This window comes from Anopheles gambiae, chromosome 2, assembly GCF_943734735.2.
Source record: "Anopheles gambiae chromosome 2, idAnoGambNW_F1_1, whole genome shotgun sequence".
Classification (NCBI taxonomy): Eukaryota; Metazoa; Arthropoda; class Insecta; order Diptera; family Culicidae; genus Anopheles; species Anopheles gambiae.
The window spans coordinates 76,243,134-76,462,641 of record NC_064601.1 but is presented as its reverse complement, the minus strand read 5'-3'; the positions used below and the strand labels follow the sequence as shown (position 1 = coordinate 76,462,641).

Sequence of the window (219,508 nt, the reverse complement as noted above, 5' to 3'; positions counted from 1 at the left end):
TCTAGCTGTGTGTGTGTGCGCGCATTGTTTTTTACTCTTCTGTCGTCTATTTAACGTGCGTACATACGCGGCCTGTTTCTTCCCAAGGGCGGCATCCTTTTTGCTGCTGGCTACCGCTATGCGCTACCAGTTCCCTTCGCTTTCCCTTCTGCCGGATCCTTCTAATCGCTCGTCATGCTATGCTTCCCAAGTAGTCGTAACAGGAATGGGTCATGTTATTTGAAACTCTCTTTCTTTCTCTCTCTCTTTTAATGTTGCTCGACCGCACATCGGTACGGGGCGGGATCCCCTAACGCGTTGGCATCCCGGGGGCACTCGCACGGCCTATGCCCGAACACCCGTGGGTTGATGAGATTTTTATTTTATTACAAAAGGGTTTAATTCTGAAATAATACCATCAATTCACTTGCTAATTTAAAGCGTCATTGCTTTCGGCATCGGGCATCGGGCCCCAAAGATTTGATGGGCGAATTTGCGCTAAAAGTTATAGCGGGCGCAATCGTCGTTTCAAGTGGGGTTTTTGTTTAATTTTTGATACGATCGTTTGTGATGCGTGTGCCACGGCTTCATCCATTTTTATATTTGTTCCAGCAGCATTGTTTAAAGGGTGTCATTTAGAAGACACTTTCCTGGCACACCAATGTGGTTTGATGGGTGCTAACCTTTCCGTCTGCCCCACTCGCTCTGTCTCTGTTTTACACGCAATGCGCACTTTCTTTTATGAGGGCCGCCCGTTTTATCTGACACGAAAGCCGCCGTATTGCTTTAATTAATTGATCGACTAGGGGCAACTCATAAAGCTGCACCACACACACACGCCCTATCGCCTCAGGCGATGGAAGTAGCCGCCATCTTTTTTATCAATTTACCCGCATTTGATGCCTACCCGGTCATTCGATGTTGTAGACTGTTCGATTCTATCTATGCTCAACCCGTATCTGATCAAGCTATAATCCCTATCGCGAAGACAGCACGAGCAGAAACCCATGTTACGACGCTAGTATGAGCGGATGAGACAAACACACACGCTCGCATTTGAAGGCCAATGTAAAGAAGAGTCTGGTTCTTGACGCACAAAGTGTACATTTTCAGTTCATTAGCGTTCTCAGTCGGGCTCGTCGAGATGATGACGAAGAGTGACAAATTGATCTAGGTATATCTAATGGGATTAGCAGCGCGGGAGAAGAAGCCGTGAGTGGAATATGGAGAAAAACATGGCTGGGCTCGGCCTTATTTCCGTTCGCTTCGTTTATTGTCACGAGACGATTAATTTGTTGTATAATTTCCTTCTTTTCAATCGCCGGTCCATTATCACTGGACCAGCCCCGGCAGCCAACGCTGTTTTTCGTTCGTCGGTGGAAGAAAAAACGAGTTTTTCGTAGGATTTTTTGGGTGTGAGAAAAAAACGGAGATGAACATGAGCAAATTGATTTTTTTTTTTAATTTAATAAATAGCTGCTTCTCTACCTGGAGTGTCCGAGTACGGGCGAGAGGATTAGTGTGTCGAGTTTAATTTAATAAGCTTGTAAAATAAATGACAACTCGCCGGACAAGAATATGATGCGATTTAGTTAATATGATATTTATACTGAGTGTAATTTAGTTGTGAGACAGATTCTGGTACTATCCCAGGAGGTGAAGGTGGACAGTGTTTGAGTTTTTGGTGCAATGAAACACAAAAAATAACACAAAAAGTAGGTGTTGTTTTATCGATTCATTTTTCACGAGCGTCATTTAATCCTGATTCATTAGTCTATAGGAATATTGAAAATTCGGTACTTTCCTTACGCTTGGTGGATTAAATTGTATGAAAAATTACTTTTTCCAATATCAGCCCATATTGATTGGTGGTGTTACCACACGGAAGAAATATGTGCACAAAAATTACATTATTAAATTTATAAGCAAAAAATGTTGTTCTGTTATATAGTCGGATTATTCATATTGTACACGTAAGAAGTAAACCAATGACAATTAGCATTTTTTAAATATATTTCTGCTAAAACTATAGTAAACAAAAAGATACAAATTAAACCAGATTAAAATTCTTAAATGCAGTGTACTATCTCAGATCCCGCTCCACTTATTTTTAACTTTGTTGCTTTATTTCCATTAATATTAAAAAAGTTGAATTTCTCGCATTAAACGTTTCCGTTTCCGTTAGATTGAAGCCAACAGCAAGCCTCACATTCAATAATGCGCTATCGGTAAAGCAAAGCGATCTCATTTATCATTCCCACCAACTCGTACCTGCCTGCAGCGATAAGATACCCTCGATGAGCGACCTCCGCCGATGCAAATTGAATCTATGCTCATCTCTTATCAGCCTCCTCTAGAGTGGACATTGAAGGTGTATCCAGTCATTAGCAGAGTTACGTTTAAATAGGGGTAAATCACAACGTTTTCAGATTGTCTAACTGCTTGAAATATGCATCCAAGGGAATGGAGAGTGGCATTTGTTAGTGCGTTCTGCTGATGAGTGAAATTATCTCAAAGCCACCAGCAGAAAAGTGGAGTGTGAAACTATTACGAGAAATTGAGTCATTGGCTCTGTTGGTTGGGTTTTTTAAATATCCAAATCTTATTCAACGCGGTTCATGGTGGCTGCTTACGTATCGGCACTTAGTGCCACTGTGTGTAAAAACCCCCATACCCAACACAAGACAGCCATGCATTAAATGTTAATGAAATCTTTTAAGAAGTTTATGATAGTTTTCTAATTTTTCTTCGCTGAGAAATCGACTTTTCACCTCCTTCGATGCCACTTGTTGGCTGCCCCGGGACCATTGTCGGTGTGATGGTCAGCAGGCTCCATCCACCGCCCAAGTATCGCTGAATGATTTTCTGCTTTCGTGAGCAAAGCGTGCTGTTAACTAAATGGTATAATGTCTGGCCGATTTTTTTCTTCTAATTGCTCTAATCGAAACAAAACTATGCAAAAGAGCAACAACGGGAGCAATTATTGGACTGAATGTTTTAGAAGAAGAGATTTTTGTTGTTGTTGAAAAACACAGAAGAAAGAAAAACAAAAAACTATAGGCAAAAAGGCGAAATTGAGCTACGGGTAAGGTGAATAGATAAGCTACGTGGATGGAGAAAGCATGAGCTTTGATAAATACTCAACCAAACTCGTGGCGCACAACGCCCAACTCATTAGTGTTACCGAAACCCGTAAGTACAACTGATTAATTTGCCTTAATTTTGAAACGGGTTTGTTTGGCTTTCCCTTCAAATTAATCTGCGAATGATCAGAGCACAACGGTTAATGGAATTGTAATTTTTCTTCATAAAATGCAATATTTTCTGGAGGGCAGACAGAGCAAGGAAAAAAAATAAAATCCTTGATGGCTTTCCTTACTTTTTTGAAGCTATCACTAGAGTGGAAAGAAGCCCAGTGCCCTTTGTGGCCATAAATATCGATTTGCTAGTTGACGCATTTTCCGGTTCCATAATTAACGCGGTGCTATAATGTGGCGACGGTTGAGTGGATTCCTCAAACGGAGGGATCAGCAGGAGGCGAAGAAGAAGAAAGTAATAAAAAAAGGTTAGTGGAATGTAACATAACCGAAGATGTCCTAGCGCTCGTGAACCACGTTGAATCAAGTAGTAGTAGCAATGGGTCCTTGCCCTTTCGCTAGAGAATTTGGTTGTAAGGGTGTGTGTGTGTGCGTGAGTGTTTTAATTAATGCTAAGCGCACGTTCGCTCCCTTTCTCAAGAGGCACTGCAAGTGGCTACCAGTGCGTAATGCCGATTCGCGCTCTTTGTGTCTATCACCCCTCCACACCAACAAAGAAAGGACGCGAAATTAATGTATTCGGTTTTGTTTTGCCTTTTTTTCCTTCCCTTTCGACTGCTTTTATCTAATTCCCTTGTACAAATACAGTGTCGCGCTAATCCCTCGGCCGTTAAATCAGGTCATTCTGGGGCGGTCGGTCGGTACCGCAGTCACTTGCTCCGCGATTCTATTTGCGTGTGCGCTAATCGAACGAATAATCAACCGGTGTGGTGGAGCGGAGGGATAGCATCGACAGCAGCGACGAGGAGGAAGAAGATGTCGAAACGGCAACTGTGGTAAGCAATGGAAAGTACTACAACGGTGTGTAATGGAGCGAAAATGACCCGAGGATGAAGGAGGAGGAGGCTGGCCCAGGTTGGTGTTCGGTTGGTTGAGTTGTTCCTGATTTTTTACGAGCGAAACCGCATAATTTGCGGAAGAAAATCATCCACCGACTAAACGAGCTTAATTACGGGGCTGCAATTGGGACGAAAATTAGAATAATGAATTGAGTTAATGAAAAGATTTGTTTGATGGAAATGAAAACATCGTAATATAAAGTTGAATTGCAAAGTGGTGAGATTTTTTGCAACATAGAAAATCTATATTTTTATCTATAAAAAGTTAACATGTTTAAAAACAATATTTTTACACAATGCTTTGCAATTGCATCACAACAATTGCTGCATTGACAATCATGACTGTTGCTCTGGTTTAATTTTCATTTTGAACCTCTTTTAAGCATTAATTTTCCACCATTGCTACTCGCACCCGATATCGTAACAAAACAATACCTTCAGCTGCACCACATTTCGTGGATGCCATCTTGGAAAAGTTCGCTTCACGTACAACCCACCGACAAGTGACAATCGTTCGCTTCTTCCCTTTTTACCGCCCACTGTCCTTGGAGGGTCCAATGTTCAGCTAAAGCAAACCCACCGCGCGCCATGGAAATCAACCACATTTTTTGTATCCTCCAACCAGCTCGTCGGCCACCGGGTGTTGTCGTTGTTTGTGGGATTCGTGTAAAATAACGTAAAAGCTTACGTGTCCAAGAAGCCGATTGCATATAAAAACGGGACGAAAAGAGATAGGAATAACAAGCACAGAAATAGTGAAAAATATAAAAGGAGGGTAATAAATACAAAAAAACTAGACAAAATACAAAAACACAGCAAAGAAGCTAGTTAAACCCGCCATGGCGCAGTACGTGTTTTATTCTTCTTTCTCCTCTCTACACTCTGCTGCTCTACAAAACACACAAGCCCGGGTCTTGCCCTGAACTCCATTAATATGAACATTTGTAGTGTACAAATACAGATGTACTTAACTTCTGTTCCCGGGGCCTACTGTCCCGCGGTCTACCACCACCATCACCAGGACCGGCCAACCGAACGGTCAGTTTTCCTTAAACGAAACCATCCCTTCCGGTGTCAGGAATCCGGATGGAAGAGAGGGGGAAATTGAAACGGCCAAAGCTCGTTATTTACAAACGCGACCCCGCTGGGTTGGGTTCACCGTGTTCGTTTCGCTCGCGCTTCCTGCGGTCGATGTTGCACGATGTAAGAGGCGCTGGCAAAGGACACATGCACCGGCAGTGCAAGGAAAGGTGGCAAGGAAAATCATTTCCCCTTACGATTTTTTTCCCTTACGTACAAGAACAATTCACAACTACATCGAAAAAACGGTTACGGTCAGGGTCGGTTTGCTGGGTGAAAAAAAGCTTTCCCGCTTTCTTTACACCAAACGGTCAGCTTTAGTTTGGTTGTAAGGAGCGGGAGGCTTTCTTTTCGCTGATTTCTCTCTATCTCTCTCTTGCGCGTATTTTCCCCTTCGTTATTTTTTGTGGTGAATTAAAAAAAAAGAATAAACAACGTCAGTCTCGCTGTGGTGAAAAACAATGTGCCATCTTATTCGTGCAACGCTCTGGTGCGCGTGTGTGCGTGCAATCGCGACCGAGCGACTGAGACGGCTGCAGTAGAAAGAGAGCAAACGAGACACGCCTTTTGGGGGGATGTCGTTTTTGTTTTATTTTCTTATTCCCCCGCTGGCTCGATGTACACAATTTTCAACGCGAAAAAGGCGCGCGCGAGCTTTTCGAAGATGATGAATGATGCTGTTTCGCTGCTCCACACACACACACACACACACACACACACACACACACACACACACACACATAAACACACGCTAAGCAAAAGCAAAGATGCGCGAAAGGAACGAGTCTTTATACTGCTTTCTCGTTTCCACGTGCCGTCGAAGGCAGTGAAGAAAAATGATCTTTTTTTTTCTTGTTCGTTGGAATATTACACCCTCGAAAGTTCGTTCTGCGCTTTGTGGTGGATAAAACACTTCTAGCTTCTTTTTTCCGCTGATCTTGGCAGCAGGAGAGCTTCCTATGGTGTGGTGTATATTAGCACGGTGTGGTTGTAAAAGTAGTCCTCTCCCCTTCATTTCTCATCTACGTGGCTTCTTCCCACGGCACGGCCGGGGAGCTCGTAGGAGGAGGTCCGCTTCGTATTGGCTCGTTCACTTTGCTTGATGATTTTCATCGCTGTCCTACGCTTGTTTTACAACGATTTATAATAACACGCCGTGGCTGAGGGGCACGGAAGTTGGAGGCGTTTGAGCTTTTTTGCTGCTGCTGCTGCTGCTGCTGCTGCTGCTACTGTCCGTAACCATCATTTTGGTTTATCAGTTCAATAATGGTAAGGGGAAACAAGCACAAAGCACACGCCAACCCACCAGTCGAACCACATTAGCGCAAGAGCTTCAGCGCCTGCCTTCTTTCTCAAAAAAAGGCAAACCGATTTCCTTAACTGGACTGGCTTGTTCGGACATGGGCTTGAGAAGCTTGAAACAAATAATAAAACAAAAATCTTTTTTTTCTCTCCGTTTCACCCTCACAAGTGGTGGTGTCTCTGTTGCGTGAACGCGGTTGATCCTTTTTTATTCGGCCCAAGCCCGGCGGGTGGAATGGGGCACTATGATCGTTTACGATGTTGTGGTCGAGGTGAAACAACTGCTAAAGCCATTTGTTGTAGCACTCTGATACGATAGAGGATTTTAGGCAAGACTAACATCATGAAAGAGATAAAAAGAGCTGTAGCGAATGACAAGGACGGAAACGACGCGAACGAAAACAAGGGCAAACGTGGAACGAATAAAGTGGAACGAACACCACTTGCGCTGGAAGGATGAGTTTTCTTAATCAAAATTTGTAATCAGCGAAAATGGCTTCCCTTCCAAAAACGTCCTGCATCGCTTCTTTCCTTTTTGCTTTGCCCCCACCGCGTGCCTTGGTCCCGCTCTTCTCGAGCGCTCTTCTTGCTCGCTGTCCAATAACATTGATGCTACTACATCTTCGCCTTTAGTGAGAGCTTTATGTATCCGAAGAACCCCTGTGGAAGCGATAAAAACCGAACAAAACAGGAACATAATATCTTTTTAGTTCGTACAACGCTTCCCTCCGCTGCGTCCGGGCCGCCGTTTCCGCCCAAGCACAGCAGGCACGGAGCACCCAGCGAGTGTGCGAGAGCTGTACATCAACCTTGTCCCCAACGGCGGTGACGACGATGGCGACGATGGCGACGACGACGACGACCGCATCGTACCGCAAAAGCGATTGTTTGCGATCGGGAAAGCCACTAAGCTTCTTGTGGGTTTTTTGTGAGAAGGTGCCGTACGGAGAGGCGGACGGCAGGTGAATCGCTCGCGGAGAGTTTCGCGGTTGTACATATGTAAAGTTTGCTTTAACTGGCGTATCGAAGGCCACGTGATGGAGCGAGAAGAAGCATGGCGCGAAATGGGAGGGAAAGAAACGAGATAGAACTCCTTGGTAACACATAATGCCCTACACAAGTAACTTGTCTGCAAGACACGGGCTGAGAGAGTGAGAGAGAAAGAAGAAAAGTAGGCGCAGAAGGAGGGATGTGTTTCAGGATAAGCGTACACGAGCTCAGGGTGTGTATTAGTGGAGGGATGGATGGAGAAGTGGCATAATAAAAAAGGTTAAATACGCTTGCTATCAAGAAAAGAGAATTGTTTGAAAATAAGACAACACAGGTGGGGTATAACGGGTAGAATCGAGTGATGCGGAGAAAAAAGAACACAAGATACAAAATACAATAACATTAACGGTGATAAAACTAACCTAAAAAGGTACATTACAGAGCAAGTGAACTTTTCAGTAGTGTGAGCAAAAAAAAAAAAAAAAAAACACATGAAAAGAAACATGTACACTCACACCAACGAAATCATTGGATGGGCAAGGCAAAAGGACACGAATTCTATTTGGCCTTTCGGTACATTGTATCACTTTCTTGGCCACTACCCGTTTCACAGTAGTTCGTATTGAGACGGTGGTTTTGTTGGGTGCAAAAGTCAGCACACAGAGAAGCATATACTGTAAACAAACAGAGCAAGATACTTTGTAAGGTTTGCAGCAAATTCACCCATGTGGCATGCAGAGTCGTGGAGGTGAAGTGTACTAGCGAACGCGGTTCTACGCTCGCAATTGACACTTTGCTGTCGTACTAGGAGCAGGATTGGTTGGTAGAAGTTTTATATTCACCTCGGTCTGTCACTGCTCTGCTGGTGATTTGTTTCTTTGTCAATCCTCTCGGGAACAATGTCACATGTCAGTCGCTTCCAGGGGGTCATTGTTCGCGTTACTATTCGCATGTTTATTTGATAAACAGGTGAAATGGAAAGCATGGTGGTGACTGTGGCAAGCAATGCTTTTTGTTCAGTATGTTGTAGTAAATTGGAAATCTCTCTTTAAGTTGAATATTTTTAGAAATTATATAACGTATTAAAAATAGACATCGATTATAATCTTTACAGATGAAAAAATGCACCTTTTATGTGTTTATAAATATCTGCATTCAATTATTATTGGAATAAAGTTCAATTATATTTATCATTTCTGTTAGCTGACTCCACTTATTTCATAGTAGGTCTACAGAGAGACTTGCTTTGCATAGAGTTGCCGTATAAGTATAAGTAAAATAAAGATTGACTAACTGGCTGCATGGACATTTAATGTCAAGAATGCTTGACTAGATCTTTTTATGATTAGTAAAAGAGAAATGTAATTAGTAATGAGTAAATATTTGTGTAATTCGATTTTATTATATGTTTCTTATATCATTGTCCTATATATCTTTAAGTTCATTGGTTAAATTGTGTAATAGAGATCTCCAGTCACTTCAACTTTAACATCAAATACTGATTTTTTTTGTTATTGAACATTTTTATTAGACAAACGCAATACAAATACTAGATAGATTTTATGTATATCATTTTTTCATTTAAATAATTTTAGAAAATATTTTATCATTTTAAAAGTTATAGTGGACTTATTCATCAGTGCTAGTTATAAAAATAGTTCTCAAAATATTAACATTTAAAACGCGATTAACTTTTTTTATTAGTCTTTTAACTATTTAGTGCAGCTATCCCTGTGCTGATAAATATGTGATCAATGCTTTGTATATAAACATAATTAATTTTGGAAGCTTATTTTTTTTTTTAAATTATTTAGAAAGAAGATGGTGAAGACCTGATTTATGAAAATAAAATCACAGTTTGTAATAATAGATGCACGAGATACACAGAAGATGATTCAATCAATAAGAAAAATCAACTGTTTCTGAAATGTTTTATATCATTCATATACCTTTCAACGAATAGACAGTTTTCGTAACATTCTTTTCTTAACATTCCTATCAAATGTCCACACCGTTGTTCATTCACTGGATTAATGATGCTGCTTAGTAATTAACATTCACCTTCACCGCAAACCGAGAACTTCCATTAACTATGCAGTTTCAGCATTTGTGGATGCAATCAAGAAGCTGCTCGATCAAACCGGAAACGAATAGTTTCTCCATGACGAAGAAGAACAACCCTTGTACGGTGCGTCATTTAACCCTCTTAAGGTCTACCGCTAGGACACACTACGAACGGTCCAAAAATTACCGGTGTGATGTAATCCATCAAATTGTACTACACGTTACGGACTAGTCCACAAGTCCATTCCGATGTTCTCTCACTCGCTCTCACTTACACTGCTCTCAGTGTGTAGGACCCTCGGCACAGATGGAATAAATTTATAACACCAAAATTTGTCATGTTGCGTTATGTCCTCGTCGTCGTCGGTGCACTGCTGTTCGTGGTGGGGTAGCCCCTCTTCCCGAAAAGAAGGTTTCGGTACAAGGTCGGCTTGGAAAGCTACACACACTGGAGAAACTTTCCTTGTCCACAAGATGTGGGATGACGCTGGGCACTCCCGCTGCTGCCAACAACTATGGAGCACTGTAAGGGCTAAGGACAACTATCAGTAAATATCTGTCACCGGTGTCACCCGGTTTCAGCAGCAACCGGCGGCGTTGCAGAGCAACCGGAGCTAAGCTTACGCCACGCGTGTACGGTTTTTTGGACACCCATTTGGTGGACACATTTAAATTGGTCCAAAAACACGAAAATGTACTGAGCGGATGGGAACGGTTTGTTTTACGGGGAAGGGATGGCTCAGATTTTCTGTCCAAGAGAACCATGAAGACAAAAACCACGACAAAATCCCATAAATCCCAGTGATGCATAGCGTCCTTCCGAGCGAGCCTTAGCCTTCCACTATGCAAAAGAACTAACGGAGGGTTTAGAGTGTGAATGAATGCCCCGCAAATGGTACCACACATCTGCTATTATCTCGTTCCGGAAGCTCGGGTTTTGGGTTGTGAGGTTGTAAAGTCGACGGTAGAGAGAAAAACTAATTTTTTGAGGCGATAGTATTTAGTGGAACATGTTACAAGAAAACTTAGAAATTTGACATCCAGCTTGGGTGAGCCAGTGTGTGAGGTTCAGTCAGCGAAGGGAGTATCCGCACTCGGTTTCCAAATTTTCCTACCAACATGCATGTGATGAAAATATCTTCCAGACGCTTTTAGCGTACGAGTCTCTCTCTCGGTGGCTAAATCATGTGGGGTTTTAGTGCAATAGCAGATCCCAGGGAATGGGTAAGGACGATGGTTGTGGCCGATGCTTACAAAGATCTATTTTGTGTGGCTTGCTCAGCTGTGGGTATGGAGCCGGTGGATGGTGGTGAATGCGATAGGAGTAGTGTTCCAGCCGTGCAAATTAGTATCAGCCGTAGGAGTAGTTGTTTACCAGCAACCGTAAAATTGGAACATCTTGGTACAAATTGTACGTGCCGGTTTGTGGAGTGTGTTGACAGCGAAGGGCCCATGGAGCATCAGCTAACAAGCCCCGGGATATTGGGAGTTCTAAATATGGTGCTACAAAATCTCTTTGAATCGCATAAAAAACAATTAATCTCTAGATTTATTATTTGCAAGCAATGTTTTCTTCAATTGTTTTTATTACAGTCTGTTCCCGAGTTACGCGGTTTTTGCGTTCCCGACGAATCCGCGTAATTCGAATATCCGCGAATATCGAATTTCACGTTTTTGACTGAAATACTATTGATTACTCGGAGTGTTTGATTTAATTAAGTAGTTTTATACACTTTATCATTTATTTGATATGATTCGTGCAGAAAATTCTAATATTTCTGTCTTTTAAGCGGTTTCAATTTGTTAGCAAAAATGCAATGCATACCGAACTTGAAGCAAATTGTACTGATTTGACATGTGATCTGTCAAATTTAGAAATCCGCGTATCTCCGAATCCGCGTAAGTCGAGAACCGTGTAACTCGGGAACAGACTGTATATGAATAATTTGATTTCTTATAAATTGAAAGTCATCAAGTAACATTCATTTTAATTTTAAACAAATATGCCACATCAATCATTCAATGTTTGAACTCTAATGTTTCAATTGTATGATAATAAAATAATCAAATTTTAATTCCACCATAAGTTTGTCGAGTTGAACTTCTGATAACCTTACAGTCCATCAATGGGAACATTGGCTGAGCCCCATGAAATAGTAGTACAAAAATCGTCACGAGAAGCAACTTCTTCAAGAGGAGGCCTTGTAAGATCACGTATTATATCAGAATACGTTAGTTTAAGATTGATATTCGTATAAAGCCACTTGAATTGAATGCAGTAAATGTGTAGAATTTACTACATTTATAAGGAACGTATTATTGTTTATGAGCGTTTTGAATTACACGTAACGCAAGGTATGTAATGTGACAAAATATAGAAGCAAATGTAGCCAGATAGCTTAAACCAACGTAAAAATAATTTTCGATATCGATATAAAATAAGAATGAAACACTTCATGTCGACACTCATCTACATCTCGGACTGTTTACTTGCTGCCTTGTCTTATAGTGTAAATTACCAATTTTGCTAACCCTCCCCACTTACGTACGGTGCAAGGTGAGCGATAAACGCTTTACCAGTTCATGGAACATGTTATTTTAGGCGCCCCAAAACACCTCTCGCCGGCTCGGGGTATGATGAGGTTTGCGGAATTGAGACATGCTAAAACATACTCCCAAGGACAAGCTTTCCTTAGATTTGATCTCCCCTTTCCGACATTCTCCTTCCCGCTCAAACAGTAGCTGTTGAAAGCGTGTAAAATAGTTTATGTCGAGAGGTTTGCTGCTCGATACTGCTCGGGCTGAGCCCTCTAATGCCCCAATACAAATTGGAACAAAGGAACTAATGTACGTGTACATCCGAGCGAAGTAGTAGTACGGTAAGTTTTGTGCTAGCACTAGCGACATCGTTTAGGAATCTTGAGCACGGAATCGAGGTGAAACAATTGCTCGAGATGCTGTATGGTGTTTTGCCACCCAATTCCGGTCTGCTGGGCTGGTGTTTTACTTGAGTACCGGGGTGGAAGCTTTGCTGTACGTGAGTGTTAAGCATGTGCTTCAGGTTTGTGCCGTGTCTACTTGTAGGGTCCGCTTATCCTTTCCGAAGGATCTGCAAGAAGAGGAGCTTGCGATGGGGGCCGGTGGGTTGATAGCCGACGTTAGATTTCTACACCTTCTAACTCGGAAGAGCGGAAGAAGCCAACGAATTGCTTTATAATGAAGTCTTTAAGATTATGCCTTGTTTCACACAATCATTTTCCAGTTGGAGCGCGCGTGTGTGTGTTTGGTTATCTTTGCCGGCAGCGTGATGATGGCTCGATGGCTTCGTGGGGAGTTGGTGAGCTTTGCAAACATGCATAGATATAGCATTACGACTGCTGACTCGACATCTGAAGATGATTTACCACGCAAATGGACACACAGCCACACACGCATCTCATTGTTAGCCGCATTGAGGTGAAAAGTGTGTTTCACTTTCAATCAGCCACTTCTCAACCGAAACCGAGCGAAGGCGTGGAAAACTGCCGTAGCACAAATTGGTAGCAGCGATAGCGTTCCGGTTGCTATGGTTTTCCCACTGACTTACGCCCCGGCACCATTTGTCGGAGCCGTACACGCATTCACACATCAGCAGCAGCAGAGTTGTGCCTGCTCGTCTCGTGCGCTGCTTTTTCGCCACATTTCCCGCAAGTGTCCCCCCGAGGGGAGTTTTATCTTACAAATGGTTGCAATGCAGCAGGTGGTGGTGGTGGTGGGGCGAAACATTAAAAAAGAAGCTCACCACTCACCGTGAAGACGACTGTCGGGAGCGTTTTTCCTTCCGTTTTTCCGTCCATCATGTCATGTTGTTTGGAATGGATTTCATTTATTAACTAATTAAAATTGATGCCACTTCCCTCGAGCCCCAGTCTGCGTACTTATCACCCTTCCTTCCGATGTGTGTTCTAAAGCGGCAGTGGTTGGACGAAGAGTGCACTGTTCGTCTCGTTCACGGTAGTGTTTATCTTTTCGCTTTTTTATTCCTCTCTGCAAAGCCCTGGCATGCCAACATTGTATTTCTCAACACAAATTCAACATTTTAAACTCTTTCGTATCAAAACCCGGGCACGAATCTTTACAGGACAGGCCATATTTCAAAGCAAACCGTGCGTTGTTGGCAAAACACAGCTAGCTGAAGGTTCGAGCTCAGTATTCATTCAAATGTCTTCCGTTTGGAAGCTATCGCTGTGATTTCATCTTCATTTTCATACCGCTTCCACACAGTACGACAGTATTCTTCGCTCGTGTCATCTTCGCCGATGGCGGTGTTGGGAGTTGGGGTGGAAATGGTTTTATCCTCACGATGTATGTTCCATAACATAACTGTATGTTAATGCAGTCCAATTGTTTAGTGTACAATTTTTATTCAAATTATAAAAGGTTTGTGTCTTTCTCTCTATAAGTCCGCCAATCTCTAACGCGTACACCAAATGTGTGAAGGAGGGCGTTGCCCCTGGTAGCCGGAAAACCGACGATGACAGCTGGAGCACGATTGTGAGGTGGATGAGGGTGGTAAAGTTTTTCTCGCACTCGGAAGTGCGCTATATGACGGCCGTCTGCCGCCTTTGTGGTGCTCCGGCTTTGACGGCTCTATCGACCATGGTGCCAGAAGTTCACTCCCTGTGTGCAAGCAGCATTCCCCCGGTGTCCGGGTGCTGGGTATACGGTATTCTACAGTACACAGATACCTTGAGGTTTTGACTACTGGCAAGCTGGCAAGGGTGGTGTGGTGTGGTCAAATGCCGTCGCTACTGTATTATTTGTTGCTTATTTTGATATTTTATTTTCCCGCCCTGCCTCCAGCGGTTGCGCTCCTCCGGTATGTGTTTCCGACTAGATTTGGTCGTTTCTTTTGCATTTGTATTTTTTGTATCATTTGCCGTGCTGCGGTTGCTTCTTCGGTTATCATAATTTTCACATTTCTAAGAGACTCCCTAAACCATGGTGTGGTGTCTGATGGAAGGTTTTTTTCGTTTTTTCGTTTTTTTTTTGCTGTTGGGTTTGTTCGTTCGAATCCCTACCTTAGGCGTGGGCCTTAAGGGAGAAGAGTTTTAATTAATTTTATTGTGATGAAGTTGTCTCGTGCTGGCTGGCACGAGGGAGTGTAGTAACCGTGCAGAAAAGGTTGCCTTAAATATAATAATTATCATTGTTTCGTGCCAAAAAAGGAACGGGAAAGAGCCGGGTTGGATGGAGCTAGTAGGATCGCATTTTCAAACACCTCCAGGAATCAGCATTACGATACGCATTCTCTCTGTAACGTATTCTATGATGGCACTGGAGCTGAAGAAAGAAAGAATGCGATAGAATTATTGCAATTGCTAGCACCGTTAGAGTGTTTGTATGTTTATGCTCTTCTTTTGATACAGTTCTAATTATGAAGGTAAATGTAAAAATAAGAGCTGATTATGAGCTTAATTCATTTATTTTGCGAATGATGAATTACTAAGAGCTGCTCGTACATTTCTAGCAATTAATGAAATCATTAATTTTTAACTACAATAACAAATTCAAGACTTAAAAAACCACATTGACAGATAGAGAAAGAGATAGATAGAGAGTATTTGGTAACGTAACGTTAAGTTATTCTCATATTAGAGGTTATGAGTAATTTATCATATTACTTTTCTTATAATTGACTGTTTGAATTGCCAGAATCTTATTCGAAGTACTGTTTCATTAATAACAATCATCCCACAAAAGAAATGGAACATTTGGGGATAATGACGCATGGGCCGGTCTGGTAATGCAGTCGTCAACTCGTGTGACTTAACAACATGCCTGTCATGGGTTTAAGTCCCGAATAGACCGTGCCCACATATGTAGGACTTAACTATCCTACTATGGTAACAATAAGTCACTGAAAGCCAAGCCCACTTTTGAATAGTGGGTACCGGCAGGCCTTCACCGGCAACGGTTGTTGTGCCAAAGAAGAAACGACGCATATTAGAAGTTTTTAATAAAATATATCGGAATGTGCATTTGTTCTACAATCTACGTATTAAATACACAGTGCTGTTTAATTTTCATATAATTTTGTTGAAATTTCATTTTGCCTTTTATTATTTACGAACGGGAGGGTGGCTACGTACCTGGATTTTTCACGAATATTAACCTTACTTTTCTGCGTAACAAATGAAATTGCTTTGAAGGTATATGATACCATTAAAACTCGAGCACCATTGCTTACACTGAAAATCCTATTGGAATGTATAATTTGAATTGAAGAATACACACTGGAATCAAATTCATATAAAACGACATTAAAGCTCATCCCATTGTCAAAGGAAGGAAAGCTTTCCGATTGCATGCACTGGGGGAATACTCTAAACACACTCCTGGGGAAAGGAACATTCTCGGCCTACGTGTTCCCTCCCGCATGGATCGACGCTTCATCATCCATTGTTCGAGGTTGGCAGGAAAGTGAAAGGAAAAATCAATATATCCTACCAGTGGCCAGACTTTACGCTCGCGGTGTGCTTTTATCCTCGTTTTTTCCACCCAAATTTTCCTGCACCAAAACGGGGTCTACTACAACGGGTTTTGTTTTGTTCGCTTCCGCTTGTCGTATGCTGTGTTGTTGCTGTTCTTGTTGTTAAAAGTTGCTCACTCACTCACGTCACCCTTCGGCGTTTGCTGCTCGGTGGTAAATGTAAGTAAGTACTGCGTTTGTGTGCGTACATTTCGAATGTGTGTGTGTGTGTATTGTTGTTGTTGTTGTTGTTACGTTTTCAGCAAACAGTTCAATATTTTCGCAACATCCCTCTCAACCTTGCGCACGTTGTACGCCGCTACCGCCGCGCCGGAATGGTGCGTATATGTGGTTGAGGTTTATATTTTTTATTTTTTACCACCCACAGAGGAAAAAACGGGTGGTGAAAAAGGATACACGAGCGCACAGAGTGACTGTGGAAGGGGTGACAGAGGAAATTTTGCCGCGCCACTCGGTTCATCGACTTTTCCATTCGCCCTCCGGGGTTGGTGTGTCTGTGTTGGGTGACTTTCCTTTCGGAGCGTAGCGTTGGGGTGATTTGTTACTGTAGCTGTTATTTCCCGTTCGGTTGGTTTTCTTTTTTTTTTATTCATCACCAAATCCTACCGAATCTCGCCGCCTCTTCCCATACGCGCCTACATTCTAATACATCTCCCTGGCTCTGTCGCACGCTGTGGAGCCGTTTTGTTTGTATCCATTTCCGAGCTTCTAGTGCAATGTAACCATTGTGTAGCACCCTTGAGTGGATGGCAAAACAGTGGAACCGTCCACGGTTGATTTGAAAAGAGGGGCGATAAAAGGAAAGTGAAAGAAAAAAAAAATTGTTCCGAATTTTCCAACAAGCAAAAGAAAGAGACCGACGGCACGCATCGGGCCGGCGGACGTACGCGGAGCGCGGCGAAAGGAGAGACATCGTTTTGCACGGTATCGAACATGAATGCGACATACTCGAACATGGTATCAAACTAAACTACATCACGTTTGATGACGTGATTGAACGAGGAAGCGCAGCCACATCCCCGTCTGTTTGATGCACATCTCGATTTCGCCTCCGGCCAGGCACCGCACCGGTGCGGAGGATGTTTCTATCGCTTGTGGTGCTTGTTTGTAGAGCGCTGTCCAAATGTTCAACGTTGGCGTTTTTTTGCTAGCGTGTATGTTTTCCTAAAGCGATTTTTTTTGTTACTTAGAAGCAATGCGAAAAGCATATCAGCACAAGTTTGTATAAGTTTGTATACTTTGTGCAAAAACGTTCCCCGGGCACTAGAACCGTTGATGTGTACAGATCGAGGAGCGTAAAAATCGATGCCCAGAGTGGCATGTGCTTGATGTTGTACGCCATTTGCCTAATTAATTCACTTCTGTGGAAAGCGTTTCAATCAAACAACGATTGCTGCAAAAGTGGGATGATGATAACGAAGAGCGAATTGTACAATATCTCGACAAATGTTATATTTGTAAAATAAAATGATTTTATTTCATGTATTTTTTGTATCTGTTTCTTGTTTTCATATGATTCATACAACTTTTAATAATATATAATGCCCTACAATTTTTAAGATATATATTTATTTTTAGTTACTTTAAATAAATTCCAAAATATTTGAAGCAGCCAAATCGTTTAGCAGATTATCGCCCAAAAGTTAGTCATACATGCAGCGACAACAGCTATACGATTTTTAAAATGGGCTTATGCACAGCGGTGCAGTCCCACGCTGATTAGTGTTAGTAATTAGCCAACAGCAGCCAACTCTTTTGCGTGTTGAGGATAAATGTTTGTAGCAAAGTATGAAAAACATTGTTAATGAGAGCGTTGCCGCGTCACGACAGGTGTACTTTTGTTGGGCACTAGCTGTATACACGCTGTTGGAATATGTGTTGATACCATTGTTTAACAGGCTGAACGTTGGTTATGCCATTTTTACACTTCTTTATTATTCTTTTTGAAACTTGTCAAGTGTAACACACTTCTACCAAATTTTGTAAAAATTATTACAATTTTACTACTTCTCAATCTCATCCGACGGTAAAAAGATAACAGTTACAAACGTTAATATAATATTATACACCAAATTCTTAATTCTTTTATCACCCTTATAGTGGAATAAACGGTCCAAACATCGCAAAACAAACCCCCTGGACAAACTAAATTCTATCGCTGTGCAGCACAGCCACCGTTCTCCACTGGAGGCAAATGAAAAATGACTAGTTCCAGGCGCTGCCACGGGGTCTCCAATGGCGCTCGTGTGAGCAAGAAGAAACGGAGGAGAAAATTAGTTTTTTTTTCTCAAGCACACACATCGATACGAAAAGTGCATCAGTGTTCTGACCTGTACGTTTGAAAAAAAAAAACTAATTTGAAACATCCGAGTGAGAAAGAATACACATAGCACATAAATTAAGTGCCAGTGGTAAACCTTCACCAACACAAACGATGAATGTTTTAGCCGCTGCGCATGGTTTTTAACGTGCCGCGAAATAAAAACTCGACTCCAATACATCCAAACCCAGGTTGTGTTGTGGTGGTAGGTCGGAAGGATACGCAAAAATTAAACCAAAAAGACACCACACAAAAAAAAGACAAAACAAGTTCGGAAAGTAAAGGGGAAGTAATGGCAGCTATTTTCCCCAACAGTTTGCCGAGGAAAAGCCGAAGCTTCGAAAAGCCCACAGGTTGTTGGAGCAGCGGCACGAGTCGCCCTTTCGTGGGTGTTGAGAAGCCTGGGAAATCGGAGGATGTGGCAAGGCAACGGGAAAGGGCCCTAAAGCTCCGATTCGGCCGTTTTGTTGTTGGCTGCCCGATTTGGGAGCTTTCAAGAGAAAGCTTGTCTGGCAGACAGGATATTTCTGAGACACCGCTCCAGAGCGTAGTCTGCAGCACTGGGAGTTAGACTGTTGGACGTTGAATTCCTGTTGCTTTAAAATCGTGGGCTTAGGACAATCGTCGCAAGAGGGAGTTTATTTGTAGAAACGATTTATCTGAACCTGATTTTAAGATGACTTACACTGATTAACACTGATTGACACTGATTAACACGTATTAAAGATATGCATTTAAAATATTCCATACCAAATGTACATTATAAATGTCATGTTTTATAAATTTGGGTATTTTTTGATAGAGAACGTTTTTATAATTAAATGCTTCTGAACTAATCATCGCCAAGGAAATAGATAGCATTTTCCAAGTCACCCAACGTAGTGCTACGATGTACCCAAAACTCTCGCCGACGGCAGGCTTGCGGGTAATAAATATCTAAATAAAATATCGCCCAATGCAGTTGCTCATAGATCATGCTAACCGACAACAAACCGTGTCCAAGTGTTGCTGCTACCTACGCCGCCTGTAGCTGTCGCTACCGTTGCATCCACCCGACGTTCGATCGGTGCAAAACGCCGCACAGTTAGGCCGATGGCATGCGGCAGAAACCACGCTATCCCGTTATAACCGTGGCTGGCACACGTGGTGGCGCTGGTGGATTAATGCCATATGTGTATATGTGTGTGTGTGTGTGTGTGTTTGTGCAACCCCCGAAAAAAGGCAAAATAATCGAGCCCGGCACTTTCCCGGCAGCGGAATGCCGCGGCAGACGTGGCAGATTGGGCGGGCCGGCTCGCCTTCGAACCGGGTTGAGACTTTGCCCCGGTTCAAGGGGCAACAGATGGTAACATGATCGGGGATTTTTCAATGCACTGCACCCTGCACAGCAAAAACCGCGGTGACTGGGGCGGGTCGGGACAGGTGAGATGCGCTCGTTTCATACGGTCCTATTAAACCGGATAGCGTACATGCGTTCCTGTGTGTACTTGTACGCAGACAGACGCAATGGGCGAGCTCGAGGAGTGCATGATGGAGATTGTAGCAGCAAGAAACGGCGCACGACAGTGCACGAGATGGAAGCGACCAGGAAAAAGAGGCACCCAGATAGAATACGGCGAGCAACATTAGCAAGTCAACCTTGTGCAATAAATTTAAAGTGCGTCCATTAGTCAAAGTTATGAATTTAGTTCACAGAACTGCATATCACGCGAACGCTGATCACAATCGTCCGGATCGGTTCGGTACGGGGCCGTTTTAATGTGTATGTTTGTGTGTGTGAATGTGTACCCAGATATATGTATATGTTATAAAGTAATCCCTATTTACATTTGCAGCCGCTTGTTGCCGTTTGGGTCATGCGTGTGCAACGCCGAGTGCATTTGTTTAATTTTAATGTTGTTGTCTTTCTGGCAGCGTGTTTTTTGTGCTCTCTTGCCCCTTATCTCACAACCTACACTGCGAGAGTACTCTCGCGCAACACGTGAGTACGTTGCTCAGACCATGGTACAGAAGGCAGATTCCATGCACCTTGCACCTGTGCCCTGTGGGCTTGGGATGGTGAATGGACGCGTGGATGCAGAGATGCACATACGTTGCACATTTCCTAGAATATCACTAGCCGGCCGTAGCTCCTTTTTTTTTACTCGGTTCTTTTCTACCTGCGTTGGGAGTGCTTGGGATCAGCACGGTGAGTTTGATTCGTTCCGGTTGTTGCAATACATACATGCAAGGTTACCGATGTTGGTCAATGTTGGTATAAATAAATTGTTTGAGATATGCTTGAGTATCGTATGAACAATGTTAAAAGTGATTGAATATCTACGATATTTCGTATGATAATAGTTGAATTTAATAAATTATTGTATTTTATGAACAGACATATTCAACAACAAGTATGGTGTGATGAATTGTACTTTGTTTAATATACTTTTTTGTTTGGCCTAAAATGTCTCTTGCATTAACAGCAAAATCGATGTTTAATTCAATTTTTTCTTTGATTTATGTTCAAGCGAGTACACTTGCTTCGAGTTTCTTGTTCAATGTACGCTCTTAGACGCACCTTATCGTATTGGAACACGATTTATTCATGTTGAAGACAACAGTCCCGTTTGTTGAGAGCCTTGCCAAAGAGTATGTGTGTTAACAATATTCCATACTGCTGAAACATACATTGTTGCAGACGTGATAAAGGGGGCAAAGAAGAACAAATTCTGCAGCTTGTTACAGGTAACCATTTAGATGATTTCAAAGACATGGAAGGATGAATAAGTGTTAGTTGCATCAAGACCATTAGGTTTTTGTTAACTCGTTTATGTATAGTTTAGAATATTATAAATATTTATATGTACAGTCATTTTCCGATATATGAGCACAATAGCCTTTTTCGAGTTTTCGCGTATAGTGGATCCCTTTGGAAAATAGTTTATACTACCGGTTCGAAGATAAAAAATGATGTAAAATAATTTTTGATTGAATATTGTTATTGAAAAACAGGTATCATTTGTACAAATTCGATGCAACATGCTTGTCTAATATTAGTAAAACTCAAAGTAAGCATTAAATATATCGAAAAATTTAAATATTTTCAAAAAATGCATTAAGCTGTCAAATTAGGATGAATTGCGTACTACGGATTCGCGTATATCGTGTTTCGCATATTGAGAATAATTGCTGTAATTAAAGTAAATTAGTATTTTTAACCATCAAATTGATTTCTTTCTAGACTGACAATCAGTGGCTTAGTAATCTGTGATGGAGTGTAGCAGCATTAAAAAACTTTAAATGTCAGAATAGTTTATGAGCCTATATGATCAATTTCTTTTTAAAGGCTTTCAAAGCCTTTACGATGCTATCCGATCTTCAAATATAGTACTTTTATCAAGATTTCCCTCGTCCAGCTTCTAAAAACTCCATTTTATATCACAGTATTTATGGAAAACATCTTGAAAGCCACTTCGTAAAGTAATGAAATTCATACAACACTTTAAAATAAATCGATCAATAACTAAGAAACTATTTGATTGTTGACTTAATTCTCTGCGATACAATGTAAGAAATAATGTAAAACCTTAAAACCATACACAAGGAAGTTCAGTTCATCCTCGGCTAATCGATCGTACACTCTTTGAGCTTGAGCCCAAGCGGAAACCGAAGGGCAGTAAGATCATATCTTGTGCGTTGGTACCTTGTCATTTCTCGCCACCGGAAGACGAGTACATTACCAACCGAGCTAAAGGATGGTAACGGCTCGGATGTGTAGTACGGATCATTTGTTACTCTACCATAGTCGGCATGTAGCTTCTGCGAGCAATTCGTGTTGACATTTTAGTGTCAGACCGTTGCGGCAGCGACCAGGCCGAAGGAAAAAGGGTGGAAATGAAGCACTGTCCAGGGTTGAGCACGAAAGGTTCTATCGTCAAAACCCGGCCCGGTCGGTTTGTGATCTGGTTGGGCTGACTGGTTAGTTGTTTTCGTTGAGCGCTGCCAGCGTCCTGCCCGAGCTGTGTGATCAGATCCGAATCGTTGATGCGATGCGATGATGTGATGATGCGGCTGAGAGATAAATATAAAACTACCGAAATGTTTTTCCATTAGCAGTTATCCTCCAGCCCGCTGCTCCCGTTTCCGTTGAAGGACGACGCTGTGGTGTCCTCTACCGGTCTCCGGCGGCCGGAACGAACACACAACGGGAATGGGCTGCGAGAATAAATCATTAATTGATTCCATTTATCTTATTACAAAGAAAGCCGAACTGGTGTGTCGATGAGCCGTACTGGGCTGGGCACGGCTGGTTGCAGGCCAGAGCGAGGAAGCTTCTCCGGCCGCTGGACGGAAGGGATGTGTGGGATGCGGTGGTGCGAGAAGAGGGAAATAAAGGAGTAAGCTCTGGGGAGATTAGTGGCGACTCAAGAGATAAATTGTGTTTCGGTTTTTTAATACGAACTTTGACAACTATAAATCCCACATAACAAGAGTGACGAATTGCTGGAACGAATCCATCGAAGCGCGTTGGATGTGTTTTTTTTTTGTGCGCTCCGTTCGCTCCGAACAAATCTTGTTTCTACAGTTTCTTCATTTGCTTCGCTCGGATCGTGGTCTATCAACCTGTGTAAATATGTCCGTTTTGGTTGCTGGTTTTGTTATTATTATTTTTTCCTTTCCCAAATCCTCTCGTTCGATCGTCGGGTAATCTTAAGGTCCATGTCGTTGTTACGATTTTCTGTCGTAGTCGTTGTTGTTTTATTCGTGTTATTTCATTCGTCTCGATCGAATTTTAAACCGGATTGTACGGATCATAAGCCTCTGCGTCAAACAGGCGCGCTAGTGAGGACCCGCACAGAAGCACTGGGCTGGGTTGGGCAGGAGTAAGGATAATCACCTGTTTGACTGGGTCAGGTAGGAAATAGTTCTGTTAATAATGGGAACGAATCGGACGGAGCTACTGGAAACATTTAATACGATCGAATGAAGCGATCGCATCGGAGCCTCGGACGGCTCGCGGACTGATCTTGCACCGGCGTGCATACCTGATCGGCATTCTAACATGCTTAACACACATAACCAAAGCGGCAGAACTAATTAGAGAGCCAATTATTAAGATTCGTGTGTGGAGGTCTTCAGCCGAAATAAATAATTTAAAACGATCACAAAGCTAGAAAGACAATGAATATAGAGGACTCAGCAGGAAGTGTTTATATCGAGCGTTAAATCTTTTCGTTGTGCTTTCAATGGGGGCAAGTTTGACATTCTGTCATCATACGATTTGTGTAGAGTTTATTTATTATTAAAACATGCTTTTATCTCAGCCGCGGCGTAAGTTTGATTTAAAATCCTTTCCTTTTCGAAGAAAGTCCCAATATCTATTTACTTATTTGTTTAATTAATTAATTATTTATTTACTTCATTCATTAGAAACGAGCCAAATAGATCAAAATGCTTAGAAATATTTTTAATATTGTTTAATTTCCAGCAGAATTTGTAACTTGTCTTCAAAGTTACGCATGTTCATTTGTAATCAATATTTTTTTAGCATCGTTTCAAAGCCGAGAGAAGAATCGTTTCAAAGCCGAACAGATTGAAAGGGTTAAATAGTCAAATTCTTTGGACGAGAAAGTTGTACGTTCAATCTACATTGATTATACATAATCATGCAACGATTGTTTTTTATTTACTACCTAACGACATAGAATGTTGATTTAGATAAATAAAGCATAAAAATTGGATCCATATCAATGCCTGTGTTGTGAATCTCTATTTGCTTAGAATCGTAGGATTTATGCCGTAGAAATGTGAATCTTTTTATACTAAAAATTAATTGAATCAACCCTTCATTGTACCTCACTAATAAAAGTCGAAAATCGAAGTTCGAAAAAATAGAAAATTGCGTGAACGATCCAGAGTGAAAAGTTTTGAAATTAAAAATCGTGTTTTCATGCATTGTATTAGTTTTTCATCTTTCAAAATTTTTACTATTATACAATTAATCTACACTCCAATATTCATTACATAAAGACATGAAAAGTCTCATTATTAATCAATGCCCTCTGCGTTAACGAAGATGCATAATACTAAATTAAACTCGATCTGATTTAATGCTGCCAATGGAAAAATGTTAATGTATGCCACCGTACGAGAAATTACATAAAAATGGTCGATGAGCGTTGTTTCTGTTAATTGAATTTTCCACCCATCGACCGCAATTGCATTCACCCCACCCAACGCTGGGCAAGTGGATTAGATTTACACAGCAAGCCTCTTCTCGCCCTCTCGTGTAGCGTAATTTAGCACCGAGTTCGTTAATCAAACCTTTAATAGGAACATAATCTGTATGATAAATCGACCCTCGGAAGGCATACCGACAAAACCCCACTCGAGTCCTTCGAGTAATGTTCCAAAAGTCAGTAAAAAAAAGAAAGAAAGAAAAACCATCTTATCGAATGCAAAGAAGCAGCTCGGGCAGCAGTGGCTGCCGAAAGCTCACAATAAGACATTAAGTGTGTTGTGTACCAACCGTTGGCAGCATTATTCATGGACAAATAAAAGCAGTTCGCAGGAAGAAAGCAGAACGAAGTAACACATTCGATAAATTTATGACGATTGCGATGATAAAATAATAATCATAAATCTGAACGTGGGCGCCAACCGAACCGAGCCGAAATAAAAGGGATTGCCCGTGGCCCTACCCAGCGAATCCGGGCCATCGATTCGTAATGACCGACCTGGAATGGATCGTGCCAGGAAGCATGGCCGATGGCAGGTCGCGTACGGTTGGGCGTGAGTGTTTTGTTTGCTTTTTGTATCGCTTTTACTCGACATAACGTGCCATCGACATAAATCAAATACCGAGGCAGCGGGTGAAACCCATCTCATCCCATCCGAGGACAGCAAGAACGAGAAGGGTAGCAACGAAATCGTCCATATCCGGTTGGGCTGCAAGTGCTGGAGGAAGGAGTTGGTGTGCTGCTGATTAGAATGCAATGTCAATGATGAGGTGTTAAGCGGCACACTTCCGGCATATGCTTCATCGGTTGTGGTGATGGGTTTGTTGAGCACGACCGTCACACATTCGTGCATACTTCCGCCTGTGACACGAGACAGTGCATCGGTGCAGAGAAATAAATAAATGTCGCTAACTTGTTGTTTAAAATTTGATCTTCATAGTTTTCTTCCGGTTGATACTGACGGTTGACATGTCACGATGACACGAGCATTCTAAGAAGGCGCCTTTGAATGGGACAATTAGCTTTGTTTGGTTTGGTTGAGTTGGATGCACCTGTGAAAAAGGTTTATTCTTGGAACTCCCACGACGCGTGGTCAGATCCAAACGGGAAGTTGTAATGATCGTATAGCTACGAAGAATCATGATTAGGTGTATGGTTTAATTGAAAATTTAATTTTGGTCTACAGTATACGTTTAAATTTATACAATTAATATGGTAAGATTCAAAAGAACTCAAAGTATCTTGGTAATACATTTTTTAAATAATTAGATTTTTTTTTCATAAAAGTAATATATCTCTTCAAAACAAAAATTAAAAAAAAATTATTAATCTAGCACAACAACCGTTTTTCGGTCAAGGCCTGTCTGTATCACTAATGGGCTTTGGCTTTCAGTGGTTTATTGATTACCATTACAAGATAGTCTTACGTATGGAGGCACGGTCCATTTGGGGCTTTAACCCATGACATGCATGTTGTTAAGTCGTACGGATTGATAGCTGTACTAGGAGACCAGGAAATTATTATTCTAATTAAATTAAAATAAATTATTCTAGCTACCATCCCGATTAAATGTACAACTGAATTCAATATACTAAAACGGCATGACCAAATAAAAAACAGGTTAATTAAATTAAGAAATATAGCATGTGACAACTTTCAAAAGCGTTGCAAAATACATTGAAATCTAGATCAATTTGTTGGATTTATTTTCTCGTCACTAGCATATATCATGTTTAATTGCATCTGCTAAAAAATAAGGATCATTTTAAACAGTTAACTCACAAATAAATTGCCTTTTTAGTTTATAATTACATGAAAAATATACATATTTGCGATAAAACGCGCTATGCCCCCAATCAACAGAATGTATGCAATCCTCATAGCATCACACATATTCGTCGCACAGTGGGACAAAACGTGGTCAGCATGCTATGGTCTTAAGTTTGTACAGCGGTACGTTGTTGTGCCGTGTAAAAGAACATAAACAAACGGAGTCAGATTTTAGTAATGATTTCGCGCATTACAACATGTTTAGTGCATACGATTTTGAGAAATTGATTAAAATATGTTATGTATTTTTTATAACGAAAAGTTAATAAATCAATTTTTGTAGAATTCTTAGAGGACAGTACATTAAATACAATTGTAAAGAGTACATTAAATACAATTCACATAAAGACAAAAAAAAGTTCATACAATTGAAAAACCAAAATATGAACATTTGGTTGTTATTTTTTAAAAAAATCATACAAAAGAAAATGTTTCAGCAACATCTCACTTAATTGATTGTCTTTTCTTTCTCACAATCATCCAGAAGACGGAACGTTCCCTAAATGATTTATACGATCGAAATAAACGGATACCAGACTAACTGATCATAAAACAAGAGAAACATCATTCCACTCAAAATACTGCACAGCTTCATAGGATTAGAGACAACAAAAAACATACCTTACTGTCCGTATCTGGAAGTTTCACTACTTTCCATTGAAGACGTACACATAAAAACATGGATTCTTGCAGCATGGGAACTAGAATCTGTTCGAGTGTCGTATGCTCCATCCCACACAGGTGTCGCTGTCATCTGGCTCCTGGACAATCCTGAACACGTCTCTTGTCTAGCCGTACTGTATCCTGTCCCTCGGACAAATGGCGTCACTGGACGTAGGTTTATCAACTGAAAAAAAGGATAAGTTCAGTTACCCGTCTGCGGATCACTCTCGATCGTGTGGGTTTCGTGTGCCCGTTGTCCGCCCTTTCGGCCAGCCCTCCCAGTGTTCGCGCAGGACAATTACCGGGAGTGTGAATAAGTTAAATGATTCGTCCCCGTCGGAGGGCAAACGGACACTGGGACGGACGGTGCTTCTACCTTTTCGAATCACTCAACCAGCATATCCCTAGAGCCGAACAGGACACTTAATGAAGCGAAATCGAAAGGACATCCTAATGAAACTAATGGCAGAGAATGGGACCAAGGAAAATGAAGAAGAAAAAAATGCAGAAGAAAAAGCACTAGCCTAGGAAGCGATAAATTTTCCGTCCCTCGGTCTAGACACGCTTATCTGTGTTCTGTGCGCGCCCTGTTGCTTTCCGGGCTGTACACTGTCTCGTCCCATGGCGACCCTTGGCTGCCCGTCAGCCTGGATCGATAATCTCGGTCGGGATTCAGCATTCCGGAACGGTATCGTTATCACCTTGAGAACGGGAGGAAAGCTCTTTTTCATGTTGTGCCACAGAAAACAACCTGTTAGTACACAGGATCTACACCTCTTCGCGTCCTTCCTGTACAGCGTACCACACTGACCATGCAATACTCTATCGCGCTTACTATCTCGGTCTCTTTCTGTTTCTGCTCGAAAAGGTCTTCTCCCTTGAGATGGCATTAACTCTCGGAATCGTACACCATCGTTTACCGAAGCAGCATCGAATGCATTCTACGCTAGCGCCTACTCACTCTTTCGCTCGCCAAAGCAAAAAAGCACTTTGAACACACTGTAATGGACACAAAAGGGACTCATCCCTTTTTGTATGTCATTGTTTTTCATAAACTACACCACCAGATACATGGTTAGATAACGGAGACGAAATGAAAACATATCGATGTCCATGTTGTTACCCTTGTTGGTGTTGTTGTTTATTTGCTCCTCGGACGGAAAGGGACGAGCAAGTTGCGAAACGGATTCCAAAACATCTAGCGTAGAGAATGTTTTGTAGGCAAAAAGTGATTTCGAACAATCCGGAGAAGGCAAAATGTAGCAATCATAAAACATGTACTTTTAGTTTAGTTTAGTTTAGTGTTTATTAATCGATAGAATGAAAGAAAGAGAAAAATGATCCAAAATTCGAACGATTCTTTCGGTTTATGATGATGGTTAAGAGTTTAATTTCACAGTTTAACCTAAAACCATTTTATTTTGGCTTATAATACCCTATAAAGACGTAAAACCATACCATATTTTGTATTAATTCATATTATTCTCATATTGTAATATAAACTATTAAACGAAAACCAAATAAATAAATTATTTAATAAGCAAAAAATGTTATACTTTTGCACTCCATACCTCAATGATACGAGGCACTAGTGTCTGCAAATAGCTAAGCTGCATTGTTCTATTTTTTCGATCCAACCAACTCCACTAGTGCGCCTGATAAAAAATTAATCTTCATTAAATGGGACCGTTCGATGGTTAGATGGACTATCAATTAATTCTACCACTGTCACAGTAGCCACCTGGAAGCACTCGCAAGTTGTCAAGTGCTTCATTAGACTTCGTCAACCCATTAGCTACATCCAGTTCAACCAGTAAGAGAAAAAGAACGACTGTCTACCCAAAAGAAACATTCAACAGTGTCGTATCACACGCCCCTCCCGAACTCCCGGGACTGGGAGTACTTTTATTTTCTTCCGGAAACAACCGATCGAAGTGGAGTCGAAAGATGTTCGCTTGCTTTCTCTCTTAATACGCGCACACCCACACACACACGCACACGCATGCACTCACCCTTCCCGAGACACACTTCCGATTAAAGCTTGGGAAGGGTTTCGCATGAACACACCTGGAAAAAAGTAGCAAACGCGAAACGAGGGCACCGGGAGGTGGCTGATGTTTTCCTTCTTTCATTTAGCATACGCCGACGATAAGGATACGTGTACATGCATTTCCCTTTGCGTTTTCCGTTTCACAACCCTCCCGTTTACCAAATCGGCAAGTGCTTTCCACACGACAGTGGGCCCCCTGGTTTTCTTCACCGAGTCGTAACTGTTACCGTATTTCGAATCCATCGCATCGTACTGATCCGTCCCCTCTTCTGCCATGACTACAGTACTCCCGCCCGCTGCCCCTCTCCCGCCAGCTTGCCCAAGGTGACGATGGAAATGTGTCTAATTGATGTGTAACTTAACGTTTAGTTGATTTCAACAAGATTTGGCCATTAAAACGATATCTCTCACGTATCTCCAATCAAATCTGATATATTATGTACACCGCTTCGCACCGTTGGTCCGTTTGGGTTTACTTTTTGCTTTGGCTTTGCTTTGCGTTACGCTTTTGCTGCCTCACCCAGTACACCACCAGCTTCAGGGGGAGCAGGAGCGAGGAAGTGAAGGGAGGCGCGTCCTTTTGCCAGATGCTCTTAAATTGCGTGAAGCATTTGTGTCCCTTTTTTCGTCGATTTTAGCTGTCGCGGTGACACATTACCTCGGAAACTCACGGAAAGATTTGCTCGGCTCTATAGACAGGTTGCCACAGCTTTTGTTTTATGGTAGCTCAAGCTAAAGCATTGTGTATGTGAGAAACACAAGAGACGCTGATTGTTGGCTTTCTTCCCCGCCGTTTGCGACCGTGGATCAATATAGTAAGACAAACAATGAATCACAAACCATCGATAGGCAGGATCACACTGACAATATGTGACCAGTATCTTTCGAATGGGGAAAAGAAATAACCATACTCGTGCAGGAAATTGCAAAACGTTGAATAAAATCAAACCACAAACCGCTCGATATAGAAAGAGCAAAGTAAAATAAGCAAAAAAAAAAAAACGGAACAAAACAAAAAACTATCCCACAGAACACAACAACGACAGGCAAACACATGCCATCGAGTGAGGTAAATACATTACCAAGATAAGATTGGCTAAAATACGAGTCGGAGTTGGATTGAGGAGTTTGCATAAATCCTACCGAGTGTTTCTTGTTATTCTCTGGGGTCGTCGGTGCAGACGGTGCACGCTGAGAGCGAGCGAAAAAAGCCACCAAAATTAGGTCTGCAAACCCCCAACCTGAAAATCCAAACATCTTGTGGATCGAACGCCAGGATTTTGGGGATTGGTGAATTGGTGTGAGAACTTTTGGTCGACGGTTTCTGTTCCCCGTGTCGTCTAGGGTGAGGAATGGGTTTGCCGTGCGTCTGCTTCAGTATGGCATTCGCGCGGTATTCGCTAATTGAGGCAATAAGTTATAAAATTGATAAGAAACGCTTCGATCGAATTGACAATGCTCGGACCTTCCCAGGCAAAGGAAGTAAAGGTAGAGCGTGTACAACAACAACAACAACAAAAAAGACCATAGGAACCAAAAGCCAACAGCCCGCGACGAGGGAACGAGAATCGAAGACTCGCAACCCATTCGCACGCAGCTTACTGGCTGTAGTTTCCCAGAGCGCGACAGAACGTTGCTGCTTGCGTGCGTTTGCTGCGTAGCGTCATCGCTTTGATTGCGGATCTGGCAGCATTTGGCAGCGGGTCTTGTGGCGCAGTGTGTGCACAGTGAGCGTGCGATGGTACAATTCCACACCGCAACAATCTCACCCACACGTCATAAACAAGCGTATAAAGAGATAAAACCGTTGCTTATTAAAACTCAACGCTCATTCACCTTTTAGTGATTAGATTGTGCATTAAACAGACGCTCCCAAGCCGGACGAAAAGTAAAGCGCACGGGCGCGATGTTTCACCGCTGTTTGTCATCGTTTGCACAAGCGTGGTCGGCGATCGTGACCAAACGCCTGGGTAGTAGAGAGCGGACGAAGATGAAGCATTAGCGCATCGAAACAAATGCCACCTCCAACAAGCCGATCCGTGTGCCGATCGTGTCAAGACGTCCGAGGCTCCTCCACCGCGCTGTGCGCGCAGCGCCGTATAATATAAAATATCAAATTAATTGGATTCATGATAATAATATTTGTTCAATTTACATTCTCCTGATGAACAGACGGCATTTGAACATTTTGGAAGACGACGGTAAAGAAAGGAAGCCATGGTACATGTCCACTCTTTCAGTGTATGTGTGTGTGTCTCTCTCTCTCGCTCTGTGTTTCTTGAAGCTTAAATCAATCCAACCAATTATCGTGCTCGATAATGGTCGACAAACAGACGGAGGGAAGCTTCAGAGGCATTTTGTTCTCGAAAGAACAAAAAACAAAAACATTAAAAGCGTATCATAACTAGCTTCACTCAACTCGATCTCGATCGACTCGATCGTGAATGAACGAAGGCGTGAAGCTGCGCGTTTTGGTTATCATTGGGATGGTATCGTTTGGGACGCTAGACTGATGGAGCGAAAATGCCTGCGCGCGATGTCAACCGTCACTTGCTTGAGGATGGCACCCAAAAGGTGTGTCTTTTCACGGAACATGTGTTTCTTGGAGATAGAGTGGACTATTATTATACCTGTTTAATGGGATGCAAACGATGATAGTGGACAGTTTTGTCACCTTTGGAGATTTCGTTTGAGCTCGATATGGAATAGCAAGCTAGAAATGTCATATTTAGTTGATATTTATGAGTAGCTTAATTTAATCCACGCAAAAAAGCTCATTTTTAATGATAAGAAAAACGTATGTTTCGCCAATGAAAGGGGAGTTTTTTTTACTTTGTGATAAGAGCATACATGTGTTGTCTGCCAACTCGTGTGAAACTGCGTATTGTCTTAAAAATTAACGTGCTAATAACAACATTTTACATATGAATTAGTTGATTTTTTCAAACGAATTCAGCGAATGAGTATTTTATTCGATATGGGCTTTAAATTAGGTATCTTTTATTCAAAGATTGGTTTTTTTTTGTAAAACAAAGAAAAGTTTATTCCCACCTAGGAATCTTATCCTAACATAAAAAAGGTATCTTATTTACTAGCTTAAAACTATATCATGTCTTGCTTAATATATTATGCTTTCAATCGGTTTTTGTCTATATCATTGGTTAAATCCTCGTTATAAATAAACATTAAATAATTGATAAACAATGACATTATTTTAGTTCATCATTAACTAATTATTCACTAAAACTTATTCATTTACAGATTATTTTGCAAACAATCAGCTAGAATTTTAATTAAGCTATTCAATAAAGACATATAAACAAATTAAGTGTTTACACTAGGTGGTGTTTTTTTTGGCAAAGACTTAATTTAAAATATCTTTTTTGAAGATATAAAGTGAGCAGTGTTCGTAATTTATAATGGGCTTGCAGATATTCGCCGTTTAAATATTATTGGTGGTGAGATCTTTTCGATTTTGAGATTTCTTTTATATCCTTTTATTGTCAGTGAAAAAAAATCTGTATTTTGTTCTGTTTGTATTTATTTATTTCTGTACATCTGTATTTATTTTAACCAGAGGTGGATTTTCCTATCACCGGACTAAACACCCGCGGGGGGGCCGGCCTAAAGGGGGCCTTAGTTTAACCTCTTCATGTTACTTTACAGTTATATGCGATTGATTTGTTTTATTGATCCACATGCTAACGGAAAACTAAATCTTTCTTAAAGTTCATACTTACAAGCAAGTATGTGATGTATGTTAATAACGTTTATAGCAATCAAAATTTATAAAAAACTTTGAAAATAAAAATGTTGAAGGCCTAGACTAATTCAACATACTTTCTCACTTTAGAATTTTTCGTTGCCGGGCCGTTTTATTAAAAAAAATTAAAGATCTTTGTCGATGGTATCTATGGCATCTTCTCTTATCTTATGCATCTGACAATCAATTTTACATCTATCATATAGATATACAAGTGCAGAATAATTAAAACAGGATACTTAAATTTCTGGCTATTTTTTGTATCTGTGAAACAGGAAAACACACTCAAACTTGAATGTAAATTTCACCTCTCGTGATTGAACAAAGAAATTATGTACCAATACAAATGCACAAATCAATAAAATGCTTTTTTCATGCTAGGCTTTCCAAATGTACTTGTCAGGTTTACTAGGTTTATTTACTCTCTCTCTCTCCCTCTCTCTCTCTCTCTCTTTCTCTCTCTCTCTCTCTCTCTCTCTCTCTCTCTCTCTAAGCTGAGACCTCTCCAATATGAAAAATACCTGTTTTTGGAACAATTTTAACAGACCCTACATTTTCAGTGGGGTTTCCAGGATTAGGTGTTTGTTATTCGTTAAAAAGATATTCATAAAAAATAAGGGCAATGTAATAGTTGTAGAAAAGGGTTATTTTGGCGATTTTAAAAGAAATCATTGAATAAAGACGCTTGGAATGAAAACGCACGTGGAGGTTTACACATCCCACTCTGCAAATATGTTGGGGGACGATTAGGGGCTCCATGTCGGCTCCCCGCTTAGAGACCCGAGATGGATAAATCCGCCTATGATTTCAATAGTATTTTTAAACAATCCCGTAATCATTGATAAAACTCACTCTCTGACCCATTTTTTTAAAATATGATAACATTTTTTTATATGATATGTTAAATATGGTTGTTGAAGATATCATTCCAATTTTTCGATCCTTTTATTAAAACATGAAATAGTCATCTAGTATTCTTAATGGATTTGATTTAGCTTTTGATCCTACATTTTATCAGATGTAAAATAGTTGAAATAAAAATTAACTCTACTACTAATTGAAAATCCATTTGAGAAAATAAATCTGCATTTTCATGTAAAACCCTATTGACAACTTAAGTAAGGAACTGTTATGTGTTGGTACCTAACACGACTAAACATTTTGCTAACACCCTTGTGTTTGACGCATTTTTACACATTTTGCAGCGCCTATGTTTTCCATCACCTTTACAAAAGCTGTTCGAATAGATTATTTTGCATCTGGGTGTTTAAAAATACGTTTCGACGAAGCACTGCCATGCTGTTGCCTTGACTGCATCCACCGATTTCATCCCTTGTCCGATGTAATGATAGATGATGATGCCACTACTTGATGTATCGTCCAGAATTGAGCTGCAAAACCCGTGGCCACGGGTACGCCGACAGCGTCGCGGTTGTCAAACCCACAAGTGCAGCGAAAATCTCTGCCCCTTTTTTGAGCCTCGTTAATACATCATGCAAAATCGATTGTACAGTTTGCTTGCGTCGCTATCACTGGATTATGCTGTAGAAAGTGTTTTTAATGTTTTTTCCTGGAAAAAGGCCCCACAATGGGGTGAAAATGTAAGGGAACTTATTTTCATCGTAATTAGAATGTAATTTATCATTTTACATACCCCCATCCTTTCGACCCACCGGTATGTCACGGCCAACTGAATATGTAATCAGCAACAGCCGGAGAAGCTGGCACGGTTTCTTCACGAAATCAGCTGACGGTATTCTATTTTAACACTGTCCCATTCGCACTTGCACGTTTGGGATGGGAAAAAGGATTAATGCGACATTGAATCCATGCCCCTTTATTATCTCGCTTGTCGCACGGTATGAGCAGACGCAGCTCGAAGGACACTGTGGCCAATGGAAGGGATCTTCGGCTCCTTGACTGCTGCTGGTTTGATACACGTCAATGCTTAGCGAGGGTAATGTTTTTATAGCAAAGATAAGATGGGTTATTGTTTCGTTATTTATCATGACATTTCAGTAACAGATTTTCCAAGCCGACCGATTCCGTTGCCCTGTAAATATGAGTTTATCGCCTTTTCCTGTGCAATGCACGATGCCGTCGTTCGACCCCTAGATTGTCAACACTCTGCTGGGGTGTTTTGACTCTGCCCGATAATGTTTGGCAACCAGCAGCACTAAACAGCACATCGACCTGCCCGGGCATCAACGCAAAGGGGGTTCGCTTATTTTCACTATGTCGCAACGACAGGAAGAACTGCGGGAAATGCAAATGATGCGGAAGATAAATCGGGGTTTTGATATTATTTTTAAATTATGATGAATTGACTGATTAATGGGAATCTTGAGGCCAGCTCGAAGTAATAAGATGAAAGTTGCGTAACGATGAGTGAAATGGCTAATCAGATGTACACCTTCATTTGTAACTTCATTTTACTTTAAATACAAAATTAATTGATAAACAATTTTTTTAAATGTCTTACTAGCAACATGAAAAAATTAAGTTAAGGATTTTTTAATTGTTGAACAAAGTCAAATGATATAAAATTACCAATTGTAAATAAACATTCAATTAATTTCTTCTATGTTTGTCTGTTGGATTCTCTAACACATCTAAACATGATTCTGAGCCTTATTGAATTCCAATAAGAAGTACAATTAATCCAATTCGACATATCCCATTCTAAAGCATCTTTACAATTGGAAAAATAAATTATTTACACAACCTTATTCAATACTATTTTCGTTCTATTTTCAATATTTTAAATAAAGACACAAGTGTTATTTTTTCATATTCGCTTCTATTTTCTATATTTTCTTCATCCGTTAAATATATGTTCATATATGTATATATATAATTTATACTGCCTTTTCGGGATACGTAGAGGGGGGTCGCGTGAATTCATTGTGTATACTGTTGACGATTCTATTGACTGTTTGTTGGGTTGTGTTGGTGATGATGATGAGGATGATGATGATCATGATGATGCGATATAATGCGTACTTGATATACATATATTGCGATACTGCGTGCAAAAGAACTGATTCCTTGCGCTTTATCTGATGTCTCCCGTACTGAAGTATTCAAACGTGCGTAATACTATCGTGCAAATATGTATGTGTTCGCCAGCTGCGCCTGCTTGCGAACTGTTTCTGTATCGATCGTTTTACTATCTTGATTGAGTTTAATTTTAGATGCTTTCACTGTGCCATGACAAATGTGGACAGTTGACGTGATTAAGGACGACATCATGTGTTTAAGAACGTATGATTCTCGATTTCGATTGCGCAATGCATGATTGGAAACTGTAGTCACGTTTTGCACATGAAACCCCGAAATGAAATAGTAAACCCTCATTCGTACAAAGTGTTTCGTAATGCAACGTGTAGATGTTTATGCCTTGCCTTGTCTAGATAGTTATGCATCTCGTGTTCATTATCCGTCTTTGCATATTTTTTGTTATCCCGCTAGTGTGATACAACTGTATAAAAGTAGATAATTTTACAGTACTAACGCATCATATGTGTTACGCCGTCGCGCTCGTGTTAGTTTTTTTTTTAACAGAAATATTCTTGACACTAAATTAATTTTTCTATACCTTTTTGTGATACCTTATAGCACATCGTACCCCGTTTACTTAATTTTTACAACATTATCGAATCGTCTGTACTGCTGGTTATCGTGGTCTCGCCTATTTCCATGTCCAGACAGTACTCGTTTCCTTCTATTTACACATCGGCTTGAGTTCAGTACAAACTGTTTAGCTATGCTGATCTCAATTACCGGTTTATCTGTTCTGCTATGAACGGTCGACAATTTTGGACTCTTCACAAATCTTCTAACTATTTACAAAGGATTCATTGCTGTGCGTGTGCTACAGGGTGCAGTCGATCGTTGCACTGCATCTTCAACACGTCTATTTTTCATTTCAATTGCTCGGTTAAATTTTACCTACATATATTAACATACCTAAACCGTAACGGATCCGAGCGGATGCAAAAGTACAAATGGGATTATTGTTTCCACCAAAACAACAGCTTTTTTCATGCATTTTGCGCTCATTGCAATCATCTTTGCAGCACACTTTTTTGCAGCGATTACCCTTTACGCAGAGAGAAACAGAAAAATAACAAAGAAAAAAAGCAAAATCTACACTCATTGCTATTATAATGCAACCGTGCATTATGCGGACCAGTTTTGCCTGTTTGCTAGCCTTTTCACTCTTCCCTCGCACTATTCAGGGTTGTAATGCCAAGCGCGGTTTGCTCTCAATGTTCCTTCCCATTTTTATCACAGATTACAAATACGTCTCTCAGAAGAAGATGTTTTGTTTTTGTTTTTGTTTTGTTTGCGTTGAACATTATTCTTCGTGAATTTTGGTACGAACTGATCCGCATTTTCCACCCAAGTACAAATGGTACAAGCTTGTGGAAACTCGAACTCGACCTGGTGCATATTACGATCGAATGAATGTGAGAGATCTGTTTGTAAAAGAGGAGTTGATGTTGCATTCATATTCTAACGCTATTGGAGCTTTTACATCAAAACTGTTACAGTCGAACAATTCGGTAAAGGGTTGCTTTAGGTTTGTGGTTTGTTATTATGCGTGTAAAATTGCACGTATTATTGCAACCGCAGAGGTCATCTTCATCGTCGCTATTTTTAGAAAATTCTAAATAAACTGAACTTACAGCACTGCATATTGTTGAGTGTGTTGCTAAAGAAGTGTTCGATTTTAGATCATACTTTCTTGCGAACACAATTCAGCAGCTCGACATGATTGAAATTCATTGTAGTTCCTTTCCTTTTCGATTGATTTTCTCTAGTTGCACTTAGCCCGTGTCTGTATGATCTTATCTATCGATCAGCGTGTATGGACATTCCCTAGCTCCTTCATATTTTGTTGCAAGCAACTCCTATCCTTTACGTTCTACTTAAACATAATGAAAGTTTCTGTGTCTGCCTTGTTGACTGCATCGCTCGCAGGTGCATTGTACGCAATCGTCTCTTCACCTTCAGGTGTCGTATACGTTCGAAGGAGGCTTTTTTGTTGTCCACTGCATCCATCATGCCAAATTCTTATCCTTGTGAGCATTCCTTTGTTACGTACGAAGTGATGGGCGTCATTCATTAAACGTATGCTGTGTACTGTTCGCATTAGTAGAGTAGTAGCTCCATGGATCATATGTTGTGCAATTTCCTGAAAAATATAGAAAATAGAGCAACAGTTAGTAAACGTTTGTGGAAATTAAAACACGAAAGATTAATACATGATGCAAGTTTAAAAGTTGGAAAGCGACTGATTTCATAATATTTTTTTATGTTGGGAAGAATGATAGTGTGTTAATCGATTGGAATAGGGTGTTAATGACAGGAAAAAGCTTATAAACAGTTTAAGTCCATCAGTGAAGTGGCAGGAAGTTAATCACGAAACCGTTTCGGCAAACATCCTCGCACCACGCACCATTTAACCCCATCGCCACACACGATCGTAAAAAAAAGTAACGCCGCACCGCAGCCAGTTAAAGTTTCACACAGAAAGTTCACACATTTTATGACACCTTCACCGAAACGTGCCTGGTGGCGAACAGCACCGAGGCAACAAGTTATGATCGTCTCGATTCCCGATGCCGCCTGACGGCAGATCATTGCGCAATGTCCGGTAGGAGTGGGAAACAAAACTCCAGAGAACAGAGAATCATCATCCGTTCCGGGCGTTATCAGCGCGCCGGTGTGACGCATAGGTGCAGAGACGAGATGAGATGAGATGAGATTTATGATATTGTTGGAATCGTCTGCATTAATCTTTCCCCGAGCCGCGATGCCGCACCAACAGCGATCGTTTACGGGCGCGTCCACTTGCTTTCGTTCGTTCGTTCATTAATGGTCGATCCCCGGCTATATTGAAGCAGCGAACAAGAACTACCAGCCCACTGCGCCGGGTGAGACTGAGAAGCGTCGGTTGAAAAGAGGAAGGAATGTCCGGAGTAGTTGATTAAGATAGACGATCGTTCAGTACCGATAAGCATCATTAGTTCGAATGTTTATGAATGAATTAATACAAGCCAGGTCCGCGTGAGGAAGAACTCGCCCTGCCGGGACGAATGTCACCGTTTTCGGCATACTTCAGATCGTTTGCGCTTGATCTCATCTGGACGCTTTCCGCCTTCCCGGCTCTCCCGGCACAGGTAAAAGTGATCGCATCGGTACGATACTGTCTCATTATAAACCTTCTTGCCGCTAGAGTGTCGGTACTCCCCAAACCAAATAAAACAAAAAGGAATATCCAAACCATACCGAATGAAACGCGAAGGCGTGAGCGCGGATCTTCATAGCTTCACAACCGAACCAGACTTTCCGGGGCCCCCGGTTAGAAGGTCAAACTGCACTCAAGTCTGTTAGGGGTTTAAGTTATTTCTTGTGATTGTGTTTTTGGTACCACACCAAAAACGGGAGTGAGCGAGATAAACGACAAAGAACGCGATCCATTGCGATCTTCGCCCCATGTCATCCGTCTTCCTTGTCGCAACGGTCATCCAACCACTTTCCTCTTCCCCAGCGTGCCAACGACGTTTAACCAAAGAGCGAGAGAAAAGCGAACCGAAACGGCGAACGGCAGGACAAAGGTTTTCCTTTATTCAAACGCGAGCTAAATAAATAAAACCCACGCGCGTTTTTGGGGATCGCGCAACGCGCTGGCCTTGAGCAAGAGCTCAAACGATCAGACGATCCTTTCCCCGCTCTTCCTCCCGTGGCCGTGTCCCGCCCCTACAGTAGGTTGATGTTTGTTGTCGCTAAACCTGTAGGACTTTATCTGTCCTCGTGCCCTCGCGCCCTCTCCCATCATTCCGCGCCGGTCTCGTCGCACCCATTGCACACATTTCTCTCTTATTATTTGCCTCGGCATCACCTTTGTCTTTAGCGGTTTCGGGGTGCGGCATTTAATATGCGATCAGGAAATTTATTCCCGAACATCTATAAATCAGGAGGAATATATCCCGCACCGTTTGGAACCGGCGAATGGACAGCCGGATACCATCACGCGGGATAGGGATAGATCAAAGCAAGAGCTTCGGGCCGGAAATCGCGTTGGTAAGTGGCTAGAGGATGCGGGACAATCATGGCACACGGCATCGCACAGACAAAACACAGACACACTCACACACCGGAACCTGTTCTCTTGCGAGGTCGCTTGCGGCTCTGAACTAATTTGTGTACGGTCAGCACATGGAGGAGGCCTCACTTCCAGTCCGGTTTTAAGGGATGTTAAAAGGCACTAATTAAACATCTTTCGTTGGGAGCTACGGAGGAAATGAGCTGTAGAAATGGAATAAAGTCCCATTTCCGACGTACACTTACGCTGACATTCTGATCTGAATGAATCATTCATGGAGCTCGGTTGGTCCTATTCATGCGTTTAGTTATGCTGCATAGTACGGTACATCCATCAAGCCGCACATCGCAAGGCTGATGAATAATGCTCAAGAAAGGACAATTCCTTCTCCTCTCCCTTCCTGGGCTGTGCATGTGATAAGACACTGTGGCAGACAAATAAACACACTCGCACTTGTGCACACTTTGTAAAACAAACAGCAAGGTTGAAGTTGATCTCCACTTTGCGATAGGTGTCGCAGCTTCGCTGCAGGCAGCTTGGGAAGGTTGGGCAAATGCTGCCAACCGCCAGCATATCAACGCAAAATGTTATCTTTTCATAGCAAAACAACGCCAAAGCAGGGTTAAGGGAAAAGCCATCAAAGCGACCACCCGAAAGTGTGCCGTCTTGGGTGACTTCAGTCCCCTTGCGCCTACACGAGCACACAGCGGTAATGAATTTATTTCGCGTTTGAGTGCCACTATCAATATCAGCCGATGCTGATGGGACCGCCCGACAATCATCGGGGGAAATCTGTTCGGGCAGTGACTGTTGGCCTACAGTAATCCTTCGAACCATTTCCCTCGGGGCATTACAACGGCACAAGCACAGGCACAAACACGAATGTGGCAAAGTTTTCCGACATTAATTTTGTCACGTGGATGAGCGATGGTGCGCTGTCCAAACATTTCAAACACGCCGAAACACGTGCATCGAATGCTGAGCGGTGTGTGTGTGTGTGTGTGTGTGCGATGATTGTGCGCACACTTTAAGGCACTGTCTTTATGCAGACAGGGGTGGATTAGGTACGTAGGCAGCGGGCAACGGTCATAAGGTTACGGTTGAGGTGGATGCGCAAATGAAAATCCCACTCAACACCAAACGAGAAACCCGTTCCCGCTCTGCCGCTGGGCTATTCCAATGGATTCATGACGCGCGTGCTGGTGTGTGTATGTGTGTGTGTGTGTGTGAAGGCGTGCCGTTGACGGATGTGACGAATTTTCCGCCGTATCACAATCATTAATCATTGCGAGAGCCTAAGAGGAAGAAAGTTTGATGCACTGGCTTTTTGGGCTGGCGGATTGTGCCTCGTTCTAGGTGGAGTTTGAATTGAAGGGGAACGTAAATGCGTATGGCTGCGTGGGTGGGATGAGTGGGGATGTGTTTTTTTTTCGGTTAGCTTTGTTTTGGGGTTTGTTACGTTCGGGGGAACTGTGATGTGCGAAGAGAAGAATGCTTTACCTCCAGCGATGATGGATAATGTTCCTCCAAATGTCGGCGAGTTTGTCGCTCACATTCGCGGCGAAAGGCATGCAGGCACGCACTCGGTCTTTTTCTTCTTTTCTGCTTCGAATTAATCCACAAAAAACAACATCTGACTATCAAAGTCACGTGCGGGGTGGGAGGATTTTCCGCCCGTCGTTCGTGGAGGGAAGGTTTCGATCGATACAAGCTCTCTCTCTCTCTGTCTCTTGGTGGTAAACTTCTGTCTGTTGCTGCTTCTGGATGCTGTTCCGAATTTCGTAGCAATTGTTGACTACTTGTGACTCGTGGTTCACATCGATATCTTATTATTTTGCGGGTGATCCTCCAGGTCCAGAAAATTCAGTGAGCTCAAACCGGTGATACGTAACCGTTTCCGACTTGCGATGAGCTACAAATAAATATGAAAGATATAAGTTATAATTTGTCCATTCGCTCGATCATCACTGCATAGCAAAAGGACTGGACATTGATCCTCCAACCATCCAACGATACGTAAGAACCTGCCTGCTTCTACTCACTTCTTAAAGAACGGCTTAAAGCCATCCGGTTGCTCCTGTTGCTGTTGCTGCATGCGATAGTAGCCGCCCGTTCCTTGCTGCGACATTGAATCCGGAGATGAGGCATACCCGCTACTCGAGCCTCCTGCATTGTTGTTAGCAGTGGATGGATTGTTGTTGTTGTTGTTGTTGTTGTTGCTGCTACCATTTCCGCTAGCCGTGTTGGGCGTTGAGCCGTTGGTGCTACTGTAGCAGGTACCGGTCGTAGGGGTTGTAAGAAGGTTCGCCGCCATGCTGGGCAGCTTCATATTCGGCGGAGTTTGGGGCGGCGTGTCGGTCTGGACCTCGGGAAACCCCATCGACTGTTGTTGCTGCTGGGACGGGGTACTGTTCATAGACTGGGACTGCTGCTGCTGCTGCTGCTGCTGGAGGTTGTTGCCTTGATGCTGCTGCTGCTGTTGCAAAGTTGGCGTTGTAGGGTGGTTCAAGACCGGACCCGTAGTCGAACTGTGGTTGCTGGTATTGCTGCTGTTGCTGCTGTTGCTGCTGCTGCTGAGGGTAGTATTGTAGTGTTGAGCTCCGGCTAGAAACCCCCCATAGCGGGAATAGGGGGTACTCCCGAAACTGCTCATCATACCATTGCCCATACTCCCCCCCATACCTTGGCTGTTGGGTGGGGTGTTGCTGCTGCTGCTGTTGTTGGTGGTGGTATTTCCCATACTCATACTCATGGGCGAACCGGCGTCTCCGATCATCATCATACTGTTCGCCCCATTGCTGTTGCCCTGGTGCTGCACATGATGCTGCTGCTGCTGCTGCTGCAGGAGATGCTGCGTCTGCTGCGAGGATTGCTGCTGCAGGTGCTGCTGCTGCAGATGATGGGCCGCCTGCTGCGATTGGTTTGGGTGATAGTCGACGCTCGTACCGGTCATCCAGGAACCGTGCAGGCCCTGCGCAGGATGCGATTGCTGCTGCTGCTGCTGCGGATGGTGCTGATGCGGATGCTGGAGCTGCTGCTGCTGCTGCTGGTGCGGATGATGCTGATGGTGGTGGTGCTGAAGATGGAGCGGAAGGTGGTGTGGCGGTGGCGTTTTGCAAGCGGCTGTGTCGGCCAGACTCCAGATTTTTGGCTTTGAGGCTGGAATCGGCACACCACAGTCGCTGCCCGTTTGGTTTTTTGAATGGTCCATATCGCCCTTCAGCAAACCGCCGTGATGTGGATGATGCTGCAGCTGCTGATGCTGCAGCGGATGCTGCTGCTGCTGCTGCTGATGATGAAGATGGGTTTGATGGTGGTGTCCCCCGAGCATCGAATGGTGGTAGTACGGATGATGCTGCCCCAGATGTCCCGGATGCCCCATTAAGTTTTCCGGCTTCCGCTCGTCGTCCGTCAGGTCATCGTCGTCCTCGTCCTTGTCGTGCTCGGACTTGACGTGATGCTGGTGGTGATGATGGTGGTGCATGTCTAGAACGAAGAATATTGCCCATCATGAAAAGGGACAAAGGAGAAAGCTTCACGCTGTTAGCTAGGTTGTAACAAAAATTGGTTGTTTAGTGTAAAATGTTGCGTGTGTGTGGTGGTGCAATATTGTAACAAAGGTCTATCAATAAATTAAACTAATTTTTTGCTTGAAAAATAATCGTACATCCAATCCATTGTCTTAGTACTTGTTGAACACGACTTGCAGAAACCATAAATAATGCTAACAAGTCACACTAGTGAAGATAAATATATACACTTCCAAAAACCAATTTCAATGCCACAACAACCACCTGGGGTCGTTTTCCGTTGTGGTCGTTTTCGGGGTGTCTGAAGCATTCCGTTTTTCCCATCCATTGCCGGCAATGCATTTCCACTCTACTTCATAAAACATACTCCAGCAACAAAAGCTGTTGAACGGCTTTGACACCGAATGAAATGAATGCGAATTGTATGCCAACTATTTTTAAATGTGAAAAGGAATATCAATCAATGTTCTTCCGAAGGCGGTGCAGCAGGGTGTGAGATTGAGAGCCCGCGAAACCTCAAACTTTCGTAGCGAAGGAACGGGACGAGCAACGGAGCGAGATAAAACGGCTCGAAACGGCAAGATCGATCGATAGGGCACGAACCGATTTGTCAATCACTCAATCAAACTCCGACATTGGGCCCTCCGGAGCGGTGGCTGTGGAGCCTCACGCCTCCCTCCTCACACTGCTGCGCTGCTAAGGTGGAATTTAATGGATTTCTTTGTCTCTCCTATCCCTTGGCAGGCATGGTGTTTCGCTTCTGAACGGGAATCCACCTGCTACACTACCGGGCGGGAGCTTCGTAGAAACATGGAGACACATCCGACACTCGACAAATCAATTCCAAAAGGCCCATCGGCACAGGAAGCATGCGGTCGACTATTCTGCTTGTGTTTTTTTGCGTGCTCCTCTCTCTCTCTCTCTCTCTTCACTCATTCTCTCTCTTTCAACCTTCAATTCAATACAGCCGATTGGCCGGATCGGCCTTCTTGGCTGAATGGAGCGCGAATTATGCGAAATGCATCCGTCTCCATTAGCGCAACTTGATTCGACAAACGGAATGAAGATGAAACAGGGGCATTTTCATGGCTGGCCGCGTGCCAGACGCCAGACGCAAGTGGGTAGGTGGAATCGAGTGCGGCACTTTCTTTTGATGGCAGTGCGTTAGCCACAATTGGATTGTATGTCTGGGAAGGACTTATGTGTGGCGCGTGATGGTGTGCTGCAAGCGGTTGCAAGTTTTGCATGCAACCATCGATGCATCATCGAATGTGATTTGGTTTTGCTTGCGTGGGGATGGGGACGGCCATTGCGGTACCGACAGCTGACAGTCCGTTGAGGTTTAGTACCCAAAGCGGTAAAATGATGGAGCGGTCCAGTTTGTCTTTCAGTCTATATTGAATGACAATTGGAACTATGAGCAATTTGCGTCAGGTTTTCATTTTTCATTTAATATTTTTCAGTTCTTCAATTTTATCAAGTTTGAATGCGTTCATTGAGCAACGCATTTTGAAGAAAATATTCAATTACAATAACAATATTTAAATTATTCTTTTTGACCAAATTTTCCCACGACATTGGCTCTCTATCCGCGTTGCAAAAAGGTACGCAGGAATTGCAAGCCGAAATTGTCTATTTGATCGATTCGTTTTATGACGACACACCATAGCGTCACTACAGTCTCGTTGCAAAACAGACAAACAACCTTCCGGTACAGATGGGGCCAGTGGATGGCATGGTGGTGGCGTTAGCGTCACTTTTTGAATTTGACGCAATGGCCACCTGCCACAGACAGAATAATGGTCAAGCGAGCCTGGTTGCATGTAAAGTGCACTGCAACAGCTTGCCGCGGACCGTGATTCAAGACGAGCGTCACTAACTCATCTCCCAGACTTTGTCGCTTAAAAACGGACAGGATTTCGCCTAGACGTAGATCGCCTTGTGCGCCTGTCGGTGGAAGATACTGTCCGTAAAGGCATGTTTATGATTGGAGATAAATTTGTATCCATTCATTCCACACGATTACAGTGTGCAGTTGCGCGGGACCAGAGGCAGGAGATTTGCGTGGAACAGAGGAGTTTATCCTTTCGAGGCGGAACACAAACCCATGTTCTGGAGCAGCCCAAGCAGCCCGAGCAATCTAGGAAGTGTTTAAATCATAACCTTCACTACGAGTCGGAAGTACGGCAAGTGTGTCCATCAGTGTGAGAAAGTTGTGAGCCTGAAAGTCTGTACTGTGTGTTCACTAGTGTGTGCGTTGTGACAGCAACCATCGTTTCAGCGCAAGCTGCTGTGTCCAGCGTTTGAAGCGCCCGAAGAAAAGGATTAAATACTATATCCTCTGTAAATACGATGTACGACACGAAAGGGACGCAGGCTTCGCTATAATGTATCTAATGCTTAACCATTCACCAGACGGCGTAAGGCGGGATTGTTGGCAGCTATTTACTTGCCAAGTGCATGGCAGTGCGTACGCAAACGCCATGGCGGGCTTGCGGAGATGGAGACGATCAAACAATAACAACAAGAGCAAGCACGATAGTTTGTTTGGTGACACATAAGAAAAGCCATAAATCACATCTTCAGTATGCTTGTTGTTTGCTTCCGACCAGAGTGTGAGTGGAGTCAGCAGAAGTTGTTGTCATCGGAGCACTCTCTCTTTCACTCTCTTTCTTGCTCTCCATCTCGCAGCAGGAGGTGACCATTATGCCTTCCCATCGAAACGAACAATTCGCTAACCACAATTTCACCACATCCTATCAGCCAACACAATCACAGTGGTCACAAATGCTGGAACAAAGCAAAATCAATTGCCGCTACGCACACGACAAACGAAAACCCGATGGCCGTGGCATCGCACGGGCAAAGAAAATATGCTTCTCATTTTTCCAAATCTAATAAAAATCATTGACCCTGAATAAACTTATTTCAACAATTTGATATGGTGAATTAAATCTAATAACAGTAAACACCCCGACGCTCCTGGGGCGACGCGCCCGAAATCGTCCTCGACACCGAGAGATTTAATGACTTCAACCCGCCGTATGAAAACAGCCCTCGCTCACACACAAACACACAGGCTGCAGGATGCTCACCCTCGATGTTGCGGTGTAAAAACCTAGGGATTGCAAACCAGACGCTATTTTCGGTCCCCTCTCGGCAAAGGATGCGAGCAGGCAGGCGTTCTTGCGAGAGGGCCCGCCACTGCCAGTGTGAAATGGTTCGTTTGGTCCAGCCCAGCCAAACACACGCAAACCGAGGCGTCAAACGGCACCCCTCGGGAAATAAATAACGATGCGAAGGGTTTGCCAAACTCGGATTGCGCTACGGTTGTTTGAGCTCGGCGAGGGAGAGCAAATGAATTGAGTCTTAATAAGTGATATTATGTGATTTTCATTCAATTGAAAACATTGCACCACCACAACGCGCAACCCCTTGGCCCTTTCCGCTCGGTGCGCAGATCGCTGTCGGAGGGGTAGTGGTAAGAGAAGGGGAAAGGGTGAGTTTAGTGTTGAGCCAGCAGAGGGTAGCTAAGGGTGTCGGCCTGAATCAACGAGTGCGTCCGTTAACGAGCGGGAAAATATATTGCACGATGGATCGAGCGTGCTATTTAGCGAGAACTATCGATGAAATCTAAACACAGAACAAGGGACGTCTACCGGCAAAATGTGCACTGATAAACAGGATGGTACGCTTTAAGTGAAGGTAATTTATTAGGCAGGCTCATTCATTTGGTTGGATGGTTTGACGAATGAGCGCAGTTATTTCATATTTAAAAAAATATAATTAACGTTGGATACAATTAATGCAACGATGTTTTTTTACTTCATGAAACCTCCTTCATTTTACAGTACAACAACGGCCTTCCGTTTGAAATATGAAAGCAATCCAAAGCATGATCACATATGGTAATGAGCTAAGCGTCTTACTCGTGTCATATTGTTTAGCCTAATTCGCTTAGCAGCAAACACCGATGTATCAAATAAAAGTAAAACCAAACCCATCAAAGATTCATTCGAAAGAACGGAAGGTTTTAAGAGCTCATCACAATATCAACACACAGAAAAAAAGTAAAACCATTAGCCCTACCGTAAGCCGTCAGATGCCTCGAATCCTTGCCACCTGCTCTGACGGTGATGAAATCGGACACCCATCCATCCAGTCCACCATGAACGCTCTTTCCATCCTCTGCAGCCGTTCCTAAACTCGGCCTAACCGAGCCTATCAAGCGTTTACGCGGCCGAGCAACAGCGAACGAACGCAAATCAAAGTGAGAATTCTGACACCTTGCAACAATCGGAAATCGGAATAAGTCAATTTGCGAACCTTCCGCTCGCGCGACAAGGGGCGGAGACCGGAGACTGTTCGCCGGCCTTTTCCCTCCCCGTACCCTACTTTAACACCGCTTTCCAAGAAGGCACGCAAGGGAAAACTTTGCACCGGGGTGTTGTCTTTTTTTGTTTTTCCTCGTTTCTTAGCACTCTCTCCTTGTCATGTTGACGCAACCGAAGCGGAAAAGCCACGGTGGGCCATATGGGAATTTGAGGCCACGCTCTGTCCCTCGCATTTCCCGCGTTGATGCTGATAGATTTTCGAGGTTTTTAGCCCGGGGAACGACTGCCCTCCAGGCAGCCAGCCCGCTGTTCTTTTGCCGTTTGTTTGCGAGCGCAAAAAAAGAGCAATACAAAGCAGTCACCCTCCTCGATGATGGACCGCACAGCATTGAGCAGTTGCCGACAATGGTCCTGACCCTCCTGCAGCAAGCAGCAGCGAGGGGAAGTGTTTTATCCCGAAAATCTCGCCCTAGCTTCTTGAGGGTCGGGCATAGCTGTCGTGAGGAGAGACGAATGCAAAGGGGATGAAATCTTGATGACTGTGCGTGATAATATATCCATTATCCGATTAAGTTAAGTGAAAATGCCACTTGTTATTTAGATATTCATTGGCCTCCGGGAAGCGGCCGGCATCCGGGGGCTGGGGACAGGCAATAGGGGAATGGAAGTTTTGTGAATTTTTGCCGAACCGGGCCAGTACAAAAGTTCGGTCAGAAACGTTTGGCTTTTTGTTACAGCCGACTTGATAAAGAGGCTTTTATAAGCCCGCAGGGAACTTGGGACTAGAATTTCCAAGTGTTTCGCTCTACCGGGGTCGGGAGGTAATGCTCATCACGGGGGCCCATCGGAGGTCTATCGGAGTGTTCGAGAAACTCTCCCGAGGGTTTGCTTTGCCAGCCTCAGCGGTTGTTATTGGAGTGAGTGGCAAGTTTCAGTTTCAAAAACCATCGCACACGATATGACCTTCCCCCTAGAGCTGTCAGAGTCCTGCCGGGCGGTGCGGTAGGACCGAAAAGTGAACAGATGATACCGATTTCCCGTGGAGACAGGAATGTGGACAGCTCTGGCACTGGGTTCTAGTGTCGTTTCGATGCTCTCGTTTCAATTATCGCACTTTATGCATTGCCTAATGATTCCATTTGCGAGTGTCCCGCACGGTCGTAGCGTTTTCTGACAGCCAGCCGTCCACAGTAAAGTCCCCGTCTTCGTTTGTCAAATTGGATGAAGTGATTTTAATTTCCACGACCGTTGGAAAGAATAAAATGGGATGAGACGGTCACCTCCTTCGATCCAGTTCGTGCTGAGGACGGTTCCGGTCGATCCTCTTCAAACTACCGGGAAGGGCTAGCGCTAGGATCCGCATCCGTGCACGAGGACTGCGAGCTGCACGCCTGCAGCAGCCCAAATGGCGATGGATTACCGCTACACCGGGGTGAGGTTTAGTTTTCATATTCAATTTGTTGAATTTGAGTTACGCGCAAAAACTGTGAGCGATTCATCAAGGATTCCGGGCAGGATGTTTTGAGCGATATTTGACAGGCGAGATTTGACGCGACGCGTTTCCGCTGCTCGGTGCGCCACGATGCTGGTACTACGCGAGGGATTAGTTTCGCTATTAGCAGCTGTTTCCTCACGTTTTCCCTTTCCGTATTTTTTTTGTCTTTCGTAAGCTTCCCTACTTTCGTCACATTGCGTTCGATTGAGCGTACATGATCGGCCAGCGAATCTTTAGCCATTAGATATATTTATATTTGATATTTGCCCCGCCACTACTGATCCGGCGAAGCGCAGATGACGACAGCGACATTCGCTGCTAGCCACAGGCGTCGCCAGCCCATGGTTTCCGGGCGATGAAACCGTGTCACTTTTCGGGGTCGGTGAAAATTCATCACTAATTAAAACCGTACCGATTTCATCAATTAATTAAATGCTCGGTTCGGTGGCATTTTTCATTCCGCCATGGCCGATTTAATTTTTACGCTGGAGCGAACGCGCCTGGGGAAGTGTCGGAGAGTCGATGGAAAACCCACAAATTGCGCACTGTTCTTTCGGATCCGAGCTCGGCAACAGGCCGGCCAAATGGAGTGTGAGAACGGAGGGAAACCGAATCGGACGCTTTGGCAAAACGATTCGAATTCGGAACCAATTTGAAAGTGAAAATGCAAATTGATGGGCAAGGACGGGGAAAGCGGCGATAGCACGGGCGGGCTATATGGGTATTATTCAAATTAAATTAAGGACCAATAGGGGATAGCAGCATCCTTGCCAGCGTCAGCACAGATACACCCCGCTCCATAAAAGGGTTGTTGAATAGAAAATTAAACTTTATTATAATTTAATATGATTAGTCCTACATAGAGCGTTCTACCGTTCCTGTGCGGGTAACGGCAGAGTCCCGAGTTTAAATAGAGTTTCGAGAAGGAAGATGTGATCCTTCTTGCCTAGCTAGGCCGGGATAGGCCGTTTGTTGGATCTTGATGGACCTATTTTAAAATTTAATCAATAAATAAAAGGATGAGCAACCCGTCCTTGGGCTGTACATTTTCATCTTGACCTCTACTTTACGAAACAGTGATGGGAAGTTTGTTGTTGATCCCTTTTCTTATTGTGATAGAAGAGGTCTGACGATTTGGCCACTTTGATGAGGAATTTTGGTCAAATATTCAATAACTGATGAGTTCAACTAAATTAGTACCTTCAAGGTGCATCGTATTTTAACATGTCGATGGACTGTGTTTGAAAAATAAATGTTCTTTTTGCAGAGTTCATCACTAATTTTATTTGCTACAAAACTTTGTTTGTCTAAAGAACTTTTAAAATTTCCATTGAAGTTCATCCATTCAAAAAAAATCATAAACATTCAAACAAAAAGCAAAGCCATTCATCATTGCCGTGTTTGACAGCTTGTTTCGATAGCATTCTTCATGCATGAAAAAGTAATCTTTCCAGGCTCCTTTTAGCTAATTTTTACGGTAAGCAATGAAATAAATCGATCAAAGTGCTTTGCGAGAGCACTGAATTTTACCGCCACCCAGATGGTACTACTCTCGGGCAGTGGGCTAAAAATGGGCATGAGACATTCTTTAAACGGCTCCATAATTCACCACGGCAGCTTCATTTGGCCACTTTAGCAACCGTCCCGTCAGTGGGTGTATTGGCATTGTACTGCACCAATCCCTCGAATCCCCGAAAGACCTCCAGATGCTTTTCCCTTTAAAGTCAGCGTTGCACGACGAGCGCAAGTAAAGCAAAAAAGCACCTCATCCCGCACTGCTCATTGTTGCCGCCGTTGGGCAGCCTCCATCCGGGCGCCTAGAATAGTGGCTGTACTGTCTGCTTTGGGCTAAATACAATGGCAACCTCGTCCCCTTTGCCGCAGTCTACGTCAGCTCTTAATAAACACATTAAAGTTTCATATTATAAATGACTTTCCAGCGCGAAACGTATGCCGACGTCGTAAATTATCGTCCCTCAGTCTCCCGGTCTCGCCTGCCCACACTGGAAGGGAGAAATGTCCTCAGACGCATTCAGAAAGAGAAAGTATTCTTTTTATGCCGAGGGAGAGAGCGACCGAGAAGGGAATCGAGGGCTGGCAGCCCTTGGTTTGATCCTGTTAGCAAACAAGCCCCAGCCCTACGATCCTTATCCGATCCGGCTAGATACGCTCGACTTTCCCGCCGTGATTATAATCATCACTTAGCCGTAGCATTATCGATGATGTTATGTTTCGGTGCTGCTGCTTTTGTTTCCCTCCGTACGCGCGCGCCTGCGTGTGTGTGTGTGTGTGTGTGTGTGAATTAGCTTACATACATGATACTGAGACAGGTTGGTAGGAGGCGTATGGGGTGCATTAGCGCGAAACAAAACCGAACAGGAAGGCGCACACGCCACCCTCCCCGTGCAAGTCATTCAAGGAAGAGTGATGATTATAATAAGAAAGGTAAACAGCATCATCAACATCTTCGCGTGCATTAGGCGCAGGAAAGGCGGAAAAAATAAGGAAAAGCGCGGTGTCCCTCGGCGAGCTGCGATGGGAAATTGGTGGTGGGCATGGTTCCGGGGAGGATGTGTTTGTTTTTCCCGTGAGAACGCTAGGAAAAATGCAACGTTCTGCCGTTTTGCCGTTCGGCTGCCCGTTGTGTCGAAGAAATTGCCCACTCACACCCACGGCCGCAAGCAGCACGATACAGGCACGACCTATCCGGCCGTCCCGTGCTCTGTGCGCACAGTGAAGCGAAGCCAAGAGGAAAAGCATCACGTTTCTGGAGGAATCTTCCGTCCGCTTACCTTTATGATCACGACCACCCTTGTCCGGATCGAGGTCGTCCTTGTCCTTCTCGTCGTCCGACACCATCGCGTCGTCGTCGTCGTCCGTCTTGTTCTTTGGCTCCCACGTCATCTTGTTCTCCTTTTTGAGCCGCCGCCGGGCGTTCGCGAACCAGGTGGACACCTGCGTCAGCGTCATCTTGGTGATGATCGCCAGCATGATCTTTTCGCCCTTGGTCGGGTAGGGGTTCTTCTTGTGCTCGTTCAGCCACGCCTTCAGCGTAGCGGTCGATTCGCGCGTTGCATTCTTCCGGCGGGCGGCCAGATCGTACCCGGCACCGTATCTGGAAAGGAAGCAGGAAAAGCAAAGATTGGTTTATAACTATCGGTAAATAGTATTTCCACCGTTGCAAACAATCTAGTACAATGTATACAAATCAAATTATGTATCAACAATCACTAAGGTTGGCATCGGCTGCAACTAAACCTTGGGATCAAAACAAGAACCTTAAGACACACACACACATCTCTGCACAACACCAGGCACACTACCAACAGGCATTCGGTAAAATAAGCGGAAGAAGTATAACCACCATTAAAATGACAAATTGTCTTTGCTCGACGCTCGCGCCTGTGTTCGGCTGTCTGGATCGGTGGGGGCGCACACAGTTCTTCTTCCAGGCGACCTTCAGGCCCGAGCGACCGATCAAGCCGGCCCAACAACCGGTGCGGTTGCTTCATCGCGTACCATGGCCGTTTTATTCTATCTCCATACGCCTGTGCTTCGTTCGGGTTCTTTCGCGGGGCCTCTCTCGGGCGAATATATTCATAATCATAAATCATGCATGCAACCAGCGGGTGGAAGCTGACCCATCCAGCACGGTCCGGGATACACCTCAGCCGAACGCTCACCCAGCCCCCAAAAACGGGGACCAATGTGACAGCCCCATAAGGGACGGCGCGAAACATGTCACACGTTGCGCTGGGCGTCTGGCCCAGCCGCGTCTTGAGGAATGCCTGTGCCTGTGGGAGAGTCTGCCCCGAATAGTGGTCGATCATACCACGGTCGGTGGTCGTGGCATTAAAGAGGAGGAGAGAACTTCCCTTCCGCCCAGTGGCCTGTGACGCAAGCTCAGTTCACGTTCGGCTGTTCGGTGGTTCATAAATCCCGCGGTAAAATAATTATTTATTTGTCTGTTTGTTTGCTAGTTTGTCCACAGGTTGGCTACTTTGTGTGTGTATGTGCGCTAGGCGAACGCGCGTCGTGAATGTCGAGCTCGTTTTTCCTGTTTCGATGGGAAGAGCCCTTCTCGGCGTGCCTTCCGTATCGTTCGGGCGAATAAAATGTTTTCGTTCATCCGGATCCGGATCGTTGTCTTTTGCCGACCGGCATTAAGTTAATCGAATATGCATTTCTATTCTCTTCAGCCCTGAACCAACCCACCTTGCCACCGTCTTAATTCAGTCGCTAGTTTTGGTTTGTTTGTTCTTTCCAGACCAAGCTATATGAGTTATGACCCTCGAAAGGGGTAATTTATTCAGGCTGAAATATTAGTTCCAGGTCAATTCGTGACTAATAAATTCATCATCATTTAACAAATGATAACAATAATTCTGCCACCGCACCTCCGTCCATTCCAATGTTCGGACTCTTCCCGCTCCATCAAAAGGCACAATAGGTGAGCGAAAAGCGATCGAGCACATCCAGATCAACGCGCATTGCGCTAGATAAGCATGGTTTTGTAATCCCTTGATCTGCATGTATCGTGAACAAAGCACAGAAGACATATTTCCCTATTTAGTTAATCCCCACCGTAGCGTGATAAGAGTGATCTGTTCTTGGTACCGCGCACTATTTAAGCCTGACAATGAACAACTATCCCGCTGCTACGCCGAAATAGACAATCTCTTGTGAAGATTTAAATCGATCTTAGCGCACGCTGTTCTGCATCAAGACCAGTAGCTGCGCTTGGAAGCCCTCCCTGGTCCTTATAACAAAAGTGAGAACTTCGATCGCATTCTTCACAACCCCAGCCCAGATGTGAGCCAGGAGGACCACCTCGGGTGGCCACGATCACTACCAGGTGAGGTAGCAGCCAGTAGCACTGTTACTGGTTCGGGGGTTCCGTCTCCCCACCTGCCGTCTCGTGCACCAGGATCGCTGGATCGTATTATTTATTTGATAAACCAAATGAGCATCAATTCCGTGGCTAAATACAGATGTTATCGGATCGTACGGCTGGCTCGCGAGTGGACGGCGCTCGCTGGCGGCCCGTGTCCGCGCGCGCTCGTGTGTTTGTGTGTATGTCTTTGAACATATTCCAGAAAATCTCCCCTAGCAGCGCTCGCTGATCCTGCCCGGCAGTGGGGCGGGAGATCACTCACTGCCGATAATCGCAACCATCATCGGGGGGCTGCTGGGTTCGGGCGCACAACAGCAGGGAGGCAACGTTCGTGAAAAGCAGCGGCTACCGTGGAGACCGCTCAAGCCGCATTATTGTTGTCGATTTTGATCTTGTTTCTTTTTTCTCTCCTATCGTATCTCATTTCTTTTGCTTCTCTCGTGCCTCGGACTCTCGGGCCTGCTTCTGGTCATTCAATGTTGCCATTGCTGTGGCGATGGACAGAAACCGTAGCGGCCGCGCGTTTCAAACGCAACATCAGACCATAAGGGAGACACTCTGCCAACGTCCAACCAAAACCGACAAGATCAGTCTTATTCTTGATGTAAAGGAATCGTGCATCGGAGGATAAACAAAAAATCAAGATTAATAACGGTAATGAGTCCCAATTAATTAAAGTTGAATAATAATCGGCCACCAGGCAGGATATGAAGACAGGATCCAGCAAGCAAGCACGCGAACGGTAAAAGATGTGACAAAAAAAAAACACGCTTGAACACAAAGACATGAACTTTCAAAAAGCTTTTAAAACTGATCGTTTGTTAAATAAATGGCGCTGCTAACAATAACAACAACAGCAACAACGACAACAACAGGGTAAAAAGGAAGCTAACCAAACGAACACAGCTGTGGCACAATCGAGGGGGATAAAAAAGGAACAATTACCGCAGAACTAGCCCGTACTGAAGTACGACGCTTCACGGTTTGTGGTTACGGCTTTCACTTCCAGGATGACATCGCAACAACACTGAGTGCTTTAAAAATCGCATCACCATTCGGTGCATCAGTCCCTGTCAATCATGCGGTTTCCAGTCACGCATTATCTGCAGCCTCCCAATAAGGCCCAGCCCTCCCACCAGTTTGCTGCGCGAGAGGAACAGGAGGATTTGGAAATATGAAAATTAGTCCTCACACCATCCGTCGCGCTCTATCGGTGCGCGGTGTGCACTTAGCGTGGTGTAGTGTACTAATTTTTGTTCCCGGACGGACATTCGCGGTTGATTGCACTCGTGATGTGGCGCTGCTCGCGCTTATTCACTCCACGGGGAGGTTGTCACAGCGCGAGCGAGCCATGGCGGTTTGCGTGGCATTCATTATCACCCACGTTCGGGGCGCGAACGGTTTTGGAATGTGGGGCAGTGGTGAGGAAGGGAAAGAGAAGGGAGGCGGTGTCAGATGAACTATTGCTCGAGCAGTTAATTTTATTTATATTCCCCCGGACCGACCGTGTACCGATGCTGTACCGAACCGCTCTCCTGCTAGCCTGTTTGATTTTAGGGATGCGCAGCAGGCGAAGGAATGCCGCAGGAGGCACAGACACGATCACGAACTGGCAAATTGAAAAATAAGCGCAAAAATGGCTCCATCCCCAGCTACATGTGCATAGTCGAGCACACAAACACTGCCGTGTCGTGTGAAGGGCTCTCCCCAACTGCATCACTTGTGTCAGTGAGACAAATGTGGGCTGACATTGGGTGGAGCGTTGTACACGGGGGGGAAGGTTATTATTTTTGTTTAATTCTTTTTCATTTAGTGCAGTCACTAAAATGCTGCTAAAACTGTGTCCACTGCACGCTGGAGGCTACACTCGCTGCGTATAAATCATCCATGATTAAGCCACCCAGTCGAAAAGGTTCACAGGAGGGTTCACCACACACCACTATCGTCTGTTGTGCAATAAAGCTAACGATTGAGCTTCATTTTTTGCTGTCTTTTTAAATGGATCGATTTAAACGCATCATCCAACAGCTTTGAAAGAGATTTTTGCTTAGCACTGTAACATTTGTGTCAATTTGTTTTAACATCTTGAGTCACACTAGTATGCAGTGTCATAAACAACCCAGTGATACATAAACCAATTCATCATATCAGCTGACAAAACTAGCCAAAATGGCTGCATTTGATAATGCATGGAGAAATCTGTGAGCAAATTGAATGCGCAAGTTGTTCAAGCTAGTTCGCAAGCTATGTTCATTTCAACCACATGTTTTATGATGATTCGTACATGTGACATGTGTGCGATTCGTATCGTTTTCCCGCTGTCCTACTCGTTTGCTAAATCGCTTCAAGACATGCAGTTCCTGTTTGCCTTGTTTGCAATTTTCGTTTGTCTATCCGTATGCAACAAGCTATGGCCGCCACACCGGTAGATTGTCCGTATCAGCTGTACACGTTTTGCATGTGCATTGCCGCCGGTGTGCCCACGGTGGTGACAAAGTTTTCCGCCTTGCGCACGAAGCACACACACTCGCAGGTGACAGACACGCTCATTATCGTCGCCATGTTATTATGAGTGGTTGTTAATTAGTAATTTTGATAATTGCTACAACACGCATAAAGATAGCCACATTGTCGGTCGCGCTGACGGTGGTTCGAATTCGTGCTCAAAGATTAGATTAGAGAATGGATATTTTATTGCAGGAAGCATGTTTTCGAAGGGAATGACAAGATGAGAAATCACTGCTGCGCGTGAATCAAACCGATACATTATTTATCGGCCTGTTGCTTTGCATTATTTATTGCCAATATTGTACAAAATAAAATAAGAATCACTCATAATTTATGTTAAGATCTGTGTTGTAGTTTGTAGCTCAAGCTTTGCATACCCTTTGACGTATTTTTCGCAGTGAACTAGGCATGCAAAATACCAATCTTTTTTTCCATAACCTATACATGCAACGAGCTCAAGGCAAAACCCTTGATGCCTAATGACATTACCTTGTCATGATGGTTCGGTTTCGATCAACCGGCCACAATCAGCGACCAAAACGCCGGACACAGAAATGCACTTTTTCTCGTGCGTGCGCCACTTTTATGCCATATACAAACGCGCGCGCATATGTCCATGCAAGTGCAGTGACGATCGGCTGCTAGCAAGGCAGGTAGTAGCAAATTATCATATTTGATTAGGTATTAATTACATGCATTTTCGTCTGCATTTAATTACAATGCACCGACACCAGTACTACTACCACCGCTACTACACATACAAACCCGGTGGGCAGGTAATGCACTGTTGCTGTTCCCCGTTAGCCCTGGGGAGCCTTACATGGTGTGTGACTTTTATTTTCCCTCCACCACACATCACAATGCAGTGCTGCCAGTGGGTTCTCTCTCTCTCAAACATACACATACGTGTGAGCCGCCAAGCACAAAGCCGTCTGCCTCCATCAATCGTGAGTTTGTATGTGAGAGATTACTAGAGAGGCACACAATAGGGAATCTATGGCCGATGATATTACGTGCATTTGATTGCCCATTATTAGGTACAAATATTGTTTTTGTTGCTCCATCTTCGGGCAGTCGTTTATTGGCTTAGTTTTATTTTATCTGATGCTGTCTATGTGCGCGCGTGTGTTTCTGTGTTTGTGCATTTCAAAACATACGTTACGGGGTTGTTGTTTGCATGTCGCTCGAATTGAGCGCAATTTGCATCGGATGCAAATGGAATAAGGTTGTAAAGTACACTTGTTCCCGGCTAATTCGTTGCTAACGGTTTGCTAATGGATGCGTTTTACGAGCGATATTAGAACACCACATTAGACGACGATGCCATGCGTCGATTTGATATGATCAATTATGTTTGTTAATAAACGTTCCAACGATGGACAAAAAGATAGCACAATAACCTAGGTCGATTTGTAAAAAAATACTATAAAACTCGGCAAATAATCAGCTTTTGTACTTATTTATGACCTATTTAAGTTGTGAAAAAATCTTATTTAAAAAAAGACTATCTAAACCAAAAACCAAAATAAGAAAAAAATTATAGTCTAAATTTTCTAAGAAAATTTTGATTGATTAACTTTACAACCAATTGAAAACAAGGAGGCCACTTGATTGTTAAAGTCTTTGGCTGCACGATAATCAACGTAAACCGCTTTGCACAACTACCACCAGGGCGGTAACGACGACGACTACCAGAAGTTCACGGAGAATTCAAACTTTAAAACAAAGGCACCGATGGCGAACAACCCTAACCCGTCCGACACCTTCGCTTTGTTTTGCTGGAGAGAAAATTGAAAGCGAACCGAAGCGAAAGTTCCTAAGGCTACGCTACCGGCTACCGGTCGGAAAACTAAATTCATTTTGCACCGTGCGGTAGGAAAAAGTTTTCCGTTTTCGTTGCAAAAGTCACTTTCATTCGACATTGCCTCGACTGTGCCTCGAGCCCCGAGCCATACCGTTTCCCTCGGGAAAATCATCAACTTTTGCTGTGCACGGATCATGCCGTACAAACTATTTGGCGTTAAGAACGTTCCATTTTTGCTAGAATCAAAAAGAAGAAAAAAACCCCTTCAGAACTGTCTTTTCTCTCTTTCTCCGCCCAGACATCTGTAGCGCAAAAAAAGGACGAGGCGCAAAAAAGCGTCTCCGGCAAACACTTTTAACACCGTGTCGTATTCGGAGCTGCGCCACCAATCTCGGGTCATAAAAATGGATGTGAAACAATAGATTTAATAGTCGTACTACACTACTACGTACAAGCGAAACTTTTACTTGACGCCTAGCTCGTGCTCACACCCCTGGCTCGGTGCTGGTGCTCTCTTTCTCGCCCGCGTACGCCACCGAATGGTGGGGCTTTGAAGGGCAAACAAGGGGAAAAGGGTTGCCCACTTTTGACATGTACCATAAATTACAATTAAGCTCAACATATGTATCAACTGCACCACCCGGGCCGCTTCGTTCCTTCCTACGCGAGGCGTGTGCATCGGCCATTGCTCGCCGTCCCATTCGCGCATTGCGCCGGTGCGTTATCCTTGTTTCTCGCAGCTTCCCGTTTGACATTTTGAACTGCTGCGCGAACTGGTGGAGCAATCAATTTGGGGCCGCGATGCAGCGTCTTTCCCCTTCTCGCTGTGAGATTCCAGCACAAGAAAGGAACTCTCTCGCTGGCTCTCTCTATCTCCCGCGAGGGCGCGCGCGCTCGCCCTTCCTGGCATGTCAACGGTCGGCGCGTTCGCGTGAGAATTTCCACGCGGCAAGATTGCGTCCGTCCAGACGTGAATCGAATATGATGATATACCCACAACCTGCCGCCCCGTTTTGTCCCACCCCCCCATACGGCCAGCTGATTTGCATGGTGCGAGCGAGATTTTCAACGAGGTCGCGTTTTTCGCAAGTCGCCCGGCCGGGCGCGGAAAGCGAAATCTAAACGATCTCGTGTACAACAACCCAAATAGCAAACTCGCTAACGAACGACGGCAACGACGGAGCAAATAAAGGCAAACGTCACCGCTCTAATGTCACCTCGGCGGCTGTTCGCGTTCTAAAATGGCTGTCCCGTCGATGACGATGGTTTTAATTTTAGATGCTCGTTGCGATACACCACCGTGCCCCTGCCTCGTGTTGTTTCCCGTGCCACTCGCTCCTGTTGGCTAGCCGAGCATTGAAACGAACGCGATACACGGTGGTGAGTTGCATGGTGGTTTTTATTTTGGGTGTTATTTTTCTCCCCACTCTCAACATTTGAGTGTGTGTTTTTTTGTTCCTGTGTGCAATGAGAACTGATGCAAAGCCACACCAGTGATGAAGATGCCACATGACCAAGTTTATCGGTGTGCCTGTGTGTGTGTGCATTCTGTGCGCCAATGCTAGCAGTAGAGTGGGGCAAATCCGCAGCGAAGCGACACAATAAAACCAAGAAAAAAGCAGAATCAAACATGGTTTCTAAAAATTGCATTTGCATCGCATGTTGCATTCTTCTGCCCTGCTCTAGCTCGGCACCGCTCACTTTGCTCCCTCCTCCCCAAAGGGATGCGGTGGTGTGTTGTCAAATTTGTTTTTCTTGTACTCCTCGCTCCCTTTTTTTTGCACCCACCGAACCCCCTTCCCGCACGGTTCCCAGTTCGGTCCCAGCAACCGCATTGTTTCGTGCAGTTCGTTAAATGTCGCGTCTAAACAAATTGAATTTTTCACCCAAAGCCCCCTTCTCCCTGCCTGCTAGCCAGCCAGCCAGCTCGGGAATCTGTTTGCGCCTGGTTCGTATCTACGGTTGCCTTTCAGTGGTGGCCTCTAATCTCGGGTTGTGTGTAGTAGCATAACGCCAGTTCAAAAGTGCTCCCCGAGAGCAAGACCACTACACAGCGGATGATGCCAAATATCCGGTGTTTAGCAAGCTGATAACATGATCCTACTCTGCCACCCTTGGATCCGTGGGTGCGGGATGATGAGCTTGGGCGAACGTTTTTTGGGCGCTGGTGGTTGGTGCTTGTGGGGTATGGCGGGGGGGGGGGGAAGGCGAAAGGGTGATGAAACGTATTTCTCTCGGGCAAAAGTGTTGCCAATAGCGTTCGATATACTGTTTTGACAGTCAAGTTGGCGGTCATATGGCTTGAAATGGCAACTATTGTACAACACAAACACAAGCCAATGTTTGAGCGAATTATTCAAGATTATGCAGTTTTACCCAATGTTTGACATTAATCCCAAGCGTTGTTTGGGAAGCTTAATGCCACTTTTATCGTTTGACCTGTTGATTTCGTTAATCAGATTTTGAATTCTACATTATTGTCCGAAATATAATTTTAAACTGTTAGTTGAGGAACTTCACGCGTTATATTAACTGAAACAACTAGCTATCATGTACTACCAGCCACACACTGCCATCAGAAGAGCATTGTTACACCGGTATCTACTGACATACGACACACCGATATAACCAAAAACCCAATCCGGCTGCCGGGGCCTCCCCATTAACCCCCCCCCCCCCCCCCCCCCCCCAAAGACCCAAACCGAAAAAGCAAACGCTCGGAATGTGGATCGAGTAAATCGCCGTTACTAAACGTGAGCCTCACAGCCTCGCTGCACAACCTCCCAGCAGCTACCGGGTGGGATGCCGCCACCCCAGGATGCCGGAGTTTAACCCGTAGTGGAGCTAGCACGCAGCGAAATGGCAGTCAGGGAAAGGTATCGGTTGCAATATACACTCAAAACAAGACAAACTCACATACAAACACGCACACATACATGCAAAAAAGAAGACAGACATACGATAACAAAAAAACGTAGCAACAGCACGACAAGCAGCAGTTCCGGCGCACAAACCATGTTATGAAATAGTCATGCGCATTTATGTTGCGAACGAGCGAGCGGGGACCTCCAACGCTTCGGGACGCTCGTGTAGCCATTGCAGCGGCAGAAAGCAGTAAGAATGTTGGTGACATGGTGCATGTGTTAGTGGCTAGATGGGTAGATTGGGTACGGAACCGGAACCAGCAAAGCGTATCGGCACAAGATGTGACGTAGGACATGGAAAACTTAAATTTTCCTCCTCCCTTTCCATTTTTCCACCGGAGGGAAGCAATGTAAAAAACGACAAACAGCAATACACTGCCTTGGTACTCGGGTGGGGTGGGGTTTTTTGAAACGGTTTGGATAAGGGAACGAAAACATCAACAAAATCAATCCCAGTTGCCAGCTTTGTTTTACATTCAGTGACATTTTGCGAGACGTTGCTCGAGGAGGGGAGTAAGTTTGTAGCGCCTACTCGTGCTTCGTGCCCTTGCAAAATGAAAGACTACGATGATAGGGCAGTAGAGAAGATTGCTATCTCTATTAGCATTTTGTACATACACATACACTCATGCTTTTGCACTGGGACTGAGTATGCTCGGTACGAGGAGATGGTAGTAACGTTCGGGAGTTACTCAACAGCTGGAACGAGAGGCTTGCCGTTTTGTGAAATTGTATCGAGATTTGCCCGAGCCGGGTGTGTTAGTGTGCAAAGTGTTTCCCCTGGTAGCGTGCGTCTATCAACCTCTGCAGTTGTGTTAGTGTTGTACAAAAGCCCCAAAAGAAAAGGGTTTGTCACATGCGTATTCACATACGTGCGTCACCACACACACACACACACACACACACACACACACACACACACACACACACACACACACACACACACACACACATCCACGCACACTTTCCGCAGAGAATAACGATACAATCACCCCTTCCCTGCTATCGTGTGGCACTCCGTACTCGGAAACACATTTTCATAGCGAACAAATTTATCGGCCTATCCGTCGGGCGGTCGAGGGTTTTCCCCCGTTTCATCGTCGTCTCGTAACTTTAAAGCCATCCTTAGCCATCCCAACAGGAACAAGAACGGCCGTCGGAAGAATCTCCATCCACCGATCGTTGTCGTTTGCCGTTGTTCTCGGTCTTGTCCTCTGGTCGGTCCGGTGCGCCGGTCGTGTGCAGTATCACTTTAAATTTATTCAATTTATACATGTGAAACAAAATGGCGGCGCCTAATCGATTTAATTTTATGATAATGGCGAATAACATTATACCGGCTTCGTTCGCCCAAGGGAACCCGTCCACCAAAAGGGAATGATGGATGCAATGGACGGCGCACACTGCACCGCCAGATTCACTCTGGGGCCGGTTCGGGGATCGGACGGATGGACGGGCGGCCCGACAACGACGACAACGACGACACACGGAACGAGTTTCACACCGTTCCCTTTGGCGCTTCGCCTGCCTTCCAGACGCCTCGTCCTGCGCTGCACGCCACTACTGTCGAGGACATCGCCGCAAGCCATCGCAAGGAACGAGTGTAACGAGCGAGCGATCGAAGCCTGCGGAAACCCTCCACTACTCAACCGCTGACACGATGGACACCACCGAAGGGGCATCAGGTTGTTTTGTCCGGGAAGGGGTTTGCTTACTCCATCGAAAGGGGTAGGATCCGCTGTTCGAAACCTTTCGTTCGAAACATTCTTCGCAGGGGAAAATGTTGTTTCCCAAACCTCCCCCAGGGGGGGACCGAGATGCCCAGGCTCTCGTTAGCATGGCGCTCGATTCAATCTCGTCGGCCCCATCTCGTCGCCATCTCGGTGCCGTTATCAGTCGCCAGCCCGTTTTTGGTTGGTAACGCCAGTTTTGGTGGTGTTGGTGTGGCGTGAGAGTTCCCCAGAATCCGGCAATCCGGCATCGGTCGCAAGACCACTTCTTGCAAGAACGCTACAGGACAACGAGCACTGGAAAATGGGTTTGATCTCGATTCGATGTTTGTTGTCACCAGTATTCGTTGCGTTGTTCATTGACTGGCAAGCTAGTTCGGGGATTGACTGGGGGACACGTTGCCCGTGCTGGGGCAGTGAAAATGGGACGCAACTTGCGTGCTGCAAATTATTTGCATAATAAAATTTGCGTAGAAATTGGGAGTCGGTAAATTTGTAGTAACTTTTTTTTTATTACTTTGCATGTTCATGCACACGATACGGGTAATATTGGGGAAAGAAAATCAACAAAAAAGTATTATTTTGGCAGAGCCTTTCCATCATATTTTAACCATTGTTATGAAGTTATAAATGTCTCACAAACACATCAAACCGCCCATTTGCAATTGACTTTACGATTATTGCGTTGCCCAAGCAAACATCCAAATCAATCCAAAAACCCGTCGGCATAATGCATTGTGAACGACCGGCGCCATAAAATGGACACCTTTCACCGCCGCTCGATACCAGGCTCGATACATTGATCGTTACGGGGTCATGTTGGATCGTAAAATCAAAATTAAAATGCCTGCCAGGAAACGCAGGATTATCGTCACAAAGAAACCATAACCAGCCAGATCGTTATAATTCCGCTACAATCGCTTTACCCCCCGCACGCTAACCACACAGGTTTAAGTGCTCAAATATCTGCACACGTTCCAGCGTTTTCATTACCATATTTGCAATTTCAATTTCGTCCATCAATTTCACCGCTACCGAAACGACCCCATCAACACAACATTACTAACGCGAATCGAATGAAAATAAATGACCATCAATCGCAAAGAAAGAAGAAGAAAAAACGGAAGGGCAAAACAAAAAAATCGACCCATGAAAGTGTGATTGAAAATTGTATCAACAGCATGAGCAATAACAAAAAAAGGACGGATTCCATACAACATTGAAATGGCAGCAACAAAAAATACAAACCTCAAATATCCGTCTTTCCCGCACAGAGAGAACTCCGCAAACAACTTCTGGCGACAACGGTGCGGATAAAGTGCAACCGACGCTTTAACGCGTCAGCGGCGCCCGGTGCTCCGTCGCGCCCGATCCGGACAACAGCAACGCACGCGGAGCGATAATAAAATATCATTCAATAAAAAATTGAAAAACGATTTAAGAGCCCATAAAAAATTCAAAAACTTTTACTTTCCCCGAGGCGCGTGTCCTGCAAGTGAAACGAAGTGCGGTTGTTGCTTCGGCCCTTCGGTGTTACTGTGAGAACTTCACTTTTTTGCTGTTGTACCAGTGCCTTTCAAAGGTCTATCGAATACGTCGCTTTATCCATCGGTCCCATTGGAGGGGGGGGGGGTATCTTTTTTTTATTCGCTCTCTATCCTCCAGCTACCGGATTTTCTCTAACACATTTTCCCCGACCATCGGCAGGATGAGTGCGGTCGCGAGGATCCTTTCCGGGAGCCGTGTTTGTACGCGGTTTATTTCCGATCTTTCCACACGTTGGAGTGTGCTTTTTTTCTTATTCCTTCATTCGATAGGTAAAATATCCCTAGATACTTCTTTATCCTCTTCTACCTCTTCCCATTCGTTGACAAAGAGCGTCCTTTTTTTGCGGGGTATGAAAGTTTATCCACTCAGAAGCGAAACATGAAGCATTCATACCAGGCGTGAGGTAAGAATGAATATTCCCTACATCAATATATTCAGCTAACGTGATCGTAGGCTGTCAACAAGACTGCTCCAAATCTTGAAAGCAAATGGTTATAAAAGTATAGTAGAAAATCCCTACCTTTTTTCACATATTAAGATGTAACCAACAAACAATAAGGGTGAGAGGTATGTATACCAACGCGTAAGAAGGTCGCATTGAATGCGGATACTGAACCTGTTGAAATTTAAGGTGTTCGGTTTGGGGTAAAACGGAGACCTACTCCACGATAGGTTCTCCCAAATTCCAGCCTGCCCGTGAGTCTCCCACGGAAATAGCTGGGAAATTCGATACGACGGCTTATGGTATAACTTTAACATACGTTTTTCAACGCACACGCGCGGGCAGGGAAGTATACCAAGGCCTCCCACTTTACCCACCATTTCAATGCACCTTATTCTTATTCCGCTCGGAAAATCTGTCCATGTGCCACTTGACAATGATGTTTCTTCGCTTTTCAATAGTCCCTGCCTTCCTTCGCCACACCCGAAATCGATCCCCGATGATGGTCGTTAAAAGTGAAATCGAATGAAAACTGTTCACTGGCAGCCGATTCTTCCTAAGCGCCCTCTTTACCCACGGTACGGCACAAGGGGAATTGCTCGTGTGAAAATTCTACCACTTTCACACAAACACGTGCTCCGGGCTTCACTGTGCCAGTCCCACGAACGAATGGTAAAGTGCCGCTGGCCAGCAATAAAAGAAATGCGAAAAAAGCTGTTTTCCGCGCATTCATCGGATGGAAAGTGTGAAAGCAGCTTCGCTTCATGGAAGAACGAGCGCACCCGAGCATAAATGAAAGAACACAACCAACACACATACAACAACAAAAAATAGACCGTGGAGCTTCTTGTGCCGGAGGAAAACCAGATTGAGGTTTCCCAGCACACACAGGCATCCTTTGGGCCGGGACGGCGGCGAAGGATCACCGGTCCCGCAACTAAGGGGTGGCTGACAAATTTCCCAGTTTCGGTACAATCCTTCAAATTGGCGTTTTCATTCGGTTTTCCTACCCTGGTCGCCGAACGCTCGAAACACGATTTTTCATCGGTATTAAATCGAAAAAGGGACCCCTCCACCGATTGGATTGTGCGCCCAAAGTACCCGATCGATGGGCGGATGGAATGGATTCAGCGAGGAATGACGCTCCAAGAACGATAAATTTGCCAGTTGTAGGTGTGTTTGTGTGTGAGGGCGCGTGGGTCTGCCGAGGTTGTGCAAACGCTATCAGATTGATTCTTGGAACCGTTCCATTCCAACGCTGTGCCACAAGGATCTTGTGCTTCCGCTTTTGCCAAGGCGCGCAAAGGACGCCCGGCACCGATTCCGTTCGTGCTTGGCAAGGAGTCAATTTAGGGAGTCTGTTTTGATTGAGCACGTGAGTTATACCCATAAATATGATTTGCACTTGTTTAGCACGATGTTCATCTCCATTTGGTGGCCGATTCGATTCGCCGTCTACCATCTGGAGCCATATGCAGTCATTGAGCCTGGCGCTCGCTGGCGCTTCTCAAGTTGGATCGATTTAAAAAAAAGCAAATCCTAAACATGGCCGAGCACAGACGAGGCGGACGTTGTCTAGGCCGTGAAGGAACGGGGAAGGGCGGTAAGAAAATAGACTTCGAAGTGTGATAAATCAGAACACAAGGCTCGGCTGGAGCTTGCCCTTGACGGTGCTGAAACGTAGCTACGTGAAGGTTTTTGTGCCTCTCTGGAGGGTTTCACATCGGATTCATTCTGTTTGCTTGCCCGTTTTTTTTTGTGCGTTGAAATTCGGGAGAAGATAGGGAGGATTTATGCGATAAGTCTAATGCCAACAGCAAAAGCAAGAGTGGAAAGATCTATAGCCACTTAATTGCGGCACAATTATTCGGCCATTGATTGTTTGCTTGTGATGATTTCGGGGGTAGGACCTATAATTGGGTGCTCTTTACGGTTGGGCGCAATTGCCGTCGGAAGGGGTGGATAAACTTTTTGAGGCGGATGATTTATTGCATGCCGCTTCAGGAATGGCCAAGGGAGGTCCTCGTAAGCGCCTCGTATCCGCAATGAGTGTGCAACACCACAGATCTAGCCCGCAACAACAGTTCATTCACAAAAATGTGTCCTCATAGATCATTACACATAAAAGATGACAGACACAGCTTTAGCACTTTCGACAACGCTCCATCGCTTGCCACACGCCCGTTCAAACATCCCTAAAACCTAGTTCAACACTTCGGGTTACTCGGTTTACACGGAAAGTCAACAGGCGACTAATCACCATTGCTACCGTGCCAATCGTCCATGGGTCCATGGAGCTGGTCGCAATCGATACTAGATAAGTCAAACATCCTCAGCTTATGCATGTCAAACAAACATCACTCCCGTTCCGGAGGTTCCCTCCCGGCCACAATGGACATGATATTTTGGGATGACAAATTTTATCCAATCATCCCCGCACTCCTTCCCCTTCCTCTTTCACGTTCGGTTACAGCTTTACAGCTCACCGGGTTGGGTCACCACAGCATATTTATTGGCCACAACCCAACCTCCCTATCGCGTCACCATCATCATTGGCAACGCCTGCGACGCTGGCGGGTGGCGTATAAACGGTAGCTAACTTTTTCGGGAGCGCGCGAGTGACTGATACCAGCCCATCACGGAACGGCAATCGCATGTTAAGCAAGGAATTTGGTATGTCGATTGAACTGGCTTCTTCTCTTCCGGCGGGCACGCAAACAGGAGGGAAGCTCACGCAAATCGTGACCCACACGGGACGAACAAGCGAATATAATGAAGAAGAACGAGAAGCAAGGCACCGAAAACAGTGTGCCGAACAAATTTGATCCATTTCTGCGGTGCATCAACTTCAGTAAAATCCACCTTAGATAGAAGGCCAAAAGTGATCCTTTTTTTTTTGTTTTGTTTGGTGAGTGCAAAATTTATGATGGCTGCTTTTTATGGTCAATATAACAATTTAATGCACACGGGAATGATGAAGAATCGGTTTGTATCGGTTTAATTGATGGCAGTGGTGGTGGTGCGTACCGGCGGGGCCAGTCTGCTCCTTAGAAGCCAAAACCGGATCACGTATTTGGTGGGAGCATTTTTATCCATTAAAGCATTACGTCAAGCTTTCGGGGTCGTACCGGCATTGTTGGCGGAGTGGAGGTGGAGGGCGACGCAGTTAAGCTTGACGAGCCAACATGCACTTTCAGCTGCTTAAGTCGCTGTTTAATGGTCAGGCTGCACAGTTTTGTCATGTAGCACTTGATACGGCAATAAAAATTGCTACAGCACATCGTTTTGTTACCATCAGTACTTGCCCGACCAATTCATCGCTCATCGAACCTCAAAACGCTGCAAATCAATGTGTGACGCTGTTAAATGTATAATCTCTCCAAGAGGGTACTATTTCCTGTTATGGTGATGCTCTCGACGCTTCCAAAACCTGCCAACCGTGTGCCCATTAATCAGCTCACGAGCGTAACTCTCCAAAGCATCATAATAATCAGCTACAACCGGCAATCTGCACGGTGTAAACAAGCTGCGACCGCCACACAATCGCCCAGCAAAACAGAAACGACTGCCCTTTTTCCCAGTTTACCCGCTTCCTTCCCGTCGGTGGCTTGGTCGTTCAACGCGAAATTATGTTGTACACACACGCACGCACGTACAGGTGCTATACGTTTCGGGACGCCGGCACGGATTGATCAAATCTTGCACTGCAGCGGTGCACTGAGCATTCCATGTTGCACTGTGAGTACGATGGGGATTGTGCCTGACTGCTTGCACTTCCATGCCAATCCCTGAGTGTTTTCCCAATTGCAACATAATAGCTTCATATCTTATTCAAAATGATTCTCACCGGAATCGCCCTCGCAGCGTGCTCTCCAGCCCAACTGGCAATGGCACTTCCCGGCGAACCACGTACAGACATTCCCGACATCCGAGATCACCGGAACGCCCCTCTCCTGGCATAGCGAGAGGGCGTTGGATAGCAAAGATGCTGTCCTACTGATACTAGCGAGCTGGGCGATGGTGTGTAATTAAAAATTAAATGTGCATATGCAAGTTGCGTGCTATCTCTCCCTCTGCTCTCTCGCATCACATCAACACTTCAATCGCGTCCAGCAACGGACTGGCAGCGCAAAGTTTTGTGCAAATGTGTGCCCAAGCTGGGTGCGTCATCCATGTTCGGCAGGACAATAGACCGCCCAGGAAACGTAAGGGCACGGTGCGTTGCATAATTTTGCCGTGATTATGGATGTCGGAAGGTGGCAGCAATGCTCCGCTCGGCAGCAATCCATCCGCAGCACATGGTAGACAGTGTAAAGTTCTTGCCAAAGTATAGTGCTGAAGCGACGAGAAATTATCACTTTCTAGCTAACGGACCCCAGTCGTTGGTCGCCAAGAGCGGGCATCCGATGTGTTAATATGCGTGCAAGTGTGAGTGTGTGTGTAATGCATTTATATGGTAATAATCAAAACATGGGATATTTATGTTCACGCATTGCAATTTATAATAATCCCTGATTATACGGCAACGATTCTTGCTGCCGATGGAGCTGGCTCGAAAGTAGAGCGGAGAACAGATTTAATGGTAGATCTTTTACACCGAAGCGTTGCAGTTGCTGTTTACCAACTGACTTTACCTTTAGCGGTTTGTTGCTCATATTCATTTTATTTGCGTTAATGTTTCGGCACTAATGAAGATTCAAGGCGAACCAGAAGCTGCAGAAGAAAACTTGATTTTAAACGATACAAATAAGTAATGTGAAAATAGAATTTATTACAGCACGCCGGTTGATGCACTTTGATACTGATAGATGCATGCACCGTACACGATAGCATGAGCTGGGCACATTAAGCCGGGTCTACATGTCCGTAAGAAAAAAAAGAAGAAAAACCCCACAAGAGCCCGTTACACATGTACTCCAACACGAATGCAATGAATATGGTTAACCTTGATCGGGGAAGAAAGCTTCCCCTTCTATTTCCAACTCATTTTCAGTTTATTGGAAATTTAATGAATGTTAACGTTTATTTTAACCGATGTCCTGTGCAAAGAGGCTTTTAATGTATGTGTTTTTTTTTGTTTATACAGAAGTACTGAAGAGGCCAAATATTATCTTGCTGTGTGCGTGTGAGCTTGACTTACATGAACACATGTTTCAAGTCCATTATCGAAGACATATCGCTTGTACGGGCTCTCTGCAAACAAGGGGTGCAAAACTGTCACGAAATTTAGACAGGTGCGAAAAGGCTGCATACCGTCCGCGCCGTACGCTCACCTTCACCTTTTTTTTGGCCTATGCAGCTGCGGCCTGTGCAGCGAAACCGCACAATGGAATTTCCACATAACTGAAACAACGCGATAAAACGGACACCGTTGTCTTATACCTTCCTTTAAGGTCAGCGCTTCGAAGCTCTTGTCGCATCATCTGCAGCTCACTTGGGCCCATTTTTCTTATCAGCTGGTGTGCCACTTGGCGGGGCTGACGGGGCGGATGCTTTCAGTGTTTTCTCTGTTTACTTGTGGCGTAATATGCATTATTGCCATTACATTGGGACCTTTGAAATGCGCGTGCAGCACATAAATTCCATTCCAGCGCCCCGTTGCCTGGTTTCTCGATTATAATTAGTTATACCCGAAAGTGAGCCCCCACGCGTTCAGGCCCGTTCCCGGTCGTGGAGCGTTTATGCTAATTTGTACGCTGTAACGCAAGGAAGTGCGAAGTTGCGTTAAGGTGATCGAATGAGCGATTGTCGTGTACAAACGTCCAATCTTTGTTATCGTTTATATGCACCGATAGCCCCTGCGAACTCTCTTCTACCCTGCACTGCAACTTTCATTAACCGGAATGCGTCTGTATATTATTATTTTTTTCGACTCATTTCCTCATTTTTTTGCCCACCAGATGTTTTGCATATACAATGCCCACGAGCTGGTCGGTATAACGCTGAGGAGATCGCAAAACTTTCCCATTTTGCGTGTCTGTGTTAGTGGTAGTACCGTAATAGGGTCCTTCTCACAACTCCCAACCCCATTGCAAATTATAGTAAACTCCAGAAAGAAAGCTTGTACATAAATTCTAACCCATCGATAAAGACCGTTTTATGGGTGCAACATAGTTTTAAGTCAGTGATCCAGCAAAGCCGTTTGATTATTGGCCACCCAAAAGGCGTCAATACGCAAAGGAATTACCTTTCGTCACGCCATGTTCCGGCGGTAGTTGCGATACCAGCGCTTGCAGCCAACGGTGTTTTTTTTTTTTTTGTTCCCAAACGGTGCCTGGTAATGGTGACCACAAATCTAAGCCACGAAACAACCACCCGAAGCATGCATGGAAACTCAATCTTTCGTTTCCACTACCAACGCCACCGCTTCCCGCGTTCACGCGATATCCTGCTCGGAAGTGAAACATGAGTTATGGCGCGCTGCTGGAATGTGTTCTTTTTCCACCTCAAACACACCAGGATACCGGGCCAGTGGGTAACGTATGCCGTTCCATACGGTAGCAGTCGGCAAGGGGAATCGACAAGACCAATGGACGAAAGAGAGAGAAAAAAATGTACATCCTTCCCTGACCCATTCAGTGAGGCCCCTTCGGTTGCACGAGTTCTTAGGGTGGAAAATTGCGGGAAAACTCCACCAAAACAAGTAGCGCTAATAATAATGAACCTCCCAAGCGAAAGTGCAGGAAGGAAGTAACTACTTTCCTTTTCCCGCTCGTTAGCAGGGGTAACTTGCGGGGATGATTCTAGTGGTGGCCAAATTGAATCACAATCCACCAAACCAATCCTCTTCGAAAACCACTTTTTTGTTCTTCTTCTTCCTCTGCCGACCTCCGGAAAGGAAACAGCGGACACAGAGGGAGACTCAACACTCGAGCACGCGTGAGCGTGCTGTCCTTCGACCGAATTTCCGCCGATAAATTATTTTCTCATTCACTCCCTCGTCGCGATTTCCCCCAATTTTTTTCTAGACGATGTGAACGTGGGAGTAAAAAGGCAATACTTTATCAGCACAAGCATTGGAGAGCATTTGTAGAAATGTGATTGTGCGTGTGTGTCAATTCGACTTACCCATAGGCAGCTAAGGTTGGATCGTACGGATAGTATCCGGTCGTTGGCTGCAGTCCGGCGGAAGTCCACGCCGTCATATCACTTGTTGGCCCACTGTCCTTCAGGGCGTACGGGTTGCTCTGCAAAGGTGAAAGAAAAGACAAGCAAACAGGATGATAAAACATATGCTCAAATTGTTGTTCAAGCGCTCGCAGCAACAGAACCTATGTTAAGACGAACGGAACTCTCGGCAACTCTCTGTTTTGGTTCGGAGGGGGAGGTTTGGTTCGGTAATGAAAGCATCACAGACACACAAAATTGTAAATTGAAAATACTGCCACATACGGCAAACGAACCATAGCTTCTTAAGTAGATGAGGCCAATGCGATGTGTTTCGTTCGTTCGTCCCACCGAGGGCAGATTGCGATCAAGCGGGCATTATTAGCACATAACCCGAGCGCTGCCGAGGGCGTGTTGATAGGTGATGGGCTTCCTGCCGCGTTCCACACATTCCACGCCGCTAGCCGCGTCCGCTCGAATTAGCCCGGACAAAACAAAACAATTAACACTTTTATGATTTTATTATTGTTTTGCAATGCAACGATTCCCCTCCCTTATGGGGCTGGCACTCCGGCAGAACGGCGGGCGTCTCCCTTGCTACCCTCTCTGCGCTGCGAGTGCGAATGCAAGTGAGCGTGTCTCGTTTATGCTGCAAGTACGTTTATGGTGGTGATTTCATTTCCCTGCTGCTCCACCCGAAGGCCTTCATCTACCCCCTCGTTCTCACCCACTCGTTCGCAGTTCCAATTCCGGATTGAGTGGCGCAGATAATAAGCAGCGACACGAACCATAGAGAGCGGGAGAGTGTGCAGCGTCGTCAAAGAACAACGACACAAGGCATGCTTGTTTGTAGTTGCTCCCTTTTTGCACTCCGGTTTTTATGATTAACAAATATACTCATCTCATGGTGTTTATTTTTCCTCACCCACGGATCCGTTTCACCGTTAGCACCACTGGGCGGGGGATTGTGGGGAGGGGAGGGGGGGGAGTTTTCCGATTGTTTATGGTGTGTATAATTTTTTTTTTTTACCTGTATGCTTTCAGAAGCGATTATCTTTCGTCTTTCTGTTTTGTTACTGCACGTTGCACCACAGCAAGCGAATGAAGGAAAACAAAACACCCCCCGAAAAACTTGCTGCATTGTAGAATGAATTACAAAGATCGGGAATATTAACTTTACTCCCGCTTCTCTCTCTCACTTAACGCTAATTATCGAAACATAGCGATGGATCAGTGAAAACAATCCACAACAACTCATGGAAATTTTTTAGCGAAGGAATCCTTCCCGACGATGCACCACTCTGGAGCGTAAAACAATAAACGCAAACGTAACAGAACGAAGGTGGTAGGAGGAAAAATAAATAAACTGTTAAAACACACATAAACACGCTTACCCTGCAGACGAGGTGTGTGCGTATGTGTGCAGACCCTCATCATGTGTTAACTTTTTGACCGACTTCTGCTGGTTGAGGCTCTTTCCAACCCTTTCGGTGGGTTAAACAACCTGTTCCGCATGTTTTAATAGGCTCATAACAGATCCGTAAACTGGAGTTCTGAATTATTACATTTTATTTAAAACCAAATATGTTTTGTGCATAAAATTATAAACACTGTGGCGTTTATATCAGCGAGTCACTCGGCTGTATCGTGATCTTGTTGAATTGGATCGCTTGGAACGTAGTGCGTGGTTGTGTGATGTCTTTATGTGAAACACTTGTTTGCTGTGTGCATTTGTTTGAAATAAACTATTTTACACTTATAAAACGAGTGTTTCAATGCCACTCAACATATAAATAGCCCATTGCTATTGTAACACAGAATGTGTTCTTCGACAACAGCTATAATCGTCCGAAGATGTAGCCACCCTTACTTTCTCCCACAGCAGTCAGCAGACAACTTGAACCTAACATCAAGCAGTACACAATAGTTTACGATAATGAGCAGAACTATCGTATCGCATCGCGGAAACGATCAGTTACAACCAGGAGTTGAGACGCATCAAATGCACACAGGCGCATTGTTGTCGTTGCCGTTACTGTTGCTGCTGCTGCTGCTGCTGCTGCTGCTGCTGCTGCTGCAGCTATTGCCGTTGTACATGGACGTACGACATTTTTTATGTTTCAATTAAAAGCCACCGAAATGCCATCAAGGTGATACGAAGGTATCCTTTTACAAGCTATAAAACCAACAATAAAAGGGTATTAAAAGAGAATGGCGTCACCACCCGGGAACCTCATCGCTCATCGGGGGCTCCTTTGTGCTCCGGCTATTTGTATCAAAGGGGCATGGTTGGCTGTCTTCCCCGGCACTGGTTCCCCCCGTTTTTATGCTCCGCTTTGCTCCAACCGTTCGCAATAGAAATAACGCCACTTGTTTCGTTGCATTGGCATTCCTTGCCCTGTTGTGGAAATGGCTTGGGCGTCTATTCTTGCTCGCACCCGAACCCAACTTTTCCACCCTGGCTCAATCGGCATAATATGCCACTCTTCATTTCACGCACGATCCCTCCCAGCCCAGCCCGACCCGGTACTTGCGCTGATGCGCTCACGCACTTCGTCTGGCTTTGCGTCCGGGCAGGGAACACCGGCCGGTATGTTTATGGCCGATGGAGAAACTCGTTTGTTTACTTATGGGTGCACCTTCCCTGCCCGCAGATCGCTCGCGTCGAACGCACGGTTCATCAACGCGATATTGAGTTGTGCTGACGCTGGCCAATATATTTCTTGCGCACATTCGTACGCCCGGCCGTGCGAACAGACGGGCATTTTATTTCCTTTTTTTGTATTATTTATCACACATTATTATGATTATTAGCAATACATTTATTTCTCTCACTCTCTTTCTCTGTCTCTGTCTGTCTCTTTCTCGTGGATAGAGAATGGCTTCCGCCGCAGCTCCTTTTGGTGCCGATGCTTTGGCCAGACGAGCAGAAGAGCGAGCAAAAATACCGGTAGCTAAGAAGGCAATTCATTTATCAGTTCCAGCCTAACAAATGGACCATCTTCACGTGTTGCCATCTTCATGCGTCTTACGCACGGAGCTTGCTGGGAGGAAGCCGCGCGTAGCGCAGATAAACCGGGACTGATTTTGGAGCGGGAGCTCAAGAACTTCTCGGGAAGCTGTTTTAAGCCGCACGATTGAGAAGGACATATTTAACGTGTTTATGATAAGCGGCATAGAGTGATCCCCTTTACGAGGAGATAGAGTAGCAGCCTAGGGAGCCTGCCAAGCGTCGCCCAGAAACACCTTGCATCTTGAATTCGTGTACTTCCCCGTGCGGCACTCGGTCCAGCCGTTTGGGTTCATAATTAATAAATTTATATCGCATCGGTGAACCAGCGGGAACGTTAATGCTGCCCGGGCGCTCGTTTGCACTAAGCAAACAAGAATCGTGTCGTCGGCTCAGGCGTCGTGGCCCGAACAGGCAAACAACCAGTCGACCAGACACGGTCAAAAGTGGCATTCCGTCGATAAAAATTAAGTTATTAATTCCTGCGGAGTGTATTTCGCTGCGTACTGGTACTTTTCACCTTTCGCTTCCATGCCCCTCGGAACGCACCCCGTGTTCCCACGCTACTTTGCACCAGTTTTTAGGGCTGGCCGAGAAGGGCCCGCTCTGCGGGCTACCATTGAAGGGAGGCAGAACGCGTTTCGACGTTGATGGAAAAATTACTCTTTAACGCACATCGCACATCATATGCGCGACTGATGTGTTCCTTTTTTATGGGAATTGATGTGCGTGTGCATGCTCGTTTGTGCGTTCTTTCCTTCGCAGCTCGCCCGGGCCCGATCATGTTCAAAGCCACACTACTAAGTACGGCCGTTCGGTTATTCGGACCGTTTAACCCGTGGAGCAGGTGCTAATGAAAGGAAATCGCCATGTACGGTGTATGACGCCGCGCTACTCCAAGCGCCCGCACGAGCGTCTGCTCGCCCGATCTAGCTCCCGAGGCGCCTCTCGCTCATCGGACCGATACGTCGAACCCCTTTCTTTTCGCGCCTCACGGGGCACATCCTCGGCATAGAACAACTCTATATGCGATGGATCCGTTTTAGGATCCGAAGCATCTATACGCAGCCCGGATCATAAATAATGTACAAGAGCGTCTTTACGAGCTTTGAGGGTACTTTTTTTTCTTTTACATTTGCCGTTTTCCCCTCGTATGTGAGCTTGTTTATTTATTAAGGTCTAAATTTGGAATGCACTAGCCTTAATCTAATAAGCCAACATTTTGGGCCAGCTCATGGACAGACATTAACCGTCTCTCGGGCTAGACAAGTGTTAGCTAATGAAGATCAAACTTAAGCGATGATAATGCAGTCATCAAGAACATGCTATAAATGTGGCGATTAACATGACCGAACCTTTCTTATCACAACCGAAAACTGCTAGTGCAAACTTGTTATAAAATCTGCTGTGGCAAAAGATATTTCCTTCATGCAATTGGTGATGAACATTATAAAAGCAATCCTCCACAAAAAGATGACAAAGTAAAAAAGAAAGCACGATGAAGGGCTGAACGTGCTCAATGAGAATGCAAAAACTAAACCCAGACACTCATGGAATGAGTTTGAGGGCACAAACAAAAAAAGTTTCTGCATAAATCAGGCGATAAAAACGAAATTTTACAACCCCTTCCAGAGCTTAAATCCTTTTAATTTAACCACCATAATCCTGCTCTACATTCATTGAATTGCATATTTTAACAAATTATACTCAACCCATCCCATCTGACCGAACCCGATTCTGACCGCTGCTGAAAGGTTCTGGCCGAGCAAGAGTTACCGGAATAGGAATGGATTAACACGGTCACGGGACGCATTGCCGGATTTTGAGCTCTGACACATAACGGCCTGCGGGTTTTTGAATGGTGTTTAAAATGGTTAAAAATGTCTGTTATGGTGATAAAATATTCCTTGTATTTGTTCGAGAAACCCCTGCCTAATCAGTTTTTAATGTGATTCAATCATTGTTTCTTCAATTGTTCTTCACTTCGTCAGATTGTTCAAAAATAAAATAGAGCTGTTTTAGCGAATTTATTAGCTTGCACATCACAAATCGCTTCAATACGCTCCGCTTCAACATCCGCTAACCGTCCGTAACACTCAGGTGGATTGTTCAAAAGGCAGATAAAGATTATTAGCACACCAGTGCGACAAACGGTGCGTCCGGAAGCAAACGATCGGTCGAACCGTCCCAAGATGGTGGCAAGTGGTCCGCAAAATAAAGCAAAATAAAACTCCCTATCCAACAACAGCAACAAAAACCGGCCAAAGATACGGCAAACGGCTACCGAACACGCTTCGGATCGAAGGGGCCCGCAGGAGGTCGATGGGGACACTAAATAACGGTAGCCGCCAGCGCGGAATGGCATAGCGTGAAAAAATGGTTCAACTTCAACTGCCGGCGGAAGTGTTGGTGCTGGTGGTGGGAATGAAAGGTAGAAACAAAATCACCTACCCTGAATTATGATGATAGTAACGGAATTTATGTTGTGTTAATGACAATATCAGAGTGACATTAAATATGCGGCAATGTATTAGGCACGGCTGTGACTCGAACACCAGCGGGAAGGTTTATTAGCTGTGTTAGAAACTCAACCACCCGTTTTCTCTCTTCTTTTTAGTGTCTTTTTTATTTCTAATATGTTTTTTTCTTTTTAACTAGTACACAGCATTTTCTACCACTCATACAGCGTCCCGGGGAGTCCATTTGTGCGCAACTAAAAAGAACGTGAAAGAAATATGTGATGTGCAAAAAAAAAACATACACTACCTCACTACGCAACAGTGCCCGACTGAGAAGCAATGAAACAGCTGAAGAGGATAGCCAAAAACACTCCACATCGACAACGAGTGTTGAAATGATTAGTTTTACAACTTGATCAAAGACAGTGAACGGCGCTAGGTGGAGCTGTGTGGGGCTACTACATGCAGGGTGCAATGCAAGTTAATTGAACTTCACAACTGCGCCGCATATTGGCCTCACAGCAAATAATGCTGCCAATTTGAGTGCAGTGTGCAAAACTGGAAGCGATACAAACGCAGCAGAAAAAATAGTCCTCAAACCAACAGTTCGCCGTTCAAAAGGGAAAATTTGTCACTCATTTGCAGCTGCCACCGGGGGCAAGACTCGGGTGCGGCTCCCGAGTCTTTGACTGTTTGATTGATGACCGCTGCATCTGCATCTGAAGCCAGTCGGCAAGGCAGTCGGCAACTTCTTTTCACTTTTGTTCGGACAGTTGTGCTGCCAAACTCCTGAGCGCATGCAAAAATTGTCACTCCGTGCACTGGTACCGGCGGCCGTCTTGCAACCGATCGTGCCACTCTGCAGTTCATCTTATCGCTGCTTATCATAATTACATGTACGTGCAGGGAAGTGGAGCAAACGCACAAGCACAATATGCTGGGCGCTGGATGCAGCCGTCACTCTTCGTTGCCGCTGTAATGAAACAAACGATTACAACGGCCAACAAGCGACGAAACGAGTAGCGCGCAAACTGGCTGGCGGTACATTATTTTGGGTAAAGCGTTTTGTTGACGGTTTCTGGATTTTCTTTGCGGGGTTCCGGACTTGTAATGAGTAGTTTAATGATAATTAGATTCACCCTTCGGTTTCGAAATTGTTTACAGTGGTTCCTTGCCGGCTTGATGTTAGATTTATGTTGTGTATGTTTTTACTTGCGAACAAACACTGATGAAAAATGCGATAGCTGGTGGGTAAAGTGAGGCGACTTGCTTCATACAAAGAGCAATGCAAATTCTACAAAAACAACTTCGTTTTGGGAATGTTTAAATTCTATTAAAGTAACGGTTTCAGTTTCATATATCTTTTTTTTGTATAGCGGTAATTATTTTCTCCTTCGTATAGTGATCATTTAAAAAAGATCGCTTCTTCCTGGTGCCACCAACGTTTGTGTCTTGTTAGCGATATTAAATTGTTTCACACGTCATTGGAGTAACCTATCGTGCACTAGCTTGATCGTACAATTTCCGATGACCTGCGTTACGGATCGTCACCATGCGCTGCTAACAAACGAAACAATGCCATTCCAATTTGTAGAGCTTGTCAAAATAAATAAAGCTAACACAGATCGTCCTACCACGACCGCAGCAACGTTCACGATCGTTCACGTGCTTTTATTTTCCGCTTCATTTCATGTTTATATTATTATTATTGTTCACGATCTCAAGATCGTTGCTGTGCAGTTTTAGTACGGTGGGGCGAAGATTGGTACGACGGTCAGCCGCACGACGGTACGCTCAATGAATGTTTAGTTGTCTCGGGTCCCCGCTGGTGAATTGGGAAAAGGTGGCAGTAAATTCAGACACACAAGTCAAAGTGGCAATTTATGGCCAACGGGCTTCACGCATCTCCCGGTCAGATAAATATAATATGAAAGCTGTAACAAAGCCAAGCTCTCCCCCACCGCCGCACAGCGCGACAATCGCCGCCACCGCGCGGGTTGGTGCCACCGAGATGGCTCTGAGCAGCAATTCGGTAAGGTACATCGTCGTGAAAAGGACAGCGTAAAAACTGAGCGGGCGAGTATGTGTCGTTCGGTGGGTGGAATCAGTCGCTTGCCAGCAAACGGCAGCTCGAGCAGCGAATGCGAGCGACAGAAGCAAGAGCGCGAGACGTTGCGAATTGACCCTTTCCTTTATCGCCACTGGAAAATCGTCCGACACAAGAGCTCCCAAACCGTCAACGAGGTAATTTTTCTTCAAACGATTTTGTACGATTCCACTCCCATTTGCGCTGTGTTGCGGTTCTTGCGTCCTGTGCGGCTTCGAACAGGAAATTGCTGCAAACGACGCGAGAATGAAACGTGCTGGGATGTGGTACCATTCACTTCTGGTGCACGTACCGAGTGTAAATCTCATCGAAACGAGTTGACCACTCCATTCATAAATATACTTCGACGCAGATTTAGATACCACGAAATCGACAGCACACCGTACCTGGCAGCATCAACACCGTCTCAGCGGAACGTGAACGACGCTGTCGATAGCAAGCGATCGTGGTGTAAAGGTCTACAAAGAGTTTTCTTCTGGAAATCGGCAGTGAAACAGAACCAGAGTCCTGCAAGGCTCACAATTTGATGGGCTTTTTGGTAAAAATATTTATTATTTCTGTATTGAAACTGCTGAAACTGATTTTTTTTGTAAAGATTGAAAAACTAGCGCAATTCCACTGGCAATGACCCTTCTATTCCTACCATGGATTTGGATTGTTTATTCAATAAAATATTTAAATTTAATTTCCACCTCCTTCTCACACCGCACACGGGCGGAATGTGATAATTCCACGCCAGCAAGAAGAATACTGCTCGTGAAAAATGGCTGCACACCATGCTGCTCACACAATAATACGACACAAGCGACAACAAAAACGCGAATACCTGAACCAATGTGGCCGACTCCTGCTGCTTTCTATGGAGCTGTCAGGCAGGGAACGAAACGAATCCCAAACGAAACATCCCAAAACCCCGAAACTTGTCCTCGATCGCACTGCGTTGCAACGCTGCAACGACCAGCAACAAGAACGATCCATTCGATCTCGGCACACACACACACACGGTGGTGAAGATTACAAATACGATTTCTATACATTTTATATTGCTGGATTCACACAATCGGTGTGAACTATCTGAATTGGGGTGTTTCGCGATTCGCTGCCAGCGTACGCGACCGATTGGGGCAGAAGGGTCGCGACAGCATCCGCAAGCTGCCTGTCGGCGGCTACAGCACATTTTAGCATCCGATCGTGAGCGCGTGAACCACGGACCTAACAATGGGACCCACAACTGTCTAGGGTTAGGGACAGCCGGAGCCGGGCCAAGCATTCGCGAGACGATTTCCGGGAATTGTCGGCATGTCCCGCCAGCTCACCTTTTCCAACAGGATCGCTCGCAGTGCAGCGCGTTTGCGGGCGTCCAATTCGTTCCCAAAGGAATCGTCTCGGCTGGCCCAACCCGGGAACGGAAACTTAAGCGGTGCAGCGGTGAAGATTAATTTACATTCCCCAATTGTGGTACCCAGGACACAAATAACAACAACAAAAATGTCCCCTAAAGAAACGGTTGACACCCGCAGGAACGGTGGAGGTTACGGAATTTGCAAGATAAAAGAACACTGGAATAGCTATACTTGGGCTCAGCAGAACATACGATCTGTTGCTGGGTGCAGTGTATTTATTTATTGTTATGCCTTCCGCAATGGAAGCTCATTATTACTCCTAATGACACATCGATGTAATGAGTTGGCATGGAATTTAAATCGTCTGATACAATACGCGGTAATTAGTTGTTTGCAATCGAGGTGGCTAATCTATTGATGCTATGTGACATTTACCTTCGATGGAAGAACTGTAGCTGTCAACTAAAGCTGTTGAACTGAAACTGTTGAAATATCCTGTGCGTATAATGGCAAACAATAGGATGTTTCTACCATTTAAAAATTGGGCTCATTAAACATAAATCATTCTTGACTGACTTATTCATGCAATGGCTCTCACATTACGTAAAACAAATCTTAAATATACTCCTAATTACACGTTACAACATCAAAGCTGTTTTGCATACGCCCTCCGAAACGGCCATTGCCGATAAGTAAATTAGGCTATTGCAAAGATTAGCGACATTGCTTTAAGGAAGCAGACGGAAGACCTTTTGAACATGATTCGCTCCGTTGCCTTCAATTGAGATGCAAATTAAGATTAATTTTATGTGCTTCTATCTCAGCTCCCCCTTCTCCCCCTGCGGCTATTAGAAATCCGTTGGTTTGCAATGAGATTTTCGTTTACCGGATCAGACCCACGACCGATTCGGCTGTCTTTTGTGTATTTAGTGGATGATGTATTTATTTTTATCTTTCCCAACGAGCGTTTGATGGGCTCTCGTTGTTTTGCGTTTTCCCGCAAACGACATGAAAATTAATTGCCTTCTAGACCTCACGAAACATACCACCGCCAACCGGAGAGAGGAAAAACGAAAACGAACACTGAGGTACCGCGCGACAGCGATAAAACATTTTACTTTTAAGCTTCAGTTCACGTCCGGGCGCTTGTAGGTGGGCCGGGTCCGATGGTGACGACAGGGTCGATAAAAATGGATCGTGAAGATAGGGAAAGGTCTTTGCCTTTCCTTTGCACGTGCTGCACACTCACCCAGCACGAAGGGCGCAAGAGGGGAACTTGCTTTTAATTGGGCCTACCAGTTCTTTTCGTTCAATCTTTTGCCTCTTATTTTTTTGTTTTTCGGTAGGACCTCTGCCACATCATTGCCACCTGTGTGGGTGGTTGGCCCGTTTGGTCGGCTCTGTGCTGGCCGTAACCGAAGACCACCAACCGGATGGACGAAGCGGACGGCCTCGCTGTATACACGTGCCATGCAAAGGCCCAAAAACTCCTTCAAAAACAAAGCGGAAATAAAATCCCGGTGGCAACCGCCGAACAGAAAAGGAAGAGGTGGAAAAAATACCACCGACAGCAGTAACCCAAAAATTCCCCTGGGTGGCCAACTCTTTCAGCGCGAACCTCGAAGTTGGAATATTAAAATTTCGAACCATCATTATTACACCTCGTTATGGGACCCGCTCTTCCTTCCCGGCACGCCGGTGTCGGTGAGCACAACACCATCAATAAAACTCCTTAATGATTCCCTTTTTTCCAAACCGGTGTACGAACCAGACCGTTCGAGTTTGAAAAAACAACAACAACGGCTTGCATCCCTTTCGATTAAACACCAAACACCCGAGGGTGCAGGCGAGGCTGTTAGAGTGGTGTTAGACGATCGATTTCGGTAAGATGTGCCGTCGACAAAACCACACAGACAGAGGACTGAGCACACAACACACAGCACTGTACACTAGCTATCTATAAATACTCGATCACACCCGGGTCGGCAGTGGCGATCGCAAAACCCCAAAAAGGTGATGACAGGTTGAGCTGGCTCAGAAAGCATAGAGCAAAGGAAGCGCGAAACGGTTCAGAATGGGATGAATGTAAATGAGTCGTTCGCATATCGAACGAAAGCCGATCGCGGTCTGCAAAAGAGCAGACGACCATACCGGAAAGCACGCGGTACGATGCACAAACACAGGAGGCACAGAAAAAGAATGAATCGGTGCAAAAAGAAAGCAAGAGACACGAGCAGAGAGCCTTCGCCACCCCGTCGAAGATTGGGCACGGGACGATCGGACACAGCAGGCACACGCGGATCGTAAGTAAATTTGAAATTAGATAAAATGAAACTGTCAATTAATTTTATTCTCAGCAAATAAATTTCATTCCAATGCTTCCTTCCCTTCCACCAATGGGGGGCCCTTTTTTGTGTGAGTGTATTGCATTTTTTGGTCTCGTCTCGCATTCGCGTGCCCTCGCAAAGCCTGGAAGACCTTCACAGTTGACCCCTTTTTGGTGTATCATCCCTTAGCGAAAGTCTTTTTCGGTGGTCCAGGTCGAATAATTAAGCAAAATTGTTTTCGGTGCTTGTTGCGCTGGGCCACACTCTTAATCTTGTGTGCTTGTGTCGCTTTTCTTCTTTATTTGTTTTTTTTTTGCTACTTTTCTTGCCAATGTTCAATGTCTTCTTTTTATTTTGCAAGTTACCTCTCTCTCACTCGCTGTTTCCTTCTTTCCCTCGCTCTTTCTTCGTTGTTCCATAGGTGTGTGCTTGCTGCTTCTTCATATCTTCAACTGCTCTTATTTTAATTCCTTAATTTTCCTCTCATTAAAGCCATTTGCCTCGCGTATGAATGTGTGGCGCACCATCGTCTTGCTTCAAGCAACGTGGTACGTGCGCAAATGGATATGGTAAATCGTAAAACCATGCAACGGCCCTGCACCTTCTCTCTCTCTCTCTCTCTCTCTCTCTCTCTCTCTCTCTCTCTCTCTCCATCTCTCTCTTTCTCGCTCTTTCTCTCTTTGTGCGTCGTTGGTGGGTGTTAAAAATGGGTTTGCGCTTCAACCGCACCGATAGCTGCGGTCGAATTGGTAGATTAGATCGCGAATCAATGGATTCCGCAACTTGCGAGGCTTGCGCAAAGTGGAATGTATTTTCACGCAGAGGGCTAGAGGAGAGCGCTCGTAAGAGTGTGCGCAATAAAAATTAAAATTAAATCACGCTCCATCGTACACCCTGCGCTAGTGGTCGTTCGTGATGCTAAGTGTTGGATGATTATTTACTGGAAAACTGCTTTGATTTTTCGTTGTTGCTTGAAATGCTTAACATTACCAGACTTTAACATCGGAATAAATATCCCTTTTGGTAAACACCATTACCCTCCGTCCCATGCATGATGGATCGTTAGTAGTGAAAGACGGCACGTAAATAAAATACCCTTGTCGAGAGTGATGTTTGTGTCAAATCGTATTTCATTCGCTATTTTATAAGCTTAGAATCGAACCAAGCACCTGGAATCGAATTGGAAGCGCATCAAAGGAAGCCTCCACCAGCGCCCGATCCCGGAACCAAGCGTTTCAAACTCTTTCGCATCGATTGATTTCCGCTGTTCGCTGTCAAGATATGTCAAGCACTCTTCAGGAGGCATCCTGGCACGGTGGAGTGCACTACCACTCCAACCACCGTTTCCTATCGCGAGCGGTTCAACTGACGTACACGTTACCGTATGACGATCGCTGACGGGCGTCTGTAACGATAGCGTAGATAACGCTGCGTTTCAAGTTAAGCCGAAACGAACCCCCGAAAAAATAAAAAAATAAACGAACACACTGCTGTCACGAACAATATTGAATGGTTGCAATCGAGATCCAATCGAGCAGACGGCAAAAGGGGCAGAACTTTTTGTCGATAACCGATTGGAACCTAAAACATTCAAGATATACAGGTGCGGGGGGGGGGGGGGGGGGGGAGCACCACGAGCATTCGGTAAATCAAAGTAAATGCAAACCGGGTCATAATTGATTGCTTTTTTCTGTAGCGCTTCCGGTGCCGTTGATCACGTTGGCAACGGACACTGGAAGACCTAGACCATTAGTTAACCACCTTACCTTTCCTCTACGTTTGGCTTATTAGTAATACACAAGCAACATCATGCTGGAAATAGTACTTCTACGCACTTGTGCTAAGCTTGCTTGCTAGCTTATATCATTCATTACTGACACAATTTCCTCATGGAGCCATGTAGAACGGGGCACAACTATTTGTTGCAGTGAAGGACCTCCAATCGGCGGTGACACATTAGAACGCAAAAAGGTGTTTATCGTCACGGCGACATACGCAGAAGGGGGGATAGGAAATGGGTTCCACTTCAATCCAGGAAATAAAGGCACGCCATCATGCCAACAACCGATAACAATCTTTGTTCAACGTTTCAGCACAAAACGATATTCGTGTTTCGGCATAATTATGAACGTCGATAATCAGTGCGTTCGTCTTGATGGCATTTCACTCGATGGGCAAAGGTGGAAGCCTGGCCACACACTCACGCGAAAGGAACTGTTTCCTGTCGTGTGTTTTTTAGCTCCAAATGAGGTTGACGCGGAGAAAGACCTCCAAAATAACTAACAGCACTCTTATCGAAGACTTTGCGTCAACACCGCTAAGTAGGTTCCTTTGTGGGTGATTTGATTCATCCCTCAACGTTTTGGAAAAGGGTGACATAATTAGTTAATAGCTTATCTGCTGACAAACGCGTCCCTTTTGTGTGGTATGCTACGCCACACTTTCACACACCCGTAGTGCTGTTGATTGTTAGTGTAAAAATCAATTCCAGGCCCAATTTCAAGCCATAGCCAACGATAAACCATCGAAACGCTTTTCTCCGGTGTCAGTTACCGACACCGTATGTCACGATTGGAATAATGATATCGAATGCACGCAGCAGGAGGACCCTTCCCCCAGGGGTGTTCCTTAAGCACCCTCGGCAAAGTGTACGCACTTCTCGTACGTACTTGATGGTCACAATTATTTGCTTCATTTGTTGGGCCTTTCGTTCGAGCAAATGCTTTAGAAACGGCTGCACCTTCTAACATGAAACGGAGTGGTGGTGCAAGACAGCAACACACACATCTAAATTCGGCATTAAACTCATTAAACTGCGCCGTGTTGGAATGTCAGGAGACAAATTTGTTTCACCAACTGACACAAGTGCACCAAAAGTGGACAAAAAGGCCAACCTCTCTTCCCCCACAATGTTTTACAACCCTCCCCCCAAATAAGACATCGTAAGCTGTTTGGAAATCGCCTCAAAACTCTGCTAGGCTGTTGCGCTAATGCGATAATGGTTTGTTAAATCAGTTCAGTCTGACAGCATCGATTTGTGCGACTTTGTTGGGTTGCTTTCCCAGACGAGAGACCCACGGTCACCGCCACGGTCAGTTTAAGCGATTCAAGTGATCGTTTTCTGTTCTTCACTTACGCGCGAAGCCTTCACGCGCCCCTCTAATGCATCACGTTCCACGGATTGTTAATCCCGGGGCCCCGGGAATCTTTTCCCCCACTCGAGATCGAGCAACTTGAAACTCATGGTGGCTCGTGGAGGGTCCATGTGCTGCATTCCGAAGCATTCCAGCGATATTATTCGGTATGAAATTGAACACCAATAATCTACTTAGTTTGAAAAAGTTTTCCCGTTCGCCCCACGACCCAAGTCTTTCGCCCGCGTGCGACCGAAAGGAATGTGTGAGAACGTGTCCTATCCGTAGATAATGTGGCAGCAAGTGGCAACACCATGCCAGACGGACGGCCGGAGGATAGAGCGGCTTACAACGTGTCTCCCTAGAGAAGGATTCAAGTGTGTCCAGCGACTGGACGAAGCAAAACCGTCATTAGTGTTTGGTGCGACTATCGTTCTTGCTTTCTAGACTGAACCCAGCATAACTACATACACACACACATATATTCGTGCAGCAGAACTCACGAACACGAACGTCTGACCGCCGGACACCGAGCGAAAGCCACGGCCATTTGGGTAATTTCGTATTTATAGCGAAAGGGGTTTAATTTACATCTTGTTATACATTTATTTTAAGTACACGGGGCCGGCAAACGACGACTGCACAGGCCAACCAAACCCACGTTGGCGGGGCAGGAAGGCGATGGGTGGTCTTGGGGAGCACTACTATTATGCTTGTGCTTTGCGTTTGCAGTTTACTCTGCAGCAAGACGCAAAGGACCGAGAACAAAACGGAGGTTAAAAAATGCATTCACGTCCCGCAGGACTCCCAAACACGGAGCTAGAGGAAAGGGTTTGCATTCCACAGATCCTGCCAAGCGAACGATAACGAAACCCGGGGCCCGGGATAGCAGGTGACGAAATCGGAAGGGCTGATGGCTGGCGAGACTAGCGGCTGCACATCCGTCTGCACCTCGGAACACTACCGGTGCTAAGTGTTTGGTCAGTGTCTCGCCATTTCCCTCCAGTAGCAAAACGAACGATGCCGCATGCGCATTCACAAACATACACATACCACCGCATACAACCGCATGTAAGGTACATCGTGAATTTGTGGAATCCTTTTACGAAGTGCAGTACAACATTTTGCAAATGCACTGCCACACTGCTTCCGCATTACATGGGTAATCCTTTATACTAAGTCGGTGTTTCAAGCTTTTGCTTTGTAATTGTAGAACGTTCCAATTGCGTATAGTTATTTTATTAAACAGAGTGGAAATACACTTGCTGGTTAATGTCTTATAAAAGGTAATATTTAAGTTATTTTATTGTAGGTTCAACACCATTTGCAATCGTTATAGGATGTAAAAATGTTTTTTTTTTTAATCAAACTTAAACAGTTTAACTTAAATTGTATGCAACCGAAATGTTAATCCAATCAAATTAAGTGATTTTACTCATACACAAATTATATGAACAAAAACAAGATCTCTTTAAAGGTTTCTTTAGCGTTAGAGAGCAGTAATTCCTATTGGAGGTTTCAGTGTCCTAGATACGCTTCCTCACCAAGAAGTTCTGCAACAATCTTTTGCAATAGCCTTGCGGATGTTTCACTTTCATTGTAGCGCTGTTGTGTTGTTTTTTTCTCTTTTTTCTACACTCCACCTCCACGTCATAAGAACTCAAAGGATAATCTGCGTCTGCCATAAACATGCAGTATTTTTGTTACATTTTCGCACTCACTTACTTCCACATTTCAGCATTATCTTTCCGCCATTCCTTCGCCCCGGCAGCGAGAATCCAATCGGGCCGGCAGCCCGCATTCTATTTGCCGACGGTTTTGTTGTACGAGAAAGAGCAAAAGAAGCGGGGTGGTCACGCGTTGGAGAATTTTTCAACCCCAAGGAGATACAACGACAACCGACCGTGGTGCGTACGCAACCAGAACGAAAGGACCCATGAAAAACCGGCAAATAATCGAGTGAGTGGTTTCGTGACGGGAATGCGAAATTCTGGCCTCATTAAGTGGCCCCCGAGCTCGCTTGGGCGAACAATGTTGCCAGAACCAGTCGCAGCAGTTGATGTGGCGTTGTTGGGTTAGGCTTTTTACAAAGATTTAGGAAAAGTTTCCGACTAAGAAATCGTTTTAAGAATTTTAAGTTTTGATAAGGCGGAAGCGAACCTTTTCGGGGTGATAGGCTTTTGAAGAGAGTTTTACATTTTGATTGGATTTTCAACATGAATCAAGGGAAAGAACCCCTTTTTTCAATCTTAACCAAGAAGATTAATATTGAAAGAGTTATATTATTATTTATCCGTCAAAATTATTGACTGAAAAGATTCTTCTGAAGCTGGAATATTAATTAAAAATCGCTATTGGCTTCATACTAAAATCATACACAAAAAAAAAACACTTACCAGCGGGGAGTAGAAGGCGGAACTGTCCACACCGATGCTCGGATAGGGGTTCTGCTCCGTCGAAGGGTAAGGCGTCCCGTACACACCGACACTTCCGGTGGGAATGCGCGAGTACCCGGACAGCGCTAACCGGGCGGAGTCGTACTGACACGAGCAAACCGTCTGTCCGGACACGGGATCGGTCATGATCGGGCGGCCATTCTCACAGCAGGATGTCGTGGGTCCACCACCACCGCCGCCGCCGCCGCCTCCGCCACCACCACCGCCACCACCTAGGGAGGCATTGTTTTGCGAGGTTTGCGAGACGGCCCCGGGACTGAGGGCACCGGACGGAGCCCCCGTGGCCGAACCACCGGGACTGAGCGAGGGAGCGTTCGTGGCGGAGATCGGTGACTGGGAGCTTGCGGTTGTCGTCTGTCCTCCGCTAACGAGCAGCTGCAGGCGTGGAACGAGAAAAAAACAAACAAACACATTCATCAAACACTCAAAACCGCACTCGAGCCCAGTGAGCTTCCACCCTGCATGCTTGCGAAACCACGAACTTGGTTTACGGTTTAATTAAATTATTATGACCCTCGTTTTGACGTCCCACGTCTGCTGCGCACCATTGTTGCGTTGAAATCGCTCCAACCAATCGATCGATTGATCGATCGCGATGTAACCCCATGGTCCGACGATCGATCCATCATTTCGCACTCGCTCATCCGTAATAATCTTTCCACGGAGTGTTAATATGCCTTGAAATATTGTCCCTATTCTCAGCCACTTCGACACCCCGAAATTTGTGAGCGTCCAGAATGGCCGAAGACTAATAAGGTGGGAAACGAGAGGCAGTCGCTGTCAAACCGCTAAGGGAGCCGGGCGATGGCAGCCCGATAGGCAACCGCAACTGGCAGAGCAGCGCGACGGGAACAGATCTCGACCGTTCCGGTTTTTCGTTTTTCTTCCCATTCTTCGACGGGGAGCAAAATCACAAAAAAATACAAACAAATTCGGACCACGTCCAAGACACTCTGGCTCCGGGTGAAGATACTCCGCTTGATTGGGGCAAAAACAAATGAACTCAAACTGAAAAAAACCAAACACACACACACATTAGTCTGACAACCACAAAAACGCGCAACAGGCTTAAATAAATAATGAATCTAATGGCCGGTCTTTCTCGTTGCGTTGCGGTTAAGGTTTGATCTGAAACAAAAGAGGCAACCCATCGGAACCGCTTCCTCGGTATAGGGGCGAAAGACAGGAGTGGAAAATCAAACAAACGATCCCAAAAGGTGGCGGAAAAGAAGAAAGCAAACCACTTCTTTCTGGGTCTTCCCACTGCCAACGTTTTGACACTTGTGCACACGTTCCCGGGGACGACGCTTCCCTAGCTGCTGGGTGGTTTTAATAAGTTAATGTGGATTCGGACGCGCACGAAAAGGGCGTGGAATCGGCACTGGGAGCTTCGTACATCCCGTCCCGTGACCCCCGAAACCCACACTGGCAGGCCTAATTCATTATTTATCGTGCTATCGTACACGGCAGGCCGGCGGTTCCGACCAAAGGGAAGTCCCAACCAAACCAACCAGCCAAAAAAATTAAACAAAAAGCGGAAACCGGAATCGGACATAAAAAACAAACATATTAGCCATCCTGTGTGCGGGAATTAGATTAGCTTCGTTTGCTTATCCCCCCGGAACGAGCTAAAACTAAACTTCGAGGTGATAATAAACGATGCAACGGGAATGATAGTGTCGCGCGAAGGTCAAGATAAACGGGAGAGAAAAGGCTGCTTCCAACCGTACAGTGTGTGGGCGAGCAGGAATGTTCGGTGTGGTTTTGGGGCAGAATATGGAAATAATATCGAAGCCGTCGAAGTGGCAACGCCGAACCCATCAAAACACCGCGCCACAAGCAAGAACCTCAGGTCTTCTAAGCACCACCGAGGTCCGGGATGTGTCAACCAGGGGGTATGAAGGCGCAAAGCACAGCGACAGTTACTCTTCCTGCACAGAAACATCGGACCGACGAAGAGACACGGTTGAAGAAAACGAAAAAAAAACTCCGCCTTGTGTCCCAAATGGCGTTCAATCGCGTCTCGAGGGAGTCTGGCATTGGGAGGACAACCAGGGAATCTGAGGATACGGAAAAAGAAGCAAAAAAAAAACAAGAAGAAAAATAACCTGCCCTGTCTTCTTCTGTACTTGGTACGAGCACAATCTCTGGGCTCAACAATAATGACGGAGGCCACACAGTCATCCTCGAGACCCGGGCTTCAATGAAACGGGAAGGGGGGAGGAATAGAAGAAAAAATCGCCCCATTTGAAGCGCCCGTTTAACCCGTTCACCGGCTTTGCCCATCACCGAAAGTGGCCGAAGACGTTTCAATGAAAGCGGCCGGCGAGGGTGCAGCGTGAGGGTGCTGAGGCGAGGGTAGAAACTCACGTCGAAAATAATCAAACGACGCGTCGCACCGTCGCACGTCGCGCTCTACAAACGTATCAAATTACTCGATGATAGAATGGCATAGTCAATTTGATTTTAATATTTGTCATATAATATGTTAATTTACAGTTAAACGCGAGTTAAAGGTTTTCTCCTTCTTTCGTTTGGTTCGTTGCGGTGCGTTAGTTTGTGTGTCTGTGTCCTGTCCTGTCCCCTTTGGGGGTACGGTTTCAATGGGCGCAAGTGTCGGCGAGTGTTTGTCGACTAGATTTTGGGGTGGTTGTTTTATGCGCTTTTCACAACCATTTCCATCTCCATCGCTTCTCTTTTGCCGCGATTCTGCCCGTTGTTCTCGGCACGATGCGTCAAATGTGACGGCTGCCATCAGAGTGCCTGTGAAATGGTTGTGCGAACAGCAAATGCAAAAATTACGCCCACAGCAAATGCGACTGATTCACTTGCTGAACGAGCTTTAGAACAAAGCATCACAAAGCAACAACAACACACAGGTAGAAAAGAAGTCTGCGATAAAAATCAATATCCCCATCCCGACAACGAAAAGGTTTCGGAAATGTCGATCAGAAAATTTAATCTTATTTAAAATGACCAGACAAAATGAAGCGACAGGCATAAATCTTGCCTCCCAAAACACCGAATAAGCAAGTGCGTGCAACGGTCGGTGCGACAAAAATGGCCACCGGAGGCCGGGTCCGGGCTGGGTTGCGGATTTGGGCCGAGTGAAGCAATCAATTTGTCTTCTTCGTACCGTACGTTCCTGGTGCCAAAACATTTGGACAACCTTGACGCAAAGAATGATTTCCGCTCGTTGTTCCTGTGCCGGTGCGGTGCGTGTCTGGAACTCTTTTTCCCACCCCTGTCCAGGTAAGCCCAAGACCCTGCAATACACCATCTTCTTTGCCTTGGTAATAAGCTCTACAGCCGGCGCCTTGGTAAGATGAGATTGGATAATTGTGATACCGAGATGGATTAAATGGCGTAAGCGTTGGGGTGAAACGGCGTTCATCTCGGGACGTACTCCACACATCACTCGTCGTCAACGTTGTCGTCGTCGTTATTGCCGTTTGGAGCTGGTTCTCGATGCACACAGTGTGCTCCAGCCGTCTGTCAGCCAAAAAAGACAGCAACGCCGGAAGTAGTGTGAGACGATTTTGGCAACCCATTTTGCTCGGCCAGGCACACCGGGAGCTCTGTGCAATGTGGCCTGCATGTACGAAGCAAGCGAAAAGGCTGAAAAATACTATACCGAAACACTGCAACCGTCAGGCTGGGCCAACAACACCGGGAAGAAAAGGGTCGGATTAAGGTAGGATAAAGTTTTGCCTATACGATTCTGCTTCCGTAAATCTCCGCCCATCGAAGGATCTGGGGCTGCCTCTGGGAAGGATTTTGTCTAGACAAATTTAGCAATCTTGACGACGGTGGGACGACGGCAAGCGACGGTTGACGGTGCTTCGGGAACGATCGCTTCGGCGGATGGGCGGGAGGATGCATTAGGGGGCGCAAGTGCTCGGAAGCGAACCCATCATCCCTCGGCGTTGAACAGCCTCGGCTCTACGGGTTCAACTCGGGGTAATTAATCCCGCAACCGACACGCTGGGGAAACATTGAAATACACTTAGCCGGGGCCCACATTCCTCCGTGCCTAGGTCTGTTGCGCAACGGAGACCCTCGCAAAGACGGTACAGTAAGTGCCGGTACTGAGACTAAATACGCATGACTTCTTGCTAGCAAAAGCAACGGAATTAAACCTTCTAGAGTTGTATTTGCGTAGCGTTATCGGTTGGAGGTAATACATCTCGTGCCGGGAGCAGCAACTTGCTTCGTGCTTTGAAATGTTTGCAACAAACAACGAGCGTGCGTTTCGAATTAGGTACAATTTTATTAAGATGTTGCCAAAATTACCAGCACCAGAACATTCCAAACAAACCACATAATAACGACGCCCTGTGCACGTATATGGAGTTGCTTGCACCAAAGAAGGGCACAATAATATTTCTCTTTTCACACGTTGCGAAACGAATTGATAAGCGATAGCATTTATCGTGCCTTTTCTTAAGGGGTCCCCATACTTTACAAACACTCTTACTCTCTTCCTCGCCCTCAACCTGGGGTAATCAGCCGAGCTCGAACTGGTCGCGAAAACTCTGCACTCACTTTGCACTCTCGGTTTTAAGGGCACACAGCAACACAATTGGCTCACAATCGAGTTTGCCTCAATTAACGCATGCCATGGTTGTTAGGGTGACTAGGGGGTAACTTGACGCGCGAAAAAAAAGTACGCGTTTGCCCGATTTGCTGCCCGATAACTTTTCCTCCACGCGTGTGCGCGCATGTTTTCACGCGGATCGCCGATACGCGACTTCATTTTCGATCGCTGTAGTACCGATGGCCAGCGAGGTCGGTTAAGTTGTAAGTTGTGTTGCCATTAGTTCTACATAGTTGCCACTCGATAAGAACGCCAAACGACTTCGGAAAGCCCGATTGCTTTGCTGCCAATAGCAATTCGCCTCGCAGCACGGTAACGCATTAAAGTGGCGTTCATATTGCTCCGAATGTTGCACCCCTCCCAGCTCGAAACGGCTCGTTGTCAATTGTACCCAACCACCACGGTACGGCACCGTGGTAGTAAAATTCTTCAACACGAGTGCCCAATACGTTCGCGGGCCAGCGAAAATGCTAATCAATTCACCGGGACGCCCCACGCCCGAACAGAATGTAGCAAATTCACAGGGGCGCAACCGAAACAATTAGCTGAATATAGATAATTAGAATTAAGCGCAAACGAAGATTCCGCCTGGCGAACGAAAGAATCGCTGGGAACTGCTCTCGTGAACTGGTAAGGAGAGGGGACGAGTGGCACTGCTTATGCCAGCCCCGATCCAGGCGGTCGTTTTGTATCTGCCATGACACACTGGTGGAAGTCATTTATTCTACCATTTTCCTTCCAGCTCAAAAGATTGCTTTTCTATTTGTATTTCACACCCGCACCTCCAACAACCCCGCCAAGAAATGTCCTTGTGGACACGGTGTCGGTGCTTTTTTGTGCACAAGTTTTTTTCTTCTTTTCTTGGCACGAGCCTGCGCCTTAAATTGCGCAGTTGATCGCAGTCGCTTTAATGATGTCTTAAACAGAATTAATTTTGTGATTTATCTTCATTCCCGTCCCGCCTTCCAACGCAACGTGCACAGGTTTTTGCGTAGATGTTTCTACCGAAGAAAATCATGTTTTTTGATGGTTGGTTGGAATTAACAATGGGCCCAGCAAAAACCAACAAACACCAAACGACACACCACGGCGCTGCGCGTTTTTATTCCATAATTTTTATTCCTAGCAGGGGAAATGGGAAGCATTTTGCTTTAATTTGTACGACCGCAATCAAGATAGGCTTTAAGGATGTTCAATACTTTAAGCCGCACAGATACGCAGTGTACGGCGGCGAGAACGCACTGTTTGTTTGTTCATATAATTTACGTACCATATGGTTGAAAACTTAATCGCAACTATTCTCATTGTGCTGCTTTCTCCTTTCATTAGCCGTCCTGTGGCTGACCATCATACCGTGGCTATGTTTCACCATCATAACCCTCATTGTTCCGCAAACGTCATAAACACGAGTTTAACGAGTCACAACCCTTATGTGTTTGTGTGTGTGCGCGCACTACCAACCACCGAATACCCTCGGCCAGGTCCGGTAAGTATCCAATTTTAGTTATGATTTATTGCCCACAACCGGAGCAGCCCACAAATCACTGGACGCTCGTGCTCGCACGGTCGGTTTTTACCGGGGAGTTGCCGGACGGGGTCTGACTCACATACGCCATCGGGCCTTTCGGGGAGGCCCAGCTGAAACTGGACGGTAACATTGAAGAACTATTTAGTGCCTTTTAATGGTACCGATCCCCCATCATCATTATCATTTAAAGCAACAACATGGAAAAAGATAGACACAGATAGTCCATTCGGTCGGTCGGTGGACCGTGTGAGCCCGATTTGCCTCGTAAAGTGGTTTATTGTTCTATGGAGTGATGGTAGCAAATGGCACCATTACTATCGTGTGCCGCCTTTTCTTCTGGCCCCGGGTCGGACGCGGTGGAACTAAGCAGATGACAGTTTATTGACAACTCTTTTCAGCGTTCCATTATCTAGTCCAGTGGCGTTACTGTTTGCTTTGTTTTTGCTGTGCGACCCCCTAAGACAGAGCCATGTTGAGTCGTTGTACAAATCATCACATCAAATTATGCCATGAGAGCCACTAGTTAATGAAGCTAATTATTGCGAGTGGTTATGCTCAGGGAGCTGCTCGTTCAGAACGATGTATAAGCTCCATTTACCAGCGCATGAACCAGCGCCTTTAAAAAAGCTTCAGCGTCATCTAATCAATTTCTGTTGGGATGAGTTTAAACATAATTTAACCCCCACATTCGGGTCGAAATCGATCGATTATCACTCCTGATTGTAATGCATTTTGTTTTACCGGAAAATCATCATATTTATAGGTGCACAACATTTGCATAAACACTTTTTTCTTCTCCCCGTGATTGTTTCAACCGAGCGGCCGCTTCAGGACAATGGAATCCTCTCGCCGGGGCCAGCAACAGGAATGGTGAACATGCAAACTAAAAAGGACAACTACAAAAAAACATCATCCAAAACCAATCAAAGCGGATCAAAATGAACGTTTATTAAAGAATGCAAATAACACCAATCGAGTGGCCGCCCGTTCACGGGCTCTGGGACTAAATGAAGGTAGCATAAGCATAATAACAATGATGAAACACACCAGTAATAGCCGTGGATAATATGGAACGGGTCCGTCGCTCACCCAAAACCCGTTTGCGCGGCCACAGCATACAATGCGATGCGCCAACGCATCATGGATGCTGCTAGAAGGGGGAGAGCAGGTAACCTCCTTAATAAGGGCTTCCGATTTTCAATTCGAGTAGCCTAAACGCATTCATCGCCGGGATGAAGTGGGCCCGGGAATGATAGTAATTTTTACGCGACTTCAAGCTCACCTTACCCGTGTGCATACGCATGACGATATAAAGTGTGAAATCATTGCAGCATAATGCATAATGGGGGTTTCTTTGCTCGCCAAAAATAATAGCAATAATAATAATGATAAAATAAAATGTTTACGAATCGATAATGCACTATCATCAGCAGAGATGCTTTTCCATCCCGGGGACCTGGGACGGAGGAGCATTGTTTTATTTTATTTATGCTTCGTGCTGCTGCCACTACCGAACGCCATAATGTATGCACAAACGAACGTTTGGGGGCGCTACCGGCAGCGAATGTGTAATGCGTGCAAAATTTTAACCGGATCGATACGTTTTTCCTTTTAAAACCCCCACTGCTCTAGGCAACATGGCGACGGCGAGTCACTTAGTCCCCTCCCCTCACATCCTCATCCTCAAACTTTAAGCAAAGGACGCTTTTCTCTGCCCTTGCCTTTATCGTGCTCGGTTGTTCCGAGATCGATATTTTTACCTTTTAAATCGTTCGTTGCGCACCCGAACCGAGGGAGCAATGAAATCCCCCAAAACATTCCCCGCCAAACCCAGGATGCCATGGAAAGGACGACCACGATGGAAGGCAGGGACGCCCGTAGGGCCCAAGGGGTCGACCGTTGCCAACCGATGGAAGGTGGATGTGGTTCAGGAAACTCTTATCACTACAACGTATCTGCACCGTATGCGACGAGTGCGTTATATCTTCCGTTTACGCTCCACCAGCTCCCAGCGTGTCCGGGACGTGTCCGGGGCCGTTTTCAGAGCGCAACGCACACTGCAACCTGTTCTGGCCACATCTTGCCACACTTGCCTGCTCGCTCGCATGCATTATTTTCGCTCCTTCTCTCACATCCCGCCGCCGCCGTCGCCGAGTCCTAAGGTATGAAGCGCCTGTGCTAAGGATCTAAAGGATCGATGTAGTGTTTTTGTTGCGTACTCCATCGCTTGCGGGCATCATCCTGAGAATGTGGCTACCGCATGATGCGTATCGCGGGCGCATACATCCCTTGCTGCAGAATTACGCCACCGAGGGCAGTGGAGATCGAAACCGCCTCATCGTCAGCATAGATGGATGGATGGATTGCAGGCGATACCGGACTGTAATATGGGTTTGTTTTTACCCAACCTGCCAACCGATGCGCTCCACGATTTTGGTCCCGTTTGTGTGATCCGTCTCCGATGGGGCGAAAGCGTGACGAAATATTACCGCCGGGCTTGCTTGCAATCCCCTTGACTGGCACCGGAAAATAACGCACTTGTAATACAACAGACAACAGGCGGGAACAGTTGGGAAGAGTGGGAGACGACAGCATAAAAAAAACGTACGTCAACTCATATTTTGCAACGACAATGGGCTGAAATTATTATGAGCTATCGAGCTACCGTGGAGCACCGTCTGGTGCAGAGAGACGAGGACACAGCGATGCCTCGGCGACATCTCGACATCTCGCTGCAGTGCTCGCCGATCTTGGCCGAAGCCGTCCAAGCCTGCCAGCGACGAGCCAGTTCGCTCACCAGTTCGTTATGGCGACATTATAAATGTGAGATAAATTTGTTGAGATAAATCGTTTTATTGACAATTTATTGAAATATTTTGATAACATTCAACGATAATGATATCACTGCTTTTGATGTGATGAAAGTTTTACAAGCACCGGACCCGGGGGTGCCGCTCCGCATACGGATCGCGGTCCTGTTCGGTTTGCCCCTCGGGGACGTTCTGTGGCTCTGTTTTTCCCATGGTCCCCGCCAACATTCCGCGACACGCGTGGAAAAGGGAAGAGCTTGGAACCGCAAAGGTGTAACTAGATTTTGCTTACCTCCACATTTTTATGAGGCGCAGCTATGCTATGAGACACTGGCGCGCATCCAGCGCCGTTACGGTATCCTGTACGTTGCGTTATGACGATGGACAGGTTTGTTTTTTTTTCAGTGTGTGAACGTTTGCCGTTTTAGATGGCTTTTTTGCTCCGAGTGGCGGGCCTCTCCACTGCGTACACCCATCGACCACGGGCTGCGTGAGGACATGGGAATGATTTATTACTGTCCACTCATGGGTCTGTGTGCTCCCACCCTTCCCGTCACCGGACGACACCAGTTTAGCAGGGAAAAGAGCAATACAGAGCATCGACGGGTCTTTATGGGGCTAGAGCTCGATCGCAGCGCAAGAATATCTTTGTCTTTTAATCTGTTCTGCTTTATCTGTCCCGTTGTTTTTGAGTTTTTTTGCCTTCATCTCTTCGGCTGTTTCTATCTTAAGATTCTGCCCACGGACAAGGATAGTTGGCGGAACGACTCGCGGAGAGCTGGTTGGCTACGATCGATCTAACCTGCATTCTGGCAACCGCACAGTCTCCGTCACCGTGGCCCGTTCGCCTAATGAATATCACTATTTGACAGACCTCTACGATAATGAAAGGCTAGTGCGATAAGTTTCATCTTCTTCCCGTTTCCCGAGGCACCAGACTTTGCTCCTTATCGTTCGATTTCGTCCAATCGCCCCGGGGACACTTAAAGTAGATCGAGATCACACGTTCAAAACTCCTCACCTGCGTTGCGTCTTGGCCTCGTTTCTCAAGGTTACGTTGGATCGACCGCTCTGGACGGCCGCTCGTCAGACGTCTCCGTAGCGCAGCGCCATCGGCCATCTACGACGTCTCGTCGCAGACGCCGGGTGCTTAAACATTATGGTCGTCCAATATATTAGCATATTCTTTTCCAAAACGCGCTGCATTGCGCGATCTCCTTCCGAGATCCTCACACATCGCGCGGACGCCTCGAGCGCACTGCCCAAGTTTGGAGCGCGCTATTTTGCTCGACGTTCTTACGCGGTTATGTGCGTCGATCAGTTTCCATAACAACGATCATAAATTTCGGTGAATATCGTTATTAACGGGCGCATCATCGAATGCCGTCGGCAAATATACTCTCCCTCAAACAAAACACGTCCCAAGATCGAAGGCCCGATCGACATTCTGCACCAATAACGCCGCCGTTTATCGCTACGAGCAACTTTTAATCAATCTTTCTTTTTCTTCTCACAATCATTCCGAAGCCTCCGCCAAGTGATCTTCTCGGGCCAAACTCTTCAAAACGGAATCCACGATACGTCCCGGAAAGGGTTCGGAGGGTTTTGGGAAAACGGATCTTTAAGCGACCTTCCAAAAATTCGGCGTACTCGAAGCACTCGGCAGTGTGTTCGCACCTTTTGACTGGCCGGCCAAATTGCGGGCTGGCCCTTAGCCAAAGACCTTGGAACTTCGAGCGCCGGTGTGCCCCAGAGGGACGTGGCGCACACACTACACTCCGGATGGATTGAATTCGGGACGGCGGGCTACAATAAATTACAATAATTGAGATATAAATATTATTATCTGGACAAATGGACAATCCATCATGTGCGTGCGGTTTGAACGTCATGCGTTTTGACGCCGTACACACACACACACTAGCACCACCTGCTCACCGGGTGTGCTGGTACAACCTGTGTGTTGTATGCAGGGGTGCGAGGCACGATTTAGGACCACAACCTTTGCCTTTGAGTGGCCCTTTTCCCTTTAAGTAGTATTTGAGGCTTGTGACGAAGGTTAACGATAGGATAGATAAAGTGTTGGAAGGAAAATGCTTTCCTCGTGAGAGTACATTACGATATAACTTCATCGGTGGTCTTTGGGATCCTGTATTTACTTTGTAGAAAATGACTTTGTTTAACAACCGTTGGCCGGTTATTTATGACCTCACACAAAATATGTTTGCTATACAGCTACACTCAATAATCATCTTTCAATGAAGTAAACATCCCAAGCGTACCATCATCTCCCATTTAAATAAAAGTAAATTTTTCTCTCCCCTATCCTTCAGGAAATTCTCACACCTTTGGCATTTTTTCGCAGAATTTAGCTCAAACTCGTAAAAAATGAAATTTATCTTGCAGCAAACCAAACCGAAACAAACAAAAGCCCACCCACCAGTGTGAAGAGGATTATATGACCTACTGGCAGGTCCGGTTCAGTGCAACAAGGGTGCGTATGCTGGTCCTCGCGTATCAAAAATGCCACATGAAATAGCGTAACATATGGTACCAGCTTTGGTTTTTATCCCTTTGTAGAAATCAATTTCATTCCCAGCACTACTTTCCGGCACCACCAGATGAGGCTCTGGATAAAACTAAGCCTTTAGATCGGAGAAAATCGATTGACCAGTACCATGCAAGGATAAAACGAGCGAACGAGGGGTGGTACTGGTACACAATTTATAAAAATGTAAAACACTGTGTTTCGCACTCGAGACTTGCTTCATAGTCTCCCCTACAAAAAGCTTTAAACATTATTTTTCACACACAACTGGAAAATAACATTGTTACATTTTTTTCTTTACAGTTTTTCTTCCGTATCCCTGCCAACCATGTGTGATGCACATTGAGACATTTGAATAAAATACCAATTATGTTAATAGGAAAAAGGGATTTTGCGCTACAGGGCCACTGCGTCCTTAAGCTCGAAAGAAAAATAGCACTATTCGGTACCGAACCCCTTTTGCGTCCCGTTGATTCTGCGATTGAAGCATATGATTTTAGCAGCAAAATGCTCCGCTTTGAAGCAACGCAATATACTGTACTGTACACTGTGCTGCTAAGTATAACAACTTCCAAATGCGCACCAATCAAACGCCAGCGCGTCGCTTTTCACCTGTTGCAGCTACACCGTCTCGGAAGGCGCCTTCCGTGCCTGTAGCAAAGGTGATAGGTTCTCGCGCACACGGAACACGATGTAAAAGTGCTTATTGAATTGTGAAATAAAAAAAATGGACCTGCACCGTTTCGTTCCTTCCCCGGGCGAAAGGTGATGAAACTTGTTCATCAGCCAACTGACAGACTCCACTGCGCAACAGGAGAAGGGCAGAGCCCTTCAGGCTCGTCTCGAGCTAACGTTCCCGTATCGGGGTAACCACAACACACTCCCAGAAAAAGAAAAATCGTAACGGACCCGAAAAGCACACGAACGTTAAGGTTCTCCGTAGAAGTGCATTTTTATCGCGGCATACGATCCTACGATCGATGGGGCAGGAAAGCGACAGGAAACGTTCCAGAACCATGGACACTGCAGCAGGCGAGTTTGTCGAATCTTTATAAATTATTGACATCATCTTCAACATTTTTATAGCATTATGAATTATTAATTCAATGAGACCAAAATCCTCAGACCCTGGAGTTCAGTTCCTCTCCAAGCCAGACACGGCTTCTTATCAATTTTTCGTACCAGCGCGATCAATTTTAGCTTTGGCAGAATTTTGTGCCTTTTTTAGGTGTTTTCATACGTACGGTTCAATGCTGTGCGATTCCATATGTTTTTTTTTTGGGTATTTTTGCACGCTTTGCAATCCGCTTTGTGTCGGTTGTATGTGTTATGCTTATTAATACTATTCACAGTGTTTAAAAACTGTTTTTAATAAACTCAATAAACTAAAACCCTTTTAAATTTTGCGATCAAAACATTCTCTTCAATCAGTCGATGCGATAAGAAGGAAATAAATTTCCCTCAACCGGCTGTATCAACCGGCTACCAATCTGGAATAGTCCCTTGCGGGTATCGGATGTCTCGAGGGTGTCCCGTGCATGTTTGCCCGCGAGTTCACCAGAAAATCCCCACTCGATAAGATGCAATCCGCACCTCACCAGGAGTACTGAAGTACGCCGATCAATTGTCGAGTTTCTCGGGGTTTCTTCCACCGATAATTTATGTACTCACGTTCCGCTGCAATGTACGGCCGCTGCAAAGTTCCCGAGAAAACACTGCCACTCTGATTTCTGTCTCCCCCGGTTGTACGCGATCCAATTGCACCCCGGTGTACGATTTCGCGTTTTTCCAAGTAAGTGGCTCCGTTTTTGTGCTGTTTTATCATTTCGACTCAAATATTACTCGTTCGCGATACTGTCGCGCCAGCCCAAGCCTCAAAACGATTGCTTTCTTGAATGTGTTTTTATTCTCCTTCTTGTTCTTCCCCTCTTTGCTCCTTCATCGAAATCGTGAATCGCATCGTTTTGCTGCTACCATACGCTGATAATATTGATGATGAGTTTGAGAAAAATATGAATTTCTGATAGCCCAGCGACGCGCGATAGCTGATGTTTGGAGGTACCGGCTCCCAAAAGTACGGCCCCAAACTTGGCGTGCTTTTTGTCCACACCCTCCCTACCATTCCCTTCGGATCAAACATTTCAAACCACTCTGCAGCCAGACTCTGTCCCGAGTTCGAGTGTGCATCTATCGAGAAGCAGTGCGACAAAGTGTAAACAGCAACATAATAAATCATTTCCAAATGCTCAACGGCTTCCCCAAAAATCGAAGGCACAGAGGGACGAAGATCGAAAGGAATGCTCGATGTGTAACGTTACTTTTTTTTTTTGCTGTTGTTATTGTTGTTCCGCAACTCCATATTACCCTTGCGCTGCTCACTTAGCGACGCTCCTGGTTGACATTTTGCTCCCGTTCGGTAAGGTGCAGGCCGGAAAGCTTCAATCTTCTCGTACCTTGCGCAACCGCCACGACGAAAGGAAGCGAAGGTAAAACTGGAGTGAAATATCCACTCTGTTTTTGTGTCTTTTCACACACACACACACACACACACACACACGCTCCACTAGCAAAAAGATCACTGATCGCCGATTGCGCCGTGATTGTTTGCGGGGCGGAAAATTGTACAGAATCGCATCGGACGGCGTGTCGTAGATAGGTGCCCATTTTTGGGGATACTCTCAGACCACATCATAACCGATTAAGGTATAGGTTCTCCAGGGATGGGGTGCCCTCTACCTGGACGGACTGTCGCGAGATGCGGTAAGATTCTCAGCCCGAGTCGAGGAGACCCAGGTCCCAGGCATTCTGCGCACACGGACAGACATTCTTTAGGTTTTTTTTCCCAAACATCCACACAGCCCCGTCGCTCAGTGGATATCGATCAGTACCGGCGCACGAGGGGAATTGCCCGTGGGAATTTCTGCGCAATCCAACCCTCAATTGAGGCGCTCCGGAATTGTTCTCCCATGCCAGCTGGACACCAATGCGGAGAGACAGGACCTGGGGCAGGAAGGTGTGATGTGTTTGCTCGTCGAACGTCGCCCGTATCTGTCACTTCTCGCACGTCCTTAGTGGTGCAGCGTTTTGGTCGCGCTACCGCGATTAAGTGCATATTTGCGTCCGGTAAGCTCCTTTTACGCACAGCGAGGGTGGCTTTCCGACCGCCACCCGTTCGGTGGCCGGGTGCGAGATGCAATTTAACTTAAATTGCACAACAAACACCCACAAAAAGGTGCACATCTTGGGTGAATTGTCCCAACGGTGGTTCACTGCGATGAGGCGTGCCTTCCAATGGAAAGCAAAAAAAGAAACACAGCGACGAAAGGAAAGGCAAACAAAATGTTGACATATTTATTTGTTCAGTCCAGAGCGATGTTCCAAATTTTTCCCGATGACATCATGCTCCGGGGGGCTCGATGCAAAACATCGGTCGGATCGTGGCTTGTTGAATGAGCCACGACTATTGATTGAACGATGTGCAGTCGGTGGCAGCATATGGTGTCTGGTTTTGGTCTGTTCCGTTGGAATGTCTTTGGAATCGAATTGGAGAGGGGTTTTTATTTTTGAGGGGCTAATGCAACAAGAAAGCAAAAGAAAACAAAAAAGTCCCGAACCGAAACGAAAGCAAAAATCAATGCAGACAACCAAAAACGGAACAGTCTCGGGAAGGACAATGCGTCTATGATTCTATGGTTTCGCGTTCAAGTGCATCAAGCCTCAAGCAACCATGTGGCGAAAGGGATTCACGCTCTACGCAAAGATATGTATCATCCTTTCTCATAGCATCCAGCAACGCTTCACAGGAGTTGGTCTCGACTGTTCCGCACTGGGTCGGGCAACGACGAACGAACCCAATCGGAAGTAGGGACAAGAGGGCGAGGAAACAGGCGCATCTTTATGACAAAACTATCCAAATGCACCCTAAGGGTTTTGTTCTTCCTTTCGTTTTTGGGCACGTTTGGGGGGCCTCCTGCCGTGCCGCATTGATTTAAGTCCGATGGTGATGTGTTTGAAGGACGAAATGCTATACGCCATCAATTACCAATATGGAATGTGGGACACAATTTATGTGATCTTGTCTAATTTAGCCTCTTATTCAATGCTGAAACCCAAAACCAATATAACATTACATTCGGAGAATTGGCGAGCACTTTGCCACATAAACATGATTCTTGAAACGTGTTTTAAGTCATCTTCAAATCATGGCCATTTGGGCCACTTTCTCCACCAGCAAACCAAATCTTGTACTACTTACGCGACTAATTAATCAATGTTCAACACACTACTTGCAGGAAACACAACAAAACCTGCAATCTTGTCATTAATGAAATTATTTATTATAATTTGATTAGCCCCGACCGCAACTACGGTGCCAGTCTCCCGTAGGGTTTCGATCGCGCGCGCACACACAAACGCAACCCGCAACCGATCGAGCGTCGATTGTGATCTCACCTGTCGTGGTTCGGAGAGCGCGCATCCCTTGCCACGCTGTGCCTTGGCGTGACCGTGAGCGTTAGTCGGTTTTTGCTGTGTGCAGCACTCGCTACCCTCGCTGAGTACCGCACATCCAATCAGCGGCTCTGGTATAAATATTTATCAATTTGAACATTGATAAATTAATTGTAAATTAATTAAATTGATTTGTACGTGATTTTGGCAAGTTTTTGCACCGTCCTCTGCGCAGTTCCTTGCGCGGGACCGACGTTTCTTCGCGCTGCTATGTCGATGCATTCTGCACCGAGCTGGAGTGCCGGCTGGTGGCCGTTGATCGATCGATCGGTTGCGTGTGTGAGTGTGTGTGTGCAATTGTGATTCTCTTCATGTATTTCCTTGCCGAGAGGAAAGCAACAAAAAAAAAGAAGCCAAAAGTACAACAACTGAGGCTTAAAGCAGTTCACGCATTGCGAATTGATGCGAACGCGGAAGAACACTGCCTGCGAACTGGCTTGCTGGTCAATGGAATTGGTCGAGTTTTGTGACAGTTGTTTGCCCGAATTCCTGTCAGAGTTGTGCTTTCCATTCGGCAACCCCCGTGGCCCCGGTTTCGGGATGGTGTTTGTGGGGAGGAAAATTCAATTAGAACATTTTTCTGAAGTGCGTCCAATGCACACGGTGCGTGCGTGGAGTTCTCTCAATTTTCTCGATCCTTCCAAAACACCCCCTGGCCCGACCGGCGTGCGTCGTACACCGCGAAATCAAGTGCGCCCGGGTTAGCATCTTCATTCAGGACCCGTCGCGCCTGGCCTATCGAAGTAACAAGCGGAAGCAGTCAAAGAAATGACACGAGAAAAAAACACACCTACCGAGAGAGCACTAGCGGGAAAGAGAAAGCGAATGAGACACGCACCGAAATACGGAAGGCCAAGTAAAAAAACAACAACCAGAGCGACGGAACTGTCGCATGGTTCATTTCGTCTTAAATTATAATTAATTAATGAGATTCCTTTTCACTCTACTCGCTCGCACACGCATTGGTCTGCATCGGAATGCTGAGGAACTTGGTGTTAAGGATTGGTGCCACTGGGGGGGGTGGGTGTCGAAGGGCCAGTGCCTCCCTGGATGGTGTGGAGCAAATGGAGTGAAGAAGATGTCACTTGCCGAATCCCTTCGTTACCGTGCGCGAGTGTGCGTCTCCCGCGGGAGATTTTAAAACCCCGGGGGCAGAAGGGAAAGGCAACGATGCTCGAACGATGCTTTTGTTAACTGCATTTCGTACGCTCTCTGCTCCACGTCATATGGCTTGCTAGGGGGTTTTGTCAATCTTTTGTACATCGTGTGCATTTTCCGCGGCCGTCTTTGCTACAGTTTCATAAACGCACGGGCTAGGATGGCTCTCGAGCGTTGCCGTTCGCAACCCGACCGGCAAGCTGTTGACGTTTGGCGTGCAAGGATGACGTTTGGCTGGTACGGCTGAACGCGCCTGTACCGTTTGTTGTGTCGTTTTGTGTGATTTTCCTCTTGTTTTATCTTTGCTTTTTTTTGTGTGTGGTGGGTCTTGCTGCCTGCTTTGCCGGTCAACCCGAAAATTGAGTGCCGACGATGTTGTGTGACGCGAATAATTTCACAGTTCCATAGTGCGGGCCTGCCAGCGGTCTCAAAACGGTAGCAACCGAACGGGATGGAAGTTCTGTTTCCAGTTTGCTGCCGTAGGTGCGTGGCAATCAGGCGATGTTTTTAAGCAGTTCAGCTGTTTTTTTTTTAGATATCCCAGAGCAGGCGTTTGTGAATTACTGTCTTTTGATAAACGGTACGGAGTCGGAAAGGAGATGTAAGGGTAAGTGGAAATTCATTTATCGTGGCGAGAACATCATCTCGCTTCCAATGGGTGACAAAAAAAGGAGGCCAACATCCTCGCACGACCCGACGACCAACTAAGGTGGTCACACAATTCACGAAGAAATTGGCTGCAAAAATGCTCCCGTTAATGAACGCGGTCCGGCGCTGTGGGAATAAATGGTGATCCAAGTTTCGCTTGCGATGAACACACAAAATATCACCCAGAAACCTCATCTTCATCTCTTTATTGTTTGCTTTAGCCCCGAGGGGGGAGGTAATGAAGCAAATAGGGAACGTTTGGGTGGGTGCGTGCTTGGGTTTAATGTAGAAAGTAATGATTACCAATCGGGAGGACGATTCAGTGCGGTAACGAAATGGAGGTGATCATTTGTCAAAAAAGAAAGAGCCTGTAAGGAGCGCTTTCTTAATGGTGAAAATTGGCTCGTAATGGATTGTTTTAGTTCCCTTGGAAAATGTAGGTTAGTAAAAGTGCTCATCTTCTCTGCCAATATTATGATAAAGACTTCTTTGCATCGTATTTAGAAACCAAAAGTGACCACTTGTGTGTTTGTTCAACAATACGCTTGTACCAATAAGTATTTCACGCGCCTGTAATGAGATGTAAATGAGCGGACCTAAAGCAACAAACCCGATCGATGGTCTCTGCTTTGCTTACCGCGTGTACTATTGATTGTCAACAAAGTTCGTGATGGTTAATGTTTCCAGTCAAAAACAACACACTACAACACACGTCCATACTTTCTCTGCATCGCTATGCAGGAAAAAACGTGCCTTCTACAGGGTTTAACTTTTCCAACACTCAAAAATAACACAAATAAATATAAACCCAAACATAACCAAACAAACAATCTCTGCTTGTTTGACTCTTTCAAAACCATACTTAAATCGCTTTCATTCAAAAAGTCAAATCAGCAGGTCAGCGCAGCCTTCACTGCGGTAGGGACAACCCTCGCAAGTTTTTGTAGCCGCATCCACCTTTTGCTGTAGCCCGTTGGTTTGTTCCATTGCTTACCTGACTTGCCGGCGGATATGTGTAGCCAAATTGAGCGTATGCAGCCATTATTCCTGAATACGTATCGTTTGCCGGTGATTCTTTCCTATGCACACACGCACACCCTGCTGGCACTCAATGGCAAAAATATTGGTATTTCTTTTATAACAAGTGTGCACTGTTATTGCTTCGTATTCGTTCGTGGTTTCTTCTCGTGGCGCTCTTCTTTCCAGCAGGAATGGTCTAAATCTATGCAACTCAATTTAACACATAACTCACTTTACCACTTACTACACTTGCCACATGCACTACCGAATAACACAAAAATCCAGCATTTTGGTTAGGATTCCATCTAACGACCTAGGACCTGGACATTCCAAGGTTCCTATCGTACGATTGCCGACGTCCGCAACGTCGTCACCGCTGGTGTCGTCATATCCTTTGGCGCCAATTGCACGGCGGGATACATGATCCTGTCCGGCTGGTACACTTTCACCACCGGCAAACGGCAGGCAACCAGTGCAGGGCTCACGGGAACCAGAAATTCACTGATGAACTGGCTGACGCAAAGCAAGATATCCCAACGGCAGGAGGGTTAGTTATGATATCGTTCTTACACTATACTTGAGACCATTATTGTTTATTGGAAGGAATGCCAATGCAAGCCTAGGGTGTCATTGAATAGTCTTCTACGGATGGGATATGTTTGTGTTCTGTTGTACCATTTATGTAATGGATTTCACGGGTTTCATCGTTTGATTAGCTCGTTAAGCATGTCACGATTATGCACTATTAAACATTCGCGGACGGTTTAGTAAGAATACAATCAAATTGTAACTAATCTTCATGTAACCAGCAGCGAACGCATTAGAATTATGATGAAACTGAATAAAACACAGCACAAATCACAAACTAGCGTGTACTGATAGCTATTCTTACTAGGACGTAGTAGGTCCTGCTGGTGGTAACAAATAACTGTTAACGGGCACCACACGCTACAACAGTACTCTACCAAAACTCTCAATTACGCTTGCTGGCATTGTGTTATGCTGCGTCGTGTAGTGTTGCTGTGATTCGCGACCGGTACAGGACGTTGTTGTATGCTTTTTTCATCCACACACCGGTTGAAACGCGGGAAAAAGCGGGACTCTTTGGTGACTCTTCCGCTCGATGCCTACTGTGATGCTCCAGTAGAGAACGATCCACGCGTACCGATTGCGTTGCTTAGCAGCAGAGCAAACGGATGCGGCACGGTTTGCACAACCATGCCCACTCGTGGAGAAGTTCGCTGGTAGCTAGACTGTTGAGTTGAGATACAACGAGCTATCGCTTCACACCTTCTGGCTCTTTCTCGGTTGGCGTTCCTGATTTTCACTTGCTCTCACATGCTCACTACATCACATTTGTTGTTCCTTTTTGCTTTTGCCCAAAAACCGCTTCGAGCTCGGGACACACTTTTTCCTTCGCTGTACATACACATACATACACACACATATACACACACGGATGAAATCAAAACAAATCTTTGGCCATCTGAACCGGCAACCAAATCGATGTCGCTAACCGTAAGTTGTGGGGTTTTTGCGTAGGTGGGATGGAGGCACTTTTCACTCGTCTCGCACGGTGTGGCTCGGTAACGAAAGACAGAAAGGGTGCACACACACGCGCACTCACACGCACATACACACACACAATTACCCACGAGTCACCCAATTTTCCCGAAAACGCACATAAACAACAAACCCACCAACCGGCCGAAAGCGCCGTCACACGAGTCCGCAGGCAAGCGTTTCGAAAAGTTACGTCTCAAACCGTACACGCGCGCAGCGACGATGCGCACTTGATCACGTTTTGCCAGAAACTAAATTTCTCCCAAAAAGCAGCCCCGTTCAACTGGCAACGCTGGTAAAACCGGAAATCATCTACGAAACGGGGCGTTCTCGCTTTCGTCCAATCGGCGCACTATACATAGGCACGATAATCACGCCCCGTGCGATGGAAAGGGCCTGTAGGCCACGCCCATCGTCGCTCGTCGTTCGTTGCAGTGCGGCCAGCTGGGGGAGCATAATGGCTTTTCTTCGTGCACAAGAGCACCGGCACACGCAACAGAGAACGAAAACGCACTCTCACGCAACCAGGCCGCTGCTCTCGGACTCTCCCACTCTCTCGCTCTGGTTCAGGTGGGAAAAAAGAAAAGCGGTTCGTTCGGCTGTTTCGCGAAGCACATTTCTTATTGTTCGCGTAGTTCATCTCGCGGTTGCGCGCCGATTCGCTGCTGCTGCTCGACTGCTGTGTGCGTACAGCGCGTGAAAGGGGGAAACAAAAAACAAAACGAAGCATTTCATTCATGCGCTCGCCCTGCGCCAGTTGGGGGTGGGGTAGCTCTAAACCGCCTTTTTTGCTTTGGGAGGGAAAAGAAAATGAAACTCCAGCAACAGCATCCCACCTTAGGATGCTCTCCCAGCAGCGCACCTTGGCGGTGGAGTTAGCAAAGGATCCGGGCCTCTCGCAGCCTCTCACAGGATAGTGCACATTCTCGCACAGAATATCCTTTCAAACGGCGTAGAGAATGCTGTGTCCTTGCGCAACGTGCGCTCTGTTTCCAAAGCAAAGCGACAGGATACACAGTTGATAAGATACGTTCAGTTCCCGCCGGATCATACACACGAGCGGAACGTGCCCGACAACCGGGCTAACCGAGCTGGAAGCGCGTGCCTCCCGAATGGCCGAAAGAGCCGAAAACCAAAACATTCCCTTGCGAGCGGCCAAATCACATAAATCACACCGAAACGACCGACTGTCCGATAGAGAAGCGTAAAGCGTGGTTTAGATTTGATTGAGCTGCTAGTAGAGAGGCGGCAGGGCGTGAGTAGTTCGTCGTTGGGCACAGCTTTGCTAGGGGAAATTGAATACCGCTATGACATAACACGGGGCTGTAGACAATCCTTTTTTACCCCCTTATTTGCCCAACCCATCCTGGCCTGTTCCGATTTCCGCTCCGGGCGGCGGACGAAATGGCATTATTCGTCACACAACGGTAGAACAACTTTCTCTTCCGATGTTGGTCCTTCGAGTGGTCTGGATGGAAAAGGGCAAAGGAGTGTCCTTTGGAAGTTGCAAACGTACTCTGTCGTCCTTTATACTGTTGCTAAGCCCGTTGAGAACGGGGCAAGAGTTTTAAATTGAACATGTGTAGATTTATCGTGCTTGTGTGTCCCTTTTCATCTACAGCTGTAAATATATCAATCGTTTGCGTAACAAAACCTCCCAAGAGCATTTTGCTTTTTGTTCGTATTACTTTGCATCATGGAACAGGAAGGCCATCAATAGTGTAAAAAATGTGAAAATTTCATAAAGAAAATTTACACGTATTTTACAATATTTAGAAACGTGTCCTTTTAATACAACATATAATACTGAAAAAATCGTAATATTTATCATTTTTTTTTAGCCGTGTTTTAGATATATCTTTCATCTTGCGAAGTATGCCAATGCAATACCAATATACTTCTATTTCATTTATACAATAAGCACATTTCTGTCAAAACTGTCAGGCCACCAATCAGGCAATATGTCTCAAACGCTATACCTAACTCAATAACTGCAAAACAAATGCAAAACATTCTGCTTGACATGTTACGTGTATGTAAAAAAAGACATCACGCAAAAGAAAACGGAAGAAAAAGTTGTTGCTAACATTTTGCTCTACTTCAAATCGGACAATATTGGAATTGTCATTCGCATGTCACTGCCGTCCATGTTCATTTACATGTTGAACCAAGCACTCGTGGCAGAAACAGGTTGTCGGCAAAGGAAGAGCATAGAGCCGAGGTGATCGGAAGATAAGCACGGGCGTAAGGTAATACTTTGTTCTATTGATGTTTGCTATTGCTGCAATACATTTACAGCGATCGATGGCGGATGAGGAAATTAGTACAAAAAGTAAAACAATTCTGCTTAGAGAGTTGTAAACTTCAGTAATGATTTTGTGCAATCACTATAAAGTAAATGTAAAACTAGTAAAGCAAAATTCTATTTCAAGAAAGTGATGTTATTAAAATAATGTTTGAAACATTTGTCACTTGAAAACGGACCCCTTTAAACGATGGATTGCTTTATATTGAATTTAAGACCTTATGAAAATTGCACAGGTACAAGTTGACGACTGTACCAGGAGACCAGCTAACCCCCGATACATATTAATACGACCGGAGGCAATCGCGTACCTCGAATATTCGCGTGTATCCAAATTCGAAATGTTCAGTAAAATTATACCAAATTTTATTGACATTTTGCTTGAAGCCGTAGGTACCTTTCAAAATAGTTTTTGAAATTCAACCAAAGGGGAATATATTTTGCATTTAACAATTGATGTAACAAATCAGTATAATTTGCTCGGTCAAACTGTCAAATTTAGAATATCGCGTATGACGAAATCGCCTGTATCGATTATGAGGTATATCGGGGAATAAAATTATTAAAATTATAAAGTATTAAAATTAACTGAAGCAATGTATATTCTTGGATATTCAAATGCTATATGTGAAAGTGGTTACTTAATTATTGCTTTTTGAACCATCAAACGTTAGGTCATAAAAGCCAATGAAGTCAATATTAAAAATATTAAGAAAGTTTAGCGATTTCATCAATTGCTGCCTTAACTATGTTTTTGTTGCTGCAGCTTTATATTACGTAGTATGCATAAATCATTAGCCTAAAAACACACACTCAAAATTTAGAAGGAAAGTCAAGGAGGAAAATGAAGGCTAAATGCATTTAGTAGAACATACCCTCTTTAACGTTTTTTTATTGATGGTGGTTAAATCATAATATTGAATTCAATTTAGAGACCATTTTTAATCCCAAAAGGACTGGTTTGTTGTACAACCACCTAAAATCCATAACTAAGTCAAACAGTAAGTCAAATGTTCCATGCTATCGTTTATTTTGCACATAGAAACCTGTAATAAGAGTTTGTCGATCTTAGACCAACCATTTGAAAATAGTTTCAGTTAAAACATGCTGTATAGTTTATCCAATAAATACGAATAAATAAATTTTGGGTGTTCTTTTTATTTTGTTGAAAACCGAACAATGAGACAAGCTGAAATGATAACAAACATTACTAAAGAATAGAAAAAAAATAAAATATATTATAAACAATACAATTATTATTTCCTTTACTTTAAAAGTGTTCAATGATTTTTTAAACAATAATCACATTTCCCACAACCTTTTCTTGCGTAATGAATATTTAACCCAAAGCACCATTAACGCAAAACAGCTCCCAGTATTTATCAAACACTTAACCGCATCACTTTGTTCAACACAATCGTTCAGCTTAAGCACCTCCGTGTCGCATTCACTGCAGAGGGTAATTGTTTCATCAAAACCAAAGCAGACGCGGTCTTGAAACGCGGTCACCGAAAACCCTTCGCGAATCAATCGGTCCCATTTTCTGGTAAGTGGCTACGAACGGCAAACAGCAACCACGTTCGACCGTTCGCAACAAATGGAGTGAGTGCGAAATAAAATAATCCCATCAAATGGCGATTAACATCATCTTTACATCGTCTAACTTAATCCGATGAGTAAACAAATTTTTATCCCACGGCGGCGCGTACCGTTTTGGTGTAGTTTCCCTTTTTCCGATTTGTCCCTGATTTTTTCTTCCGTTTTTTTTCTGTTGCAGTCGATGCTCCACCGAACGATCTGGGATTGGTATGTTCAAGGAAGAAAGGACATTCAGCAGCGCTGAAAAAAAAGGTCAACCAAACTCTTCACAACGACAATGGCGGTGACGATGAGGATGATTGCAATCCCTTGAGGTACAACCCCGGGACAGGAAAGTAAATACGCGGCGCTGACGGTTCGTCCTTCCAGCGTCCTGATACGGCGGGTTGTTCCTCGCCATCACCGGGTGTTATGTCCCACATTTGTGTGCTTACACATTCGCAATTTGATTTTTTTTTTTGCTGCGTCTCCCTTGCTTCCTGTGAGTTTGGGTGTCGCTGTTGCTTATGCCCGAAAAGGCTGCGCTTGTCACGCTGCCGCCCTGCCATCAAACACAGTTGCACCGTGGCGACCCGGCCACAGATTTCACCCTCCGTAAAGCGTACTTGATCCTTGAGCAGCGGATCAGCAGGAGAAATTGTCGACCGATATCCCCGAGATCTCATTTCCAGGTGACACGAAACAACACTTATTTGCTTGCACAATGAATAGAGCGAGAGTGGTTAGCTCTTTAGCCGAGCCCATTCGTACCGCGTTCAAGTGCTTTTGCTTCGTTCGGTCTCCTGGGTTGCCCAGCGGAATTGCTACTACCGCTGCTGCGATGGACTGCCTTCAGGCCAAGGGTGAAAAACCCCGTTGCACACTGGCTGGCCTGCCTGTTCTGTCTTTTCGATGGCACAATTTTCAGCACACCACTGTGCTGTGCCCGGGAGATGGAGATATTTTTATTTTTATGCTTTGTTTCAACACATTTGCAGGGGCGAGTGGAGCAAGAGTCTTATGAGGCGGAGCTGGCAAATGCGAAATAGTTGAACCTTTTTCATCATCCCTTCTCGGTTGGATTTTCTCGCATGTCAAAAGCCTTGCTCAAATAATCCGTGCTAGTGGTGCGGGGACATTAAGGAGGGGAAACCCCATTTGCCTTAGGTTTCGCTGCTACTTGCACGAGTTCACAGTGCGGCAAAGTGGTGAAAGTGACAATTGCTATGAAAATTTGCTTACGCACTTTTTTCAGAGCCCTTTTTGGCCTCACATAACACTGCTCTATGAAACAAAGCAATTTAATGCTTGTAGATTAAAGACATATAGCATTAGTGGATGCAGGGGTTTGGTGATCATTGTATGAGAATACAAATAATTAAACATAGTATTAGTTATTAGCTATTCTAATAACAATGCTCTAAAATTGCCTATAAGTATTGGAAGAAAATATTCGGAAATTCGAAAAAATCAGTTTGTCTGGGAGAAAAAGAAAAACTGACGGTTAAAAAGCAAAAAAGAAAGAAAGAATTTGTAAGCAAAAAGTAAGTAAGTACGTGAATATATTAGTAAGCAAGTTAGTTACTAAGCAAATAAACAAGTAAGTTTGTAAGTGAGTAAATAAGCAAGTAAGACAGTAAATCAGTAATAAAGTAAGTAAGTATGCCAGTAAGTAAGTGAGTAAGTCTGTAAAAAAATATTTAGTGAGAATATAAGTAGATAAGTTAGTATAAGTAAGTAAGTAAGTAAGTAAGTAAGTAAGTAAGTAAGTAAGTAAGTAAGTAAGTAAGTAAGTAAGAAAGTAATAAAGTAAGTTAGTATATATGTATGTAAGTAACTAAGTAAGAAAGTTACGAAGCAAGTAAGTATAAAGGTAAATAAGAAGAAAGTAAGTAAGTAAGTAAGTAAGTAAGTAATACGAAAAAAGTAGGTAAATAAGAAAGTATGCGATTGAATTAAAAACGAAACAAACAAGTAAGTAACAATCAAGTAAGTAAGTAATTACGCATGTATGTACGTAAATAAGATAACAAGTAAGTAAGTAAATAAGTAAATAAATAAGTAAGTATGTGAATGGAATCAAAAGAATGTAAGTAAACTAGTTAATAAGTAAGTAATTAAATAAGCATGTAGGTAAATAAGACAAATTAGTAACTAAGTAGGTTAGTAAGTAAGTAAGCAAGCAAGTAAGTAAGAACATAAATAGCAAAAAAGTGAGCCGTAAGGAATTAAATTTGTTTAAAATTTAAATGCTTAGAAGATTAATAGTAAAATTAGTAAATGTATGTTTTCATTAAAAAGTAATTGTCCACTAGTATTTGTTGTTTTGTTCAATTAAAAACAAAGCACTGGTACCCAATGATGTTGACTAAAACACATTAAACTACATACAATTACAATTTTCCGATTATAACTACAATTTTCCAAGCAATTGTTTTGCATGGAATATCAAAAACATTATGTGAGTACGAAACACTAGCTTCAATGCACCCTGTGAATGAAGTAGCGCGACCAACAGTAGCACATACCACCACACCACCTTCCAAGATGTCCACCGTTCCACAATCGCCACAACAACCGTAACGATACACAAGAGTTGGTCCAAAATCGTAAAATCTCGTTAGATCGCTGTTTCGAGATAAGCGATTGCATTCATCCCAATCAACGTGTGCACCTCGAACCGAAGTGCCAAACGTTAGCGTAAGCAATGGAAATCACCCACAGGACAGGACTGGTCAGGAAGCATGTGACACCACTGGGGGGAAAGTGAAAAGTGCACTGACGGTTGAATCTGGCTACAAGTGTCCATTTTCACAGGTATTACCTTCTGCGATGGATGTCGTTGAACGTTGAACGGCTAGCTGTAGACGAAACCTGCACAGCCTATGACAGATCGAAAGTCTCGCTAGGCAAGAAGCAATGCCCGTGTTCTGTATGATGCATCACAAAACTAGTGTGAGAATCCTGCGAGGGATTGGACCGAGATACACGCAGGCACACACGAAACCGATTTCCACTTCTTAATTCAATCGATTTCCACCTCACACGTCCGGACAGCAGGGACAAAGACGAGATGGGTCTCCGGTCTTCGATTGATTGCCATCGTGTGCCGTCGAATTGCGCCGTTTGTGGGCCGCTCGCACGGGCAAGGGAATTCACGGACATTCGATATGGCAAATTGATCCACTTATGTCTCTCTCTATCTATTACCTTTCAATATCCGTGATGGTCGTTTTCTGTCACGGGTAAAACGATGAGATCGGCTTTGTATGGAGCCGGACCAGCGGAGCAAAGAAGGACGCACGCAAAGGTGTTTCAAGCATAAGTCATAACATGGTACAATGATTGGTCGCTTACTCTGGGGGGGAGGCAACTACGTGGTCCAGGGCAATCGGCAGTAGGAAATTGGAAAGTGGATTCAATTTCCTCCGAATCTGAACGTTAAGCAATTGTGTCTTTTGATTGGTATGTCGGGTGTGAATGCTACTCAAGCTAAATCACAATTTACGCCTTCGAAATCTTCCCCAATAATAGCTGTTTTATCGTTCGAGTGATGTATGTTTCACGGTGAATTAGGTGTATCACTATGGATGAAAGCGAGCACTAATCTTTGAAATGAAAATAAAAAATGGAACAAATTGTCTTGCAAATATTAACTTTAGAGAATCGTTACTTACGATTTAATTTGATTTAAAACAATGCATTTCAGAAAAAAAAATTATCATAGCTGCACAAGCTCTTCAAATGCAAACTCCCTGTGGCAAATTGTTCAGTTTTATAAGCCACAGGAATTTCAATCTGTCCCTTCTATTGTTTGTTTTTGGCCAACCACACTAAAGGCAACAATATTATTAGGCCACAGAAACAGAATTGAGTCTTTTTTTGTGTGATCGCTCTGTTTACCACCAACGTCGCAACGGTGTGATAAATATGCTTTCATTTCTCTGCCGTCAACAATACGGAGCAACCATGAAACAGCACAAGGTGCTGATCATTATTTTGCTTCTAGGAAGGTAGATCCTTGCACCTACCTCGCTGTCAATTTGTCCTCTCATTTGACCGTGTTCTGGTAGGCTTTGAGCATGTTAACAACGATCGCCCAAGAGCTGCAGTTAGTCCGAAACGTTCGTTCGCTTTTGTGTGTGTGTGCTGTTTCCTTTCCCTGAAAGGATCACTCGCTCATGAAAAATGATCTAAGCCAAATGGAATTTGCTGAAACTGCTGCTCGTAAAAGTGTCGCCTCATTTCCACAGCCCGGGGTCGACCGGGATCAAAATCAAAACAAACACACAACCTGAAATGATCGTCCCAGCAGTGGGCCACCGGCCACCGGTGACCCAAAATTCGTCCACAGCAATAAACGAGAGAAGAAGTTTGCGATTTGGGACACATGGTTGGGATTGCGCTGTACACAACAATGGGCCGCTATAATGGGTCACAGTGTGAACGAGATCAAAACAACAACAAGCTGACACACAGAAAAAAAAACAGCACTCACACGTATGAACGAACCAACGAACCAGTCAATCTAACATTGTGACCACAGTCCGTTTGAGTGGAAGTGTGGGGCATTGAGTCAGGCTAGAGCATCAGAGCGAATGGTGATGAAGGCAAATGAAACGAATTGCATCCTCGCAACATAAACCTAAAGGACCTAAAGCATAAAACAAATCTGAAAGACACGTTCGTTCCCTAGCTTTCTCGCTGATGGTGCCGTGCCTGGGTTGATCCTGGTCCGACGAATGAATGGGTGTGATGGGCGCTGTTCTTTTTTGCTGATTCCCTCATTCTGCTGGACATTTCTATCCCAGCAAAGAATAGTAAAACATGTGCGTGCCAGCGTATTGCAAAAAGGTGGAGAAATAGCAAAAAGCAAAAAAAAATCAACAAATTTCAAACCACTGGGACGTGTGAGGTCCGTAGAAAAAAAAATCCAATGGGCCATTGGGAAATAATCAACAAGGAAGCAAAGTGAGCAAAAGCATATGGAAACAGACTGGACAGCAAACCGAAGAAGAAAAAAAACTCCGAAAACTTAATTTATGTTTGCTCTTTTATTGTTCTGTAGCAACGGGTGATTTACAACGGGGGGAACATTCCGATTTTCCCATTCTGTTCAACGATGCGATGTGTCGCCGTTCTCTCTCTCTCTCTCTCTCTCTCTCTCTCTCTCTCTCTCTATCTCTCTATTTGTGCTGCGATCGTTGCTGGAGCTTTGCAAATTTTTGTTCCTTTTTCTCCTTTTAGGGTGTAAAGTAGTGCAATTCTTTGTTCGCTTGCAGTGCACTTTTTTCCTTAATTTCGGTTTACCTTCAGCAGAGACGCATATGAGATTTGTGGTTAACGTTAACCACAGCTTTGGTGGCATGGGATACGTATCCTTGTTTTCTGTTTTTTTCCGGAGTTTCTGTGTCAACCTTGCACTAGGCAAAGGTTTATTGTATTCAGCGTAAATTGAAACTTGACTTAAATTGCATTCCATCCCGACGGTGGCTTACCGAACATCTATCGGTACTGGATCGTTTAATCCAGCATTGAGTACACTCTTTGGATCATTGTTTGGATCTTTTTTTAGGAAAATAAATAACATTTTCAAAATAAAAAAAAGCTTATGGTGTGAGACTATATATTTATATTTACTTGCCATGGACTAGTGCAACTTGTAACGAAATTAAAGTTATCATTTTCTTTAACTTCTTGTTCTCATTGTTGAGTCTTGTAGGTAAGAGCGTGCAAGTTTTCATTTAATTTAATCAACCAAAATGTAATAACTACTACATTAAAACAGTCCAATGATTAGTTTTACTTCAAATGGATTTTATTTTTTCATATTAATATATCGTGGCCATACATAATATAAATAAATTAGAAATTGAAGCTTTTATCTATTTTATCTATATGCTATTGTATCATACGCTAAACATTTGTTTAGAAAAAAATCATGTCTGCAATAACTGAAGCCTTAGTTGTATTATATTCTTTTACACAATTGTTTTTTTTTATGAGCTTATTGTCTGCTTTTTTTTATTAAAACAATACAAAAGAGTGTTCTTTTGTACTAATTATCCAATCAAAGCTTTTAGTTTATGTTTATCTGATACCTGGATTATCTGTTTTGTTTTCTATAAGTTCTATATAATAAACGAATACACTCAATAGACTCTTTGCACGTTTTGTTGGATTCAAGTTTTTAAATTCCGGTCTTAACAATTCAATGTATGTAAAATATGTTATAAAATGCTACTATTTCTGAAAACATCCTATAGTATTTTTCAAGTTTTTCAAGTAACGTTTTAAATTTGTGTTCATAATTGTTTCCAAAATATCCAAAATATTAGAAAAATCGTGGATTGTTAAAATAAATAAAAAAGTCTCCATTGTTGTCTTTCAGTGTACGTTAAACTGCACTATAACACTGCATGAACTAAATCATACTGCATGTAGAAACCAATCCACAATTAAAATAGAAGGAGAAAATTGAACATCAAACTTGGCGACCCAATCGGACCGGACGGAAGCACCAATTCCGGTCAGCTAATTAAACGCTTTTATCCAGCATCCGAACGACAGGCCAACGATTTCGATCGCTCCCCTCCCCGGAGAAAGAGCTGATGGATTAATTAATTAATCATAAATCATAAACATAAAATTAATGATACTATAAAAAGCATAGACGAAACAAGAAAAAAGCCTCTCGCCGGCTTCGCATACGATGTTACTTCGTTTTTCCCTCAGCCCAAAGTGCGAATCCGGTGTGGTTTGCCTCTTTGCCCCATTTGCTAGAGTACCATTTCCGCTAGCTGAACGATTCGACTAAAAGACGCAACGGAACCTTTTACCTTTGACCAACAACGCGCCTGTCGCTGATGCTGAGATGCTTCTGATGCTTCTGCTACCCTTAAACATCCATAAACCAACCGCGAACCGGATACGCGCCGAGAATCGGGGCGAAACAATCAAATTTATTACACAAATTTCCTCTCAAGAAAAGCGCTACCGAAGAAAAACAATGAGTGCTGCCCATCAAACAAAGCCATCCTTAATTTTGTTTATGTCTTTTTTTGTACTCTTTTTAGCTCCACAGCTACGGACGCGCGTAGGTAAAGTTAGATTTTTCTTCTCTTTTTATGACACATAATCGATTATTGGTTTTCGAAAGCTTTTGAATGGCGAGTATAGGTATGTTGTTGATTTATGTTTTGATTTAGACTTATTTAAGCTTGCCGTACGAAAGCGACGAGTTCTTGGCGAATGAACAATCTAAAATGAACCAAATATGGGTCGGGATAAAATGATTTCAATTTCAAGAAAAACATAATTTCTTTCTTTAAATAATTAAAATTCTAATTATTTTTCTATTTCAATCTGCTGCACGATAGTCTACCAAGCAAATCATATCGTTTGTGTTTGATTGATTTAGGAAACGTTTTCTTCTATCAAGATCGTGTTGTAACTGTTTTGACTATCGTATCGATATAGCCAAAACAGAACGATACGAATTTCGATTTCATCTTTATATTTTGCAACGACTTCTTTCACTTTGCATCTCAATCAAACTACCGCTTTTTTCTGTTGCACTCAGGTCTGCCGAAATAATCGAATCTTTTAAATCGATGGATACCGCCGTACAAATACAGTGGTAAGCCAACACAAAAAACTCTCTATTTACACTGCCTTACCACTCTTACCTGATCGAATTGTTGATTTGCGCAAATAGAGCGCCAGCGCCAACACCTTCTCGTAGCGATGCGGGGAAAAAAGGGCGACCGGAAATACCGAACAAGCAATGGTTTTATCGTACCATTGCCATCAGCACTGCCAGCCAATCATTCCGTAATGATGGCGTCAGACAAATCCGACGAAAATCTTTTTGCAAAAAGCTCAATCCATCTTAAGCCTGCAACCGAGACAGGCCGACGGGCTGCTGCAGAAGGAACGCTGCGCCGTTCGGTTTCTTCCTTTAATGGACGGAGTCCTACCCGTCCATGGAAATGGGTCTCGGGAAAATCGGATTAAATTTACCACAACAACAAAGACGTCAAAGTCGGACGGACCTACCCGAAATGTGCATCTGCACAGCGATGCGATCGATGCACCCGGCAAAGGGAAGAAAAGGGAGAAAGAAAGGATGCACCAGAATCGTTCGACGCATTTAACAATTGTGCTGCTGCTGGCTGCTAACGCGGGAGACACCTGAAATCCGAGAACGCAGTTGCAAAGGGAGAACTTTTTCTTGACCAAGGATAGTCGCCGGTGATGTGTCTTTCATTAGCGTTACCCTTTTACGCTAGACACTACCACTTGCGCTCGGAGTGTTTTGAGTCCTTGTTTCCGCTTTCGTTTCGTCCTATCCTTTCCTCTCGACTACCATCGTTGGAATCTTTCCGATTGGATTTGGAGTTTTTTCTTCCCGCCGAGCATTGATTATACTCGAAGCGAAAGCGATTCGAAGATCGTTAGGAATCGCCTTTCGTCTGTCGTCAAGGTGGATTAGAGTGCGACCAAATCTGAACAGATCCTTTCGTCCCTCGCACACACACACACAAACACTTGCGGGTAGAAGAAGTGTGATTTGGGAAAAAAACTTCACGACTGCGAACCGTCCCAAGCGGCAAGTATCCTTATCGTGGGGCGTAAACATTCGGTAAATGAATTAAAGATAACAAAGTAAACAACGGCCCCGTCAAATATCAATTTCCAACACACATGTACCGTGAGCTCGATGTTCGTTCCGGACTGACGGAACGTTCCGCCTCTGTTCACCGATCGCCTCGGTCGTCGATCGATCGGCTGGAAGTGAAAGAGCGAACGATGGGACGGCAATCTTATGCGTCAGGCGCTGTGGTGTGTGCATGAGCGACCAATATTGATTGCTTGCTGTCGTCTGTCGTCGCCATCGGGCCGGCGCGCGCGGCCTGTGAAGCGCGAAGCGAAGAAGATGAAGAGCGCAGTTGGCGGCAGTTGACAAGGCACTAGATTATCAATAAAAGTGCCGCACTTTTTCAATCGACTCTCCTCAATCATCATCCAACTCGTGCTTTCTCGGTCGCTCAATAACGCAATAGCGTGGCATCGGTGTGCCCGTGTGTGCCCGTCACCCGTTCGACTGCGTGTTTGCGTTCGCGGCCGCCTTCGCCGCTGACGGCCGCTGGTGACACAAACGAATGGCGGCGGTGGGAAGAGATCGTGAAAAGTATTTCGAACGCCTTGATGACGATGATGTATTACCTTGACGTTTGACGACCAGAACCTGGGGAACCCCAGGAACCTGGTAGGTGTCTCAACGGCTATCTTGCGACCGCGACAACCCAAAACGTATCCCCCCGCGCCATCAACATAAACACACAGATACACCTTTTTGTGGAAGGCTCGTACAGCGGTGGAGTGCGGCCAGCTTTTGGAAGGAAATTGATTATGATCGAATATCTATCGATGGCCTAATGGGAGAGGCAGCTCGAAGCAACAATTAAGTAATTAACAGCATTCAAAGCCATTGCCAATTATAGCACCAAAGTTTGATCTCAACCAACAGCACGTCACCTTGCGCCCTTCTGAGTGAAGGGCGCTGGTTTTACGCACTAATTTGAAGCGAAGAAAAAAGGAATGGGTTCTACTTTAAAATGCCAGTGCCAAGTAATAAACAATGAACAATTGACAAGAGCTTAATAATTTACTATAAAACCAAAATAAAAAAAAAAATAATTTTAATTTTTTTTTATATATTTGTTACCAAATTGCACACAATTCTTTCAGCATTTGTTAGTTACTTCGTTTTGGATTTGATTGGATGAAATTATTTGCTTAACATTTATGAATTTAGCTACAGGTTATTATTTCATTACTTAAACAAAATTATATAATCTTCACTACCGATTAAGACTTACCATCACTGTCCATTCTTTATTTAGAATGATCAGTCTTATAGAAACGACATCTAATAGTAATCTACTGAAGCGTTAAATATATTGTATCATTATCACAGAGCTTCTCATTTTTCATTAAATTTTCCTAACATTTGTCTTATTTCTCAACATTTGTAACGGATTTATGTATCGTTCTTCCTCCGAGAGCTAATTTGTAGCTATTAATGATACAATGGAGATCATTATTGATACTTACAATCAACACACTCATTTTCTATATTTAAAAAATACATATTATTTGCAAACGATAATTGGTATCGATAAACCATTCACAAATTAATTATAAAAATATAATTTTCAAAACCAAGACATAAAACGTCTCAGTTAAAAAAATAAATGAGATAATAATAAATTAGACCTAAAAATCGAATATATGCAATATTTTTCAGCCAGAAAAATGTATTGCTTCCTTACAGCCTACGAGCTATGGCGTGAAATTTAAGATATTCAAACTAATTCGCTGTTTAATGTGATTTAACAACTTCCATTTTGTTTTCCGTGTTTTTACGGTTAAAATAATGTAGAAAACAATCACAACATAGAATGTGTTAATGAAAATCTTTTCAGGGCAAAATTATTGGCCTCAATATAAAAACAGATTTAATGCATATACATTTGAATAGTTATTGAATAAATCGTGAATAGTGTCGATTCAATCGATAAAAAATCCTAGTCAACATTTATCATAACTCTCTTTGACATACGGGTGTAATAGAGAAATACCATTAACTCCGCTTTGGGCGAGATGTAACGGCTTCTCTTTAAAAAGTAGTTCATTCAGCACACCATTCCCGCCCTAACTGTAAATACGTTATTCCACCTGTACGTGGGTAAGTTTTTTCTTTGCCATCTCAATTGAACGCCTGGCCGTGTTTTCTATGCCCGATTCAACTTAGAACCATGGACACAGTCCATCTGCCTATACTACCGCGAGCAGCATGCAATCGTGTGCCTAAGAAATCACACTGAAATCTCGACCGGCATGACCATCATTATTACCGTTGCACCGGCTACAGATACTGCGTGCAATAAGTGTTTGTGTTATATTTCATCGTCATTTTTTATACGCTCCTACATTAAACAAGCAGCGGAACGGGAAGTGCAATGTACCACCGCTGCTATAAACAATCAAAACAAGTTAACCAAACCAAACTGCACGAGCTAACATACGAAAGCACACGATATTAATCCAAATCCGCATCCGGAGCCCACTCCTCCTTGGCAAAAAACTACACTAACTGGCATCCATCTTTAGGCTCGTTTAGGGAAGTGAGTGCGTTTGGCATAACAAAAAAAAAAAACAAAAACGACTCCACTGACAGTGGAATAAAGCCACACAATGGCCCTCTAGCAGCTAGTGCAGCTTAACACCATTCTTAACTGTTTGCGGACGAAAGCTGTGGAAGTAATAATGGCGCTTTTGTTGCAAAACACACATTAATTGACATTGCAGCCTGGACCGCCGGAATGACTTGGTAACGACTTGGCAACAGTAATATTTGTTACCACCTTTCCTTAAAAAATAGTTGCTACTCTGTTCTCCTTTCCCTCCGGGCGATGTCGTTATGGAGTATCTTTCATTTTTGTATTTGCCCATCTCTTGCCGTAAGCTACATGCCACACGGTGTGTGTGTGCACTGGCTGTTGCTGAGCTGTTGCAGGATGTTTATTATTACTATTACGATTATTATTGGCTAGCGGTGCGAATGAGGCACGTGTGTGTGTGCGGTCCACCTCCATTAGCTCTGATGTGTGGCACATTGCCTACGCACCACTCGCTACGCCTATTGTTTTGGAAGTTGCATTGCAACGCATCGAATGGGAATGGACCGGCTGCCCGAGGAGAGCTCGCCTCGACGCCCTGTGTTCGACGGGCTGGATGAACGATGGCCTAATTTGCATCGGAAAATCACTTACGCAAACGCTACTCTTCATGGACAATCGACTAGCTACGCTCCGATCGCAGTGATCAACAGCTCGTGAACGTGATCGTAATGGGCTGCAAGGGGAACTGCACTGCACTGTTTTGGTCATCATCGCTAGTTGCGGTTTGAACGGTGCTTTAGATTGTTTTGAAAGAAGATTAATGAGTCCATTTATGAGCATCAATGAAGGCTCCAGAGAGCGTTACAATCGCTTGTTTTGATTTATTTACTTATAATGAGAAGCATAGTATAATGGATGAAAAAATGCATCATCAGCTAATAATAAACTATCGATGTAAATGATAAAAAATATAAGGAAAATAATGTTTTTAAATATTCTAGGATAATTTCTAGAAATCTTTTCATTCCCGTTTAGCTTTTCCAAGGCTCTGCAATAAAATGGAATTATAACTTTGATAACAAATAACATTTTTTTGTTGATTACAGACAAAAAGCTTTTTTTCCGTGTGGAGAAAGTATAATTTCAAATTGAATTTTGCTTTATTTCATTTAAAGATCCTGTGTTTGTATTGCAAATGTTCAGAAAAATAATAGATCCTAGATTGCAATGCTGATGAATGTTACAAGACTTCGCCGGATTGTAGTTGGTGTAGTGCAAAGAATATGATACTTCCTAATTAAAATTTATTTGTTCAGAACGTAATGTGTAAACATGTCGACACATACTGTCAAATTAAATATTTAATACGACATGGCTTTTGTTCCTGCATTAAATATGTTGAGAGCTTTGCTACACGAATGCCCCAAATTGCTGGCTTGCATATGAAGATCGACGAAACAATTAGAATTAAATGCCCTTTTTAAACTAGCTCGTTAACCCCGAAATGATTATTATGAAATTAATGGTTTTGCTTGTTTATTATCCACGCTGAGGATAACTAATCATCTGTGTCGCCATTTTACGGACTTGCTAAGACAATCCCCATCGTATCGCTGAAAGCCTCCCTGGTTTTAGACTCCTGCCCAAACGGTTTACAACGTCCAACGTCCTCGAATGCAAACAGTGTACGAAAACCTATTTATTGCAATCAGGAACGACTGCATGACGAACGATGCGCTTCGCGAGACGTTTCGTCCGTTTCGCAGAGTCGTACCCAGCCGCACCATTGATGGCCAGTAATAATTTCGGGATTTTCGGTATCTGCGCTCGTAGCTGTTGGCCGTTCTTGCTGCTTGTGCTTTCTTTCAACACACAGCACCACGCGGCGCCTCACCTGGCGACCCCCGGGAGCAACGCTTGGGGCGCACAGACATTAACAATCGCCACGGAGAGCTCATTTAAATATATTTATCATAAAAAGTGCAATATCAACAGACATAAATGTTTATGGAATTAGTCATTTCTTCGTCGCTGCCGGCACGCTCCGCACAGGTTCGCAACAGATCCGCGCGTTGTGCTGGACCGGTTCTGACCGGCATGGCGTCACGGTGCGTTTCGCGAATGCTCACACCACAATAGGACCATAGTTACTGCAAACCAAAGCAAGGACAACAGCCACTGCAGTCCAAAAGACAGCAACAGCAAAAACACACACACCCACCACCCCAACGAACGATCTCTTCCTCAGCGGAAGGAACTGGCTCGGGACCCGCACGGCCAAGCATGCTCAATAAAACTGCATTGCGTACTCTAAATTGAATCTCTTCGGTTATTTTTCTTTTTAATTTTTCCCAACAACCCCCCGAAGTGCAACAAATGACTGGAAGAGGTTTTATTATTTTAGCCCAAACTAAACATTTTACAGCCCCGTTTGTTCACGATGCGGACGCTCCAACGGCAACGATGGATTGCTTCCAGCGTGGAAACTTGTAAAACTTTCGAGAACACTGATATGCTGCGGGGAACCGCCAGGAGACGTGGACAAACAAGAAGGATTTTCTGCTGGTGCTTGGGGCTTTGGCTTAACAAATCATACTCGACCTCGGCGTCCCCCCACCCGCCACTAACCGCAAACCTCAAGCAACGCAAGCAAGCCAAGAACTTCCCCAACAATTGAATGGCTCTTGGGGCAGAACGTCGATGAGCTCGCTGTTGTTTGTTTAAGCTCGGATACTTTATGACGGAGGACATCTTATGCGCGAAATCTTGCGCATACAATCATCACGGCCGCCGTCGCCGAACGGTCGCACAGTTAGAGTGAGCATTGCAACAGATTACGCTGTAGGTGTTGAAACGTTGAACATGGTCAGTTAAAGAAGCACACAGCTGATTATGCACTTTCCACATTTTACACCCAATTCCGGCACTTGTCCATCTCGGGCTACCTTTGGCACCCCGCGTCGGCGGTAACCTCGACCTCGCGGCTGCACCGCAATGATGATGCATTGATGCATTGATTATGTAAATTTATAGGCCAGCTAGACCATCAACTGCTGGTACGGTCGGCACGAAGCCCAGACACCCACGCACCGTGTCACTGAGACGCGCGCCCGAAGAACGGGCCTTCGCACCGAACGCTCGAGGGGCTGATTGAAGGAAACAAAAGCTGACGGAATGCATGCAGTCCCGAGCGCGTTGTGCAAATGCTGCCAGAGCAAGCGTTGGCCGCCGGACAGTGGCGAATCGGTAGTGGACCTAGCAACAAGTTTGCGACGGTCTGTGACGCTCATTAGTGATTTTCCTGTATTTATTTTTTCCGTATCGCTCATTTGCATCTCAACCATAAACTGGAACTGTTCGGGGATGGAACGGTTCGGGGCGATAATTTGGGTCATTGTAGAACAAGAAAGTACGCTCCGAATCTTTTGTTACGGGTTTGAAGGGATAGCCCTGGGCGATCCTGTCTATTTTTCTGAAGCATGAAGGACATTTGAATCTTTTGTTGTTCAGTTCCGTAAAACGGCTTACAGTAAGGTGTGGAGGTGATAAGAAAATTTTGTTTGTCAAGAAATGGTATGCCTTAGTTTATGTTAAACACACTTCCCTGATCAAACCCGATGCTTATGATTACATCTTACAAGAATCGGATGTTCTCGAGTGCATTGTTTAAATATGTTTCATTAGCTTAATTAGCATAACAATCTCATTTTCATAGCTACAACACGAGTCTAACATTAATGAGAAAAAATAAATATTTGGAACATTCCATGCCATGCACACTAAATGCACTTGAGTTACAGTCAAATACACCAAGCCATGACTTAGTATGTGCGACTTTTGCGATCAACTTTGCCTCACCACGACCATCTAAAAACAAACCAAAAACTGTCAAAACCAAGCAAACATCAACGTGCACAATTGATTGACGCGACAGTGACGCGTTTCAGCGCGTCAGCACGAAAGCACGGAGAGGGTGTGTGCCGGACAGCAAAGCCCAAACGTACCATGGAAACGGTGCCGGAAGAAACGGGCGAGCCATCGTAAGGGGCATGGTCAGAAAATGTCACAAAAATTTACAGCGTCAATTAATCAATACATAAAAATGTGATTTTTATAATAGCCATTTCAACAACTTTACCTCCGGAGGAGACTTGACCACAGCCAGCGTCACCGTCGCGCCAGCCACGATTCTTTCCCGTATCGCGAGAAGAGTGGACGACAACAAAAACAACAACAAAAAACGGCCACAAAACAACACAACGACGACAACCACGATAAGCTCTCGACCACTAGTGTCACTGATGTGCAATAGAAGAAGGTGATGAGCCTTAGAGAATGTCTTTCCATTCCGGACGGCCGATCCCGCCAAAGAGAGGAAAAATAAGCAGTTAACAAGCCTGAGATAGGGATGAGCCTCTGCTAAAACAAAACCAAAAAATGAATAAAAGTAAATATAAAAACAAACCCTGCAGGCACGCATACATATGCCCAGCATTGCAACAGGTCCGGACGGCGAGGAAGGCAAAAATAACCATCAATAAAAAATAATATAATTTTATTTGTATGGTCAACATCAACGCAGCGATAACAATAAAATCTTGCGCCCAGACGCAAGTCGTACGGACGGCACGATGGAGGGACTGTGCCAAGGAAAGGGTCATGGTTTGTGGCTGCAAAACCGCTGCGGGCTGGACCACTGCGGGCTGGAGCGATCGCCGTTGGGCAGCATGCGAAGAGGCGCTGAGAGCACGCTTCTACAGCGATGCGGGCTTAACGAAGGAGGCTCACATAAAAAAAGCCCCATACCCAGGACCACGAGGATGACGAGGAAAACAATAAACAGACCTTAAACTTTTATGTTCCACCATTCCTCCACTACGGAAGAATCCAGCAATGGGCTGGATTTTGGCGTGCTAGCGCCACTCCCGGACGCTCCCCACACATCGAAGGGAACGGCTTCACGATTTTTATGAAAAGTTTCCCTTCTGCTTGTAACTTTGCTTCTTTTTTTTGCGCTTCCAACGTTCGAGTGCGCCAGTGCCGTCCGTCCATTTGGCGCTTCCTTAACGCCGCACTCCTTGGGTCCTTGGAGTTTTGGGTACTGAGCCACCAAAAGTGCCTCGGTCCGCTGCTAAGAAGACAACCAAAGCAATGGCATCATGACGGTCCTCTTGTCCTCGGACGCAACAACGGGAACGGAAAGCAAAAGCCCTCAAAAGGAAAGGAAAAATGTTCCAACCACCTTACAAACGGACTTTAGATGGTGTGCAAGCGAGAGGCCGCATTCCCGAAACTGGATGGCGCCAAACAATTAGTGGATTATAAATGCCTTCAAAATTCTGCTTGCCCCGATTGTCAGCCTGGGACGCTTTTCCGAGGTCGACAAACGGCGCGGCGCGTTCCAGGTAGCACGATCGGACAGGGGCGTTACAGTCAGAGCAGAACGTTACACTCAGAATGGGTCGATCGGGGTCTGGGAGAGACAGGTAAAAACGGTAAACGAAAGCGGAGGGAAAAAAGGAAGCTCATGTTCACCTTCCGGTGAAGATCCCGAAGAACGACCTTTTTTTGTTGGTTAGAAAGATGCGCTGGCGTCTTTGCGCCTTTCCATCCCACAAGGCGTGTATGTGTGTATGTTTGGGCAGGAAGGCGCTTGAACGTGACTGCGGTTTAGACCGTACGGTGTACATTTCAATGATGACAGCAGCGCGAGACGGAGAGATTAATTTGCTTGGCCTCGCCACTGCCTGTCCAGACTTTTGTGTCCACTCCCGTCTGCTACTGATAGGGATCGTAATTAAGAAAGTGTCCTTCGCCACCGTAGCGCCTCACCAGCAGTGACCAGCTCATTCACGGCAAGACTGATATAGGTCAGACTGACCAAGAAGGATTTAGTTAGCCCGTCCCGTCGAATGTTGTGGATTTACGGATATGGCATCCCCTAAAGCTCGAAGATAGGGATAGCTCGATAAAACGACACGACTGATCGAACCGATGATCGATTACAGGGATCGTCTAGAGATAGCGCTGCACTTTCACTTTGGAATGTTACAACAGCTACGTAGTCTGCTGAGATGATCATCTGCTGGAGTGTGATTTAACACTTGATGCTATTATTCTACGTCTTTGTTAAGTGTCCAATACTACACCAACAAAATATGAAACCCCTTCTAATGTTGGTAGTTAAACCAAATCAAATCAGCTTCTGTATTTGCCATCATGTCTATCCCGGTTTTGCTGCTTCCTACTGAAACGATAATAACCAAGAGCTGTAATCATTAAATTAAGATAAGCTTGCTACCCAGTGGCCTACGTATCGTTAACAGCACATTAAAACGACGTAGACGGTCAACGGCCATGCAGGGTAGCAGCACAATGTGACTTTATGACGATTTCCGACATTATGAGCTATTTCAACAAATTTTAGTTTATGGCGCTCGAGCAAAATTAATAGCGGACCGCAAAATTTTACTATTATTTCTTCTCCTAACCCCCTACCACTCAGCTACAGTGTAGGCTGCTCCCGGGGTGCGCCCTCTTGCTGGAGTGATAAAGCCTGCCTGCCTGCTTGTCTGCTACTGTAGTTACTTCGGCCGTGGCTAAGGCAGAAATAAGATCACTCAAATCCTTTTTACTACTCGCTATAATCAACACATACTATAATTGTTTTATGATGTCTTACGCCCAGTTACACCCAACATTACGCCTTTTACCACCCTACCTACCTTACCATTTTAGAGTACAGTCCGTTTACTGACGGCGCTGCATCGCTGTGCCCTGTGCAGTAGAGGCAAAGTGAAATTGGCCCATAAAAAGTATTTTACTTTCCAGGGTCGCTCACCGGTTACTGGAAGCTCCGTAATCAAATCATCAAAGCATGATTTGTTGAACCGAGCTATTAATAGCAATCACCACCAGCCATCCACACAGGCAACAAGTGTCTCGTTATCTTCTGCATCTTAATTATGGTGGAATATTACTCTACAGCTACAACCATTACATGCTTTTGCCTGCAAAAACTTTTACTTTCAACCAAAGTGAGCCGTACCAATCTGAACCTTTCGAGAGAGGTTAACTTTAAGTTAAACCACATTGTTTCGCTATTTGGAGTAAGGATCCATCGCACAGAGCAGGCACTCACCAAGTGCTCCCTGCCTACATGTGATTTATTGCCTTAGTTCCATTAAATCAAATTATTCACGTTACATCTCATGCTTCTGCTTTGTGAGGTTCCCTTCAAAGGCATTGCAGTTACTTATCTTGATCGTAAAAAAGTCCGGATCATAAACGAAAGCACACACAAGCACCAGGCCGTCGCACGAGCTTGGAATAATGTCCCGAAATGGGTCCCCGAAATAGTAGATGTTGGCTGTGCGCTTAAAAGGTGGATGGGTCGCGAATATATGTCCTAGGCATCTTTAGTTTATTTTTTCTTTCTTTAATTCAAGCGGTATGCCTAAAGACGAGAAACTCAAAACGTGACCCAAAACTGGGCCGCTGCACACAGAACAAATCAGAAAGAATCTCGCACCAAGAGAAACAACGGCACTCGGTTCGGGAAGAGCGTTAATTTGCGCCTCCAGCATTCGTTTTCGGTAGCGCCTTTTTTATGTTTCACCTCTCAGGGAAACACATCATGTGTTCACCGTGTCAGGACGGCGGCAGCACTAACATGCACACGGTGCGCGGTAATGCACGAGAATAGTACCCGGGGCAGCAAAAAAACGGACCCATCACACATACACGAAATTTCGTTCTGCTGTGCAAATGGGTGCACTTTACTTTTGCGACCACCAAAACTTCTATGGACTCAGCGGTGGTTTGGAGATATATATTTTTTTTTTATTTATTTCATGGGCAACGCTTTAGCGCCTCTTAAGCCGAATAATGTCACCACTGACGATGTTTCGCAGGGCCAGGGAGGTTCCCGGCTCCTCCCTTATCGTGTTTCTTCTCTGGGCGAGGAGGAACTATTTACCGGGTTGTGTGGTTTCTAGAGTAGAGTGAGTTTTATGCACTTTGTTACTGTTGAAGCGAAACTGTACGTTGCAAACGACATTCGTGTGAAGTTTGTTGGAAAAATTCAAATAGTATACACACGTTTCGCCTGTTGATTAATTACGGACAACATATTTAATTACTAAACATACGGATAAATTGAATTTGACTGCGTAGAAACACAATTTGCATGCAGAGCATATGCAGATGCAGACTGATCTATATAAACATCCTTAATATTTTTAAACTACACCTGAACATAATATGGAAAGCTTCCATAATTAATACGTCTCGCTTTTAATCGCGCTTTTGTGTGTGTCTTGTTTTAAGTTGATTTTTAACACATGATAACAATAAGTCCTAATTGCAGGCATCAATCAACCGCTTTTGGCAAGTGAAGGCATCTGCATTATTTTCTCCCTGCCACCGTTATCTACCTTGTGTGTATATGTGTGCGTCCTCCCTCCACATGTAACGTACTTTATTCGTCATTCGTCATTCGCCATGAAAAAATAAATACTTCCAGCAGCAGCAGAATATTCACACATTAGTTTCGAATTTCGTTTGCAACCGTGTGCGGCGGATCGATCTCCACGGCGGTTGTATGTTTTAAAGGGTAGCATTCACACAGCCAGTAGCATGCGTTCCGGTAAGTGTATTTGATTTAGGTTGAGTGTTTTTCAATTAGGCTCTTTCAGTGCACCTTCCCGAATGCCTTTTGCTCCCTGCCGTTTAGCCTCCAAAAAAGTCTCCTCATTTCGTTGGTTTATTGCATTCGACGACATACACACACAGACACAGAAGAGCGAACAAAAAATATCTGCATCAATGACGGCATATTATTATAAATGCATGAGTCTTTCGCGTCATTTGTTTATTTATTTATACATTATTTATCATCGAACAACGATTTTCACGATTTAAGCAAAAATTGTCTTCTCTATTGCGGTGCATTTCAATTATTTGCTCTTAGTGTTTTTATATGAAGATATGTTTTTTTCACTTATACGCTTTCTAAAATAGAAAAATGCCTTTTTGAAATGAACCATAAATTTTTCTATTTCTATATGATGCGATATGATTAATCGACTATGACGGGGACAAGGAAATAGCAAGCAGGATATAACTCGCACAGAAGATTGTACTAGTTATTAAAAACATATTTTGAATTAACTGTAAGAGGCGAATAAATACAATCACCTCAAATCGTTCATAAAAAAAATCGATATGCTTTATGCTGATACTTGCATTACACAGTTTAGCCATATCAGGATATGGTGCTAGCATATAAGCCGATGAAAAAGTCAGCAGGTTTTATTCTCATAAGGATATAACGATGCACAATTTTTTAGATTATCATAATTGATTTTTCTTTTTTTCAACAAGCCAAACTCCTCCTATCCTACCACCCACAACTCATCCAAAACGTGTGTGAAAAATGGTGGTACAAAAATAATGTTGTACTGTCGAGGAAATTGAATTATAATTATTGCTCCACTGCATGCACAAAAAATTATTTAAAGCCCATATTTTATGTATCGGGAGCATCGGGCTTTGAGTGGAAAACAAAGCAGAGAATGAAAAATAGAGTCCAATCTGAAAACACCGGCAGAACGGAGAGGAGACCCACAAAAAAGAGTGACAACCGAAACAAAGCCAAGCTCGCTGGATCAGAATAATCGTTCCGGTGGTTTTAAAAAAGTGCCCGAACAGAAACCGTAGCAGCGGGGGCTTGTTTGCACAAATGCAGAAAATAATAAAAAAAGCGCATTCAAATGATGGAGAAAAAAATCTGTTTGGGTGTAAATTGCATTTTTACGCTGAATTAATGGCAAATGCTCTGGGGGGAGGAAACTACGCATATAAAACTACTAGCCACGAGAGTACACCACACAAACACATTTGAAGTAGTGGAAATGTTCCCAAATGAGCTTGTAGCTATTCGAAGCATAAAATCACAACATGTACCACGAATAAAAGGATGTTTATATTTTCCATTGACTGCTTACTGTATAGTGCTACTGAATATCTTTTCGATGGTTGGAGGTTTTGACCTTCAATGTGTTCAATAAATTATACGCCACATTTTAACGTCAACGTACTTCAAAGCGCAAAAAAAAAAAAATTAAGCTCACTTGCTACATTTACATTACAAGCCAAAAAAAAAACAAAATGCGAAACTAAAATTAATATCGTTAGTGCCGTTGCAACTCATTACATCATGTGTCACTTTAGAAAAAAGGGCAATTTTTCACTCAGTTGACACAAATCCCATTTCCCTCCAACCCTATGAACAGAACTTTGCACACATGTTTATGTAAGCACACACACACACACACACACACACACACACACACACACACACACACACACACACACACACACACACACACACATACAACCCTTCTGCACGGTTTGCACACTTACCGACCGAAAGCAAATTAATGTGAAATTAAGCATATTGAACGATTGATGTAATCAAACGACATCTTCCGGCTGAGTGGTTGAGCGAAATTTTAAAATAATTGTCACAGCCAAGGTGAAAACGGTGCCCACGGTACACCCACCCTTACCACAGTGGGTCCACTTCCGCCGACGGTTCGGGTTCGCTCAGCCATTCGCACAGCAAGTGACGAGCAATTGACGCGGAAACTACACACGCTACCGCACGTGAAAACGGATCAACGAGATGGACACAGATCCTGGACGTTGGGTTTTTTTTTTGTGCTCTTTACCACTACCCGTCCTTTTCCCTCCCTTCTAGCCGACCGGGCTTGGCAATCGACCACAGACTGCCATCCGCACTCAATTAGCAATCATCTGTCATATTTACCCGACGGAGCGGTGTTCCGGTGGCGGCCATTTTAATTAATTTTAATGCATTTAATTCGGCGTTAATGTGAATCGAGGCTTAAAAAAAGCGAGTACGACTACATTTTCCAATTTCCCTGTTTGCGGTGCAATCAGAACAAATTTTGTACAGAAAAAATAGTGGTCGAGCATAGTGCTCCAGGCTCACATTTTCAAAGCAGGAAGTATTCAATTCACCACAATTTTAATAGCTATTATTTTAAGTAAGTAATAACTACTTTCAATCTGATTTTAAACCGATTGCCAAGGAATAAATTGAGTATTTATTTGATTAAATGGATTGTGAGTAACAAACGTACGCTACTTGATTTATTCGATACATAATTTTTCATCCCAAATTAAATCCTAAGATGAAAAAAACTACACAAATAAAAAAGGATTAATCAACGTTCCCGCCGTTAAATTCGTTACAATGAAGTGTATTTTCTCCTACACCGTCTTCTTCATGCGCCATATTTCATTATCCGATGGGATATTGTTTTTGGGAAGCATTCTATTGATTATGTACATTAAAAAAACCACCCTCAAAACTGAATATTTGATCGTCAGGGAGATGTTGTTAGCAAAATGCTACAAACTTCTCCTCCTACCCGAGTCCCGGACATGGATGGACAAGCTTCGGACAGTTAACCAGCTGTGACGCTGGTTTTTACTATCACCAATTCCGCTTGGACACCCGCTATTGGCGAGTGAGTTTTCCCCCGGTTCCGGAAAACCGAAACGGGAAAATGAGCGAGGGAAAATCGGCCCTCGGCCCGTTTAGTCGGCTGGAGCAAGACGGTCGGCACCGGAATGCCAAAAGTTGGTTGGCTGGTTTTGGCTACGGGACAAGTGTACGTACATGAGCAATAATTTATTCTACTCCTTTATCCTAGCCCCGCTCTAGGATGCAACGGGCCAGGAATTGTGACCAGCGAGGAGGTAAAAATGAGCAAGCGGTTGGGTTAGGTTAAACATCCGGGGCCCAACACAGCCTCTAGACCGATACAGGGAGCTACAAATGACGGAGCTCTCTTGGTACACCGGTGTTACGCTGAGCTCCTACGATTTTATCGGAGAATCGGACATTTACCAGAACGATCGTGGTCAACCGCGTTCCTTGTATGGTTATTTTTTCCCATCCTCCTCAACAGTGGTCAATGAGCGACGATGGACCAGAGGCCCTGAGGTGCTGGGGCGACCGGGGCCATGGATGTACATGGTCCTTTTTGTCGTGCCCGGGAGTGAGTGGAGCTTTTTTTAGCTGGTCCGTTCATTTGGTCACCGATTATTTGCGGCAACAGGGAAGGATAGGGCGGCTTCATGCCTCTTTTTTGTATAAATTTTCGTTTTTATTTTCTTTTTTCTCTCGGAAAACTCTGGCCTCTCTTGTTGTCGAGGTGATTCAGGGTGGCCTTACTGTTACTGTCTCGCGTCCGGTGTTCGCTTCGCACATGAAGGCAACGGGTACTACTAGCACGAAGTCAATAAATTTGTTTGCCGACCACAAAACTAAAGTATTACCAATTTCGGACGGAGCGAACAACATCTGTTCGTAGTTGTTCAGCAGGGTTGTAAAGTATGGGTGTGTGAACTGTGGTGGTTTGATTTTTAGGGGTCCGCCAGGAGTCGGGCGATGGGAAATAGAAACAAAAACTAAGTTTGTTCTAAACCTACGAAATTACTACAAAGTAGCGTATCATACTAATCGTCGATCTTGTAGTTGCTGTGAGCTGTGTTAGCGCTCCATCTACAATAACATACAGAGGAATCCTTTTAAACCCTGCGTTGCCAGTGCTTTCGATAGTTCTAACTGACATTTTAAAAATATGTCTCTTGTTTGATTATTGGGACATTTTTCAATCGCTTATTAACAAAGTATTACCTTTACCAACTTTTTTTTAAATATTTTGATAGTTTTGAGTATCTAGTAAAATTTGAAGAAGGATCTAATAAAACCTCTTCTATATTAGGTTTTATCTCTCAAAACAATAAACATAGTAATCTCATAGCTGTTATCTTTTATAATTATAGTTACTGTACTTCTTTCAGAATGTATATCATATAAAATGGTTCTTAAATTTACTGTACTACGAATATACATATCATGGAATTCACATTTTTCCATGTATTATAATATCATTTTTAAATCTTCACATACCCTTTACCGGCAATGTTCAAAGTTTCATCCTCTCGTTGGTGTTCACAAAGGACGATAACACTCAAACGTTTTCCGGAGGAACAGAAAAATAACTCCTCCCAACTTCTAACCATACCACACCTCTCCTGAACTTCCCTGTTGGCAACGCCATACCCATGCCACGGCAATACCGTTGATTAGGTTATAATTTGCATCCATGTTCCGAAACATTTTCCACGATGCAGCCTTTCACCGTACACAGCCGAAATAGCGAAACTTCATAATGAAGATGCGTAAGCGGGCGAGAAGAATGATTCTACCGGAATGGAGGGCACACTACGCACTACGGAATATTAATGATCCAAATGGGTTAATAAAAATAAAGTTGTTGAAACATGCTGCTGCTTCTGTTGCTGCCGGAATGATTCCCGGTACCGTATGCCGACGATCCTCTAGCGTACCGTACGCGTACTCGGCATCGGGACCGGGGCACCGGTAGTTGTTCGGCACCGTTCTTGCTAATAAACTAGGGTAATCACTCCGGCGCTCGTTTCGTACGGATAATCAACAATTTTGCTGTTGGACGGTTGGAGGTTCGGTGGAAAAAGCCTGGAAAATACGCTTACATGTCTAATGCCCGAAGGGATAGCGGGAAAAACCGAATCAACAATGTAATGCGTCGATGCTTTTGAGGAACATTGGCTTAGTTAAATTGTTTGGCGCTTTGTTGAGAGATCGTTCTGCTAGCAATAGCTCAATTAGTAACCGTCGTGGATGATATAGATTTTTGTTTTGTAGCTACTTTGCTCGGAGTTGGCAACTATCAGTATGAATAAGCATGTACATACATTTTTTTTCTTCTTTAAACGAATCTACGGACACCGACCGATGATACACTGACAAAAAGTAATAACTCGTTTTGATTTCGTTTTCTGTACATTTTCATTGACTGGAGAAGGACACAATTAAGTTTGTTCTATGTTTACATGTTGCACAGTTTTGTCTCATAGGAAGATATCATTCATAATCAAATACTTGACAGACATAACAAAACCAAATAAATATAGAACGCAGTTGTTCTTAATTAACTTAAATACACATACCATGGAATGATGGCCAATAAAAAATAAAAACATAGCTCTAACAAAGGTAATAATCCCTACGATACACACCACAACGACTTGCCGTATGTTAAATCTACATTTTGAAACGTGTTTTAAATGCGTTGCTGTCTGTATGCACATAGTTTTGGCTTGTTTGGTGGATAATTTGGAAACCGTAACACCTGACACCGTCTTATGAATATTGACCAGATTAGCTCGGTGCAGCAACTGTAACGGTCCGCGATGAAAAGGGATTATTTATTTAAGTGGCAATATTGCAAGCTAATTATCATTCACACTCGCATCGAGCTTTCCCTGCCTCCCCGTGTGATGGTGTTACGGCACTTACCTCCTGAGGATTAAAGTACTCCTCTTCTCGGTGAGCTGCTTGCATTTCCTGCATGAGTGGATTCACTTCCAGCTCCCAGTTTTCGTTCACACCCGGAATGTCCATGATGGAATTGCTTTGCTATCACTCGTCAATGATGCAGCTTGCTCTCTTCTCAGCCCTATATAATTAACGATGAATTCGATTCGTTCGCAGTACAAATGTCTACTATGCACAAACACCTTTGAATTTTCCCTAGAGGTAGCACAAGCTACAGCTGAATAATAATATTCTCCACTTGTACGCCGTGTGTTTAAAAAACACCGTTAATGTGATACAATATTTGCCAACTGTTTTATGGACGTTTTTCGTTCTTCTTTCCAGTTAACTGCATCACCATGTTTGCAAAGAATAGATCACCCGCAGAACAATGTGCAGCCTTGCTACCAGCCGCCTTTACAAACGATGATCATGTTCAAGCTATGTCAACTGTCAACATTCGTCAAAAGTGCCACAACCGGTGCTGCTCAACTTTGCATTACGAGGAACTGCATATCGATCACTACTTAACCATCGCGAGCAGATGCGTCGCTGCGCTTCAATAACATTCATTAGGCTGATCATCGCGATCGCGATCGCATCACTAGCACAACCGCACTCAAGAATGCCCAATGTGAACATGCAATTATACCGTTTATGAAATTATACCGTGTCACATAATGCGAGAAAACAAAACAGCAACACAACTACCAAATCTTGGTCAACTTTAGGGACGAACATTTTTCACGATCGCGTATGCGTTTTATTTTATTTTTTTTAAATTCCTTTATGCTTTGAAGATCCACAAAGAAATTCACTTGACACGGTCAAAGCAGTACACAGGTGAAATGGTAATTTCGGGAAAACTATTTATGTTTGACTTGCTGGGTATGCAATTTAGCACTGAAGGCTACCCAACGTGACTCATTGCCGCAGCTCACATATGCTGTGCCGTTGGGTGGCCCGATGCTGTGCCGCCGAGATCCTTCCTGAGCTCGTGGTTCGAGGACAACGACACAGCAAAGGGGTGCGACGGTGACATAGTGGCGGGGGGGGAAGGGGAGATACGGTCACGAGGAATGCGTAGGGGTCGGTTCGCTTTGCCTTGGCACAGGCGCCCAGTGCTCTTGGTTCTGGCTTGAGCTGAGCGGAGTCGCTTTTCAGCTTCGGACGCTGCCCCGAGGCGTACATAAACGTGGGCTATGTACCGAGCGTGCGATTGTTTTCTCGTTCGGTCCTCGTTCGTGTGTGTGTATGGCTGTGTTACAGTCGCATCCTTCGCACGTGCGCTCGGGCAAGCCGTACCCACTGGATGGCTGAATCCTCCCTTGGCTCATCAGCTAACCGTTCGCATCCGGTACTGTGCTATCGGGTTTCGAGCGTGCCGTATCCGGCCAGCCACCGAGCACTGTCACTCGGAATGTGACCGTGTACATAACTCGTTATCCAACGCTCCACGGCTTACTCATGTGTGGTTGACACGATGTTCTTTCCGTCGATACTGTGCCACCGGAACGGTTACGCTGCATTGCTAATCATTAGAAATGTGACAAAATATTGAATCAGGACCAAAAATTAGTTTGTCTAAAGAGTGTCCAACAAAGTAGCAACTGACTAAAAACATCAAAAGAAGAATTTTGAAACATGTTTTAGTGTGTATTACAGTAAACTGTCCCAGATAAATGAGAAACATGAGAATAACGTAACATTAACAAGATAATGTGATGATATCGAACGAGTGTTTTCAAATGTAACGAGATAGCTCTTACGGTTAACATAATCTAAATGATTCATGTTACTTGATTTTTCATATCGATGCTATAGAAGAGAGTTGTAATATATTCAATTGCAGTTTCATGAGAATATTTGACCATCTAAAGTTAGAACAATTTATTTAGAAGTCAATTCATGACGATGAAACTTAAAGATTTTCGATAAAATAAAATAAAATTCTAATGTTTGTATGGTCTTGGTAATACATAAACCGGATTTTACACGTTTTTAAAATTATTTATTTTTATCATTTTTGGTCTATAATAAATTATATAATTTTAAAATATTGTTCTCCTTTGTATTAAATAAATGCTTGAAATTCCACTAGAATGGTTTAAACAGTAAAAATACTATTTTGGTCTATGAAATACAACGATCCACGAGCTAGCTATTATACCCACTTTCTGCGAATTTTTTACAACTGCTCGACTTTGCTTTATACTATACGAAGCTTCAAGTTATTTGCCCCTCTATTCATTGCTCATGCCCTGTTAATCTTGTTTGTTTGTTATCCCGTAGCAAAAGCTAACCAAAAAGTATGTTCAATTTCTGTTTAACACGGCGGCCGCTGTTCAACCATCCCGCAAAAGGCTTGGCTGAAAATTGTGCAACAGCACAGAAAAAGAAGAAGAAAAAACAACGATAAACCAGATGGTTTGTAAAGTTAAACTGAACAATACACTACGGTGGTAAGCCACCACCAAGGAGTGGAAAATGCAACGAGCAAATGCGGAGTTTACACTAGTGCAAGAAAGCGATACATATTCAGTAAGACGTATCAGGTGGATGATGCGGGTGGGGAAAACAACCTGGCAGCTAATAAAATAACCATTAAAATATAAAATTTCACCTTTCCGCCAACAGTTGGTACATCTTAAGGTCACATAGCTTTGAAATCTGTGCAACGCTTTTATATTAAGGAGCGTTGCTCGCGAGTTGCTGAGTTTCGGCCAGGCAAAGGAAGAACATGAAATAGAACTATTGTTCTGCATTAAACACTAAGCCAAATGTTTTACAAAAAGGTTTAACACAGCAAAGTACAGCTGCGTTACACTTATCCGGTTGTGTTATACAAGCTGACATTTTGCGGTCGTTTTACTGTGTGGAATAATTTGGTGATTCTCCTTCGGCTGCACGTTTCTCATTCGGAGATTGCAAAGCAAACCATCCGTGCGAAGAAGCTATCAAGTCCCGCACAACGGTTGATTATTTACCTAATACCATTTTATGTTCTACTTTACGCATACACACAAAACACAGGAATTAAATGCACAACTGAAAACTTAGTTACCCAGAATTTGATCAAAAACACTTCCCTACTAGCATCTAAGTCATTCGCACTAGGAAGAAAATCTTTCATGACAAATAAAACAACTAAAGCAAACCGAGGCCAAGCGTCGCCTGTACCACGGGCGCCCACAACCTCCCTTCCTATGCTGGTACTGACCGCATCAATTTGTATTTTTAATACTACTATCTTAACGTCGATGGTCAATGGTCTTTGGCTTAATAAAGGGGACCGCTTCCGCATCGTAGCAACATGTTCGCGGCACTTATCTTTTCTTACCACAGTTTGCCGACAGACAAACCTAACACAAAAACACACACACTCACATAAACTGCTCCCTTTTATGAAATGGGGTCAACAATCGTAAGCACACCCCTTGTTCTAGGTGAGGCGCAAAGCGTCTCAAGAAGCAACGTTCGGTAATATTTACCATTCATTAAACAGCCTTACCCTTCTTTGCTGGAGCTCGCAAGAAGTGCCAAGGGTTGACGGTCAGGTTGACCGACTAGTGCCCTTAGTTTTCGTAAAACTTTTCTACCACATTTTCACTTCCGAGCCAAGGCGGCGTGCATCACTACTGGCTTTTCTTCGTATCCATTTGAACCCTTTTTCATGACTGTATCTTAGCCGCCAGTTCGGGGCTGGTTGGCGTCAAGTTCCGTCGCCGATCGTTTCTATTACCTTCCCAGGGGCACGCGTTGAAAGCCGCCCTTCTGTTGCTAACACAAAGCGCCATCATGTTGCGGGCTTAAGTTGAGTCCCATTGACCACCATCACCCAACATCGTCATCATCGCCATCGTCTTCATCACTGCAAAGGGACGCAAAACGATTCGGTTGATTCTCATCGAGCGGCCGCCGTCAGAAGAATCGTAACCATCGTGTCGAAAAGGTAAATAATGGTAAACGGTTTTAAAGACTTCCGCTTCCCAAAAAGCACACCCGGATGGGCACCCGGGGTTGTTTTGGCCGGTACGATGTCAAATCTTCGTTCCTACGGCGCTCACTTCTCATGATAAAGTTTTAGAGCTAGAAAACCGCCACGTTCGGGTTATCGGTTTGCTAGTAAGACGTTCCCAACGCTCCTCCTCGCTTCGGTAAGACCTTTGCATGCCAGCATGCCAGCATGTTTTTTATGTGTTTTATTTTTCACTCACTGTCTCCGTCTAAACAAAGCCAAACGGTGGTATAGCTCGGTCGTGTCTTCTGACGCGTGCACGCTTTTGTTCATCTTGTTACAAGACGTCTTCGTTGAGTCCGTCTGCCTGGCAAGGAAATGCAAATAGCTCAGGTTCAACGGAACCTTTCTCGGAAGGACAACGGTAATTAGCCTACTAGAAGGATAATTATTGAGAAAAAAAAATCCTGCAATGTTCGAGCAAAAGCCAGCGGGTCTGTGTTTGGTTTCTCGCGTGTCTAAAAGCAACATGTCACGGAGAAATTGAGCAGGCTCCTGTTTCATACATCACATCACAGACAACGAGATGAACATGAAGGTTCGAACAAAGCTTCGGAGCGCGTCACTTCTCGTGTTGCGGGTGTTTTAATGAGTTTTGTTTTTTTTCTTTTTCTTCCCAGTTTAACCGTTTGTGCAAAACGTTGCTTTTTCCAGTGGAAACTGTCTTGGGAAAAGAGAACATTTTAAACCCAAAACAGCAGATGTGCATGTTTTCTTGTACAGACAACAAACAGCAGCTCAGGATGAAAGAAGAACATTTTCTTATTTCATGCAGTGCTACTTTTTATTGAAATAAAATAGCATTTGAAGTACCTTATAATAAAGATTATAGAGTACACATTAAAAAGAGGATTTAAACATTACAAAAAGTAGTACTACATAGAGATATCAATAACTTTTCAATGTTGGGCATCTTACGTGCACAAATGTACTGTCAAATTCACTCTTGTATCGGTACCACAACTAATTGCTATTGATTGTCTTGGTGGCAAATCTTGACTGGGTAGTGCAGCACCATCTTATCGTCTTCTTTATGCTGCCAAATACAAAACCACCTACCGCTCAAGGCCTTACACGCGCACACGCATACCGTACAACGTAAGGACGAAACAAGGCATCTGCCGAAGATGCTCGGCTCCATAATTAATGAGCGAATAGTTGCCCATTTGTATGTAAATAATCTATAAATATGATAAATTATAGATCCTCTCCTGATTGCATCGATTGACCGCAGTCGAAGAAACCAAACAGGCCGATACGGCCGCTCCACACAACCAAAACATGGTACAATTCGAGCCGTCGTCGGCAGAGCGACATATACATTGTTTCAACCATACATAATATTCTACTCCAAAATGCATTACTCTTTCGCAAGTATTGCACTTCTAGCACTAGCAATCTGGCCATGTTGTGTGATTGTATCCATCTGCCAGCAAAGAACTTCGATCGGGTTGGCAAACTTTAAGAATGACTTAACATGTACCAAGACACACTCTGGCGCAGGGGGGATGGTGTTAGATTTCGGTGGCCGGGAGTATTTTTAGCTTTCGATCAATTTCTTTGCCATTCAATCCCTTCTTCCTGCTACCTGCTACCAGCACTGGCAAAGACGGCGCAGAAATGAACTCCATTCGACGAAGAGGCGTAGAGAAATGTGAAACTGAGGCAACAAAAAGGGGGATGAACGATTTTGATGTCACGTAATAGCACGAAACGGGATTTAACGTCTTGTTGAAGCAATTAACGGGGCCAGCCGAAAAGCAAAGGTCGCCCGCGAAGATTGCCACTGGGTACGCGCGCGTACGTGTGCAAAGAAGGCGATGGGTTGTTTGGTTTGGTGGGTCCCATAATTTTAATTAGTCGTATCGTTTGGAAGATCACTTTAGGTGGTCCACTGGCAGGCGATTCGTGTTGGGGTCGCGTAGTAATTCGCACCAGCCCGCCCGGTGGCAGGACGTTGCGGTTCCCGTCCCGTTGCGGCACCGACAACTGCGCGGTGGAAAGTGGTCCATAAAAGTGGTGAACTAAAATGGAGCGCACGATCGTTGGAATCGGGCATGATTGCTTTCGAAAGCTGGGCTAGCCTTCGTGCTTGCTTTATTCGGTGGCGACGCAATGTTGTGGTTAACAATCTGCTTAACAGGCCAATGTTTCGGCTTTTACAGAAAATTTGCGCTAGGAATAAAAATAAATTAGCTTGTCTAATTATTGCACGAACAATTCAATCCGGCTTTTTAAGCTTAGGCTTTGGGGTAAAATCTGATGATGGAGGATTCGTTCAACGGTGAAGAATCTCGACCATAAGAATACAGTTACAAATTGTTGTGTTTGCTGCAAAATGGAATAAAAGGTAATGCGAAATAATTCCAAATTCATTCATTTTAAATAATCAGAAATTCTACCAAAACACGTTGTACCTCACAATCATGATCTTCACTGGACTTATGAAACTTAATTCAAGAACAATAAATCTAAAAAAACTGTCATCCATCCCAGGGAAAGTTGAAGATGCCTTCAATATTACATTTGACTATGAAAAATATGGATTCATATTTGCAATCATTCTATTTTCTCTCGTGAATCGTCTGGAGCAGAGCTGTTGGGTGTGATTCCCTTTCTATTGCGTAGCTGTATGTACCAACTTGATTGAGATCCAATACATGAGGTTGTGTTATTTTTACTCTTTCACTGAATTTATATCGCTGTCGTCTGGGAAATTAACATAGACGAACAGCCGCCCATTCGCGAGCAATGAGACGGATGAAGAGGGCTGCAAATCTGCAAACAGAATGACAAATTTTTATTAATATCGTCTACATGGCCACTAATGTTTACGAGCAAGGGGATCCGAAGCCACAGCTCGACGCAGACGGTAAATGTGCTGCAATTGCTGCGTAGCATCAAATCGATCATCTTTTGAGCTCTTTATTACGCGTAAACGCGTGAAGAGCAGATGAAAGGCTTGCTAATTATTAATTTCTATCGAAATGCTTTAGACGAAACCGATTTATCTCTGCGTGTGGTTTAGAAGCGTTGATATTTACCAATGTAACATGGTGTAAAACGCTCACGTGCTTCTAGAGCTGGCCGGTATGTAGCAATACGACGGTGTTAATTGAGTTCAATTTATTATGGTTTATTTAAGTCTACAGCTGTTTTTGTTTATTTTCAGTTTCAACCTTAACTTCATTTAACGTGGAGGTTTTTTAGATTTCGATAAGATTATTGCTCATTTTCAGTACCAACCATAGCTCGTGCCAGCTTCAAAATGATTGTGCACCAGGCCGCTGTACAAACGCGGTGCCGCTGTACACTCTCTCGCTCTCATCAGGCAGCGAAACCGTGAGCAGCGGGCGAACTCACATGGTGAATTTCGCCAGCAGGCTGTCAACTCAAACGTCAAAACCATTTGTTTACGTCCGCAGCGTACCGAAGTGCGATTCCCGTGCGAAAGGCTAATAAAAAGGCAAAGTTTATTGTTATTTTACGAAAACTAGCTAAACGTTTAGTGCATTTGGAAACATTTTAAGTGTGCTGTGTACACATAACGCGCATGAGCGTTACCAAACATCCGAAAAGCAGCTCCGAATCGCGGTAACCCCGTTTGCTCGTTTGTTTACATTGTGTTTGTTGTGTTGTGTGAAGTAGTGCGCTGTGTTTTTTCAACTTTGCACGATGGATACCGAGCCGAAAGAACTTTCCATGGAGGAAATAAGAAAATTTATGGTGCTGAATAACTATAAGCTCACCAACCACACGCTGGTGAAGCACTTCCGCAGCTTTCTCACGAACAAAGATACCCAAGGTACGTGCCACAGGTACAAACACTTGTTGATTCATCGGCTTGTGCGTGAACGAAACCTTGATAAACCGATGACTGTGTGTGTGCTAAGGTGTTATCGTGCTTTTGTGTATTCATTTTCAAACTTATTATATTCTTTCCATCGCAACAGATGAAGCTCGACGACGGTTCAAGGAATATGTCAACAAAATTGCATCGGTAAAGCACGAGGGTAACGAGAAGTACCTCGTTCTGCGGCGCAAGTACTACAATGGCATTCCTCCGGAAGATGCTGGCACCGAATCGCAGCCTATGAGTCCGGCGTCGCGGTCCTACGGTTTGCTTGGGTCCGATAGTGAAGCTTCCCCGCTGCGGCAGCCCCCACCGTACCGTCCGCCCCCGGTGGTGTCTCCAGACACGGTGTCGTACCAAGGCAGTCCGCGCGGCAGTATCGCTCTGAATCGGCGCAACAGCTCCGATTACGTACGCAGTGGGTCGGAAATAAGCTTCGGCAGTGAGTTTGCAAGTGTAGACAGTAGGAAAGTGAATCCGTTGCTTGTGCGCAGTAACAGCAACGACACACGCTCACTTCCGGATGGTGGTCGTAAGCCGAGCGTGGACATGATGGTGCCATATGATGACGGAGCTCCTCCAGCCATCCCACCCCGTAAGCGGGTAAGTGAATCGGGAGGCAGTATTGCATCGAACTCGCGCCAAAATTCGGTCGAAGAGAGGTCCACAGGATCAGTGAGTGATACTAGAAGTGAAAATAAGGAAAATGTTGCCTCTGCTGAACCGGAGGAGAAGGGAGTGGTTGCATCGGAAGAGAACAAGCTGAGTGTAAAGGAAAAGATGATGAAGTTTAACCGATTCGCATCGGAAGAAGAGGCCAAGATTCCATCACCGATTGGGAAGAAGAAACCGGACAAGGTAAGTGTTTCCCAGGAAAATGTAAATGTTTCATAAATTACTTCTTTTAATCAAATATTGGGTCCATTTCGATTTGGTAACTTGTTTGGTAACAACTTGCTTAAAATGTATTTGATTTCACGCATAATTTGTTTAAAAATGCACGTTAAATCATCATAAGGTGACCATACATGGTAGATCTAAAACTAACCCTCCTATATTTCACAAACTGTGTTCACACGATGGCCTTACTGCTTCCAGTCCAACGAGAACCTTTCTGCCCGATAGAAGAAAAAAAAAACATGAACGCAAATATATGTACAAGCGTGTTAAAAATGTTAATAATGCCAACTAGCTGGTGGTAAAACATTCAATAATAATATCAATTTTTCAAAAGCCCAAAATCTCGTCCCCCGGTGAGAAAATGGCATTTCGACGGCGTTCCTATTTCAGCAGTGACGCTGCATCTTTATTTGTAGTTCCTTTCTTCCTTGCAGCGCCCACGGCTGGCCGTACTGTTCCCGTGTCGTGCCCAGACGCTGTGCGTGTGACCCTTTTCGTCACCTTGCTTGCCAAGGCGATCTTGTCGACTACTTTGCAAAGCCCTCCGGGGGCTGATGATGGACGGACAAAAAGAAGCGCAACAATGGGACGAAGCACCAGCTAGAAGAAAACAAATAAGCTTACGAAGCTGTCAAAACTATAAATTATTACTAGTGTTGTGGTTGCTTCCAAAACCGCTCCGCCACACGCCGCGCCCTGTGAACCTTGCCCCTTCCTGTCACGACTATCCCCCGGATGCCACGGACCTGTTTTCAATCGGCTGCCCTATCGCTTCGATAGCGATTGTTTGGCCATACGAGCTCACGATTAATTTCTATTTAATTGAATACGATTTATTGATTTTCAATTATGCTGCTCGAAATAGCGGGGCGAGGCGATCCATTTAGCGGACCGTAGCTAAATCGGGTAGCGTCCGAATACCTACCTCGTCGAAAACATCAATCGACCTCCCAATGGGAAGAGGCGTGTGTGTGTCATTCGGCTATTCGTCTCGTCCCTTCCAAATAGCGTGGAAGTAACCCGTACGCTGGCTCTAGTGTGGAAATGATCGGTTTACTCTCTTTCTCTCTATCTTAGTAAGAGATTGAGCATCTCTCTCATTCGCGCTCCTTCCGCAGGTCTTGTAGGTTCGATTGCTAGCCTGTAATTAATAACTATGGAAGAGTTTAATTATTTGATAAAATCATTCTGCTCGATCGCAGCTCGATTCGATCTTCTGTGCAGGAATTCATCACCAATCCTGTTCGAGCCTTCCTTCTGTTATCACCTCTACCGTCGACAGCGCGCAGCACCGTGATTGGAACCGCAAGTTGTTGGCCCCGTCCTCGGGGCCTAATTTATCATTCCCAAGCCCCAGCCAAATGTAAACTATTTCATCGCGCAGGTCATCGGCTGCATGGTGTGTTCGACGAATCTATGCGCCCCGCGGAAGAAAAGTTGCACCGTCACCGCTTGGGGATTAAACGGTTTCACGATAGTCCACACAGGATGTATTATTTTATGTTTCGAGCGACTCACAAATATCAGCTGGAGACAAATTATGTAGATGCTGCGGTGCTACAACACCCCACCGCGTGCAATTGTGTCTTCGATCGTGTTTCGATCGATTGATCGATCGTTAGCGCTGCTGTGGTCTGGCGATCTAGGCGGAGGCAAATCCGTGCGGAAACTGCCCCGTCATCGCGTGCTTTCATTTCGGACTACTCCAAACATGTGTCCGATCATTTAGGCGCGATAAAAGGATGGCATCAAAATGATTGTTTTACGACGCATGCATTAATCTTGACAATAGAAAAATGTTTTACAACCAAACACCGTAGTAATGAAACACGTTTGCTAGCCAAAAACGGGTTGACCACTTTGAAACATGGTTTGCAAAAATTGTTCGACGATTTGCCAGAGAGTTTAGTTTCTACTTGGTTTTTACTTGATCACGTAATAATAGACGCCCATAGTACTGTGTCAGCCAGAAATACTTATGCCAACCCGAGTTAAAGAAAATTCCCATAGTAAATACATATTCTATCTGCCGCATAATTAAAAAAAAATTGCACATGATTTTAACAGCAACATGAATTGTTCAAAACAAACAACTCATCGATTTGTAAGAAATATAGCGACAATTAAATCGCTATTGTTTAGGATTTTAATGAATTATCATCCAATACAAAACAAAATCTTATAATAGAACGTAAACATATAAATTAAACAAATACATGGATACACGCATAGCACGCATAGCAGGCGTAGGGGCGTAAGGGAACATCAATTACTGATAAAACAATAGTTTGAGCATCTATTTAGCTTAATCTTTCGATTAATTTTTCTCTTTTTACGATTTTTTATAAATATAAGAATTTTCAGCGTTTTATTTGAAATAATTTACATTTTGTACAACTTAACATATTAAACTATTGGACGTGACTCTTCCCACAACTTCCCAGAATGATATACTTCCGCATAGACCTCGTTAGGTTTAAAGTAAGCAATACCGTCCTAGGAACATTTTGTGGTGCAACAAATCACGTAAAGAAAGCAAATGGAACCACCGAATGTATCTAACCAAGCACAGAAGTTGTGAATGAAATCATCAGTAGCAAACCCCCGTTCTGAACACATCCGTAGTGAATGCGTACGTTTATTGGTTTTTGTATATTTCCATTCATAAACCCGCCAAAGCTACAATCAAAGAGCCCGAAGGTTGCCCTAACTCCCAAGGCTGGTCGCCATTGATGAGTGGCGCCACATTCTCGCCATTGGCTGTGTGTGTGTGTGTTGGGGGGCATCAATCAAAAAGGCACCGAAGCTCACCGCGCAAAGGTCTTCTAATTAGCAGCAGCCGAACAAATAAAATGCCCTTTTAGTGGCGATAGCCAACCGGGCCGGAATCGGGGCCATTGATCGCTTCAGTTGCCCGGTTGTTGCCACTATTCTCCTTACTCTGTCGAATGAGCCCCAAAGCACAGCAAAACGGGGTGCGCGCAGTGCTGATGCTGTTGAATGAGCTCAATTGCATCGGGAATGGGACTTTAAACTAACTTAATTTCGGCTACTTAGGGACGGTTTATTTTTCCGTTTCATTGAAATAAAATGTACCTCTTCCTGGTTCGTGTGAGTGTGTTTGTGTCCGCTCCCTGGTGGCTCGTTTGCAGGTGAACGGAACGTTCTGTAAGGAAGAAGATAATGACTGTGTTTTCTCCGGAAATCTTGGGATGTTCTCGTTCCATCGTCACTATCGTGTGTGTACACAGAGGAAGTGTTTTCATCATCATCATCATCATCATCATTATCATCATCATCGTGGTCATCAGGTTAGGAGTAGCATTCGGTGCGTGGCACAGTATTTGACGTGTGCGTCCATTTGCCGTTAGGCGTTTGGCAGATTAACTCATTTGCCTTGACTTGGATCGTTTATGCCAAATGAGAGCCTTCTGCGTTTGCACGTTGTCTTTAGAGTAATGTTGCATGGCCACACAGCGCGATACCGATGGATAATTTCGATCTGCGCTTTCTTGTGGTGTCAATGCAGAAATACTACTGCCGATGCGCACACAATCACACACACACTCATGGAGCAGCACGCCAGCAGCACATACGGTTTCTAGACAAAGTGAGCCCCTTTCCCTTCTGCGTGGCAAGGACAGAAAACGCGCGAGGGTGGCACACGGAGTGCAGGTTTCGACCACCGCCGGTAATAATATTTCGTGTGGCCTTTCACCTGAAAGTTCTTCAATCTTTCGACGTAATTGCATGTCCAGTCTCAATTATGTCAATTACAAATGATTTCGAATTTACATGAACTAATTGCGATTGTAAACACGGTGCAAAACAAATGCTTCCTCTCTCGGATGAGCGCTCTGCAGGACCAGGACGCGGACGCGGTAAGCCAGACACATACACGAGAACGAGCGGACGGGGGAGGACCTTTTCCGTAGCGCGTAAATGTGTGCCAGCGCCAGATTCCTTCTTGACAGTGTTGTTGCAGCTGCCATATGGGAGGTATTCGCTCCGTGTACTGCAAGTTTGCTTTAAGGCACGTGAACTTGTCCCGTCCCGGGGGCGCTCATCACCCGACGTCGGCAGGAATGTTTTGGTTTAGGTTGCGTTTTTGTTTTCTTTATTTTTTACTCGCATGTATGCATTCTACGTGCATGCGTGAAGTGTCAATGCAAGTTTGCTACAAACAAGAGAGGCCTGTTTGCTGTGTGTTGACGAGCTGCCGAAGCCTACGGGAAGTTTCATGCAGCTTGTGCCGATGATGCCGTCATATGCAGTTGATCCTCAGCGATGGGTACAGCTCAAGGATCGATTCTGCACCACTCCATAGCCAGCGGGCAAAAATACATATATTGACGCGTTCCTTGAAAAACCAACTGTACTGACGAGATGAATCTAAAGGGAATGCAAAACTTGAACGAAGCGGGAAACATACAGTCAATCCCAGTCCTTTGCGTTGGTCTCGTTCTGTTTTGCTTGGCTGCTTGGTTTTAGCCTTTCGTTTTGAATCGGTGGGAAGCACGGGAGAGAAATCATTCAAGATCTGGGCAGACGTAACTGGTGCGACGGTTGATAAGATTTTGCCTGTTTCTGTGTTTGGTCCTCCTTTCACGTCTCATTTTTAGTGCTTTAGCCCGGGGAGCTCTTTTCGCTCATCGATTTAATGATGTGGTCGTTATTGCGCGTTTAATTTCGTATTCGAAATACTGAATTCATTAGTTGATGATTTTAATGATAGGCATTATAAAAACGTATTAAAATGTTTGCAGCTAAAGTTTTACGGTAATTTTTGGAAGGATCTGGCGCACTGTGCTCAGGCATACTTCCAATGGTTCAATAGGCAATGAAGCGAAAAGAGGGGTTTACGTGCTTTGTAAGAATGCGCATACTTTACTTTCCAACGTGAGTAGAAAATAAGATGGTAACAGTTAGAGTGTTGATAATATTCCATTTTTTTGCACATACGCTGGGGCAAAAGTGCTGAATGCTAAATACAATTCCAAACGAGGATAATCGAAAGTCGTAACAGAAATTGTACGCATGGTGGAATATTCCTTTAAAAGAAGGTGAAAGTGTCATAAAAAAAGGAAATTTCCAAGGATTGTAAAATTGAACACAAATTTCAACTTTTTACGTCCGATAGAGAAAGCGAAAAGTAAAACAAAACTTTTGTTTCGATCATAAACCTATGAGGCATCACAACTTTGCTCCAGTGCAGGTTTATGAGTGTAACTTTGTTTTCGACGTAATTGAGGAAAGGCATGAGTCTTAACATTGGAATTAAAATCAGGAAATTCAAAGACGGCATAAAACGAGGGTAAATTTTCCGCAAACGTTACGACAGTGGGTCTGTTGAAAGTGTGGATAACATGCAAATAGGTAACCTGTCGATTCGTAACAATTTAATGGGAAAGATTTGGTTGAGCTACACGAAATGTGTGCAAGTCCTACGTCCTACGATGGCAAAACGTAGCTGACAACAAACAATCTAAAAAGGAGTCGATCGACTAGATCTCGCGACGGAAAAATGGTACGGAGGAAAAGTGGTGACGTCCTGTAGTAGCGCCTTCAGCTGGGTTGTCACATCAACAGCTGGGAACAGTTGGAGCAAAAGGAACGCGCGAAGCCTATGGTAATTTTTCTTGTTGGGTTGTATTTAAATTTAAATAAAATGAATTCATCATGCAACGCCAGCGCGGGGAAGGTCTGGCACGGGGGTTCTCGGGGTGCGTTCATGAGATGCGGAAAATCGGACGCGATGTTGCTCAGATGGAAGCATTTAAGTCGGTGGATACTTGAACACGAACGACTGAAACTGAGCGCTAGAACAGAACAGTGTGTCCATGTCACGCTGCAGCTCATTATTAAAGGGATTGTCTCCGAGCCAGGGCCTAACCACGGCGTCTATTTAGCAATGAGTGTAAAGAGACAAAACGGAGAATTCCGAGGGAAAATTCAGTTGCTGGTCGATGGCCATGGGTTGCATTGTGAAGGTCTAGCGACTGGTAAGGGGAAAGACGGACAAGACGTAAACCGGCGGAGGAACCATGGTTAATTGCTATTGTATATTGTTGCGTTGTTTCATCGCCAAGAAAATGTTAGCATGTCACACGAAATCGGGAAAATTCGGAACAGCTGTGATTTCCACCGTGGTCGTCGTCGTTGTCGTCTACACTTTGCCTGTCCGAACCCATGAGCGAACCGATCTGCCTGAATCGCTGTCAACTGCTCGTGCCCTCCCTGGGCCCGTTGATGGGTGATGAATTCATCGGTTTATTTTTAGGTATCAACACCGTCATCATCCGCAACGGCGCTGCCAGCTTAGCGTGGATCGGTTCCATTCCGGGCAGTACGCGTTGAAGTATCGTGTCTTATGAATTATAGCCTCATTTTCGACATACTCGGCACACGGTGTCGTTGTTTGGTCGTGGGTGCGCGCTTCATCGCTTCTTGAGTAAACAACAATTGACACGAGTCTGTCAATAGTTTGAGGAAATTATGTCATTTGTTACAGCCCTGCGCCTTGCTTCCCTTCCTCGGATGCGGATGGTGGCGTGCTCCCTCCGTCACAGCAGCACAGCTCGTGTTACGAGGAAGATTTTCCCGTGGATTTTATTCGACCCCGGACCCGGATAATAGCAGCAAGACACTTGGGCCGCGCTTGATTCGTGACATGGTTCCCATCCGGATGGGTGATGCGAGTGAAGGATGCGACACATGACTTTCGGGATCATGCCGGCCCACCCGGTAAGCTGCAATGGCGGTGGCCATTTAAGGTCCCGGGGCCATGGTCTCATTTTCTTCGTTTGATGAAAAATTATCCACTTTGGATTTGTTTTTCCCAACACCACCGACGTCCCTTCCATCGCGCTGCTGTCAGGGAGCGCGATCCATGTTGGAGATCTATTTAAAAACTACAAATATTTGTCTTTCGTGTGCGTTACAATATCCATCAAATCTCAACGCGAAAGGCATTTGCTTTGTGTGTGAGTATGTGACCATTAGAGCGTCATGTTTTGCTATTGTAGCTTTTTCAAAACAAAGCCATTTCAGTGCCATTCAAGGAATCTAGGGCATATGATTGAAGTGTTGTGAGGTTGTGATAAAACTTAAAATTATATTTAAATAATAATTTAAAAAATCCATCGAGCAAGAATTTGCATGAAATTAAATATCATCATTAGTTGTGAAACATTTGTGAGAGTTGCTGTTTTGACTTAACATAATTATACATAAAGTTTGTTCAAAATAGTTTTTCTTAATCGCATAAAATGTCTTTACAAACAGCTCCAGGAATCAAACGAACAAATCAGCTTGTCGCAAAATGTGGAGACGAATTTTTAAAGCCATACACATTGCTCTCCCTATCTGGTATGTAGCTCTATTTGTTTGTCGCTTGGTCCGTTAACTCCCGATAGTGCTGCCTGACTCCGCAGGGAGAACAATAGCATGCCGCACACAAATCGGCTTACTATCTGATGTTTTCGTTATGAACGACGATTATAAAATGTTGCACAAACACACAGGATGCAGGTTTCCTCCAACTACACGACACTTGACAAACGGAATCCTCTCCCTCGTGCCAAAATAAACCGCCTCCAGTGCTGGCTCCTTCCTGTTGCAAAAGAGGTTATTTTAGGACATCCTTGCTACAGTGACAATATTAACGCTGCTTTCCCTGCTGCATGTGCCGGTGTCTCCAGACGACGCTAGATGACGTTGCCAGGCAGGAAAAGTGCGGCAGCCTGGAAGGAAAGAAACGATCCTACACGATCTTGTGAGTGTGTGTTTGGGAGGGTTGAAGGTATGTTTGCAGCAAATAAGTTTAATACCGTCAACTATATATGCAAATTGCACCGAGCACATACAGCACTGCAACAGTCGGCTCGAGTGTAGAAGGACGAGGTGGCATGGAAAGGGAGCAGTTTTTGCCATAGTACAAGCTACTAGCGTGTGGACTAGAGTTGCGTGGAAAAACTAGCTATAAGTAGCGTAATGGGACAAGGCCCATTTGGGAATGGGAAAACCGACGAACGTTTTCTCGTGGTAAGCTGACAAAGGAGAGTTGTACAACTTTAGACTCTAGTGTCTGTGGTTGAATGTGAGCACATCAAGGGGTATGGTTGAAGTGGATTGAGGCAACAAAAGCACACGAACTCCTCCTGTTCACCCTAGTCGCTCCGCTGGCTGACGTGTGCTCGTGTGCCTTGGAGACATTGAAACCGGAAACAAGCCAAAAGTGGCACGGACTCCACACGCTCCGGCGAACGGAAATGGTTGAAATAACTGAACCCTGCCCTGATACATGATGATTCAATTCAAGCGAACCGTCCCTGATTGAGCCCTCAATTCACGCACGCACCGCATTCAGCGTCTGTGAGCGAATCCTTGCGGGTAAACTATTGTGCAAAAGTTCAAGTGTCTATTATCGACTGCTGGTGAAGCGGTACAACCACACGGCAAACATTCTGCAGCGCGTGGCGCACTATCTGGAGGGGTATCGGCTTTCGACAGGGCGAGTCAAAAATGGCTGGGAATTAAGTCAAACTGCTAGGACTGCTACTGTTGTAGTTTTTGTGGTGCAAATATCGGAGGCACCGAGTCATCGCACTCGAGATGCACTACACGGTTTTTGGATGCACTTAATTATGCTGTTTATTATCATCATGATTTTAAATAAAATGCAAAACATTCCGGCAAGCGCATGAGTGTTGCGTTGGCGATGAAGTTTGGCCGACTTGCCGCGAATAACGAACGTAAAGAGCCACTTGAGAGATGGGTCTTCTTCCATCCCTAGCAGTCAACCGAAAAACAAGGATATTTCGGTAATATTTTGTGCCCTCTCCAGCTGGCATCGCGAGTGCCGCACGAGTGGTGGATAATGAGCTTACCATTTACACGACTGGCTGGCGGGAAATATTTACACAGTAGGGATGAGCTCATTTTCCCATACCTGTCGGAGTCGTGGTTTCACAAAAATTGGAATAAATTAATTGATAGAGGAAAACATGTTGGCACACTTATTGCCAGCGGTCATCTAGAAGCTTGGGATAAGCTGGCAACCCGGAAGTGCACACTTGAATATTGCCTCGAGGGAAGTGTGATGATATGGGAAGTGGGTGATTGTTCAAGCGCACCAGGACCTTGCGCCTCCAATTAGAGACTGTGGAAGTGTATTGTGTGGTTTGTGCGGTAATAAAGAGCACACAACGGGATCATTTAACCAGGGAGTACTTTAAGGGTTTGTTTAACAAATAGATAACCGAAAGGGAAATTGTAACCATTTTGTGATGGTCTTCTACATCTATATTCAATCTACGTTGTAATACATTCGGCACATACAATTTATGATGGGTGGGTTTTTAGTGGGTTTTTTTTGTAGTATGCAATTATTTTAAACAAAACGTTGCATACATAAGGAAATGATTGGTAATTGATAGCACACCTAACAAATATCTAGAATCATTAAATAGCCAATGCTCCGCAGTATTGAGCATCTTTTAAAGCTAGTTTTATCTTCCATTCAGGTAACAACATGCCTTATGCAGAAGTCACAGTTTCTGCACATAAACACATAAAAAGAAAGGGTTCAAGTTTATATTTCTCTTTTTAAAAAAGTGCTTTAGAGCGGCAACCATTATTGCGCAGAAATGTTTAGCGGTTAATTAACCACAATCAGTTAAAGATCATTTAACTCATCCTCCGCGGGCTCCGGCTTCATGGATTGTTGAACCGTGCGATTACGCCGGTGTGCGTGTTTGCCTTTGTAATTGTAGTTTGGCTTGTGAAAATCTGGTGTCAAGCAGCCGGGGATCCGGGAAGTTTTGCCAGGAGCCCATCAAACGAGACCATTTGCCTTCGCAGTGCACTCGGCGGTGCGGTTCTCGGTGTGCGTTTTACCGCCCCGCTCGAGCTCGCTCGTTTGAGAGGGTTTTGGATGTTTGTACTGCGGCTGCCGGGGTACGCAGTTGCGACGAAAAGGCCCCCAGGAGGGTTTACGAGGCCGAGCCCGAGCCCGTTCGATTGGTCTGTGCACATCGTTATGCACACACAAACGCGCCCGGGCACACAAACGATGCTAACTGCAGTTAATTTATATTCCGCGAAAATTAATTTTCGTTTCCACGCGGACGCCATAATTTAAATGCAATGTGTGTAATTAGTAGGCCATGTTTTTATTCACGCATGTTGGGTAAAATTTACATTTTTTGCACATGTAGGATAATTTATAGATAGATGAGTGTTGCCAGTACGACCAGGGTGTGGGCCATCTATGTCTCCAGACACATACTCACACATATTTGCAGACGTTAGAACGCAGGGGAGGGGGCAGGGAAGAAGGATCGCCTAGCATTGCGCGCATTCCCCTATTTGGAGAAGTTTTAGAAATGGAGTATTTGATTTGAATCTTATCGTGTGTTTCGAGATGTGTGCCTAGTGGAAGGGCTAGGGAGGCTGAAATGAAGTAGATAACTCTTGGTAATTGTTAACGATTGCCAAAGTTTACCAAACGTTTTACAACTAGTGTTGCGATGATCCGAACTCACAATTTTACTCCGAAAGCCGGTAAATGAATGAGTCCGAAGACAATTAACGAGTTTTCTTCGATTTGCATAGATTATGTAAATTTAAGGTGGCCCGGGAGGCGGCGGAAGGTAGGCACGATGGAAGGATGTGTATTAAATTTGACAGATAGTGTAGCGTACACTGTTGAGGGTGCCGCACTACCCGGCTCAATATCCGATGTATGCAAATTAACCCTCTTTGACTTAATCAACGCACTTCTTCGTACGGATTGAAAGTCCGATACACGCACTCATTCCACGGTGCTGGAAGTGCACAACTGTGGAAGTTCGACGGAACCATGATGCGTCGACGAGCACCACTGCAGAGGGATAGCTTGTTATAAAGCAACAAAAGAAACTAGCCAAATAAACACAGGACAAACACGATAGCGATATGTGTTGCCCTCCCTGATTGGAAGCCGATCTCGCGCAGAAGAGGGATGATCCGGGTTTGCCGGGAACCGGGCATCGGCACAATCTCCATCCTACCTGGTCCGAGCACGCGGATAGGTAGCAGAGCGGTTGATTATCCAGCCGAAATATATTCATCCACCATCTCCCTGGAGTGGCTGGAGTGTAGGACTGTTGTGTAGCAAAGGGAAGCAAACACAGTAAAGGCCTAGTGTTTTTCAGTGCCTAACGGATGATGGCTGTTGTGGAAAATTGCCCGGCAATGGCTACCCTTGCCAACGTGCAGTGGTACATGGTACGGGATGAATGGATAGGGCGGTGGAGGATGTTTCACTTTTCCAAAAACATAGTACATTTTGATGAAATATTTGCCAGAATATAGCTACAAAAGGTGCAAGAAACTGAGGCTGGGCTTTAGATCATCATAGATTACATCTCATCGTAGAATACTGACGGTTGGTTATTTCTGGCTTCTGTTGTGTACATACTGGGTCATTAAAAGGATCGAAGGTATGGATTGTTTTGAAAGAAAATGTTGCCTAATGTTTGCTCTAGTAAGTGGGTAACTGTACTGTCAATTCCACAAAATGTTATAATGATTGGAAACTGTAAATATTTATATAAATAGATTGATAAATTTCCTTTTCCATTGGTATTAAATGATAAATTGCTTCTTTTCTTACTCGTTTTATTGCATTGTAAGCATTAACTTAATAATGAGTTGTGATAAACAGTAAACTGCAAAAATCAGAACCAAGCGAACATTGCTCAAATTCTGCAAATGTTGGCTACTTTTCATCAGTATCGTCGTACCGTCGAATGTGGCATACCTTAAAAAGCACTCAGTGTTTAACCCCTGTGCTGCTGCAAGGAAACGGTGGTGGTGTATGCCAACGGTGATGATGGTGATGATGATGGTAACGGAACTGTAGTCATTCACCCGAACATGCTCTTCATTAGTCCCCGCGGTCATATTGCCACCACACGACGGGGTTCGATGAAGAACGGTCGTCCACCATGGCAGTAGTGCTGGGACGATCTCGGTAAGAATGCGAAGTGGGAGGCGGGTCTGGGGTGCAGGTGGTGCTCAACCATGCTGCGCCTGTCATGAAAAGGAATTACATTGTGGATACCTTTGTCTAATGAACTGGCGTACACTTTCCACACCTTCACCTGCAACATTTCGGTAACATTCGTCTTGGTTGGTACACTACGCAGCGCAGGATCGTCATCTGAAGGTGGAGATACACCTAGGACGGCCCACTAGCGCTAGCTGCCTGCTGCTGCTGCTGCTGCTCCTACAGATGATGAGGATGGAAAGCGCTGCGCATGCCATATACGCCGTACAGCACATCAAACGGATGGACGGTGATGACGAGTCCGTCAGGTGTACCGGGAAAGAACTGAGCAAGACAACATCGACATTCCCTTTTTGTATGCACGAGTACAATATGGTATTGTGAAATGAAGCGTGTTTGCTGGGGTGAACTGTAGTAGGCAGCCGTCGAGTGTCCTTCCATGGCCGAAAACTTTTACTATGACTGTAATGAACGATATTTGGAAGTTTCCAATATATACATCGTTGTACCGGTACAAAGTTAAACACGGCCATACGGTGAACATGGTTCCATCAATAGGAACGTATTTTTCGACGATGGTGGTAACGGTGTGCCACTCTTTCGGTTGGAAAGAGCAATGTCATTTTCCGTCGTGATGATAGTTGCTGTTTACTAGGTGTACCGTTTTGCAACAGCTACATGTTGTTCCTTAGAATTACGTTTCAAACATAAAGTAGGATGTGTTCATTTGGTCAGCAAAGTTTGACTAGTGCATTTTTTTTGTTTTTTTTTTACATGTTAGCTTTTTTATTAAAAAAAAAGTTATGCTGTGCATATAACTGAGAAGTTAGTATAACTATAATTAAATATCTAGTACACAATTGTATGCATTTATGAACAACTCTGTTCAAGTCAATTGTTGAATGTAAAAATGGAATATCAATTGTTGAATGTACACCTCCTGTTTCTGTAAAATGACATAAAACAGAAATATACAAAACACCCATAAACCAGTGAACAAGCAAACAAACAATCAAACTGACCAATATCTTAATGATTTTACATGTGCTACGGTCAACCTACCCGGATGATGAGATGACCGTGTTGACGACTGCGCCGGTGATAATTTGAAGCGATGTGCTGATTTCCTTAGCCCCGAAGCTGCATCGCGGATCGAGCGCGTTGTAGAGAGCGAGCTAATAATATTCAACTTTTTATGGTTATTGCTGCCATTTCGTGTAAACGCACCGGAGAGGGAGCAAAAAAAAAACGGTGATATAAAAACCAAAACCCTAGCCGCGCATGTTTAAACCCTGGAACCTTCTGCAATTGATTTACAATTTGTCGACGTATGCAAATGAAACGATACTTTTGCGAGCCAGTGCGAGATGTGAACACATAACGTTTTGCATTGCTTTGCATTTGGTAGAAATGAGAGTTTCTTTTTTTCTTTTTTGTTACGGGTTTGTTTTGTCGAACTTATCTCAACAGTTTTGTTGAATGGTTGTTGTATATGTTTACTGCAGCAAATCTGTTGCGCGAAGTTTGTTTTGATTTATGTATGATAATTTCCACTTGCCAAGAATATGCACGTGTTTACTCAACTTGTTCATGACGAGTGTGTGTGGTACTGATCTTTTATTTTTATTTTTATTTTTTGATTTACAGAATGCCGAGGAAACACTCAATACCGAAAACTTGGTAAGTGGGGAGGAAACCAATGTGCATGGTGCTCACATAAACACGCTAACCGACGCGTTTTCGATATGTGTGTTGTTTTACCTTAAATAGATGCAGCATCCAAATGCCAAGGAATGGTTAATAGCTGCAGCAAAATCTGACTATCAGCTGCTGGCGAAACTGTCCACCGAGCATCCCAATCTGGTTAAACTGCAGGTAAGTGCAGACACGATCCTAGGCAATAAAACACGCCCGCCCAGCTACCCTGTTTAGGTCGATACCAATCAATTTCAATTGTCCATTTGCCGTGATACAAAAGAAGGGTATATTTGGTGCGTGCGTCTGTACGGGGTTTGTCATTCGCCGCGATACGCTTCGATTCGATGCGACGGACGAGGGAGTGCATTAAAACGGTACCGCGTTTACCGACCTGCATGAATGAATCAACCGTGCACCGTGTTCAATTTAAATTTGTCACAAGCATTTTAATTTATCGAATGGAAATGATATAGTATATCTGCTAGTGAAGCAATTAGCGCGTAGGTGAATGAGGTAATTGTTTCATGGTAAACAGGACTGAGATTGAAGAATACAGCAGCGTGTTTAATTAATCATTATTCCAAAAGTTTTTAGATTTATAATGCAATTTTAATGCCGTAATGTTCAAATAAGTATCTCTTTAATGTGATAAATTGTACCTTTTTTGTAGTACTTGCAGTACTTATAGTACTTCATGTAGTATGTACTACAGCATTAGTAGCAAACTTAGTCACAAAACATGGTAAAAATGATGATATGCTCTAATGTTTAATCTGTTTGCGGTTCGTAAAAATCATTCACGCATTACTGCATACCGCGAAGCCATCTCATTCGCATCCTTTTCTCATGCATGTATGTCACCACTGTTGACATAAATGAACTCTTCTGGTTCAATCGACCGCTCTTGACGCAAAGTGATCAATCCGTTGACAGAACAATGAAAGGTGCATCGCATGGACGGATATTTATGGAGATCGCACATAATAATTCTGACAATTCTTTAACCCATAGAATTATGTATCCGTACAAGATAAAATAGAGATCATTCTGTCAAAAGAATTTGTAATAGAAAATATGGAATAACTTTAATATTTTAAATATTTTGGAAATTATTCTACCCTGAATTATTCTATCGAAATTTTAATCTGATAATCTGTTACAAATACATGCTAATACACAACATCAACCTTTCGCTTTTTCCATGTGTAAGTCATCGTTTACGTGTTCATGAATAGTGCTCCTTAGAGAACCCCATTTTGATGAGCTCGGTTGACGTTAACTCCTTTCTCTCGCCGCACGTCGTCAATGTCACACAAATTGGGCCGTAAATATCTTCTACCGCATTTCGAAAAACCGCCCAAAAGTAAAACAAAAACAAAATCATGTGAATTTCATTCCCGGCCTTTCTTTCCGATTGGTTTGTCACTCAAATACGGTAGGACGGGACAAGCTGCCGAGAGAGATAGTTAACAGCTCGGTCGGAGCTGTTTAGCTAAGGCCGCGACCAAATGATTCCCATGCCGTATCCGAATCGTAAATTAACCGTGCGTGTCTCACGTCCTCGACGGTAGCGCTGCTGTGCCTCATTTCTCGGCTATAATGCCGTTCTTTCGAGCGCGTCTTCAATATGGGCCGCTAAAGAAGTGCCTGATCGTTGTTGAGTGACGTCTGTAACGATAGGTCCGTGAAATAATGCAACCCCACACACGGCCGTGCCAGGCAGCCTGTGGACACTTCCGTAATTTAGGAACTCTTGCCAGCCAACGGCTACTGGCCCTCAAGCAAGACTCCTCACTTGTAGTGTCATGATGGCAATGAAAACCATTTAGAACTGTTGCGGTGTTGCTATAGCATTCCACCGTTGCTGTTGTAGAAAGTGTGAGTGGAAAGTGCATGCGACAAACTGAATAAAACACTCTAATTTAGAACGAGAAAGAGAAAAGCAAATTTATCATTCGTTTACAACGATCTGCCGTAACGATCGCACCGGATTATGGGCGGGTTGGAAGTATACATATCTCCTCCGCGTGAAGAAATGTTTCTTGAGGGGACATATTTTTAAAACAAACATCAGTGATGCATTATTAGCGCCTCCACCCTCACGACCAAAGGATTCGGTGTACCGTCGTCACACGACGGTGCGAGTGAATGAGTTATGGGAAAAAGGGCGCTGCATGATGAGAGGCTGAATTGTAATGATGAATAATTTTAGTGTGGAAGGTGAATCCGAAGATTACCCCTTTTGAAAACAAACTCTACCACTTTGACGTGTGCCCTCCTGGGGAAGATTCGGTGGATAATTAATGCATTCTTAGGCAAATTATTAGTACGAACATAAAAGTGTTCTTGTCGCGTTGGGCTTCTGAGTTTTGAAGGATGACAGCTTGGCTTGAAGCAAAACGTAGGAGCTATTGTGAAATTAGTACGTACATGGCGGATACATTCGGCGTCTATTTGCGCTTCCTGTGCCATCGTAATTCTGGAAACAGGAAGAGGGAGGTAGAACAACTTCGAGACTGAGCTATTTCGACGCGATTGTTTTTAATGTACAGAAACATAACTACTAGGTAAGTATTTAAAGGATCACTTTTCGTTCTGCTCCCGTGGAGACTCATCGAGAGCAAAGGATGCAAACGGTGATGATTGATGCCGTTGGTGTCACTTGCTAGAAATTTGACGGCATCGAACTGTGGCCGATTCTACGGCTCCGCTGACAGCGTGTCGGAAGGCTGGTGATAATATGAAACGTTTTTTACACATTAGGACACAATCATTACAAAATGGTTCTTTCAGCAGTGCTTGTTACCGTTCTGCTCCAGATGGGATAGACCGGCAGCCGTCGAGCCGGCCGGACTCGTTACGTCGTCCTTCAGCTGTCCCGGGTGGCGTCCAGTCTCGCGCACCAGCTTGCCAGATCCGAGCACCGTCTGTGATGCCAACCGGTAGGCCAAATCTCTCGGCAATCCCATGCGTACCGCACCGTCAGCTAATGCCTCAATCATTACAAACACGTACGCTGGTCCGCTGCCCGATAGTGCCGTGATGGGATCCATCATAGCTTCCGACACCTCCTCGCAGGTTCCCACGGCCTGGAAAAGGGCCTGCGTTACCTTGCAATCGTCATCTGTGGCGGCCGATCCGCGAACGTACACGGAAGCACCGGCTCGTACCAGAGCAGGCGTGTTTGGCATCACGCGGATCACGCGCGCCTTCGACTCCAGCGACTAATGTAGAACGCAAAAGTAAGCAAAACAGAGCATGCATGTTATCAGCGATCGGTTCGATTGATTTTTCGGTGGCTTATCATGCAGTCATGCAAAAGGAAAATAATCACACATTTTCTAGCTCCCGCAAAGTAACGCCCATCGCGATCGATATGAATAGTTTACCAGCGCTAGCGGGACGGACGGCTTCCAGCACGCTCGAGACGACTGTGGGTTTGACGGAGATGAAGATGATCTCGGAACCGCTCACCACCGGCAGGTTCTCGACGTATGTCTTGGCTCCAAATGCTTTGAACGCCTCTATGTTGGCGTGGTCAGAGGGATGGAAACTAGCCGTCATGCTTTCGCCTCGTGTCAATCCTGAAAAGCACAATATTTGCAAGTCGTAGGTAATTGCTGTTGGTATGTAACTACGATGATAATGAAAAGATGCAGGTATTTCGAAACAAGGCATCACAACGGTACCAACACGTCACAACATCATAGATACGAATCACATTTCACACCGATAAATCATCCAAATCTTATCACTGATTTATGGATTGAAATCTTTCGTCTGTTGTTGTTTGCAGAAACCTTTTATTTACATATGATAATGAAACAATACGCGTGATGCCCGGGTCTTATCATTAACTGCGTTGTAGATGATGGCACATACACCTCACTTAACAACAAATCTGAAATATAATTCACAAAGTTGATATATAGCTCACCAGCAGAAATAAAACCATTAGCCATAGCTTGAGCCATCTTTCCTCCACCAAGAAACCCTAATTTTAATAATTTACTCATTTCTGTACACTGCGCTGCGGAAATAAATTTGCTGTGCTCTAGCGGAACTCACTCTACAAACTAGCGTTAGTTTTGTAGACATCAACAACACTCCCGGCCAGAGAGTGGCCATGATGATAGTGCTGTTGAAATCAATGTTACGAAACGAGGCCGATTTCCGATTGCCAATGCTTGCTGATAAGCCGTCTGCATCTTTGAACTGATATGATGCTGTCCGGTCAATGCAGGTCCACAGGCCTCCGAGAATCTTATCAACGCCGTACCGGTTAAACCAGCAGGCTTCAGACCCACGGAGCGTCTTGCTACCGGCAGCAGCAACAACAGTGAGTGAAACCATTAGCATCTGCCACACACCACCTCGGTGTTTGGTGTGAAACTTTTGTGCCAAGCGTGTGCGTGTGAATTTAAGGCACCCTGGAGCAATTAAGCGAAATGGCATGGTGGGTGTGCTGGTACCGGAATCCGTCCAAGATCGTAAAGTATCTTCCACCGCAACACGATGCTGCCCCGGCCTGCCGCCTAATAGGTGCGCGGTACTATGCAAAAGGGTAACAGCTGGAGTTGGCGCACTTAAGGGGATTTACACCCACATTTTGTTTAATTTAGTTTATATTATACCGCACGAACTTAATTTAAGTGTAAACGCACGCATATGCTGCTGTGACATGTTTTTAAATGAAACATAAATAAAGCTACCCCTTCGCGATTGTGCAGCGTTAACTGGTTACATCTATGAAGACATTAAATCTCGGCACTCCTGGGATCTTGGTGCGAACTGTGTGGCAGCACGTAAATAATGTTTCGACTCGGTTTGGTTGCAAATGAAACCATATCACGAGAGCATCATGAATGGGCATTGATTAAAGTATTCGGTTTTGCTTAATCAACACGCATGCTAAAGCGCTGAAAAAAGCTAAGATTTTTGTTTGTAACTTTTGTACAAACTCATACCAATTTACATGTGTTCCCAAGTGCACGGACATTCTGAAGGATCACAACACTCTATCGCATTTCTGAAAACGACCTCTCGTAACTCGATCATCTTCATAACGCCCCTTTTTGTGTTAAAATGTGATACGCGTTTGCGGCGCTTGTCATTGTCAGCAGGATCATCATTACCAGGCGTAATCTTTAGCCGTTCGAACTTTGTGCGCAGAACACTAGACGGAGGCATCTGTTTACAAACATGTTGCACAATCCCTGCAGCCAAAACCGTATAATGCTTATGCCGCTAAATGCATTACCGATACGGACCACTTAAGCTTGAAGATCCGTCCTCATCGCTCATTCCTGGAACGCTGTCATTATGCCCAGCATTCGTCCTTTACTGGAAGCTAGAGAACATTATGTACAGCGAAATGGTGTAGGCTGAACGTGTCGGTGCACTTGAACTGTGCGAGTGCCTCATGCGAGGGTTAACTAGCACTTGAGAGGTTCTTATTTATGGGAAAAGATGGAACAAGCGTGTCTCATGTAATTGAAGATATTTTTCTTGGAACCTGACGATACTGTTGTTCCAATTTAGGGATCGATCCGTAGAGGTCATTCAAAGATAGTTGCATGCTAATTAGAATTCTGCGCCAGAATGTGCAGCCAGAAACAATTGTATTGAATTATTAGTAAAGACTTTTTCACTGCTGTATCAATCAATTGGAAGCTATACAATGAATATCAACGAATTAGACTATGCATCATTTATCATTGTGTTAGGTATTATCTTCCTAAGATCTAGGTTTCTAAGGTCTTCTAGATTAACACACGCAGAAATCAAATCGATTATTATTACTTACAAGTTGTACTTATGTTATTTAGGTACTAGCTAACATTTGTAAGTTATTGAAATGTATGCTTGAAATTGAAACCCCTTGAAATATAACACTCTAGTTAGAAAGGAAAAAAGCTATTCAATAACTTCCAACACTCGCTGTCTAGTGTTGCATTAACATCCTTAAGGCGCCCGTATCCTAAAATGCGTCATATGACACAGTTGGAGGCTCAACAGAACGGAAAGAAAAATCCAAGAAAACCTACCGAGCAAGTGGTGTGTTACTTCACATCTTCCACTTCAGTGAAGTGTAAGGTTCAACAGGCAAAACCAAGAAGTGTCTCAGCTCTAAAACCTTTCCACCGCATTTCGGTGTGTCCACCACTTGAGAGGTATGAAAAATGGACCACAGCCTCTCAGCCCGTCCTGTTTGCACTTCTCGTCCCTTGCAAAGCGTTGGAACCCGCAGCGCTCTATGGAAAAGAAATGAAATAACTGTTGGAAGTGTTGCACTGCTTGCCTAAGCAAAGAACAAATCCGTGACAGGGTCGTCGTGTAGCATCCCCACACTCCTATTTATCCGTTGGCACCGATTCCATGTCGTACGCAGAGGCTCGCGTAGGCTCACGGCTTCTTCCGAGGCGCCGAAATTGTATTTGAAATACATACCTTAGCGGTGGCAATGCCTGCCACTGCCACGGCAACTGTACGGAAAGAGTGCATCATCTATAAAGCATAACATTAGCATACGAAAGGAATGTCATGTTAATATGGTTATTTCTCGGTATTTATAATATACGAGTGGCGCTTATTAAAATTTTCCTTCGCAGAAACTGCACCATTCGGGCATTGGAAGACGGGCAGCCTACCTAGTGTGCCGCGTGTCTGTCGCGTTGTGTCATTCGTCCTCGCCCGAGCCCTGATTGTATTCCGCCTTACGGGCGTATTGGGCGGAGGGACTGTGGTATGTGGAAACAGCACATTTTTAATATCCACGTACCTACACGTTAGGTCATATGTTTTGCCGTATCACTTGTACAACAAATAGACGTTGTCGTCGAGTTCACTTGACTTGGAAGAAGTTTGTGCAAAAAAGATATATACATGTGTGTAGGACAGAACAAGTAAAGAGGCTTTGTTGTGCTATGCTGCTATGGCTTCCAACGATGCCCCCCGCGGCAACATGATCCCGTGAAGTAGACGTCAGCTAACACAATGTGCTTACGATCATTAAGCTGGCGCGTTTATTCGTACGAAGTGCTGGCGCTTATGATGAGTACATTAAAATTCATATTCATCTTTTACCAGCTTCTTTCCGAATTGCTTTCTTTCCTCCCAAACCCCACGGCTGTGTAAAAGTCGATGCAGTTCGTCCATGCGATTGGCCCAGTAACGTCAGAGTTGTCTGGCAAACGACTGAGCGTCGTCGTTGGGCTGTAGCTGTAGAAGCGGGAGATTAAAGCAGGGAGAGGGTTGCAGGCACGCAGTAATGTCCGTACATAAATGTTTATTACGAGCTGTGTTTAATATTATCAAAAATTATTAAATGCCTACAGCATGGTTTAATGTTCTCTTTCATTCAGCATAAGCCACGGTGGTACGGGACGGATTTGAAGTCCCTTCTCGGAAGTCCCGTTTGGTAAACATCTCGTAGTGTTCATTAAGGGGACAGATTTTTCCATTTTGTTAAACGGGTGTAAGGGAAGCAGGGCATGTTCCTTACCGAGCAGTTTAATGTTTTCTGCAAAGTGATAAAAGTAAAATTTGGCCACGTATGGTATATTTTTAAATTTATTCCTGTCAGTGAAACGCATTTTCTTTGGTTTATTTTTTTACGTTGCAACATTCAAACATTCATGAGCATAATTAAAATAATTGGTTTGTTCATAAATATCATAAAGATAACAAACATATTGAGATAATTGGTATGAGATGTTGGATGATGTGCCCAATGTTCTAATTGATATTAAGTAACTAAAACAATCAGCAAAAATGCAGTTCATGATTCATCAATTTTGTTATGCCATATAAAATTTGCAATCAAACTTCGTTGTCATACATATGTTGGATTTATTTTATTTATTGAATAAGAAGTCGTTAATTTAATATCCAAGTGCAGATTTCTAAAAACATCATCACAGAATGTATTTGAGTTTACGTAAATTTAGAGTTATTTTCGTTCGTACTTTTTCTTTTTTTTTTGGTCCATTTTCAATGAAAGTTCTTGTACGTGTTGAGCAATTTATATCTGTAAGCACTTTTCTATACAAATAAATTGGTCACCTTCAGCATCCGGTTTTAGCAGAAGAAAAATTAAAAACATGGGCTTTGTAGCCGCGCTACCTCGGCTACAGCAAGCGACCAATCGCTGCTATCGTTCTAGTGAAAGTACCGGCAAAATATCCCGGGGACAGTTCTATAAAAAGAGCACTATGTGACGTTGTGTTCGGGTGGCTTGGCACAATCGAGAAACATTGTACGACAGAAATTGGTATCGGAAGCAGTAGGTAATGAATTAGTTTTTCGGCCACGCCGTAAACATGTTAATAGATATTAGGGTGTCAGACGTGTGACAGCTTCCTACCAATCTTGTGGAAAAGTCATTTTTCTCCACCATCAAATACGACGGAGGCGGCGGTTGTGGCGGCGGACCTAACGGCAGAGTTCTCTTTCTTTAAGTAACCGCCGAGGTTTTGCCTTGCGCCGAACTAGTCGACAGTTTTCAGGGAGGTGCAGACTGCTGCAATGAACAAAAGATTTCGGCTTAAATGGCCTTCTTTGTGGCCTTTCCATGGGCCATGCCCCAACATCGATCGATCGATTGCATGCATCTTACCGTCTCCTACGCTACCACCGTATGGCTTCGAATTCATTTCAGTCAAGCCAACATAAATTGTTCGCCTCATAAGACCTCAGGGTGTTTGCTCCACAGTTGGCAATTGGTTGAAAGTTGCGTAGGAAAAACCTGGAAACCAGGGCCAGAAAGTCATATAAAGGAGAAGAATAAATCAAACCAGTTCAACCGCCGAGGACATGTAGCATTTGGATGACATTTTTTTCAGCCGGCGGCGTCAACTGGCACGGAACGAAATTTGCCGAGCGCTTGACAAGATTGGCCAGAGGTTTGATGGAAAAGTTGGCGTAAGATTATCCTTTCCGCCCGCCGTTCTTTTTTCTTCGAACGTGGAGGTTAAACGACACTAACGACGTCGAGCTATGTGACCTGGCGTCAAAGGTGGTCCCGGTTTGGAGCCAGCCACAATGCAGCGTTACCGCTCAGTGGTCGGTGGCCGGGTAGGCGAACAGAACGCGAAATGCGCAAGCATAGAAAATGACGACATCACATAAAGGAAGCCGTTGATGTTGATTGCTTGGCGCCATCTGCTGCACTTTAAACACGCTTCTTCTACCTCCAAACAATGGAGGTCCGACAGTCCATCAAGCCGTCGTCATGCGCGCAACAATGATTAAGATGACACTGGACATAATTGGGCAAAGGTATGGAGCAATGGAAAGCAACAAAAATACCAAAGAAACCCGAGAACAATCACGATGACTTTGTTACTTTTGGTTGGGGGAAGACATTTCAAATGGAAAACATTATTGAAGGAATTATATTTAAAATGTTTTGTCTTCAAGAGATCTCGAAGATTTGTCTTCAATCTCTTTCGAGAATTTTTGTTTTGTTTGTTCCCTTGAAAATATTCATTTCGATTAAAAATACAAACCAGCAAATCATCCAAAACCATTTCTTCTAAATAACAAAAATACAAACCAAACCAAACTCATAGAACCAAATCCATGTAACAATTTTCGTAATTAAGCTAGGTGTATATAGTAGCTTGGCATAATCAGCTTCATAAAAGACAATGTACATATTACAAAACTCGAGTGGTGTACTCTCAAGGTATTTTGATATTAAATAACGCAATAGCCTCTCCACCCGGGACCAAAAAGTAGTTGTTTTAATCTGAATTTGTGTGCTGATGCAACACTTGTAATTTCTTAATTATAATATAGACGTCTTGCAATTATGCGAGACATCCTTTGCAACAAGTCATACGAAGTATTTATCGAATATTTTGTTAAAATATGCTTTAGAAATCATCGCCAGTAAACAAAATCACTCAATAGTGAATATTTATGTTTTTGTTTAAGCAGTTCGACCGCATTCAACCAAATAAAATTTGACAATAATTGTGAAACGATCTTTTATCGTCAAAAAATGGTAAAAAGATGGTTACAAACTCCCTTTGGAAAGAATTTCTAAAGGGCAGTATGGTACAATGCGGCGTAAAACGCTTTACACATAAAATTTTGCATTGATAATCTCAATCCCCGCTGCATTAGTTTGGGTGGATGGTTGTGCAATTTCGATTGCCTGCCAATTGGCGGTATGCATCGTCCCTTGCACTGCACGCAACTGCTGGAAAAGAATGAATGGAGATGTGGTTTTAGGATCGCGGAAGATCCATAGTGCAAGCGAGAAGGTTGCCTCACCACAAACGGCACGCTGCCTACTGTGCGCGCTGTGCCAAAGTCTGTTCACTGCAGTCCGTCCACACATCGCTCGGTGTTGCATGCTTCTGCAGTTCGACCAGCCATGGTACTGGTCGCATGTTGAACGCCCCATGTTTACGGAAACAGTCATTGATAAATTAATAAATTTCCTGATTCGGTTGCGGTCGGTGTTGGTGGAAAAGTTTATGGTCGGTCGCTGGGCATCGTTCGGTTTCCGAAATGGGAATCCACCACGCCGAGGTTGGCTTTGCTGGTGAGTCTTTGCGTATAAGGCCGAAAGGACTCTACTGTTTTTCCGCGCACCGTGGAGCTGGTATATGGTTGCTTCCCTTCCAACCGCCTGGTCTGAAACGATTACCGAAAATTTCAAATTGAAAAAGATCGCATCGAATTAAAAGGTTGGTCGTACTCGTAATCGAAGTAAATTGCGGATAATAAATTTAAATGCTGCTGTATTGGCCGAACAAACCGGAACTGTTCGAAGGACCGTGCGCGTAAGCGCTTTGCACTGCAATAAGCCGCAGAGTGAGCTTCGCCAAACAATGCAAAATGCAGGTCTTCATTGCTGCAGCCGAGTGATCGATGATTATTGCAATGGCAACCGAGCGCTCGTGCAGGTATGTGTGAATTTCGACTGCAAACCGTACGACCGTCGAACTGCCCGTAGAACGCTCCGAGGTTATACCCTGCACGGTGCTAAGGGCTACTGAAACGTCTGTTAATGATTTAATGTGATGCTTCATTGCTGTTGTGCAATAGGAATGCAACGAATAGCGCGGCATGCAAATGATGTGATTTTAGTGCATTTTTTGTTTTACATTTTTCTTGTAAAATTACTTCGCACATAGCTATTTGCAGTAAACTGATTGGCATGTCAGTGTATTTATTGCACATTTTATCAAAAGTGTAAACTATTATACACTGAACATGAAAAAAGATCAACCTCTGACCGACCTCAAGTATCCTGTCACGCGAACTCACTACCCACTAGTTAATGAGGGATTGAAAGAAAAATAAATAGACAGACAGAAATTAGAACAGATGAGACAAAGCCGGCCGAAGATATACTGCCTCGGGAGAGGCTTCTAGTCTGCTGCGAAGAACACCCGAGCCGAAATGATTTATGCGATGTTTGAAGTAAAATATAGCGCTCGCATCTCTGTTTGGATGTTAGGCAGTTCTTTTTTCACAATTTCTTCTCTCTCTCTCTCTCTCTCTCTCTCTCTCTCTCTCTCTCTCTTTAGTCGCGAACGTTTTCCTTCACGTATGGTAGTGATGCTATCTTTTTCACTGATTCTTTTCTTGGCAGGGCATATACGCCGTCTATGCATCGAACCGTTCTTGTTGGTTTGTTTGCATACACATTTTCCCTACACAGCCCTACTGTTTTAGCCTCTCCCATTGTGGAGCCTATTATTCATAGTTACGTTGTTTTTTTTTCATTCCTGATGTTTTCCTACACTTAACGCACCTCCTTTTCGTTTCTGATGTGAAGCCAACTGTCTGTTAGGGCTGCCGTTTGGTTGGCGTGCTTGAACATTTTTCTCAAATTTTATGGCAGTGATTGTATTCCACTTTTCCATCATGCTCTATCTGAACCTAGGCTTTACGTATGTTAGGTCAGTCAAGTGCACCCGCTCGAGAATAGAACCGGCAATGCCATCTCATGCACAGGATTGATAGGGAAACCCGGGACAAAAATCAAGACCTCCACGGCCAAGAACTTAGAAAAGAACTGAGATGTTTGACACGGCACTAAATGAGGATTGCCGTGGCGTTGGTGGTCCAACAATGTGAATGATATGTTTGTGAGAAGCCAAGAGTTGGTTTATTAGATAAATTGAGCATTATTTATTGCTGGTACAACGTCTTCGGGGCGCTACCATATCTACAGATTGAGTTTCACTCGAACTAATTCGCTTATATATGGTTTAAAGCTGACGCAGAATAGAGAAATGGGTTGTCATTCAGCTATTGCTACTAGTTTTGATGCTACTGCAGATGAAAGAAGAAGGTAGATTAATTGATGAGAACTACGATGAAGTTCAAATGCTAACCTTCATAAATTGTATGTTAAAAAACCGATAGAGCATTTTTATCTAAAACAGTACTAATAAAATTAAACGAAATTAAAAGATCTCATATGCAATTGAAATTTTAAAAATCCGCAACGCATACTAATTTCAGTTTTGTTGTATTGATTTTGAATTTGATCTGGAAATGTATTTGCATACAGATTTAACATTAAACTCCCTATCGCCGTCGTAACAATACTGTCGCCCAACTGAATTGTGTGTCATCACCAAGAATTGAGCGGCTCGCGGTGAAAGCAGGAAATATTTATTATTTATATATTTATCAATTCCCGGTAGCCATGTTTTAAGTGGCAGCTAACTACCGATGAAATTGATTTTCAGACAAGTCAAAGTAAAACTCGGTAAATTATCTTTTTTGTTTTGTTCGCGAAGACTTTCTTCCCGACGGCTGCGGTCCTTTAGTGGCGCGTCTGGAACACCTTTCCGTTGGCACTATCGAACACGGGAGGACGTGTGCGGAACAACTAGCTGCTAAATGGGCACGCACGATTGCATGAGACCTCTCGTGTGCGATGGTCACCGTTTCATCGACGTTCCAATGACGGCGGTTATGATTGGAAACAAGTCCTTCGGGGCATCGTCGAACACAGTTAGGTGGCTGCTACTACTACACATTCTGGCAGCCACCGTGTGTGGTTGCGTGGCTCAACAGCGACTGGGTCGTGTATGAAGCGGTATAAAAATAATTACGTGTGCCTACTTCACCATCCAAATCCGTCTCTCACTCTCTGTCTCTCGCTCTCTTTTGGCAACCGAACCCAGCCCAGCACAGACAGAAGGGGTGGTCCGGCAGCGTCCAAATAAAAGAGTGGTATCGGCAAATAAATAACACATGTACGAGGAGCGAGAGATATATATCCTTCAAATTGAAATACAAACAATTACAAGTCCTAAATCGATTTTCTTTAATTAAGTCTACCAACTTGTCCGGCCAGGCCACGAAGCGCTGTGGTTCGTTCTGTGCAGTTTGAAGTCGAGCATTACTGTGTTGGTGAAAAATGCATGTCCAATATAAAATGCCCTCGGAGAGTCGGCATGCCGCATATGGGCGAGGTTGATTCGCATCGTTTGAGCCAAAAGGTTTGTGCAATTGCACTGTTTACACGTTTTTCTCAGTCTGTATAGCTTCTTGGATTAACCCTTGCAAATAATATACCAGTGAATGGTGACTGTGTTCCATACCACTTTTACACCTTTTTGTGCTTGATTTGTATTTCCCAGAACAAGTTTTGATAATGTATCTTCTAAATATGTAATACCTATACAATTTTGATCTCCACTCATCCAAGGGTTTAATGCTGAAATTCTGGGCTCTTCTCGCCTCTTCATTCTGTCAGTTTGCTGCCGACGGCATGGTGAAGTCTCTTGTTAGCAAACACCTTGCACCGTCCTGCAGCCGCATTAGAGGACAAGTGTGACGGGGGTCTATGTGCGGACGTGGTAGGACAAAGATCGCTGCCGTACAATTGTTCATCCATTATCTTTAGCTTTAAAGCTGCAATGCACCTTCTCTCAGCATATTATTAGCGCGGCCTATGCCGACCAAAGAAATGCGCTAGCAGACAAAAATAACGAGCGTTCGAAATAAGAGCCGAAGGGTGCAGTACGAATAACGGAAAGTGACCCAATCGTCCAATAAGAAGATTATGCTCCACTGCACGAGTTACCGAGCGAAAAGATTTTTTGTGAGGAAAATAAAACTCACTCCGAACGAATAGCTGTTGAAAACGACTCGAAATGTAAATTATCAATTTAGCTGCACAAAATGTTGCACCCTGAAGCATTCGGATGCTGGCCGGAATAAACATTCGTTGTTTGCTCGAGGATGCCTGTTGAACTTCAGTGTTACGCTACCTGTTTCCGTCCGGGATACGGGTATGAAAAGGGATGGTATTTTGCTTTTTTTTATTTTGTACATTATAGGTACAAAAAATTAATGGTGCTTAACGCTACCGAAATTAGCACTAATTGACTAAGTTTTTGCACTGAAAAGGGCAGCCTCTCGCGATCGATTCTGTGAGCAATCAAGTTATGTTATAAAGTGTTGAAAGCTGTCAGAATCTTTGTGCACCACCTCAATGATGATAGCTTTGTTTAGCACTCTACTGAATGGGAGCGAAAAGATACCATGAAAATATATCGTGAGGCCATTATTAGTTTTTCTGAGCGCAAATAGCTGTTGTGCCTTCTAGACTTGCTGTCTTCTAGACAATATTGTGAAAAGAGTTGAATACAATGTTGTGGTTGCTGTTTCCAGCACGCCAACTTCATCGCGACCGAGAAAGCTAATCGTAGGTTAGAAGTTACTGATGGTAGTTATTGTACCTAATGAGTTCAGGGAACTGTTTGGCCCAGAAATCCATTTTTTATTGAACATTTGTTCTGTTTTTAAGTATGAAATCTTTTCAGTGATACGGCCGATGCCGTTCCTTCTAAATAAGAAAAAAAAATCTTGGGCCATAGTTTTGACCGAAAAGAAATGCGGTATTTGGGTTAAAACAAATTAGTGTTAAAAAGCCTTTCATTATTTGATGTTATTTGAATTTGCACTTTTACGCTACGAACTATGCTAACAGTGCGTCTATTTGCATAAATGCAAAGAATCCGGATCCACAACCTCGATAGCCTTTTTTCTTTGTAAACGTCCTAGGAAATTATTGATGATTTTAACTATTTTTATCAAAAATATATCATAACTATTTTAAAAAGAAATTCATACATTTGATAAACTATTCAAATTTATCATTTTCAGTTAGTATTTTTTACTACACAGAATATTTTAACGTTCACCTGTTAGTTAAAACTAAGCTGAAAATTACCTTCTACAAAATTATTAGCGTAGCAATGTAGCACGTAAACTAAAACTTATGCAGACGCCTGATTTTAAACACTATTAGGTCTATGTCATATGTGAAGTGTCTCGATTCAAAGTCATAATAGAATCGCTAGTTTTTTGATGATGTTTTAATATTTTCTGATTGGTAGCCAATAAAATATAATAAATTAATAAAATCAACCATCATCTTATCAAAAACAAATTGTGCGGATTTTGCCTTTTCTTCTATGAATTAAATTAATAAAAAATACGGCTGAAACTGCAATAACGTTAAATTGAATACATAAATAATGCATGAAAAATCAAGTTCATTTTACAAATTGCTCTAAAAATCAATCTGGGCGGCGCCAAACGTACCAACGCATGCGTTCCCAGTCTAGCGGTATGTTGCTCGGTATTTAATTTGGAATCAAACAAAATGACGCAAAACAACGGTACACCATATTTTTAGCATGCTCTCTAATTTAAGTGAAATAATAATGCGCTGCCCAAGCGCGCGGGACAAGAAAATTCCTACTAATTGCTATCAGTGCATCAGGTTTCTTGTCGTTCTAATTGAAAACATTCTCACCGCGAGAGCCCAAACGCGCTCTCGGTACTGCTTGCGCACTTTTGCTGCTTGTTATAATGCTGCCCTGTGTAAACACCCAGGCTTACAATTTACATTCGGTCTAACACGACGTTAAACATGATGAACTCTCCATACTACACCTTCCACGGTTGGCTATGTGCGGGGTGCTAACAGACACAACCAGCAGCCAAATTCTGGGTACAATCGTCCCTCCCCAGGACCCAGGGCGGATGCAGCGGAAAGATGAAGGATCGATAAATTATACAGCGCGTGACAAACTAGCCGGGTAGCCAAAAACAAGCGTAAACATATTTACAACGCCTAGAACCCTCAAAATTTGTATGATGGGAGGAAAAGCCAAAGTTTTGCTCCAATTACGGGGTTGTTTTTTCGGGATTGCAAAGAAGTATATTTAGCCAGTCTAGGTTCGATCAGTACGACTACCGCACTGAAACAGGATGCAGTTTTGCATCGCCGAGCCAGCCAGAGCCGCTGTATGGCGCATTAGCCGCGCTTAATAAGATGCATGTTTATGTTTTATACCTTTTTCCAATTTTTCACCGACATTTTCCTTGGACCATATTGGCTACAAGCAAAAGGTCTGCACGAGCTGCTGCATGTTTTCACTTTGGCGTGACATCCATTAAACAAGGTGTATGGCCACATGCGTGTAAGTGCCAATTCGTTACGAAAATGTCTTCGTTCATCAGCTTTCCGTCGCCGCTAACTCGTCTTTGCATTCGTTTGACACGATGTTTGTTTTGTCGTAAAACTGCTAACATCCTGGTTCGTTGATTGGCGAATCGTACATGCGGGTTTTGCTATTTTCAACACGTGTTTTAGAACTAGTAATCAACTTGAAATTCTATACTAAATAAGTTTGAGTAAGTTTGGGATGTTATTAGAAATGGGCATTATACAAATTTCACCTTTAGTAATGTATTTGTACATAAATTTCTGAAAAGTATACAACCACTAGAAAAGAAAACAATGCTGTAACTTTTTATTGGACATACTCAATGCCATAGATACGGCGATCCTAATTAGAGATAAAAATGGCTTCTTCTATTTGTTTATATCCTCGGGACTACGTTCGTTCACCATTAGCATCATCATTATATTCCAGTAGCAAGAACAATTTGTTGTTTTTCGTAGGAGAAATTTTTCTAGCTCCGCTTGTATCCCGCAGGGCATCGTGTGTCGGTGCTGTTGTTCTGTTCCACTTGTTTTGCTCCGTATGCCATATTCTCATCCTGCAACATGCACTGACTACTTTATTAGGTATTCCAAATTCATGGATGTCTAGATCATGTTGGTATAAAAAATATACACTTTTTCTTTTGTTACACTGAAAGCTTGAGCTTTTTGTTTATCTGGTTCGATGTGAAAGTGTGGCGAGATGCATCGGTAGATGTTAACCTGCGGTTAAGAGTGTTTATGTAACGATGTGTATTTGTATTTGTATATTCGTTTCTATTATGCTGCATTGACTCAGCCGGATATTTCATGTTAAAAACGATGATCATAATGGTACACAAAAAAGAATCTTAATCCTTGAGGCTACGTCCATGTGGTCAATATAATACGAATGTTGTCATTTGCAGTGCCAATAATAATCAAGTAAAGTACAGTACAATGGTTTAAATCTCGGATACCTTTGTTGAACGCACACTAAACACTTTCTTAATTTTTTTAAAAATGTATTACAATAAAACTCATATCATTACTACCCGGTTTGCGGTTAATTTGCTGTGATGAAATTAACCTCAAAAGATAGCTATATGCACTTAGCGACTCACTGGAAAGGTAAGGGTGCTTTCTAACTCTGAAAATGCACTCTCTGATTTTGGTAAATTATACATAATTAGTTGAATTAATCAGGCATTAGCCATTACATTCAGACGTGAGTCATGTTTGTGTTTGTACTTTTTTGTCATAACATTTGAAATATTCACCATGTTTTTACACACTCCAAAGCGGCGCTGGGTCGTAAATTACGAAACACACGAGAATCAACCAACCGAAGCTTGCACCATAGTCACGTTAGGAATGCGTTGAAATATGCTACGGAAGAAAATTTATTGTTTTACATGCGTAGTGCCGTTGCCGTAGAACGTTTTTGTGAGGGTGTCACGGATAGGGCGCCCAGAAGGGAGTAGAACTGAACTGCTTGTCAAAGCAAAAACAAAAAGTTGGAAAGAAGACATCGGAATCATACGACAGTGGAAAGTTGGATTTCACCCAGCTTGTGCGCCTTCCTACGAGCTAACTGCATCAGTGCTCATAAACCACATAAAAGCAGTTTCAACCGATAATAAACCCAGCGCCGTGTTTTTCGATTTGATTGCGGTATCGTTTAGTCAGGCGCGTGGTACAGAGGAAAAAAAAGTCAGGAATAAAACACACACACAAAAACACAAAAAAGCTGAAAGACACTTAATGCATTTATGGCCGCGCCAAACGGGATGGGAGAGACCCTGTTTAGACAAGATGCACCATAAAATTATCTATGTGTCAAACAATTTTAGATAAATGAGGCTAAAATACGAACTGTGACACGGGGGATGATAAAAGCTGATTTACGCCTGCATTATCCACAGACCTCAAGCTGCTAAGCTGGCTGTCCGGATCGTTCAGAAAATCTGTGTGCGTAATACGAACTAGTCAAATGCTTCTTTACGGTATTTTTCGCAAAATAATATGCAAAACTTTGTTCAATAACAACACGTATCGCAAAAAAGCCAAACATCTGTATTCCACTTAGGCTGTTGGCGACGATCTTTTAGCATTTTTAATCACATTCAACTGCGATGTATTTATGCTTGTGACCAAATCAACCACATTCGGGAGCTACATTCTTTTGATGTGTGGTCCTACGTCAAGTTTTTTTATGCGTTTCAAGCCCATCCAAACGTCTTGTGGGTCTCAGATTGGGGTGGTTGAAAATGATTTAGCACACGAATCGAGGCAGTAAAAATGAGTAATTAGCCCTTTTTTGGGTTGTCACTTGTCGTTCGGTGGTGGTGACTGATGGAAAGCGATAGGAGGGTGGGTGGTTGGTGGCCAAGTGGTAAGAAATCTTTTCCCTCGCGATGCATGATTCCCTCGCTGACGAAAAGTTAGAGGTGGGAAGAGCAAAAGATGACAGTAGCATTTACAACTCACTCACATATCAGAGCATCTGCTTTCAGGGCAAAACAGAAGTAGCAAATCTACGGCAAGAGGCAAGCGAGAGCACGATAGCTATAAATCGAATGGGAAACATCTTTAAGCAGAGACACGAAATGGAGGCTTCTGTATGGCCAAAAACTATAACGTCGAACTCGCGTTTATCATACACTTTTGAAAGCGACGGACGGAATGGGAAGTGTGTTTAACTGACTGAACACATGTTTTCAGTTTAGTGATACAAGGATTTCTATTTCCAAACTCGCCAGTAGTGGAGGCATGGGAAAAGTTTGTGTAATCGCTCTCCATCGTATTCTGGCAACGAGCGAAGGGAACATCCGACCGATTGCTACTGTGCGACAAATAATCAATGTACTATCAACTGGGACATCTGTCAAGAGACATAAGCAAGCGTCAAAAGAAGAACCACTTGCTATGATAAACGGGGATAAATTTTTCTTTCGCTGGACAGCGTAGTACAGTGGAAAATGTAACGTAGCGATAGAGATATGCCTCCTTATATTATTCCTAGTTTTCCGTGTGTTAACATTTTCAGAAGGGTTTCTTTCCATTTCACGCACTCACACTACTCACTAATTAACATACTCGCTCCACTAATCCGGTAACGCTTTTGTCTCACCCCCGCGCCACTGATCCCCACGGTGAGACAACGCGCATGCTGAGAAGATTTATACAAAATTGTTAACATTCCGTACCACGCCACATGTGTGCGTTGCCACACTACGCCACACCAATAAATTAGATTAATTATTTCCTTTTTTCCGCTCGACTTTTTGCTTATTTGGGTACACTCCCGCACCTTCGTCATGATCTTGTTTTTATATGACTGTGTCCCGTTGATGGCACTAGAACCGCTGGCACTAGCACACATACATGGGCATTCGCAGTTTGTCATAAATTAATTTGCATATTTCTTCGCTCGTAAGGAGACAGCACGTGATGGGGCAGAGTATTCGTTCTACGCGTTTTTTTTTGTTTTTCTTTTGCCATTGGTTGCTTACATTCATTCGCCCAATTTTGTGCGAAGCTAATGTGTGGATAACTGTAGCAGTGGTCTGGGAAATTCTAATAAAACATTGCAGATATGGCTCTTTCCCGTAGCTTCCGCCGCAGGCTCACGCGACTTGGCAACGGGTTCCTTTCCCTTGTGTGGTTGATGCGATGCTAATTACTAAAAATCCCTCATCCTTGTTGCCGTGAAACAGTGACACACTCTGGTTAACAGCAATTCTGGGGATGGATGATAATTTTAGCCACGAGTCGTGCGTCTAACGCTTCACAGCTCATTTCCACGAAACTTGGATGGAACCGGGGAAACGGTGGGCGCTGTGTGAGGGTTTTCTCGCGTAAGACGACACCGTATTGTCATCGTTTAGTGGAAATTCGCTCATCTTGGCAATATAATGACAGTGACGATCACGGTTGGACGAATTGCTGGTTTGAACTCGTGAGCTAACAGGCAACGGTATACTGTCGAAAACATATCCATCATCCCCAAGGTGGGAGCACACGAAATGAGCCGAACCTTGGGGATGACAGTTTGCTGTTACGTTTTGTTTGCAATTAAATTAACCGGTAAGGCGTAATCATATCATGAAGTTTTGTCCGATTCATTTGAAAACATGTATAGTTTGTTTTGACTCACTTTACTTTGCTTGATTCGCAAAAAAATGACGAATTAAAATTAAAAATTCTTTGGAAGTGAATTAGATAATCGATAAAAGAAACAATATAATAAAAAAAAACATTAAACCACTATTTGGTCCAAAGCCTTTCTGTGCTATTGAAGTTTTGAAAAATCATTCTTTTTGAATATTAAAGTTTTATCTGCACCCAAAAACCAGATGAAAGTTTTCTCAGCCTCACATTAAAAAAAAACTATTGCATGACCAAACAGCATTTCGGGGTAATAAATTTTGATTAACCATAAAGATTAATAGTGCGAGATTTTCAAAGTGTGGTTGCTTTTTTCAGCACTATTATTTCACTAAGAATGTAGTATACGATGTGGCTTCGCATATGTGGCCCTCACTCTCACTTACATGGCGTCGGTAAGCTCTTTCTTCATTCCTTTCGCTCCCCAATGCAGATTGGTCATGTTCTGTGGCGAAGCCGTGGAACACGGAGCTACATCATTTTTGTGCCGGAAGTATCCACCGGCACGAGGGGAGGTCACCAATTTCCTGTCCGCTTTTGGTTGACCAAAGTGTGAGCGCCGGAAAAAGTACCTTTTTCCATAAGAGCACGAGAGTACTCGTCGCTGCTCAACTACTCCCCGGTGGCCGATGGTCGGAAAAGTGGTCAGTTTTACCTTCTGGACCAGTCGCACCGTTACTAGCTACATTTCGTTTTAACTCATCCCACCCCGACTAGCGAAGGAAGATGAGGATGCGTTAATTAAAGCGGTCAGCCCCAAGCGAGGTTTGAGGGAGTTTATGTGAACTGATCCGTCCCACCCGCCCAAATGCCGCTCCCCGTGTACTTTCAATCTTACACATACGCTATGTTGGGACGCTGTATGTGTGTATGTGTGTATGGGCTGAGAGTGAGAGAGGAAGAGTGCCAATGTGTGCATAAAAAGTTTTGGATATTTATGAACACAGGAATGGTGTTCGCTTCATTTGATAATGAAAATGTTTAGTGGGGAAAGCTTTTTATGCAAAAATTAGAATTATTTCCCGCCGGGAGTTAACAACACCCTTGCTCTGACCATCAGCAAAAGGTCGGAGTGCGTACGGTTAGAGATATGCGTGTATGTTCCCCTGACATGAGATACACGCCCCCATCGAGAATGGGACCACAGAAATATGGTTATTTATGCAAGGTTTTAACTTTGCCTAACTACTACCATACTAGATGATCAACACCAAATTCTACCGAAATAAATAGCCTGCTAACTGCAGTAGTTGTCCTCTTAAACAAAATCAAATTTGGGTTTGGGTGGACCTAGTTCCGTGGTACAGTCGGCAAGTCGTGCGACCTAGCAACATGCCTTTATTGGTTCTAATCTTGTGTGGGCCACACTTTTGCAATGATAGGCTATTCTGCTATAAGTACACCAGTAAATAACGGAGAGTCCTGCACTTTACTCCACATACACAATTTGACATAGTGATCATCCTAATTGATAAATTTGGATCTAATACTTTACTATCCCAAACTTTTGCATTATGGAGTGCTATTATTTTAGAATATTTGCTATCAGCAAACATTATAAATTCAAACGGTTTGATTTTTTTTAGTGTAACAAAGCATTAAGACAAAATAATATAATATTTATTAAGGGAGGTCCAGTACAACAATCGAAAAGAAGAAGATTTATCAAGATTTATTTATCTTCGAAAATTTTTTTGAATCGTTGTATTTACTGGAAATGCAAATTAAGATCGCTCAAAACTTTGCAACAAAGGTCCCAAACCACTTTTCAACATGTACATTTTACATATTCGCACCTTTACAATCGATGCCCTTAGGCGAGAGTATCAACAACGCCACCATCACTTCCCATAGAGAAGAAAATAATTATGCTTTTGCTCCGCTTACTGACCTTCTACCTAAAAGATAACCTTTCCTGATTCTACTTGAACGAACACATCCCAACACACGTCAAGTGTGGGCACTGGGGAAATCAATTGAACGAATCAAAATTCCAGTACAACTTATTTGCCAACTTCCTTGAAGCTCGCTATTGGTACGACTCATTTTATTTCCACCTGCTAGCGCCTATGTTGACGGAAAGTCGTGCCGAACGATTGTAGATAGAGAAGGTACGGAGCTGTGGTTCGTAGGTACTGAGCGCGCTTGGGAAATCTAGTCCGGCTTGAGCTGATCGTCTGACACTCAAGTGGCTGCACGATTCGGTTGCTTGAGGTTTGCTGCATTCTATTTTCATATCGCTTTGTCACGATCAGCTGACATCCATGGCATTAAAGTAGAGTTATTATATGCTCCACATGAATAAGAAGTTCTCTTCATCGGTCGATTAGAGATAGGAAACGAGTTGCTGAAGTTGGTCTCTTCGTATGTTGTGGTTATCATATCATCAAAAACGTTCGGCAGGGACGGTGATGAATGCTGTAGGTTTCTGTTTCATGTAACGTATTATATTATCGGGTCAGGTCAAATGTGAACAAGTCAATTCAAGAACGTTTATTCAAAACACACTAACATATTGAAAGCAATACGAATTTCAATACTTCAAGCTTACCATACATGGAAGTATAATTTTGAAAAGTAAGTGTAAATTCGATGCTGTATTTTGGCATCAAAATTCAATCCTTTGACCAAAGTCGGGATGGAAATCTGCTTCGGAAATGATTTTTCTAAAATTAATTTAAGGAATATCCTCTTTCAGAACCTCTCAAATACTTTGGTATATTACGTTGGGTCAATTTATTGGGTAGTTAATCAGGTTTTCTAAACTGCTGTTTTGCTGTTTTTTTGTGGTGTTCTCTTTTGCTGTTTATTTCTCAAGTGCAATTAAAATGCAAATTTGAAACTCTCATCTGGATGTAGAATTGTCTGTTTAAATGATAACTCTTCTTCTTCTTCTTTGGCTCAACAACCGTTGTCGGTCAAGGCCTGCCTGTACCACTTATGGGCTTGGCTTTCAGTGACTAATTGATTTCCCCCCATAGCAGGATAGTCAGTCCTTCGTATGGTGGCACGGTCTATTTGGGGATTGAACCCATGACGGGCATGTTGTTAAGTCGTACGAGTTGACGACTGTACTACGAGACCGGCTATAACTCACACATAATTATTTTACACAAAACATTGTCGGAAAACAAATAAATGGGAATAATGATTGCTTCTTCTTGTACATTTATTTATTTCTTTATTTATTTATTTATTTATTTATTTATGATTGCCAACTGATTCGATGATTCGATGATATCAACTGATTCATGTTTGTCGTTTTGAGTAATGAGTTCTTTATCTGGTTCTAGTCAGCTCGTACTCACTGTAATAGATATTGACTGAATGTGACCAGGATCTAAGTTTTAACAAAGTATCCTGGTGCTACCTACTTACAACAACTGTTGTTTTGGACAGTTTTATTGTATTACTAGTTTTGTTATGTACATTCATATCTTTTCAATGGTATTTATTTAAAGATATTCTTCGGGTCTCTTATCGCATAGAGAATATTCCAGCACGAATAAATATTAGGTAAATTGTAAAAAAAACGTATTGATCAATATTTAAATATTGGTAACAAAAGATAGGATGCATTTTTGTTTTTGATTTGAGGACACGTTGCTATCGCGAATCCAAAATGATAAATTGTAAAATTATTCAATGTTTATGCTTTAGTGGGTATTGGTATAAAAGAAAACAACATGTCACGTATCAAAACTCAATATTTTACTTAAGTTATATTTTTGACACCGAAGTGCAATCGAAAGCAAATTATTTGCCATACATATAAATACAGTGTAATGTGTAAGCATTAATTGCAATGCGAGAAGCTATAACATTTCACCTGGCGATCATGAAATGTAATCGAATGGCTTGCAATGTGTGAGAAATGAGGTTGCTCCAATCAACATTCAGTGTATTCTTTTCCACACATTCGACAATGCTATGTGAGGCACGTATTCATTTTGTCCCTGTGTAGCAATCCCAAATGGGTAGGGGAAAACTATGTTGGCACGTTTGTTTTGACCACGAATGAAGTATAACAAAAACCTATGTGTATGGCATGTTATTGCTGCTTTCTTACCCTCGTGGCTTGGATTGGCATCCTGTCTGCCTACCATTGTCTCGACTGATACTTTCGATACCCTGTGCAAACACCAGCTTCGTTCGTTCGTCTGATACCGTGGTTCATGTCTCGAGAAACTAGGTTTTTGTTACCATTTTATAAATCAAACGCAATCATATGCAACTAGGCAAATCTTCCGTGACGTGGTCGAGAGGTCTTATGTTGTACGTGAAGCATACCCACCACGTGCATCCAACGGAAACGCCAAATCGCACACAACAGTATCCCCACACCAGGCTGCTCGTCAGTCAGACAGACGGCTACAAGAGTGTACATCATTTTCGCGTTTCCGAGCGCATCGAAAAGAAAAGCTCGCGCAACAGTTTTCCTTGGACTCGTACCACGAACAAAACACAACCCGGCTCCCATCTACGGAACCCCACCGGCACACTGATCATGCACACGCACCCTTTTCATTCAGATTCCGGCGTGTCTGCCGCTCCCTGCAGACGAGTTTCTCATTCGATGCCCTTCAACTCGCACGTTAGGCACTTGCATCGTCCCCCGCGGTCATGTTTGCTTTCCGTTTCCGTTTAATGCGTACGCGAATTTAATTGTTTGATTTGCTAACATTAATATGCCTTTATATTATTATTATTTCTGTTTGTTTCGCGCTGTATTGCGCTGTTTCCATTGGCCTCCACTTGTAGTCGTTTTCGTGCGTCTAGCTTTCGTCGTTTGGCTTCATCATCCCTCCTTCTTTTGTTACATTGCGTTGCGCGGTTGCTGCTGCAATCGTTCGCGCATTTTCTCGCGTAAAACAATTTCCAAACCCGCCCGCGTCCAACCATGCAGCCATCAGTCCGTCAGTTTTGTACGCTTGTCTTGCGGAGTACGCGAGTGCAATTTACATAGTGTAATGTGGTACATGGCAACAAAAATGATGTTAATTCATTTGAATAATTCGTAGAAAAATTGTGTTTTTTAGAATTAACATCCTTCCCTCGGCAGCCAACCTCTCCGTCTGCTCGTGTTCAACGCTTACTGCACTGTTCCATTGATAAGGCATGAATTACTGTTTTACTGCAGCGTCTCGAGGTGCATCAGTTAGGTGCATCCTGCGGCTACACCTGATAAAACAATCGCCTATAAAGCCAGGTGAGCGAGGCGAATATAAACAACGGGTGCATACGCGGTGCTCTCCCCGCGATGGTCAACTGACAAGCGCATCTTCCCAGACCAAAGAATGGCAGGGAAATGTATCCTTTCGCACTTGGGTGGCTTTGGCATGGAAAAAAGAATTCATCCATGATCCATCCACGATCGCGGGCCGGCTACTCGTCTAGGTGGTGCGGTACTCATTTAATGATGTATAATAAGCACCCGCGAAGGATGCGGTGCTGCACGGTCGCGGCCGGTAGCCATTGTACGAACATGTAACGTAAACGCAAATCACTAGGAACGGTTAAATTGAGTGATCGAGAACATGGCGTGCAAAATTCGTGACGTTGCGGGGTGAAAAAACTATAGGTAGCTCTTCTGCTCATGCTTGCCTTCCTTTGATTTGTTTGCTCATCCATGTGTCAACAGAATGTTCGCGAACGGAAAACAACACTGTTTCTATGTTTATTTGATGAAGAAGTCTATAACGTATGGTCGTATGTACGTATATATTATTTTTTGTCCCATTTACGTGGACTGTGTTTTATGATAAGACATTATTAAGGTCAAACGTTGACGGTCATTTATAGGTTTTTTAGATCTGTTAATTCTGCAAAATACTTCTCGTAAAGCTGCTTTCATGGTCGCTAAATAAAATGGCTGATTTGTATTTAGACCGGAATTCATGTAGTCAACGCATAGAACTTAAATATAAGTATATCATAATACAGTAAATTGTATTTAATCGCTTTGCATTTAAAGTATTGGATATCGTCCTGATTATGCCGATCAATGTTGTTAATTGTCGACATTTTTTATGACATTCGCAGTAAGCGGCTGTCGAAATCATTGATCCTTCATGATATTTATGGTTACCATGACATAACTTTCCAAGAGCGACAATCATTTTAGCAATAATAGTCAGTGCTTTTGCGATGCTTTGATTGCAAAAAAGTAGAATTAATGTCATTTGACATTTTTCATGTGACACCAGAACTGCTTGATCGTGCATTTACTAATATTTAGCAACTGAGCCACTTGATACTTTCACTCAGTCAACCAAAAAAATGGAGTAAGTCGGCAGGTAATCAGAAGTATAGAAATTCACCCGAAAACACGAAAATAGGACCCATTTCCGATGAAGATAAAGTTCACTTCAAGTACTTAAAAATCAAAAAGTCAAATGAATGTACCAGAAAAATATCATCGTGTCAAAGGATATTTTTATCCGTGTTTGTCGAATGAAAGCATGAATCTCGAACGCAATGCTTCAAAAATTATAATTATGTAAAATTTTGTGTCGACGATTATCACCGTTCGCAACACTGGTCCTGATAGCTAATTATCCGTCGGTGTATCGATGATCGTGGACAGATCTAATGTTACAGTCGTCAACTCACGCGACTTACTAACCTAGGCGTTCTAAGATCTAGTCCTGTATGGATCGTATCTTTCATATAATTTGAAGAAATGATGAAAGAAATGAACTGCTATGTACAATTAATAAGTCGCTGATAGTCGAACTTTATTAGTAATAAAGGCAGACCAAGATGGGTTACGATTCCTGCACCAAATTAGTAACAGTATTGATGATCCACCGTGATACAAACATACGGATTAATGAATGATTATTCTATTTTTCATACTTGTTTGATAAACTTCCCGACCAATTTCTTATTTCTCTCAATTTATAGCTAACTCTTAGCAGTCAACGATTAAGTCTATCATATCTTTATATAAAGAATATTGTATTTATGTATTTATTTTATGTATTTATGTATTTATGTTTATGTATTTAACATTTATGTATTTATCCATATTTCAAGATAATAAAGAACAAATAGAACAGAAATTCCTTCCTTTCACAGAAAATAATCATTTATTTGTGTCTATAATTAATAATTAAAGCATTATCTTTGCTCCTGGTGTTCCAATAGTTATATTAAACTGAAGAATCGCTTCAGCTGTTTTGGAGGAATATGATCACTCATATTTCAACATAAGGGTGTTGTGTAAATAGCATAGTTGGCGAATGCAAACTGCCATCGTATTATTTTTAGTATAAAAGAAATAACAAAAAATTGTAGGAAAAAAACAATCTTCTCTTTCCTATATCTTAAAGCCGTAGTAAACGACACGCGGTAACAACAGTTTTATGAACTGTAAGCGTTTAGCTTTATGACCATTACCATATATCCTGCTGCAGCTCCCACAACGGCGGTCATGTGGTGTTAGTTGCGTCGTGTTGCCCGTCTGGTCGCGACGGTGTGAAAGGATTGTCCAGAATCAGGCCCAGGCATGCAGAGGCATTTTGAAGAAGAAGCCAGGAAGGAATGGTTGGTTCGAAGAAAAAAAATCGCACCGCCAATAACAGCATTCCTTGCGCTTAGCATCTTGAGTGCATTTGCTTGTTATCGAACTTTCTTCTCACAGCGTGTTTTAAGAGTCAAACAAGGGACGGTATGCATTGATTTTTTCTTTTCCGTATTTATACTCCCATAATGGCCACCATCACCGTTCAGGCCGTTTGTTTTTACATCTTTTTATATCTTCGATTACTAAGCACAGGCCAGCCTAGCTCCGGGTTATTCGACACTTTTCTTGAGGTTCACAATCGAATAGCAAGTGATACGATAACCATACGAGCGTATGGTAATGTTGCCAAAGCACATCACCTATTTCGACGCATGAACTGTTGATGCCGATTTGTGCATTTTTATTCTATGTACTAAATTGTTGCATCGATTCGGTTCGAAAATGAATACTAATTGCAATAAATCAGCTACAGGTCAAAGCGCTCTATCCTAATTTCTCTTCCTTATACGATGATACATTGGGGTTTCGATTAGTCTATATTTCTCCTGATATTTTTTTAGTGTAGTCAGCGCATCTCCATTCATCTTACTACCGACGCACCGCGGGTTCGGGTTTACGCAGCGGCCTCCAAAGATAAGACGCCTGTAACATTTCAATAATGGAACATCGGTAGAATCTTATAGTGAATCATTTTTATCAACATTTCACATCTGATTAATAGCTTCGGCTGGGTGGCATACTTTGCGTTAGTTCCGTGATTTATGATGAATCATTACACCCTTTTTTAATCTAATTTAAATATAAGGACTATGTTTCTCCTCGAAGCAACGCTTGCCGGTTCGGGGCACAAAGTGAAAAGCCCAAGAAAAGACAAACGAAACTGTGCCTGCAACGGTGGCGGCTTCATTGAATGTGAGGAAGATACTGCGGTCCGGTATCGTAGCCGGTGGTGTATCCAGATCGCAACGGATCCGCAAGAACGTACAATCCCGACTGTGCGTGCGGTATTTTACTTCCTGTGGTTCACCTGAGCTCACAAATATGATACATATATAGGAAATGGTCGCCGCTCGCAATGCATTAACGAAACGGCTACATGAGAAATCTCGGTGCTCGAGTGAAAGAGCATTCACCCAGGTCGAAAGCACCACCGTACCGTGATCGTCTTCCTTCATTCTTGCTTTTCTTCGGTCTCGATCTTTGCGGGCGAAAGCTCTTTTAAGATTCAAGTCTTTTGCTTTACTCCACTGCGTGGTTTCCGTTGTTTGCCTGAATAAAAAGAGACATAAATCTAAAATTAAGTAATTTTTATCAATTAATTATGTCGTTTTGATTTATGCCATGTGGAATACAAAATCTATAAATTAAACGAATGCATCTTTGCGTAGGAGAGATGATACCGATTGCGATCAGATTGTATCCGCCCGGGCAAAAAAGGTGAACCATTGGTTGGTACTGCGCAGGATATACTATTTTGAATGCCCGAAAATGGACACGAACGATACCCTTACATTCTTGTGTACATTAATATTGTTATTCAAATTCGATCCCAGTTTCAACTGTTTCTTGTAATTGGTAAAACTCTATTCTGCTTCTACAGCATTCTTTGTTTTGTTAAATTCATAGTGGCTGAGGTTTGATTTCAATTCAAACGTAATTACAATGACATACGTTTCATCACATTATAACTCTTCTTAAGAGACGGATACATTTTACCCAGAAGTTTAATTTGCTTGATCAAGTGTAGAATTGCGCACCGTAAATTAGTAACAATTTATATTATTATCCTCTAACAAATCATTCGTAATCGTACTAGACAATACAGAATGAGTTTCAGTCTTCAAGAAATGTGTACTTCCCTACTAGTTTAACATGGATAACGGGAAGCGTTCTTCCTTCTCCTATTGCCTTTGCAGTCATTCTGCTTGTGTGAAATCATTTGTTGGCTTCTTAAGGACCTGTAAATCCTTGCAACATTAGCTGTAAGGTACTGGTCTTTAGAGCAAGATATAATTCTATCATCCGGTAAGCAATTCATCTTTTCCGGCACTCGACCGCAGACACTCCGCAACCGTAATCGGTCCATGATTTCGCGCACAACGTGCTGCTTAAATGACAGTGGCAAATGAAGAGATTGTACAGAAATTACCCATAGAGTAACGTTAGCTGTAAGCCATGCGATTGCGGCAGATCATGCTTAATGGATATGGAAATATCGTCTTTCATGTAGCTCCCCACATGTCGCATTACTCAGCATGCTGAACTTTCTTTGCCGAACGCCTCCTATTTCTTGCGTTTTGTTTATACATAAGGTTTGTCTAACAGCCATACCGCTGTCTTAGCGTTTGTAGAATCAGCCTTGCAGCGCCGCATCTTTCGACAGGCCCATCATGCATCTCGAAGAAGATGCATTGCACATCCAGAGATGCTATCGGTATCGTCATCTGTTGGAATGGTATCCAATCTTACAGCAGTCCTGTATTGACGCCTTTCCCAATTTAGCGGAAAGCCTAATGGTCGGAAGTGTAAATGGTTGACTGCAAACTTTTGGCCACTTGTCTTTTGGTAGAGGCACAAATTCTAGCACTATGGACATGAACTCACTACTGTTGGACAAACATTATTTATGTAAGGCGGTTTTGTTAATAGTGAACAAAGATTATTTGTTTTATTGCAAAAGTTTTTGAACGCAATATGTTTTTCTTTGTATGCAGATTTGTGAAATATCTAATACCACCCATGTGGAATTATACCACTATTCATGCTATCGTTTCCACAATTGGAATCCATGAACCGGAAGGCAGTATTATCAACAAAGTACCGAGCAGCTATTAAGCCCCTTCTGCATTTGCGATGTAGAACCAGTTTCGCTATAATATTACATCGTTTGCATCGCACGAAGATGCAGCCCCCTTTCTTGTTTCCTCTCTAGCCGTAAGATGATATCGGAAAAGGACACACTTTGTTCCTGATCTTGATCCCACCCAGTCTCCTTTAAGTGAAAGCAACGTCATACTGCTGGGAACGACAGAACACATACCCTATCAGCTCGAAAGGCGTGCGGTGCACTCGACACACACACACTCCATACCTCAAACGCACACACTCCGTCGAGCCAGATCTGTTTCTTCTAATTTGCAACTGTAGCAACAACCACAGCAGGGCTTCAGCGTGTAGGGAAGGAAGATATATTGCAAAAACTGCTTCTCCAAGATGAATTCGATGGGAGAAAATCGTAAATTACCGAACTGTCATGTACCGAGAAGATTCCACCGGACGAGTTTTGCTTCTCGAGGTGTACAAGTCTTGCTTCGGCAAAGTTCTCTGAAGCAACTGACGTGCAACTCGCTGACGAAGCCCGCCCCAGCACTATGGGGTGTGGGGTACTGTGAAAGTGACTGTCAGCTACGGACGACACGAGGGAATTGCCGCCAGAGGATGTGTCTCCGACACTCATAGGTGACAAGATGTAGCAAATGCATTAAATTCATTGCAAAGTGTCTGCAATTGCTCTGACGGACGTGGAAAATCTGAAGCTTCGCTGTACTTGCTCGCAAACAGACTGCTAAATAGAAATCCCTACCAGGATGCGATTGCCAGGATGGTTCCACCTGCTGCTACGTGAACATTTCACACACCGATAGTTAGAGGGTTTAAAGTTAACTTTGTCAACAGCGATCTGTCACGAGTATGCAACAGTCTAAAAGAAAAGAACTTTCCCTGTGTCTTGTGGTTTGTTTTTATGTCAGCTGCCTCTTTGGCATTTCGTTATTTTATTTCGTTCCACGCAAACGCTTAGAAGCTTTTATATAGATTAATAAAATAAAAACCTTTCTATGTTCTCGGATGTACTTGAGGATGTATTGAACGGTCGTTGCGGGTTACGGGTTCTTTTTTCGTGTTTTCCATTTCGATTCAATACAACAAACTCATGACACGACAAACGGTGACCATGTATCGGTGTGGGTACGTAGCTTCTACGATAATTATGTAACGTAACGATAATGGGTGTAAAACAGCATGTTTTAGGCATTATCGGCTTCCCTAATCATATTGTATAATAATTCTGCATAACTTGAAAGCATTCACACAAGCAAACACAACTGCAAAAAGCGCTCCTGTTGCGGTTAACGTATGTTGCTACGGGCGGACATTAAAACACACACCATCGCTTTTGTGGAAAACGGGTCAAGCATAAGATGCGACCCCTTTCTTTACCATTCTGAAACATTCACAAGTTACATGACTGCACCAAAAGAAATGGAAGGTATACCCAAGCCTTACACTCAAAAATAGCATGAGTCAAAAACTGTCACTCGATTCACCTGTTTGGGTGTTGTAATTAAAATATCTTTAAAAAAAGCATCTCCCCGATCAGGTTTTGCGGGCTTGCCGAACCTTCGGTTATTAATGAAACAAGCAAAACGTACGTGTTGCTGAACTATTTATCGTTTGATGCGTAGATCGTTTTAATCATCGATCGTTTTGTGTTCCTTCTTTGTTATTTTTTTTTTAAATACAGTATAAAATAATTCTACAGGCAGTCTTCAGACGGTGCATATTTTATTTGCGTAACTTCCCATGTGTAATTAATAATGAGCGTTCTGTTTTGTGAAAAATGTGACAATATGTATGCAAAATGTGTCATGTGTGAACAGTGTGTCCATAACGTGAAAGTAGCGAGTATAGATCCAATTATGTTACACCTCTGCGTATTACACTACGCCATATGTTGTGCAATTAAATTGGTGATAATTCTCTATCAGAAGTTTAGTTTTAGTTATTTTGTGATAAATACGACAGTTATTTGGTTATTTGTAGTACTATTTTGGGAAGGGGTTTTTAATGTCCCAAAAACATGCAATTTTATGGAATTTGTATATTTACCTCACCTTCAAATGCAGCTTAATAGCTCTTCTCTTTCGTTGATTAAGTTCTAAAAATGTTATCAGATACGCTTTCGCGGACGCATATGCAGTTTTGCAATATGCCCTCCCTAACCAACGCACAGGCTGGATTGCCTTGCAGGTTGTAATCAACTTCGGCATTGGAAGTTAATAACAAAGCAGATTCGAAAATGACTCGTAATATCTCCACTCCCGACTACCTATAACAATTTTTGACTAATTTTTATTTTCCTCCCAATCATGCACTTACCTCACATGTTGCGCGTCCGATGTACGGAAAGCCCACACGGCGCAAATCGCCTTATAGCACGTCGACCAATGCTGCCAACTTTCAATGAAGAAATAGCTAAGAAAATGGTAGTTTGGAGCTGTGCAGCAAGTTTGTTTAACTCAAAATTGATTAAACATCAAAACGAATTGCACCTCTGCCGCTTGTACGGTGGGTACCGTACAAGGGTATGTTTGCTCGACAACTCTGTCCTGCACAAGCGACAACAACATATCACAATCAACCATCCAGGCCGCGTGCAACAGTGCATTCGTTGTTTTGATGTTGTTGCTCCGGCGCAAGAAAATAAATACGGGATACGTTACTTAAATGTTTATTATATGAGGGCACCTAAATTATCGTCATTCATCAATATGTAATCATTATTTTGATTACCAGCAAAATGATGTAATCTTGCTTCCTTACCACCGGGTTTCGTGACTTCTGTTGCTCAACGTTCAAGGGAATCTAGGTTCGGACTGCGTTTAATCAAGCGACGACCCAAAGCTATGCACTGCAAAATTGTTGCAGCCTGGGAAAGACAACCGCTATTACTTAGTTCCTTTCTGTTTTCGTAACGTCTGCAAAACAACGAAAACCACAACAAATCTTTTCGTTCCGAGTATCTGTATCGGTGTTTTGTTTGAAGGAGTTGAGCAAAATTAATGCCAACCATCCCACCGGTGTCGACAATAGGACGATTGAAGAGATAACGAAGACGATCGCTATGATAAGCATTAAAATAGACCCCCCTAATCAAGTTTCACTGTAGCTGACAAAAGTCGGGCAGGCAAAGTTTAATCTCATACCTTCTTTCCAATTCAGATGCGGGGCCCCCTTGAACAGCAACAATGAAATTGGCATTAGAATTTTTAATTAGCGAGAAGAAAAAATATAAAGTGCAAGAATTTTAATAAAAAAGTGTTAAAAATGTTTTTTTATAAATGCCTTCGTAATGAAGAACCATGAAATATGTATTACCGCCGGTGTGCTTGCCATCCGGGTTTTTGGCTCAAGCATAGCGATTGGTTTATTTGTTTTACATTTTTTGCTGTTTCAAACTACCTTCTCTTTTTTATACTTTGTACCGCCAAATCATCACAATAACCCAAGCGACGAACAGAAGGCTCGAAAGAAAGCCTATTGTCGTTTGGGACTGCATGAATAATATTTGACATGTAGCAATTTGAGATTCGTGCCGAGCAACACACAAAACCTACAACGAAACAATTAATTCATACAAAATGTGGATAATTAAGACAAAATGTTTCTGTTTGATCTTTCGTGTGGTGCATGTTTAATACATCATCGGCATGGGTCCAAACGAAAACGTTAGGATGCAACGAAGAATGAAACCAGCTCGAGCGTGGCTAAACTATGCGAAATGCTCCAAAATACGTGTGAAGTGGCTAGTGTGAAGTTGGTTTTAATAAAAAAAAAAAAAAAAAAAAAAAAAAAAAAAAAAAAAAAAAATTGCTATCGATTCATGCGTGTTATATATGGTTACAATTTTGATATTCTTAATAGATTGTTTTTATGATTTATGTTTGGAACAGCCCATATTTTGTTTTTACGAAAAGAATCTTGTATTTAGGATATTTGTTTGATTTGTAATTTACTTATATGTTTTCTTTTAATTTAAATAATAAAAAGCTGTTGAAAAAAATCCTTTTAACATGTATATTCTATTCACTCCAAAATTTTAATTCGTGAAATTAAACATAACTTATACATAATGTTACTGCGGGCTAGAATGCTTTATGATTCATGTACTAGATTATCGTTAGCTTTGTCTATTTTGCAAGATTTTGTCACATAAGTATGTTATCAAATGAAGCTCGTTTCAAACCCATGATGGTTAAAGTGGATCTGTAGCAATGGCGAAGAATATTCTAATCAACCATATGGCATACCGTGGCCGTGCCGTAAAATAGTAGAATAAATTAGAATAATCAGAATATTAATCAAAACTGAATCGAAGACCCGGTCCGTGGTTAGCTCTACTCTATTAGAGATTTGACATTAATCAAATATTTATGAATTGACACTTCTTTCTTGTACATTCCTACCTACTTTTATTGGCCAAAGGCAAAGCGATCCCTTAGCTCATGGACCCATTCGCCAGTCGACCATAAATCATGCACAATTTGGGAACCCGTTCCTGCCAGTGAGACAAGAGGCAGACGGCTGCTAGGTAGGAGTGGGGATGCCCAGAATAAAACGATTGACCCACACACAGCCTCACAGCGTTGCCCATAGCATAATCTCGACGCCCAGCTGGAGTTAATCGATGTTGCATTTTTGTGTGTTGGATTGGACTAATCGTTGAAGGCCACCACAATAGGAATTTCCTACGGCGTCTTACTTCCCATCGCAACTTGTGTCGCTAGCGCTTCGTAGCGAATCGTTGCTTGGTTGGAGGTGGTGATGGTGGTGGTGGAGCTGCTGCTAGATCCGAAAACATGTGACTCGACACCTATTTCCCGTACGTTGGCAAACTGCTTGACAGCTTGCCGTGTGGCCATTTCTTCAGTTCCTCTCTGTCATCCGCGTCCAACACCTGCCCGTAAAAGGTAGAAACTATTTCAATCGCGGGGTTCTGTTGTTGTCGTTTCATAAATATGAAAAAGTCGTTGGATGAAATTTGAATTTTTTATTGCGGTTGCTCATGTAAATAAAACATAAACATGGTTGTTGTGGGGCCCGAAAAACACTGCTATACCTAAATTGCGGGCCATATAAAGAACGAAAGCATCGCGCCTAGAGAAGGCTTGGGACAGGTGGCAATGGAGAGTACGAACGATAGGCTCGGGGATAGACCGTGGATAGAATTCACGACGCGGAACAGACGAAAAAAATGTATACATTCTCCCTAGCCGGAAAAAAGAGATGACCGCTTCACTCCAATTATAAAGCCTTCCACTAAACACCGTAGCCTAGCCCGCTTTTACCCAGGGACATATAAACACGGATTCCTGCGCACGCATGCATCACCATGCTCGTTCCGTGCTGGTTTGGGTTGCCCATCGCCGCCGTGTTTGGCCACCCTACTACTGACGAATCTATAAACCAGCACGGTGCGATCGCTGCGATTGCTTGGGGATCACCCGTCTCAGACTGGTCGAGCGATGAAGTTATTTCTAGTCAAATTAAATGCTTTATTAGCCAGTTAAACATGGTTCGATATAATAATTTACAATGCATAAATTTCACCACTCTGCTGTGTATAGAGTTGTAGTTTATTGGCTCTGACCATGTGATAGTGAGCGTGTACAATACCCAGAGAGGTTGCTTTTGTTTGGCCTTTTGGAGGGTTAAACTAACGCTCTCTCCGCACAAGGCTTGGAAAACTATGTATCCTAGTTGTGTCATACGGAACTTTTTTTTTATCTCTTTCACTCCCTGCTTCTCGTTGCTGTACACTTACTCAACTTATTTGTTATGTCCGTTATGGTTTTTACCAACCAAAACCAAACAAGGCACGCGAAGTGTTAGTCCAAGCCGGAACCTCGGAAATTACATATTCACGTCAGCCAGAAGAGTTTGTTTGTACCCCCGGGGCCCATGTGATATTATGCACACAGCAACGCCGCCGACGACTACGGTGACGGCGACGACGAGTCGAACGAACGCGAGTGAATCGTAAAAATATGAATTTAAATTAATTTTCCCATATTTCAATCTCGCGCGATCGAACGATGCAGATAAGCTGACGGGATAATGCAGCCGGGAAATGGTGAGGGGACAAAAATCACAAATAACGTGCGGTCTGCCACGGGACCGGCAGTAAGGTGGCAAAACCCGTCATCGAACTGCTCGTGACCATTTTAACAGTTCCATAAACACGTAATCAGGTGATTTGTCTTACAGTTTATTGACGACAGTCAGGCGGTGAACGTAGTCGAAGAAAACACACATTGGCGCATGAGAGGTGACATTAGTTGGCATTGTTTGGGGAACATTTCTATACGGATCGCTTCTGGTTCGGTCGAAACATAGTGTGCTATTTGCATTCGTTACTAACGCTCTTTCTTTTCTTTTTTCGTTACAGGACATCAGCACGGTAAGGAAAACGGGTACAAATTGTACATTGTCAGCAGCTTTCTTCGCTGACGGCCAAAAATGGGACCAAGCGTATGATCGATGAATCGTGCTCATGCGGTCATGGTTACTGTTGTGAATTTGTCTACCGTTTCGTTGAGTTTTGATGTGTTTTATGTAATTTTATTTAGCTATTTTGTGTCTTTTGATACGAGCATCGTTAAAAATTATTAGGATGAGCCAGAAGTGCTAACATAAGTCTACTACTTTGAAACAGTTTCTCCCAGAGCTTCTCAATTGAGCTTTTATCGTACAGTAGCAACAGTCTCACCTTCCACCTATCATATGTTAACATGTTTTTACCTCTTATTCATACACTCGCCCTAGTCGTCGTCCATCGTGAAAAGGCACCCATTTAGATAGCTACAAATTATCCATATCTCATAAGTGGTTGATGGTCCCCGGACCATCTCCCAAAACAAATAAATAAATGACGAAGATAGGAACAGCAGGATAAAGTCGGTCATGCTACGACCAGCAGGCCGGCTGACACCCCATTCAGCACACGGTCGGCTCACCCGAACCAGCTTAGCTGGATATAATTAATTTAAAACGAATTAGCACCGAACAGAGTCGTTAACGATATTTCTTAGGTTATGCACTTTCGCTGTTTCTTTTTTTTCTCGTCCCATGTTTTACCTTTCGTGTGACGGTTTGTAAATGATAGGTGCACATTGGCAGGCGAAGGCGAAACTAAATTACGGGTATCCAGAACAATTCCGCGTGTTTTATGCTTGAAAGCTTTTTGACAGGGTGTAAAACAATATATGATATCCTCATTAAAATCTCATTTGCGGATTATTTTTTTCAGACTGTAACACTTCTTTACTCAAGTAGCGAGTTGATACAGTAATTAAATCGTTTATTGAGCTGTATAAATAACATATAAACTATATGACTTCATTGTAAGCTAAAGATTTTTTATATATTTATTTTAGAAAATTGTTCGTAAAGATAAAGTAATAGCACAACATAAACATCTGTATTACTAACAACACTGTCACTGTATTATTTAATAACAAAACAGTGTTTTAATTCCACTCAAAACTCAACGAAATGTCCGTATTAGTTCATTCTAATTGGAGCATATGTTCTTTCTGCATTTAATGAAACAACGCTCATGTTCTTCTTTCTACATAATTTTCTTCTCGTTTCATGTAAAACAAATTCATCGACAAATTCCCGATGGCTTCCGTGGAACATGTATTCTTCCCACAACCATCTTCGTCCGTACGGCCTGGCGCACACATCATCACCATCTAATCGGTGGACGACATTCACAAACACACAACAACAAAAAAACCATCAACCCCAACACAATATTACATCCGCAACATCAAACTTTTCGACACGGCGCCGCAAACACCGTTGGTGGTGATGGCGCTCTCATTTTCGGTAACATAAATTGCCTTGTTTTCAATATCTTTGCCATCGTCACTGGTGTGCTGTAATCGTCCTGAACCGACTTAAATGGATCGGGGATCACTCACTGCATATGCTCGGTGCATCTTTGGACACTTGGGCTATTGACCTGACCGACGTTTGATGATTATACGAGACGTATCTATCGCAAACTACAAACGTACAAAAACCACCGTTCAAATTGATACTCTGTCGTCACCTTCGAGTGTCTGTGTTTTTGCTCCCTGTGTTATTCCCTTTCTATCATCATTTGTGCGTTATCACGCTACGTGCTATTGTGAAATACTATCGTACGATCTGGTGATGTGATGTACTTCCGCAACACAAAATCGTCCCGATTTGACCGAACCTATAATTTTACATTCTATCTAATGCGAACGATCAACCAACAATTTCCCCCGGGTGTATCGTTTTTTTGACAAATGTGTCCATCTAAACCGGGGTGTCTTTTTTCGTCGATTCACCTTCACCGATACTCTCCGAATGGCCAACAATAATCCTTACCACCTCGATGTCTTCTAATGGTGGTACACTGTTACTGGTGCTGCTGCTGTTGCTGTTTCGCTACCGATGGCTGAAAAAAAATCGACCCCAAAACACACACTGTTGATCCTGTCCCGGATGAATGCACCATTTACTGTCCTGATGACTGGGCCGATGACAATGCTAACAATGTGTAAATTCTACGACAAAAGGGCGTAAGTATTTTTTCCTCTTCTTTACACCTTCTCGCCATTTCTAACAAGCCTTGTAGAATGGGAGCGTTAGGAAACTCAATTTAGGCTAATAGGACCAAATTAGGGGTATTAGTGGTTACAACAAACAGAGTTGAACGTAAGATAAATTACTAGTGATTGTTGGCAGCAACAGCTGAAGAAAAAACTGTCCCTCATATATGTGAAGCTTATTCTTCAGCAAACCATGTTGTATAAATACAATTAGAATAATATGCTTTTTTTAATCATAGTCCACTTGCAGAAACTTTCACAAAAACCATTAAATAAGTTTGATGATAGTATGATCATTTAATAATACAGTCACCATTACGATTATTATTCGATTGGGATTTGAAATTCTCTTGCTCTTAGTTTTGAATTCAAATATAATCCTTTATTCCCGAAACTCATGCATTTCCTCGAAAAATAGACAAAGGTACCTGAACTGAACACCGAAATAGATGGTTTCATTTTTATCTTCCTACTGTGAGCCTCGGCTGTAACCAATCCGATTCAGCTTCCGTATCTGTCTCTCTCGCCGTAAATGGCCGGTCAACAATACGTCCAATTCAAATAATACCTAACTGATCCTTCGCCGTCATCCCGTACTCGGACATGCTGGATAATCCGAATAAATTATCCTAATTTTTAATCCAATCTAATTAATCGTATTAGAAGTATCCACCGTTCGGTCGCTTCGATTTCAGCCATTTAAAAATACCTAAAACATGTTTGTGAATTAATCTCCCGCGGCTCACCGGGACTGATTTTTCACTCCCTCCCGTGCGCTCGTTGAGAAATGTGACAGCCGGAATAAGCAGTTGTTGTAGGATATCTATCGCTAAGCGCGATCGGATGCGTGCCTCAGTTCTCCAGTTCTGTGTGTGCGTTTTTTTTAATTCACTTTCAAACCTTTATTTCTTCGTCACGGTGGCACGTGGATTGGTGCAGGTGTCGTGGTTCGAGGATCGGAAGCAATGGAACAACGGGTGCCCGGGGGTCATACAGAAAATGACTTTGTTTTAGGAAATCATAAAAGAGTTGAGGAATATATCTTTCCGTCTGGCGCGAAATGTTCCATCCCTCCTCCTCCTACGCTCTCCTTTTTCGATCTTTTTTCGCTTTAAGGCATGTCTTCTACGACGACGACGACGACGACGACGACCATGACTGTCTGCACAGCCGTAGATCCAACAGCTCCGTGGTAGATGCTGTTCGCCCTGGACGTATCTCCTTCGTTCAATCGTTCGCTCGTTCCGAATGCTTTTCGTTGTTTTTGCTTCACAACTCAAGCTTTCGACTGTACGCAACAGAGGAACGAACATTGTATTGGACGCGACGCAGAGATATAGTTAAAAATGTCATTCCCTCCTCGGGTGGTGTGGCATGGGGTCAAGCCACCTACTAGTCGCCACCTGCCGTTTTCTACCAACCCAAAATTTGAAATTTATTGCAGAAGAAAGTCGCGTTCCTCGCACTCGACGCCATCCGGATCTCGCAACCGTAACGCAAGCCCTCATGTTTAGCGCTCCGCGTCCTCCGGCTTATCTTGTCCTGCGGCTCTACATCTCCTTCCCCTTACGCTGTGTCTTCGTTCGCCACCCTGTCTGAGCAGCATCCTGCAACCTCTGATCTTCAATCATCCCCTATACCTGTGTTGACTCGCTTGATCTGCTTCTTTTTTATCAGTGCGTACGCTCTGGTACTAACGAATGAAAGGAAACATTTTCATTCATTCACAAATGCGCTTGCGGAGAGGAGGTGCTTCAGGGTGAGCGAAACAAGGACTGGCTTTCGGAGGGACGTAGAAGAATTGGTAAAGATAAAGCACACAGCACGGCATGGTGTTGTTGTGAAACTGGCTTACAGCGTAAGTCTCGACAATCTCCCGCCTCACCGATGGAGTCCCCCGGACAGTGATAGAGAATCTGTCCGATCATCGTTGGTTTCTCAGTGGTTTGTACCTCTGTTGTGTGTGTGTTTTTTTCTTCTTTTCATTCGTTAAAGAATTATGATTGAAACAAATTGCCGAAATCGAACTGAATACTTGTCCCTATCTGAGACGCCAAATCGACATGCTTCACGCTGAATCTCCACTGGGAAAGGCACGATTGGAGCCAGCGAACTAACACTGCATACAGGCTCCAACCAACTCACCAGTGTGACACCGCCACGCCTGCACCGTTCCTGGCACACTCTATAACCGTGTATGATATATTGACAAGACGGGAATACTGTAGAGATGGTTTGCTTCTCCACGATTTGGAACGAAGGAACATATCTCATCAGCAGACAAAGTTTGATACATAGTGTGACGGAACCGAGCAAAAAGTCAGACCCTTGTATGGGGCTGAAAGAATTTTCATTCATGTATTATGTTGCTTGATACATTATGCTATCGAATGATTCTCTAGAGCAAATAAAGATTGGAGAATAATGATAAAATAAGGTTGTGCAAACCGGCAGCAACAAAAGATTATTAAGAAACACATAGCATATGTTACTAATAACATAGCATTAGTTTTTTTCTGTATTAAATTTGACTGGATCGATCAGTTTGGTTTACTAATTACGGCATCCAGTTTTTGTATTCCGCTCAAAACCTGGGCCCTAAATATATTCAAAAACTGAGTTATACCAAACAGCAATCAAAAGTTTTTGACAATGAGCAATCAACAGATTAAAAAGCAGCAAAAGATTATGACACTTACACTACCGCCATAAAAATCACTTTAAAAATGTACTACCTCACCGTACGCTTCATCATGGTTCCACTGTCTGATTTCTTATTTTCTGAATCTCCACCTTCCTCAGTCAATTGCCCGAATTCGACATAAGTCGTTCAGCAAAACGCCGCCACAACCAACGAACTCTCACGACTTGTGCGCTGGGCTTGTAATCAAATGTGCCCCTTATTTGTTTTCGAGTAAGGTCACAAATAAATTGGCCCAAGATTATCGGAAGCCGGCACAGCTTCTTGCGGTGGCAGCATCGCATCGGCGAATTATCGAACGATTGTTCAATGTGCACGAATTATCCGATCGCCCCGGCTTGGCGAGCACAGACTATGGCGCGACAGTTTGTCCCACCCGCGATCACCATGCGGTTCACCAATATAAACCTGCTCGGAGAGGTCTAAATAAAGCAAAACTGTCCTGCCAGTGTTCCGGTTAAGCCACACACAGACAATCGGCTCCCGAACTGCAGAGCTGCTCCCGGCACTTTCGAGGAGCTGCAGCAGATCGTCGGTACGGACAATGCCAAATTAAAGAATCGAGCTCTTCGGCGACGCCAGGGGCAGTAGCGTCCTTTGCATTGTCATCTCATGCCCAGCCCGTGGTAGCCTGGCCGATATCTAGAAGGAAACTAAATCTTGGCGGGCTAATCGTCGTGAGAACAGCCATGGTGTTCAGCAGGGACAAGATCGGAAAGGATCGAATCGTAAAAGCACGACCAAGCCTTCCCAGGATCTGAATTGGCCGTTCGGTGGTGGTGCGCTTTGTTGGGTGGAATGAAGACGAAATTATTTCAAAATTGAGACATTCTGAAAAGCCACGAAATGGTTGTTAAACATTTTGGAGATCGTTCCATACCTAAAACTGAACGTGCTAGACAGACCAGAAGCATGCAGATCAGCACGGAATCGTGTAAAAAGACGTTTGGGAGTTGCGTTTGTGCCAGCAATTCTTGGGAATGGATATTTTCTTCAATTCACAAAAGCTGCAAAATCTGTCGTTGTGATCTTGTGGTTTAGAACAGGTCGATTAATTCAAATAACTCAACTCACTATCTCATATCTGATGTTTTTATTTAAAAAGATAATACTTTTAAACTCAATAACTACGTTTAATCAAATGCTCGATTTGAAGTGCAAAATATCATATCTGTGTCATCAGTATCTATACTTCTAAACAAAATTAGAAATGACACGTGGAAGAGAAAAACTCATAGAAAAGAGAAAACTCGATAAGGTGGAATTTTAAAAGAGGTTTGGAGCATTCACGCTAAAGAAAATTTAAACCCCCCAATATGTCATAATTTTTATGATAATCTGTTACCAAAATCTCCTTTACATGATACAACCATAAACAGCAGCAAAATAAACTATTTAGTGTAGACTTGGTAAAAAATATAGACAGCAGAAAAAAAATCTTTAACACTATTTCTATTCGCTTTAATGGAAAAGAGATTAGAGCAATTCTTCTTTCTTCCTGTAATTTGGCGTAACAATCTTAGCCGGATTACGCCTGTTTTAAGCCACTACCGTGCTTGTTTATCTGTGACATGTTGATGTACTCTTAGAAGGTTTGTTTCGCGCACGAGGGTCCATATGTAGCTTGAAATTATTTACTAAATAATTTATTTTGCTTTATATTTATTATTCTCTTCTAATAGTGCTGTGCTTGTTCATATTGCATTCTTAATACCCAACAGCCAGAAGAACTCAAGCGAAAATAGCAGTTTTAATACTAAATTGCATTATTTCTGTACCTTAAAGAAGGGCATTTTGGTTTGGTTCATTAAGATCTCTCCTTTCATGCTATACTTTACAAAAGATTAAAAATAAATGTTGGTATCATACTTAAATTGTTATGTTCGTGCAGTAACATGCTGTTATAGCTTATAGTTATCAACGCCCTATGCACATGACCGGTTATAGTAAACGATAGACTCAATGCTGCCACGAAACTGTTCAGTTCGGCGCCAATTGCAATCGAACATGGGTTCGTAAAAACAGTAACAACAGGAAACAGGAAACGTACGCGCCACGCCAAACAGCATAAAACCGCGCAAATGCATAACGTCTAAACGATTGCATGTATGATGGAATAAATTATTAAATTTATATTTTATCCTTTCTCTTCGTTCCATGCTGTTGCTCTTCCCGGTTGCCTTCCGCCCATCCCTTCATCAACCCGGAACATCCCGAATGGCTCACCCGACGTGGACGACGTGTGTTTTCCGATTCGTACCGATCATAAATCTGATGAATCTGGAAATCGATACTGCTGCTGATATGGGCGTCCGAAACACCGAAACATCGCGCACCGCTGGCGCACCATCGTGCCCTGCAACCGTTCTGCAAATGCACACTCGGCCCTCGGCGGCTTGACCTTCTGGGGACTGCCCGACCGATGGTGCGATGTGTGTAGTATGTGAGTATTTAGTTTATTTCATTTCATTTTCATGCCTATAAAACTATCATCGAACATGAAGCGCACGGGCTGCAGCGACAGTGGGAACGCAGCCTGCGCGCCGGGACAGAAAAACGATCCCTATTACGATTCGCCGATCTCTATCAATAATCTGGTTTGCGTTTACCAGCGCCTGCTGCTCCATACGCCATCCGCTCGCGCAACTTTTCCCATAAAGCTTGGGAATTCTGTTTTTGCCTATCGATCGAACGCGCGGGTGCGTTACGATCGTGAGCCAAGAACCCATAGGCTTTGCGGCTTTCTGGGCCAGCACCATATTTACGCTGGACACAGGAAAGCGAAACGCAGCGTTCAGCTCTGCTAAGCAATCCACGCTCGCCCATCAAATACTACCCCTCCGTCTGGACCATTGCGCGGGTAAACATTCGTCGATCGGTTGGTGGTGAGGAGACCAGCTCCAACAAAGACACCAGGTTCCCAGTTTCCATGATCTTCTGTATCTTGAAGAGTAGCGTACATAAACAACAGGTCCCACCAAGAACAGGGAATCCGAAGCTGTCGCGAAGAACTTATTGTTTTCCCAGCCACAGCATTCGCACTGGCCGTTGGAAACTGTCTGGGCAGGTTTTTCTGCATTATGGGATCGCACTGCAGTTTTGCACAGTGACCGTTTTTACAGCACTGATAATAAATTGCTTGTAGATACAAATTTTGATAAAACGGGAGCATAATTTCGTTTTTGCTTTCCTGTGGACTACCGTCGCCACCCTCTTGGCAGTTTATGCTCTGGGCACACCATGCAATTCATTTCTCGAGAACAACTCGCCAACATTTACGCAAAACGCTCACGCAGATTGCCCGGTACAGAAAAGCGAGAAGTGTGCACCAGCGAGCGGAACGTGAGTAGAGCAAAACGAAACGCATCACGAGCCACGCACCAAAAAATAAACGTTGTCTTATGCACTTTTCCTAAAAAATAAGGTAGCCACTGATACGGATGATAATATAATGCCTTATATTTTTCCTCCCTTTGTTAAGTCGTTTCTTAACTCCCGTGCTGGGCATTTATTTCGCAAAGGGAGCAAGAATTTGGTTAACCACAGCCGTGCAATGCGTAATGCAGCTTCATTCACTGCGGGGACATAAAGCTCGCCGATGCACCGATGGTTTCTCCCGCGAAAGAAATGTACTCTTTTGCATAGTGTGCAATCTTCACTAGCGAAAAGGTTTTGAAAATCGATTATCTTGAAATTCCAATTCTCTCCGCCTGCCCTGTTGCTCCGTTTTCGGCCGTCGCTTTACCGAAGGTGCTGGAACATTTATGAAGCGGCGGAATGGCTACTCTCCATAATTTTTGGTGGCAATTTTCGTCTCATTTTCTCCCCCAAATGGAGCCAAATAAATAACCTACCTCAGGGACCCGGGCAAAATGTGTCCCTGCTAGTCAAACGCGCGCTCCTTGAACCAACCGACGACAGGTAATACGTATAGCCACACAAGACACAAAAGAAATATTTCCCACATCCTTTGCACACTCAAGGAAGATACGCAACCGGAATCCTCTGAAGCGGGTGAGGTGTGCCGGCGATACCCGTATATGCTGCGAAAAAAAAAAAAACAAAAAAGAACCCCGCACACGTATTTGGCATACTTGCTACACAAAACGCGTTGAAAAGTTATGTTGACCGGGAATATTTAAAACTGTGTCCTGCTTCTGTGAAAAGTAAAATAAATAAATAACAAATACGTCACCAGGACGGGCAGGCCAGGCAAGCCACCACTGCCGAGCATACGTTTGGACCATCCAAGCCGTTGCAACTCATTCAGCACCTTTACCAACGGACCCTCGACACCTCGGTTGCGTTATTCTTTTTACTTCTTCCTCTTTCTCTCTCTCTGTTAAAAAATGCATCGAAATTTTAAAATAAAAGCCACCGACACCATCTGCGCGAGTATGGCAAACAATGACATTTCGATCGTTACTTTTAAAAGTCGCGAAAGGAGATCTTTAAACTAACGGGCAATATAAAACACCCGCAGCGGTGTGATTCACAGAAGGATCGAATATCATTGTGCTTCCATAAGTATTCTGGTATTTCGAAAAAAAAGATACTCATACTCACGTGAACTCATCGTGAGCTCACGATAAACGATTGGTTTATAAAATGGGTTGAAAGGATATTTATTTTTCTATGGCACGGACTTTTAGTGTCAAACCAGGTGTTTGTTTGACCACAAATGACCTACAGCCAGAGGCGGATTTTCCTATAAGCGGACTGAGTGGCCGCGGGGAGCCCCGGCCTAAAGAGGGCGCCAAGATAAACCTCCACATGTTAGTTCGCTTTTAAAAGCGAGTGATTTTTGTATTAATTCCCATATGAACGGAAAACTCCTAAGTCTTTCTCAAAATAGTACATTCTAACAAGTAAGTGTGTGGAATGTGTTGATATAGTTACATCAACCAAAAGTTGTTACGAGCTTTGGAGTTAGATTTTGAAGGCCTAAATAAACTTGACATACTTTCGCACTCTTCCATATTAGCAATAAAACCTCTCATGACAAGAAAGTATGAAGAAGCTCTTGGGACGTTTAACGTAGTTTTTTAAGTACTTCATCGATGATCTCAATTGCTCCCCTGATCTCAAGGACGTCTTGTCTGCAAATAAGCAAGTACAGGATAATCATTGTCAAACACTTGGATTTCAGGCAATTTTCATGTCATGTTCATGTCATGAGCAGTACTTCGCCGATCGATTTACTAGACCAATTGTCAGATTCTTACAGTGGCCAATATCAGGGCAACTAAAACAAGGTAGATCAACTAGATCAGTACTGAAATTTGGAAAGTCTGGTGTGTTAATAGCGACAGTTTATCATTCTATTGTTTGATTGATTTCCACATAAAAGACTCTTAGCTTAGAAAGACGACCAAATGCGTATTTGTTTAGAAGGACTTTTGTAGAAAATAACATTTTTCTTACACCAAACACTGGCTAGTATTTGAATACAGTTTTGAAAAGTATGCAAAATATGTAAACCTGATTACCCGCAGATAACATTAAAATAATGTAAATACTGCCATTAAAAGAGAAGAATAAAATTTATCCCTTACCAAATTATGATTATGTATTTGGTATTTGTAAAAAGATATTATTCAAAATGCGAATTTTGTAATGTTTGTTGATATTGATACAATTTGGGGACTTTTAAGGAAACTAGGGGATTTTGTCTAGATCTCCCGCTTAGGGATCCGAGATGCATAAATCCGCTTCTGCCTTCAGCAACTGTTAATGATTCCGTTTCAGAAAAAAAAAAATTACAAAAGATTTTCGTACTAATGTCAATTTAGACCAACGAAAGTTATTATTACTGAAAAATTAATAACTAGTTACCATTTTTTAAACTGTATGACGATTTGCCAAACCGGTGTTTTAATACTAGAGACGACTCTGTTTTGAATCAGCCAAACATCTCATGTGGATTGTCATAACAAATCAAAACTATGTGCATAACTATAATAAATTTTACATTTGTTCTGCTGATGAAGGTCTGTATTTATTATTTACATTTCCCCAATGCTTGCGTTTCAAAAAATGATCATTTTGTGCGATTCAACAATTTGCATTTTGATACATTTCGATGATTGATGATTGATGATTTGATACATTTCCTGTCAAATTTTCCATACAAATACGACGCGTAGTTTTACTCCGAATATTTTTTTGTGATGTCAATAGACTCATAATTACATCAGGTATTTAGCAGCATTTTCAAATTATTAATTCTCATTTCGTTGTAATGTACTGCGAAGGGTTAGAACGCTATGGTAAAGATTTATTCATGAGACCTTTATCTGATAATTGCATTGTTTGACTTAACTTTAGTAACATTCAATCTTAATACAAGTGTATTATAACACAAAAAATATTATTAAAAAGCTTACACGATATCCTTTGGCATCAAGTCGCTTTTGTTATAATTTCGGGGCTTTAATTCTGCCAATCTTTCAAGATTATCAAATTGAATAATATGATATTCAGATCTCAAGTATCACAAGCATATAAAGTATGTAGATGATGTCGTAAACTTACCAATTGATCTTTAGTTAGGTGTAACGAGGATGCCTAACATTTACATTGCATCAACTGTTTTATCGAAACCATTTTGGCATGGACGTCATGATTCATCGAGAAAATATTCATTGAATAAGACATCTTTCTTTCACACCCGAAACGATCGGCCGATCGATTCTCAAAAGCTTAACACAAATGACAAAAACATGTGTATTCGAAATCGAATAGTGACAACATCCCGTGCGCTCTTATATCGGGATTGTGTTGATGTAGAGCCAAACTTACAGCAAACAAATTGATTTCCGAATCACACAGCGAAAGCGAAGGCAGCACAATGACGGCACACATGAACCGACCAACCAAAACGACAAAAAAGTAACACCACTGTGTTACACACGTTGCGGCAAAGTGGCCAAAAAATGCCGCGTTAAAGAATGGCTTTCCCTGCCGCCGCGGCTGCTACTGGAAATAGCAAACCAACCCAATGGGAAAACGACAACACCATCAAAGACCCTAGAACCGCGCGCTTCGTCTGATCACTATACCTGGCTACATCGATGCAATTTGAATACAAATCTTGATAGCATCTTTTATGCTCGCGCAGTGCATCTCCAAACGAACACGATGTCGCCGCGATCCCTGCACAGCCTGCGCCCCCAGCCGGCTGTTCAAGGAATGAAACCGTTGTATTTGGTGCTTCTTTATCTACTCCAGTTTATTTTATTTTTATTATTACTATTTTGGAGGCAACCAGTATCACCAACTTTTCGGTACCACCCGTACTAGGGAAAGTAGCCATGGATGGGAAGTCTCTAAGCAGCACCACGTGCAACCTGAAAGAAGCATCCACAACACAACCATAAAAAAAACGCATCGTAACCCTACCATCTTCGGCGGCATCGAGATTGAGACAACAATACACGACTCCGAACAGATTTTCGCTAATAAACATAAATTATGTCTTGGACGAAAAATAACGTTTCTATTCACCGCCAAAACTGACGGCACGGTTGCTGCTCGTGCTTCACTTTTGCCGTACCGAAGGCATCGAGCTGTCGTCGATTTGCCGCCATACGACAATATGTTATCATTTGTTGTAATATTAATTTTTGTACAAATCACCACTTTGCGTTCGTAACCCGTATATCAATTCCATCGACGCGGCTGGTTCGAAACGCTTGTCGTATTCTCCTATGAAGACATCTTTTGGTTGTTAGACACATTTTACACGCTGGTAGGATGTATTGAACGGGTTTATGGCTATTAGCATTAGCCCAATAGTTATTGAATGCATATTCGAAGATACTTTTATCACAACAATGTATTGATCGTGAAACATTAAACACCGTTCATAGACATTCAAATCATCTCCCTTAGCTCGTATTATTTCATATGTTATTTAATTCGTAACTGATTTTCAATAAATTGACAGAACATTTGGAAAATTGTTAGGCCAGCATATTGAATTGTGGTGTCTTTCCGAGCTCTTTCCTGCCAGGGTAACAATTTGCATCATCTGGGCTGTATTTTCATACTCTTTTGACAGTTGCGACTACCAATAACTTGGTTTTTTTCTGTGTAAAATTTATTATAAAGCTCTTAAAATACTTTTACTAAACTGATCGAGCATGCGACAAATCAGCGTTTGTTTTAGCAGCAGATTTTAATATTATTTTTTAAAGATATTTTTCCGAGACTCAAGTAATTTAGATTGATAACCTGAGACTAGCTTAACATATGCTTTTGTATGGCGTATTGGCATGATTTGAGCCGGCAACTGTCAAATTCCTCATAAAAAACTAGTATGGTGCAAGACTCCCCCCTCCTTTATCTGTTATAAAGCCCTTTTATTTTTCTAGTCAACAACCTTCCGCCATATTGTATATCAGGATTTGTGTACAAACAAAGATGTACTTTAAAATCTTTAAAGGGATCTCCCATTTTAATGGGATATAGTAGTTTTATAAGTTTTAAAATATCAATCCAAACAATTGTTCACCTTTCTTGACGAAATATTTATGCTTAAGCAAAAATAATCAATCCTTTATGAACTGATCGACCCTGCGACGAATCAGCGTTTGGTTCAGGTTGAAATAATCTAGGCTACAAATCTGAATCTTGTTTTGCGCGTGGTTTTGTATGAAGTGTTGACATGATTTCAGTCTTACAGTCTGCAACACCATATAAAACAGCTGGCTAGTATCGTAAAACGCCCGAGTATTCTGTCTGTGCTCGATATCATAAGATCAGTAAAATATTTTATATAACAGATCAGGACGATTTCAAAACAGTAAAATGAGTTTAACGCACTTCTCAAATTATCTGAAATGTTATTTCTGCTAAAGTTCAATATATCCCTGAAAATTTTGCGAATCGTTAAGTTGATCTTTCACTGCAAATAAACCAAGAGTCTGCCACCAACGTCGTTGGCGGGTAGCTTTGCCGCTGTGTGGTAAGATTGTATTTTCATTTATTTTCTTATTGGTTCACGTATATTGGGTAGTCCGTCGGTCGTTCTCCGCGAAGCACAGGCCGCCTCTACCATGGTCCCCGGGCCAAGAACGGCCCGGTAAACGGCTGCCCCGTCTCCGAATGGTGCTAGCTACCGCCACTACTGTCGCACGCTGGCGCCATCGCATCGTGTAACTTCAATTTCAATTGCAAAATTTTGCTACCCCCTTTGCCTACTTGCACTCCTACCCAACCGCACACACTGCTTCCGCCATCGCTCCTCCGTCCGCTCCAGCGTGCTGCCGTTGTGGCCCTTGATGTGAATCGTAAAAATCGGATGAGACAGTCGACAATGCAAAAGGCGCACACATTCCTGATGTCGCCAGAAGCTTTCGGCAGTTTGCCCGGTGGGAAAAGCTGAAGCACAAACCAATGCAGCCAACCGCAGTCCAGTTAGCGGCTCCGGTGGCTGCTCGATGCCTGCTGATTGCTCGCTCGGATTCGGGGGCTGTTAATGTTGGATAATCGTGGATCAACGGTCAGAGATGAATAACGTTACTCCCTCCCGGAAAGAGTCGCGCGCATTGTAACCACGAGCAGATCGGCGCTCGCGCAGCATAATGGAGCCTTGCCTGTTTTTTGCAGCCCCCTCCCCTGACTCCATCAGGCTCTCCTGGCGCCGTGGAGGGAATGGAGCAAAAGCGTTTCTTAGAGCCGAGCTACGCCAGACATAAATCATACGGCGTCGAGCAGCATAGTCCGGCACCGACCATAAACTTGTCCCTTAGAAGTATTTAACCGAAATTGTTCCAATTTCTCGCACAAGTAAAGGGAGCTTTTTTGAGTACGGAAATCTGTTAACCGTACACTTGTGCAGCACAGCCCACGAGCCACCGTCGTCGGCCGGACCGGTGCGAGAGAGCATAAATATTTTGCACCCCGTCCGGAGGATTGGTTTTCCTTTTTGCGCGCGTGTTTTTGTTTATCCTCTTCCCAAAACAAAGCCCCCCCCTCTCATCCCCCCAAATCCACTCGCTTATGCGTGCTTGCAGGCCGGCGGATTCACATGGTCACGCTTTGTGTATGTATTCTGGTGGCATTTATTTACCCTTTCTCATTTGCCTCGCGCCAAGAACGAACCCCTAGAAGAAGCATCGACTGTGGGCTGTTGTAGCGTCGTTTGCTTGCGACAGAAACTGTTTTTTTTTTTCTTCTTCTTCTGTTTGTTCGTAAGCAGCCAGCCAACCCAGTTGCCGTGTACGATCGCGCAGGATAGCACGCAAAGCGAAGCTATTTAACATTTTATATGTGCCCTGGAAGTGATTTTTATCGCGTCCCATAATTGCCGTCATTATTGTTGTTATTGCTGGTGACGCTGACCGTCTTCAGACAATCGTATTCGGTTTTGGTCCGTACTCGAAAAAGGTTGAACCCTCCAGCGGCGACACTCTGTGTGAATTGCTGCACCAAAAAAGAAACACTACTGGTTGTGCGTTAGCATGACATTCTAATTTTGCTTAATTCCGTGATTCTAGATTACCTAATGAAATTTTATTTAAACATCATATTTGATTCGCACACCTGGGAAGTAACAAATGACGAACGTTTCGTTTGAATTAATTCGAGGTCCGCCACATTGGTATCACGTGATGGGAGTTTAATTAGGTTCAGAAGTAAAAACTTTTGCTAAAAAGTGAAAGTGAAAGAAACATTGAAGCCGACCGATTACTTATTTTCTATTCACGAGGGGCAATATAAAACCTTGCTCAATATCGTGAGCGTTTGTCACGTGAACTTCTAACTGTGTCGTCAAACGTGGTAAAAATAAGCAACAATAATCGTGATTCCATGACGCACAATAAAAAGAGGCAAAGTGTGCGTGTGACCTGTAAATTGAATCGTATTAATCTAATTGTGTATGATATTCTTTAAAATTATCGTCAGTAGAAATAGGTATAGACTCTTTCTTAGAAGCAATTAAATTACTGGATTTATTGAATTCTAATATGGGTTTAGAACTACATCACGTCAAAATTCTATTAGATTACGATCAATTTTTAAATGTATGGTTTTATGCAAACTATCTCCATTCTGTTCCTTGCTTGCAGCTGTAAGCTTATGGAGGAAAAAATGAAATACACAACCGCAAATTTGCACTCCTGCGGCTATTTGCGAGCTGTGAGGTATGCTAAAGCTGTTAGAAATGGACGCGTTTTTACCACAATATATCCACTAATTTCGATAATTTATGCCGCCCAACAGGCTGCATCTGCATAGAGGTTTAATGCCGTGTAAGGATGCACATCCTTTGCTTGATCGCTGACCCCCACGCTTTGGTGCGACGTGTTTGTGACGGGAAGTAGCTTAGAAGTTTTGACTCAAACCCATCTGTTGATCCACCTGTCGATAACAAGATCTTGTGGTGTCCGGGCCCGCGTGTGTATTTGGCTGCACTTATCTCGTTTGCATCATTCGCTCCATTCTTGTGTTGCTTTGGAATGGTTCACCCTGCAAAAGGTGCTCGAATTTAGGCAAACATTTCAGGTGATTTGTTTGAAGGATTTATGATGCCCTGGCACGCTAACCGATGCTGAAAGTGCCGTAACATGTGCTAATACCGTTGATTGATATTTGATAAAGGCAAATTAGTGGCGGATCACAATGGTGCTTCCACGATTGGCCCAAGAAACGTTGTAATGGTTCTAAAAAATCACAAACATCTCGAGCCAGCTTTTGCAGCGCAACCGTTTTCACAGTACATGTGTTTCCGGTGTACAAACAAGTGTAACCATAATTGATGTTTGGTAAATATACGAATTTATAATCTGACACGTTTGAAGAAAGACCGTCGTCGCTCGAACACCGCTCCATCCCCGTACCGGTTTAGGGCTTGCACGAACGAGCAAGACTGTGTGTAGAGCCTCACGCATGTGTGTAGGATAATTTCAGCACCGAACGATGATCTTATACATTTTAATGACTTGGAAGCAGTGTACCGTCGCTATCGGAATTGTTCCATAGCTTTTCATCATCAGCACGGAAGTGTGAACGTAGGGTTATCTTGTGCGCGTGATATAGCAATCACGATGAAACGCAACACTTCATGGATGATTCCCAGATCGTATCTAAATTGAAACTAGCCTTACAGCTCTCTCTCTCATCTATTTATTTGCGTATTATCTTGCAATGGATCGTATCACAAGATTCGCACAAATTATATATTTTTTTATTAACCGGCTTTGTGTTTTTCGATTTTAATAATTTCATTAAATTCCCCCTTCCGACAGACGGCACTACACTGGGCAGCGAAGCACGGGAACGAGGACGTGGTAAAGCTGGTGGCCGGTAAGCTGAAAGCTGATGTCAACGCCAGAACGGTATGTGTGTAGTGCGTAGTACAGTAGCATGTAACTGCATGTAGCGCATGTATTTTCTAATGTTTTACCACGTTTTCTTTCATTTTATGTGCCACCATCAACGTCACTGGCCGACCCATCCACGGATTCGGCTATCATTAGAACGGGGTAAGTGACCAGCCAAAATCTCTAAACGAAACTTCCTAACGAGATGAGCGATGAAACGGGGAACATCATTCATCAGCAATATTTAGATTTTATTGCCGTTTGGCTCCATCAAGTAGGAACGCGATAATCTAGCAACGTGATCAAGAAGCAACGAGCAATTATGTTATGCTCAGATTCAAATAGCCTTTGGGTGGCTCTTGTTTGTCTCTCATTTGCCACAAGGTCTACCAGAAGCCCAGCCATTAAACGAGATATTAAATGCGGTAGAGCTAGCCGTTAATTTGCTACTCGCCGCTGATGGCAGCGGATATCGGGAGAGCATCGACATTAGGATGTTGAATGGCATTCCGCATCCAGTGGCATTTCCTTGCAAGAAGATGGAATGCTTTGTCCAAGGGGTTGTAGGTGAGAAGAACATCGGCAAGCCAACGGAATAGTAGCGCTGAGCTTGGTTTTAGGGTCGTGGGCATGTTCTTTTTTGTATTACTTTCATTGGACATCTGTGGGACAATGTGAAGTGACAGTTTGGAATCAACAACCAAACTTCAACAAAGCCAGCCACCGAAAAAGCTCCACACCTCGCATAGACATCTACTGACCGAGCGCTAATTAGTTTTTATAATTTCATTAACGGAACAGTATAAAAGACATTTGCTTTAATTAGCCGAACGCAACTGCCTAGTGAAGTAGAACCGTGTTTGCTAGCGACAAAGAACAAAACTCCAAAAACAAACAGGCGACCATGGAACAGAAACCAAAAACGGGAACCGATAAAACGACGATCGCTTTAAATAGAGCAAGTTTCTCTGCGTCTATCGTCTTGGAAGTGCGTCCCTTTCTGAGCAGATTGGGACAGTTGAAAGCGCTTTCCCGAAGGTGAGGCAAGGGGGATAGGACCGGCACAAAAAAGCCGCCGTTTCGTGTGTGTTTGTGCCCCTAGAGGGATTGGTTAGGCGGTGTTGATTTTTTTGGTTTTACTCTCTTGTCAAATCATAAACATTTGATATGCAGACGGAAGATCCTTCGACCATGATAACGCAGCGCTTGATGAACTGGTTCGCTTTGGTGTCGGTCGAAGGATTGACCGTCAAGAAATAAAAACTTCATTCATCAATCCGCCTACCGTTTGTTAGACGAACGAATCGGGTTTATTTATTTCCTTACGAGAAAGGTCAATGATAAGTCTTCTTTCTAGCTTTCCTGACTTGGAGTTCTCTCTTAACGATCTGAACGATGTACGTTGGTGGGCTGGTGCTATGTTTGTCTCGTCCCGTGATAATCACAGCAAAGTATGATAAATTTAAACAAAGAATGCTTAAGCTTGGCAACTGACAATGGGGCCCTTCACGATTCTAGTCAGTTTTTTTATGGAGTTTGACAGTTGGAAGCTGAAATCATGTAAACACTCCATACAAAACCACACACAAAACTAGCCTGCAATTTTCATTGCAAACGGAAAGGACCCCAATAGTAGATCAACATTTGCTGTACAAGCTTAAACAATTTTTATTATATTCTAAAATCATATTATTAAATAGAACCAAACAGATTAAATAGATGCAAACATTATAGGCATTCAAAAAAGTAATTCTTAACTCATTTTGACACCAGCACATTTTATCTCGTATGTTCTTACTTGCGGAAGACATTAAAGATAAATATAAAATTCAAAATAATCTTATTTTATTTTAGTTATTTTTTAACTTCAAATACACCATATTTTTTGAAATACTTTGTATGAATATGTTCATATCAAAAGTTTAGAACACTTGATTATTCTTGTTATAATCACTTGATATAATATATTTTACCTAAATGCTTTTTGAATTCAAAGCATATACGATGTCTGAAGGAATTACTGGTACAGCTTCATAAAATTACTTTGTCTTTGATGTTCTTGCCTAAGTTTTACTGTATTCATTATTCAAGCAGTCGATTTATCAATTTGTAATATGCCTTATTTGAAAAAAAAACAATTATAATGGTACAATTATCTTTATTTGGACAAAAATATATTTGGGCGGTACCGTGGTACAATCGTCATTTCGCACGACTTAACAACATGCACATCAAGAGTCTAGATTGGACCGTCCTCCCGATTGGCATTTTTCTCACAAATTTAGAGTGTTTTGCCTACGTTTACTATTAATTTACATCATCATACGAATTACTATAGTTTATATCATTATAAATGAAAAAAGTGTGATATGTTCGTTCAATTCAACGCCAATGAAAACAATCAATCCATAGAAACGTCACTCCAGTTATCGATATTGTTCGCTCGTGTTTGTTTACCTCTCAGATAGCGGTCAGCTACTGTACTAATAAGTCCCGAAAGCCTGTATATGCCGGCATGTCCGCGTATGACCTCACGTCAAGTAAAAGACAAGATAGACTTGAATCTTGTATAGTCATCAACTCGTACGACTTCATAATAACATGCCTGTCATGGGTTCAAGTCTAGAATGGACCGTCTCCGCGTAGCAAGGACTGACTATACGGTTTCGTGGTACGAAATAAGTCTCGAAACCTTGTATATGCCGGCATGAGTGCGTAGGTCGTTACGCCAAATAGAAGAAGAAAATATCCCGCATGACTCTTTTATAGACAATTCGCGCAAACTAATTTTCCTACTTAATAAGGGTCGCCGGTTTTCCCAGGTCACATAAAAGTAAGCTCTAGCAATATTGCAAATAAGATCGACGAGCATTCGAATAGTGAAATGTATGATTATACGTACGATTTCTCATCTACGATAAATTGTAGTTTTAGATTGGATTTAGGCCGATTCTTTGGAATCAATGAAAAAGTGTTGTCAAAATTATCAAAATAATTTTCCAACAGAATAAGAATAAGGATAATAAATTGAAACACTGCAGATCCAGCGTATCCTAGGAATGTGTTAAAAATACGAGCGAAACATGCCTCTGGATTAAAAATATGAATTTAAAAACTCTGCATAATTTTTTTTTATTCTTCTCCGTCTAATGCCTTATCTGCAGTTAATGTCTCCAAAACTGGATTGTCAAGTTACAGCAAATATGTCAATCAATATATCAATTA

General features: G+C 43.5%; 3 protein-coding genes across 4 annotated transcripts; 1 reads left to right on the top strand and 2 right to left on the bottom strand.

Moving 5' to 3' along the window:
• Nucleotides 1-35,731: 35,731 nt before the first annotated feature.
• LOC1275836 (homeobox protein araucan) lies at nt 35,732-140,023 on the bottom strand. 2 transcript variants are annotated; one of them, XM_061642636.1, is made up of 7 exons: nt 139,111-140,023; nt 89,158-89,592; nt 72,343-72,461; nt 52,217-52,539; nt 42,108-43,551; nt 41,566-41,977; nt 35,732-38,151 (listed from the first exon to the last, which is right to left on the bottom strand). In XM_061642636.1, the coding sequence occupies exons 1-6, from the start codon at nt 139,213-139,215 to the stop codon at nt 41,938-41,940; spliced, it is 2,466 nt and encodes an 821-aa protein (XP_061498620.1). In that variant the 5' UTR covers nt 139,216-140,023; the 3' UTR covers nt 35,732-38,151; nt 41,566-41,937. The 2 variants fall into 2 exon arrangements, with proteins under 2 accessions (XP_061498620.1, XP_061498621.1); XM_061642637.1 differs by lacking the exon at nt 139,111-140,023 and adding an exon at nt 108,010-109,868.
• A 6,521-nt stretch (nt 140,024-146,544) lies between these two features.
• LOC5667309 (ankyrin repeat domain-containing protein SOWAHB) lies at nt 146,545-201,231 on the top strand. Its single transcript, XM_061651861.1, has 5 exons — nt 146,545-146,951; nt 147,100-147,857; nt 161,599-161,631; nt 161,722-161,826; nt 199,054-201,231. The coding sequence occupies exons 1-5, from the start codon at nt 146,822-146,824 to the stop codon at nt 199,147-199,149; spliced, it is 1,122 nt and encodes a 373-aa protein (XP_061507845.1). The 5' UTR covers nt 146,545-146,821; the 3' UTR covers nt 199,150-201,231.
• LOC1275834 (uncharacterized) lies at nt 164,167-170,232 on the bottom strand. The gene is made up of 4 exons (XM_315115.5): nt 165,587-170,232; nt 164,986-165,233; nt 164,456-164,873; nt 164,167-164,378 (listed from the first exon to the last, which is right to left on the bottom strand). The coding sequence occupies exons 1-4, from the start codon at nt 165,663-165,665 to the stop codon at nt 164,308-164,310; spliced, it is 816 nt and encodes a 271-aa protein (XP_315115.4). The 5' UTR covers nt 165,666-170,232; the 3' UTR covers nt 164,167-164,307.
• Nucleotides 201,232-219,508: the final 18,277 nt, after the last annotated feature.

Bases quoted from the DNA above. Each gene is read 5' to 3' on its own strand.
- LOC1275834 (XM_315115.5), bottom strand. From the start codon at position 165,665: ATGAGTAAATTATTAAAATTAGGGTTTCTTGGTGGAGGAAAGATGGCT. The intron at 165,234-165,586 runs GTGAGCTATATA...TGTGCTTTTCAG, and splicing joins TAATGGTTTTATTTCTGCTG to GATTGACACGAGGCGAAAGC. The intron at 164,379-164,455 runs GTAACAAGCACT...TATTATCACCAG, and splicing joins ATCCCATCTGGAGCAGAACG to CCTTCCGACACGCTGTCAGC.
- LOC5667309 (XM_061651861.1), top strand. From the start codon at position 146,822: ATGGATACCGAGCCGAAAGAACTTTCCATGGAGGAAATAAGAAAATTT. The intron at 146,952-147,099 runs GTACGTGCCACA...CCATCGCAACAG, and splicing joins CACGAACAAAGATACCCAAG to ATGAAGCTCGACGACGGTTC. The intron at 161,632-161,721 runs GTAAGTGGGGAG...TACCTTAAATAG, and splicing joins CACTCAATACCGAAAACTTG to ATGCAGCATCCAAATGCCAA.
- LOC1275836 (XM_061642636.1), bottom strand. From the start codon at position 139,215: ATGGACATTCCGGGTGTGAACGAAAACTGGGAGCTGGAAGTGAATCCA. The intron at 89,593-139,110 runs GTAAGTGCCGTA...CCACGCCTGCAG, and splicing joins AGTACTTTAATCCTCAGGAG to CTGCTCGTTAGCGGAGGACA. The intron at 52,540-72,342 runs GTAAGTCGAATT...CTTCCTTTCCAG, and splicing joins CCAACCTTAGCTGCCTATGG to ATACGGTGCCGGGTACGATC.